Genomic DNA, 288,358 nt, shown 5'->3' on the forward strand with positions numbered 1-288,358 from the left:
CTCCTACCTATAACTTCCAATACCCTATAGCCCAAGTATTATGGAAATCATACTGTTGACAGCAGGACTCATTTTTCATCCCATTCTCATAAATCCTATTATTATTAACTTGGGATGCCAGGTTTTTCCTAAATTATAGCCAATTCTATTCACTAGTGTTTCGTGGTTTATTTCAAATTGATTACAAGACAAATCCAATGATCATTAAACTAGAAGGTAACATAATAAAAATTTCTAAAAGTAGGTTAATTTTATCTGAAGTCTGTATGTGATATTTAAAGATATACTTTTTTCTTTCCCCAAAGACATAGTATCAAATTATTCCTTGTCTAATAAATTATTATGTAAAGCTATTTTTTAAGAACCAAGTAATTTTCATGTCATACTAAAGTGCTTGCTAAAAAAATTAGATAACATTTAGTACTGTTGGAAATGAAGTAATCTCTCAAAACAGAATTAGTATCTTTATACCTGAAATAAGCAAAAGCATAAGTATGACACAGGTGTCTCCTTAGTCCATTCTTTTTGTACAATTTGTGACAAATTTTCAAGGATTATATTTTCTTGAAATGATGAGATAGATGTTGGCCCTATTGCTTGGAACGATGAGGTCATAGGATGTTGTTTGCTGCAAAGCAGGAGTCACAAATAAGATGCAGAAGCATTGAAAGGACGTGGGTGTGAGATCACAGAAGAATTTGGGAGAGGTTTTTCAGTCTTGTTATATACAGACTCTGTCAAGCTCAATTTTTCACCAGCAGAGAATGTTAAATTGCTGATTACCCATGTAGATTTTGGAAGCACCAGGCAGACCCCATTATTCCAGCCCCCCACCCAAAGTCATCCTCATCCATTTGCTGATTTCTGGAATCCCACCAGACATCCTGTGTCAGTCATTAAAACACAGATGCCACTCAGCTCTGGGATTCATAATGGTTTAGGAACTTGGTGTGGTTTTAATCCTAGCTCAGTCACATGCTAGGCTGAAGAGACTCTGGCTGCAGAAGTACACACCACACGCCTGATTATTTCATAAGGTCTCTTTGAAAGAGGAAGATCTTCCCAGCATTCTGCTGCATGGAGAAAGCTCAGACTCTCACAGGCCTCTTTGAGACCAACCCTTTCAGATCACAACTTGGCTGCTCCCAGGAGGGCTGGGACCATCTCAAAGCCCTGGATCATATGTCATTCCTAAACCAGTGTCAGACTTGTCCACTAATTCCACCCCCCTGATGCTTCAGGGCAACTTTATTTCAAAGCACCCTTAGCCAGGGTGCATCTCAACAGGGCTCCCTAACTTTGACTCTTGCAGGCTATAGAGTTTAGGCTATCAGTTCCTTTCACCCCAGGAGACCCTGGTCTCCTTATGCCCATTGTTCCACCTTCTTTCCTGGGGCTTTGCTTTCTAGTTCAGTCTGCTTCCAGTTTTTGAGGAGCAACAACAGACTACATTATCTGGCCAAATGAGAGAACTGTATCAGAAGACAGACTCAGGGAGGGCTGTGTTATGACCTGGTGACAGAGTTTACTAGATAGTAGGGGATATGCTTTCTATTCTCACCACTCTCCTCCCTCTTTGGCAAGGTAGCAGTCAGAGTGGGGCAGATCAGGAGAACGCAGGGCAACAGATGGTGGGTGCAGGAGGAGGGGGTCCTGGGGAATCGTGCCAACCTAGGCGCGGGGCATCTTGCCTAGGAAAAGCAGTGCCTGGCAATGATCTGAGAGCCACATGATGGACTAGAAGAGGAAAGAAACCCAAGGGGTGGTAGGAGGATGCTGGATACGTAGGAGCATGCCTGAGATACTCTAGCTCAAGAAGGGAACCATTTCCTCAGTGAGACTGGGCCAGAGACTACTGCTTAGTTGCAATGATTCATAGTCCTCCATTTAATTTTTTTTTTTTTAAAACAAAAGCTAAGATGATTGGCTCCTAAGACCAGAATATTTTAAAATTTAGAGGAAGAATCACAGACTCCTATAACAGAGCTGGCAGGGACTTTAGAGTTTACCTATTCTCCACTAACTTCCTGTGTTAAACTTTTCTTTATACCATCCCTGGCAGAGGCTCACATGGCCCCTCCTTGGAAGTCACTCCCTCAAACAGCAGTACATTTTGATTGTTAGATCAAATTGTCAGGCTAGTAGGCTCTCTATACGACTCCAAATGCATGGACTCCATGTCCCCACATCACTACTAATCACAGGTCTGCCCTCTAGATTGAAACAGTGTTGCAGTCTAGGAGCAGGCATGGTCTATACCTACAGATTTATCCCCCAAGAAGGGGTGAAAACCAGAAATACTGTGTCATTAGACACAGTGTTTATCTCTTCAGGGATGATTTTCAAGTATTCAATGATTCTGAAGGGAGAGTATGCCAGGGGAAATAATATGTTTTCCGTATGAAACCAGAGTGGAGACAGGGTGTCATATACACAGAAGTACCTATTCATTATTTTATTCAATCAACACATATGAAGCACATACGATGTGCAAGACTCTATGCTCAGAGACAAAGGGGTCCAGCACTCGGGGGCTAGTCTACAAGTTGGAAAAATTTCTAGGGCCCCGGGGCCTCTAAGATACGTCCAAATTGCCTCAAGAGGTAAAAAGAAATCCTTAGTCCTCTTGCAGCATAAGGGCCTTGGAGCACAGATTAACAGGGGTGTGTTCAGAAAGAGCTGGGATTCTCAGGAGTGGACCACTGGGGTGGACCGTGTGCCCTGAATCCACACCTTTAATGTCTCTGTTCATCTGACCACACTTGTGTTTTTTTGGGCAGAACATGGGAAGGATTAATCTAAAGAGAGCAGGCAACTAACATAAAAGAAAATGAAGAATGTCAATTCCCTACTGTTGCCATGTTTCAGGGACCTTTTTTCATGTAAAGCCATGCAACATGGAACAAAAAGCCCTGAATGCAACTGATTTCAAAGAGATGCAGAACTTGCTGTGATTCTCTAACTCAGACAAACACTCGGGAGCCACCAGCTGGCACGCGGCGCAGCCTAGCTTAACAAGAAGCAGAAATCGCTGCGGAGCCGCTAGGGGGGACCTCAGCTCCAGGGAGCGGAGAAAGACGCCCGCACGCTCGAGGAAGCCACAGCGATGTTGCCTCTTGCCTTCATTTTGTCCTTTAAAATTTTTAACCACGGATTTCTGCCTCTTCTCTTGAACATCCAGTAACAGGAGCGCACTCAGTGCTGCGTTTATACATTAGAAACAATCATTGAAAATAAAAGGATATTAAATGAAACGAGCTAATTGAGGCCTCTATGAAGGGAAAGGAAGTTTAGGGTCTCATCTCGATCTGTCCTTTTAATTGTCATAACTTCCCATGAGCACGAAGTAAGAGATAAATGGGGCATAGACTATTCTGCATGTCGTTAGGGGGTGGAGACGCTCAGGCGGGGTGACGGGATGGTGGTGGAGTCAGTCACCGCCCAGCCCTGCCTCCCCGCCCCGCCCAGAAGATGCCTTAAATGCAGCAAACTCCTCAGCCTGGCCAAGGGAATGTTTAGAGCTGAGAGCTGTTTCTATTAGCTGCGTCTCTATCAGTCCAAGAATGAGACCTGCCTCTCCTGTGTGGGACAAGTACTTAGCCGAGGACACCCAATACACAATGGACCCAACTTTCAGAAAATTCAAAATAAATGTGAGATCAGACGGAACCTATAAAACAACAAAATACAGACCTCTAGTCACATTGTAAAAGCGCTAACATTACGAAAGCACTATCACCTTTTAAAAGGATGACCTTGTTGTGGGATTTCATTTGAAAGAAATCTTCTTAGTGCATTTAAAATAGGTGAAATTACAAAAATTTTAAAGCATACCTTTCACATACCTTATGGCATACTGAATTATCCTAGTAACGGGGAAAAAAGCATAATCTTTATAAGAAATCAGTGCCATTACCATTAATTTTTATTCTAAGTTTAGTTTTATGTGCTATGTAATTATCTCATAATGGTGGTATTCAAATTTGAGATGTAAGACAATTTAAATTTAAGGAGGAAAATGCCAATCAGTTGTTTTAAAAAATACGATGGACACGTTAAGGTCAGACTTAAAAGCCATGGGAACAAAATTTCTACTCAAACTGTTTTCTCCTTTGTTCCTAAATATCTAGCACTTCAACCATTTAGCTATTGAAATGCAAAGAGATTTCGATTGTATTGCTGAGGTGGAAATTGCTGAGATCTTTAAAAATATCATTTATGAAGGAAAAAAGAATTTGCATGAACCCTGCACTAATTAAAGCTATGGATATACACTTTTCGGGGAATGTTTGAGCCCCGGGTTAACAATCTCTGCTTTAGATTGGAGGTGACATGGACTCTGAGAAAAGATGAAATATATGGAAGCTGAAGGGCCCATCACCCCCCAAATAGCATCTGTTCCTTGTGCCCCCAGGCAGCCAGAGTGCCAAGCAGAGAATGCCTTTGGCAGAGAATCTGTAGGGTCCAAGCTTTGCACAGGAATGACCTAGAGAAGCGTCTTCACACAGGCTAAGCATCCAGCAGATGGGACTGCTGGTCTATCGTGGGCAGCGAGGGTCAAGTTGAGCAGCTGGGCCCCAAGTCTCCCGCCTCCTCTCCAACCCAAGCAGCTTCATCTGTTTCCATATTGGGCTTCTGAATATGATTGTATCTGAAGGAAAGCTTTTGCTGCTAAAAAATATGGATAAGAGGATTTACAAGTTTTGAAAAGGTTATCTCTGGATGGTTGGTTTTTTTTTTTTTTTTTGGATCATCAGTGGTTATTTTCCTATTTTTGCTTTCTGCATCTTCCAAATTTTCAACAATGAAAAAGTATTACTTGTGTAATTAAAATACACACAAATTTATATTAAAATAAAAGAATAAGCTTTGCCTACTTCTCCAAAAAAAAAAAAAAAAAAGTGCTGAAAACGGGCTTTCCGCCAGGATTGTAGCATTTTGAATGTGAGTTGCAGTTTTCAAACATAAAGCACAGCTGTTTTGTCTCTAACCCTGAAGCTGTGAAAAAGGGGAATGATTTTGAAAGCGGGAACAGGAAAAGACTATTGAGAAAAGTGGCTGCTATTTCTAGGCTGAAGTCTCCCTGGCAACACTGTTCTCAGAAGCTGTGCCTTCCTACGTGGACTTATCGGGATTCATGAGTGATGAATCCAGAGGATTCACAAGACCCTAAGTCAGCAGAGACCAGGAGAGATTTGAGACAAAGCAGAGAGTCACGGCAGGCCAGAGAGATGTGACAGACAGACGGTGTACTGCAGTGGGTGCTGCTTGTGTTTAGTGCAGCCCCATGGTCCACAGAGATCTGCAAGAAGTTGGGAACAGAGAGGTTGCTGAGTTTGCAGCCAGGAAGGTAAGGATGAGGTTCCTGAGATGTGAGAGGGCTGAAGACAACAAGAACTGTGGCTGAATAAAGGGTGTAGCTTCAAGCGACAAAGAGCAGCATGTGAGCTTAGTCAGCAATTGACCAGTACAGGAAAACTGCAGCATGACCAAAAAAAAAAAAAAAAAAAAAAAAGGGTAAGGAATGATTTGGGGGTGAGAAACTCTAAAGCAACCACCATCAAAGAAAAACTAAGCCCAGTGCAATTTTAGAACAAAGTACAAGAGGTAAAAAGAATAACCATAGTTTTCCTGACTAGATCCAGAGATACCCCATTCAGTTGGATACAGCAATTCATGATTGTATGAATGCAATGAAACAGAGATACATTAGAGATTTAAAAAACAAAAATAAGAAACCTGCATCAGAAAAGGTCTAAAAACATACATAATGGAAACTGGACAGAGCCAGTACAGAGAGATCCTGAGTCAGCTTCTCAATCAGAATACATCTAAAGCAATGGTTCTCCAAGTATGGTACCCAGCCCTGCAGCACCAGCAGTACCTGGGAGCTTGTTGCAAATGCAAATTCCCAGACTCCACCTCAGACCTACTGAATCACAGGCTCTAGGAGTGAGGGCCAAGAATCTGTGCCTTAGCAAGCCCACCATGTTTTGACGCACACTAAATTTTGAGAACCATCGATACACAGGCATTGAAATCACCAGGAAAAGCTACCTATCGAACATAGTAAGGCAAAGCAAGGAACGTCAAGAGAGCATGATGCCAAATGTAGCCAATCAGGAACTGAGATTCATCCTTAAGCTGCCCCCCCACCCCCACCCCATGGCCAGAATGCTTATCAATCTCCCCACCCTCGTTCAAGTCACCACTGTCTGCTGCCTGGACTACTATAATAGCACCTGTCCAGATTTGGCCAGGGAAGTCCTGGCTTGAACCTGTGGTCCTGCTGTAATGATAAGAAGTCTCCCTTTCACTCTCAAAATCATCCAGATTTTGAATTATGTGGTTTCCCCCGTAACTGCCTCCTGACCATTTTCCCTGCCTCCACTCTTGCCCAGCTCCAGTAGGTTCTCTTCCCAGAAGCTAAAAAATGTAAATCGTTCCTGTTACTCCTCTTTTACAAAACCCTTCAATGACTTTTCGTTGCTCTGAGATAAAATGCGAACGCCTCCCAGTGGCCCACAGCACCAATCCTGCCATCTTCACCTCATTCCATTTCCCCCGCTTGCTTTCTTTGTTCCAGGTACAGTAGCCTCCCGTCAGTACCTTCACAAGCCAAGTTCATCGGCCCTCAAGGCCTCTGCTGGTCCTTCTTCCTGGATTGCTCTCCATCTCCATCCCTCTGCCAATGTCAGGTACTCTCCTGTTCTTATTTCATAATATCCCAAATGAGTTCTCAAATATTCTTTGAAGGTTTTGTTTTAATGACTATAATTTCCCATAGTATGGATGCAGCATTATTTATTTAACCATTCCCTAAAATTGTTGATTAAGATTGTTCCCTATTTTTTTGTTGTTGTTGTTAGTAAAGCTGTTATATGAATTAGTCACTGTTCTTGGTTACAACCAACTCAAAACTACCTCAGGCAAAAAGGGAAATTTATTGGAATGATACTGGAGTTTCTCCATATATAACATAAGGGTTAAACAGTGAAACTGCAGAAAAGGCAGGATTAGTGGAATAACTGAGACCAAGGACATAATTGTAATCAGGACACCATTGATAGATATAGAATGTACATGTATATGTCCACACAAACATATACATGTACATATATACACACATATGTATATATACATGTATATTAAAACTTCCATTCATCTCTCCTTCCCTCTGTGTGCAGTATTACCCTTTCTCACTAGGAAAGACTCACTCCCCTTGGTGGGTAACACGGCTGCCAGTGCTCTCAAATCATGACTCTCAGCACCAGAGACAGATGTGGATTCATACTCCCAGTTCCAAATTCAAAATTCTCCAAGGAAGGATTCTAATTGGCTCAATTTGGGTCAAGTGCCCTCCCTTGGGCCAATCAGCTATAAGAGCTTTTGTACAAACCCCATAGCTGCCGAGGAGAATGACACCCAGCAAAAGGGGACTATTTTTCTCAGAACAAGGGCAGAAAGATGGTAAGCAAACACAATTATACACATCTACTGTAGATAAGCTATTTGCCTGTAAGGATATGGGGGGTGGAATCTTTTTTAATCACATGATATTTCTAAATTACTTAATGTGGACATAAAAGGAAATGGTTTTTAAAGCCCATAATTTCAATCTCTTAAAAGTCTTTCTTTTTTTATATTTCTTTCAAATATTTTCCCACATGTATAAATGTAACTGAGCAGGACCCCATGGGGCCTTCCCAGGACAGTCAGTCCCATGTCCTCTGCCTGCTTCTTGTTTGTAGAAAAGCTTTAACCTCCTAGGTCTTCCCCAAGTCCCAAAGAGCAAATTTAATCAAAGAAGTGAGAAAATGCCAAAACAAAGGAAAACAGTCAAGCAAGACAAAACAATAATAGTTTAGCCATTAAACAACGTCAAGGACCTTTAGTTCCTCCTCAAGGGCTATAGATGATGTTCTGAACCATACCTTGAGCTGTTTTGCAGATACTGAAACCTCCACCAGGTGGAAGAAGTTAACACAAGCACGTAGACTCCCAGACCAGCTGGAACCAGAAGGTTGATTATGTTGACTCCTGATTACCTCACCTCTAACCAATCAGAAGAATGTCCATGAGCTGATCACGCACCCTGCAACCCTCCCTCTTAACCCTGTCATGAAAAACCTTTCCCTGAAAGCCACTGGGGAGTTCTGGTCTTTTGAGCCTGAGCCGCCCTTACTCTTTGCTTGGCCTTGCAATAAATGCTGTACTTTCCTTCACCACAACCTGGTGTCAGTAGATTGGCTTTACTGTGTGCAGGTGAGCAGACCTAAATTTGGTTCAGTAACATACATAGTTTTATATAATTGCATTCAAATTAAATGTAAAATCATAATTAAGGCTCTGGCCGCTTACAATTTTGTCAAATATTTTTCTCATATTTCTGCATTGTCTTTCCTGTTTTTTCTTATCTCATTATAAAAATAATATTTGCTCACTGTACTACTACTACCATTAATAATAATGGCTAAAACTTGTATGGGACTTCCTGTGTGCCAGACACTGTCCTACAAACATTATATATTTTAATGCATTGAATTTTGGCCCATCTGCCTGAGTCCTGACCTTATGAGGTTGGTGCAGTTATTATCATCATTTCTTTGGAAAAGGAAACTGAGGCACAGAGAGGTTGACATGTGCTAGCAAGTGGCAGAGCCGGGCTTCAATCCCAGGGAGACCAGCTCTAGACCCACAATAGCAACAGTTAGAGGAAGCAGGAAAAACACCACTCGTGATCCTGACTCCGAGGCCACATCTACTTACATTTTGGTGTATCTTCCTCTCATCTTTGTTTTTTAATTTGCATTTTTCTTCTGACACAGTTGAAATTATACCATAAGATGGATGGTAAATATTTGGCAGGTATCACACCATTCCCTACGCTGACCCCCATCCCACCCCAAACAACAACATCCCATGTCCACTTTTGTTCACACCATTCTTTCCCACTGAGCCCAGATGTGGCCTCAAAGTCTATCTGGAAAAAACCCACAAAAACAAAACCAAAAACAGCCACTCACAATCAATTCAAGTTAACACACAGCATAAAACTACATACAATTTCTGTACTATTTATCCTTATGACTCCTACACTTTGCCAGGTTGTTAAAAACCTTTTTAAAACATTAGTTTTAAGGCAGAGTAACTTTTCCATTTCCTAAAGATAATCATTTAAGTTATTTATAATATTTTACTATTATGAATAGTACAGAGCTATTTTTATATAGTAGATAATGCTGTAATAACATAAATTTTATCCTTTTTTTTCCTTAATATAGATTCCAATAGAGAGCATACATGTCAGACCATTTATATCACAACTTCCCCAATATGCAGTTTTTTTGTTTTCACTTATTTCTCAGACAGCTGCATTTGTGGGCGGGGGGTATGCAGGAAGGAGAGCTCTGAACTGATGTAATGGGGAGGGCGGACGCCTCTCCCTTACTCCTGATGTCACAGGTGGAACACTCCTGGCTCCTTTCCCGTCCCTTCACTCACTTCCCCCGGGTGAGTGGAGCAGTGACTTATCTGTCCAGCAAGTTGAGCCTAAAAACCAGTCATGTTTGGGATCGTCTCATCCTTTCTGAGCCAAGCCTGCCTTCAGGAAGCATCTGTTCTGCTCAGCCCCTCCACGCTGGATGTTTACAAGACAGACACCCACGTCGGGAAGACATCTGTGGGTACAGCTATCTAGTCCTAGGGTTCAGTTAGGAAAGCCAGTAGTCCATAGAGATAAGGCACATCCTCCAACATGAACTGTAGCAACCACATAAGGAAATATTTTGGCCCATCTCCCCAAGTTCTGATTATTTCTAAATCAGTGCAGAACTTGGGCAGATAAGATGTGTGCTATTTACCCCAAACCCTCAATAAGCTGGAATAGTTATAGGAATTTTCATGATATTTTCCAAACTCTAACATATTTTAAACTATTTCTGCACTTTTATATAAAGTTGTGCTTTGTATAAGCTTACTCATTTACAACCATTTAGCTTCAAAATGTTGGCAGTTTTGCTACATTTTCATCGGGTATTTTGTTTTACAAGTGAAAATTCTGCGGCCAGCCTGGGTGCTGTTTCTCTGTAGGTAATTCTTCCCCTGCGTAAACATTTTTAAATCATTTTACAAAATCAGTGTTAGTTTTTTAAGAGTTTTTTTTAATGTGGACCAATTTTAAAGTCTTCATTGAGTTTGTTACAATATTGCTTCTGTTTTATGTTTTGGTTTTTTGGCCGCAAGGCATGTGGGATCTTAGCTCCCTGACCAGGGATCGAACCCACACCCCCTGCATTGGAAGGCGAAGTCTTAACCACTGGACCGCCAGGGAAGTTCCACATTGTTCGTTTTTTAAAACATTCAGGTTATGCCTAAAGATGATTCTCTTTTCACTGATTTTGCCTGGAATGTTGTAAACTAGTTCCATGTACATATCATATTTATTTATTTAATTTTTAAGCTTAGGAAATTTATCTTTGATCAAGTTTGTACTCCAATTGTCCTTGTTTTTTAATCTTTGTTTTTGTTTTGTGACCAGAAGCCTCTGTTACTGCAGGAATAGATCTCTACTCCTGTCCTGTCAATCATCTTCTCTCTCATTTTCATCTCTTTGTCCTCCCTGCATTTTCAAGAATCTTCTCAAATTTGTTTTCCATGTCTTTGATTCAATTTTTACTATGTTAACCCTGCTCCATCCTGCTTCTATTTTTGTGCTTGGCACATATGTGAACAGTAAATGTTTCCTGAGTAAATAACGAATGATTACTATGGAATTTTTACTTTTTCTGTTTGTTCTCTTTTCTCCTTTCATGTACTTCTTTTCATTTAGTGCCAGTGTTTTTTCATGTCAGCTACATTCTCTCTCTAGTTTTTTGTTCCCATTTCATAGAGGCATGTCTTTCTGCAGTCTAGGGGCACACCAAATGATTTTCTCCTCGTTCTTATGATAAACCATTTTTCAGAGGTTTGTCCTTTCTCTGAATCTTGAGAATGATGCTTTCTTCCTTTTATCGATACTTGGCAATACTTTTCTCCATGAGCCCCACATGTTACTCTCTCTTCTCATCCTAGAGTGAGGTGAGCTCCATTCAGATCTTGTGTTGGCTAATACATACATAGAATGCATGCTTTCCACCTGACCCCACTCCAAGTGGGTTGGTTTGAGTTACCTTCTCAGATCTGGTGTCCGTGTATGAGTTGATGCACAAAGTTTTCAGCTAGTTCCCAGTTTCTAGCATTCATTTTAGATTTCATCTAATAGGGATATGCTGGAATGAAACAGGCTCTTGCCCTGCCCCATTGCATGACTCTCAGATGCTCTGAACAGATGGAGTTTATAAAGCACGACAGTCCCCATGCGCCGACAATGCTTCCTGACTGCTCCCACCGCAGCACTTTACTTGTGGGAATCAAACCTCCCAGGATGAAATTCGGTCCTCTCTTACTTCCTGCCCAGTTGTTTCCTGAAAGTGTTTTATTCTGCTGAATACAGAAAAAAGAGGTACAGATGGGAAACCAGGACAACACTGGCTGCTTCAAGGGAAAGTGCCAACATAGGAGAGGGAAGACTCCATTTTTTGTCATTTGGTTCAAATCTTCTAATTCTGAATGACAGACAAAAAGGTGGGTCCACCCATGTTTGTTCTGGTTGGGACAGCACGGAATAGATCACCAGTCATTTTTTCCAAATCAGCTTCTTGGGCTTTGTAATTGTTATAAAAATCTTTCAGATTCTGGCCCTGGGTTGACTAGTGGTCAACCAACGTTTGGGGATGGTTTTCAAAGTAGTCTTCTGGAGTCAGAAAGGCTTCCGTCTGCCCCCGGCTTCTCTACTCACCAGCTCTTTGACCTTTGGAAAGATGCTTTGTGTCTCGAAGCCTGCTATCCTCATCTGTAAAATGGGGATGATATAGTATCCACTCTATCAGTATGTTGTCAGAAATAATTGGGTTAAGCATCTGTCATAGAGTAAATGCAGATACTCCTAGCGCTGTTGTTTTTAGTGCTATTTTAAGTTTTCATTTTTATCTGCATAGGTATTAACAAATAATTTTATTTTTATTATGTAATTATTGAGTATTGAATATTGAGTATTCATTTTATAACATTTGGAAAATACTGTCAAGCAAAAAGAAAAAAAAAATTAAATCACCTAGACTCCTACCATCCAGAAGAACCACCTGGACATTTTGCATGTTTTTTCCATTTTCTTACCATTGAGTGTGTGGTTGGGGGAGGTATGGGTGTGTGTGAAGAAAATCAAGCTAATACTATTTTCTAACCTATTCTTTCACTGTTTTCCACCTTCTCCATGTTGCAAACTATTCTCTGACATTACTTCTGATGGCTGCGTAATATGCCATTGTACGGATATGTGAAATTTTATTTTATTTAACCTATCATTGGACATTTAGAATTCTGAAAATTATTTTATTACTATCAACACGGAGATGGACATTCTAATAAATAAACTTTTTCTCTTCATCTATGTTCATTTTCTTAAATAAATTCCTGGAAGCGGAAGTGTTAGGTCAAATGATGTTTCTTACATATTGCCAAATTGCCTGCTACAAAGTTCACAGCATTTGCCAGTTTGTACCACCTTCAATAGCACAAAATGATAACTTTTTAAATGTAATTATTAGTGAGAAGGAACGTTTTAATAAGTTTATTGGTAATTTAAGTTCCTTTTCCTTTTTTCTATGAGTTACCTATTTGTGCTTTTCAAGTTTTTTAATGAAGCATTTTTTTCACTGACTTTTAAGGGAACTCTTTATTTAATAAGCATTTTAATCCTTTATCAGTATTTCTTTCTCTATGAAGAAATATATTTCTTTATTAAATGTTTGGTATAATTCACTGGTGATGTTATATTGACCTGTAGTTTTCTTTGTGGAAATATTTATAATTATGGATTCAATTTCTTCACTAGATATAGATTTTTAGATCTTCTCATTCTTTTTTATCAGTTTTGGTAAATTACGTTTTTCTAGCAATTTGTGCATTTCATCTAAAATTTCAAATTATTTGCCAGAAAAACATTTATAATATCCTTTTTTATCTTTTTAATTTACATGTATTGATGTTCCTTTTTTTTCATTCCTACCGTTAGTAACTTGTGATATCTCTCTTTTTCCCTTGATTGCCAGGAGACTATCCATTTTCTTAGTCTCTTTGCTTTTACATGTGTGTGTTTGTATTGGTAGCATACTGATTTACAAAAATTTTATTCTGTTATGTAAATCTATCTTTCTTTCTCTGTGATTACTCTTCCCTCTCATAATCAGATAAATATTTATATGTATTTTCTTTCAGTTATTTTTAATTTCTTCGGTGGTTGTTATTATGTTAACATTTTAAAATAAAAATAACATATGCACATATTTAAAGAAAATGTACCAAACAGTTCAGAAAGGTGTAATATGAAAAGTTCAGGGGCTTCCCTGGTGGCACAGTGGTTAAGAACCTGCCTGCCAAAGCAGGGGACACAGGTTTGAACCCTGGTCCGGGAAGATCCCACATGCCACGGAGCAACTAAGCCCACATGCTTAGAGCCTGTGCTCCGCAGCAAGAGAAGCCACCGCAATGAGAAACCCTCGCACGGCAACCAAGAGTAGCCCCCGCTCGCTGCAACTAGAGAAAGCCCGCGCGCAACAACGAAGACCCAATGCAGCCAAAAATAAAAATAAATAAAATAAATAAATTTATAAAAAATAAAAAAAGAAAGAAAGAAAAGTTCAGTTCTCTCTCTCTTCACCCCCATTCCCAGTCTCACTTCTCAGAGCTCCTATAATAAGTTCTATGCAAACTTCCAGAATATATTTCTGCATGGGCCAGCATGTGTGTGTATGCACTACATATAATTATTTTAACACATTTTGGAACAGACAGTTCTAAACACTATACATGTATTCCAAACATTCTATACATGTATTCACATGTTGTTATTCACATGTTGTTATTGTAAGACATTTGCTTTCAAGAATAATGATTATGTCCTTCTAAATTTGTGATTTTCGGGCTTCCCTGGTGGTGCAGTGGTTAAGAATCCGCCTGCCAATGCAGGGCACACGGGTTCGATCCCTGGTCCGGGAAGATCCCTCATGCCGTGCAGCAACTAAGCCTGTGCACCACAGCTACTGAGCCTGCACTCTAGAGCCCGCGAGCCACCACTACTAAGCCTGCAAGTCACAACTACTGAAGCCCGCACACCTAGAGCCCGTGCTCAGCAACAAGAGAAGCCACCACAGTGAGAAGCCTGTGCACCGCAGCGAAGAGTAGCCCCCGCTCACTGCAACTAGAAAAAGCCCACGTGCAGCAACGAAGACCCAATGCAGCCAAAAATAAATAAATTAATTAATTTTTAAAAAAAGGTTAATTTGTGATTTTCAAACTTTAACATAGACATTTGCTTTCAAGAATAATGACTATGTCCTTCTAAATCTGTGATTTTCAAACTTTAACGTGTATCAGAATCACCTCCCAAGTTTATTAAAACACAGACTGCTGGTGCTACCCCCAGTTTCTGACTCAGTAAGTTCTGGGGAGGGGCCCAATATTTTGTATTTTAACAAGTTCCTTAGTGTTGCTGATCCTGCTGGTCTGAGACCACTCTTTAAGGACCACTGCTCTCATTGATTATTTCAAAGCCCCAGAGTAAAGCCCTCCATTCAAGCGTATTTAATGAAGAAGAATGGAACCCCATGAATGGGAGCAGTCACTGGTATGGCAGGACCCGCTCAGGAATTCCATCTTCTGGGGCTGCCAGCCAGCCCCTTTTCCACACAGACACCGCTTTCAAAATTGACATCCTGTTGATTAATCGAGTGCTAATACGTTTCCAGAGAGACCTGAATTTAAGCCATTATTGTATGTGACCACATGTGTGTGGCTCACAGGACACGTGGCCCATGTCTAGAGGCCGCCTGTGTGCCAAGTGCAGTCCTCAGCCCTGCACCAGCATCACGCTTATTTGAGACACGGATTCCCGCTCCAGCCCTGAGAATCTGGAGCTCCTGGGATCTGCATTTTTAAAAAGCACCCAAGGCAATTTTTATGCACCCTTGCATTTTCTAACTCTGGTCTGGGGAATGGAGCAGATGTCAAGACCACTAGGGAAAAAGTGGTTAAGGAAGCCTCTGGAAGCCAGGCATGGCACAACAAAAAGGAAAAAAAAACTGAAACAGGAGCGCCTCCCAGTGCCAAATGCCATTTATTAGTCACCTCCTGTGTACCCAGCACTCTTTAACACTTCATCTGCATCTCCTCTTTTTATGCTCGCAATACTACAGTAAGAATGAGGATGCAGAGTTGAAGGAAGAAGGAGGAAGTGGTGGTACTGAGATTTGAACCCAATGCCTGTGTTCTTTTTCTATTCCGTACCATATCCTTCACCATTTCACCTGAGTGAAGCAGGAGGTAGGTGAGGGTGCTTCCACACAGGTAGTGTCCTTCGAGTGGGGAGGTGAGGATAGTGGCAGAATTGTTGGTGCTCCTTACATGGATGTGCCCAGTGATAAAGAGGATGGGAGTGGCTGAGTCATTGGTGAATCTGGGGATACAGAGAGCCAACGTGAATGATAAGAGCTCAAGTAGAGTTTTCAGTCTGAAATGCTCAATTTGGCCATTGGCAATGCCTCATTTCTCAGACAACTATTCAGTCAACCATCCTGTGAGTCACCATCACAAAAAAACGAGTGTGATTATGGAAACCCACCAGGCACCAAGAACAGGAAAGCATTGGGAGTCTGGGAAGGCCCCAAACTAACATTGCCAAGATCTCCTTCCTTCTGATTTTTAAATCCATGTGTGCTTCTTGGAAAATTTAATCCACATGTTTTGGGATCATTTACACTTAACCCATCAAAATGTAGTTTTATTAGAGCCATTTGATGTCTAAGAAGCTTGATGTGCTTTCTCCTTCTTTTTTTTTTTGAATATAAACCTCTAAAAGCATTCTTTCCCACCCCTAGCCCCAACTTCTAAAGCTGGAATTTATATTTTGTCAATAAAAACTAGCCTAGAACCTGAAAACAGGCAACCTCAGGCCTAACCTAGCCTGTGAAAAGTTACAAATATGTTCTCTCATTTCCCAGAAAAGGCCCCTAGCAGCTGTGGGAAGAAAGCCCACCATCCTGCAGATTCAACCTCCTCCACAGACAGCCTTCCGCCTGGCAGGGGAACACAAGATGTATTCCAGACCCTTGCTTTTAATTCAAAGAGAGCTCTGCCCACTTATCTCAGGGTAGCATTCTGGAAGCCCAGTTTAGTGATTCATTCCAGTGAAATCCACAGGACACCAAACCATGGTGAATAGACTCTAAACTGTTTCCATCTCACTCCCATGGAAGTATTTCTCTGAAAAGAGCATCCCAGCCTCTGCCAAGTGCTAATCATCCAGAGCCTCTTCAGGGACACCTGAAAAAGAAACTAGTGAGCATTATACACAGCACAGTTCCAAGTAGGGAAAGAATAATTATGTCCAAATCCATTGTTTGTTATTTATTTCATATGTTCTATTCCCCTTTTGCTTTGCTAGGTTGGTTGCAACTGTGATACAGTTTTTCCAACTTGGGGCTACCATTAAATTACTTACTAGCTTCTAGACTTTGTTTTCTGTAGTCCTTCAAAAGCAAACCCCAATCCAGGGTGAATTGCTCCCTGGCATGAGATTTCTTTTTTACTTTTCTTTTTTTTTTTTTTTTGGCCATGCCGTGCAGCATGAGCAATCTTAGTTCCCCCACCAGGGATCAAACTTGTGCCCCCTGCCGTGGAAGCGTGGTGTCTTATCCACTGGACCACCAGGGAAGTCCCGAGATTTCATTTTAAGTTAAGAGGCATAAACTGATATAAAACAGTATGGTAATTCCTCAAGAAATTAAACAGAATTACCATGTAATCTAGCCATCCTATTTCTGGATATATATCCAAAAAAGTACAGAGTCTTGAAAAGATATTTGTACATCAATGTTTATAGCTGCATTATTCACAGAAGCCAAATGGTGGAAGCAACCCCAAGTATCCACTGACAGATAAATAGATAAACAAAATATGGTATATATACACTTACAGTGGAATGCTACAACACAGATGAACTTGAGGACATCATGCTAAGTGAAATAAACCATCCACAAAAGGGACAATTACTGTCTAATTTCACTTACATGAGGTACCTAGAGTAGATAAATTCATACACACAGAAAGTAGAATGAGGTTGCCAGAGGCTGGAGGCGAAGGCAAATGGGGAGTTATTCTTTAATGGATACAGAGTTTCAGTTTTGCAAGACGAAAAGAGTTCTGGAGATGGATAGTGCTGATGGTTGCACAGTAATGTGAATGAACTTAATGCCACTGAATTATACCCTTTAAAATGGTTAGGATGGTAAGTTTTATGTTATGTCTATTTTACCATGATTAAAAAAAAAGGAATAGGTTGACCCCAAGCATGTGAAGAGTGGTAGACTTGAGGCTATTTTGCAACTCATCAGCATCCACCTTGGGAAGTTTAATCTTGTTTTGTCCTTGACCTTGGAATCATTTTCCATTGGCTAAAAACACTAATGGATTCCATGGTCTTTTATTATCTCTTAATTGCTATTATCACTGCTTCTTAGCTTTAATATTAATGCAGAACTGGTAAGGTCTTATTGAGACACTGACTTTGAGAAGTAATCAGTTGAATAGTTCATTTTTTCTCCCAAAGCCTGAGGGATAATAAAGCCTTCTAGAATAGAGTGACAGGGTGAAGCTAAGTATTCAATTTTATCCCTCAAAACCCAAGAAAAATGGTCCAAAAATAAGTAAAATCAAGTGATAAATATAGGGATACAAACTCATGCTATAATCTTTAAAAGTGGTGACCAGAAAAGATATCCCATGCTCTTAGATTGGAAGAATTAATATTGTTAAGAAGGCAATACTACCCAAAGCAACCTACAGATTTAATGCAATCCCTACCAAATTACCCATGACATTTTTCACAGAACTAGAACAAATAATCCTAAAATTCAGAATTCCGATGTAGTGATTACAGTTTTAGCCATCAGTTAGGGCCATAGGACCATTGAGAATGGAAGGCATGCATAGTGGGGCAACAGAACAGAAGGAGCCCAGGTCTCTGACACTGTGCAGTTCCCAAACTGTCCTGGATTGACAACCTCTACATTTCAACATATATGCAAACCCAACCATCAAGCTGTACACCTTAAACTTATACAGTGATCTATGTCAATTATTTCTCAATAAAACTGGAGAAAAAGGAAGGTAGCCATAGACAATATGTAAAGAAACAAACATGCCTCTATTCCAATAAAATTTTATTTACTTACTACATTATTTATGACTTTATGTATGTATGTATTTACAGGTGGCGGGTGGGCCTGATTTGTTTGGCTTACAAGGTATAGTTTGCCAACCTCTGGTCTAGAAGAACTGAATTCTCTAGACTCTAAATCCTGTCCTCTGTTCTCTGGGCTAAGGTACAAATAAACAAAAAAAAATATATGAACTCTGGAAGTCTCCACACTAATTGGCGTGTGCTAAAAAACGAGGATTCAAAAGGAAGAAATGCACCATCCATGAACCAGAGCCTCCCTGCCCCATCCATCTCCATCTGGATCTACAAATGATAGGGGTGTGGTGTCTTCAGATCACTCTGTTCTGTGACATAGATACCATTAACATAGCACATCCTAACTGTAAATACACATGACCTCTAAGTCAAGTTGAAAAGGGGGTAGCGGGAGGAAGGAAAGATGTTTCTCAGAGACTCTTTTCAAAAGAAGACATTATCACACATTGTCCTGGACAGAATTGTTTTTAAGTCAGTCTTTTGGTTTTACATACTTCAGAAGAAATTTGATGTTCCAATTAATCTTGGTTAGTACATTAATCGACCAATATAAATAAAAGTTAGTAAAGATAATAATATCTAACATTTCATGAGCCTTAAGTTCCAGACAGGCATCCTGATACAACATGTAATATCATACTGAATCTTGACAAAATCTCAGTCTCCCAGAATGTATGGAGCAGCTATTTGAGGACTCTGGAAGGTAAATGGTAGCAGGTGGGTCAATGAGGAAGAAAACCAGATTAAAATGATCACCATACTGGCGATGTTTACCACTTTTTTTCCCTCTCTGATATCCCCAGGGCCTGAACTCAAGGCAGCCTGGAACTCAGAAGTGGACACTGCTGTGAACAGAGTTCCAGGAAAAGACCTCTAGATCTGGCTCCGGAGCAGAAAGGGAACTCCTAAAGCTCAGAGAGGATGCAGAGGTCCCCCTCCCTCTATTTCCCTTCTCTCTGTTTTCCTATGTCTGCAATCCCGAGGCAGCACCGCAGAGGCTGCAATTCGACTGGAGCCAGACTTTGAGAGAAGGGAGCCTTCCTGTCCAGTGGGTGGAGCTGTGATCCCAAGACAGTGGGGCGAACCTGGTTGCCTGTGTTTTTCTCTCTCTCTCCAATCTTCCACCACTTGGCCCTGTGGACAACATAGTGGGGCGACTAAAGCCACAGCATTCTGGCCAGAGGACCAAAGAGGGGAGCCCAGGGAACCAAAAACTACAGGAAAATTGCAGAGAGGAATAAGCTCAGGAAAGTGAACCCATAAAGTTTTTTTGTGAACTACCGGGCTCACCTTCTTGTGCTTACGTGGGTCTGATCCTAATGGGCATACCAAAAGCTTGGAAAACTGAACTAATAGACCACTGCCCAGGTTGCCGACTGACTACTAGGTGGTACACATGCCAGCGAGCGGGCAGGCCTGCCTATAAAGAAATAGCAGGAGGGAGTTTTTCCCATTATGGAACTGTTCTGTATCCTGATTGTGGTGGTAACACAAATCTGTGGCGGTATTAACATTCATAACACTGGACACCAAAAAGAAAGCCGACAACAACAAAAAACGATTTTGCATGATAATTTAAAAAACAGAATCAACAACAACAAAGTAAATCACAGCGAGACAGTGTACCTCTCACATTTCTTAGATGTGTCAGAATTGACTCACGCTAACTTAGGCAGAAAAGGGTTAAATTTGAAGACTATTGATTGGCTCACAGAATTGACAGGCAGGGCAAAGAACAAGGACTGGAAAAGTGATACTATAGAAGTCTCTGGTAGCACCGGGTGTTCAGTTCTGCCACAGACACTCATGTCTACCTGCCCCTTTGGCTGCCATAGAGTTCCCTGTTTACAGGGGGGCAACTGTAAACAGGAGAGGTGGTCAGATGTCAGGTGGCAAAAATAATTAAATAAAATACTATTGTTGGCCCCTCCTGCAGATAACTAGTTGAGCAGAGTTTCTACAACTTCCTTGAGTTCACGCAATTTCACCAGGACTCAAAACTTGTACTGCTAAAAACCACACAACAATGGCTGAGAATCTCTCCAACTGCAGGAGAGCTTTGTGGAAACAATGTTGCCTGTCTAAAAGCAAAGAGGAGAAGTAATTTGAAGCAGAAATTCCAACTTCCTCCTGGTTCTGCAATTCAAGGGAATGCTAACCCAGCTGTTTGTTTTTCTTTTTAACAGTTTGTTTTGTCTTTGAAATATAAACACTGAATTTTTTAGTATGTGCACTGCCTCTGATATATTCCCTAGAGCAGTAGCATTCGAGCTTTTTTGTTCACATACCCATCAGCAAATATTTTTGAGCATTGCCCCTAATAATATATGTAAGTTTATTTATAAGTTATATATACTACAATATTTATATATTGTGTGCATTCTAAATAACATCTTAAAAAACATGAAATAATATTTTAAAATAACATTTATTAAAACAATACAAAATCATTTTGTATTTCATTAAGACATTATTAATGTGAACAATGGTACTGAATATGCTTCGAATATCTGATCCTAAAGTCAGCTTTTATACTTGATTTAATGGAAGCTGTATTTAGAAAAAAATTTACAAAGATACGTAAATCCAAATGAAAGAAGTACGTTATTGGCTATGTTTATTAAACTATGGTTCGTATTATTTAAACTTCATCTACCAGTTTACAAAAGGGTTTTTGGGGGGGAGAGGAGGGAAATCTGGTTAGTAAATTTCCATTTCTGCTGCTGTTGGGCAAACAATTGGAAAATGTTGCATTTTTGTATTTTTAACAAATGACTTCAAGACTCACTGAAAATTTTTTTTTAGCTAGAAAAATTTTAATAGGTTAGAAAACCATAAGAATTCTAGTTTTTAATGGCTGTGCAAATGCGAGATTTTAGAAGTGTTGACCTGATATCATTTGCAACAACAAAATCTTGAGATGATGGAAATGTTTTTCAAACATTCCTTTTCACAATTCTCCATAGCACAAATTTCTTTTGAAAAGTGGTTCTTTGCTTACTGTTAAATATCACCTTTTACCTTGTAGGAATAGATCAAGAATGCTAATTTAAAAAAAAATATGCTAGCAAGCATGCTATCAGTAACGATATGGCATCAGAGAAAACATCAGCAAATTTGGTACACTTCATCTTTCATAAAACAAATCTCATACTTCATATTTCCCTTTCAATGGAATTCTGCTTCCAGTTTTGGTGGACTAGGTTGTTTCAGAACTACTTCCCCATTTATAACAACTAGAAAAATTAAACAAAAAAATTTTTAAATGTGTTTGCTACACTGTTGGTGGGAATGTAAGTTGGTGCAGCCACTATGGAAAACAGTATGGAGGTTCCTCAGAAAACTAAAAATAGAACTACCATATGACCCAGCAATCCCACTCCTGGGCATATATTCAGACAAAACTCTAATCCAAAAAGATAAATGCACCCCCATGTTCATAGCAGCACAATAGCCAAGACATGGAAACAACTTAAATGTCCATTGACAGATGAATGGATAAAGAAGATGTGGTAGATATATACAATGGAATACTACTCAGCCATAAAAAAGTACAAAATAATGCCATTTGCAGCAACATGGATGCAACTAGAGATTATCATACTAAGTGAAGTAAGTCAGAAAGAGAAAGACAGATACCATATGATATCACTTATATGTGGAATCTAAAATATGACACCAATGAACCTATCTACAAAACAGAAACAGACTCATGGACATAGAGAACAGACTTGTGGTTGCCAAGGGGAAAGAGGTTGGTGGAGGGATGGAGTGGGAGGTTGGGGTTAGCAGATGTAAGCTATTAGATATGAAATGGATAAACAACAAGGTCCTACTATATAGCATGGAGAACTATATTCCGTATCCTATGATAAACCATAATGGAAAAGAATATTACAAAAAAGAATGTATTATATATAACTGAATCACTTTGTTGTACAGCAGAAATTAACACAACATTGTAAATCAACTATACTTCAATTAAAAAAAATGTGTTTGAAAGTATTAGAGAGCTACTAAGGTGGTGGGAAATTGTGGACCAAGATCCAAGAGAGAGGTGAGCCCAGAGAGGTAAGCCCAGCATTTAGCGCTGCCTTTCCCCTCTAAGCAATTGCCAGTCTAAAAAATAATGTCTGAAAGCCTAAATAAGCTTTTAACAGATTCACAGGACTAGGGGAACAAAAATCAGAGAAGGAGCCCTGGTAGATAGATAGATAACCAGATACAGAAATATAGATGTAAATGTATATCTCCGTATGCATATAGATACATATATTCCTGAGTCTGTCCACTGAGAAGGTCTGTGAGCAACACCTCAATAATAGTGAAGCACTTACTGCCCAGATCTTGATCTCTAAGTACCATCCTCCACTAATAGGTACTACAGCTTAGTGGAGAAATGGCAGGTTACAGGGAAAGTACAAGATGAGCCTGGAACATCTGTTGTGCCAGAAAGTAAAAAAGTGCTCAAAAATTGATGGGGACATGTCAAAGGCACAGAAGGTAGTGTGAAAGGGCTCACACTGGCCAAATCTGGGACAATAGAGTATAAAAATAAATGATGATAAGGTGTCATAACTCTTTGAAAAATCATGAGTCCACACTTAACATAATGAAATAAATAATAAACAAATGTGGGGAAGAGAAAGCTTCACCTTATGGTGGAATGTCAACAATGTAGAAAGGGATGTTAAAACCAGTGGGGGAAAGTCCAATGACTTTGATGAATGAATTACTAAATGGTAGTATACCACCACCACCACCACCACCAACAACAACAACAGAAGGACAATATTGGGGAAGTCAAACTACTTGAGTTTCTACTGACCAAGAACAGGACAATGGGAACATCAATAAAGATAATGATGTGTAAAGGATTAAAACATGTCAAATATGTTAAATTCAGGAGTTCCTGGATTTAAAAAATACTCAAAAAAATCTCATTGACTGCTTCTGAAGGATTCTAGAAACCACCTCACTATTTTGAAAACTGATAAGTGAAATGAAAGTATCAAGCGTTTATCTTGCCTGTCCTGTATGACCTAGCAACCAAATAGTTGCTGAGAGAACTTCCCTTTTATGGAGAATCTCACTTCATAAATGCAGAAGGAACAAAGGAGTTAGAAAAGCATCATTCTGCAGCCCCTAATGAATTAATGGTACCAGACAGAACACTGTTGGCTGATAATATCACAAAAAGATAGAAAAACAACCACACATATGCATCTCCTAGCAGAAGCATAACCCACCACCCATGAAGTCATCTCACCAAAAACAAACAGCAAAACAAAACCCTGCATCTGACCAAGACTCTTGACTCAATTTCCAATTTACAGAAAATACCAAGAATAATATATACTGGCAGATGTTATATCACAACAGAGAAGTGATCAGTAAAATCCAGACTGTGGAAAACTACTAAACAACCTCATTTCTTCAACAAAAAATTGCAAGGCAGAAAAAAGAAAAGAAATTAAAAGAGATGTAAGAGACATATCAACTAATCACAACATATGGACTTTATTTGGGTCCTGATTCAAACAAGCAAACTTAAAATTATGAGACAAACAAGAAGATATGAACATCAACTTGGATATTTGTTGGTATTAAGGAATTACTATTAACTGTTTTTAACTGTGATAATGGTATTACTTATATTTTTATAGGAGTCCTTATCTTTTAGAGACACATACTGAAATGTTTACAGATGAAATGATACAGATTCAACCCAATCCTTTTAGAATTTTCTTTAGAATACTTGATGTGGGGGAGAAAGTTAAGGTATATATAGGTAAGATTAGCTCTGAGCTGAAAATTGTTGAAGATGGGTATTTTGTATATTGAATGTTTATCTTATTCTTCTTATTCCATCTACTTCGTATAGGTTTGAAATTTTTCATAAGAAAACTTTTTTTTTCAAAATTAGCGTGCTGTCTCAAATACAAGGCCTCCACATATGCTGTTCATGGGGCACCAACCAGGCTAAGAGGACAAATGGGGACAGAAGTCCAGCCCTGGCCTTTCTTGCCAAGCCATTTGCCTTGGAGGGCAGGGGTATCAGCAGGAAGAAGGAACGTGTATTTTTTTAATGTTTCACTTAGAAGCCATTTTGTATTCATAACGAGAAATCATCTTTTTTTTTTTTGGTCGCACTGCACCACATGTGGGATCTTAGTTCCCCAACCAGGGATCTAACAGGCGCCCCCTGAATTGGAAGGGCAAAGTCTTATTAACCACTGGACCACCAGGGAAGTCCCGAGAAATCATCCTTTTAAAAATTTGCATAAAGGCGACTATCAGAGGGCTCTTGTTGGGGGTTGCATTCAAGAGCTAGGATCACTGAGGATAACCTCGAATTTGGAGAACTGCAATGGAGCTATAAGAGCAGCTCAGATACCACCAGCAGAAGCAGGGAAAACCAGATTAGAGAGAACAGCACCAACCCCAGTTTTCCAGGTAGCAGCAGCTGCATCAGGAGGAAAAGGGGACCTAGTTTGCACAAACTCATGGCCACTAGGAGGTGCAGAAGACTCACTGCAGCCTCAGTGACAGGAGGAGATAAAAGGCATTTAGTTCCAGTAAGTGCTTTGGATGAGGCTCAAAGCATCCACCTTGCAATTATCTTCAAGCCTGTGTCCCTAAGGTGGGGGTTAGCCTCAGGAAACACAGGCCTACAGAACACAAGCGCACACACCACCCTGCCCCAAAGCGTTCAGAAACTCTTACAGCCCCAGGATGCTGGCTAATATCCCACCGGTGACTATTCATTGATTCTGGCCAGCTCTGTGAACCTGTATATGCCGAGGTTATTAGGCAACTAAACATGAGGAGTCCCTTTCAAAATGGTGATTGGCTTTGCTTCAGTCACTAGGATTTCCATGGCTAAAAAATGTATTTAAATTGCAGGTGATCAGCTGCTTGGAAGGCAGCCTCATCACGTTGCAGCACACGCAGCGTCCTTCTCGCCGCCCCCGCTTCCACTCAAGCACAGCCCGCGGCCGCCCACGCGTTCCCACGCCGCGCGTGCACGGGGAGGAGAAATGCCGGTTCTCAGACGAGCCGCATGGGGAGCCTGACTCCTGGGTTTCCTCCCTGGTGATTTCCCGACTTGGCTTCTGCAGGAAGCAGAGAGCTGCTTTTCTCCCAGAGGAGGCCAAATGTCATAAGAGAGGAAAAGGCTGCTGGCAACAAAGGGGCCCCCGAATGAGAGAGCAGGGGAAAGGTTGGACCTAAGATCCTGCACAGATCATTTTACCGGAATGGAGAGAGAAAAATGAAGGTTTTTCTAAAGCTGATTCATGGACTCCAGACCCTTCTTGTCCTGATGCCTCTGCATTCCTTCCTGGATTCTGCCCCCCGCCCCCGTATATCCCTTCATTGCTAGTTCTGGAAATCAGTGATAGGTTACATGGTGCTCATCCCATGCTGTCACCTAGCAACGTGATGTTCATAAATAGCCACAATCAGCTCTTCTCCAAAAACGGCTAAAACTTCTTTTAAAGACATCAGGAAAAATGCTTAGCTCTTTCCGAGCTGGTGTGAAATAGTCCCTTGTCTCAGCCCTCCTATTCCCAGTCTTCCTCTTCCCATTCTCAGTTTGACCTCCCAGCATGTTTACTGTTTATACTGTCCTTTTTTTTCAAATGCACATTTCCTTCTACAGGGTCACATAACATCTGTTCATGTAAAAGCCTCCCAGTAGTTCCGTGGACTTTATTCGGCTCAAAAACAACCCCAAAGCCAAAAACATTCCTGCTTAATCCGCATCCCTTGCACTTTAGAATAATTCAAACTAAAAGTCGTAGAATACTAAGGCTGAGAAAGAACTACTTCAGGTAAGTTAAGACCTTGCTAATCAGAAAAAAGTTTTACACTTTTATTTTAAAGTTTAAATATACAAGAACAAAAAGTGTCCCTTTAACTAGGCCAACATCTAGCGAACATTAATTAACTCAAAAATCCAACATACTTATTTCGGTCATCTACTATAGTTCCAATACTGTTCTGGGTGATGACACAGAGATGAATAAGGTTATGTCATTGAAGGGTTCACAAGGTAGTGGGAAATGGTAGGAAATTCTCATTGCAAATGGACTAAACAGCATTCAGGACAAGCCCCAGACTTTGAAGTGTTACCACTACAATTGTAGTTGTTAAAGACGGAGAGTCACAGATGAACAACCTTCATGTAGAAATCATGAGGACCGAGCGAAATGCCAGCGTTTTATGGTAGAATTGAGTCTCAGGGTCGTGGCTGGAGCGAGGGGATGCATGCTGGTACCATGCACTGTACTGTGATGGGAGAACCGTGAAGTTCAGGGGGGAGAGGAGTCTTATTTGGGCTGTGTTAAGTTTGAGACATCTAGTAGGTGTCCATTGCCATCAGTCAGGCAGAAAGCAGACACACACTCAAACTGGAGCACCGAGGAGAGTTGACTAAAGGGACGATTATAAGAGCAGGGGCAAGGAGACCAACAAGTGGTGGGGAAGCTCCCTGGACAAGCCACAGCACAGATAGTGACTGCGACCTGCTCCAGGACTAACAGGACAAGGGGAGGAAGGGCGGGCTTATCAGAAGCCAGAAAAGATAGTGGTAGCTGGTGAGCAGGCAAAGAGGAAGACAAGGCCATGCCTGCCCCACCTCCTCTCCTTCCTATCTATCGCTGATGCCTCCCATCGGGAAAGACAGCTTGGTGATGCTGTGCATAATGGTCAGCCTTGCAGGGCTCAGTACAGATGGGAGGAGAGTGAAGCTGGAAGGGGAAATGGAAAATATCCAGCACCACGTCCAAATGGAGAGGTTAAGGACATTTTTTTTTTTGGTTATGCAAGTCTGGGAGTTAGGGGAGAGGTTGAAATCAGAGATACAAATTTGGGAGCCCTTCCATTAACAGATGGTAATTAGAGCCATGTTTCCGGCTGAGATCACTCAGAGAAGATAAAAGGGCCAAGGTCCAAGCCCAGGGACACAATTTAGTCGCTTAGCAGAGGAGGAGGAGCTAGCAAAGGAGCCTGAAAAGGAGAACCAAGAGTCTACTCCTTTCTGCAAAAACCAGAAAGGAGTATTCCTAGAGCTAAAGGAAAAAAGTTTCAAGAAAGAAGGAAGGGTCGGTCTAGTGTCCTGAATGAAGCTGAGAGGTTGAGAAGGAGTCTCTTTCGTATAGAGATAGAGATACAAGGACAAGAAATACCAAGCACAAATGTAATTGTTCTGTTGAATAAGCAGGACTTTAAAGGTACAGCAAAAACGAACTTTAATCTCTTTCTCACAGTTGCCTTAATAATTCTTTTGAGCGGGCTGATTTTGTTTCACCAACATAGATACAATTTAAGCCAGGCCCATGATTTTTCTGGTCACTCTCAGATTAATGACTTATTCATGGCTTCCTGAATTTTCTTTCTGTTGGTTTTCAGACCTGGAAGGGCCCTTAGAGCTCAGGGACCAATGGGTGGGTGCCCTCTGTCCATGTAAGACCTCCATACACAAGCGTGCAGAACCACTCCTGGGCACCAGGGGACACAGGTGTGTCTTATCTCATCTACAGCACTTCTCATTTCCCCTCCCGGTGTTCACTCTGCACTCGAGTTACCTGCAATGCCAAGTATGAAATGATCTCAGTGCCCCTCTAGGTGGTTATTGTCTACAAGGAAAACAGATCTAATAACTTGGAGTGTTCTGGTCCGGGGGTACTTGGGCCTCAGGGGAGGACCAGGGGAAGAGGGCAATGCTTAATACTATTCATTTATTTCAAGAATATTTATTGAGCTCTCACTTTGCTAGGTGCTAGAAATTCAAATGATGAACAAAAATAAACACAGCTCCCGATCTCATGGGAATTACAGTTTATGATTTATCAAACAATTGCACAAATAAATGTCAAGTGCGTGCAGGAAGCCATGAGAGAGCGTAACCAGTCAGGGAGTCCGGGGAAAGCTTTCCTGAGGAAATGATGCCAGGGCTTCTTGAAAGATGAATAGGAATTCATCAGGGGAGGAGACTTGTGGGAGCTGTCAGGTTTAGGAATGCCTGAGCAAAGGCCTTGTGGCGAGAGGGAGCTTGGACTGAAAGAAAGCCTGAATGTCTAGAGCCCTAGAGGCCAAGGGGGCTGTAGAGTGCACATGGCAGTATTAAGGGGCTGTGCTTTTGTCCTAGGGCCAATGGGGAGCCATGGAAGGGATCTGAGCAGGGGAGGCCCTCCATCTGATTTGAAGAGTAGGGAAGGGACTGAGGGAGATGGGCCAGGGCACAGATGGATATGGGTGGAACAGACTAATGGTGACAAGAGGCAATGGCAGCTTGGACCAAGGAGGTGGTGCTGAGCAGCGGCCCTGGTAGTGGGAATGCAGGAGAGGGTGGGTCCAGAAGAGCGCTGAGTTTCTAGCTTGCAGACTGGTCAGATGGTGATGATGATCACTGATTCATGAAGCAAACAAAGGGCAGAAGACCGTAAACAATGTGAGGATCATTCTGTTCTTTCTACCATCTCTCAATAGAACCTGCTTTCAGCCATTTCTCTCCTTTGTGGACTCTCATTAGTATGAAATAATCACCAATTCTGTTAAGGAGATAGCAAGCTACTGAATGCAGTGTTTCACTCTTCAATATGGGCCGCACTTCTCACAAAATGCATAGACATTTCCAAAGCACATTCACATCCAGCATTTTATTTTATCCTCACCAAAATCTCATCAGTTCCCCTACTCATCCTTATTTAAAGATCGGCGCTTTCACAATCTTGATCCAATTGCGGTGTGTATTTCTGGGCACATCATCAAAAACCTGCAGCTGCTAAATCCATTATGAAATCTTAGAATCTCAGAGGTTTAAGGGAACATTAGCTCTCAGTTACTTCTAAACCACTCGTTTTGCTGAGGCTCAAAGAGCTAGCTAGAGGCAGAGTCAGGGTTATAGTCAAATAAAACAAACACATAACAAGTAATACTCCCAATCACTGATAGTTACATTATTACTTTCTTATAGGGTTTTTATACATGGAAAACTCAAGACTCACCTAAATGTGTCCCCATCACGCTCGCAGGACAACCCAGTTCTGCTGACAAGCAGTCCTCATCAATCAGCGAAGGGTGTCGTGCTCCATACTACGTGCTAGACTTTCTCAACTGCCTTCTCTCAGAAAGCTGCCCCAGCTCTGACAGAGGCCCCCAAAGCGGGAGACGGTGAATCAGAAATGCCTGTTCTAGCAGAGGCCCAGGGTAGTTCTTTGAAGGCGCACTAGGGTATTGTCAGTTGGGTGGTTGCCTGGAACTCACTGGCTGGGGGATTTGAGGACAAGAAGACTGCTAAAGGGAGAGGAGATGATGAGTGGTGTGGTGGTACTCAAATAAACAAACCAGCAAACAAACCAAGCTTCACATATATAAAATCAACCCCCAAACTTTTCTGTGACTCTTTTACCCTTCAAGCTTGCTCTTGATGTTTATTTGAATCTGATTTGTTCTGCAGGAAAATGCTGGAGGCAAGAAATGAGAGGTTTCCAAACAGAGGGTTTGCCCCAAACTTAAATTCAGTCCTTCACCCTCAGGACTGCCTCTGTCTTGGGTCATTCTTCAACAAACGTCCCTTAAGAACTCTCAGTGCTAGGCATTGTGCGAGGGTCTGGGGACTTGATACAAACATGGAAGAGATACTCTCCCTGTGCTTAAGGGGATGGCAGTCTAGCAGGGGACAAAGACTCAGAAATAGATATCACCATACAAAGATAAGTGCTGGAGAAGGTACTAGGAAAGATTGTTGGGGAATGTTGGGGGAACCATCACAAAGGAGATGACGTGAAGTTTTGAGGAGTACATATAATTTGAAAGGCAGCCAAGGGCATTCCAGGAAGAGGAAATAGAGTGTGCAAAGGGCATAGAAACATGGAAGCGCTAGGGAGAAATTGTCAGGTGACAGCAGGAGATAAGGGAACAGAAGCAATCCACTGCAATGTAGTCTATATATGCTCAGGGTCTTGGCACATAGTAGAAGCTCATTTTGCTACAGTCACACTGAGGAACAAGAAACTTCAAATTCTCAGTGGTTTGCAACAATGAAGGTGATTTGTCATTCATGTTACATATCAGCAATGAATCAGCTGGGGTTCAGCAGCTCTGTGGCTCTGAGGTTATACCCCAGGTTGCAGGTGGACCGTGTGCAAACTCCACATCTCCCCATTCTAGGACTCAGGTAGACCAGCAGCCCCTCTAGGAGATGCACTATTCTCATGGCAGAGGGCATATCTCTAAAAGCTTCTGTTTAGAACCCACACTCACATCTCCATTGGCCCAAGCAAGCCAGGTGGCCAAGCCAAACAAAGGAATGGGGAAATATACTCAGCCAATAGGAAGGCAATAACAAGGATGATGATGTAAAATTCTCTTCCAGGGGAGGGAACAGATGATTGGAAATGATACCACAATGATTATATACCACAAAGAAGAGGCTATTGTAGTAACAAAAAGTAATGGCAGTGGTTCAGTTACCTACTGCTGCATAACAAATCATCCCCAAATGTAGTGGTTTAGCCACAACAGTCATTTTAGTATTGCTCATGGTTTCTGTGGGTCTAGAATTCAAGAAGGGCTCAGCTGGACGGTTCTGGTTTAGGAGTTTATAATGCATTTGCAATGGGAGTTTGGGGATGGAGGGATGGCTGGGATGGGAGACTGGATCTGTGCTCTCCCATGGACTCTCCATGTCAGTTGGTTTGTGCATTCTCACAACATGGTGACTCCAGGGCACCCAGACTGCTTATATGATAACTGAAGGCTTCAAAGTTGAGTATTCCAGTCAACAGTGCAAAAGCTGCATCATCTTTTTTGATCTAGCTTGGGGAATCACACCAGAGTAGAGATCAACAAACTTTCTCTATAAAGGCCCAGAGAGTAAATGTTTTAGGCTTTGTGAGCCATACGGTCTCTGCCACAACTACTCATAATCACTCAACTTGGCCATTGTAGCATGAAAGCAGCTACAGTCAATTAAATGAGCATGGCTATGTTCCAAGAACACTTAATTTATGGACAATGAAATCTGAATTTCACATAATTTTCACGTGTTGTGAAATATTATTCTCTTGATTTTTTTTCAACCATTTAAAAATGTAAAGAACACTCTTAGCTTGCAGCCTGTATAAGAACAGGCATCAGGACAGACTTGCACAGGCTATGGTTTACCAACCCCTGCTCTACCAGAGAGATATCCAGTTGGGTATGTCCACTGGCAGTCGGAAACACAAGTTTTATACTCATGAGAAATGTCTGAGCCAGAGTTATAGAGTTGGGTGTCACCTGCACAAGGGTGGCAGCTGAAGCCCCCCCAAACCAATGGGATTTCCCCAGAAATGGGCACTGAGTGGGAAGTCAAGTTATCTCAGGGTGGAATCTTTGGGACTACAGCAATCAAGGGGTGATTTGAGGAGCCAATGAAGAAAAGCCAGAGGAGGACCAGAGCCCAGACCCCATTTCACCTTTTACCTCCACTCTAAATTTCAATCTTCTTGTCCTCACCTCCCTTCCCTTTTCCCAACCCTAATCCCCACCCCCAGGCACTACCTCTCAAAGTTAGAGGTAGAGAACAAGGCATATAACACTTGAAATTGGAGATTTTTTCACCTTCCTTTCTGCCCATTCATTCATGCACAAAACAAAATAACTTTATTTGTGAAATCGTACATCATTTAAATACTAGGTGGCATTACTGCATTTTAAAGATTTTTCTTAAAGAAAGCTGGCATAATAGATTTTTATGAACCATAATAATTTACCAAATAGAGAAACAGACCAACAAATTTAACCATATGGGTTAGTATTTGAAAACATTATTATCTGCATCTTACTGACTGAGGAGGAAAATAAATTTCTCTAAAGGAGGCACTAAATTGAAGCCTTTTGGAAAGAGACTGAAAGTTGCTTAACTACATTTTCTCCACTTCTTTAGTCTTTCAAGAATCTGTTTAGAATTTCTTCAGAGAAGAGACCCTAACCCTGGGTAAATAATTGAAGTAATGAATGTATTTTTTATTCAATGTTGGCGGGCGGGGAATGATAGATCTCTTGGCCCATGAAAGGTCTATGCAGGACGCGCAATAATATTCTATGAGCAAGGTATTAGAAGTGAGTTCAGATAATTTTGTGAATTGAGGCCAGGTTAAAAGTGACAGAAAAGCAGAAGTAGCAGTGTCATGATGCAGCTCAAAAGAAGAAAGGCAAAAGCAGCCCAAGCACATGACAAGCTCTGAGAGGACAGATTTCTAACCGTGGTGAGGTGGGAACGTGTGGGTTGGTGGGGGGACCCTCAGGGACCTTTCTGTGATTCATTCATACAGTTTCCACATAGCCAATCATTCATTTATTTAGCAAATACTGAGCGAATTTCTAAGCAGAGATACAAGTCAAAATGAAGAGTACTCCGTGGGGCTGAAGTATAAACAACATTTAAATAGCATTCAGTCTTTGCCCAGTGGAAATTATACTTTGTTAGTGAAGATTCCACATGTGCTTGAAAGGATGGCTCTGGATTGCAAACATAAAATTTTCTATTGACCCCCCTTCCTTTGAGATTGGTGAAGCTAGAAGCCCAGCCTAAGGAAACTGTAATTTCAAAGCCCTTTGCTTGTGGTGCCGACAGCCAAGGATCAGGAGGTTGGCACCTTTATTTAAGAAAACAACTTAATGAGTGTTTCTGTTTTGCAAATTAGGTCCTGGGGCCCAGTCTGGAGAACTATAGTTTCCAGTCTAATAATGTAAGGCTATCTCCTTGAAGGATAGGGGAAATCTTTGCATAATTCTGTTCTGCTATTTCAGAGGTTACCTTAGAATTTGTAGTATAAATATTTATCAGTCTGTCTTCATGTGATAACATTTCACATACAATCTAAGGACTTTGTAATTCCATTTCTCTCCTCCTAGCTTTTGTGCTATTGTCATACATTTTATTTCTACATCTGTTATATACCACACACTACATTGTTTTTATTATTAGTTACACCGTCAATATTCTTGTAAAAAGAATTAAATATGAGTAAAGCATTTATTTGATCATGTAGTTACTACTTCTGGTGCTCTTCATTCCTTTGTTTATACCCAGATTTCCATCTGGTATCATTTTCATTCTGGCTGAAAGACTTTTTGCATTTATTACAGTGTAGGTCTGCTAGTAATGAATTCTTTCAGCTTTCATATAACTGAACCGTCTTTATTTCAGCTTTGCTTTTGAAATATATTTTTGTTGGATATAGAATGCTGATCTTGTTTATTTGTCCTTTGTTTATTTGATCCAATTTTGCCAAAAGTTTATCGACTTTATTAGCTTTTTCAAAACCAACTTTTGGCTCTATTGATCTTCTATATTGCATGTTTTCTAGTTTATTAAATTCCAACCTTATCTTCTGTAAAAGTTTTAATAAACAGAAACCTCAGTTAAAGAGAGTCAGGAGACCAGAAGGGGGCACTCTCATGTCCTGTGGTGAGAGCAGAGCCCAACAAGAAGAATGAACCCTCCTCTTTCCGGGCAAGGACTCAGCCAATGAAAAGGCATGGACTCTATCTCTCTCAACTTCCTTTTCCTCTCTGTAACATTGTTCTCCTTCCCTTGCCATGCAGGACATGCATGTGGCCAACCATGGTTCCAGACTCTGAATTACAATTCTCGACTGATCCCAAATAAACTCATTTTTGCTGGAGAAATATCTGGCAGTCTATTTATCTCAGGTCAACTCTTCTTCTTTTCTTCCTTTATACTTTCTTCATCTTTATTATACTATTATTTTTCTAACTTTTCATATTGGCTTTTTAGTAGCTCATTAGTTTTAAAACTTTCTTCTTTTCCAATATTAGAATTTAAAGTTATAAATTTCTCTCCAAGTATTGCTTTAGCTGCATCTTTTATGCTTTGATATTTGTTATTTTAATTTTTGTTCTGGTCTAAAGAATCTTAAATTTTTATTTTAAGTAACCACAAGCTATTTAGAAGTGTGATTCTAATGTTCCTTATATATATTTTTTCTAAATATCTTTCTGTTTCCTAACTTCATTGAGATCAGAGATCTGTTTTTGACCAAATTTGTTTTCTGGCCCAATGTATAGTCAATTTTTATAAATTTTCTAAATGTGTTTGAAAACAAAGTATGTTCTGCAATTTGGGGGTACAATATGTATTCATTAGATGAAGCTTATTTATTATGTAATTAATCCTATGAGCCCCATAAAAGGTCAGGGCAAAATAATTTATATACCAATTTTACATCTCTAAACCTGATTGCTCCTCAAAACTATATTCATATATTTAAGTCCCTAGTCAATTTCTCCACTGCAAATAGTCACTGCAAATGTGATACAGCCTCCCTACCCCCACCCCCAAGACTTGCTCCTTTCCCAGGCTTGTCTATATCAACATTTCTCCAGATTTAAGCCCCCAAATTATTCTCTTCTACTGATTCCCTTCTCCCACCCACCCCATTTAATCCATTAGGAAATCCTTTTGATGTCTCCTCCAAAACATATGTAAATTTTGTCCACTTCTTTTCATCCTTGCTACCTCCACCCTGATCCAAACAAGAATAACTAAAGCAGAAACTAACACACCATTGTAAGGCAATTATACTCCAATAAAGATGTTAAAAAAAAAAAAAAAAGAATAACTCACAAAGACTAACAGTCTCCCAGTTGGCCTTCCTCCTTTCTGTTTTGCCTCCCTCCTCCCCAATCAGTTCTCCGTACAGTTCTCAGAGTAATCTTTTAGAATTGTAAATTATAAAATGTCATCCCCCACTTAAAACCCTTCAATTATTTCCTCTCATACTTAAAATAAAAACTCCTTACCTTGGTTTAAAAAGTCTACGTGATCTGGCTTCTGACATTCTCCCCATGCTCACTCTGTTCCTGTTCTGCTCTTCTAGCTCATCCTGTAACCCATAAAGCTTGTTCCCAGCTCAGGGCCTGCATTAGACAGGATGGGGATAGGTTATGCTACTGTAAGACACAATCCCCAAATCACACAAAGTAACCCGAGGGGCTAGGTCATTCTCTAAGACAAATGTTGTCCATGAGAAGACTCAATAATTCAGGCTGCCTCAGTCTTGAGGTTCTACCATCTCAATATGTGGCCTTACCCATGATTGTTATGGTAGAGGAAGAGGGTACTAGAGGGTCTTCTATCAGCCTGGAAATTATTTATATCACTTCGTCTCACAGTCTGTTTTCCAGAACTTGTCCATAAGCCCACCCACCTGCAAGATAGTGGGGAAGTGTGTACTCCTGTGTGCCAAGAAGAAACAAGTCAGATATGAATACCAAAGTCTCTACCACAGGACTGTTCCCTCTTCCTGGGATGCACTTTCCTCTAATTTTCACATGGCTGGCTCCCTATTGACACTTGGATTTCATCTCAAAAACCACTTTCTTAGGCTGTCATTGGCCACCCAGGTATACAACTTTTAACTCTCTGATTTAGTTGTTTATTGAATACACTCTCCCCGACCTAGAATTTAGGCTCCATGAAAGCTGGTAACTTGTCTGTCTTGCTCATCCTGGAATCGCCTTAATAAATATTTGTTGAGTAATTTAATAATTACTCAAAAATATAAATCTGATCATGGTATCCTCCTCCCGTTAATGGATTTTTATAATCATCAGGATAAAGTTTAAATTTTCTGGTAAGACATATGAGTCTTCATAATATAATGTCTGATTAACTTTCATTCATCCCCAGGGACTACCACTGGGGATATGGCAGTAAACTTAGAATCTTCAGCTTCATATCTTGGTGTGACTCTTTCCTGTACTCAGTGTTAGACAAAGTCACATAAACAACCTAAGACAGCTAACAAAGTTCTGCTTCTTCAGATAGATACTCTTTAAAGTTTAGGATTTATTTAGTGAGGATGGGGACAGATTAATGGTCTACTGATACAAACTGTACATAGAAAGTGATTCACTTTGTAATTGCTTTCACTGGCTAAAGTTGAATCAACACTCTAAAATGATTCAGGAAAATGCTTATCACTTAGCTAAATTATGCTTATCATTTAGTTAATGCTAAATTATGTTGCTGAAACAAAATAAAACAAAACAAACAAAAAACCCCAAAGCACCATGGACTTAAAGGTTTATTCCTTACTTGGGTAAAGTCCAGAGAAGTTCAGGTGGCCCTCCTCCATCATGTTACACTAGCTATACATGACTTCCAAGAAACCCTTAGCAGGGCAAGAGACAAAGGAGGCACACTGGTTCTTAATCGCCTTGCCCCAACACTTCACTACCCCTCAAATCATCTGGCTAGAATTAGTCTTATGGCCTCAACCTATCCTCAGGGGAAGCTTGGAGATGCAGAGAAGCACATGGATATTGGATCAGTGGTAACAATCTCTGCTTTAATCAGGTCATCAGTTATTCCTGTGATCCTTTCTATCCACACTAAGAACACAATCAATCCATTCCCAAGTGAGACAACATAAAGTACAATCGTAGTGTTGTATCCAGCTTAATGTCCTGGATCTCCAAATGACCTATGTATTTCTCTTCTTTTGAGACATGTTTCTTCTCCATATATCTAATAGTCAATTGGTCTGCCCCTCTCTCCAACACATCCAATATACAATGCTGAAGCAAGAATGGGCTAATTATAATAAAAACTCTCATTTGAAAAGAGAGAGGAATAGTAGATATAAAGCAATAGATAAATCTATTAATCATTAAAAAAAATAGGCCACATAGCAGCCAGATCATGAAATGTCTCTGTTCAAAACCTTCCAGTGGATTTTTATCACCCTCAGAATAAAATCTGAACTCCTCCCCCTGCCTTACAAGGCCCTGAGATCTGGTGCCTGGTACTCTGTGACTTTCCTCACTCTGCCACCTCTAGTCAAACTAGCCTCCTTGCTGTTCAACAAGCCAAACTCCTTCCTCTTCAGACCCTTTGCATTTGCTCTTCCTTCAACGTGGATAGTTCTTTTCCTACTTAAAATTTACATGGCCTTCCCTTACTACTCGACATGGAATGGCATCTCCCAAACATCCTTTAAAGAGTTGCCATTGCCTGGAGATGTAACATTCAAAAGAGGACGAAATCTGTACCACGATGGCTATTTCTGACATTGCTTTAGGGAAAAATGAGTTGTAGAAAGAAAACCTCTTGACTATGGGCTCACCTGATTATGGAGCTATTAATTTACTTATATTACCAGCAATAAGATTCCAAAGGTTTCCAGTAACAGACTTTTCTTTCGCCCAAACTCTCAGAAAACAACCATCACAAGAAACAATAGACAACAAGCTTATATTACTGAAAAAAAGGGAATGGGTGTAAGGAAAGGGGAATCTAGTTTAAAATTTATCATTTCTCTATGTTTGCACTCGATAGTTCAAGTTGCTCTTAACTCCCTAGTTGGTTCTAGGTGCTGAAGTATTCTTTCAAGTCACCACCATTCGATTCCTCAATCCCACACAAACCACTTCTTTTGTCTAAATCTGGGGATATCTCAACCTGAAGATCTCAATTTATCACCATTTTATTGCAGTCTAGAGTACTTTCACCTTCCAGTCATATTTACCATCTTTTGTTAAAAATAAAGATGTTCAAGTGATTCAGTGCCTAAGCCTCAACATCAGTAGTGTGAGATGACTTCAGGGAAAATGAGAAACCAAGGATAATAACCAGGTTGCTGGCTTAGACTACTGGATGTACAGTGGTATCACCATCTAACAAGGCAGAGAAGAGAAAAAAGGTTTAAGGAATGGGGGAAATAAGTTTTGGGCTTACTGAATTTGAGATGCATGCAAGAGATTCACTGTAGGAAGTTGGATGTATGGGTTTAAAGTACAGGCTGTGTTTCTATACAAGTTAATGACCTTACACTAATATCTTAACCTCTTTGGACCTGTTTCTACATTTGTAAAATAAGTGTGTTATACTGATCTCTAAGGGGCCTTCCAGTCCTAAAATGTCAGTGAACTCAATTTTTTCAGTAATCTTAAATAATTTGGTTTGGATCCCTATTTCTTTCTTAGAACTTTGGGGCTTCATGCTATCTGTATATTTTACTTTGATAATTTAACAAGAACTATTAACTAGCTGGGAGCTTATACATTCATACAACCTTGTTTTCTCTTAAATTTTAAGAGAGAGTGAAACACTGTGGATTCCTCTACTGATGAAAGACACACATTTAAGCTTGCTGGTCATTCTTGGTAAGAACACAAGAATTTAAAAATGAATTATAATACACTATTGAAATTTCTTCTCCATGAATTCTTCCCTTCATAGATTTGGAGAAGTTGGAGACATTATTCCTATAACAGGAGAGAAAAAAATATTGAGAGCACAAAAGGGGTTTATGTTTGACAAGTAATATCCATAAGATCTCCTATATCACATTTTTAAAAGAAAGTATCTTGCAATTTGACAATGCAAAATTAATAAGTAATGGAAATGAAAGCTAAACAGGTCTCAGTTTTATCATCCAGAAAGAATCTTATTTCAGTATTAGAAATTCTGGAATTCTTCCTACTTCTTTCCAAATTGTACACAGACTCTTGGTTATTCTATTATTTCTAAGTTAAAATTAAGTTTGAGGGAAGAGGGGACAGTAAACTCATCATTCTGACACGTGTGTAAGTAGTAGCCCTGATACTAAATGCAACTCTGGTTTAAAGACAGGCTTTGTCTTTAAAGGCTTTGTACTTCACAGAATCATCATATTGTTCAACTTAAACAAAATTTCATTTTAACAGAACAATATGATGATTCTATAAAGTACATCTGGGCTTCCCTGGTGGCGCAGTGGTTGAGAGTCTGCCTGCTAATGCAGGGGACACGGGTTCGAGCCCTGGTCTGGGAAGATCCCACATGCCACGGAGCAGCTGGGCCCGTGAGCCACAATTGCTGAGCCTGCGCGTCTGGAGCCTGTGCCCCGCGACGGGAGGGGCCGCGATAGAGAGAGGCCCGCGCACCGCGATGAAGAGCGGTCCCCGCACCGCGATGAAGAGTGGCCCCCGCTTGCCGCAACTGGAGAAAGCCCTCGCACGAACCGAAGACCCAACACAGCCAAAAATAAATAAATAAATAAATAAATAAGAAAATCCTTAAAAAAAAAAAAAAAAAAAAAAAAAAAAAAATAAAGTACATCTGTGACTCTTACAACGAAACACAAAACTGCACTGTGACTAAAAGTATGGGCTTTGGAGTAAGACAATTTGGTTCAATCCCGGTACTTCCAATGTGATCTTGGGGATACTTTTTAACCTCTTGAAACCTAAACCTCTTCTTTAGTAAAATGAGGATAACACTTACATTATATGGTTATTTGAGGACTATACGTGATCATTTAAAAACATAAAGACTGCTAGACAAAAGAAAACACCATTTCAACTATGATTTTGTTAGACGTTTATTATACATTTTTTTAGCCATTATTTTAAGGATCCCTCTAAAACTGCAAATCTTAAGAGTAGCTGATTTTAAAGTTGACTCCAACTTCCATATTATTAATGCTGATGTTTTTTAAGGACTACTGTGTGCATGACACTATATTGACAGCCAAGCAGAAACCCTAGTTTCAATTTCTCTCGTGTAAAAACTATTCTACTTACTTGTGGGTATTAACTTGATGTGAAGAACATAAAGTAAATTTCTGAAAACCTGTAAATAAACACATAAGACTAACATTTCATAATTCATGGTAAAGGTATAAACAGTTCTTGATTTTTCAAATAAATACAACTGTAATATAAGTAATTCAAAAGTTATTCTGGTGTTGAAATACATTATGATTTTTGCGTACTATCCTAATACTTTTTCATTTAGATTAATTTTGCTTATATTACAAGTTAAGTGCAACTCTGAAACTATGATACAAAAAAAAAAAAAAGAAGAGTAAGAGTAGTGGGTTAAAAATTTCCCACACATCATTTAAGGCCGTTAATCCAGACTTAGTTGTAACATGTTCCCAAACCAAATAATGTATCAGGTAACAAACTATAAAAAAAATCTGGATACAATCAAGGGTGAATAAATATGTCATTAAAATGAACTATACATGACCTTTTGGTTAAAAATACACCTTAAAAAATTATGATCAAAAGCTTCCATTTCTACTACTGCTTTCTCCTTTAGTAATTATTATCTCTTATGCGATAGTTTATCTCTAGAAGAGTAAGAAAAAGTCCTTTTATATTTCATGATAGGTTTAATCAGGTAATTAAAACAAATTCTTATGATATCATCTGATATGTCCAATTACATGGGTATGATGTAACAAAAACAGTTACAAACTTATATATGCGTATTTACATTATATATCCAAAACTATCAAGCTAGTCAACTATATCTAAGGAGATACATTATGACATGAGTTAAACAATTTTTCATTGCTTATTGGAAAGAATGCAGTCAAGCTTTTAATGGAAATAATATACAAGTGAGGCACTTTTGAGGTCAAAAATAGAAAGCAAATGATACTACATACTGGCAATGTTCACAAAAATCTCTATGTGTATCTTTAATACAAAGGCTTTTCAACTAGATTATTCTTGAAAAATTTCAAAACTAGCAACTTATGCAATTTAAGGAGCTTTCAGGAACAATGGCTAACATCAGTGTTTCAAAGCATATCAAAGTTTTATAACCACCTGGCTGCTAGGCAAACAGTACCTTAATAACTTAAAGCCCCCCCCACCTTATTTTTTGGTTTATATAAATTATCTCAGGTTGTGATTTCTTTGTTTTGACTTACTGCAAAACACCTTATGGTGCTATCATTGTGGAGTATAGACCAATTTTTTTTTTTTTTTAGTGTAACAATGATGCAAGTTTCTAGTGCTTCCCCTTATACTTAGAAATGTGATCTTGGAAAGCAAATTAAGAATAAGAATATTTAGTTAAGAATCTATGTTTTCCAGGTAACTAAAGTTTTCAAAGTTTCATGTAGAAAAATGTTACACTTGTTTAATATATCTTTAGGCTGAAATAAAAAACCCAATCTTAAACACATATTCCAAAGTGTATCACAAAACCTAAAGTAAATTTCAACAAAACAAACATCCTTAAGATTCTTTAAATCTGGAGGAAAGTTCGTATTTCCTGTATTTCGGAGACATATAGGTATTAAGAAACATCTCTGTAGTGTTCATTTAAGGGGGGGCTGGGGAGAGAAAAAGAAAAGACAAGACTTACCCAAGATATCAGATGGCACTATACACATGAATTGAAAGTGCATTTGTATTACTTCAAAAGTTCATTTTAGGCACTGCTGAATAACCAATGAAAATAGGTAGTTTTAAGTTTCCCCCTTTAAATTTTAATCCCTGCCCAACATCATCCCAGAGACACACACACTCTCTGAAGTTGTCATGATGAAATACAGTGATGTTTATTTTTTCTAAAAAATTCTCCCTGACTGGTAATGGGAGGAAAAGTAAGAATACCATTTTGGTAATGGCTTTTGCAAGTTGAAAGAATTGGTTCTATAAATGCTTCGGCACATTAAGTTTGATTGCCAGTTCCAAATATTGATAAATATTTTAAAACAGGATATGTAAGAAAAAAGTGCTTAAAATCTTTCAACCAGACACATTAGGGAAAAGATTGGTTTTACAGTTCCTTTGAGATATTTCTTATTCCTGCTTTCTCCATTTGGAGGTGGCCACCACTTAAATAGCCCTTTACTGGTAGTAATGATGAACCCTGTCAGATCCCAATTGCCACCTCACGTATGGTCTATAAATCATCCAGTAGGTGGTGCTGAAGTTACATACCTCATATTTCTTCAGAAATCAAATGATTCCCCTGTCAAGTCAGGAGACAAATCATTTAAGGATTATCAATTCTGAACAAGCCATCAGACGAAAGTCTTTCTTGTCATGCCATCTAGATGATTTCATTTTCAATATTTACTATTACTTAAGCAGTTTTGTTTAGCCATTTGCTTCTACTACCAGATTAAAACCAAAGAGAAAGGTTTTAGAGGACAAGCCAATTGGCAGTGCCAAATCTGTATGCAGAACGAGAAAATGTTCCTGAATATACCTATACACGTTTAAGAATGAGAAATTTAACCTAAGAATTCACATAAGAATTCTAATTTACTCAAGAGAAAATTTCCACATAGGGATTCAGGTAACATTATATTATCAGTTAGTCTTCTAGACTGATTTGGAACCTGGGTGTGTTAAACTATAAAGATCCAAGGTAAAATAAAAACCATTTCATGACCATAGTTTTTAATGAAGAAACTTGTTTAAAACTGTAAAGGAAAAAATGGGGATGGGACGGAAAAATCTTAGCAGCAAAGTGGTTAAACAAATTGAAAATATTAATGCACAAACATTAAAATATTAAAGCATATATGTTGCATATAAAATACAGTACAGGACCAGGAGTTGCACTATACTGATTAGTGCTCAACAGAAGAAATGATTAAATTTGTTCTTCCCAGAAGTATATACACAGTTCATTTCCACAGCATTTTCCTATATAGCCAGCAAGTTATTTTCTTCAGTTGTTCACACCTGATCAAACCTGAATTATAAACTCAGCACTTACAAATATGAAAAGTCATTCACAAGGAAAACCAGTATTTCCATTTTACCAATAAAAAGTAATTTTGAAAGTTAACAGTCTATTCTAGGAAACCAAGTTTAGCTGAAAACTTCAGGGATGAAGATCATCTGGTGTAGCAGCTTCCAAATATATAAACAGTAAAAATAAGACTTAAAACTGCTGCTACGGTGTCATGTTTTGGACTTAGTTCATCCAATTAATTTTTAGTACAAAACTAGAAATAACCTCTTCTTCATAACATCTATAGTTATCAATATATTTTTCTTCTTTTCAATGTGAAATAATACTTTAAGATGATCTATATACACAATGTTGTCAGTTCAAGCTGTCATATAAATATAAATGCTTTCTTAAAAAAAGTATTTTACAGACAGATAGTGTTATATACATTGTTCAGTTTGATCTGGGGCAAAAGAAGAAAGCTAACACAAGCTTAAGTGTGATATGTAAAAAGAATGATTACATAAATGACATTTAAAAACCTGCATAGAAAATGAGCTTCTAACAGTAGTGTGATTTTAATTTTTATCACTTCTGAAACTTCAAGCCATTAAAAAAAGGCACACTTCTCAACTTTTCCCTTTAAGGGAATGTTCTTAAGGAACTCCTTACTTGGTTAGAGTTTTAATGTAACACTTAAAAAAAAAAAAAGACAATTTGACCCCAAAGTACTTCAAACAATTTGCTAGAACATTTATCCAACTACTTTGTAAATAAAACATCCAGTAAGACAATGCTCTGCAAAAGAAATAAATTTATACGTACAAGATATTTCACTCACAATGCTGGATTAAATACTTTCTTGGGATAGTTTAGCACATCCTTTACATAAAATAATTTTCCTTTTGGCCAGTTTAAATAAAATAAAATGCAATTGAGAAAAGTTATCATTGTTATGTGATAATAAGCACTGAGAATTAAGCTAAAAAGTTAGTAACACAGCTGAACATATTCTGGTTTAGCAGAATGATAAGTGGAAATCTCAGGAGGAAACTGTTTTACTTACTCTAACTATCCAGTTACACTTTTCACCTTGTAAAACATTTGTAAATGCAATATAATTTTTTGAAGGAGGAAACTCTGAAAGAAAACAACTTGCTGGTTGAATACCACAAAAAACAAAACAACAACCCAAAACCTTACTTTTTTCTATAATGTTTACTCAGTCTCTTTTCATATAAAAATAAGTGTTATGTTCCCATCATAACATTAGACAATTACATCTGTGCTTTAAAAAAAAGTTGGTCACTCAAGGCTATTAGAATATTTTTTAAGGATTTTAGATTACCAGAATGTACAGATATAACTCAATATAAACTGTAGCCAAAGGGAAATGACAATGAAAATACCAAATCATTCACATGGAACAAAAATGTTATTAACTAGATAAGTAAAATATTCAAAATATAATGGAATGTGACAGTAGATATATGTACATCTACTTCAGAACTAGGAAGGGGAGGAAAAGTTTAATATGTAATAATTCGTACCTTATATTTAGTTAAATATAAACATTTGTTATTTATACATAAAACTGCTTTCAAAAAACAACTAATAAATGATTTAGTTGCACTTGTTTTACTTCTTACAGTTCCCAAGTGTTAACTTTTTTTAGATTGAAATCAACTGTCCCCTAGTGCACTTTAAGTTTATATCTTAATGAATTCAAACCTTTAAAAGTCCCATCACCTAATGCATAAATATATAAAAATGCCAAAAAATTAATCCCTTTTAGTTGGATCATATTTATGCTCACTTTATATAGCCAATAACCAGAAATGGTTTCCTTTTGCAAATATTCTTTAGAACCTGCAACAAAACATGCCATGCACTCCAGGGAAAAAGTTAGGCATGGCTAGCATTTGTGAAATGCCAAGAACTGATGAGTTCTGCTTCCTCCACGTGTGGCCCCAATGATACCAGGCAAGATTTCATAATGCTTGCCAAAAGCTTCCACAAATCCAAGTTAGCTAATTCCTGGACGCAAAGATTTTAAGCTCATTTTGGCACTGGATGCTTTCATCCAGCAGCTTTATGTTTCCCACCACAGCACCCACACGCCTCACCACAACGATGGCACATTCTCAAAGGGACGTAGCAGCACATACATGGTACAATGAAAGACAAAGCTACTAGGGCTAACCATCGTAAGCAGAACTTGTCATCGCTAGTGTCACATGAACAGGGATCAGAAAAATCTCCCTCTGAGTCTGACATACAATGATACAACATGCTCTCTGCACAGAGCATGCAACTAACTTGATATATGCATCTTTTAATAGGGTCTGGAGCATCCTGACATTTCCCCCTGCCATTTTCTTCATGATTAAACCTTTCTTGGCAGTATACGCAGCGAGAACGTTCACCGTCTTCTTTTCTTCGTTTTGACTTCTTAAATTTTAATGAGGAAGGCTGTGTCTTAAATACCACAGAGTCTTTGAGTGAACTTAACTTAGTCTCATCCCCACAAGAGTATAGATAGTCTGATTTTTTACTGTCTGGTTTAGAAAACTGAATACTGGAGTCAGTATCATCTCTCTCCAAGTCACTTTTCCACACGTCAGGATGTCTGTAGTCTGCATAGCGACGTATTAAGATATCGCGAGGGTTTATTCTGACAATCTCATCCTCATCTTGAAAGCTGACATGTCGGATTGATTTCAAAGGGACCTAAAAAGGAAAGAGATGAAAATTGCAATAATGACTGTGAAGGTTAATTTTATGTGCCAACTTGGCTGGGCCACAGTGCCCAGATATTTGGCAAACATTATTTTACATGTTTAAGTGAAGATGTTTCTTGGACGAGATAAACGTTTCAATGGGTAGACCGTAAGTGTAGCAGATTATCCTCCCTGACGTAGGTGGCTTTCATCCAATCAGTTGAAGGCTTTAATAGTACAAAGACTGACCTTGCTGGAGCAAGAAGGAATTCTACCAGCAGTCTGCCTTTGGATACAGACTACAGCTCTTCCCTGGGTCTCAAGCCTGACAGCCTACCCTGCAGATTTTGAATATGTACCTCTACCATCACATGAGCCAATTCCTTAAAATAAATCTCTTTCTCTTTATATATATATCTCTCTTGTTGGTTCTGTTTCTCTGGAGAACCCTGACTCATACAGATTTTAGTACCAAGGTGTAGGATGTTGTGCTAACAAACATCTAAAAATGTGGCAGTGCCTTTGGAACTGGGTAATGGGTAGGGGCTGAAAGAGTTTTGAGGTGCATGTTATAAAAAGGCTAGGTAGCTTTGAAGAGACTTGGTAGAAATAAGAACATTAAAGGTGCTTCTGGTGAGGGCTTGGATGAAAATGAGGAACATACTGTTGACACCAGAGGAAAGTTGATCCTTGTTATAAAGTGGCAAAGAATGCGGGTGAATTGTATTCTAGTCTCTTGTGGAAGGTAGAATTTGTGAGTGATGGACTTGGATATTTAGCAGAAATTTACAAGCAAAGTGCTGAGGGTGGAGCCTAGTTCCTCCTTGCTGCTTATACTACAATATGAAAAGAAAGTGATTAATTGAAATAGTAATTTTTGAAACAAAAATGAACCAGAATTTGAAGAGCAAGAAAATTCTCAGGAAGATGCTATCACTGATGGCCAAGGGGGTGGGGCCACCTCCCTCATGAGCCCAGAGGAATTTTGCCTCAGGATGAATCAAACTTTGAGCTCACTTACACTTGACTTAGATGGTATTTAGATGAGATTTGGGACGTAGAGGTGATGCTAGAATGGGTTAAGTTTTTTGGGGTGTTGTGATGGGGTGAATGTATTTTGCATGTGAGAAGAGGGACCAGAGGGTGGAACGTTATGGGCTGAATTGTGTCCCCCCAAATCCATATGTTGATGCCCCAATCCCCAGTATATCAGAATGTGACTGCATTTGGAAATTAAAAAGGTGATTAAAATATAAGGCCCTTAGGGTAGGCCTTAATCCAATTTGATTGGTATCCTTATAAGAAGAAGAAATTTGGACAGAAAGAGAGAGAGAGAGAGACCAGAGATGTGGGTGCACAGAGGAAAAAAAATACAGCCAGGGGCTTCCCTGGTGGCGCAGTGGTTGAGAGTCTGCCTGCCAATGCAGGGGACACGGGTTTGAGCCCTGGTCTGGGAAGGTCCCACATGCCGCGGAGCAACTGGGCCCGTGAGCCACAACTACTGAGCCTGCGCGTCTGGAGCCTGTGCTCCCCAAGAGAGACCGCGACAGTGAAAGGCCCGCGCACCGCGATGAAGAGTGGTCCCCGCTTGCCGCAACTAGAGAAAGCCCTCGCACAGAAACGAAGACCTAACACAGCCATGAATAAAATAAATAAATAATTAAAAAAAAAATATATATATATATATATATATTCTGAAGACCTTCTCTCTCCCCATATTTGTTACTAAGGACCAATATCCATCTTATAGTTCTTAAAAAAAAAAAAAAAAAAATACAGCCAGAAGGTGACCATTGGCAAGCCAAGGAGAAAGGCCACAGAAGAAACCAAATGCATCAACACCTTGAACTGGGACTTCCAGTTTCCAGAACTGTGAGCAAATACATTTTTGTTGTTCAAGCCACTCTGTCTGTGGTATTTTGTTATGACAGCCCTGGCAAACTAATACAAAGACATACGTGTTCATAGGTGGGCTATACAAGTCTCTGAAAATGACTTAAAACACATCACACTCTCTCATCCTTCTGGGGAGGCTGTTTCCTTGAGGCCAGGGAGAAAAGTAAACCTTTCAGGCATAAATCAAAATGACGCTTCCCTTCATGCATATAAGTGGGCGTCTAGTAGTCACATTTGTACCTTCTAGTGCCGGTCACTGGACACAGTGACTACTCTGTAAGTAAGCACATGGATCCACGCTGGGGCAGACTTCTATTCCCCATATATTTGGAATTGTGGCTAAAAAAAGTCCACGTCTGGACTAAAGGTGGAGTGATGGATGCAGACCATTAAATTACAACATACGATTCCTATTGGTGATAAGTATACTGACAATCCCCCAGACTCAAACCAGAAATTTGGAGGGAATTTAAGTAATGGGGTTTAGAAGTATATATAAACAAATAGAAAATTTATACACTAAAATACAATTCTAGTACAACTCAACTATATGGAGAATTAGAAAGACTGGAAAATTTCACTCACATGTTAATTAGTTACATACCAAATCAGAAGATAAAACTAAGATTACTTACCTTATTTTGGGACTTTAGGCTTCCACATTCCTTGGGTATTTGCCGCTGTACATATTCTATACTTCTGCCCTGAATGTCTAGGCCTGGATGACTGAACATTATCTAAAATACAAACAATTTCTACTTAAGTGACAAAAGAACACATTCCTTACTTTTAATAAAACTATATATAATGTGTATTCCAAAACATCATAATCTATTAGCACTAAGGTTTTTCAAAATGGTTTTAACAAAAAGCATTACTTGAGTCATCCTATTTATTATTTAAACTTAGGTCTTTCCTTATACATTTAAAATTTAATTTAAAAAGTAATACAGACTTCTGGTTTCTGTTCTGGCATATAAGGAGCTTGGAAGCTGCCACTCTGTTGTAACAACAAGTAAAAAAGCTGAACAACAACAAAAAATATCGACAACTCCTCTTAGATCCATGAGAGAGGAGGACACAGGGCAAACCCCACCCCTAAGACTGCAGAGGGAGACAACAAAAAAAAGGGAGTCACTGCTTACCAGAGCAGAGACTCATGAGTGAAAATCACCATGGAAACCGGAACCAGGGTGAAAAAAAAAAAAAAAATCTCAACTGTAATTGACAAATTGCTGGAGGCTCAGGATGGACAACTCAGAGAGTTAAAAAAACTCCTGGTTGGCGGTGGGGACAGTCATTGAGAAGCCCCCAAACTCTTCTGAGTTTACCTCTAGGAGATCAACCAGGTTCCCACAATAAGTATCAGAAATATCCGTACATGCTTCCAGCAGGGGAGTGGAGAAGGAACCATTACGAAATGTGCCAGAACACTCTGTTCTTAACAAGGCCTGTCCTCAGGAAAAACTAGTTAAGGAGGGTCTGACCTACTGTGGTATTATCAGAGTCTATTTGATCTGAAGGAGGGGATATACCCAACACTAGTCAACTCTAACCATCTGACGCACCTAAAGGGAGAGAAAAAACTGATAAATAATTGTGATATTCACAATCCTGAGGGAAAGGCTCAGACTAAAAGACTGAGACCTAATCACAACTGTAGAATACTTCCTCTTCCTATACACTTTACCACTACATCACTAAAGGCTTATTTACAGCAGTTCCTTTTACCCAGCACATCATGTCTAGCAATCAAGAAAGATGATAAAAAACATACCAAAAGACGAAAATACATTTTGAAATGACAGAACAAGCATCAGAACCAGATATGGCAGGGATATTGGACTCAGCAGACTAGGAATTTAAAACAACTATGATTAATATGCTAAGACTCCAATGTTTAAAGTAGATAGCATACAAGAAAAAATGAGCAATGAAAGCAGAGAAATAGAAATCCTAATAAAGAATACCACCCCCCCCCCAAAAAATCTAGAGATCAAAAGTACTAAGAATACCTTTGATGAGCTTAGTAGACTGGACATGGCTGAGGAAAAAAATCTCTGAGCTTGAGGATTAAGCAATAGAAATCTCCAAAATTGAAAAGAAAGATAATAAAGACTGAAAAAAAAAAAGACTATCCAAGAACTGTGGGACAACTACAAAAGGTGTAACATACACAAAACAGAAAGAACAGATGAAGAAAGAGCGAAAGGAACAAAAGAAATATATGAAATAATAATGACTGAGAATTTACCCAAATTAATGTCAGATGTCCAATCACATATCCAAGAAGCTCAGAGAACAGCAAGCAGGAAAATGGAGGGAAGGGAAAAAAAAAAAGCACCTAAGCATATCATTTTCAAACTATAAAAAATCAAAGAAAAAAATCCTGAAAGATGCCAGAGGAAAAAATATTTTACTTATAAAGAGTAATTAACATCTGACTTCTTTGCAGAAATGATGCAAGCAAGAAGAGTGAAGTGAAATAGTTAAAGTGGTAAGAGAAAAAGTCCGCCAACCTAGAATTCTGTACCCTGCAAAATTATCCTTCAGATGTGACGGAGACTGGTGGGAATGTATTGGTGTAACCACTGTGGAAAAGAGTATGGAGGTTTCTCAAAAAACTAAAAATAGAACTACCATATGACCCAGCAATTCCACTTCTGGGTATATATCTGAAAGAAACATGAACACTAATTTGAAAAGATACATGCACCCCAATGTTTATAGCAGCATTATTTACAATTGCCAAGATATGGAAGCAACCTAAGTGTCCATCAACAGATGAATGGATAAGATGTGGTGTGTATAAACACACACACACACGTGCACCCACCCACCCACACACACGATGGAATATTACTCATCCATAAAAAAGAATTAAATTTTGACATTTCCAACAACATAGATGGACTTGGAGGGTATTTCACTAAGTGAAGTAAGTCAGACAGAGAAAGAAGAATACTCTATGATACCACTTGCATGTGAAATCTAAAAAATACAACAAACTATTGAATATAACAAAAAAGAAACATAGACTCTCAGATACAGAGAACAAATTAGTGGTTATCAGTGGGTAGAGGGAAGAGGGGAGGGGCAACATGGGAGTAGGGGATTAAGAGAGAGAAGCTATCATATAAAAGAAAAATTAAATTAAAAAATAAACATTAAAAAAATGTGAAAGAGACATAAAGACTTTCTTAAACAAAAAAAAATGGAGGAAATTTGTTGCTGGTAGACCTGCCTTATAAGAAATGTTAACAGAGGTTCTTTAGAGAGAAGGAAAATAATATAGGCCAGAAACTTGGATCTACATGAGAATGGAAGAGCATTTAAGAAGAAATAAGTGAAAATAAAATAAAACTTATAATTTTCGCATTCTTAACTGAGCTAACAGAAGTTTGTTCAAAAAATAGCAACAGGGCTTCCCTGGTGGCGCAGTGGTTGAGAATCTGCCTGCCAATGCAGGGGACACGGGTTCGAACCCTGGTCTGGGAAGATCCCACATGCCGCAGAGCAACTGGGCCCGTGAGCCACAACTACTGAGCCTGCGTGTCTGGAGCCTGTGCTCCGCAACAAGAGAGGCCGCAATAGTAAGAGGCCCGCGTACCGCAATGAAGAGTGGCCCCCACTCGCCCCAACTAGAGAAAGCCCTCGCACAGAAACGAAGACCCAACACAGCCAAAAATAAATAAATAAATAAATTTATATAAAAAAAAGAAAAGAGTAAATCCCACTTCTACCCACTACTGTAAAAAAAAAAAAAACAAAAAAAGGAACAGTGGGGGACCTCCCCAGCAGTCCAGTGGTTAAGAATCCATGCTTCCACCGCAAGGGGCATGGGTTCAATCCCTGGTCAGGGAACTAAGGTCCTGCATGCCAAGCAGCGTGGCCAAAAACAAAAACAAACAGCAACAATGTATTTGATCATGTATGATTATGCACATATTTACATACATATGCATATATATGTATATAAAATAAGATGACTGACAGCAATGATGCAAAGGGTGGAAGGAGCAATTAGGATTATGGTTATTATAAAGTACTCCCACTCACTGTAAAGTGGTTTAGTGTTGTTAGAGTAAAAGTAAATGGCTGGAGAATAATACACCACGCTAATTCTAACCAAAAGAAATCAGGAGTTCCTATATTAATTTCAGACAGAGCAGACTTCAAAACAAGGAAAGTTATCAGTGATAAAGACGGCATTATATAATGATAAAGGGGTTAATTCCCCAAGAAGACATAACAATCCTCAATGTGTACGTGTTTAGCAACACAGCATCAAATTACATGAGGCAAAAACGGATAGAACCTCAAGGAAACGGATACACCCATTAGCATAGCTGGAGACTTCAACATCCCTCTCTATCAGAAATGAACAGACTGATGTCTTGAGAACCAAAAGTAACTTTACAATCTCTGCATACCTGGAATCCATCCTTCTTGGCTTCTTTTGGCTCACTACTGGATCTTCCAAATGAAGCAGACCCAATTTTCTGTGGGTCTGAAATTTCACCAGGGGTTTGCTTTTACCATGTGTCCTAGGGTTCTGTCTGTTCATTTTTTTGGTTGCTGTTGTTCTTCTTTCTTCCTTTTTTTCTGAGTCATGTGGCTGGGAGGGTCTTGGTACTCCAGCTGGGTGTCAGGACTGAGCCTCCGCGGTGGGAGTACTGAGTCCAGGACACTGGACCACCAGAAACCTCCCGGCCGCACATAATATCAATCAGCGAGAGCTATCTCAGAGATCTTCATCTCAACACTAAGACTCAGCTCCACCCAACGGCCAGCAAGCTCCAGTGCTGGACGCCCCATGCCAAACAACTAGCAAGACAGGAACACAACCCCACCCATAAGCAGAGAGGCTGCCTAAAGTCATATTAAGTTCATGGACATTCCAAAACACACCACCGGCTGCAGCCCTGCCCACCAGAAGGACAAGAAACAGCTCCACCCACCAGAACACAGGCACCAGTCCCCTCCACCAGGAAGCCTACACAAGCCACTGAACCAACCTCATCCACTGGGGGCAGACACCAAAAATAACAGGAAATATGAACCTGCAGCCTGCGAAATGGAGACCCCAAACACAATAAGTTAAACAAAATCAGAAAACAGAGACATATGCAGCAGATGAAGGAGCAAGGTAAAAACCCACCAGACCAAACAAATGAAGAGGAAATAGGCAGTCTACCTGAAAAAGAATTCAGAGTAATGATAGTAAAGATGATCGAAAATCTTGGAAATAGAATAGAGAAAATACAAGAAATGTTTAACGAGGACCTAGAAGAACTAAAAAGCAAACAAAGAATGATGAACAACACAATAAGTAAAATTAAAAATTCTCTAGAAGGAATCAATACCAGAATAACTGAGGCAGAAGAACGGATAAGTGACCTGGAAGATAAAATAGTGGAAATAACTACCGCAGAGCAGAATAAAGAAAAAAGAATGAAAAGAATTGAGGACAGTCTCAGAGACCTCTGGGACAACAGTAAATGAACCAACATTTGATTATACGGGTCTCAGAAGAAGAAGAGAAAAAGAAAGGGTCTGAGAAAATATTTGAAAAGATTATAGTTGAAAACTTCCCCAACATGGGAAAGGAAGTAGTCAATCAAGTACAGGAAGTGCAGAGAGTCCCATACAGGATAAAGCCAAGGAGAAACATGACAAGACACATATTAATCAAACTATCAAAAAATAAATTCAAAGAAAAATATTAAAAGCAGCAAGGGAAAAACAACAAATAACATACAAGGGAAACCCCATAAGATTAACACCTGATCTTTCAGCAGAAACTCTCCAAGCCAGAAGGGAGTGGTAGGACATATTAAAGTGATGAAAGGGAAAAACCTACAACCAAGATTACTCTACCCAGCAAGAATCTCATTCAGATTCGGCAGAGAAATTAAAACCTTTACAGACAAGCAAAAGTTAAGAGAATTCAGCACCACTAAACCAGCTTTACAACAAATGCTAAAGGAATTTCTCTAGGCAGGAAACACAAGAGAAGGAAAAGACCTACAAAAACAAACCCAAAACAATTAAGAAAATGGTAATAGGAACATACATATCGATAATTAACTTCAATGTAAATGGATTAAATGTTCTAACCAAAAGACACAGACTGGCTGAATGGATACAAAAACAAGACCCACATATATGCTGTCTACAAGAGACCCACTTCAGACCTAGGGACACATACAGACTGAAAGTGAGGGGATGGAAAAAGGTATTCCATGCAAATGGAAATCAAAAGAAAGCTGAAGTAGCAATACTCATATCAGACAAAACAGACTTTAAAATAAAGACTACTACAAGAGACAAAGAAGGACACTACATAATGATCAAGGGATCAATCCAAGAAGAAGATATAACAATTGTGAATATTTATGTACCCAACATAGGAGCACCTCAATACGTAAGGCAAAAGCTAACAGCCATAAAAGGGGGAATCAACAGTAACAATAATAGTAGGGGACTTTAACACCCACCCCACTTTCACCAAAGGACAGATCATCCAAAATGAAAATAAAAAAGGAAACACAAGCTTTTAAAGACACATTAGACCAGATAGACTTAATTGATATTTATAGGACATTCCATCCAAAAACAACAGAATACACTTTCTACTTAAGTGCTCATGGAACATTCTCCAGGATAGATCATATCTTGGGTCACAAATCGAGCCTCGGTAAATTTAAGAAAACTGGAATAGTAACAAATATCTTTTCCGACCACAATGCTATGAGATGAGATATCAATTACAGGAAAAAAACTGTAAAAAATATAAACACATGGAGGCTAAACAATATTCTACTAAATAACCAAGAGGTCACTGAAGAAATCAAAGAGGAAATCAAAAAATACCTAGAAACAAATGACAATGAAAACAAGATGGCCCAAAACCTATGGGATGCAGCAAAAGCAGTTCTAAGACAGAAGTTTATAACAATACAATCCTACCTCAAGAAACAATAAAAATCTCAAATAAACAACCTAAACTTACACCTAAAGCAATTAGAGAAAGAAGAACAAAAAATCCCCCAAAGTTAGTGGAAGGAAAGAAATCATAAAGATCAGATCAGAAATAAATGAAAAAGAAATGAAGGAAACAATAGCAAAGATCAGTAAAACTAAAAAAGCTGGTTCTTTGAGAAGATAAACAAAACTGATAAACCATTAGCCAGACTCATCAAGAAAAAAAGGGAGAAAACTCAAATCAATAGAATTAGAAATGCAAAAGGAGAAGTAACAACTGAAACTGCAGAAATACAAAGGATCATGAGAGACTACTACAAGCAACTATATGCCAATAAAATGGACAACCTGGAAGAAATGGACAAATTCTTAGAAAAGCATAACCTTCTGAAATTGAACCAGGAAGAAACAGAAAATATGAAGAGACCAATCACAAGTACTGAAACTGAAACTGTGATTAAGAATCTTCCAACAAACAAAAGCCTAGGACCAGACGGCTTCACAGGTGAATTCTATTAAACATTTAGAGAAGAGCTAACACCCACCCTTTTCACACTCTTCCAAGATATAGCAGAGGGGGGAACACTCCCAAATTCATCCTACAAGGCCACCATCACCCTGATACTAAAACCAGACAAAGATGTCACAAAGAAAGAAAACTACAGACCAGTATCACTGATGAACATAGATGCAAAAATCCTCAACAAAATACTAGCAAACAGAATCCAACAGCATGTTAAAAGGACCATACACCATGATCAAGTGGGGTTTATCACAGGAACGCAAGGATTCTTCAATATACGCAAATCGATCAATGTGATACACCATATTAACAAACTGAAGGATAAAAACCGTATGATCATCTCAGTAGATGCAGAAAAAGCTTTTGACAAAATTCAACACCCATTTATGATAAAAACTCTCCAGAAAGTGGGCATAGAGGGAACCTACCTCAACATAATAAAGGCCATATAGGACAAACCCACAGCCAACATCGTTCTCAATGGTGAAAAACTGAACCCATTTCCTCTAAGATCAGGAACAAGACAAGGTTGCCTACTCTCACCACTATTATTCAACATGGTTTTGGAAGTATTAGCCACAGCAATCAGAGAAGAAAAAGAAATAAAAGGAATCCAAATTGGAAAAGAAGAAGTAAAACTGTCACTGCAGATGACATGATACTATACATAGAGAATCCTAAAGGTGCTACCAGAAAACTACCAGAGATAATCAATGAATTTGGTAAAGTAGCAGGATACAAAATTAATGCACAGAAATCTCTTGCATTCCTATACACTAATGATGAAAAATCTGAAAAAGAAATTAAGGAAACAATCCCATTTACCACTGCAACAAAGAGAGTAAAATACCTAGGAATAAACCTACCTAAGGAGACAAAATACCTGTATGCAGAAAACTGTAAGACACTGATGAAAGAAATTAAAGACGATACAAACAGATGGAGAGATATACCATGTTCTTGGATTGGAAGAATCAACCTTGTGAAAATGACTATACTACTACCCAAAGCAATCTACAGATTCAATGTAATCCCTAGCAAGCTACCAATGGCATTTTTCACAGAACTAGAACAAAAAATTTTACAATATGTATGGAAACACAAAAGACCCCGAATAGTCAAAGCAATCCTGAGAAAGAAAAATGGAGCTGGAGGAATCAGGCTCCCTGACTTCACACTATACTACAAAGGTACAGTAATCAAGACGCTATGGTTGGTACTGGCTCAAAAACAGAAATATAGATCAATGGAACAGGATAGAAAGCGCAGAGAAACCCATGCACACATGGTCACCTTATCTTTGATAAAGGAGGCAAGGATATACAATGGAGAAAAGACAGCCCCTTCAATAAGTGGTGCTGGGAAAACTGGACAGCTACATGTAAAAGAATGAAATTAGAATACTCCCTAACACCATACACAAAAATAAACTCAAAATGGAGTAAAGACCTAAATGTAAGGCTAGACACTATCAAACTCTTAGAGGGAAACATAGGCAGAACACTCTATGACATAAATCACAGCAAGATCCTTTTTGACCCACCTCCTAGAGAAATGGAAATAAAAACAAAAATGATCAAATGGGACCTAATGAAACTTAAAAGCTTCTGCACAGCCAAGGATACCATAAACAAGACAAAAAGACAACCCCCAGAATGGGAGAAAATATTTGCAAACGAAGCAACTGACAAAGGATTAATCTCCAAAATATACAAGCAGCTCAATATCAAAAAAACAAACAACCCAATCCAAAAATGGGCAGAAGACCTAGATAGACATTTCTCCGAAGAAGATATACAGATTGCCAACAAACACATGAAACGATGCTCAACATCACTAATCATTAGAGAAATGCAAATCAAAACCACAATGAGGTATCACCTCACACCGGTGAGAATGGCCATCATCCAAAAATCTCCAAACAATAAATGCTGGAGAGGGTGTGGTGAAATGGGAATCTGCTTGCACTGTTGGTGGGAATGTAAACTGATATAGCCACTATGGAGAACAGTTTGGAGGTTCCTTAAAAAACTAAAAATAGAATTACCATATGACCCAGCAATCCCACTACTGGGCATATACCCTGAGAAAACCATAATTCAAAAAGAGACATGTACCACAATGTTCATTGCAGCACTATTTACAATAGCCAGGAAATGAAAGCAACCTAAGTGTCTGTCGACAGATGAATGGATAAAGAATATGTGGCACATATATATAATGGAGTATTACTTGGCTATAAAAAGAAATGAAATTGAGTTATTTGCAGTGAGGTGGATGGACCTAGAGTCTGTCATACAGAGTGAAGTAATAAATCAGAAAGAGAAAAACAAATACCGTATGCTAACACATATATATGGAACCTAAAAAAGAAAAGTGCTTCTGATGAACCTAGGGGCAGGACAGGAATAAAGACACAGACGTAGAGAATGGACTTGAGGACACGGGGAGTGGGTAGGGTAACCTGGGATGAAGTGAAAGAGTAGCACTGACATATATACACTACCAAATGTAAAATAGAAAGCTAGTGGGAAGCAGCTGCATAGCACAGGGACATCAGCTCAGTGCTCTGTGACCACCTAGAGGTGTGGGATAGGGAGGGTGGGAGGGAGGTGTAAGAGGGAGGGGATATGGGGATATATGTATACATATAACTGATTCATTTTGTTATACAGCAGAAACTAACACAACCTTGTAAAGCAATTATACTCCAATAAAGATGCTAAAAAACAATAAAGAAATGAACAGATTCAGCAGGCAGAGAATCAGTAAGGACACAGGTGAACTAAACAACACCTTCAATCAAGTGGATCTAACTGACATCTGAAGACTACTTCATCCAACAACAAACAGCAGAATACACATTTTCTCAAGCTTACATGGAACCTTAAGCACGACAGACCACATTCTTGAACATAAAACAAACCTTAACAAATTTAAAATAGTAGAAATCATACAATGTCCATTCTCAGACTACAAAGGAATTAACATAGAAGTCAGTAACAGAAGGATATCTGGAAAATCACCAAATAAATGGAGGTTAAACAACACACTTCTAAATAACGCATGGGTCAAAGAAGAAATCTCAAGAGAAATTAAAAATTATTTTGAACTAAATAGAAATGAAAACACAACTTATCAAATGTTGTGGGATACAGCAATAGTAGTGCATAGAGGGAAATTTATAGCATTAAATATATTAGGAAAGAAGATCTAAAATCAATAATATAAGTTTCTACCTTAGAAAACTAGGAAAAGATTCAATCCACAGCAAGGAAAAGAAATAATAAGAATTAGAGTAGAAATCAATGAAACTGAAAGCAGAAAATCAACAGAGAATATTAATTAAACCAAAAGCTGGTTCTTTAAAAAGATCCACAAAACTGATAAGCCTCTAGTCAGGACAACTAAGAGAAAAAAAAAGAGGACACAAATCACTAACTATCAGAAACGAAAGAGGAGGTATCACTACAGATTCCATGAACATTTAAAAGGATAATAAAGGAATGCTATGAACAACTCTACATCCACAAATCTGATAACCTAGATGAAATGGATCTATTCCTTGAAAGGCACAATCTGCCAAAACTGACACAAGAAGAAGAAAACAATCTGAATAGGTCTATATCTATTAAAGAAGTTGAACTGGTAATTAATAACCTTCCAAAATAGAAAGCACACAGATCCAGCTGGGGTTTACTGGTGAATACCACAAAACATTTAAGGAAGAAATTATACCAATTCTCTCCAATCTCTTTCAGAAGATAGAAAACAGAAAATACTTCCTAACTCATTCCAAGAGGTCAGCATTATCTTAATCCTAAAACCAGACAAAAACATTACCAAAAAGGAAAACAAACAAAAATACAGACATCTCAAATAAACACTGATGCAAAAATCCTCAACAAAATATTAGCTCATTGAATCCAACAATGTATAGAAAGAATTATACATCATGACCAAGTGGATTCAACCCCACTATGCAAGGCTGGTTTAACATTAAAAGATCTATTAATGTAACACATCAAATCACATGATCTTATCGATATATTGAGAAAAAGTATTTGACAAAATCCAACACCCATTCATAATAAAAACTCTGTAAATTGGGAACAGTGGAGAACTTCTTCAACTTATAAAGAATATCTACAGAAACCCTGAAACTAATATAATTAATGGTGAGAAACTTTAAGTTTTCCCACTAAGATCAGGTACAAAGAGGCAAGGATGTCCCTTCTCTCACCATTCCTTTTCAACATCATACTGGAATTTGTAGCTAATGCAGTAAGACAAGAAAAAGACATAAACAGTATACAGATTGAGAAGAAAGAAATAAAGCTGTCCATGTTCACAGATGACATGATCATCTATATAGAAAATTTGAAAAAATCAACAAAATAACTTCTGCATCTAATAAATGATTTATAGTAAAGTTGCAGGATACAAGGCTTATATACAAAAGACAATCACTTTTCTATAAACCAACAATGAACAAGGGACTTCCCTGGTGGTCCAGGGGTTAAGACTGTGCTTCCACTGCAGGGGGCAAAGGTTTGATTCCTGGTCAGGGAACTAAGATTCCACATGCTATGCGGTGTGGCAAAAACAAACAAACAAACAAAAAAACCAGAAGTGGAATTTGAAATTAAAAACCATTTACGTTAGCATCCCCCAAAATGAAATACTTAATGCATAAATCTAACAAAATACGTACAAGATCTGTATGAGGAAAACTATCAAACTCTGATGAATGAAATCAAAGAAATAAATATAGATATTCCATGTTTGTAAATTGGAAGATTCAATGCTGTCAACATGTCAGCTTTTCCCCAGCTGGCCTATAGATTCAATGCAATCCCAATTAAAATCCCAGCAAGTTATTTTGTGGATATTAACAAAATGGTTCTAAAGTTTACATAGAGAGGCAAAAGACCCAGAATACCCAACACAATACTGAGGTAGAATAAAAGTTAGAGGACTGACATTACCTGACTTCAAGATCTTTTATAAAGCTACATTAAGAAAGATGGTGTGGTACCAGCAAAAAAAAAAAAATAGGTCAATGGAACAGAATAGATGACTTTGGTTATGGCAGTGGCTTTTAAGATATATCAAAGATTCATGAAAGAAAGCATTGATAAGCTGGGCCTCATTAAAATTAAAAACATCTACTCTGAAAAATAAAATGTCAAGAGAATGAGAAGACAAGTCACAGAGTAAGAGAAAATATTGTAAAAGATACCTGATAAAGGACTGATACCTAAAATGTACAAAAACCTCTTTTTTTCTTTATATGTGTCATATTTTTCATTAATAGGTTTCTTCTTTAGAAAAAAGGTACAAAGAACTATTAAAAAATCAACAATAAGAAAATAAACAACCGGGCTTCCCTGGTGGCGCAGTGGTTGAGAATCTGCCTGCTAATGCAGGGGACACGGGTTCAAGCCCTGGTCTGGGAAGATCCCACATGCCACGGAGCAACTGGGCCCGTGAGCCACAACTACTGAGCCTGCGCGTCTGGAGCCTGTGCCCCGCAACGGGAGGGGCCGCGATAGTGAAAGGCCCGCGCACCGCGATGAAGAGTGGCCCCCGCTTGCCGCAACTAGAGAAAGCCCTCGCGCGAACCGAAGACCCAACACAGCCAAAAATAAATAAATAAATAAATAAATAAAGTAGCTATAAAATGGAACTTCCCCCCCCCCCAAAAAAAAAGAGGACAGGGGAAGGGAAACTAATGTTTAAAAAAAAAAAAAAGAAAAGAAAATAAACAACCTGATTAAAAAATGTGCCAAGGACCTCAACAGACACTTTCCCAAGGAAGATATACAGATGGCAAATCAGCATATTAAAAGATGCTCCACGCCGTAAGTCACCAGGGAAATGCAAGTTAAAAATACGAGATACCACTACACACCCAGTAGCATGGCCAATATCCAGAATGCTGACAACACCAAATGCTGGGGAGGACACGGAGCACCAGGAACCCTCATTCATTACTGATGGGAATGCAAAATGGTACGGCCACTTTGGAAGACAATTTGGCAGTTTCTTATAAAACTAAGCATACTCTTCCCGTATGATCCAGCAATTGTACTCCTTGGTATTTACCCAAGGGATTCAAAAACATGTCCACACAAAAACCTGCACACAAATGTTTACAGCAGCCTTATTCATAATTGCTAAAACTTGGAAGAAACTAAGTTTGTTTATTCAGTAGGCTCAATGGATACACAAACAGTGGTATATCCAGACAATGGAATATTACTCAGTATTTTAAAAAAAACGACATGAAAAAACCTTACGTGCATATTACTAAGTGAAAGGCTACATACTGTATGATTCCAACTATATGACATTCTGGTAAAGGTAAAATTATGGAGACAGTAAAAAGATCAGTGGTTGCCAGGATCTGTGTTTGGGAGAAGGGAGAGGTAAGGAGGGAAGAACAGGCAGAGAACAGAGGATTTTTAGGTCAGTGAAAAATGTCTATATGATACTATAATGATGGATACATATCATTATATATTTGTCCAAATCCACAGAATGCACAACACCAAGAATGAACCCTACTGTAAACTATGAACTTTGGGTGATTATATGATGTATCAATGTAGGGTCACCAATCGTAACAAATGTACCACTCAGGTGGTACTTACCACTTTTTGGCCACATATTTAATCTACACACACATGCAAGGGTGCGTATGTGTTTATACATATAGCTTTACCTAATTCTTTTAATAGCAGCTTAATATTCCATTGAATGGATGACTTAATTTAACTAGTCTGATTTATATATATATATAGGCTTTTCCCCACCTTTTGCTGTTACAAACAATATTGCATAAATTATCCTTATACATATTTATCTTTAATACACATGTCCAAGTATATCTGTATCAGAAATAGCTAAAAGTAAAAATACTGGATTAAAAAGTTTGTATGCTTCAATTCAAAAAGCAATTTAAATGGATATATCCAACTCGAACCACCTACTCATTATTAGTAGTGTCTTAAACAGGAAAGGAAGTTTAATAAAAATAGTTAATGACTGAAGAGGTTATCTCATTCCTGGCCTTGTTTCCTGCAGTTTTGAATTTTACTTTCATTAGCACTTTAATCACATGATAGGAACATAAAGAGAAACAGAAGTATTTCAATTTTAATTATGTTGTAGGACTAAAGGACTGATGCGGATGAAGTAAGATTTCTGGATTACTTTCTTTTTTTTAAGATCTTTATTTTTGGCTGCATTGGGTCTTCATTGCTGCATGCAAGCTTTCTCTAGTTGCAGCGAGCTTGTGCTACTCTTCGTTGTGGTGCACGGGCTTCTCATTGTGGTGGCTTCTCCTATTGTGGAGCACAGGCTCTAGGCGCTCAGGCTTCAGTAGTTGTGGCTCACGGGCTCTAGGGCACAGGCTGGATTACTTTTGCATGATTATAACCTCTCCAATGTTTTATTTTTTTTAAATTTTTATTGGAGTATAGTTGACTTACAATGTGTGTTAGTTTCATATGAACAGCCAAGTGAATCAGTTATACATATACATATATCCACTCTTTTTTTTTTAAATTTATTTTTGACTCATTTTGGGTCTTTGTTGCTGCACGCAGGCTCTCTCTAGTTGCGGCGAGCAGGGGCCACTCTTAGCTGTGGTGTGTGGGCTTCTCATTGCGGTGGCCTCTCTTGTTACGGAGCACGGGCTCTGAGCACACAGGCTTCAGTAGTTGTGGCCTGTGGGCTCAGTAGTTGCGGCTCACAAGCTCAAGAGTGCAGGCTCAGTAGTTGTGGCGCACAGGCTTAGCTGCTCTGAGGCATGTGGGATCTTCCTGGACCAGGGCTCGAACCTGTGTTGCCTGCACTGGCAGGCGGATTCTTAACCACTGCGCCACCAGGGAAGCCCCATATATCCACTCTTTTAAAAGATATATGATATCTTTTCATGAAGAAAATGCAAAGCTTTATTGAGCGCTATAGATGAGCTAAATAGAAGGATATATATTCATCGAAAAGAAGGCTAAAATCTTCCCCAAACTAATATACAGATTCAGTGCAATTCAAATACAGACTGCAAATGGATTTTTCAACAAACTTGATAAGCTAATTCTAATTTTTTTTTTTTTGGCCGCACCCCATGGCATGTGGGATCCTAGTTCCCCAACCAGGGATTGAAGCCACACCCCCTGCATTGGAAGGTGGAGTCTTAACCACTGGATCACTGAGGAAATCCTAAGCTAATTCTAAATTCTGTGGAAGAGTAAACAGCTCCCCCACCCACCAACAAAAAAGAGAAGAAGAAAAAAGTGGTAGATGCACTTGCTCTACAGATCTTAAGACAAGCTATAGAGTTAAAACATTCTATAGTAAAGAAGACAACGTGGCACTGGTGCCAGGACAAACAGACCAACAGATAAGAGAGACCAGAAATAGAAACTTGATATATGACAGATATGGCACTGCCTATCAGTAGGGGGAAGGATCCAATAAGTGGTGCTGTTAACAATCAGTAATCCATATGGAAAAAATAAAAGTGGAACAAAAAACAGTTTGTTTTACGGACAAAACTGCAAAACTTTTAGAATAAAATCAAGAGAAAAATCTTTGAGATAAGGATGGGGAGGAGTTTTTAAAAACACCACCACAAAAAGAATGATAAATTAAACTGTATTAAATTTTGGAACATCTGTTCACCAAAACACCATAAAAAGAGTGAAAAACCACCATAAACCAGGAGATACTGGCCACAAATAAAATTCAAAAAGAAGTGTCACTGAAAATTTTATTACTCAATAACAAGTTATATAAGAGTATATGGTTAAAATTAGTTTGTAACAGAATATTCAGCGTTATTTCTCTAACCTCTCAAATGCTCAAAATATATCTCTTATAGTCACAGAACACATGAATCCTATAGACTAATTTGCCCAAGAGCCTTTTTATAGCACATCAATATCAAAGGCCCATTTCTGTACACCCTCAAGAAACCTGCACAAGAATAGCTGAGGGGCAAGAAAGTTTGTACTAGCAGTATGCCTAATAACAAAAATATGGAAACAACTAAAATATCTACTGGCAGAAGAAAAAGTAGTAGAATTACCAAGAAAAGCATAAGAATGCTAATAAGCAAACACAGTCCAAGGTAAAGGTCACCTCTAGGATGAAGGCAAGGGAACAGGATTGGGGGTGCTCTTTTTTAAAACTTTTTTGGTTTCTCAGGTATTCATTACATGTATTATTTTCTATGTATTAAATACATCATAAACCTTTGATCGTAAGACCATAATACATGTGGTCTTATTCATCTGCAGTGAAATGACCTCCAGGAACTTGAAAGTAAGCGAAATTGAGTAAAAGGACTATAATGGCCTCCAGGCCTATTAGATTTAACTAAAACCTGACTGAGAGCACTAGCAGTTTGAAAGAATGTACCTAATCCATCAAAAGGATTTAAGTAGTCCATGGAAGCATAGAAAATGAGCCAAAGACAAACACTGACAATACCTGTTTAAGCACTGCTAGAGGGAAAAACCTAAACTAGTGTTAGGTTACAATTCTCCATGGGTCTCACTTCTGCAGACCCAGTGTGTAGAGGTATTATCTGCCTTTGCTTCAGACTATCTTTTCAAAGATGTGTGAATAGGGAAACCCTTGAAAGATATAGCATCTCTCCTTTGAAGTTAGGTTTGTTTAGTTAACGAGTATAACAAAGACACTGTGTCCCTCCCTGGCAAAAGTCAGGCAGGATTATCACCCATTATAAAAGACTGGGGTTCCCCAAAACTCAGGGTTCCAATATTGGGATGCAAACCCACTGAGTGTGCAATATTCACCTGAGCAGCTTAGCACCACCCCCATGGGACTTGGGAAGCAAGGGGAACCGACACAAACATGAAGCTCATGCTACTTTATTGTGCTGTGAGTAACAGTCCTTTGTCTCTGACCTAGCAGTCTTATGTCTTCTGGCAGCATTCATATAACTTGCTAGCTAGGGTAAAATCTCACACTCTTCATATTTCTTGACAGCAAGGAAGCAGTCTAGTCCTTTTGGCAAGGCTATTCCTCTGATGTAGGATGCTTCCAAGGTGATGCTGTTAGCATTTATTCATCTATTCTTTCATTCAACAAATATTTACTGGGTGCTTACTCTATCTTAGGAACTTCTAGATTCCTGAACGTATCAGTGAACAAACAAAAAAAGTACAAATAGGAGACAAATTATAATCAGGAAATAAGTGTTATTAAGAAAAATAAAATAGCATAAGGATATAGTGATGGAAGGGTTGGTATTTCATTTAGAGTGCTCAGGGAAGGCTTCACAGAAGAGGTGACCTGAAGTAAGGAGCAAGCTCTGGGAACATCTGGAGGAAGACTGTTCCAGATAAAAGGAAAAGCAGATGCAAAGCCCTTGAGGCATAGATATTCTTAATATATTTAAAACATAGGAGGTCGAGGTATTAAGGAGCTTGTGAGTGAGAAAGAATAGAAAATAAATCTGGAGAAGCCACGAACAAAATCATGCACAGCTCTGTAAAACCTCTGTATGTTGTTCTAAATAGGATGTTAGACTTTTATAAAGTTTTGAACACATTTGATTTGTATCTTTTTAAAGGATCACTTTGGTTACTGTGTGAACAGATTATTGGAGTGGGTGGGAAGGATAAGTGTGGAAGTAGGGAAATTAGAAGACTATAGCAGTAAGAAATGATGACGGTCTGAGAAATATACTTTGAAGGTAGTGCTTACAGGATTGCTGATTGACTGCTGATATCTATCTACAGTATGAGACTGAGAGAGGAATGAGTCAGGATGGCGTCAAGTTTCTGCCCTGAGCAAATGTATAAGTGATATACCATTAACTTATATGGGAAACACTGGCATTAGACTTAATTAGAGTGGAGGAAGGGGGATAATCCTAACTGAAGTTCCAATTTTGGGAGGACCAGAGAGATTGTATGAATACATGTTATTAGCCTGGTACTTGCCCAGGTCATTACGATAAGTCCCCACCAACTTACATAGCCTGAGAATATATGTTTCTTGTGACCTTAAGTAACCTAATTAATCAGATCTATTAGCAGGGAACCTTTCACAATCTGTGTCTAACTTGAATATTTCAAACTATATTTATTTGCTGTGGTATGGCTGTATTGGGACTTGCTGGAAGAAAAATTCCCAGATGATCCAGAAGGTTTTTTATTTTCTCTTTACCCCCTGCCCCCATATTCAAGTTTTTAAGATAAAAATAACAATTAAATTTTAGGTTTAACCAAGAATGTGAGGGCACACACTGCTGAATTGATCAAGTCTGAATTTCATTAACCTTCTACCTCCTTTTTAATAAATCTGTAGTTCTACCTAAACTTCTCTTCAGTCTAGAAAAATGAAGTAATTCCTCTGTCAGTGTAATTCCTGTGTCCTTGATAGTCTCCTTTGGGTCTTTATCAATTATTCTCTCTGTCCCAAATCTTTAACTTCTCACTTTCTTTATCCCTTCAAATTTTAAACATATTTATTTCCTTGGCCCTCCACCTTCTAGCTCCATCTGCTCTCCAAAGGAAGGCCTCTGTAGTCAAACTTTTGAAAGGAGCTCAGGCAAAAAAATAAATAAATAAAGGTTGTTTCTTCTCCTGTCATGAATGCCTCCTAATCCCACTGAAACTATGCTAGGGGTATCAATTACCTTTACAGAGATGAATCCAGGATTCATCCAGGTCCTTTATTGGACCATGTAATTGCAATACATTAATTAACTACTCTGTCACTTACCTTTTTAACTCTCCTTCTCAGGCTTCTGAGACATTATTGCCCTTTCCTAGTTCTCCTATCTGTGTGACTCTTCTTCTTCAACACCCTGTCTTTTAACATTTAGTGATCCTCAGTGTTCCAGCTTTGAATACTATTCTTCTTACAAAGTAATTCAAACTTCTCTCATAGTTTTAATTTCCATCATTAGATAATGACTCCCAACTTTAAGTTCAGTCCATATCTCTCCCTGAGCCTCGGATTTAGAAACAATATTTGAAGAGACAATGGTGGAGAAATTTCTAAATCTGTTCAAAGATATCAGCCAGATTCAAAAAGCTCTATAAACCCAATAAAAAAAACCTAGTACCTAGGCATAGCATAATAAAACAGCAAAAAGCCAAAGACAGACAGTACTTCTTAATAGCAATGATGGAAAAGTGTAGACAATGGTGTGACATCTTTTAAAGTGGTGAAAGAAAATAAATGATAACTTAGAATGTGACAGTCAGCAAAACATCCTTCAACTATGGAGGAAGTAAAAGATGTTTCCAGAAAAACGACAACGAAGATTCACCAACAGCAATAAGCAGCCAATGATCCTACATGGTAGTATGGTAATAAACAAGGGATTAAAGAACAGCCAAAAGCATAAGTAGACGGATAAACTGAAATCAATGCTGACTGTTTAAAATATTATTTTGGGAGGTTATACATACATACACACAGAATGAATTTCATGACAACAACAACACAAACAGTAAATGAAGAAGAGATAAATGGCATTAAGGTATTGCAGGATCCATGCATTTTCCAGAAGTGGTTTAAAAAAAAATCAATTTAGGGTAGATTCTAAGGAGTTAACAATGCGTATTGTGATCTCTAGGATTACAATAAAAGCACTGAACTGTATTATTAATTATCTAATAAAGAAGAAAAATTAAGTAGTTAAATATACCTGAATAAGCCAAGTGGAGGAAATAATGAACAGAGAAAAATGGGGCAAACAGAAAACAAGTAAGATGGTAGATTTATACTATATCAATAATTGCAGTAAAAGTAAGTAGACAAAATACTCTAAAAGACAAAAACACCCTGAGAAAAAAACAAAACCCAACTGCATATGGTTTAAAAGAGACATCTTATATATGACACATAAATGTTGAAAGTACAAGGATGGGAAAACACACACTGTGTAAACGTTAGCCAAAAGAAAACTGATGTAACCATACTAATATCAGACATAGTAGACTTTTAGGCAAAAAGTATTACCAGAGATAAGGAAGGATATTTCATAATGACAAGAGAGTCAATTCAACATAAAGGTATGACAATTATAAAATTACAAGCAATATATAATAGCCTCAAAATATATAAAGTAAATAACTGATGGAATTAAAAGAAGATGATTCTACAATCAAAGTTGGAGATTTTTAAACATACCTTGCTCAGTTACTGACAAGCAGATTTTTTTTAAAGTTAATAAGGATAACAAACCTGACCTAATATATAGAAAGAACACTGCACACAACATCTAAGAATATGAAGTCTTTTCAAGTGCACATGGCACACGGATCTTATGTTGAGTCATTAAACAAGCCTCAACAAATGTTAATGAATGAAATCATTCAGAGTATATTCTTAGAATATCTGCAATAAAAAGAAAAGTAGAAAACCCCAAATGTTTAAAAATCAATCCATTTCTGAATAATAATGAAAATATGGCATATCATCATTTTGCCAATGACTAATGTCAGAAGCAGGGTAGTACACAGCAATTGACTGCACTATTCATTCAACTTCTACTATGTTTGAAATTTTCCATGAAAAAGGAATAAAAACCAAAATCCTGTAAAAAGCCTTTCTAAAAAGAATTAGAAAATCAGCATAGTCCTGTATCTGTTAAAGAAATCGATCTGTAGCTCAAAATCATCTGATAAAGAAAATTCTGGGCTCAGATGGCTTCACCAGGAAATTCTACCAAACATTTAAGAAAAACAACAAATTTTAAACTTTTCCACAAACTGCAAAAAAGAAACACTGCCCAATTTGTTTCATGGAGTTAGCATACCTTGATTACAACACCTGCCTGGGATTTTATGGGAAAAGAAAATTATATGCCAATCTCTTTCATGAACACAGACATAAGAATCCTAGATAAAATATTATTAAACCCAATTTTATGTGTGCATATGTTTATATGTGTATGTATAATGAGTATTATATGGCAACCAAGATGGGTTTATTCCAAGACTGCAAGGTTGCAAACCAATTATTTCAATTTACCAATCAACAAAATCAACAAGGAAAAAAATTAGAATCATCTCAATTACTGCAGAAGAAGCATGTCATAAAAAACTTAGTAATGTGGGAATACTAGATAGATACCTTAATCTGTTAAAAGGAGCTATGAAAACATACAGCAAATATCATAGTTAATGATGAATGCAATGAATATACAAAGCTTTCCCCTGAGATAAGGAACAAAATAAGAAAGTCAATACCCCCTGCACTAGAAAGCCCTAGCCAGTGTGACAAGAAACAGACATTTAAAAAATTTACAGATTTTAAGTACAGAGTTAATAAATTAATTTAACAATGTCTCTGGATATAAGATCAATTTACAAAATATACTTATAATAATCAAATACCTAAATAAACTTACAAAAATTAAATACCTAAGAATAAATCTAACAAAAGATAAATGAATGAATTCACCATTTCATGGATTAGAAGATTCAGTATTGTCAAGATGTTAACTTCCTCCGAATTAATTTATGAATGCAATACAATGTCAATCAAAATTCTAGGAGTTTTGTGGAAATTGATAAGCTGACTCTAAAATTTACATAGGTCAAGAACAACAAGATCTTAAAGGACAAAGCTGGGGGACATAACTCCCAGATCCCAGAAATATTATATAACTACTGTTATTTTAAAAGTGTGGTACCGGTATAAAAATAGACAAATAGGCTAAGGGAACAGAACAGAGAATAGAAATAGATCCACACACATACAGTCACATGACAAAGCTGAAAATGCAATGAACCTGTTTCAGAAAGCATAGATTTTTTACTATATGGTGCTGGATCACTGGCCATCCAGACTTGGGGGTTGTGGTGCAGGGAGGGAACCCTTGACCTCCTTATCTTATACCACTTATAAAAATCAAACATGAAAGAAAAAATAATAAAGCTTCTGAAAGACAACATAAAATATCTTCATGGTTTGGTGAGGATACTCAAAGATTTCTTATACATGACACAAAAAGCACTAACCGCAGAGGGAATGATCACTAAATCACTCTTCTATTAAAATTAGGAACTCTTATTCAGCAAAAGACATTATTAAGAGAGTGAAAAGACAGACCACCAGAGAGAAGATATCTGCAATATACATATCCAACAAAGGACTTATTTCCAAAATAAACAAAAAGAAAATGCCTATAAATCAGTAAGAAAAAGACAACTCAATATTAGATGTGCAAAATACTTGAATAGGTACTTTACAAAACAGAATTTCTAAATGATCAATAAGCATATAAAAAAAGGTGCTCAACAGCAGTAGTAATCAGGAAAGTATAAACTAAAACCACAATAAAATACTACTTTACTTCCACTAAGTGACTAAATTGGAAAAAAAAAGGGGGGAGGGGGGAGGGGGGAGGGGGGGCGCAATACCAAGTATTCAGGAAAATTCCCATGACTAGTGGGAATGTAAACCTGGTACACCACTTTGGATTTTTTTGTTTTTAAGTAAAAGTGACACTCCATGAAAATGCACTGTGTTTAACCTGTGGTTTCTTGTGTCTTCTGGCACATGAATGTGTACCCAGGTTTGTGAAGCAACAAACAAGATTAAGTCCAAGGTGGTTTGCAGGACATAAAACCCCGACAGTCTGGCTCTTGCTCTCTTTGCCTCTCTTTTTCACCCTCCATGTTGTTTTCCCCCTAGATCATGCATACCTCTGCTCATACTGTTCCCTGCTATGGACTAAATGCTTGTGTCACCCCTGTCCCCCCCCAAATTATATGAAACCCAAACCCCCAATGTGATGCTATTTGGAGATGGGGCCTTCAGGAGGTAATTAGGTCATGAAGGGTGTGGTCCTGGTATGATAGGATTAGTGCCCTTTATAAGAGACACCAGAGAGCTTGCTCACTTGGGCGTTCTCTGGCACTGAGACAAAGCAGCTGTCTGTAATCCAAGAAGAGAGCCCTCACTAGGAATCAACCATGCTGGCACCCTAACCTTGGCACTTCCAAGCCTTCAGAACTGTGAGGAAAAAAAACTGTTATTTAATCCACCCAGTTTATGGTATTTTGTTATGGCAGACTATGCTGACTAAAATTCCCTCTGTTTTAAAACATTCATCCCCTTGCTCCTCCTGTGTTTTCCCCCCCAATTTTCATCACCAGCCCCACCCTCTTCAATTAGTTAACAATTTTTCTCATCCTTGAAAAGTTCAGGTGTATCTTAAGAAAAAACACAAACTCTCATCTTCCACAACGACTTCAATACCCCTATCCTGTGCTCCCATATCACCATGAGCACGTATCTATTACGCCATCATAAACTCTTTTAGAACAGAAACTATGGTTTATGTTCCTTTGTATCCCTCTACTGGATAATGAAAATGTAACTAACACCTTTTCCCCTTTATCATCAAAAAATTTAAAGTCAAATTTATGACTCAATTATTACACCTGTATAGGACATTATGACATATATGTATTGTCTCATTCCAGATTTGATTCATTGTAAGTCTTATTCTCCTGGGTTTCTGTTGTTCTTTGACTGGTAAAGGGCAGATGGTCCTAATGTTCTCGTCTAACACATCCGATTTCTATACATATGAATAATATATTGAAAAATATTTATTTTCTCACCTGATTGGCTTGGCTTTGCAGGTAGACTCTTCTGGCATTCAGATCTTCAAAAGGAGAAGGTCTTGAGCTTCTGTAAGGCTCACTGGTTATAACTGTCTCTTGCTGGAAAGGATGATCTTTCACTAGAGAACTGGAAGTATCCTCTTCAGCTGCCTAATGGGAACAATCCCCAACTCATTAGTTACCAGAATGTAAAAAACAACAACAAAATAAGATACCTTCACTCTAACAAGAGTTTAGCAAATCAGTAAGTATTGTACCACCACCATCAGTGTGTATGGCAATTCCCCAAACTCAAATATGCGTTAGGAAGCCATGTCAAAATAAAATAATATGAAAAAAAAAGAATCAACTTTATAAGCAAAATGGACTTTCTTAAAAAAAATAACATAGGACGTATTAGAAGGCTATCCATGCCAAGTGAGAAAGATATCTAATTACAATAAAGCTGTTAATTATAACTAAAAGTGATATATGTACACAGAAAGTGAAGAAATTATGAGGAAGAAAATACAAATCAATAAAATTGTTACTTTGCAAGTTTTTTTTAAAGAACTTTTTTCTTTTTACATAGTACCAAGAATTGTGCTGTGTGATACGAGGGATCGAAGAAGGAAGGCAGTAGTCCACATAATTTTAAAAGTAATTGAATGAGTGAATGAATTAATTAGCCTGAATTTACTGATTATTTAGAAGGATTCAAATCATATACAAGACTCAGTGAAGGAGATATGTTCAATCAATGACAGTCACTAACAAAATGCTTTTGGAATTTCATAAACAATATTTCTGTGAAATAAATGTTGAATAAGTGAAACTTAGCACATTACAAAACAGAAAGTCCTGAAAAGGTTTTGTTTCTTCTTTTTTTTTAAAGAAATGAGATAACTATTTGCTATTATTTTTCCCGTTAGTATATAATTATTTGGGAAGAAAAAGTGACAGCCAACTAAAATGACAGAAATACCTTTACTGGTTCATTCTAAAGTAATTTAGAGTAATCATTATAGGGCTAATAATTTTAAAAGTAGAAACCCTTACAAGCTTTTTTATAAAAATAAAAAACATTAAAATTTGATATTACTTCTAATATTAAGCAATAAAGTTCATAAAAGTTATTAAAATTTGGTATTCCTTCTAATATTAAGCAATAAAGTTCATAAAAGTTATGGCTAAGATATTATAAATTTATAAATGCATGTTCTGGTCCTTGCTGTGAAACAAAGAAGCTTTGTGACATTTAATTTTTCTGGAACTCAGTTTTTTCAATTAAATAATTATAATACCTATACTGTTTTATGACATGGATTGTCATAAGGATTTAGTGAGATGATAATATATGTGAAAATGCTCTGAAAACTAAAAGCTGTTATTTTATCAGGAAGCAATTAAGCTTTAAAAAATGTATCAGAGAGTCTACTGTCACTTAAAACTACATATGTCAAACCCAGTTAATTGCTATTTTTAGCTAATCTCCCTAATAGTTGCATCAATGTGTTATGACAGTTAATGCTAAGTTATTGGAAAGGAGGTGGCTAAACAATGGTATTCAGCAAACATTCTTTCAAAATGCATGATCAAAATTGGGAAGAGTAAAAGGAATTTGGGAAATGTATTTATTTGTTCCAGAGAGTTTTCAAAATAAATGACCCAAGTAATTGTCAAAAATCATAAGCAAACTGAATAGAAGAAAACAACAATAACAACAAAAAGGTTTAGAGAAAGGGCCTAGGTTGGAACCTTGTCTTATCCAACTTGGGTATGAAATTTAAGCAATTAACTTCTCTAAATCACAGCTCCTTTTTATTATAAACTGGGTATAGTATTTGTATTAAAAATCTCAGGGTTAGTTGAGATACTCAAGAGATTAAAAATTATAAACAAGCATAAACTGTATTAGTAGTGATCATAAAGTAATTATGCTTTTAATGGTGACAACTATTTTGATCAGGTTGTCTTTACTGTATTCTAATCTGAGAAGTCATTTAAGAATTGTAAAATATAATAAAGCTTACTTAAAAATCTGTATCTGAACAAATACTAAATGTTTACATGACCCAGTGTTTTACTGTACTGACTTAGGTTAATTCTACTTACATTAAACAGTAATAAATTTCATTTTGATTAAAAATAAACACATTATTTTTTAAAGGGAAATATCAAAAGTATTGTTTCATTATTAAACAAATAAAATGTGTATAGTATTTGGGTAATAAATGATTTAGTTCAACTTAAAAATGCTTACCAAAATACCTGGAATTAACCTATTAATTAGAAATACTGGGACTTCCCTGGTGGCGCAGTGGCTAAGACTCTGTGCTCCCAATGCAGAGGGCCCGGGTTCAATCTAGATCCTATATGCATGCCACAACTAAGAGTTCCCATGCCACAACAAAGGAGCCCATGAGCCGCAACTAAGACCTGGTGCCACCAAATAAATAAATAAACAAATATTTTTTAAAAAAAGAAATATTTCATACTACACAGTGAATTTATAACTATACATCTAAATGTGTCTCAGCTAATAACTAAAACATCTTTCAGGTGTCTGATATGGTAAAAATAAACAAACTTTCACTATTTGAAAATGTAGAGTCTACAATCTACAATAAGGGACATATTATCCATGAATTGTGAGAAACTAACATTTTTAGAGAATCCTAAACAGGAAAAGAGCATTTTCCTACTACCTAACTATGTCTCTTTCAGCAAGTTTAAATTCAGGGGTATATTAAGTTGACAAAGTACTAAAAAAAGTGGTGATAAGGAAAATGGTCATTCTCATTCACTGCTTATTCTATACACAGGAGTAAAATCCGGACCAACCATTTCTGAAAAGCAATTTTAGTAAAATGTATCAAAAGCTTTTAAAACATTCACACATTTTGACCACTTATTCAATCTAGTAAAGAAAAAAATGTACTAAATGGAAAGAGCTTTAGGCACAGAATATTTTTTCTCAGAATTTTTTTAATAGTAAAAATGAAGAAATAACCTTAACGTCCCAAATTAAGGGAATGGTTATGTAAATTATGGTATGCCCACTTAATGGAATGAGTGGTCATTTGAAATTAGGTTTATGAATAATACCTACTTTGTGGAGAATTGTTTAATGTTAAAAAATCAGTATATAAAATTTTATTTATAGTATTATAACCATAAAAAGATGAAAGGTTAAAAGGATATAAAATGAATGTTAATACTATTCCTTGATGGTATGATTATGAATGATTTTCCAATTTTTCTAGAGCTTATTTACTTTTATAAGGGCAATTTCTTTTAAAATCTAGGTATATACTTTCCCCCCTTCTTTTGATATAGAGTCATAATATTTAAAAATACTATACAATTATATTCTATCAAAATAGTCAAGTAATTCAACTGACTAATGAACCAGTCACTTGCTTTTTGGCATAAGTAGATTCCTCCCTCCACCCCCCGCCACTCTGTATCTGAGATAATAAACTGAGACATTGTTCAACCCTTGCCCTAAACCCTTCTGGATTCATGCAGAATATCTCTTTTGGTCAGTAAAATAAAATAATTTTCTAAACAAGCTAATCTCTTCTGAGTGTCTTTCAAATCCATTTTCTCTTCTCCATATCCACTTACCTACTCTCTTAATGCACGCTCTCATTATCTTTTTTGCCTCTCTTATTTTAGTAGGTTTCTAAGCGATCTCTTTGTTTCCAGTCTTGTGAAAGTCTAGGCATGCAAATCTGTTGGTTTTTCTACTCAGAACCCTTCTAAGGTATCCAATAATCAAAGCTCTATTGGGGAACCCTGTACACACTGGAGAATAGAGGGCCGAGAATCATTATTGTCTGAGGAACGCTTTCAAGATACATAATTTACACTATCCATAGAAATGGGCTCTCTCACCCCAGAAGCACTGAGGTACAAGACAAAGTCCAATTTTATTTCACAGGAAAAAGAAATAGACAATAAATACATGAAAAGAAGATGCTGGACTTCAATTAAAGACTTAAAAATGTGATGCCAATTTTTTATACAGACTAGAAAAGATGGAAAATATACATAATAATACTCAATACTGGCAAGGGTATGGAGAAATAGGATATTTTGCACTGTTGGTGGGAGTGCATTTCTTCTTTGAGAAAGTGATCATATATACAGATACATACACCCACAAACAATCATTGTAGCACTCTTTTTAACAAAAAAAGAAAAGGAGAAAATATCCTATGGCTGTATCAGCACAGGACTGGTTAAAAAATTATGGTATACATATATGATAGAATTCTAAAAGCCATTAAAAAGATCTGTATGCAGTACTCACAAGATATTGCTAAATGAAAAAAAGCTAGGGACAGAACTGTCAGTATGACATGATCCTATCTGTCAAATTGATAGGATGGATGAATAGGTATTTTAAAATTTTATCAGTTTAAGTAAGGATATACCCAAACCACTGATATTTCCCTTAGGAAATATTTTATATAAAGGACTATAGACATAATAATATAAAGGTAATAAAGTGAATATGTGTATACTTATCACCCAACTTAAGAAAGAGAAATAACCAAGACAACAAATATAATATTAACAAGACAACAAATAATAGCATCCCCCACCTCCACCACTTGGATAGGTAAATATTATCTTGAAGTAGTTGTTTATTTTACAATTTCTTACTGTTCTTTACAGTTTTACCACATAAGTATTATTCCTAAACAATATTTAGTTCTAGATGCTTCTGAATTTTATTTGACTGATATCATGCTATTTGGGACATTTTGGAACTTGCTTTTTTTGCTCATTATTTTTCATGAAACTTATTCATGTTGACATATGTAGCAATAGCTCACTCATTTTCACTTCTTTGTAGTGATGATAGCTAACACCTATTAAGCATTTTCTATGTAGCAGACACTGTCTCAAGTACTTTACATGGGTTAACTCATTTAATCCTCACAACAACCCTTCGAGCTAGTTAGCATTATTATCTCTATTCCACAGGAAGAAACTAAAGCTCAAAGACATTATGTAACTTGCCTAAGATAAAACACTTAATTTTTTGCTATTTCAAACAAGGGTGCTAAGAACAATCTTCTACAGGCCTCATGATACATATATACAAGAATTTTTCTGGTACATATCCAGGGGTGGAAATGCTAGATTATAAGATACACGTATGCTCTGATTTATAAAATAAAAATTATTTTCCAAGGTGGTTTTAACAATTCACATGTCCACAAGCAGTGTTCTACATTCTCACTAAGACTAGGCATTATCACAACTTTCACTCTTATTTATGGATATGCTATTTAATTTCTATAATAATGGACTAGCCTTACTAAAAATTACATAGTATTTTCTTTTCATGAACAAGAAATTTTGAGAATGAACAAAAGAACTAACAAATGAATGCATAGGTTTGTTACTTTACCATGGCTCCTACTCTACTGTTTCATCATCTCCTTTTGCTTCAGATGTACTGTTTCTCTCCAGTACTGTCTAACATTTCACACTTCTGATTCTTTATACATGTCATTTCCTCTGCCCACAAAGACTATCTTCAATTTTTCCACTAGAAAAACTCCTTTTTAGAGTTTGGGATTAACATATACACACTACTATATATAAAATAGATAATCAACAAGGACCTATATATAGCACAGGGAACTCTACTCAATATTCTGTAATAACCTATATGGGAAAAGAATCTGAAAAAGAATGAATGTATATATATGTATAACTGAATCACTTTGCTGTACACCTGAAACTAACACAACGTAAATCAACCATACTCCAATATAAAATAAAAATTAAAAAAAAAAGAACTCCTTAACATCGGCCATAAACTCCTCAAAAAGTCTGTTAATCCACTCCAAAGTTACTCCCTCCTCTGAACTTCCTCAAAAATACTTATATCTATCACCCCTATATTCTAAGTGTTCTTTTATTTGTATTTCTCCCATGAGCCAGTAATGACAGACTTTCCCTCTTTTATTCCTAGAGCTTAGAACTATACCTGACACATAGTGAGTACGCTATAAATAATCAGTGATATGCAAATAACCACAAGTCAGATCACATTATATTAATATAGACCCTTGGGAGTAAATTTGGCAATAGAAAAAAATGTAGAAAAAGAACTCCTTAAACAACAATGAAAAGTCTTCACCCACAAAAGAAATAATTTTAATAACTGTTAAAAGTTCAAATTACACAAAAAATTCTTCACACCCCACCTGCATGGAATAGCACCTATTATTATTTGACATATATCTTTCTAGACCTCTTAATACATATATATATGTTTATAGTCTGTGTATAATTTGATTCCATTTATATATTTAGGTCTATCCATGTAGTGCTTTCTTTTACCACAAAACATACCATGAACCTCTCCCTGTGTCAATATATAAAGATGTACCCTGTGCTTTAAAATGGTTGCAAAGAAGTTCAATATTTGTATATGTTATATATTCTGTAGGCAAAACTCGAATTAGGGGCATTTAAATAGCTTCGAATTTTTTGGTCATATACATTGCAACACACCTCCTTATAAATACATCTTGGTGCACTGGTAATATTATTTCCTTAGGATTATTTCCCATTAATACTAGAGAGTATAAGCTACCCTCTAGCAAACTTATGTGCCCTTTGAAAACCTCTCAAGAAAGACTATTTCCTCACATCTCTACCCACACTGGGCCTTATTATTTAACTATCTCTGCCAAACTCATATAAGAAAAAAATTTTAATTGTTATTTTATAAAAAAGATTATTTGTACCATTTTCATTATTAAAATTAATAGTAGCCAAAACATTTTTTAAAACTTGGATCAGACTGAGTAAAAAGTATTCTGGCTTAGTCAAACCTGAATGTTTTTTACTGGATTACAACTCTTTAAAGGTAACAATTACTATGGGAAAAGGGGTGTAATCTCAAGTTAGGTGGTGGAAAATGTCAAAAAATCTTCCACAAGAGCAGAAAATCTAATGTATGATACACACAAAGGATGTACATACATTTGCATGAGCTCCAGCTTTTAAAAAGTTGTTTATAGCAGTAATATACATCCACATTCAATGCTTTCAGTACTGTGCTGGCATTGGCTCATCTGTATTACCTAAAAAGTAAACCATGCCAATATTTCACGTACAGTGGAAATCTGTTCCACTCTCAGAGGCTGGTATAATAATTATTCTTCTATGGTTGCTCAGAGATTGTTTAGCTTTTTATTTCTCCAAGACTATTACAGCAATTTTGTGTGTAGAGGCAAAAGGATGCAGTATAAAGTAATAAAATAATTCTAGCTGTAGTTCTCTTTCAGAACATAAGTCTAGATGACAGCTGTAGAGAAAATAAATACAGATTTTGCTTTTCTCCTGCCTTTGTCCCTTCTCTCTATATTAATTCTGAGGCAGAGAAAACAGTATTGTTCTGTAAACTTTTTAAAATGTACGATTCCCAATAAACAATATAGTGTGAAAAAAAGTGATATCACAGTCTATCAGTTGCTCCAAACTTTCATTCTTGTAGTTGTATATCACGAATCACAGGTTTGAACGTGTGACTGGGTCATATTCAACAAGAGAAGTTTTAAATAATTATATTATTAGTTTACTTTAGCATGATGAAAAAATTTTAGATGTTCTTTGATAAAGAAATCTTATATTTTAGCATTGTATATGTTAAAAATACTATCAAAGCTATCCTTTTGGTATTTAAAACTATACAGTCAAATTATGCAAACTTAGAAAGCACAGAAAAGGAAAAAAATTACTAACAATTCTACAAGCCCAACAAAAATCACTATTTACACTTTGATGTAGCACCCAGTAGCAATGCATTTTATATTTGACCACCAACGTCTCCTGTTCTGTTTGCTAGATTTCTTTAGTTACTTTTTATTAGTTTAAGAATAAACTAAACTTTGAATTTTCAATTTTGCATGTCTATGAGCTTTGTCTAAAAATACTAATAGCGTATACAGTATTTTGTTTAGGCAACCTGAACACAGTAATCAATGATGAAATAATATGGAAGGCATGTGAGAAAAGTACCAACATATAATGTCCAGCAAAAACAAAAAAGGAAAACAAGTCCTCCACCTTATTAATCAACAGAAAGTACCCTTTAAATGAAAAGTTAGTTTGGCTTAAATGTGGTATTAGGTTTTCAGGGATTGTTTATTGTCTGTAAATCTGTTTTTTAGTTAATAGGCAGGCAATAGTTGCATAGTTCCTGCTAACTATATAAACCTTTAGACAATCCTTTAATTGGTAAATCTATTTCTAGGATTTTATCCTAAGGTCACATTCAGAAGTACCAACAAAAATTAATGTATAAGACTGTGGAAAATAAAGTAAATGTTCAATGAAAAACATGAATGGTTAAATAAACTGTAGTACAGTTACATAATATAATGGCAAAATTCAAAGACTCTGAAATCAGACTGTGTGTGTTCAAATTTTATGATTTGTACTACTTAAATTCCAACCACCACTATCACTACCATTACCAATACAAACAAAAATCCTATCAAAAACACAATCAAAATGGAGAAGAGACTGATTCTGATGGTACTTTTAAAAAGAAGTATGTATTTGAATATAACATGCAAGAACAAAGGAAAACTTAAGAAGAAGAACCCAAAATCTTAATAACAATTACCACTAGGTAGGGATAAATGATTCCTGATTTCTTCTTTATAATTTTCTAACTATCCAAATATTCTACATGAAGATTAGTTTAAGAGTCAAGGAAAAATTAAATAGTGACAAAATATTGTGCAAAAAGATTATATAGTTTTTTTACTCCCTTATTAGATAATTAAACTCAATCTAAAATATATAAAGGTTACAGGAACTTAACTATAAGGTAGGATGGTGAGAGATCACGGTAATATAAAATCCATTTTGCTAGCTAAATAAAGTTCTATCCATTAACTTAGTTTTCAGATATAGAGCCTTATTAAAATGTTACCACCTCTGAAAATGAGTACGTGAACAATTCATATCCCCTTTGACTAAAGCAAATGACTTTGAACAATAAATGTAAATCACAATCCTTTTTAATCATTTGGCTCAAAAATGACCTTACTTAATTCTAAAAAAGAGTAAGTTAGTCAAGTATTTCTCAGTGGCGAAGAGAAAATATGATACCTTTTCACTTCAGATCAATTAGGTGTCACCTTTCTTCTGCCCCAAAGCATGGAATCTGAGATCTTTTCCTCTTATAATCACAAAACAATCGTGAGGTGAGTTTTATGGGTTTTGTTAGCAATCTAGCCTATCTGAACAATAAGAACTGTTATGACTAACAACTCTGGTTGGAAAAACACTGTAAAAATAAGCTTAATTAAATGTAAGCTAGCATTAAAACAAAACAAAAACACCCACCTAACCGGCTCATTAAAATAGTTAAATAAAGAAACCAAATGAAAAGAACATTCATACCTTACTGCTGCTTGGGTTTTTTTTTTTTTTAAACTCCTTAATTTTGAAGATTTTTCTTCAAAAAACCTTTCCTACCAACTATGTATATGGTCAAAACTGTACTAAACATCAGGGATAAAAGATGAGCAAGATATGATTTTAAATCCAAATAATGATGTTATGAAACCTTTCAAAGACAGGTATGAAATAGAAAGGTAAATACCTTTCTGATGATTTATGATACCGATAAAGATACTGAATTGCTGAAAGCTCAAAGTTGTCTACCAGCAAATAATCAAATGTTCAGCATAGTTACTGGAACAGAACAGGTGCTCAAATATTTACTGAATGAATTAATAAGTACTCAAAATGGAGAGGATTTCCACTCTGATATTTAAAGTCTTAAAGACATTTATGATCTAACTAACAGTCATTACTTCCTTGGGGTTAAAATAATTAGAGAATGGGTTATTCTTTTAAAGCCATTTTAGTTGTCTTTGCAAATAATCACTAATAAAGTAAACCTGACATAACCACTATCATAAACTACAGTCAACTTGCACTCAAAATAATTTCAAAATGTTTATGTATGTCAAGCCCATAGGTGGATTACAAAACAATAATGTACTTTGTTCCTAATAAAGTGGTTAACTGAATTAGAATACTTTAATAACCTCCAATACATTCCAAAATAAGAATGATGTATGTGAAAACTTTAGCATATCATGAAATAAATGGTACTAAAGTAAACTTAAGAGTTTTCTTTGGCAGTTTAATTCTGTAAGTTGATTCTTTTTTTAAAAATTTCACATTTTGCTAGCATCTCAGTATCCCCCAGCCCCTTTTGGTGTAATTAAGGTTAATATATTATACATACATAATTGGGCTCAGAATTTTTTAAACTAATAAGAACTGTGTTTTTTTCTACCTGCACATACTTTTAATTGTAAAAGGGCTATAAAACCAAGATATAATACAATCTTCTATTGAAAAATGGAATTTAACCTAAGCTAGATGTATCATCTAAAAAAAGTTGAGAATGGGAGCAAGATGAAATGAACATGACTATAAATGTTAGCTTTCATTCTACTCATCTTCCTTTTCTGCTTATGTATTGGTTAGCTGTTGGTGCATAACAAATTACCACAAAACTGCAGCTTCTAAGAACATTTACTATCTCATAGTTTCTTTGAGTAAGAAATTTGGGAGCAACTTAGCTGAATGGTGTTCCTTAAGTACAGTTCCTCTCATTGTGAGGACCCATGAACTAAACAGACAAATTATCTGCCCCACACACAACCAAAATACAATGGTAGGACAGGCAAAGGATAACTGTTATAAAACTTCTGGTTCAGAAAAAGAGAAAATGGAGTCACTGATCCAAAGTAATTCTGTAATCAAGGTGGGAACATGTTAGAAGTTCCTTGAATATGGGAATAATTCTCCATAGCTCTTGGCTCTGCCCTTTGAGATTTTGGTTCTATTTCTGAGTTATCTTTCCGTTTTATGAAAGGAAGTCCATGTTTACATGTAAAATGTTTTTCAACCTGCTTCCTGCCAGTAAAATTTTGGGGATCCAAGGGGCCGCTCCTCAGACTGGTAATATTTCTGCCAATTAACTCTTTTGAAAACTTTGTGGGTCTCTTGGGAATCTTACTGGGATTCACTCTGTTAGACAAAAAGCACAGTCACAATTCTGAGACAAACTCTTCTCTACTTTAAATTTCTGCTGAGGACACCCTTAATCTGCTTTAAGCCCTCTTACTTTGATTGAAAGGTTCTCTGAGGCTCACATTACATCTTTCTGAGGTTTTAACAAAGGATTTTATAGTCACACCACTGGCTTCATCTTTAGACAAACCTATTCTGAGAGTGCCCTGGATATGATCTTTGCCTGGAAGCCATTTCCTAATTTAAGCATAGTGTGACATATTGAGAGGATGAGAATTTTCAAAACCAGCAAGTCCTGGTTCTTTTTGTTTGTTTAGGAGCCCTTCCTGAGCCTATTTCTCCCATCCACTGCTTTACCATAACCAGAAGTAGTACATTTTCTACTTCACTTATTACTACAGGTGACAGTGTTGCTAAACTTTCTGCTACTATATAACAGTGATTTCCTTTCTTTCAGTTTCCAATATGGTGCTCTTCATTTTCATTTAAGACCTCATCAGCAGTCTCCTCAAAGGCTTAACTTTAAGCTTCCACTTAACAAGGTGGTTCTGGCTCACAGTCCCTAGGGAAGTTACAGTTAAGACATCAACCATGACTGCAGTCATCTGATGGCTCATTTGGGGGTGAATGACCTGCATCCAAGATGGCTCATTAACATGTTTATTGTCACAAAACTTCAGTTCCTCACCACAAGGACATCTCCATAGAGTTGCTTGAGTGTCCCCATGACATGGCAGTTGGCATCCTCCAGTACAGGGGATCTAAGAGAGCCAGAAAGAAGCTGCAATATCTTTTATGGCCTACCTTTGGAAACCATACTCTTGTCATTTCTACCATATGCTCCTTATTAAGAAACAACCCAGTAAGTATAGCGCCCACTCAAGGGGAGGAGAATAAGATTCCACCAAAAGGAATATAATTTAAGAATCTATTTTAAAAACACCACAGTAAGCAAAAACCAAGAACTAACACTTGATATAAAAATTGCTCTTAGTGAAATTACATTTACATGGAAGCCTATTTTAGAGTCTCTAGTGACAATGCACATTTTCTATTTTATTATGAAAATAAAAACCAAGCAAGTGCTTTAGTATATAATGAAGCTAAAATATAAATAACTCTTTTAGGTGTGTGTGTGTGTACGTGTGGGGGAGAGAGAGAGAGAGAGAGAGAGAGAGAGAGAGAGAGAGAGAGAGAGTGTGTGTGTGTGTGTGTGTATAACCTGTTGGACTGGAGGCAGTGGAGAGAACTTACTATGAAGCAGAGATCCCAAGGAGCTAACAACAGATTAACTACTCTTGTTGCTTTGGTTATACAGTAATTCTCTTTACTAGCCATTGATGGCAATATGCACAAAGTCTTGCAAACAATTAAGTCCTGTAAAAGTTTTTCCTCTATACAGTGCTATATATAGAAATGATGTAAAACCAAAGCAGAATGTTAAAAAACTCTTTTTAAAGTTGAATTTTAACCAAACTTACTCTCTTCACAGGGAGCAATTCAGAAAATGTTTTCCCATTTCCAGCTCCATATTCTCATTGATACCAGAACAGAACTTTAGGAAACACTTAACTATAAAAAGTATACTTATTTTGCATTTTATTACTTATTTCTTATACCTAATTAACTGAAACTCAGTTTTTAAAATAATAATTAACCATCAATAAACAGATTCATATATTAAAACACAAATAAGAACTCTTAAATGTACAATAAGGATAATGGGTTAGGATACATCTATTGAAAACAAATTAGACACAAAAAAGATTAAAAATTGTAAACTTGAAAAAATATTTAAGGTCACAAAATATCATTATGTATTTAAGTGAAAAAAAAAAGCTACAGAATAATGATATCATAATAACACAGGTGTACCCATTTATTTGTCCAGAAAAAAACTCAGAGGCCATATTTAAAAATACGTATGGGACTTCCCTGGTGGTCCAGTGGCTAAGACTCTGTGCTCCCAATGCAGGGGGCCCGGGTTCAATCCCTGTTCGGGGAACTAGATCCCACATGCTACAACTAAGAGTTTACATGCCGCAACTAAAGATCCCATGTGCTGCAACTAAAGATCCTGCATGCAGCAACGAAGATCCTACACGCGGCAACAAAGATCTTGCGTGACGCAGCTAAGACCTGGAGCAGCCAAATAAATAAATAAATATTTTAAAAAGTATGTATGATGGTTATCATGGATGGTAGCATATCTATGTTTTATTTTTTGAACTTCGCTATATTTCTCAAATTTTCAGAAATAAAAGCCATTTTTATTTTCTGATTATAAATGTACATAAAACATTTTGCCATGTCCTTTAGGTGATGACTATTTTTACAATAATATGAATAATTGATTATTAATACAAGGTATACATATAAATTTGGGTTCTTTCACTATTATCCTAAAAGTATTAATACTTTAGGAAATTAAAAGTACTAAAAAGAAAGCCATATATCTCAGAATCCCACAATCCAAAAGTAACAAAATTATTTAACATTTTAGCTGAGTAACAATGGATGACAACACCATATAATTATCTGTTTTTACTACTCAATACACTGCAAGTAAATTAATAATAAAATTTTTAGTGGTCGTATGACAAAGATACCTTAATTCAACCATTTCCATTCCATTTAGATAGCTTATTTTTTATTATCAATATTTCATACACATACACACCCAAAAATCTGTGTACACAAATTTTTTGTGTATCTCTATTTCCTTAAATTGATTCACTGGATCAACAGGTATGAATATTTCTTTTTTTTTTTTTAAAGATTTTTTTTAAAATGTGGACCAATTTTAAAGCCTTTATTGAATTTGTTACAATACTGCTTCTGCTTTATGTTTTGGCTTTTTGGCCACAAGGTATGTGGGATCTTAGCTCCCTGACCAGGGATCGAACCTGAAACACTGGAAGGGGAAGTCTTAACCATTGGACCACCAGGGAAGTCCTGTTTCTATTTTTAAAGCTTTTAAATACATTATTACCAAACTGCTTTCTACAAAGAATCTACCAATTTATATTTTCTCTAGCAGAGCGTCAATCTGTCAGCCTCATGAAAAGACACAGTCTGGGGTAGTATTAATTTTTAAATCTTGATAATTTCATAACTAATAAATGTTAATTTATACTACCTGCTGATTACTAGTGATATAAAACAGAAGGGTATCCATATGCTTATTAATAATTTGAAATTACTTTTCTATGAATTTTTAATACAAGTACCTTGCCTATGCGGTGGGGTATCTGTGATGGTTAATTTTATCTGTCAACTTGGCTAGGCGATGGTGGTTTGGTCAAACACCAGTCTAACTACTGTGAAGGTAATTTTCATATGTGACTAACATCTAAATCAGTAGACTCAGAGTAAAGGAGATTATCCTCCATAAAGTGGGTGGACTCATTCTGGAAAGACTTAAAGAAAAGACTGAGGTCCCCCAAGGAGGAAGGAAGTCTGCCTTGAGATTGCCTTCTGACTCAAGAGCAAAACATCAACTCCTGCCAGAACTTCTGGGATGCCTGCCTACCTGCCTACCCTGTGAATTTCGGACTGGCCAGTTCCCACAGTCACATGAGCCAATTCCTTAAACAAACAAACCGAACAAAACCAAGTCCTCTTTACACATATTAATAAATACATACATATATATGTATATATATATATATATATATATATATATACACATACACACATTCTATTGGTTTTGTTTCCCTGTATTTCCTGACAAATACAGTGTCCAGAAATTTCTTAAGAATTTATATGAATTGTTTATTTATTAAGGCTAGTGATTTCCTCTACATCCTTTATGTCTAGAAATTCCTTTTAATCCAAACTACTTACTTGTAAGTTGTCTTCTGCTCCTTCAGTTTCATTTTTAAATGCTGGGCATCCTAAGAAAACGGGTAAAAGTTAATTAAGCATAGAATTTTTGTTTTAGATTTTAGTATTGCTGACTCATTGATAATATCACTATGATACTGTAGAAGACTAATCAGAGATCATTCTGGACTGCCTGGCAACCAGTCAGATGTTGGTCACTCATACTTGCCCCTCTGTTAGATAAAGAGAGAATAAAGTGATTGCTTTCCTCTTCTACAGGTAAATTTCCAGTTACTTACTTAAAGAGGTGTCTTCTGTGAAAGTACGCTATCTCTGGCAAGCCCTGCCTCTGATTTCTCTGAAATACTGAAACTGCCAGGAAGAGTATATGCACCACACTCTTCTGGTGTTCAGGTGATGCCCACATGATTTATTCAATTTTTCTAAGTACTCTGACCCAGGAAACAGTATTTAGTACCCCCAACTAGGATTTTAGTAGCTTTAGTAAGGAAAAAAAATGAGCCTTAATCCACTGTTGATAGTCAATAGCCAACTGTTGCAATTGACTTTTGTGCACCAATGCCTCTATATAAGTTTTCATGGCGTTCAAGAGTGCCTTTAGTTCCAATAAATTAATAAGGAAGGATTTACCTTAGCAAAGTATTCTGAGTTTATGCTACCCTTGAGACATAGCTAGCATGGAGATGAAGAGAAAGCTGCCCTATGGAAAAGGTGCATAGTTTATTCTTACTGTCATGGGAGGCTAAGTAAGAAAAATTTAATGGGATTGTTGAAAACCTATACAGTGGCTGATAATAATGCTAACCAGTATGTTTTCAAAAATGTTCAAAAACAATGAGACAGGCTGAGTACTGTAGTCTATTCTACCTGGCTAGGTGTTTGTAACTGTCTCCTTATTAATTTTCTTTTAAAAGGTTAAACCCAATCTATCTGATCCTAGTGAAAGAAGTATGTTCCTATGGGGGTATGAATGTGGGCATAAAAGTATTCAAAACTAAATATTCCAGCAACCATGGATAACGATTTTCTTTTGAAAGCACTGGTTCTTCAACACTAACAAAATATCAGAATTAACTGGGAAACTTTAAAAAAATTATAATGATGCCAGAATACAGTCTCAAACCAATAATGTCAGAATCTCTGAGGGGTGAGGCATTGGGCATCATAAATTTTTTTATTTTTAAGTTTCTTGCAGTGGTTTGAGAACCACAACTACTACTGGAGAATCTGAAGATCCATATTCATCTTGCCCCTCCCTAAATTCATGATATATAGTCATTTGACAATTCCTCACCACATTTGAAATGCACAGAACTTAAAAAAAAAAAAAGGAATGCCTCAGCACCACTCCCCAGGCAGTCTGATTCAAGTGGGCTGGAGTGGGGACCAATTATGCTATTTTTCAAAAGGCTCCCAGGTGATTCAAATGTGCAGCGAACAATGAGAACCCTGATATAGGAAGAAGTTATGGGTTCTTGTACTAAAAATGAGTGCTACCATTTCATGGAATTTTTTTCTGAATCAAAAATCAAAGATTGTTTGTTTACCAAATTCTAGTCTTTTAAAGTAGCTAAATACATTATTTAACTTCAGTTTCACACACTTAGCAATACATATTTGTACTAAGCATTTCCATGTTCTTGCCTATGGTTTGTCTCATAATTAGTTTATTTCTTCTGATTTTCCTACTAAAATGCTATCTTCAAAATATATGAGCCACAATGTTGTCAATACATTTTCATTCAGTTATGTTGTATAAGAAGGTTATTTCTACTAATAGAGATAATGTTTCTTCTCAATAAGAAAAACAGATCAAATCTTAGTTATGACTTCTTTGGGGGAAAGAAATGGGTTTTAACGTGATTTCTTTTTGTTTAATTAAGCAGAGGCCAGTCTTACATGTAAATATTCTTCCTCCCTTTAAAACCTGCAAGCTTTAGAGTTAATGATCTTAACAGATTGGTAAGATATACAAAGGGATAGATTGGGTTGAGGTCTCTGCCAATCCTTATTAAGGAAATCAGATAAAGCAGTAAGGAAGGTTTTGCCATAGAATAACTGCAGTTGACATATATTTGATTATTACAAATTTTCTCTTTATAATTACCAAAACAAGGATATGAGTAACATATTCCCGGAGGATTTTCAAAGTTCCACCTGACTGCTGCCCTCTTCTTTGAGCTTTTATTTTAAAACTTTCAAATTATCTGAAGTGTGCTGTTGATGGGCTCTTCAAGATAATACATGTAATTGGTATATACTGTGATGTGACAAACATAAAACAGATTAAGGAGCCCATTATTTTATCTTCACCTACAGTCAGCTTTCAAAGCCTGATCTCATATCACAAAAGCTGACTTGCTTGAAGTCACTTCTATTATATATAACTGATAAACAAATTAAGAAAACGGTCAAAATAACCTACCTTGAGAAATATCCTCTATAGCTCTTCGAATGCCTCTATCAAAAGCCCTAGCATCAGCAGGACTTTGAAAGGTAAGGCCAAATTTCTTGTCATCAATCTTCCAGTGGTGAAATGTTGGAGTGACCTTATTGTAAATGAGGTCTTTTTTAAGCATACATTCCAAAACCACCTGCCAAAAGTTAAATGCCAAAATTACTATACATATATCAAATGCATCTAATGTAGCTCTTAAATACAAAGGTAGGTGAGAAAAGAGCTGTTATATTTTAATAAAAGCACCCTCACCCCATTAATACAGAGGTCTTGCTACTTAATCTACTCACAAAATCACTCAATACAGAAATTAAGATGGGATTAAAGAAGATTCTGGGAAGATGGCAGGAGGCACCATCTTCCCACCATTCTGGGAAGATGGCAGGAGGCAAGAAGCACCAGGAATCTGTCTCCCTACCTAGACAAAACTGACTGGCAGAATCTGTCTGCTGTGACTATGTTAGAACTCTATAGAGTCTGTTGAAAGTTTGTAACTTCCAGGGAAGATATGGACAGTAAATTGCAGCTAATTTTGTCAATTTCAGGTATTAGCACAGTAGCAGCACCTCCTTCATCCCAACTCCCAGCCACAGGGCAGGGAGCTGTGCACATGCAAATTACAGAAGCCATGGTAGGTAAAAAGGACCTTATCCTCCAAGTATCAGGGACTGGTGCTCTCATCGCTAATTGCTGCTTCTGATCACAGAGGTGCAGACAAAGAGGAGGGTAGCCATTTGCCACTGTTGTATTTTCCCTCATTGTTGCAAGTTCCTCTGCATCAGAATGAAGTGACTTCCAAGGTATTTAAAAAGCCAGCTCCCTTTTTTATCTGTCATTTATCACTTTTTCCCATGATGGGAGCCAGACATTGAAGACTAGTAGGACATTCAAAAATAACTACATATACAGGAAGAATTAGAAAGTGACTATGCATATCCAGGGAAAGGCTCAGAAAAGACATGAAAAAACCTTAAATTTACACCTCAGGCTGATCCTTGGCACAGAGACAACCTACAACAATCAAAAAAACGAAAACAAAAACAATAACAAAAATTAGGAAACTCCAGGGAAGGGAATAATATGATTTCCATATTACCATATTCCAAGTTACCATATTATGATTTAAATGTCCAGTGTTCAACAGAAAACTCCCAAAGCATTCAAAGATTCTCCATATCTTATTTAGTTCTTTGAGCATCTTTACAACAGTTTTTTTAATAAGTCTTTGTCTAATGATCTGCCATTGGGTCTTTTTCGGGACATTTTCTGTTGATTTCTTTTTGTTTCTTTCAGTAGGTGATATAGCAAAGTATGACATAAAACAATGCATGAACAAAATGGAAATAACAATAAAGAGATAGAAAATCTAAAAAGAAACTAAAAAATTCTGAAGCTGAAAAGTAAATAACTAAAATGAAAACTTCAACTAGAGGGATTCAAAAGCAGATTTGAGTAGGCACAAAAAATAAACAGTGAACTGGAAGATAGGACAACAGAAATTAGAGTCTGAGGAGCAGAAAGGAAAAAGACTGAAGAAACGCAAACAGAGTCTAAGAGACCTACGGGCAGCATCAAGAGGACCAACCTACACATCGTGGGAACTAGAAGAAGAGCAAGAAAGGGGCAGAGAGAATATGTGAAGAAAGAATGGTTGAAAACTCCCCAAATTTTATGAAAGTCATGAACATAAACATCCAAGAGGCTCAACAAACTTTGAATAAGATGAACTCAACAGGCCACACAGAGACACAGAGATTCTTCAAAGTAGCAAGAGAGAAGTGAATTGTCACATACGAGGAATCCTCAATAAGAACGTCAGCAGATTTCTCTTCAGAAACTTTGGAGGCTAGAAGATAGTGGATGGACATATTCAAAGTGCTGAAAGAAAAACCTGTCAACCAAGAATTCTATATTTGGCAAAAATATCCTTCAAAAGTAATGAAGAAATTAAGCCATTTCCTGATAAACAAAAGCTAAGGGAGTTTGTTTCCACTAGATCTGCCCTGCAAAAAACGCACAAGGGAGACCTACAAGGTGAAATAAAATGACATAAGAAAGTAACTTGAAGCCATATAAAGAAATAAAGGTAAATACAAGGGCAATTATAAAAGCAATATTTTTAGCATTGGTTTGAAACTCCACTTTATGTTTTCTATCAAATTTAAGAGAGACTATTACATTTAAAGAAAACAATGAATTATTAGTGTACAAGCTAAGTATTGCTGTAACTGTGGTGTATAACTCCAAATATTGTTTTCTACAAAATTTGAGAGACTAATACATTTAAAAGAAGTATTAATTTATGTTTCTGGGCAAACAATGTATAAAGATGTAATTTATCAACAAATGAAAGGGATGGGGTCAAAGCTGTAAAGAAACAGTTTTTGTATGTTATTGAAGTTAAGCTAGTTTAAATCCCAATTAGAGTGTTATAACTTTAGGATGTTAAATGCAACCTCCATGGTAACCACAAAGAAAATAGCTATAGAATATAAATAAAAGGAAATGAGAAAGGAATTTAAACATTTTGTTACGATCAACTAAACACAAAAGAAGATAGGAATGCAGGAAATGAGGGAGAAAAGGCTATTAGGGACATACAAAAACAGCAAAATGACAGAAGTCTCTCCTTATCAGCAATTACTTTAAATGTAAATGTATTTAACTGTCCAACCAAATGACAGAGATTGGCAGAACAAATAAAAGCACAACCAAAGACACAAACAGGTTGAAAGTGAAAGGATGGAAAAAGACATTCCATGCAAAGAGCAACCAAAAGGGAGCAGGGGTGGCTATACTAATATCAGACAAAATAGACTTTAAATCAAAAAGAACATTATAATAAAAATATTATATATTAATAAACGGTTCAATAGGGCAAAAAGATACAACAATAAACATTTAGGTACCTAGTAACAGAACATCAAAATATATAAAGCAAAAATTGACACAACTGAAGGGAGAAACACAGTTCTACAGTAATAGTTGGAGACGTCAATACCTCACTCACATAATCAACAGAAGAACCAGACAGAATATAAAGAAATAGAGAATTTAACATAGTAAACCAACTAGACCAAACAGACATATACAAAACACTCTACTCAGCAACAGAACACACATTTTTCTGAAGTGCACATAGGATATTTTTCAGGACAGACCATATGTTAGGCCACAAATTAATCTCAATATAATAAAAAATATGGATATCATACAAAGTATCTTTGGCCACAATAAGATGAAATTAAAAATCAATAACAAAAGGAAAACTGGAAAATTAAAAAAATTTTGGGAATTAACCAACTGATCAAAGAAGAAATCATGAGGGAAATTACAAAATACTTAGAGGGCAAAAACAACACAACATACCAAAACTTATAGCACACAGTGAAAGCAGTACTAAGGGGAAAATGTACAAACACCTGCATTAAAAAAAAAAAGAAAGAAAAATCTTAAATCAACAACATAACTTTACAATTTAAGGAACTAGAAAAGAAGAACAAACTAAACCCAAACCTAGCAGAAGAAAGGAAATAATAAGGATGAGAGCAGAAACAAATTAGAGAACAGAAAAATAATAGAGAAAATCAATGAATCCAAAAGTTGGTTCTTCAAAAAGATTTTAATAAGTCCTTTAGCTAGAAGGACTAAGAAGAAAAAGAGAGAAGACGCAAATTGACACAAATTATAAAAATCAGAAATGAAAGTGGAGACATTACCATCAATTCTACAGAAATAAAAAGCCTTATAAGAGAGTACTATGAACAATTGTACACCAACAAGTCAGATAACCTAGATTTAATGGACAAATTACTAGAAACATAAAACAGACCAAGACTAAATCAGAAATAAATAGAAAATTTGAATAGATATATAGCTAGTAAGTAGATTGGATCAGTAATTAAATGTCTCTCAACAAAGAAAAACCCTAGACCTGATGGCTTCACCGGTGAATTATATCAAACATTTAAAGAACTAATACCAATACTTCAAACTTTCCCAAAAGACTGAAGGAGTAAACACTTCCTAACTCATTCTATGAGGACAGCATTGTGCTGATACCAAAGCCAAAGACATTACAAGAAAACTATGTATCAATATCCTTTATGAATACTGATGCAAAAAATCCTCAACAAATGAATGCAAGGATGGTTAAACATGAAAATTGATCAATGTAATATCCTACTTGAACAGAATAAAGGGGAAAAAAATCCACATGATCATCTCAATTGATGCAGAAAAAGCATTTAACAAAATTCAACATATTTTCATGATAAAAATACCTAACAAACAAGAATTAGAAGGAAACTACCTCAACATATTTGACAAAAGTGCCAAGACCACTCAGTGGAAGAAAGGAAAGTCTTTTCAACAAATGGTACTGGGAAACTGGATGTGTACAGGCAAAAGAATGAAGTTAGACCCTTACCTAACACCACATGCAATAATTAACTCAAAATGTATCAAGGACCCTAAGAAGACCTAAAACGATAAAACTCCTAGAAGAAAACATAGGACAAAAACTTCATGACACTGGACTTGGCAATGTTTTCTTGGATATGACACCAAAGGCACAGGTAACAAAAGAAAAAATAATGGTGCACTACTAATCACTTCTTCCCAACTCCACATGCAGTGACGTTATATTGACTGAAAACAACCATGGTGGAAGTATGTTAAGCTATAAAGCATTTCCTCTCTCCAATCCCCCCGCCCTCCCCCACCAAAAACTGCTGGTTAAATTTTACCAGCCTGTCACTGAATATCTTTGATAGTAAGTCTTGTTATTCTGCAATAAGTAACAAAGAAGGTAACAAAATAATGTCCTGCTTGCTTACAGGCAAAGTGTGTTAGCACTTGGCATTTGACAAAGATTTAACTATCTGTTACAACAACCATTTTGCAAAAATAATAATAAAATTCATAATTAAATTAGGTTTTGGAATTCAAGAAGTTAAAATTGGCATTATGGATTACTGCAACATATTTACTGTATTCATAAACAGTGGGAAAGAGATATGTATTTTAGAAAACTGTTAAATTGCAATTATTAAAAAAGAGAAGGACAGAAAAAAGAGTTTGGTCCTACAGTCATTACATGAAAATGTCACTAAATTAATCTTTAATACATGAAAATATTGCTGAATTAGTTCCTCTCTGAAACTTCCCAAAGTTGTTTTCCAACTATTATCTGTTAGATAAATAAAATTTCAACGTGATCTATACTCATCTATACCACTTATTTTTACAAATGGCCATCTATTTTTTTATAGAGGCTCCCAAAACACATAAAAAAATAAATTTTTAAAATGAGCTTTAAAATACACTGAGGAAATGGTAAGGATAATAAACTAGTTCTTTGACTCATACACGTACCTATAAAAGAATGTGTTCCACCTAGAAGTCATATAAATACTGAGGTTGCACATCATACACATCATGTTGGTACAAAAACAAAATGCCACCTAATTATGAAGTAGATGTCAATTTATGTCATTAACTTTTATCTACAAAGTAATATTAGGAAATAAAATATATCTTACTGTTCATAGTATGTATTTAGCATACCATAAAAATAACTATCATTTAGGAAAAGGCTACTATGGCAGTAGCTATTCTGAATTTAGGAATAGGTAATGAGAAAGAAAAGTGCAGGTAATCTACTGACATAACCACTCACCATCTTTGTAGATAATTTAAAAACTATGCTTCCTAGAACATTCTGCATCACTCAGCATTTACATAATTATCAAAGCCTCCATATCTAAGGCATAACAATTTCTCATCTAAGTCACACAATATATTAAAAAGTTGTTTTGCTTCTGACTTTAAGTAGCATTTAAAAAATAAATGCATTCTCATCACACTAAGGACAATATAAATCACACCTGTATTAAGTAATAGGGATAACAACTGTCCATCTCAAATTTTTAAAAAAGATCAATGAGGTTAAAAAGGTGTTAAAAAAAAAGTAGTTAAAAGAATGTCTTAAAAGGCTTCTACCTACCATGTGATCAATACTAAATCTGCATTCCAGAAAAAACAAAAATAATTTTAAGAGCTAGAAGGATTCTTAAAAGTTAGTGAATTATGCTGCCTCCCACGTCCACTGCCTCTTCTCAACTATATCAGAACAATGTGCTCTGACTTTAGTTCACTGCAGTTTTCACTGTATTTATTCTGTATCTTAAGATCACAGTAATATTAACAGTAATAGGCATACAGGAAGCAGATTCAAAGTTTACTATATTTGTGATTGGAATAACTAGCAAACAAACTGTAGAAAATGGCAATTACATTTTTGCCAAGAGATTACAATCAACCAATCCAGCACTGCCAGGTGAATTATTTATGCTGTTGTAAAAATAAGGTACCCTGATAAATTACTTCTGGCCGATAGGGAGTTATATCTATTAATTACCAATAAAGTAAAGTAACAGGTGTTCTACAGGCCTGAAGAGGTTACATCTCTCCCAGAATACATGACCTGCACTTACTCTTAGAACTTTTTTACAAGAAAAGATCTAGTACAAAATGAAATGAATAATTTTAAGTTCTGTTAAGACTACCCTAAAAGCAACTGCCAGAAGCCATTAAAAGTATAACCGTAAAAATAGTCTGTAAACAGTTGTCAAACTTGAAACACATCTCTAGCTAATTCTAATTATTAGTTGACTATACTTCTTTCCGGGGTTAAGGAGTGATGTGAATTTCATCAGACCTCCATAGTAACCATGAAGGACATGTATAAATTAGAAAAAGATAAATTTGAAAGTAGATTAGTGGCCCTGCCCTTATTTCTACCCTAAAGAAGACAGGTGATATATTAAACTAATAAGCAGAAAAGATATTGAGTGTAAATAACAACTGTAAAGTGAATATTAAGTGTAAGAGTGACTCAACAAGAATAACTACAAAAGAATAAGCTGCCAAAGTAACTTGACATCAATAACCCCTAATGGATCCACTAAGCACGTGGCTAGTTAACGAAGAAGAAATTAAAGAGTCATGTTTTAGAATCAGTACTAGAATATTTTGAACTTTTGGATCATCTACAAGTATACTGGGATTAGAAAAGAATCACTATTTATTATAAACTATAAAAAAGTATAATGGAAAAAAATTTAACTAGAAAAAGCAACAACAAATTCAAAAGCACTTAAATGTTTTTATACTGACCGCCTCTAAAAGAAAAAACTTCAGACTTTTACATACCAATATACCTGACTAGGTTTGAGTAGAATATAGTCACTGCAAACAGACTGACTGGAACCACCTTTAGGAAGGGGACTATACCGAAGGGAGAATATTAAGGGGTATTTGGTAGAACAGCTTTGCATTTTAATATGATAGACTCTAAATAGGTCTAAGTTGTTTAAGACATACAAGTCTTTTCTAGCTAGATAAATACTTTTGGAACCATGAATATTTTAATAAGATCTTGAAGTCTTTTGAGATAGTGGTAACAAAAAGAACGAATATTCTTTGTCTTTCTTCTATAAAGGTTAAATAGATATTATGAAAGAACAAACAAACAGATGCACAGGTGAACTCTGAATTTAAGGAAAGCAAAACTACTATTAGCATAAATATATTAAAATCTGATATAGATGAAGGGAGTCAGGGAAGAGAAGTGGTTTCCTTATAGTACCAAGCTAAGAGTTAAAAGAGAAAGGAAAAGAAGAAAGATGGTTAATGAGAATGGATATTCTTCACATGAGTAAAAAATTTCCAAAATAAAATAATTAAGATATGAATAACAGAAGGAACAAGAACAGTACACATACACTTCCCAAGAAGAAAAATGTTATTAAAGCGTAAGAGGAATTTTGGTATAGAAATTAATTAAGCTTGTGGGTTCTACAGCTTAGAATAGCTGGGTCCCATTCACTCTCCACCACTCATTACCCATCTGACTTGAGAATTAAATAAGGCAATACATACAGAGAACTCAAATAGTGTCTGACAACAGAGTAGATCTTCAATACATACTAGTAGCAATGGTGATTTTGGTCACAAGGTGATGCCACTAGCCCATAATAGTACAGTTGCTATGAAAGCCTGAGAGGTCAGTATTTACTTTTTTGAGTATGGGAGGGGGAGGAGTTTGAATGATAAATAAAGGTACTCAGGACCTCAAAGAGCTTGTGAATAGATTCCGTGAAGTTTAAGTTAATTGATTCTAAAGACGGTGAAAACATAATCTCCAACGCTTTTCCTTCTTCTGAAAGAAATTCTAGGATATATTACAGAGAAAAAAAGTGGGGGAGGGGACACCACAGTCACTAAATAACCAAAACTTCTGAAGATATATTCCAAGTTATTTTGGGAAATATAGAGCAAATTACTGGACTGTTTGCCAGAAGAATTTAAAATAGACCAAGCCAAAAATGGGTATAAGTACATTTCTGTTTCACTAATAACAACTAATAATTTGGGAGAGCAAAGTTAAAAATGTACTTTCAAACTACCATGTAACTTTATTATAGATGCTACCTTACAAGTAGATAATTACATGTTTACAAAAAGTATTATCTAAGATGTAGTAATAGTTGGTAACTAGACAAATTATTTTTGTAACTTTCTGAAATACCTTTGAATCATGGAAAAAGCATTTCATTTTTGAAATAAAATCTCTATATTCAAGTTAAATTATTTGATAACCAAAATCAGTCATTGGTATCTCAAATAGTTGACTTGTATTATGAACTTTAGTTTTCTGGATGACATAAAAACTAGTATCCTTTATAAAGGACACCAGTTCATTCTATGAAATACGAAACTATATTGTTATCAAATAACACATTTTTACTAATTATCTAGTAATAAAAATTTGTGTTCAAAGCTGGATTCTGAGATGAATAAGATTTTAGAAAAAATTTTAAAAGTAACAGAAGGAAGAGTGGTAGTGTTCCTTCTCAAATAATAACAGTTCAGCTACCACAAAAGGAAGGGAGGGAGCCACTATTTTAAAAATATGTCTATGTCATGAAAGAAAGACTGAGGAACTGCTCCAGATTAAAGGAGCATAAGGACACATGACAGCTAAACGCTACATGATCTTGTACTGAGAGAACAAAAATGTTGTAAGAACATTATTAGAACAGTTGGTGAAACTGGAATATGGACTAAAGACTGAAGTACCACATTCATGTTAAATTTCCTAAATAGGATAATTATACTGTGACTACATAATCAAAACTGAAGGCACAGCAAAGATTTAGAAAGTAATAAAGAGTACACTGTGGGACTTTCCTGGTGGTCCAGTGGGTAAGACCCTGTGCTCCCAATGCAGGGGGCCCGGGTTCGATCCCTGGTCGGGGAACTAGATCCCACATGCATGCTGCAACTAAGAGTTCACATTCCGCAACCAAGAAGTCTGCATGCTGCAAGTAAGAGTCCACATGCCACAATGAAGGTCCCGTGTGCCACAACTAAGACCCGGCGCAGACAAAATAAATAAATAATAAAATAAATATTAAAAAACGAAGAATACAATACAATGTAAGGTTTTATGACCTCAAATTTGAAAATCTAAGTGAAATAGCAATTTTCTAGAAAAATTATAACTTACCAAAACTGACTGAAAATATAAAACCATTAGAAACCTGTAACCATTAAAGAAACTGGATCAGTAGAAAATGATAGTGAAAGGCGACAAGATGAGGGAACAGGAGATGAGATACAAAACAGAGGAGGGAACTGTCACAATTAGAATACTGCTCTAACTCCTGGTGGCAAATTCTTAGGCACAGGCAATACGCCCCTGCTTCTTTACTTGGCTCTTTCCCAAGTCCCCACAGGCTGTCAGAACTCTGAATTGCTAGAATAAAACTAAATAAGCTTAAACAATTCTCTTCACCCTCAACTGGGTCTGCATAATTTGGAGAGGGGCCCATACAATTCTGATGGAATCAATCTCAGTGATCTAAGAATTTAACAGCCATGAACCTTTATTAACTGACTTACGCAGCAATATCTATGTAACAAAAAAACCATTTAGAAACACAAGAATATCCAAAAACATAATGATAGTTGTAGGTCTTCAGCCTTTAAATTGAAGCAAACACACACACAAAAAGGATACATAAGATTTGAATAATTTAGTAAATAAGGTTAAACTTTATAAATTCAAACCTTCATGTTACAGTGAATTGAAGTCTTTCAAAAGGTTACGGATGTTGGAACAAGGAAGGGTCTCAAATCAATAATTGAAGTTCCTACCTCAAGAAACTAGAAAAAGGAGAGCAAAATAAACCCAAAGCAAGATGAAGGAAGAAAATATCAAATAATAGTAATCAATAGAAATAGAAATTGAAAATAGATGGGGGGGAAACTCAATGAAACAAAAAGCTGGTCTAAAAAAAAGCAATAAAATTGATAAATCTCTAGTAAGATTGACAAATTAAAAATGAATACACAAATCACCAATTTTAGGAATGAGACGGGATATTGTTAAAGATCCTTGTAGCCTTTAAAACAGTACTTGAGATACTAAAAACAACTTTACACTCAAATTAGACAGCTTAGAAGAAACGGACCAATTCTTTGAAAATCACATTGTAATCAAAACTCAACCAAGATAAAATAGATAAACCTAAATAGTTCTATAACCATTAAAGACGCTGATTTTGTAATTTAAAAGCTCTCAAAAAGAGATCACTTGGGAATTCCCTGGCAGTCCAGCGGTTAAGACTCCACACTTTCACTGCCAAGGGCCGGGGTTTGATCCCTGGTCAGGGAAATAAGACTCCACAAGCTGCAGGGCATGGCCAAAAAAGAAAAAAAAAAAAAAAAGAGAGAGAGAGATCTCTATACTGAGATGGTTTCACTGGAGAATTCTACCAAATATTTTCAGAGGAACTAACATCAATTTTACACAAACTCAGAAAACAGAAGAGGAGGGAATACTACCCAATTCATTTTATGAGGCCACCAATATCTTGAAACCAACACCATACAAAGACAGTACCAAAAAAAGAGAAAACTACAGACCAGTATCTCTCATGAACTTAAACACAAAATTTCTCCAAAAATAGTAGCATATCAAACCCAACAATATACAAAAAGATTACACACCATGACCAACTGGGACTTATTCCAGGAATACAAGGCTGGGTCAACATTAAAAAAAATCAGGGCTTCCCTGGTGGCACAGTGGTTGAGAGTCTGCCTGTCAATGCAGGGGACACGGGTTCAAGCCCTGGTCTGGGAAGATCCCACATGCCGCGGAGCAACTAGGCCCGTGAGCCGCAATTACTGAGCCTGCGCGTCTGGAGCCTGTGCTCTGCAACAAGAGAGCCCGCGATAGTGAGAGGCCCACGCACCGCGATGAAGAGTGGCCCCCGCTTGCCGCAACTAGAGAAAGCCCTCGCACAGAAATGAAGACCCAACACAGCCATAAATAAATAAATAAATAAGTAAATAAAATTAAAAAGAAAAAAAAAACCTTAAAAAAAAATCAATCAGTGTAATCTATGATATCAACAAGCTAAAGATGTGATCATACCAATTGACACAGAAAAAACCTTTGACAAATTCCAACACCTATTCATAATAAAAATTATCAGCAACTCAATAAAAATCATCTATAGGGACTTCCCTGGTGGCACAGTGGTTAAGAATCCACCTGCCAATGCAGGGGACATGGGTTCGATCCCTGGTACGAAAAGATCCCACATGCCGCGAAGCAACTAAGCCCGTGTGCCACGACTACTGAGCCTGCACTCTAGAACCCGCAAGCCACAACTACTGAAGCCCGCGCACCTAGAGCCCATGCTCTGCAATAAGAGAAGCCACCTCAATGAGAAGCCTGCGCACTGCAATGAAGAGTAGCCCCTGCTCGCCGCAACTAGAGAAAGCCTGTGCACAACAACGAAGACCCAAGGCAGCCAAAAAACAAACAAAAAAATCGTCTATAAAAAACTCTATAGCTAACATCATACTCAAGGGTGAAAGACTGAATATGTTTCCGTTAAAATCTGAATGAGGCAAGGATGTCCACTATGACCATTCTTACTCAACACAGAACTTAAAGTTCTAGCCACTGCAATAAGGAAAAAAAAAGAAATAAAAGGTATACAGATTGAAAAGGAAGAAATAAAGCTGTTCATATTTGTAGATGACATGATTGTCTACATTAAAAAATCCCAGGGAATCTACCGCAAAACCTCACAGTTCAGCAAGGTAACAGGATGCAAGATGAACACACGAAAATTAATTGAATTTCTATACACATACAAATGAGCACACACTAACTAAAATTATAAACACAATACTATCTACAATTGCTCCAAGAAAAATTAAACACTTAGGTATACACTTAACAAAACATATCTTTAGGATCTATACATTGAAAATTATAAAATGCTAATGAAAGAATTCAAAGACCTAAACTGGAGACACACCACATTCATGGACTGGAAGATTCAACACAGTAAATATGTCAATTCTCCCCAAATTGACCAACAGGTTTAATACAATTCTTGTCAAAATCCAGTAAAGATTTTTGTAGACATAGACAAGATCATTCTAAAATCTATATGGAAAGGCACAAACCCTAGAATAGCTGAAATAATATTGAAAAAGAAGAATAAAATGGGAGAAATCACTTTACCCACTATTAGGGCTTACAATACAGCTACAGTAAAACAGTATGTGATACCTATGGTGAGATAGACAGAGCAATGGAACAAAATGGAGAACCTACATAAAAATGCTTAACTGATTTTTTAAGAGTACAAAAGTAATTTAATGAAACGACAACTTTTTCAACAAGTGGTTCTGGAAAAAACTGGACATTTGTAGGCAAAAGAACTGAACCTTGACCTAAGTATCACACCTTATATAAAAATTATTTAAAATGGACCACAGACTTAAATATAGAATGTAAAAGTACAAAACTTAAAATAGGATAAATTTTCAGGACGCAGGATTAGGGAAAGCGTTCACGAACTTGACACCTAAAACATGATCCATGAAAGGAAAAACTGATAAACAACTTCATCAAGTTAAAACTCTGCTCTGCAAAATATCCCGTGAAGGTTAAAAAGACAATCTGTAGACTGGGAGAAAATATTTAGAAACCATATATTCTGAAAAGGACTAGTATCTAGAATAAAAAAAAAAAACCTTCAAAACTCAACAGCAAAAAAACTAACAATCTAATGAGAAAACAGGAAAAGGACACAGATATTTCACCAAAGAAGATACAAATAAGCACATAAAAAGATATTCAACTGTAGCCATTAGGGAAATGGAAATTAAAACTACAATGAGCTACCACTACACACCTACCAACACGACTAAAATAAAAGACACTGACTACACAAAATGCAGGCAAGAATGCCTAGAAACTGGATTGCTCATACACTGCTGGTGGAAATTTAACATGGTACAGCCACTCAGTAAGAAAGTCTGGCAGTTTCTTATGAAACTCAGCATAAAACTACCATGCAACCCAGCAACTGTACTCTTGGTCATCTATCCCAGAGAAAAGTCAGCACCCAGATCTAGGACTTCCAAGTCTCCAGAACTGTAAGAAAATAAATTTCTGCTGTTTAAATCAGCCAGTCTGTTGTGTTTTATTATGGCAGCCTGAGCAGACTGATACAAGAAGTCTAAATCATACCATCATAGTGTACACCTTAAACTTAAAAAAAAAGAAGCCTAGTACACAGAAGGGTCTCAGACAGCTGTTGATTAATTAAAAGAATAATATCAATCAACCAATCAACTAAAAGCATGCTACATTCAGATTATAATTTAGTAAGGAAATATTTAGAAAACTATTAAGTAAGGTCAATAATTTGAGATCAAAGATTTTGGGCTTTAGCTATTAGGGAGGCTATTATCCATTATAATAGTTTAATGGCAATGGGAATGTAATGGAAAGGTTGCGAAATATATCACAATCAGGTATAAAAGGGAAAGATGAAGCCAAGATAATCATGATGAACCTGATAGACTAGATCAACCAGTATAAATCAATAACTAAAGAATAAAATGAAGTTAGTTCAAAACAACTGAATAATAAGTATTAAGCTGACATTTTCTAAAAAGAGGAAATAATAGCAACCAGGAAGGTAATATGGGTTACATTCTAAATCTTAATTTTCAGGAAACCGCTCACACACACACAAACACAGGAAACCGCTAACATCCCCCCCACACACACAGAGCTATTTTTTGCTCTAAAAGAAAGAGAATAGAAATGCAGCAGGCAGGTTTTTTCCCCTTCAAGGAATATTAGTAGTATTAAAAAATGAACTATTTTAAAACTGCTGGGAGAAAGTCACAAAATTCATGGTTGTACAGAAAAGTAATTAATAGTATAATTTATTATCTTTTCAATGGATTGACCCTAAAATGAACAGGTTATTCTAAACTAGATGAATGTTATTATTATTAGCATTTCTTTCAATTATAGTCCTTCACAGCAAAACTGGTTTGCCCAAGGTGCTTCCTCTAACTCATTTTTCCTATTTGTCCATCTGTGAGTTACCTGTGACAATAAAAGGGAAATTGTTCCTGCCATTATTATTTCCTCAGGACTAGCAAGCTGTATGTACACATTCTCTATTCCACATACAACTTGTAGTATACTATCTTTATAGTTATTTAGTTAATGTAAAAGAGGGGATAGCATTTCCCTAAGTTCAATGCATGCTTTTAGTGAACCATGAGCAACTCAGTAAGGCCACATCATGGAAGTGTTGTCTTTGGGAAACAGGCAGATAGATTCAAGGAAGTAAGGGTCAGATTATACGAGTTTATTGTGGTGAAATTAAGGAGATGAAATTGTATCTAGGAATTTGGGGGGAACTACTAAAGGAATATGAGACCCAAGCTTTATAAAGTTCAGTATTGTAAGCAATATAAAAGTTAGAGAGAGGTGAAACTGGGCCTTGAAAAAATATTAGAAACCTTATCTGCAATAATACAGACAAGACTGAAGAGGGGTCGAGATGAAAAGGATGAAACAGAATCAAGAATAAATAAGACCTGATTGAATTAAATGGAGGAATCACTAATACCTAGGTTTATGACTATTTTTTCTATCTATCTATCTATCTATCTACGTATTTATTTATGACTGCCATTGGGTCTTCGTTGCTGTGCGCGGGCTTTCTCTAGTTGTGGTGAGCAGGGCTAGTCTTTGTTTCGGTGAGCAGGATTCTCATTGCGGTGGCTTCTCTTGTTGTGGAGCACAGGCTCTAAGTGCGCAAGCTTCAGTAGCTGCGGCACACGGGCTTCAGCAGTTGTGGCTCATGGGCTCCAGAGCGGAAGTTCAGTAGTTGTGGCACATGGGCTTAGTTGCTCCATGGCATGTGGGATCTTCCCAGACCAGGGCTCAAACCCATGTCCGCTGTAGTGGCAGGCAATCGGATTCTTAACCACTGTGTACCACGGAAGCCCTATGACTATTATTGATGCATACTTTGATATCATTCACCAAATCCATGAAAAGCCCAAGATCTTATACAGTGTAGCATAAGAATTTAAGTAAGAATATAGATTTATCCTACTTTAAGAATACTCAAGGGCTTCCCTGGTGGCGCAGTGGTTGAGAATCTGCCTGCCAATGCAGGGGACGCGGGTTCGAGCCCTGGTCTGGGAAGATCCCACATGCCGCGGAGCAACTAAGCCCGTGAGCCACAACTACTGAGCCTGCGCGTCTGGAGCCTGTGCTCCGCAACAAGAGAGGCCGCGATAGTGAAGAGGCCCGCGCACCGCGATGAAGAGTGGCCCCCGCTTGCCGCAACTGGAGAAAGCCCTCGCACAGAAACGAAGACCCAACACAGCCAAAAATAATAAAATATAAATTAATTAATTAATTAAAGAAACGTTTTAAAAAAAAGAATACTCAAGATTTAAAAATCTGAACATATAAACTAAAATATAAGGCCTTGTTCATAATAGAAATCTTTATTCAAATGTTACCTAGATCTTCTCAGTAAGGCCTTCCTTGGTTATTCTATGTAAAACTTTAACTAACCTCCCCACAAAAAATCCCCTACACTCCTTTTCCCCCAGCACTTAATACTGTCTAATATTATGTCTAGCATAATATTCATTTACTTATTTATTTATGGTAGTATTTCTCTGGCCCTCACCACAATGTATGTTCCCTTAGGAACGGGGATTTCTGTCTTTGTTCATTTACATATCCCCAGTGCCTAGAAGAGCAAGTATCTAGCAAACAGTAGATGCTCAATAAATATTTGTTGCATTACAGACTCACCTTTAAATACTGAATTGTCCCTTTTAATAATGTGTATTCAACAAAGTTCCTTTAGTGTAAGATGAGATTAAAACTCAGCAACAGGGGCTTCCCTGGTGGCGAAGCGGTTAAGAATCCGCCTGCCAATGCAGGGGACATGGGTTCAATCCCTGGTCCTGGAAGATCCCACATGCCACGGAGCAACTAAGCCCATGCGCCACAACTACTGAGGCCACATGCCACAACTACTGAAGCCTGTGCTCCTAGAGCCGGTGCTCCGCAGCAAGAGAAGCCACCGCAATGAGAAGCCCGCGCACCACAACAAAGAGTAGCCCCCACTCACCACAACTAGAGAAAGCCCTCGTGCAGCAACGAAGATCCAATGTAGCCAAAAAAAAAAAAAACAACTCAGCAACATATTGTCCACTAAAATATCAATGAAAGAGTGGTTTAAATGACTGACAAGGAAAATTCAGATTGGATTTAAAAAGAAAATAATAAAAGATACTGAAGCCAGAAGGAATCTAGTGAAATGAGAGGCACAGATAATAGAGTAAGCATGAAACTGTAGAGCAAGGGATGGGAAATAAAATAGAAATGACAGGAAATTGTAAAATTCCTCAAATGGAAAAGTTCTGGTAACAACCAGATCCAGGAAAGTAGCCTGCTGAAATGAAGACCAGAAGGTCAGACCATGCAAAGAAAAGTAGCCAAGAATGATGATGAGGCTCAGATGTGGAAAAGTTGGCATTTAGAAGGAATTGCTAAGATCAGTAGATGAAAATAAAAGCTAAAGGATGGTGTTCTGAACGGTACAGAGTATCAGTAAAAAAATGTCTCTATGTGGGTTATATAGTAACATTCTGTGAGGGGAATAAGGAACAACAAAAATGCTGACACTACCTCTACTCCCACTCCCACTTATTTCCCAACTCTGTGATATTATGGTGACTAGGAGAACCGGTATCTTTCAAGAGACAGAGCTGCTGAGTCCTAAGGGGAATGCCAGTTAATAGAATTGCTTTTTTAGTGGAGGAAGAGTACTGTAGAAGGACTGATGTTTCACAATGGAATAATTCACAGAGGCACAGTGGGAAAGGCTAAGCAGAAAATTGTGGTTCTGTACTTTATAAAGTTCAATCCAAGGCAGAAAGATATTTCCCTGGTCTTTTGGGGTTTCCCATGGTGGAAAGGAGGATGAGTTTCATTTTTAATAAAGCTACTGCTATGTTATAATCATTTTATTTTCTTCTTTAAAAATACTCGAATTTTGCTTTAGGCTCTAATAACTGTAAAGAAACTCCATTTTAGAAATGTATCTTTTTAAACAACAGAACTATTATCTCATAGGCATTTTAATTTTTATAAACCAACTTTTATCCACAACCTAATTACTTATTAATCCAAAACAACAATTCCTTAATCTCTTTGGCAACTTCCTAAACTTGGTATCTCCTGCTTTTTCCTTTCTTCGTTTCAATTATTATACTTACTATAAACTTCTAAGTTTATAATGATAGCTATAAGTTTGCTTTGACATTGAACAGTGCCTTCTTCTATTTTCCACAGAACATCTTAAGTACAGAGGTTGTAAGTCTTACTGTATCTTTCTATGTAGCCCACTCGATTTTTGTCATCTCTTAGCACACAATATGCTTTAAAAAGCACAATAACAGGGCTTCCCTGGTGGCGCAGTGGTTGAGAATCTGCCTGCCAATGCAGGGGACACGAGTTCGAGCCCTGGTCTGGGAAGATCCCACATGCCGCGGAGCAACTGGGCCTGTGAGCCACAACTGCTGAGCCTGCGCGTCTGGAGCCTGTGCCCCGCAACGGGAGGGGCCGCGATGGTGAGAGGCCCACGCACCGCGATGAAGAGCGGCCCCCGCTTGCCACAACTAGAGAAAGCCCTCGCACAAAACGACGACCCAACACAGCTAAAATAAATAAAAAATAAAAAAATAATAAATAGAGTAGCTATTAATTAAAAAAAAAAAGCACAATAACATTAATTAGTAAATTTACAGTATTTTATTGTCCTACAATAAAAGCTTAAGAATGGCTAATTTAGATCCCCACAGTTATTAAAAACTTTGTTTAGTAGTAAATATTTTAGCAAAAATTTAATATCATTATTGAAAGTTTATTCAGGTACTTATAAAGACTTTAAAAGTGTATTAGGGCTTCCCTGGTGGCGCAGTGGTTGAGAATCTGCCTGCCAATGCAGAGAACGCGGGTTCGAGCCCTGGTCTGGGAAGATCCCACGTGCCGCGGAGCAGCTCGGCCCGTGAGCCACAATTGCTGAGCCTGCGCGTCTGGAGCCTGTGCGCGGCAACGAGAGGCCGCGATAGTGAGAGGCCCGCGCACCGCGATGAAGAGTGGCCCCCGCTTGCCACAACTGGAGAAAGCCCTCGCACAGAAACAAAGACCCAACACAGCCATACATACATACATACATACATACATACATACATACATACATAAAAAGAATGTAAGCAGACAAGAATATCATTAAAAAAAAAAAAAAGTGTATTATAGGTCAGTATTTTAGATTTTCCTATCACATACAATTCAACTAAAAATGATCAAATAATTTAACATATACATATGGTAAGCTGATAAAATGTTTGCCTATAAAATAGCAATGTCACACCAATAGAGAAGAGCCACTATAGAAAAATGAATGCAAAAGAGAAAGTTTCTATCATGGGGAATCTGAAGCTCTACAGTAAAGATTATCTATACAAATTAACAGTTAAGTTTTAGTTAGCATTTAAAAAAATGTGATCCAAGATAACACTAATTTATATTAAAGAATTAAAGGGAGAAATCAAAGCTACAAAGATTTAGAAGGAAATGGAGGATACAACTCATACATATCAAGAAAAGGGGTGGGCTTCCCTGGTGGCGCAGTGGTTAAGAATCTGCCTGCCAATGCAGGGCACACGGGTTCGAGCCCTGGTCTGGGAAGATCCCACATGCCGCGGAGCAACTAGGCCCGTGAGCCACAGCTAGTGAGCCTGCACGTCTGGAGCATGTGCTCCGCAACAAGAGAGGCCGAGAAAGTGAGAGGCCTGCGCACCGCGATGAAGAGTGGCCTCCCGCTTGCCGCAACTGGAGAAAGCCCTCGTACAGAAACGAAGACCCAACACAGCCAAAAAAAAAAAAAAAAAAGAAAAGGGGTTCTGAGAAGCTATCCTTGTCAAAGACCATTCCATACATCCCTAAGTATCTGGGAGAAAGTACTTTCATTATCTTGGGCTACAACACCAAAGCCTGGTGTTTTTTGAATTTCTCCTGAATTATCAATAAAGTATGAAAGCCAATTACATAAAGCAGTGCTTTCCAACTTATTCCTCAGGCATACTCAGAAAAATAACAATTATCAGGCAACCAGAAAAGAGAAGGGGCCTAGTGGTTAAGAGGCAAAGAGACTTGGAGGCTCCAGCCACTTTTACCTATTCATGGCACACAGCTTGGGAAGCTCTAATTTAGATTAGCAACTTGGGAAATAAACTCTACCTTTGTAAGTATCACAAAAACAAGCAAGTTATAGGTAAGCATCATAGGAAATAATTTCAGGTCACTCTGAATGAATGAATACTGAGCAAATTATACAAAATGCCACCTTCTTGAAAAAATCCTCATCAGCCTGCTCTTGATCTGTGATCCCTTTCTTATCAAAAAAAAAAAAAAAAAAGAGTGAAATATAACCCTCTGGGAAGTGTAATAAGACATTTTTAGTACAAGTACTTGTAAATCTAAGACTGGAAAAATCTACTAAATGCTTCATTCACTCTTCAGAAAAGCCACCTTTCATCTTCACTACTGTTACTAGTATTTTGACTATTATAAGCCCTCTTTAAAATATTATCTAGTATTTCTTTATTAGCTACACAAGTGGCTATAGGTACCTCATTACTAATTATCTATTCTTTCTTAAAGGACACAAGTTTTTTCCTGAGGTATGAGGGGTAGCTATCTTACTTCATTTCTAGAATTCATCCAAGGTAGAGGACTCTTAAGATGTGACCCACAGACAAAATGGGTAGAGAACACAGTTTGTAGCACTATCTTTTACATGATTAACTATTACATAGGAACAATATTAAAATTCAGTTTACTCATCAAGAAGGATATTAAAGAAAACTATCATTAACTTCGTAAACTTATAGATTCAACAGTCACAGTGTACACCTTTTTTATATTACTAGAACCCAGAAAAATGGATTAAAATAAAGCCAATCAATAAAAATATCTATAGAAATGGACATTAATGACCCCAAAATGCGGTGATAATGTAAAAGAATAATACTTCAATTCTGTAATTGCTTCAGAAGTATCTTAGAAGTGTATTATGCAGCAGAAGGGGCCAATTAATCTGCTTATTTCAATGTCACTGTCCCATTTGTCTTGAGACTTCACAAGACTGCTATTTTCAATTTATGGCCACGCATTGCCTCTGCCTTTGATCATACAATTCCCCATGACCTAAAATGCTTTATTATAACTATTCCCTACAAGAATTAAGACAATCCTCCAACCAATTGAAAGTAATGTTTCCTTTATGTCTACACTGAGATATATTTATCATTCCTGTTTCACAAATAACAAGCTTCCTCAAGGAGAAATGGTTAAGTGAAACAACCGTTTTGATTCCTAGGTCAGTGCTTCTATCAAAAGAATCTATTTTCTTGTTAGTCTATTATGATTCTACACCTTAGGATTAAGTTAAGGGCTCTTTTTTATGTCCCACATTAGGAAATAAGTTTGTATTATGTCCAAATCCCAGGCTTACTCTCTCTAAGCTTATGTCAAAGCCACACTCTGAGCAACCACCTAAAACATTAATCTGAGCTTATCTCTGACCAGCCTCACTCCTAGTGATACAGATTTGGTTCCTTATTTAATTTTCCTCAAGTAAACTGTCCATGCTCATCAATATACCCAATAGAGTAGTCCCTTGGTATCCACAGGGGATTGGTTCTAGGACCCGCCCCCCAGCCCCCACTGACACTAAAATCTGCAGATGCTCAAGTCCTTATATAAAATGGCATAGTATGTGCATATAACCCACGCATCCTCCCTCCCATATACTTTAAGTCATCTCTAAATTATTTATAATACCTAATACAAAGTAAATGCTATGTAAATAGTTGGCAGCACAAGGAGAATTCAGGTTTTGCTTTTTGGAACTTTCTGTCATTTCTTTTCCAAATATTTTCCATCTGTGGTTGGTTGAATCCAGAGATGTGAAACCCATGGATACGTAGGGTCGACTGTGTGTTCTGTTTCACTCTGATTTTTTTTTTTTCCTCTTTTTCACATCTAGGTCATCTTTTCCTTGTTCTTATGCTTTTTCTAGCAAGCTTTTTTTCCTCCCTTTCTCCACCTTTGATTTCTTTCTTCTCTTTTTCCATCTTTACTATTAAAAAATGCCTTAGATTGTCAGTATTTTACTCAGTTTCTAAAATCTACAACTTCTTCTCCAACAACACTCCCCAATTATCAACAGCTCAGACAAAAAGCACTACACTCCAGGACAGGTCACCATAGGCTCTCTCTTAGAAGTCTACAAGCCATATTTTAAATAAGCATCAGTATATGCTAGCCACCATGTTATCCAAGGCCAGAACCACATTTAAATATTTAAACTTTTAGAGATGACATGTTAAATTTATCATATATACTTCTGACTTCAAATGGGGTTTCCTAGTCCTAAAACCACATTCTGGTTAATTGAGATACACAGTAGTAAATCCTAAACTCACAAAAAATTAGAGTTAGAAGGCTTTCAAGACGATTTAGGAAAACTCTCCACTTAACTGAGACAGAAACTGGAGCACAGACAAGTTAGGCAACTTTTAAAATTACTGAAATAATTCAATAGTAAATAATATCCAGAAACCAAGAACCAAAATTAAAAGTAGGTTTATTCAAAATGTTCATGTATGAAAGAATTATTCAACACTTAAAACACATTTTCAATAGAAATAATATTATAGATGCTTAATGAGCTCACAAATTAATCCACAGATATATAGTTAAAGGGAATAACAGTTATTTTCAAGAGTCTTGGAAATTTTGGGCACTTTATTCTCTTTTTGCTTCTAAGTTGTATGCTCTCTGCTTAATGCAGGAATGACATTAACATTACTCAGCTTTTTAGATATGATTATTTTTTGGCTCACAAATGAAATAAAAGAGAAAGAGCTTTCTACACTAATTAAGAGAGAGTAGATGTCTAACATTATCAAAGGTTAGATTCAAAATTTTAAATATATGAATGTAAGAAAACACTTGTCTGGATGGAAGATAGTAGAGTTAAAACCTAGGATGGCCACCAGGTAGTCATATGATGAGCCTAGATTGATAGGGGATGAAGAGAAACAATCTGAGAACACAAGAGTCTAGGGTAGGGGCCAGCAAAATGTTTCTGTAAGGGGCCAGATATTTACAGTCTCTGTTGCAACTACTCAACTCTGCCACTGCAGTGTGAAAGCAGCCAGAGACAAAATGTAAACAGATCAGCTTCGCTATGTTCCAATAAAACTTTACTTATGGACATAGAAATTTGAATTTCATATAATTTTCATGTTCATAAAATTATTACTCTTCAATTTTTTCCAGTCATTTAAAAATGTAAAAACCATTCTTAACTCATGGGCTGTACAAAAACACATGACAGGCATGGATGTGGCCTGTGGACTATAGTGCCAACCTCCAGTCTAGGGAACAGTGGGGAGAAGGGGAAGATGGTGCACCTGGGTTAATAACTAGGGGGACTATTCATGAATGTTCTTGCATTAAACCTAACAGAAAAGCAGCTCCCCTCTAACACATGCACATTAACGTCAGTCCCAGCTGCAAAGAAACAGGCATATTTTGCTGTCTTTAACTTTAAAAGAGCTACAGAAACAATCATTGATCCTGGACAAAAATAATTTTCATAAATAACAGTATACTAATCATAATTTTAAGCAGAAAATTCATTCTATAGAATTTTTAAATTATAGCAATAGATGCATTATTCATTACCATTTTGTCCCTGAGTCGCTCTCCACGGATAAAAAAGTCAGCACAGCCATTCTCTTCCTGGTGAGGGACTTTGAAGACAGTGACGCAGCTTAGTCCACTCCCTCCAAGTGGTAACCATCCACCACTTGAGTCATCCCGGGTCATCACCACAGCTCGCACTCGTGCATAACTATTACTAAAATAGATGCAAAGATTAGAAATTAGCTTTTCCATAAACAAAAAACAGCCAAGGTGTCAGTCTTGCTTGAGAAACCAAAGACCACATCAATTAACGTGTAGTAACTAAAGTGTTTACTACTTCCATGACAGTCCACAGACAGTAACCTAATTGAAAAAGGTCAAAAACCACAGAGTAACTGACTTAAAGGTTAACTTATTTTGAAGACCAATCTCACAATAAAAGACTACAGATCTCTTACTTCAATTCATCATTTGAGTAGTTCAAGCACATCTGATTGCCATGGAACATGTAACAAAGGATCCCAGAGACAAACATGGTCAAACTACATAGTCTGCCATCACAGTTATCTAATATATGTCCACCTCCTACAATATAACCAGGACAAATTACTGCTGTATCTTAGCACATTTAATTGTGACATCTTATGTTTCTAACATTTTTGAAATATAAGTAAAATGCTGAATCAAACATGCTTATTATCTCAGACACATTTTTGATTTTTTCTAACACCTGGGAATCTAAATCACAAATATATATAAACATGTTTTATTTTAGTAAGTTATCAAGTATATTTGTCTTTCATTCTCTCTTTTTGGCAGACTATTCTTAAGAAAGACCATATTCTAGTTCCATTTAGAATCATTTCCCAGTATTAGCCACAACTATTTTTTACATAAAATCTAAGTAATGTTTCATATACTAATGTTCTAGATAACTGACATCTCAGCATTTTAGTTGTAAAACTTTTAATATAATAATTATTAATGAAATCCTTTCTAAAAGTGGTATATCTTGCTGACTTCTTAGAAAATTACACTGAATATAACTTAAACATGTCTTGGTTATTACTACTATCGACTGAGGTTCAATGTAACAATTATGTGCTACTTAGTGTCTCTGCATGTTCTAAGTGTTAGGTTGCCAGCTGTCATTTCTGTTGTCAGAGTGCTTGTCTGAGATCTGCCCCTTGCTTTTTTTCTACTTTACTCTACACATAATAAGGCATATTGATATTAAATATAAAATTCAACAAATTCTGACAAATTACACATCTGTACAACCAACATGATAATCAAGATATAGAACTCCAGAAAATTCCCTGAAGCCTCCCTCCCATCAAATAGGTAACCTAGGTAACACTGCTATCCCCAGTTTCTAATATATACATTAGTTTTGCATGTTATGGGCCTTCACATAAATGGAATCAAATAGAATCACGACTTGTACCCTTTTTGTCTCACTTCTTTCACTCATTACGCTGTTGTATTAGTACTTCATTCTTTTTTACCACTAAGTAGAGTCCTCTCACTGAATAAATATAACACAATTCATTTATTCTTTCTTATGTTGATGGGCATTTGAAATGTTCCTAGCTGTTGGCTATTATGAATAAAGCTGTTATAAACATTCTTGTATAAGTCTTTTGTAGACATATGTTTTCATTTCTCTTTAATAATTACGTAGGAATGGAATTGATGAGTCATAGGGTAGTAGGTTTAACTATATAAGAAACTAACGAACTGTTTTCCAAAGTGATTGGACCATTATACATTCCCATCAACAATGTATGATAGTTTCAGTTACTCCTCATCTGTGCCAACACTTGTTGTTTTCAGTTTTCTAAGCTTTACTCATTGTAGTAAGTATATAAGTGGTAACCCATTGTGATTTTTAGACCCAACGCAGCCATAAATAAATTAAAAAAAAAAAAAAAAAAAGCTGCACTGTGTTGCTGGTTGAGTAAGGAGTCTAAAGTCAAACTTTATTAAGTTGTATCCTAGCTCAGCAACTTACCTACATGTCCTTGAGAAAGTTACAATACCTACCTTTAATAAACATAAACAATGCCTGACACATAATAAACACTATATAAGTGTTATTATAAGTTAATTATTACTACAACAAAGAATTTTAAATTGAAGTAGTTGTCATACTGGTAATTCAAAGCCAGGGAGGAGCTGGGAAAAAATAAAATTTACAAGGTCAAACAAAATTCTCTATTACTAGGGTCAAAATAATTCTTTGTATAGAAGTTCTGAAAGTCTTTAGATTTACAGACGACTATTCTAAGCTTTTTATTATTCAGTTGTTTAGAGGCTCTGATTCTTGCCTGGGGCCAATTCTTACCAATCTTCAGTTCAGAGAACTGACCAGAGAAGTTATGGGTGCATAAAAACTGGGCTGACGTAGATATTAAATTAGAATCCTCCTTCCGGGAGGAGCTGGAACAAGTACCTCTACTATAAATAAACATGACATGCATCCCAAGAAGGTGGAGAAGCTTATTACAGTGGAAACCATCTCAGAGGGATAGAAGTAATAGTAAATTAAGGTTATTTGGTTTATTAAGAATTTAAGTCTAAGGATATACCAGAAACATGGCACGTAACTTAGACATATTAGGTTCACATTAAATATGTGTGAATTGAACTCATGCATGTAAAGCTCAGCACATTTGAAGTTCAGTGAAGTTACGAAGTCATAAGGTAGAACTTCGGTCAAAACCAAAATTCAAGTTCCCCATAATTATTTAAGTGTTTATTTTACTCTAGGATCCTGACTCTTCCTTCTCACCTAATTATGTAGTAAACTAGAAAATTTAAGAATTTTATACTAGATTCTACAAGACTGGGGAGACCCAAGGAGTAAAATAACCCCATTTAGAAGCTCAGTGTATATTTTAACTTCAGAGTGCAGCAGCAGTTATCCTCTTCAGAGCATATGGACTCTTATTTTATCATCTTTTTTTTTTTAATTTTTTTATAGCTACTTTATTTATTTATTTATTTATTTTTGGCTGTGTTGGGTCTTCGGTTCGTGCGAGGGCTTTCTCTAGTTGCGGCAAGTGGGGGCCACTCTTCATCGCGGTGTGGGGACCGCTGTTCATCGCGGTGCGTGGGCCTTTCACTATTGCGGCCCCTCCCGTTGCGGGGCACAGGCTCCAGACACGCAGGCTCAGCAGTTGTGGCTCACGGGCCCAGCTGCTCCGTGGCATGTGGGATCTTCCCAGACCAGGGCTCGAACCCGTGTCCCCTGCATTAGCAGGCAGATTCTCAACCACTGCGCCACCAGGGAAGCCCCTATCATCTTTGAATATTACTAATTCTTATTTACAATTTGTATAATGCTTCTTAGGCATATTTTGTATTTTAAAAATATAAAACTGTGCTTAAGCAAGAGTATTAGAAAATACACGAAAACCCTAGTAATTTTAAAAGTTATTGTATGATGGTGCAATTAGAATATTTTCCCTTCATTTTTCAGTTTCTCCAAAAATTATTTTATAATTAATATTTATAAATTAAAAGTAATTTTTAAAAAAAGTAATTTAAATAAATTAAAAACTTACATTTTAACTATATCTTAGCTTTACTCAAAATACTGTAGAAATTTTAGAATGTTACTTTTAACAGTGCAGGAATATGTTTTAAACAAAAGTATCCCTAACGTAATTCTCCTCACCACTCCAATTTCTTTTTTTCTGTTTTATTAAAGTACCACCTAGAAGAGATGTGTTGTCCTTTTAGGAAAATTGAATAAAATAAAGATTTTCTTACTGGAAGAATAAGGTTGCCTGATTCATTGTTCACCTTAATACAACATAACAGGTTATAAAGCTGGCCAATAATTTATATAAACTGTTTTTTGAATCTCGTGTTTTCAACCATACCAAATATATAACTGTTTCCCTTAACTATTCAAGTCGATCCTTTAAACTTTAAGGTATTCTAGAAGCTTATGTAAATAAATTTGTATTCCCTATACCACAGCCTTCATTAGTTTAGAATTTAACAACTCAGCTTTCAACTTTAAGCTCTAAGACTAGAATACTTAACACAAAAATTTTCAAGTTGTTTAATGTGGGGTTTTTTTTTTTTGAAAGACCTTCCTTCTTGCCAAGGTTAAACTTCTCACCTGTGCTTTTAATCTCATAACCTCCTTGCCTTCAAATGTCTTCTTTCCCCAAATAAAAACAGTAACTCTTGTCTAAAAACATGCAACCACTCCCAAAGACATTAGTGGCAGCTCTTATAAACTTTGTTATACTCTGCTTTGTAGCATTATTAAAATCTGTAATTGTAATCCCCTACTTAGATAAAAATGACTTAAGAGCAAGGAACGAAATCATAGTCTCCTACTTAAAATAACAACAAATGTTTTTTCCTGATCATGTGGACAATAGATGCCCATTCTAGTAAATGTGGAAAATAAAGAAAAATAGTATTTGTCATCATGGAATTAAAATTTAAGAATTTGTAGGATTTTTTACTCTCTCTGGGTATCATATTTGCAATCTATTAGTCTCTGAGACAACAGCTATGTATAATGACAATGTACTCTTATTGTCAAAAACTCAGCATTTCATTCTTGATCTTCTTTAAAATAGCTGAAAGGCACTTGTTCCCAGTAATTTATCTAAAAAGTCGAAGAGGATGTGGAGAAAAGGGAAAGAACCCTTGTATACTGTTGGTAGGGATGTAAACTGGTGCAGCCACAATGGAAAACAGTATGGAGGTTCCTCATAAAACTAAACATAGAACTACCATATAATCCAGCAATTCCACTCCTGGGTATATACCTGGAAAAAATGAACACACTTATTCGAAAAGATACATGCAGCCCAATGTTAATAGCAGCACTATTTACAATAGCCAAGACACAGAAGCAACCCAAGTGTGCCTGTCAACATATGACTGGATTAAGAAGATGTAGTATATATACAGTGTGTGCCTGTATATAGAGAGAAAAAAGAAGAACAGAGAGAAAAGGGAAGAAAAACAAAGGAAAGAAAGGTATTTTTTTTTTTTCAAACATCTTTATTGAAGTATAATTGCCTTACAATAGTGTGTTAGCATCTGCTTTATAACAAAGTGAATCTGTTATACATATACAATATGTTCCCATTTCTCTTCCCTCTTGCATCTCCCTCCCTCCCACCCTCCCCATCCCACCCCTCTAGGTGGTCACAAAGCACCGAGCTGATCTCCCTGTGTTATGCGGCTGCTTCCCACTAGCTATCTATTTTACATTTGGTAGTGTATATATGTCCATGACACTCTCTTACCCTGTCACATCTCACCCCACCCCCTCCCCATATCCTCAAGTCCATTCTCTAGTAGGTCTGTGTCTTTATTCCCGTCTTGCCACTAGGTTCTTCATGGCCTTTTTTTTTTTTTCCCTTAGATTCCATATATATGTGTTAGCATACTGTATTTGTTTTTCTCTTTCTGACTTACTTCACTCTGTATGACAGACTCTAACTCCATCCACCTCATTACAAATACCTCCATTTCATTTCTTTTTATGGCTGAGTAATATTCCATTGTATATATGTGCCACATCTTCTTTATCCATTCATCTGTCGATGGACATTTAGGTTGCTTCCATGTCCTGGCTATTGTAAATAGAGCTGCAATGAACATTTTGGTACATGACTCTTTTTGACCTATGGTTTTCTCAGGGTATATGCCCAGTAGTGGGATTGCTGGGTCATATGGTAGTTCTATTTGTAGTTTTTTAAGGAACCTCCATACTGTTCTCCATAGTGGCTGTATCAATTTACATTCCCACCAACAGTGCAAGAGTGTTCCCTTTCCTCCACACCCTCTCCAGCATTTATTGTTTCTAGATTTTTTGATGATGGCCATTCTGACCGGTGTGAGATGATATCTCATTGTAGTTTTGATTTGCATTTCTCTAATGATTAATGATGTTGAGCATTCTTTCATGTGTCTGTAGGCCATCTGTATATCTTCTTTGGAGAAATGTCTATTTAGATCTTCTGCCCATTTTTGGATTGGGTTGTTCGTTTTTTTGTCATTGAGCTGCATGAGCTGCTTGTAAATCTTGGAGATTAATCCTTTGTCAGTTGCTTCATTTGCAAATATTTTCTCCCATTCTGAGGGTTGTCTTTTCGTCTTGTTTATGGTTTCCTTTGCTGTGCAAAAGCTTTTAAGTTTCATTAGGTCCCATTTGTTTATTTGTGTTCTTATTTCCATTTCTCTGGGAGCTGGGTCAAAAAGAATCTTGCTGTGATGTATGTCATAGAGTGTTCTGCCTATGTTTTCCTCTAAGAGTTTGATAGTGTCTGCCCTTACACTTAGGTCTTTAATCCATTTTGAGTTTATTTTTGAGCATGGTGTCAGGGAGTGTTCTAATTTCATACTTTTACATGTTCCTGTCCAATTTTCCCAGCACCACTTATTGAAGAGGCTGTCTTTTCTCCACTGTATATGCTTGCCTCCTTTATCGAAGATAAGTTGACCATATGTGTGTGGGTTTATCTCTGGGCTTTCTATCCTGTTCCATTGATCTATATTTCTGTTTTTGTGCCAGTACCAAACTGTCTTGATTACTGAAGCTTTGTAATATAGTCTGAAGTCAGGGAGCCTGATTCCCCCAGCTCCATTTTTCGTTCTCAAGATGGCTTTGGCTATTCGGGGTCTTTTGTGTTTCCATACAAATTGTGAAATTTTTTGTTCTAGTTCTGTGAAAAATGCCAGTGGTAGTTTGATAGGGATTGCATTGAATCTGTAGATTGCTTTGGGTAGTAGAGTCATTTTCACAATGTTGATTCTTCCAATCCAGGAACATGGTATATCTCTCCATCTATTTGTATCATCTTTAATTTCTTTCATCAGTGTCTTATAATTTTCTGCATACAGGTCTTTTGTCTCCTTAGGTAGGTTTATTCCTAGATATTTTATTCTTTTTGTTGCAATGGTAAATGGGAGTGTTTTCTTAATTTCACTTTCAGATTTTTCGTCATTAGTGTATAGAAATGCAAGAGATTTCTGTGCATTAATTTTGTATCCTGCTACTTTACCAAATTCATTGATTAGCTCTAGGAGTTTTCTGGTAGCATCTTTAGGATTCTCTATGTATAGTATCATGTCATCTGCAAATAGTGACAGCTTTACTTCTTCTTTTCCGATTTGGATTCCTTTTATTTCTTTGTCTTCTCTGATTGCTGTGGCTAGGACTTCCAGAACTATGTTGAATAATAGTGGTGAGAGTGGGCAACCTTGTCTTGTTCCTGATCTTAGTGGAAATGGTTTCAGTTTTTCACCATTGAGGACAATGTTGGCTGTGGGTTTGTCATATATGGCCTTTATTATGTTGAGGAAAGTTCCCTCTATGCCTACTTTCTGCAGGGCTTTTATCATAAATGGGTGTTGAATTTTGTCAAAAGCTTTCTCTGCATCTATTGAGATGATCATATGGTTTTTCTCCTTCAATTTGTTAATATGGTGTATCACATCGATTGATTTGCGTATATTGAAGAATCCTTGCATTCCTGGGATAAACCCCACTTGATCATGGTGTATGATCCTTTTAATGTGCTGTTGGATTCTGTTTGCTAGTATTTTGTTGAGGATTTTTGCATCTATGTTCATCAGTGATATTGGCCTGTAGTTTTCTTTCTTTGTGACATCTTTGTCTGGTTTTGGTATCAGGGTGATGGTGGCCTCGTAGAATGAGTTTGGGAGTGTTCCTCCCTCTGCAATATTTTGGAAGAGTTTGAGAAGGATAGGTGTTAGCTCTTCTCTAAATGTTTGATAGAATTCGCCTGTGAAGCCATCTGGTCCTGGGCTTTTGTTTGTTGGAAGGTTTTTAATCACAGTTTCAATTTCAGTGCTTGTGATTGGTCTGTTCATATTTTCTATTTCTTCCTGGTTCAGTCTCGGCAGTTTGTGCATTTCTAAGAATCTGTCCATTTCTTCCAGGTTGTCCATTTTATTGGCATAGAGTTGCTTGTAGTAATCTCTCATGATCTTTTGTATTTCTGCAGTGTCAGTGGTTACTTCTCCTTTTTCATTTCTAATTCTATTGATCTGAGTCTTCTCCCTTTTTCTCTTGATGAGTCTGGCTAATGGTTTATCAATTTTGTTTATCTTCTCAAAGAACCAGCTTTTAGTTTCATTGATTTTTGCTATTGTTTCCTTCATTTCTTTTTCATTTATTTCTGACCTGATCTTTATAATTTCTTTCCTTCTGCTGGCTTTGGGGTTTTTTTGTTCTTCTTTCTCTAATTGCTTTAGGTGCAAGGTTAGTTTGTTTATTCGAGATGTTTCCTGTTTCTTGAGGTAGGCTTGTATTGCTATAAACTTCCCTCTTAGCACTGCTTTTGCTGTGTCCCATAGGTTTTGGGTCGTCGTGTCTCCATTGTCATTTGTTTCTAGGTATTTTTTGATTTCCCCTTTGATTTCTTCAGTAATCACTTCGTTATTAAGTAATGTATTGTGTAGCCTCCATGTGTTTGTATTTTTTACAGATCTTTTCCTGTAATTGATATCTAGTCTCATAGCGTTGTGGTCGGAAAAGATACTTGATACGATTTCAATTTTCTTAAATTTACCAAGGCTTGATTTGTGACCCAAGATATGATCTATCCTGGAGAATGTTCCATGAGCACTTGAGAAAAATGTGTATTCTGTTGTTTTTGGGTGGAATGTCCTATAAATATCAATTAAGTCCATATTGTTTAATGTATCATTTAAAGCTTGTGTTTCCTTATTTATTTTCATTTTGGATGATCTGTCCATTGGTGAAAGTGGGGTGTTAAAGTCCCCTACTATGATTGTGTTGCTGTCAATTTCCCCTTTCATGGCTGTTAGTATTTGCCTTATGTATTGAGGTGCTCCTATGTTGGGTGCATAAATATTTACAATTGTTATACCTTCCTCTTGGATCGATCCCTTGATCATTATATAGTGTCCTTCTTTGTCTCTTGTAATAGTCTTTATTTTAAAGTCTATTTTGTCTGATATGAGAATTGCTACTCCAGCTTTCTTTTGATTTCCATTTGCATGGAATATCTTTTTCCATCCCCTCACTTTCAGTCTGTATGTGTCCCTAGGTCTGAAGTGGGTCTCTTGTAGACAGCATATGTATGGGTCTTGTTTTTGTATCCATTCAGCCAGCCTGTGTCTTTTGGTGGGAGCATTTAATCCATTTACATTCAAGGTAATTATCGATATGTATGTTCCTATTCCCATTTTCTTAAATGTATTGGGTTTGTTATTGTAGGTGTTTTCCTTCTCTTGTGTTTCTTGCCTAGAGAATTTCCTTTAGCATTTGTTGTAAAGCTGGTTTGGTGGTGCTGAACTCTCTCAGCTTTTGCTTGTCTGTAAAGGTTTTAATTTCTCCATCGAATCTGAATGAGATCCTTGCTGGGTAGAGTAATCTTGGTTGTAGGTTTTTCTCCTTCATGACTTTAAGTATATCCTGCCACTCCCTTCTGGCTTGCAGAGTTTCTGCTGAGAAATCAGATGTTAACCTTATGGGGATTCCCTTGTGTGTTATTTGTTTTTTTTCCCTTGCTGCCTTTAATATGTTTTCCTTATATTTAATTTTTGACAGTTTGATTAATATGTGTCTTGGCGTGTTCCTCCTTGGGTTTATCCTGTATGGGACTCTCTGTGCTTCCAGGACTTGATTAACTATTTCCTTTCCCATATTAGGGAAGTTTTCAACTATAATCTCTTCAAAAATTTTCTCAGTCCCTTTCTTTTTCTCTTCTTCTTCTGGTACCCCTATAATTCGAATGTTGGAGCGTTTAATGTTGTCCCAGAGGTCCCTGAGACTGTCCTCAGTTCTTTTCATTCTTTTTTCTTTATCCTGCTCTGTAGTAGTTATTTCCACCATTTTATCTTCCAGGTCACTTATCCTTTCTTCTGCCTCAGTTATTCTACTATTGATCCCATCTAGAGTATTTTTAATTTCATTTATTGTGTTCTTCATCATTGCTTGGTTCCTCTTTAGTTCTTCTACATCCTTGTTAAATGTTTCTTGCATCTTGTCTATTCTATTTCCAAGATTTTGGATCATCCTTACTATCATTATTCTGAATTCTTTTTCAGGTAGACTACCTATTTCCTCTTCATTTGTTAAGTCCAGTGTGTTTTGAGCCTGCTCCTTCATCTGCTGTGTGTTTTTCTGTCGTCTCATTTTGCCTATCTTACTGTGTTTGGGGTCTCCTTTTCACAGGCTGCAGGTTCGTAGTTCCCGTTGTTTTTGGTATCTGTCCCCAGTGGCTAAGGTTGGTTCAGTGGGTTGTGTAGGCTTCCTGGTGGAGGGAATTAGTGCCTGAGTTCTGGTGGATGAGGCTAGATCTTGTCTTTCTGGTGGGCACGTCCACGTCTGGTGGTGTATTTTGGTGTGTCTGTGGCCTTATTATGATTTTAGGCAGCCTCTCTGCTAATGGATGGGGTTGTGTTCCTATCTAGCTAGTTGTTTGGCATAGGGTGTCCAGCACTGTAGCTTGCTGGTCGTTGGGTGAAGCTGGGTCTTGATGTTGAGATGGAGATCTCTGGGAGATTTTTGCCGTTTGGTATTACGTGGAGCTGGGAGGTCTCTTGTGGACCAGTGTTCTGAAGTTGGCTCTCCCACCTCAGAGGCACGGCCCTGATGCCTGGCTGGAGCACCAAGAGCCTTTCGTCCACACAGCTCAGAGTAAAAGGGAGAAAAAATAGAAAGAAAGAAAGAAAGAGGCTATAATATAGTGAAGTAAAATAAAGCTATTGTAAAGCAAAGCTATACAGACAAAATCTCACCCAGAAGCATATACATACACACTCACAAAAAAAAGGAAAAGGGGAAAAATTAATATCTCCTGCTCCCAGAGTCCCCCTCCTGAACTTGGGATGATTCGTTGTCTACTCAGGTATTCAGCAGATGCAGGCACGTCAAGTTGTTTGTGGAGCTTTAATCCGCTGCTTCTGAGGCTGCTGGGAGAGATTTCCCCTTCTCTTCCCTGTTCGCACAGCTTCTGGGGTTCGGCTTTGGATTTGGACCCGCCTCTGCGTGTAGGTCGCCTGCGGGCGTCTGTTCCCCGCCCAGACAGGACGGGGTTAAAGGAGCAGCTGCTTCGGGGGCTCTGGCTCACCCAGGCCGCGGGGAGGGAGCGGTACGGAGGAGGCGGGGCGAGCCTGAAGAAAGGTATTTTAGATGCTACTGAAACTGTGATTAAAGCACAGACTACCTCCTATGAAGAAAATGCATATATGGCTAAAAACTTACATTTGAACACAATTCTGGGGATTCACACTCCCTTCCAAGAGGTTCACAAACCTGAGATTAAGAACACTTAATCCCTAGGGCAAAATTGCTCTGCAATAGGTTTTTAGGTCCTATAATTTACAGATTTATCAAGATGATAATTCGTTACAAATGTGTTATCTGAATGCTGGTTAAGAAGAGTTACATCACATTCTCTTAAGTAGACCACAAAATTATACTTCCAAGTGAATGAAATATGTTAAGTAATATTCAGAAAATGAAAATGAAACCAAAATAAGAGCAATTAAAGTAGAAAAGAGAAGCAGAAGAGGAGGTCAGAATCAGAGAGTTGAAAATGCTACACTACTTGGCTTTGAAGATGGAAGAAGGGGTCGTGAGACAAGAATACGGGCTTCTAGAAGCCAGAAAAGGCAGGGAAATGAATTCTTCCCTAGATTTTCCAGAAAGAATACAGCTCTACGAATAACTTGATTTTAGCCCATTGAGATCCATTTGGACTTCTGACCTTCAGACTACAATATAATAAATTTGTATTATTTTAAGCCACTAAGTTTGTAGTGATTTGTTACAGTAGCAACAGGAAACAATACAAAAGATAAGGGAAAAACTTTCTTGAGGATATGAAAGCAATCCATATACAGGAGGCAAAGATAACTACTTTCCATTTCTAACTACAACTGCACCAAAACAAAATAGCCCAAAATACCCTCAAAGAACAACAACAAAAAAGAGAAGATACTTAGAATTCCTTAAGATTTGTTCAGTACAATGAGAATTTATGATATTTTCCCATAGAGGGATATTTACAGTGACAAAACATCCTATGTTCTCTGCAGTATATTTTAAGTAAACATTACCATCCAAAATATTAAACATTATTACAGAGACGGGGTATAAAAAAAGGAAGCATTTAATAGAAGTAATTTATGATATAGCACTTCACAGTGTAAGTACTTACTTGCTTTCTAAGCTATAAAGAAGCAGATGATATTTAGAAGATAACCACATTAGGACTATTCACTTATCCAGTAAGCATTTATTTATATGCTTCACACATAAAAAAAATTTAAAAGTTATGGTTCTTTCCTATAGAAGCTCATAAGTTAGTGGGCAAAGATATATTAACACAAATTGGGAATACAGGAGAGGAAATGACTAATATTCATATTTGATGTGGATTTTGAATAGCAGTATATCAGGTAGAAAAAGGCAAAGGACATTCCATGCAGGGAGCATGACACAAGTATGTCATGTTTAAGGACGAATATTAAGTTCAAAAGAGGATGGCAGGCATAAGCAGAAGAAGGGTAAGAAATGAAATAATACTTAACTTACTGGACTTTACTGTATCAAGCCTTGCACACCATAAACAAAGTTAGTACTCTAATTTATCACAATAAAGAGACCACAGGGTGACAAAAGCAAAGGAGTAGAGTAATCTGATTTGTGTTTTAACAGAACTTTACTGCATCAACCCCAATGAGATGGGTTATTTCTTCATTTTACAGATATGGAAATTAAGGAATTAGTTTAATTAGAAAGATAAAGGTCTTGAAATACTGCTTCTGTATTGACAACTTTTTTTTTGGCTGAGTTGGGTCTTCATCGCTGTGCGTGGGCTTTCTCTAGTTGTGGCAAGTGGGGGCTACTCTGTTGCGGTGCGTGGGCTTCTCATTGCTGTGGCTTCTCTTGTTGCGGAGCACAGGCTCTAGGTACGCAGGCTTCAGTAGTTGCAGCACGCGGGCTCAGTAGTTGCAGCACACAGGCTTCAGTAGTTGTGTCACGTGGGCTCAGTAGTTGTGGCTCGCCGGCTCTAGAGTGCAGGTTCAGTAGTTGTGGCACACGGGCTTAGTTGCTCCGCGGCATGTGGGATCTTCCCAGACCAGGGCTCGAACCCGTGTTCCCTGCATTGGCAGGCAGATTCTTAACCACTGTGCCACCAGGGAAGTCCTTGTACTGGCAACTTTTAAAACTATAACACTTATTATTTTCCATGTAGTAATCATCAATCTAAAGTACCACATGGCAGTTAATAACATTGTGTTTAATAGCAAGTCAGATTTCCTAGATTCCAAAGGCAGTTGAATCATTTAGAAGTTACAATCTTGAGCAAATTAAACTCTCTGTACCCTCATTTTTCTGATTTGTAAAATGGGGATAATAACTGCATCTACTGCAGGGTTTGAGAACTAAATGAGGAAATTATGCAAAGTGCTTAGCAGTGTACCTGGCTCACAGTTAGGTACTCAATAAATGTTACCACTATATTGACTTGATATAATAAACTAACTCTATGATGTTACAATATCTGCATTCTGAAACGGCCTAAATTCGCCTCATTCTGTATTTATGATAGTTTTATATAACAAACTGAGGAGACAGCCCCCCATCAGAACTTTTTACTTTTAGCAGAAATTTTTAACCACAGCTAAGTATCAGCATCAGTTATCTAAATATTCCACATACTGCTTACATGATGGAAACATTTACATCTAACCAAGTCATAGGCATCTGGGAAGTCTCCCACAAGAATGAAAACATAAAACTAAAATCTGAAGAATAAAGAGGTATTCACAAAATATTCCTTTAAAATCAACCATTCTAGGTTCTGCTAAACAGTATCATCAACCTGCCAAAGTAGTTTAAAATTCTAACACTTAGTATGTCCCTGCCTTCTGGCATGACTACTGTCCATGTCTTAGTATGTCCCCCAACTCCTTGACTACCAGCACCAATCTTATGAAGTTTTCTAGGTCTATGTCAGAAGAGCTGATATAAATAAAAGTATTCACTGTCAGTAAGAGATCAGAATGTAGAAGACAGGGAACCAACATTAATACTAGAGTTCATAATGAGATAAAAACATTAGAATAAAATTATGGTAAGTTTTAGAATAATCTTGTAGTAGAAAAGGCTTAAGATCCAGAGGCCATTAAAAAATAAAAAGATAAATTCAACTATACAAAACACATTCCTGCATAGTAAAAAAACACCATAAAGTTAAAAAAAATAAGGTAACAAATTGAGAAAAAATGTACAGCAATATGTATTAGCCTTCTATTGCTGCTATAACAAATTACTGAAAACTTAGTGGCATAAAACAACACAAATTTACACGGTTCTATGAGTTGGAAGTCCAAAGGGCTTCACAAGGCTAAAATCAAGGTGCTGGCACTGTTGCATTCCTTTTAGGAGGCCATAGAAGAGAAAGAGTTTCCGTCTTTTCCAAATCCTACAAGTCATCCACATTCCCTGGTTTGTGGCCTTCTTCCATCTTCAAAGCCAGGAATATTTTTTTCTCTCTGACCCTTCTGCTATAGTCACATCTCTCTCTGACTGCAGTCCCACAGTCAGGAAAGGTTCTCCAGTTTTAAGGATTTGTGTGATTCAATTGGGCCCATCCAGATAATCCAGGATAATCACCCCATATCACAGCTCACAACCTTAATCACCTCTGCAAAGTCCTAACACGTTCACAGGTCTGAGGATGAGGGCAAGGACATCTTTGAGGTATGGGGGGGGGGGGGTTTGGGGGAGGAGGATCAACAACTGTTCTGTTTTAACAGAAAACAAGCACAGTATTTCCTTAAAAATAACTTCAAAAACAATAAGAAAAAAAATCAACAACCCAGAATAAAATAGGCAAAGTTCACGAACAAAATTCACAGAAGAAAAATACAGGTGCCATGAAATACTTAAATCAAAAACCCCTAACTTTATTCAAAACAAGAGGACTGCAAATTAAAGACCATTATTCATTTATCAGATTGGCAAATACCAAGAAATTAGTTAACACAGAAGTTGGTGAGGAGTACGGAAGTATGACATGTTTGGAAGGTTATTTGGAAATATCTATCAAAACTTAAGATGTACATATTTTGTGACTCAGCAAATGCTACTTCTACCCATTTTCTTCTACATGTATAAAATTATACCTTTATAAGCAAAGTTTAAAGAAAAATGTTGTTTTTAACAGAAAAAAAGGATGAAAGCAACCTAAAGAAGACTCAATAGGAAACTAGTAAAATTATGGAACACCTATTCAATGCAATATTATGTAGCCGTGACAAAAATAAGGAAGCTCTTTACATTGTCAAAGTAAGCTGATCTCTAAGTTCTATTAAGTTTTTTTTTATAGGTACGTATGTATGTTCAGTATGCAACCATTTGCAGCAAAAAACACATTCACACATATGCTTGTATATGAATAGAATCTTTACATAATAAAACTGGTAACTGTTTCTCTAGCAAGGGGAAATGAGACAGAGGTACAAGGGTAATTTTCCTTTCATTAAATAACCTTTTATATTTTTTGAATTTTGTACCATGTGTATGTATTACCCATTCAAAAATACATTTACCGAACTCTTACACATACACACACACTCCCTGAAGGGCTATGATCTCAAAACAGTATTTGTCTAACAGGAGCTAGCACTTGCCATTAACGGTACAATGATGACTATTTTGCAGAATGCAGATTGATTTGAACAGCCTTGTTCCCCTCCCTGATGTCAAAACCTGCTGAACCCTGCCCTCCCACCAACCTGAGAGAAGCAATACCTCTGCTCTGTTCCCACCTGTTTACAATTTATAGTTCTCTCCAGTCATACACACACACTTGTTCAAACATAAGGACTGGCATCCCAGCTCTCTCCACATACTTCTAAGAACATCCCACAAATCATATCATATGCATGTATTCCTTTGAAAGATGTTGGGCTCATTTTACTACACTTAAAGTAGTTGCTCTGTATAAGGTCACATAGCAAATAAGGTCTTACCTGAAGAAAGCTGGATATTCTCATATTGGATATACAAAAAAGTAGGCATGTCCTAAGAGAGGAGATAAAACTCAGAAGGTGGACAGTCAGGAGAAAGGATTCCAGAGTCCTCTCACACCTTAGAACAAGGTTTCAAGAAGGAAAGGTATGCTTGAGGGGTTCCTGGGTGGAAGGAGTAAAATGATTTCTACCCTTTGAAAGCAGACATGTTTAGCAGAGAGGTATTCCTACAGATGCCATGGACAATCTCTAAATTATAACAATTATCTAGTTTTATTTATTACTCTCCAGAAAGTCTTTCCTGATGCCTATCATTGGGCTAGATATCTTTTGTAAATGCTTCCATCATGTAAAGTGTGAGCAGGAGACTCAAATAATTGATATTTGATGGTTAGCTGTGGTTGATAATTTTTATTTAAAGCAAAAAGGAAACAGTGCTCTCTTTTTCTGATTTAGGTTAGGTACATTATATCCTCATGAGTATTGCTATGTAGTTATATGAGAAGTTCCTTTTTACCAAGTAGGAAGAAGGCACAATAGTTTATTACTCTAGTTTCTCAGGGTCTTTAGTAAATTTATACTGCCTGATTTTATCTGTGCCACCAGAGATATTAATGAAAAAATTGTAGGTTTATGCCTGAGATGAAGTAATAATCTTCTGACTGTATCAGGGCAATGGCAAGAACATTCAGTGAGAGATCACTGCTCTCTCTGGTCAGGGAACAGACTCAGGGAAATTCAATTGACAGTACTGACGTGGGAATTCTTTCACTGTCAATATAAGATGGCTTTCGCTAATGAAGCCAAAAGAATCCCTTACATTTAATATCCACAACTTCTGAATATGTTGCCAACTCCTTCTATATGGTTCTGTACATGTTACCTTATTTTTAGTAGAGGTGAAGGGCGCTCACTTTTTCAAATGTACCTGCATGCAAGTATTTAGAGTGCAGCTTTGCCCATGCTAAGAATGCATATAACATCTTGGCATTTAATGGCAAGGAACAGAGGAATAACAAGGGTAAGCTGCCAACCCTGCAAATCTAGCATGCCAATTCTTCAGGGGTCAGGCCACAAGCCGAGGATGCTAAAGATATGCAATCAGTAGCAGGGACCCAAATTAATCAGCAAAATAATCTCCTGAGAAAAAGAAAGTATCTCCACATTCAATATTAAAAATCACCAACATCTGAGAGTACGGGTTATGGCTAACACTTGAAGATAAGTCCTATGAGTACCTCCATAAAATAGGCATTTAATAACTATGTGTACAACTGAATCCAGAAATAAAAAATAAAATCCAATGAAGCAGCATGAAGACTTCTCAGCTCTTCTTATAAATACCTACCAAGAGTGTTCAGTGGTTCTTACAATACCTATCAAGAGAGAAGTAGACAGCACGAGGTGGCTTGAACACTTAATCAAATGATAAGAGAGTCAAAATTTAGGAGTCTTCAGTGATGGAGGTACATAAATACATAATGTTAATAACACTATCCTATAGCAGGAAGTTTATAGAGTTCCTCTGAAAATGCCACATTAGTCTGGGAATAGAAAGTACAATGGTAAATAGCTAATCCTAACTGTGCAATTGTGGGACCTTTGAACATTTTTTTCCTTCCAAATTCAACATAAATGGATTCAATTTTCACTGAAAATTTAATACCCTACAGCAGTGCTGTCCAATCGAAATACAACGCAAGCCAAATACATAATCTTCAACTTTCCAGTAGTTAGAGTAAAAAAGTAAAGAGGAGGATGGCCGTGAAAATGGTAGAAAAAGGAGCTCTAAGAGCCTATCCCACAACACAAATACTAAAAAAAGAAAAGAACAAAAATTGCCAGGCAACTTTGTCAGAACTCTAGAAAACAGTCAAAGGTTTACAGTGATGAAGCAAATGCTAAATCAAAAGGCAACTTTAAAATGGTAGGAAAGCTTTGTGGCACTTTTACTTGCCAGTGGTCTAACCTCACTTCCCAGCCCTGCCTCAGCAGTGGTCTTTTTTTTAAAAATAAATAAATTTATTTATTCATTTATTTTTGGCTGTGTTGGGTCTTCATCGCTGCACGTGGGCTTTCTCTAGTTGCGGCGAGCAGGGGCTACTCTTCGTTGCAGTGTGTGGGCTTCTCACTGCGGTGGCTTCTCTTGTTGTGGAGCATGGGGTCTAGGAGCACAGGCTTCAGTAGTTGTGGCACGTGGGCTCAGTAGTTGTGGCACACGGGCTTAGCTGCTCTGCAGCATGTGGGATCTTCCCAGACCAGGGCTCAAACCCGTGTCCCCTGCATTGGCAGGCAGATTCTTAACCACTGCACCACCAGGGAAGTTCCATCAGCAATGGTCTTAAAGATGACAGTCTGCATTCTCAGTATGGGATCCTGGTCCCTGATTCCAGAGAGAGCACAGCAGACCTTAGTCTCAAAGAATCCTGTCTGGAGCTATGTGAAGGACTGACACAAGGCGTTTGCATTCCTCAAACACATCGTAAGACAAATGAACGACCAGCTGCTGCCGGGGGCAAAATATCACAATGAGGCCAACAATAGATGTACCAAAAGCTTGGGAGGTAAAGCTGCGGAGACAGTTTTTCTAGGGAATTAAGAATCCATATGCATACCCAGGGCAGAACACATGTTCAGAAAAGATCTGGGAAGACCCAAAGTCTTCATCTAGGCTCAGCACAAGCAGGAAGTAATGGGTAAGGCAGAGTTGTAAACGGCTTGGCTAAGCATTAAAGGAGTGCCATGATACAGAAATAATCTGCAAAGAATGGGAGAGTTTTCCTTCCTTCCTCCCTCCCTCTCTCTTTTTTTAAACTCCTGGTGTTTAAGAAAATCTTTGTCAAAACACAAAAGGATCACAGGCAACAGGAACAGAGACTTCAGAGACCACACATGGCAAAGAATAAAGACTTTACAAAAATAGTTTAGAAAAACAACCAAACAACCACAGCCCAAAGCCAGCCACAAAACAAACCCTGAAGAATGGGAAGAATACAAGTTCCAGAGTTATCACATTAAAATATTCAAACTGCTCAATTTTCAACAAAAATTTATGAAATATGAAAAGAAACATGAAAGTATAGCCCATTCACAGATGAAGTTAATGGAAGCTGTCCCTGATGAAGCAGAGATACTGGACTTACTACACAAACACTTTAAGTCAACTGTCTTAAATATACTCAAAGAGGTAAAGGAAACGAGGAAAACAATGTATGAGCAAATAGAAAATATTAATAAAGAAACAGAAATTACAAAAAGGAGCCAATATTACTCAGCCATAAAAAGGAACGAAATTGGGTCATTTGTAGAGATGTGGATGGACCTAGAGACTGTCATACAGAGTGAAGTAAGTCAGAAAGAGAAAAACAAATATTGTATATTAACGCATATATGTGGAATCTAGAAAAATGGTACAGATGAACCGGTTTGCAAGGCAGAAATAGACACAGATGTAGAGAACAAACATATGGACACCAAGGGGGGAAAGTGGAGGGTGGTGGGGGTGGGGGTAGTGTGATGAATTGGGAGATCGGGATTGACATGTATACACTGATGTGTATAAAATGGATAACTAATAAGAACCTGCTATATAAAAAATAAAATAAAATAAAATTCAAAAACAAAATCGTAGCCAAATAGAAATTTGGGAGCTGATAAGTACAGTACCTGAAATGAAAACTTCATTAAAAGGTTTCAACAGCAGATTTGAGCAAGCAGAAGAATCAGTGAGCTTAAAGATATGTCAACTGAAATGACCCAATCTGAGGTGCAGATAGAAAAATGAATGAGAAAAAATAAGCAGAGCCTAAGAAATCTGTGGGATGCTATCAAATGTACCAATGTATGTGTAATGGGGAGGCTCAGGAGAGAAGAGAAAGGGGCAGAAAGAATATCTGAAGTGCCAGAAAACTTTCCAAATTTGATAAAGATATAATAAATCTACACATCGAAGAAGTCAAACTCCAAAATGGATAAACAAAGAGATAGAAACTGGAGTTGTTGAAAGACAAAGAATCTTGAAAGCAGTGAAAGAAAAGCTACTCGTCATATACAAGGGAATCTCAATAAGATTAACAGCCGACTTATAGCAAACAATGGAGGCCAGAGGCAGTGGGATGACATATTTAAGGTGCTGAAAGAAAAAAAATGTCAACCAATCTATACATAGCAGAAGTACCCTTCAAAAATGAAAGAGAAATTAAGACATTCTCAGATAACTAAAGGGCTGAGGGAGTTTGCCTCTATCCTTGGGGATGAAATGAAAGGACACTAGATAGTAACTCAAAGCCATATGAAGAAATAAAGAACTCTGGTAAGGGTTATTACATAGGTAAATATAAAGCTATTATTACTGTATTTTTGGTTTTTAACTTCTCTTTTTGTCTACAGTAATTATAAATCTATATTAATGGGCCCATTAAAGTATAAAGATGTAAACTGTGACAATAACAACATAAAAGGGAGTGGAGATGAACAGAAGCAGAGCTTTTATAGGCTATTAAAGCTAAGCTAGTATCAATTTAAACTATATCAACTTATATACTGTCTATAAGACACTGACTTTACATCCAAAACTACAAACAGGTTGAAAATGAAAAGATGAGAACAGTATTCCATAAAACAAGAGAGCTGGGGTGAATATATTAATATTATTATAAGAAACAGAGGTCATTATATACTGATAAAAGGGTCAATTCATGAAGAAGATGTAACACTTATAAACATATATGCACCAAACAGCAGAGTCCCAAACTGTATGAAGTAAACACTGACAAAATTGAAGGGAGAAATAGACCTACAGTAATAGTTGGAGACTTTAATACCTACCATACTTTTAATAATGAATACAACATCATCTAATAAAAAAAGAATAAAGTACTGATATGCTGCAACATGGTACCTCACAAATATGCTAAATGAAAAAAAGAAAAGCCATACACAAAAGGTCACATACTGCATGATTTCATTTATATGAAATACTAAAATAGGCAAATCTATAGACAGAAAATAGATTGGTGGTTGCCAGGGGATTAGGGGTATGGTAAAGGAGAAAAACTGCTTAATGGATATGGGTTTGGTTGGTTTTTTTTTTTTTTTGGGCTACACAGCTTTCAGGATCTTAATTCCCTGACCAGGGATTGAACCAGGGCTCTCAGCAGTGAAAGCACAGAGTCCTAACCACTGGACAGCCAGGGAATTCACATGGGTTTGTGTTTTTTCTTAGGGTGATGAAAAGGTTTGGAACTACACAGAGATGGGGTTGCACAGCAATATGAATGTACTAAATGCCACTAAATTGTACACTTTAAATGGTTAAATTTATGTTATATGTGAATTTCATCTCAATTTTTAAAAAGTGAACGCAGGTAGAATTAATGTTAATAGTACACTTTAATCCATTATATCCAATATATTTAAATAGATAATACAAAATAATCAATGAGGTATTTTATATTTTTTTCATACTAAGTCTTTGAAATTTGGTGCACATTTTACAAATATAGCATATGTCAATTCTGATTAGTGCTCAATAGTCGTATGTAGCTAACAGCTACCATACTGGCCAGGGAATCTTATTAAGAGATTACAAAAATAAGTTGTCAGGTGAGCATATATTGAAAGAAGACATTCTTAAAATCTGGAATACTTACTTTCTATCTTACAACACTTGTAGGTAATCTCCAGTACTTTCTCTTTTTTATAAATTGAAGTAGCCACCGAAGAAATAAATATATGCATAATCCTACCTTCGACCATATTTTCTCCCCTGGAATGGTCTTTACAGCTAGGTAAAAGACCATCACTTAACTCTCATCTTGTCCTTTAGAGACTATAAAGGCTTCTCCTTCTGGTGAATTCAATGTATTCATCACATATCTTTCAGGCAGTTATTACCCTTATGATTCCTCTAAAATTATCTTCTATTATTTAACTTCCAATTCTCCAATTTATCACATCTTAAACTTCCCTGCCCACCTGTATGTAGTGCCTCGTATACAGCAAGAACTTAACATTCAACATTTTCCTGTTCCATCATAACTCTCTCCCTACTACAACTAATAAACAATATTTCATATGCAGGTAATGATGATACCAAAACGACACCTGCAACATCCTCGTAGCAATTCAGGGGCTATTCTTTAGCTCCTTAATTGATAGTTCAGTTAGGAGGGAATGAAACGCCATGCGTATGAAATCATGAACGCATGGAAACACTCCTGGCTTAAAAGCCCCACATTCCATATAAGAGTCAAAATATCTCGTAACACACAGTCCATGGACATAGCTCCTTGAAGTCCTGGCAAGGGATATACCCAGGTAAACAAACACACCACGTTCAGGGCAGAGCAAAGCTCTGGCTTTCCACCAGGTATATATATTTAGTTCATTCACAATCCTCCCCATGCAGATGCCGTTTACCAATCAGCAATGTTGCCTACTAACACAACTGACATTCTATCTTCATCAGGATTCCAGACGACCAGAGCTTAACCCAAAGTCATTTTCCATAAAGGAGAATAGATTTGGTTAGGTCTTTATTATGTAAAACAGAGTAACTGCTAAGTAGATGGGGACACATTTACATACATACATAAGGAGGTGCTCACTCAATGTAATTCAGTTTATTAATATCAACAATCAGACTATGGATATTACCTAATTATATGTAACTTATTCATTGTAATAATATTCAGTTTAAGACTAAAGTTTCTTATGTATGTATTTCTAATAATGAGTTGTAAAGATGAAAACATTGCTTTCAACAAGTAAAATATCCTCCAACAACATCTCAACTAAAATGTCACTGACAGAGGCAGAAAAATATTCTAGTCACACCTTATTTAAAAAGTGGACTGTGACAGAACATTTAGAAATAGCATCAGATGTGTATCCGGAGTTGTGGGGACAGAGAGCAGGTGAGGAAGTTTATAAGAACCGCCAGCCAATCTGCGCTGGCAGAGTAGATTTTAAAAGTGGGAAGACAGGACATATGCTCCTCCGAATCAAGCCTTCTGAGAAGAAAGTCTGGCGGCTGCCAATTAACCAAAGGCAAAGGGATCCCTTTGGGGATCAAAACAAAGACATTCTCTTGATAACATTTCTCCAGTTAGACTAAAATAACTAAGAGTCAATTTCAGAACTAGTTTTTTTTTCCTTACAGTGAGATTTCTTTAACTCCTCAATTTTTCCACACCCAATTACATAGATGGTAAGTGATAGAGCAAAAATTCAAACAAAGGTCTGAATAGAAAGCCTATGCTTTTTATCACTGTTACAACCAAGCAAATGCATGGTTGATATAACTCACTGATATTCTGGTATTCACATTTATATGTATTCATTTACTTAAAAATAAAATCTTTTAATCTTTTTCCACAGTTCCAAGAAGCTGTTGGATTCTTGTAGAGTAAGTTAAAAAGTAATCTCTCTTGCACGTGCACATGCACACGCGCGCGCACACACACGCGTGCGCGCGCACACACACACACACACACCCCTGCCCGCATGTGGACATGACATACAAATGTCAATGTGGTAAATTTAGCAGGATCCCTGCTATTGAGTTGTTCGAAGTGTACTGACAAGGCTTCAAACCGAAAGGGTTTTAATTTTAAACAAAACTGACTTCATTTTAAAGTTGACTCTGGTTAAGGTTCCTTATTTATCTCCCCCAACCCAATTAGCTCTAGGTATGCAAAATCCTTATAGTTGAAGCAGAGAATGCCTCTTCTCATAGTTCAAAAGTCGTGGAATTGAGTCTCATGTCTCTGATTTGTCTGCCCTGAACTAATCACACCCATGGAGGGTCAACCCACTCAAACCAAAAGGCCTAAAAGTGAAGGAATGACTTCCGCCAAGAAAAGTACCTTTCCTTGGTACTTTTTACTTGGACCTTTTAATAGAAGAATAATCAAGGTATACTTGGCATACTAAAACAATAGATGACCATTACAATATCGAAGAAGGTAACATGGGCTTGAATTCAAGATAAGGTAAAAAATTAATCAAAATGGGCTACACATCATGAAAGAGGACATACAAGTATGCAATGAAAGTTATTCTTGCTTGAGTTGGAATATTACTGAAGACAACAAAAATGAATTATACTAAATAGGAATCCTACTGGTGAAGGATATTCAAAAGGGAACTATTCTAAGCTTCTATGTAGGGAGGATGTAATTAAATTGATATCTAAGAGTAATTATATTGAAAAATAGGATCAGGAAACCTCAGAATATTCAGGAAGCAGAGCGAGAAAGGCAGCTAGGAAGATGTTATTTGAATCCAAATGCTATTTCAATAATGAAACCTGGGAAAGCAGCAGTATCTTTACAGAATGAAGTTCAAGGTAGAATCCTCAATCTATTCTTTTAAACAAAACTCACAAACAGAACAAATATTATGAAAATAAGGAGAGGATACAAAAAATACAGTAGTCAAAGATAACCTCCAATACTGTAAGCTTGTAAAGATTCAGTCCAGTGGTAGTACACAGAGTGTAAATGATGCAGAATAGAATCTGTCGTTATCTAGAATAAGAGTTGTCATCGATTGTGGTAAGAACACTCAAAGGAATTAACTAAAAAGCCATGGGGAGCATAAGTAATTCAACAGTCCCTAGCACATAATAGATATTTGATAAAAAATCAGATATATGGATGAATGGATTGGATGTCTTTTACAAGCCAAATATCATATTAAACAGAACGTATCCAAAGATGAATAAGACACAGTCCCTGTTCTCAAAGAAATCACAGTACAACTAACTTGAATAAGTAATAAGGGCAATAATTTTTTAAAATTACCATTAATTCTGGTAATGGAAGCTTCAAAAATGAAACAGAAGCCTGTAAAAAAAAGAAAAGTAGAATATACTGAGACTGAGCTTTGGGAGAAATACTCTTTCTTTTAAGGAGGAAGAGAGGAGTCAGTGATAGGGGTCAGAGTACTTAAGATCAGTGGGAAAATCTGAGGAATACAGTGTAATGAAAACCAAGACAATGGTTTGTCTTAAAATGCAAAAGAGAAGCCTAGTTTATTGGAAACATGATTTGAAAGCAAAAGTACTAATGGATCGATACAATAAATGTAGAACACTCATTTCTCCAGCAATAGAGAATAAAGTAATAATTCAGATTCTGTTAGTATCTTTTTGTTAAACAAATCATTTTAAGTAAGACTGTCTGTTAGAAAGGAATTAATAGCTATAAATCAAAGTTTGAATTTTCTATCTCTTCTCATTTCACAGAAGACTCAGATTCAGCCTATAAAGATACCTCTAATAGTATCTTAGGTCTTAACGCAAAGGCCAAAAACAAACATAAATGAACAAAAATAGTAAAGTGCTTATAATACTTGTAGTGGTGGGGACTGTGGCCATCTAAAGGGAATATGTAATACTCCATTCTAGCAGCTGCCTTGCAGGAATGCAAGCTCAGTATTACGAGAATGTTTTGATCTTTTTAGAGAACCTGGAAATCCTGCCTATATGAAGTCCCCTGACTTCTTAAATACTGGCTCATTTATATGTGGACTGGTTTCACCTGCAGTTTTCATCTTCTGTTTTAAATAAATAATGAATCTTTAGTTCAACCGAAATAAAAATTGTTTTTATCCACTTTAACCACTGCATTCATCTCTCTTTTTAACTAAAACACTATGCAATAAACATAGGATTTGGCATCTCCTACACAATGCGAGAAATACGAAACAGCAATTAACCAATTAGTACTTTATCCTTAATTCCCTAAACTAAATGTCACTTTAATACATTTTTTCATTTCAAAGTGCTGAATACACTTTGCTCTTAAACACGAAACACAAAACATGTAAAATCCCAACAAATTTATTTAATAATGACCACATGAGTGACCAGGAATCATGGCCAAACTTGCTCCAGATAAAAATTCCACTGGTTCAGAGGTTCCTAAACTCATGTCCAAGGGTTGGCTCATTCTGTGAGTATTATCTGGAGAACTTTAAAAAAAACACAGGCTGCCAAGGTCTACTGGTCTACTCCCTTGATTCCTAAAGGATGAGGCTTAGGAAAGCTGTATTTTAAATTTCTTAAAGAGTCCTGATGTGTAGCTGTATTTAGGAATAACTACTTATTCAGAATATTAATAAACTGTAAAACTAATCTTAATTTTGAATACATTAGAACTGAAAATCTGTCGCTATCAATTCTACTTAGAATAATTTATTTCCGATCACTTCAGGCAATATAGTCAGACAGGTTACTCTAGTATTAGGCCTTAGATAATCTTAAAAATTAAAGTTCCAAAGGAAAGCACTAATTCAAGAATTCAACAGTCAGAACTAAAATACTGATTTAAAATAGCTTGGCAATCTAAAGTCCTTTAATAGCTCCTTAGCATGACTTACAAAACAACACCTCTCTGACTACCCCTCTCCAACCATAACAGCATTCTTTCCACGCTTTAAACAGTCTCCCTCTACCCCAGGTCCTCTGCAGTTACTTGGAGACTCCCCTGAGATATGCTATTGGCTTCCTCCTTAAGCATTAGATAACATGAATCCTCCTCAAATTAGATTCACCCAATCTAAACTAGCCCCAACATCCAGCTTTCCTCCACCCTTATCTATTACACTCTATTTCTTTTCCTGGTTTTCTTTTCCTCATAATGCTTATGACTATCTGAAATTATCTTATTTACTTCTTTCTTTCTTTTTTTTAAAGATTTTTTTTTCACGTGGACCATTTTTAAAGTCTTTATTGAATTTGCTACATATTGCTTCTGTTTTATGTTTTGGTTTTTGGGCCCCGAGGGATGTGGAATCTTAGCTCCCCGACCAGGGATCGAACCTGAACCCCTTGCATTGGAAGGCAAAGTCTTAACCACTGGACTGCCAGGGAAGTCCCTTATTTACTTATTCCTTTAGGTATTTATTTTCTGTCTCCTATTAATAGGACTTATGTTCCATGTGAGCAGGGACACTGTTTTCCTTGTTCACTAGAATGTTATCTGAGATATAGTAAGTGCTCAATATGTATGTAATTGTTGAATAAATGAACAGAAAAACATACAAAACACCCCAATTTTACCTCTAACTTAAATGTGCACATTGATAAACCTCTATGACGACAATAAAATGTTTTACACAATTTTTAGTACTAAGCAAGATTAAAATAGGAAATTTCCCCTAGCTTCCTCTACCTTCCTCCTCTGAGCTCCCTTCCTCCAGAAACAGTCATTCCCCTGTGCCTTTGTGGTCAAGTAATTTTGACTTGGGGCAGGTAAGCCTAAGAGCCTCCAAAACCAACTCTAATGACACTGAGAGTTGCAAGCAAGTACATTCTTACAATCCTAGCAAAACCCAGAAGATATAAAATTTGTCTCAACTATGTGTCATTCAGGGAAGACTACCTCAGATCTCAGAGTGATTTGTCTACCCAGGAAATAAGTGCACTCTGGATCCGATGAAAGGGGAAGGATGAACATAGGCAAATTAGAAAGAAGCGGAACAGTGAAGGAAGGAATAGAGTGGTTTTCCTGATAGAAGACTACTTTATGCAAAGGGTACTTTTTTCTTCAAGGAGTTCACCATCTAAATTGCATTATTAAATAGCATGATAGACAATACAAATAGCAACATAATAATGTGCACTATAAATAAAAATACACAGAAACAGAGCAGGAGCAGAGTTTTAAATATAAATTTGATAAATTTAATAAAGTAGGATGATACTATTTTTACATAGTTTGCAGCCCAAGATTCAAATGCTGAAAAGGGAACTAATCTGGGAATTAAGAAACACTGTTTCAGAAAAACTTTACTTCCTTGAACGATGCTTTAAAAAAATTTTTTTTTAATTCAACATTAGTTCTTGAAAATATTCTTGGTAAAGAAATATTAGAAAAATACTTCCCTAACATGGTAAAAGCTATTAAAAACTCAGTGATTATTACATACCTCTAAGTGAAACACCTGAGATGCTTCTATTATAGCCAGTTATAGGACATTACTGAGGAAGTTAAAAAAATTAATATTGCAGTTATATGATTAAAGAGGAGTGAGGAAGGAAAAGAGAAATGAAATACAAATATTGATTTAAAAATTATCCTTACTTGTAGATTATATGATTGCTTATCTAAAAAAACACAAGCAGGGACTTCCCTGGTGGTCCAGTGGTAAAGAATCCACCTTCCAATGCAGGGGACGTGGGTTCCATCCCTGGTTGGGGAACTAAGATCCCACATGCTGCGGGCCAACTAAGCCCACGCACCACAACTAGAGAGCCCGCGTGCCGCAAACTACAGAGCCCACATGCCACAACTAGAGAGAAGCCTGAGCGCCACAACTACAGAGAAGCCAGCACACCACAACGAAGAGCTCGCATGCCACAATGAAAGATCCCACGTGTCTCAAATAAGACCCGACACAGCCCACCCCCCCCAAAAAAAACAAGCAAATTTATTAGAAAAATAAGGAAGACTTTCTGTTTCCAGACCAGCCCATAAGAAGCTCGGAAGCCACCAATCTATGCTAACAACAAGTAAAAAGCTGAACAAAGTTAAAAATCAACAACAGTTCTTAGATCCATAAGAGAAGTGAGGTCACAGGGCAAACCACTGCCCCCAAACTTGGAGAGCCAGGCAGATGAATACAGAGAATGACAATTTATTGTAACAGAAACGCAAGAGCAGAGAGCTCTTTGGGAAACAGTGCTGGGGGAGGGGAACCTGAGGTATAATTGATGAATTGCTGGAGGCTCAGTGTGGAAAATTCTGAGATTAAAAACTCCAAGGGGGACCCAGTCATCGAAATGCTCCCCACTTTTGTGAGTTTTACCTCTTGGCACTCTACCAAGTCCTCACAGTGAATATCAGAGAAAAATCCCCTCATATTTCCAGAAGGGGGAAAGGAAGCATTTTGAAATACATGGAGCACACTGTTCTTAACAAAGTTTGCCCTCGGGAGAAATTATTTAACCAGAGTCTAACCTCCTAAAGTTGTATCAGAACCTAACTGACCTAAGGGAAGGTAAATAAATACCCAGCTACAGCCCACTCCAGCCGTCTTGTCCTACCTAAGAAGGGTGAGGGAGAAACAAAGAAGCATTTGAGAAGTTCACAGTCCAGAGACATAGGATCACAAAAGACTAAGTTCTGGAGACCAAATGTTCAGCAATGTTATTGTAATTAACAATACTGTATTATATACTTGAAGTTTGCTAACAGGGTACATCTTAATTGTTTTTACCACCAAAAAGAAAAAAGAAAGAAAAATAAAAAAGATAACTATACGCTGTGATAAATATGTTAATTACACTGACTTGGTGATTATTTCATAATATATATGAATATCAAAACACCAAACTGTACATCTTAAGTATAACCAATTTTTATTTGTCAATTATAACTCATTAAAGCTGGAGGAAAAGAAGACCTAATAATAGAACTATAAAACACTTCCCTACCCCCCTCACATTTTACCACGGCATTATTGAAGGCCTATTTACAGCAGTTCCTTTCAGCCAATACATCATGTCTGGCTATCAAGAAAAAATTACAAGGCATACTAAAAGGTAACAAACACAATTTAAAGAGACAGAGCATCAGAACCAGACTCAGATATGACAGAGATGTTGGCATTATCAAACCAAGAATTTAAAACAACTGTGATTAATACGCTACACCATCAAGAGTAATCCCTAATGTAAACTATGGACTCTGAGTAATAATGATGTATCAACACAGATTCATCAATTGTAACAAATGTACCATTCTAGTGGGGGATGTTGACAATGGTAGCAGATAGGCATGTGTTTGCATAGGCAGTATGTGGGAAATCTGTACCTTCCACTCAATTTTGCTGTGAACCTAAAACTTCTCTACAAAAATAAAGTCTGTTTAGGGCTTCCCTGGTGGCGCAGTGGTTGAGAATCTGCCTGCTAATGCAGGGGACACGGGTTCGAGCCCTGGTCTGGGAAGATCCCACATGCCGCGGAGCAGCTGGGCCCGTGAGCCACAATTGCTGAGCCTGCGCGTCTGGAGCCTGTGCCCCGCGACGGGAGGGGCCGCGATAGAGAGAGGCCCGCGCACCGCGATGAAGAGCGGTCCCCGCACCGCGATGAAGAGTGGCCCCCGCTTGCCGCAACTGGAGAAAGCCCTCGCACGAACCGAAGACCCAACACAGCCCAAAAAAATAAATAAATAAATAAAGTCTGTTTAAAAAAAAAAGTGCAGTGTAGCAGTTGGATATAAGAAATAATTAAAAAATTAACTGGCTTTCTTATTTACCAGTGAATTAAGAAATTATAATACAAAAAGAGCCAATCTACAATAAAAAATATATAAAATTACTAAACTAAAATGTGTAGGATCAATATAAAGAAATCTGTAAAACTTTAATGAAGAGTATAAAGGACCTGAATGAATGAAAGGACATTTTATTGTATGTTTTCTAAAGATAATAATTCTATCTAAATTCTGTTTATTTGTTGGAAATTCAGTTTAAAATATCAGTGGACTTTTTCAGGGAAAAAGAAGGTAACAACAACAAAAAAAGTGTCTAAGTATATTTAGAAGCCAAGAACATTTGAGTGATCTTTTAAAAACATAAGTCAGGTCACATGACTCTTGCTCAAAACCCTGCAAGAGCTATATATTTCATTCACGGCAAGAGGCTAAGCCCTAAGACTCAGTTTTAGAGAAATAAAAAGATAAAATGTGAATAATACACCTTAAAACTTCACAACATGATGTCATCATGGCTATCCTTTAGTAGCAGAGTTAGAGGTAACCTTTATTCTCTTCTTTTATAATCACAAAAACAATAAAAGTACCAAAATGAAACAAAGCAATCCAAGGTCTAATAACAAACATTTAATAGCAAACATTTACGTAGCTCTTACCATATGCCTAATCTATTTGGGACTTATCTTTAATTCTGATGATAACCCTGCAAAATGGTGTTATTCTATATTACAGATAAGGAAACTAAAGTTTCAAGAGGTTAAGTAACTTACGTCACTTGCAAGTGACTGAGCAAGGATTTAAAACCCATGCTGTTCTAGTTCTGCTCCACAACTTATAGCTGTGACTAGAAAGTAAAAAAAAAAGTCACTCTTTACTCCCAGCTTCATTTATGTAAAAGTAAGAATAGTATTTGGAATAAATATTCTTTATCAATTATATTTTCCATTTTTCTACAATTTTATAAGTCTAAATATAAGGTCAGAGCATCTACTTAAAAAAATGATTCCACAATCATGACTCCCCCTTCTGCAGAGAAACAAGTCTCAAATCTGTAATCCTAATTTCACAAAGTAAACATGTCCACCCTGACAACATACCCTTTATATAAAGCCCAATACCACTCCATCCCCTGACCCCAAAAATGTTCAGCAACCTAGTATACCTCATGGAAATCCACTAAAACTCAGGAGAAGCTTTTCAATTATGAGCAACATTGGATTTAAATCAGCATCGTGGTCCTCATACACAGTAGTTTAAAAAACAAAACAAAAACAGCATGCCAGTAAGGCTCCTACTAACCTACAAGCCACGGTCCTCATGTGAAATTAAAAACAGGGAATGGTGAAATAAAACAACCATCGCCAAACTTTAATCATCAAGTTAAACAACCATCACCAAATTTTAATCATCAAATTATAATCTATAAACTTTCATTTTAAAATCTGTAATAAGTAAAAGATTATAGTTAAGATATAGAGAATATATTTCCCATTAGTATTAGGAAATAGGCATAGTAAGAATTTTCAAGTGTTTCTAATATCCAAAAACTCAAACCAGTCTAATACCACTTATCTATCTAGGTCAGCAGCTTTTATATCAGACACAGCTGGAATGAATCAAACATACCATCCATGGTTTCTTGAGCAGAATAAGGAATGCTTAATGAACATATAGTAAAATCACACCTATTTCCAAAAAGATGTATACATGGGAACATATATGATCTCAGTAATGCTGGCGAAAGCATCAAGGAGTGAAAGCTTTTTCATTCCACAGATAAAATTCATATAGATATTTCACAGATAAATTTAAAACAGCCACAAAAACATACTTTCTTTGCCCTATAAGAGCTCATAGCATCTACTAAAGAGGAAGGTATGTTGAAATGGGTAGGAACTTTACATTTAAAATTTTCAGGAACTTCCTATAAGTGAACATGAATTGAATATGTGTGATGTGTGCTTTCCTTTAAACCAGAAGATTAACAGATGATTTTTTCTTCATCCATACATCTCAAACTGTGAGGCAATTCTCCAAAGGTATGCATTTTATTTTTATACAGAAAAATGTGCATTTTTCAGAAGGTGGAAACTTCAGAGTGGTGTACTAAGTGTATAAAAATTAAAAAGCATAGAACTTAAGCAGTTATAAGGAACCTGAAAGACATAGACTAATACAACACACAACACAGGTTAAAGAAAAGATCCATTTTGAAAAGATCTACATTGATGATCATAATTCTTTTTAACTCAGTTTGAAAATAACAGGTTGTGAAACTCCCAACTTCAGGAGACAGTCCATTCCATTATTAGCCAACTCACATCATTAGGAAGTTGTCTTCTTCATAAAACAAAAATTTACATCCCCACCCTTTAACCTCCATCTGGTTTTTTTCTCAGGAATAAGAGAATCTAAGTTTACTCCAAATATTTTATGAGGTCTTTAATTATCTGGAGATAGCTAACATTTTTTGCTGATCAACTCTTCCCAAGCTCAACATGACAAGTTCCTATGACTCTTCCTCATCTAACCTAGTTTCGAAATATCTCATCATACTGGTAGATTATGAATTTGTCACAATGGCTATGTGTGTGGGGGAAAAGAATAAATAACAACTTTTTAGATATGGATGTTAGGTGATGGGCTAAGCTCACTCACTAGGCAAAGCAATTCACTGCTTTCTCCTTTAATGTGCCATCCACTTTACAGCCACATTCCTGAATGATGGTCAAGAGTTCACATTCTAAGTAGTCCTTTTAGTTATAAGAGATGCTAAATAATTTGCACTTACTCGTTCTCGTTTGGTTTTGCAGTTGGTTTTGCTTACAAAAGAAAATGTAGTTTGCTGGTCCACATACACACTCATTAACTTCCTGAATACAGTGCTCAACCAAATGTCCTAAATAACTGAGGCTGAAATATCACATTTTTCATCTCATCTATTTTTAGGTAAAATAGATTTAGTAGCCTAACTCAATTATAATTACCATCACAAAAACAATAATGGATTTTTTTAAAAACCTGGGACTAAGACAGTTGATTAACAGTGATTAACTTCGGATGATAAGAATCTACATGACCTTTACCTTCTTTGCATCTTTTACTTTTCTAAAAATTAAATAAACAACTCACCCACAAGCTAAATAAACTATTTCTTGCCAAGATCCTGCTGACTAGCATGAGGATCTGAACTGTGCTTTCAGAGATGCTTTTTCATTTACCTGTTGTTCCTATTAATGAAGGGATTCTGATTAAAATCCCTTTAAAATCCCTTTAAAAAGGCAAATCAGATATTTCTCTTCCAACTTACATTAGCTATATTTTAGGCATTATTGTTGATTACTGGTATCAATGATTCCTAAAAGTAAAGAAGAGGATGACATCCCTAAATAAATTATTTCCCTTAACAGATATTGGGAAAAAAATCTACAGTGGAAAAAACATAGAATTAACAGTCAAAAATCAAAGTTTCCACTGAGACTGATACAATGCAACTGTAACATTTTGGGCAAATTATTTTATCATTCCAGGCCTTAATACCCTCATCCAAAAAACTTAAAGAGACAAGATGCTATTTAATCGAAATCCTTTCTCATTCTAAATTTCTTTGATTCCATGAACTATCCAAGACTTGTAAAACTATCCCAGGTAGTCCATCATAAATATTTGTCAATTAATACTTAGTATTTATTCTACAGTATGAACTTTTAAAATTTCTTTGCAACGAATTAGTTACTTCTACTACTACTACTATTAATAGCAGCTAACACTTCAGTACTTGCTATTTACACAGTTCAATGTTTTACATGGATTACATTTAATCCTCACAATAATCTTCCAAAACATATAATTATTATCCTCATTTTACAGACATGATTTACAAGTGTCCAAGATCACAAAACTGGTAAGTGACAGAACTGGGCTTCCAACCTTGGCAGAATGAACTCAAAATCCCCCATGGAGGTATACAGAATAAACTCGTTCATCAAACCCTCAACATGACAACTAACAGACACTCTGAAACTGTGAATACATATATAACAGAAACAGTACTTCACACAGTAGGCAGTATAAAACTTGGATTTAAAACCACTTTATGATATTTATTAAACTTTATGATCTTAGGCAAATCACTTAAGTCTCTTTGCTCACATGGAATATGGGAAAAATAGTATCGACTCAAGAAGATACTGTAAGAATTAAAAGCAACAACATAAAGTGCTTACGTAAGTGTGCTTAGCAAACAGATATCATATATGGTTGCATAATATTACTAAATTAAGTGGCAATGTATTAAAAGGAGGCACATATTATATATTAATCTAAATACTATATATTCATTTAGCATAATTTATATATAATATATAAATCTCTAAGCCATTTGGATTCATGGATAATGAATCAACTTATTTTATTTTTCTTCAGCTAAGACAGCAAAAGAGATGATTTATTGTACACATGTTACATTCTCAGCCACAACTGAGAACAGAACTAGTCCAGAATATCACAGGTCCATGGCAAAGGACCAAAGGGGACCGTTTTGATACGAGCAAGGTGGGTCTCTCCAAGGTGGTTGAGGCGATCGTAATGGTCATGAATGTTCCAGATTCGTTGAGACAACTTCTAGACAGGAGGCAGGCAGTCTGACAATTTGCACCAGCTTGCCTGGCCTCTGGCTGCCCTTTGTTTCTGCTCCCGTGGCCTCCACGGGTACGAGTATACTTGGACCTCTGCCTCACCTTTCTTCTTTTGCGCTTCAGCCTGCACATGCGCTGCTTCCTCCACTTCGCTCTCATGGGGCGGACGTTTCTCAGAAGATGGCGCTAAGGCCGAGAGCCATGGATAATGAATCAATTTACAATAGCGATACCACCTACCTCAACCCCTTAACTACTGAGGGGGAAAAAAAAATGCCACATAGTAAACAAACAAAAAAACATTCTCAGCACAATGTCCTCCCAAAACATATACTCAAATACTACCAATGTCTAGCATACTGCCTTAACCATAGCAAGAATATATTTTTGGGACTGCAATGACTATTTTCTGTTTTGAAACAGCTATACCTATTATAATGTTTAATAATTTTCTTGAATATTACGAACTAAAGTGTGCCCTGTCCGTGCCAGGAAAGACAAATAACAGAATTAACGGAAAAGACAAGTGCAAGGAAGGAATTACAGTGATATAGGAGAGAAAGTAGAAAGAACCCGGACTTTGGACAGAGAAGGCCTGAGTTTATGTCCCAACTGTATCACTTTTACCTGGCTGTTATGAACAAGACTTCTAACTTTCAGCTTAGTTTTCTTCATCTGTAAAATGGGGTACCACCAGCATCACCCTAATGCCAATAAGCACACCTACCACTCAGATAATAGTTTCTAAATATAATTCTCCAATAAAAGAAACCAGAGTTCCTTGGATAAATAGGATGACTCTACAGCTGTGGCAGGGAAAATACGAAATGAGCCTAGAACATCTTGTGAAGCCAAAAAGGAAGTGCTCATCTGCGGTCAATTAAGCCGACCGCGCCCTTTTCCCCATGGGGGCCCCGTGTGCAATGGCTGCAAACAGCAGCCTCCTCGGTAGTGTATGCAGCCTGTTGCCTCTATGGGTTGCCCTAAGGGACCTTGGAGACAGCCCTTTCTAGTGGCCATTCATGACTGGCATGCTGTCCGAATCTAGGCTCCAGATAGGTGTTCATGGTGCCTTTGGAAAGCCCCAGGGCACAGTGGCCAGGGTCCACACTGGCCAAGTCATAGTGTCCATCCGCACCAAGCTGCAGAGCAAGGAGCATGTGATTGAGGCCTTCTGCAGGGCCAAGTTTAAGTTCCCTGGCTGCCAGAAGATCCATATCTCCAAGAAGCAGGGATTTACTAAGTTGAATGCAGATGAATTTGAAAACAGGGTAGCAAAAAAGTGGCTCATCCCGGATGGGTGTGGGGTCAAATACATGCCTAATTGTGGCCCCTGGACAAATGGTGGGCCCTGCATTCATGACAGCCTTAACAGTGTCCCCTCCTTGCTCATGCCCACCAATAAATCCTACTTCCCTGTCAAAAAACAAAAAAAAATTTTTAAACAAACAAACAAAAGAAAACAAAAAGGAAGTGCTCAAAAAATGAAGGAACATGTCAAAAGGCACAGAAACCAACTTGATGGGGCTCCCAATGGCCAAATCTAGGACAACAGAGTATCAAAATAATGACAGCAATGGATTATTGTCCATACTAATAGAAATAAATAATAAATAAATAAATGGTGGGGAGAAGAGAAAGCTGTCTATAGAATTCCAATTAATAAAGGTGAAAGGAATAATGGAAACAAAATCACCAATTTGGCAAACATCACAATATATGTTACAGACAAGACTCATAAACAGACATTAAAAATAGTGAGCAAGTGTATAATAGGAAACAGGATATTTACATAATCTCAAAGTATCACCCCCTAGAAGATGCTTATTACACAAAGGATCTACCATTTGAGAAACTGGCAGGCATCATCTTAACCAAATGATCAAAGTTCATATCATCAGCATGGGATATATCACCATCACAGACCTCCTAAAGCATGAAGACACCTTCACTCTATAGTATTGTTGCCCAAAATGTTTAACTTCAATTTAATCAAACTGAAGAACATTCCACAAAATACCTGGCCAGTACTCTTCAAAAAAGTTTCAAAATTATGAAAGAAACACCGAAGAGCTATTCCAGATTAAAGGAGGCTAAGGAGACATGAATACTTAATACAATATGCAATGTTGGATTGTATCCTGAACTAGAAAAAAGGACATTATGGAACTGATGAAACTTGAAATAAGGTCAGTAGATAATATTACATCGATGTTAATTTCCTGATTGGGCTATGTAAGATACTAAAATTTTGGGAAGACAGGTGAAGAATATATGGATATTCTTTGTATATTTTTTCCTACTTTTTTGTAGGAAAAAATTATTTTGTAGGTCTAAAATTATTTCAAAGTGAGATTATATAAACACACATGAATTTCTGAAGAAACACAGCAATATGAGGAAGACTAGCTTATACTTGTTTTACCAATAACTGCCACATATCTTTGAGCAGCTCTTTAGTATATAACAGTGAAAAAATTCTCAAGATTATGTAGGCTGGTAAGAGGCAATGTTCATGTAATCCCTTCAGTGCTTCTACCTTGACATCTCTGCCCATAAAATCTCCAATTTTTAATACAAATAATTAAGAGGAAACAGAGAAAAATTACGGTAGGTTCAGTAGGTTCATGACAAGTTATGTGAAGAGTTTGGAACCACAACTGTGTACTTCACCTAAAATGCCCCTTAGTCTTCCTATCAGAAATTTAGGCTGTCTGAACCATTTATCTGTCTTTGAACGACATATCTCATGCTCTTACACTAAAGCCTGACCCAACTGGGCTAAACAATTACAAATTACTCATTTCAAAGCTCTTGCTAGTCAGACATGATTTTTTAAAAAGGAAAGACTAAAGTCATTCACATCCTATAAATAAACATTAATATATAGAACTTTATAATACATAATGTGTGAAGTTATAAAAAGACTAAGTTCACAGTAATCATCTACCCTTAGCTCTAAGTTGTTAAGACACTAAATCTTTTGCCTTTCTTACACAATCTATCCTACTTCAAAGTGAACTGAAAGACAAGACTATAGCTACTTTGTCAGATCACAAGACTACTGAACTATACACAAAGTTACACATAACATGTAAACATGTCTCTTCAAAATGAAGTAATTTTTACTTTCAATGTTTTTCCTCACTCTTCTGGGACAACTGTATTTTCCCCTAGCAGAGAATCAAGTCCTTCATTACCAAAGAACCAATCATGTATTTCTAAGAGCAGACTGAGAACTCTGTGAAGGCAAAGACCCAGATTTTACTCATCTACATCCCCAAAGCCTATAGGCTTAACACCTGGAATCTCAAAAATGTTAGTTTCCAATCCTTTCTCTGGCATATAAGAAAGGCTCAATAAACGTTTATTGTAGCTGTTTCATTCAGCATCAGCACTAATGACTGTGCCAAACCTAAGAGCAATGTAAAATCCAGAAGAAGGACTAAATTTGACTAATAAGAAATGCTGCAACATCCTGATCTCCATCTGTTTGGCTGCTTCTATCAGCCTACCACTCCAACACACGTGTGATTGATCCTTTAGGGCCCACTGCACCGAAAACATTTAACTACCACTAAATGTGCAGCACACACATAACGGATTTGAATTAACAGACTTTTCTTTACTGAAACAGTTCTAAATACTATTTTTACAGAACCTAAACACTTTAACATCTGAGGTTTAGATAATACCCTACTTTGGCAAGATATATGGATAATTAGGTGTATATTATTGGGTCTAGAATTTTGTCATTCAACGTTAAGCAAATAAATTCTCATCTATCACTACAATTAGAATTTTAAAATAACACTTCATCTTAACTCAGTACCTAAAAGGTAAAACAAAAAACAAAACATCTACCAAGCATCTAGCAGATTACAAAGATGATTGGCTTAATAAATAAACTACCTCAAGAACAATACCTACAAATGTTAAAGGAAAAAAATTCATTCAGTTCAAGAGATGTACATACAAAAGCCTATGTGGAGATGAGTATACATTCATGTCCATGCCAGAATTTTTTTTAACTACTTAATAGATTAAAAAGATTCTATTAAAAAATACAGAATTAACTTTAAATAAAATTATACAATGAAATAAAGTACACTAAACTGTTTCACATTTTAATATTTAAAAAGAGAAAATGTGAATAAGATTACCCTGAAATTATGAAATATATAGGAGATTATGTCAAATTACAAAATACTAGAGCCAAAAATGCTAGATATCATCTGAGCCATCTTACTTGTTCTAGAAAACTCAGGTTTTCTAAGAAATTGCTTTTTAAAGGAAGACTATACAATGGACAATGCTAACACACAATAATATAAGGACAAAATAACCAACACTCACTATCAAAAGTACATAAAGGCCAAGAAATTGATGGGGATAGGGGAAAAAGGAAGGAGAAGGTGAATGCACAGATATGCATTTGGAGAGGTAAAATATCACAACAGTTCAGAGGCTGGACTCTGCAGCCCGACCTAACCAAGTTTGAATCCTAACAGTCATTTACTAACTAACCTCATCATGCCTCAATTTCCTCATCTATAAAATGGATGTAACAGTACCCAATAGAGTGGTTGTGGGATTTTAAGAATTTATTAATTCATATAAGCAATGAGAACAGTGTCTGGCACATAGTAAGCAATCAAAAAATTTTAGCAAATATCATTATCTGCTATAAAAATGCAGTTTTTATACCCATTCTCTTACACTGCCAGTAGGAGTACAAATTGGAACTATGTGGGGACACAGTTTGGCATTACCTTATAAACTTGAAAATTTACAACATAACTTAAACCCAACTATTTTACTCCTAAATACATATTAAAGAGAACCTTTAGCATATATGCATCAGAAGCATATTACAAAAATGTTCACAGTGGTAATGTTCATGATAGGAAATAACTGAAAATAACTCAAATATCCTTAGACAACAGATTGTCTATATTGTGGTAATGTCACACAATGGAATATTACACGTCAGGGCAAATGAACAAAAAACTATAGCAAAAAGAATGGTCACATCTTACTATTACTGAGTGTAAAAAAAAAAAATCAAGTTCAGGAGTTGATATTTACATATGTATATTCCTTTTATAGAGTTCAAATATATATGATAAAGTTTTTTTTAATAGGAAATAAATGGTAAATACACAACTCAGGACAGAGTAAGCTCTAAGAAGAGATAAAAGGAATATAACAGAAGCACATTAGGTAGATTTTAATAATCATCACTGTCCTGATTCTTGGATTGTACTGTGAGTGGGTATTTGTCAATTAAAAAGTAAAAACAGTAGACTACAGAGGTCCATATATAGACCAATGATGACAGTATGAACCAAGATAATGATTAGTCTAATTCTGTGCACCAAAGGTTTTTTAAAAAAGAATTGAGAGTTAATTGTAACCTGCTTTGGAATGAAGGGTCAAATGACATAATTCATGTTTGACACGCAGCAAAATGCTTAACACACATTAGCTACTACCTAAAATGGTATGATTTATTACAGAATAAAACACATTTTAAGATTTAAAATCTCTTCTCACTCTAAACCAACCTCTTTCCCACCTCCTAAAGCAGAAACCATCCCTAAAAAAGACAGAGACCTGCTCAGCAAACTAGTGGCACAGCAGGGCTCCTGATTCCCTACCAATCCAATTCTTCCACTAGATCAGTATGTCACAAACTCAATTTTGTTTTGATAGTCATGACCTTCATTACTTTTTTGCTTTATATGTGTATCATATATATTATCCAAAAACTGTTATTCCTAAAAGGAAAGGTTTTAATCACAACAGCCAAGTAAAAAAAAAAAAAAAAAAAAAAACTATCACAAGCCATAAATAGATGGTAACCATAAAATTTAATATAGTAAAAGCCAAACAGTATTGGCTTATCTACCAGAGACTGAGGTTGACATCACTCCTTCCTTATTAAAAAACAACAAACATATAAAAAATAAATTTTAATTGAGATGCAAAAAGTATTGAGAAAGGAGTAACTTGTCAATTTAATGCCCCATCTGTGAAACAACTGAAATTACCTTACATACCAGGGGCAAGTTCCATACTTTGGAAAATGCTGCACTTCCTCTAGCTATCCCCCTATTTAAAAGATTAGAATTTTCTTCAACAAACTGGCTAAGATTGAATAGAGACCATGTCATTGGTTTCAAAAATTTGCTGGGACTGAAGGGTTAGAAACACTCAGGATCTGCACTATCTGATAAAGGAATCATTAGCATGTGGCAATTTAAATTAAAATTTTAGTTCCTCAGTCCTTCAAGCCACATTTCAAGTACTCATAAGCCAAACAGCCACACAGGAGCATCATACTGGATAGCACAAACAGAACATTTCCTTCACCACAGAAACTTCTATCGGAAACACTGCTTTAGATTCTCAAAGAACTCCGATAAGGCCCAAATGGTAGCAAATGGAAATAAGGAAAATTTCAGCAGAGAAAAAAAAAGTATTTCAATAAAGTAATAGAAACATTTGGAAAGAAATGAGAGACAGTGAATTAAAACCTAGTGGTAAAAATGTATTTTCTACAATTGCTTTATAATGATTTCAAAGGCTGGAGATGTACAAAAGCTGGCAGGAATCCCTCCCCAACTAAGATGGTAAGGTTATTACTGCAACTGAGGAAAAGACTTAAATATTTAGAAAGAAAATAAGGTAAGAGACTGCAGTCATATCTGAAGGCATACTGGCAAACAGTGCTTATTGTGTACCAAACACTGCTTTAATATATGAGCTTATGAAAACTCTTATAATTACCTTACCTTCATTAATAAAGAAATAAGGAAAGCATGCTCAAATAATGGACAGAATATCAACAGTAACTATCTTTCAAAAATAGTGGGTCTTGTATAACGAATTCTCATTTACCATCCCCTGATCACTTTAAAGCGTTTAGGATCTCCCCCATCCCACTTCAGGTTCTCAACATTCTTGTGAACTTGTTTTACTGAAAACAATATTTTAAAAGGGCATTTTCCAGTGCATTTAATACACAGTTTGATTTTAACTATGTAGATATTTCGCAAAGCTTATGTAACCTATGTAGATATTTTGCATTACTTCTCAATATGGAGGTTATATAATCTTTAACTTAGCTATATTCCTTATGTGTACAATCCCCTTTAGTTCCCCAAACAGGCCCAGACATTTCAATTCTAAGGCTTAGGTTCATTTTCCTCAGCTTTCCTCCTCTCCCTAAGGTTTTGCTAGAACCTTTTCTTTTTCTGTCTTCTGCCTTACCTCTCTTTTTCCCCCCCGAATCCTCTAGAAAACACTACCTTTCCTTGTGAGTAAATCAAAACTCATACATACATAAATCCATTTTTATACAATTTTCAGGCAAAAAGTAATTTATGGATGAGAAAAGATTACTGTCTTCATTAGCACAGATGCTCAGACACTAAAAGATTTGCTCTAAGTCACATAAGTAAATGGCAAAACTGAGGCTAGAACCTGAGTTTTTCTTTCTTTTCTACACAGCTTTGCAGATTTCTTAGTGTGCCAATTAGCATAATTCTATTCTTTCTGACCCAGGTAATTCACTATCTATATAAATCATATGATCTACGTGAAGTTTTCAGAGAAACAACAAATTTTAAATTTCAAATCCTTCCTATATATTTCTTGCCTTTACAAAACTTTTAATAAGAGTGCAAAAAAGAAAATTTCTTCTATGGGTAATTTCCAGTTGTCTTCCAAGTTTCCTACAATGTGATTATATTGTTTTTGTACTTCAAAAAGTTTCTATTAATGTTTGCTGGATTCATACATTCCTACTTTTTGTTTGAAAATGGCAGCTGCTATAATTACAGTGCACAATCATGACTTACCCTTGAGCAACACCCTAATGTACCCCAAATGCTGCCTCTCACCAGAGTACACATTCTCCCAGGAATGTGTCATACAAGTTAGAGACATATAATGCCATAGGATATAAATACGTAAAGACTGCGTGGTTAAGAGTTCTTCTTTTTTTTCCTAATATAAATGACTAAAAACATTTCATACTGAAAATACAACTCTATTATTGATTAAAATGCAATATTCACATGATATCTTTGTGATAGTTTACTAGATTTCAAAATAATTATACAATTTTACAGGCTGCTTTGGGATACACTCCCTTAACATTCGGGGCACTTCAGTGAAAGAAATCTGAGAAGCAATGACATAAGGCTTATTATCTATAATCTAGTTACAGCAATTCAAATCTGAATTCCCCTACAATGCCTCACAACTCAACCTTGAAATGCACTCCCCTGAGAATCCTATACCTTTTCATATTATCTCTTTCTTTCATGAAATAATAAGCTGAACATAAATGTAAATCTTTAGTACCAATAAGGAGATACATCCTTAGAGGACAATATCCCATATAATGCACTGTAGTTCAGAACTGGGTACTTTTAACTACAAGGGTCTTTACCAGCATTAACTTTACACAGAATAGATAAAATATTCTGTAATATATAATTCTAGTCTATAGAATACAGAAGTCAGCCTGTGTCATCACCGTAAGTCTAAGTTGTTTTACAAAAGGTTTTGTGTGTGTGTGTATGAATGCATGTATGTATGTATGTACACTGTGTCAAACAGTATAAAGTATTTGTTACTATTACAGTCGAGAGTTTAAAAGCTACTGTTTTAGGGTACAGGCTTTGGAGTCTTCACCAGCTATGTAATCTTTGCCAAGCTATTCAACTTCCCTAAGCCCCAGCTTCCTCATCTTTGTAAATGGTGGTAATAATAGTAATAACATTTAAAATAGTTGTTATGAAGACTAAATCTATCAAATGATTTTAAGACAATGCTGGTAATAACTCAAATATTAGCTATCATTTAATTACATACTGGGAGCTATGTAAAAAAACCCACAAGGTACTAAAGAACAAAAATGGAATCTAAGAAATATGAGAATGTCATTTATAAATAATCCACAACAGAAAAAATACAAATTTTTGGAAGCAGCATTTCATAACCAGAATTTTTAAAAAGCCACTTATATTCTTTGACATAATTATTTCACTCCTGTAAATTTATCCTAAGAAATTAATTGAACAGAAAAAAAACAATTATATGCAGAAAAGATGCCCATTACAATGTTACTTATAAGAGTGGGACACCTGAAGTGTTCACTAAGAAGAAAACAGCTATGTAAACTTATGGTACAACTTGATGAACTATTATAGGCATTAAAATAATGATTACTAAAAAAACTATGTATAAGCATAGAAATTCTTTAAGTATATCCAGTGAAAATAAATAATAAATATTCATATGTACACTATTAAAACAAGTAAAATATATTTGTATGGAACCAGAAGCAACTGAAAACTATGTTGGGTTTTTAATTGATTTTGTTCTTTCTTTGATGTAATTATTGCTCCTTGTCCTCCCCAAAACAAAGAAAAGTCAGCATCTTAGTTCATTCAGGTTGCAATAACAAAATATGACAGACTGGGTAGCGAATAAACAACAGAAATTTATTTTTAACAGTTCTGGAGGCTGACAAGTTCAAGATCGAGATGCCAGCATGGCTGGGTACGGGCCTTCTTCCTGGTTCACAGCTAGGGACTTTTCACATGGTGCAAGGGGCTAGGGATCTCTGTGGAACCTCCATCCTCATGATTTAAGCACCTCCTAGAGGCCCCACCTCATTATACCACTGTCTTTGGAGGTTAGGATTTCAACATATGAGTTTGGTGGGGAAACAAACATTCAGACAATAGGAGTCAGTTAAAAGGATTCAGCTCAGTTTTCCTCCTCCTAAGTACCTAGGCTAAATCTGTCTGAAAAGGCGTAAATGCAAAAATGGGAAGACTAGAAGTTAGCCATAATCAAACGACTTATTTGATGTATGCTGGGGCCTAGTACACATTACACAGTTGCAGACTCAACAATAATAGGGTCTATATAACATCAGATACATTCTTTTTCTTTTGGCTTGCTTAGAAGCTAAGTCTGGCTCTCTCCAGAAGTATCAAGATGAAAAACTGCTAAGGAAAACTAAGATGATTAGAGAGGCCACCTTGTCTTATTCATTCATCTCCTGTCTCTCCCCTTCCTTTTTGAAAAAATCATAATGCAGAGTTGAAGAATATCTTAATTTGATATGCTACTTATTAAAGTTATTTGCTATATTTTCTTAACCTTTACTAAGTTAATTAAGTTTGGTTTTTTAGATCAAATAATTCTCAAGAGAAAAAGCATATACGTTTTTCATCATCGTATTTTTTTTTTCATCATCGTATTTTTAAGTTCCTGATTTACATTCATTCAAAATCTTGATTTGTAGATAACTTAAAATTCATTCGTAAACCAAGTTTCAGTAATTGTGTATCTAAGGCTGTTATTTTTGAATTAATGATACAGTTTCAGAATAATAATGCTAAACATCAGGCTAAATCAAAATATAAACAAATTTTTCCTTTAGCTGTTGATGACTATAAAATGAACTAAACATAAGCTTACAGACCTTTAGCTGTCCAAATTAAAGTCGGCACTAAACCACAAGCAATGAACTTCTAGCTAGCAGATCTAGCCTATCTCACCTATTAACAGGGATCCTAGTTGATTACAGTTGCGAAAAATTAAATGTCTAAATCTTTAATAACCTGAAAAAAAAATTCCTCTCCCCTTCTCCCATGAAAGTAGATTTTTTTCCCTCCATATAATTTGAAAACTCCTTCATTTGACTCTGAGAAAGATAGCTTTTCCCTGAAATTGATGGAGAGACATCAAATCTACTCATATGTACTTCCAAAATGTGCTCAGGTATTAAAATTGCTTTAAAAATGTTCACAATATAGATTTAAATTATTTTTTTGCTTGTTGGAATGTTTAAATTTTAAGTTTTTCTGAAAAGCAGCTTTTTAACATTTAAAGTGAAATACAATTTTTCCAGCAGATCAATAATCCTTTTTAAAAAGTAACCTTACCTTCAGACTAAATGAAAATGAGCACTGATTATTTCATGAACATAGTACCTTTCTTCTCAAGAACTAAAAGTTCTTTTTAATATTCTCTTATCTCTAATCAAAAAATGTTATTGGGAGGGGAAGGGAGGTTACGTGTTATCTTAACATGGCTCTGAAGTAGGGCCATGTTATCCTGGTTTTACAGATGGAGAATCAAGCACAAAGACAGGTTACATGATTTGCCAAAGTCTTAATGGGACAGTCAGTAGTAACCACAGGATCATGTTAATTATGAACACCATGTTAATTGTAGAAATTTAATTAGTGAATTTTGTTTTGAAAAGGGCTTTCTAACCACACTAGGAATGGAGTACACAAAAAATACAAAACATTCTGTCAAAGACAATATAATTTATTTGGATAAAGCCCTACAAAATCAGTCAACATCTTGATCAGCCTCTCAGAAAACAAAGTTCTTAATAAAATCCAAATCTGGATAATTTATTCATATTTCTGTCTTCCTCTCTATTTCCTAATTCCCAACACCCCTCATTCTTGGTAGGACCATTATTACATGAGATCCTATTCATTTCCAATACTCTCAACTCCTCCCGGCTAAGCCCTTCCCTTTTCTTATCCTCCTCCCCTTGGCATACTCCTTTTCAATTTCCAATCCCAAAACGCTTACTCCTGTCTCTTTAAATTGCAGTGGCAGATGTCAATATTCATACTCCCACTCTAAGCAGCTCATCCTACACACTTATAAGATACACTGGTGCTGGCTCAGGATTCCTCTCCGCCTCAACTTCCGATACCAACCCAGCAACTTGAACAGCCACAGTGGTGACCTTTTTAAATATCCTAACAGATGCTGGTTCCTCTACTTCTAACAACCTGTTTCTACTTTAATCTTCCCTCATATGTTATCACTCTGGAGTCTGTGTTCTTTGATCAAAATCTATCTTTCGATTTTCCCCACTTCCACTCTACATGCTCTTTAACTTTACCAAAACTTGTAGTCCCTCAAAACAGCTGTCACTTCTACTTGTCTACCTATCACTTCACACTTATTTTCTTCAAAATCTAGTCTGGCCATTAAATATATGAGATATAGTGTAGTATAAATACAGTGCAATTTGAATCTCAGTTCTCACACTCCCTTGCGTGGCTGTGGGCAAGTTACTAAACCTCTCTTAAGTCTCAGTTATCTCATCTGTAAACTATGGATAACGCTTAGCTCACATGGTCATTAGAAGGATTAAATCTAGGACAGTATCTGACACAAGCAGTAAAACAGTTTGCAAGACTCCTCTTTCCTGGGCCTTGCTCTCCCAATTACCCACCTTTCCTTAAATCTTTTTTCTCTTCCTCTCCATTACTGACACCATCTCATCCAACAAATAATCTCAACTATTAACACTTCCCCCTAAATTTATGTAATCTTACTTTTTGCTGCCTCCACTTCATCACTTCCCATTTTGTCTTCAATACTTTCTCTCCTACCTCTCAAGACTTTTCTTTTGTTGTCTCTTCTCACTCTCCCTTAAAAACACTCCTGATTCTCCCTATTCATTTTTCTATTACTATTTAATATTCTCCTTGGTCAATTTTCCACTTCAACTACAGGCATACTTGGGAGATACTGCAGGTTTGGTTTAGACCACTGAAATAACTTTTATGCTTGTTTGGGGTTTTTTTTCCATCTTCTTGGAATGCCCTTCCTCTTTCCATTGCCCTCTTCTCTGGCTGACTCCTAAATGCCATCTCTTTCCTGAAGGCTTCCTTCACCCAACTCCCACTCTGCCATCCACCAAAGGTAGAATTACTTTCTTCTTAAGCCTTGAAGAACTTCATACGCAGAGCACTCACCACATTTCAGAGGGATCTAGTTCCCTTGCTGGATAGTGAAAGCAGTTATCAGGTTTTACTTACCTTTGTATCTCCGGGGCTAAATAAAAGTCAAGTGCCCAGTAGGCACTCAAATGTCACTGAACTGAAATTCTTGAAGAAAATCCAGAAAAACTAAGAAATCCATATATATAATTCAGCAACTAAAATTCTGAAATGTTTTTACATATTACTAAGGGGGCAAACCCAGAATTGATCCCTAATCCCAATCTCAGAATATCAATGTAATTCACAACAGAACAGTAAAAAATGTTTGGTGATTTTATGCCAAAGTTAATCATTAACATTCTGATGTGGTAAAAGTTACAATAACTTTGAAAAAGTGGCATCAAAGTCACATTTCACTAAATTCCATCTAAATTTCGGTAATGCAACTACTGGATACCAACACATTAACAAATACGGTGTATTTGTGAAAGTAATCTCTAACCAAGGGAACAGACAAACAAAATGTGTCTAATCATAAGAAACAGTACCATTATATACTACCAGGAGAACAATTACATTCTGCATTCCAAGTCATAATGGCCTTTATCTAAACTATACTCCCTGTTTTACAGATAACATTTAGAAATAAAATAATAAAACTGATATTAGATTAAAATTTAATTTCCAATTACTCTTAAATTTACCAAAGCTTATTCTTTATACTCTAAATATAGAAAGAAAATGCCTTCCAAGGTAATTTTAAAATTTCAGATACAAAGTAATTTATGTAGTCAATCCTGTATTTATGAGCTACATGAATGATTAAATGTGGATTTCAGAAGTACAAAGAAAATCACTTAGGATTCTTGAACTAAAAGCAACACTAAAAGTTGATCAAATCCAACACTCTCATTTTAAATCAGAAAAATTAAAAGTCTAAATCTTCTAGGAAGCAGAAAAATAATATAAATCCATATTTATGAACAATTATAAATCTATAAATTATGGACATTCACTTCCATATTATAAGCAGAGACTGAATGACAATCTGGCATTTAAGATTTTATCATTTCTCTTCCTTAATCTTCAAATGTGATAAACTACATTGATTTTCTCATGTTGACATTCTTGCAATCTCACGATAAACTCGGTTTTACTGTGAGGCTTTGTTGTTTTTAGTTCACTGAATTGGGTTTAATTTGCTACTTTTTGAAAATTCTCAGCCAGTATCTCTCAATATTTCCTCTCTCCCATTACCTCTTCTTTTGCAACCGCTAGCTGTAACTTGGACTTGTTCATCTTATCGTTCATGTTTCTTAATCTTCCTATTTTATAATCTCTATCTTTGGGTTCAGTCTTTAGGGCCTCAGTCATAGCAGAAGACTTTAGCTTTTTGTGCCATGGACCTCTTCGGCAGTCTGGTGAAGCCAATGGCCCCCTTTCTCAGAATATTAAAGGCTTAAAACAAAATACATAAAATTACAAAAGAAATCAATTATATTGAAATAATTATCAAAATATTTTTAATTTTGGTGCTTGCTTTGGCAGCACATATACTAAAATATTAATTTTGATATAGTAATGTTTTTGTACTAACATATTAAAATACAAGCTCTAGCAACGGCTTAATAACTATAATAATTTCAAACTAGTGATGACCGTAAGTGCTATTTCAAGATATCTGTAACAACTGAACAGCAATTGTACTGTAAGAAAAAAAAAAAATCTGATTTCTATTGGTATTACGGGTTGAATTGAATCTCTCCAAAAAGGATGTTGGGTCCTAACCCCCAGTACCACAGAATGTGACCTTATTTGGAAAGAGGGTCACTGCAGATGTAATTAGTTAAGAGAAGGTCATACTGGAGTTGAGTGTGCTCCTAATCCAGTAGTGTCCTTATGAGAAGATGGGCATGACACACATGTGGTACTTTGTTACGGCAGCCCTAGGAAACTAATACAGTTGCTGTCACAAGTACCTCTGATGCTGCTATGCTTTGCTGGCATTTTCTTCAATTATGAAAGTAAACAAGTTTCAGTTAGAGATTAGTAAAAACACTCTGAATTCTAAGACTCTATGTCTAAATCAATTTAACACCTCAGTCTGAGATCCATTACTAATGAATTATGTTTTAGCAAAAATAATGAACTATGTTTGAACAAAAATACACCAATAGGTTTGTTTGTTTGTTTTCCATTTCAAACCATTCTGAGTGCCACAAAAACAACATCTTGGGGATTTGTAATAACTTTAGTACTGGACTCTAAAATGAGATGCAGCTGTGACATACAATTTGAGATAAACAGCGAATTAAACTTAAATGTTAAAGAATGAAAAAATTCATTGTCTGAGTTAATTTGTTACACTGAATAAATGTGAAATTATCCTTTAGTATTAGATTAACATGATTTGTATGAATAACCAAATGAGAAGCTTTACTTTTGACACTTCTAGGCCAGTAAGTAAAGCACGAGGGCTGGTATCTTAATATATTCTTCTTAGAACTACTCAAGTTGATGTTTAAGCCCAATAGCCTTTTGTTCACTTATTTATCCAGAGACCATATTTATTTAAAAGAAAAAAAAAAAGAGCACTACAAAGTTCTCCATCTGTGATGTATATATATTATCAAAGACACATGGCTATTAAATTAAGCTCAAAATGAGAAAGTCTTAAAAGATTATGAATGCACCGTTTCCAAATTTATCTTGTTTCTTCAAAATTCATGCTTCTACTTCATAATACTACAAGATCTCTACTGGAAGTCTTTCATTTGCTTAAATATGTCAAAATCAACAATCTAATAAAATTGACCAATTAACAAATACGTATGTTACAAGTCTAGTGACTTGCAATGTGTCTATCGCTGTATTACTTTAGGGTAATTTAGCACAAGGGCCCATAATGATGCTTAGTTCATATTCCTTGATTTACAAGTGAGCAAACTAAGGGCCACAAAGGCTGTCACTTGCCCAGAATCATAGAATAAATTAGTGACACTGAGGACAGAAATGCATCTCCCAATTCCAAGTCCAATGTTCTTTATATTATACCATACTGCATAAAAGTTGGTAAGAGTTAAATAAGTTATCTGCAGATGCCTTTTGTATGATCATTTTAATTCTGCTTATATTTAAAAACAGTCCAACTGCCCCAAAACAACCTAACAAGTTTTTTGAAAAATCAATTTTATTATCCATCACATTTTAAAAGTAGGAACATGATCTCACTTCCACCTTCAAAATTGGCAAAATTTTTTTCAAAGAGAACTGGACAGACATTTCAAGGCATAAGCACTCTCAGACACTGTTTCTTTTCTAGAGGGCAACTTAGCAGAAAAAATAAAACAACTTAAAATTTGCATCTTTTACTCCACTCCTAGATTATTTCAAGGAAAAAGTAATAAATTTAGATGAAGACAGAACTCAGGATCAAATGCAGCATTGTTCAGAAATAAGAGATAGACTGATTAAAACTAATATATGTTATACAGTGAATATAATGTAGGTGTTAAAAATTATGTTTTAGGAAATATTTAATGACACAGGAAAATGTTCACAATATATTAAGGTATGATAGTACCTACTATGCAATTCTACTCTGTTGAAGCTACATGTATATACATAAATTACATAATACATGTGTAAAGCATTTCTCACATATTTTTATTCTTGGCACATAGTAAAAATCCAATAAATGAATATGATTCATCATCAACATCACAGAAAAGGTAAAGTTTGATTATATATCAAATGTTAAGACTTATTAAATAAATAAATATTTGTTTAATAAATAAATTATTACTTACTCACTTTAAAGACCATTTTGTACATTATTTGAAATGAACTACTACTCTTGCATGGAGGGGTTTTTTTTTTTTTAAATGGCACTTTTAATGCAGTTCCAGTTCCTACTGCAGGTTAGAGAAGAAAAGCAGACTTTCACCAACCCTTCCCCAAGTTTGGCACTGCTAAGACAAAGTGTTATAGACTTATAATATGATCCTTCAGTAATTCTTGATTAATTATATACCCACAGTCAACCTCTGAGAACTATTTCTCTCTCTACACAGAACTCTAATTTCAAATAAGCATGTACTAGAGGATTTCAAAATGAGGCCTCTAAAGGCCTTACTAGATTTTACCACAATGGCTATCTAGAAAAGGTTAACAGTTTGCCTAGATATTGGTGATTTTCACTCTTTTTAAAGGTCGAAATCAGGTGGAAAAACATTCGAGTGTTAAGAACAGTCTCTACTTTAAGTAAATACCTATTGATTGTGGATTTAAAAAAAGAGAGTAAAGCAAAAGGAAAAAATAAACATAAGGCCCAAATAAAATCCATATTACAGGGCAGTTTTAAACTATGCTAAGGCTTTAAGGGCATCTACAATAATATATCTCTTGTTTCTTCATAATATGTATGATTGTATATAATAAATTGCCATTTCAAAACATTACTATATATATGAAAGATGAAATATGTAAGTTATCGGAATAAAGTCTACATTCCGAAGAAGTTCACTCTTTGTGGTTTAGCTATTACACAAACAATGCGGGCTATAATAAAACTGATTATCGGATGAACACATCACTTTCTAAAATAAAAAAAAATTTAAAGTAACACCTCCAAGAGTTTGTCCCCATGAAGAGTTAACATCTCATGGCAAAAAATTATACGCTAAAACATTATTCTTGTCCTACCAAAATTAACATAACAAAGCCCCTAGTAGGGAAAAATTTACGAATAAACCAGGATAAATTTGTGAAAACAGAATTCTAAAAGTCTGGGTGAGTGAGATAATTTCCAAATTGTCCCATACTAAATACATTTAAAAAAATTTTTTTTTTAAAAAGGCAATCCTACCAGTAAATACTGCCCTTAGGTGTTTCAAATATCAAAATCTTTGCAATTAAACCACCGGGAATATTTATTCATTTTTAGTGTAAAAGTGGTATCATCCACTGATAATCACTACACCAAAAAACCAGTACTCTCAATTTGTCCATGACAAGTATTTGAAAAAGAGCTCACTTAAAAACTGTATTTCACAGGTGTGTCAATTCACATTCCCATATTAGCGTTTCTAATTAGCTGCACCCAAAAAGGAGGTATTCAATATTTTACTTTAAATATAGTAATTAGTCTTCTCCCATCTCCAAAATAGAACTTGACATTTTAATCCAGGCTACTTTCTTAAAAGAAGACAGCAGCAAAAATTATCGTCATTCTGTTCGGATTTTTAGCAGTTTTTCTCCTAACTAAGCGCTGAGATACTTCTTGATCTCACTCAAAGTAGGTCTAATCTGCGGAAGGCAGTGAGACAGTGTACTGCACTGTGAATGGACAGCCAGGTATTTTATGAATGGAGGCGATCACGTGATCCCAGCACCTCCCCGAACTGATATTTCCCACATAACTGTGTCAACATTCTGAGAACAGGGGTAGTTGTTTGTGTGGGCGTCTGTTTTTGAATTTAACCTATAACTTCGAATTCTCCTTACTTTCTGAACTCAAAAATCTACATGAAGACAGACAATTGAGCTTCGAATTTTCTTCTTGGGAAATCCTTTCAAGATGTCCAAGGTGATGGATGTTTAATTATTTTTTTATGAATGAAGAGTGTGCTATGCAAATGAGGGCGATTCACAAAAAGAGAGAGAACATGGCGGCCACTTCTGCTTCTAGACCGCACTGACACTGCAGCAATCCACCTTCTCCCACCCCCGCTCATCAGAAGAGTGTGTTGAGGGGTGGGGGGATGCTGCTTGGCATTTCTCAAGCTATTTTATGTTAAACAAGCCTAGGCCTTGGACTTTAAAGTTTTCTCAGAAAGGTCTGATTCGAGGAATGCACTTTACTTAAAGGAATGCGTCCTAGGACTAGTCCTAACTCACTTAACTATTTCCAACCCTCCGAAGATAAAACTTGAATTTAATTACAAGAAAACGGACACAAATATTCGCAGGGAATTAAACCCCGTCTCAATAGGAAACTGTTGCCGCATCATTATTCCTCCAGTCAGCTGTTATGTTAAAGCAAAATATTTAAAAGCCAAAGTATTTCGTTTGGAAAACATAAGGACAGCCCAAATAAACAAAAACTTAAGCCGGGACGCTCTACAAGTTAATGAATGAAGTCATCAACATGTTCAGCAATGTAAACAGTGTTAAATCAACGTAAACGGTGTGTTTCAATATAGCTGAAAGATAAAAATTAGCCTACAAAATTCTTTTATGCTCCTGATAAAGACAAATCCAGTATTCGCAAAGGCAAAATAGAATAGTTCAACATCTCCCACACTCCAGGTGTCCTTAATGCTATTAAATTATAAAAATGTTTCCCTCGCCCCATTTTTTACAAGAATCTTACAGGTCATAAGTTTAAAAAGGGCGGGGGGGGGAGGGGGGAGGCTTAATCGGTATTTAAGAGTCACTGACTCATCGAATTAAGATTCAAGAGCAGTTTGCTGCAGGAGGTGCTCCCACACATTAGTTTCCAAGTGAAATAGCTATAAAGGAGTCTGGACGGATATTCAAGGTATGTTGACTGGTGTGCTAAAGTGAAAAAGGACAGGTCAGAGGTCTTCCAGGCACTGGGGTAATTTCTACCCCGTCTCCATCCATCTACATTATTCCATCTCATGGACATACAATTGCCATTCCAGCCCAACTCCAGCCCAACATTCAATACGTTCTCCCAGAAGCAAGCAAATAAATACTGGGGGTGGGGGTGGGGGTCGGGGGTTGCTGCCATTAAATAAAATGGCTAAGGAAATCAAATGTTTTCTCCAGAACAGAATGCACTCAACTCTCCAGGATTGCAAGCACCCAAGTCTCCGAGGGGGTCTGGGGAGGTGCCGAGGAAGAATGGGGGGTGGGGGGGAAGTAATGTAGATCTGTGAGGTGCTTACTCGTTGTCAGAAGTCGCCGTCTCCTCGCTCATCTTTCCCTCACCGTGATCCGATCTGGAGATGGAGGAGCAACAGCAGGCGGAGGAGCAGCAGCGGCACCGAGGGGCAGGAGGCAGCGGCGGCCGGGGGGGCGCGGGGGCAGCGGCTCAGGGGCCTCACCATGGTGGATGCCTCACCCGGAACGGTGCCCCCCCAGCCGGGAACCCCGGCCACCCCCGCAGGGGGGTGGCGGCGACAACCTCCGCCGTGGCGACCCCAGCCTCTTCCCCCGCCTCAGCGCCCAACCAAGAGATCCGATGAGGCCGGGGAGGATTGGGAGCAAAGGAAAAAAGGAAGGGGGCTGTGAAGGCAGACTGGAGAGCGGCTCCTCCGGCCACTGGGGTGGAGCGCGGCGGGGTCCGGCCAGGAAGGAGCGAGCGGGCGGGCGGGCGGAGAACCCGGGAGCAGAGGCGGCGCTTCCCTCAGGGATGCGGCGAGGAGGAAGCAGGGCTCCGCTCGGTGGGGGCCGGCGGGGGGGTGCCGAGCCCAGGCTCCGGGCGGCGGCGGCGCGGTCCTGCCGGAGCCCACCCCACCATCTCCCGCCTCGCCGCCGGCTGCCCGCTCAGCCCCCGGCGGCGACCGGGCCGGTCCTTCGGGACTAGCAGAAGCGGGCGAGGGGCCTCACGGCGGCGGATTCCTCCAGACACGCTCCGGCCCGAACGACTCCAGAGGGGGGAGGAGGGGGCGGCGGGGCGCGTGTGAGGCAGGGGCGAGCGAACCAATCGTCCGCACCCGGGCCGGAGAAGAGCGGCGCGCCCGACCGGCAGGGTCCCGAGAAGAGGCGGGAGAGCGAGGAGAGCGGCCGCGAGCCCCCCACCAGCCAGTGCCCACCAGCAGCTCGGCGGGCCAGCTCCTCACGCTCGCCAGAGGGGAGCCGCTAGGGGGGCGGCGGAAGCGCTCACGCCGCCCGCTCCTTCCGCCGCCGCCGCTGCCCGAACCGGGGGGCGCCCGCGGGAGAAGGAGGCGAAGTAGTCCCTGGTGATTTCTCCGGGACGCCGGCTTCCCGGAGGGCCGGAGCGGGTACGGGCTGGGCTTGCCGAGCGGGGTGCCCGGACTGAGAGGGCGTGTGGGTAGGAGGACTAAAAGCTTCGGCCTCCGGGCGAATCACTGCAACTCGAAGTCGTGTGCAGCATAGCAAGTTTCAGGAAAGTAGTTCCCTCCTCCCTTCATTTCCCAAATCGTTGTCGAGCCTCCGAGCGGGGAGAGGAGGAGGGAGGCGGAGGGATACGCAGGCACCGCGCTCATGTGCGTGCGCGCGCTCCAAACTCTTGGCACGCCGCGAAAGGGGGCGGGGGTGGGAGCTGCACGGGGAGCAGCTCGGAAGGTTGCATTGTTGCGGCGCGATGCTCCCCGTTACTCGCTTTGGAATATCCGGGTTGTTTGAACGGAGAGGCTAGAATGACAGTGTGCTCCAGGAGGAAACTGGAGGCTAGCTCTGTTCTGGGTGTGTGTGTGTGTGTGTGTGTGTGTGTGTTTTCCTTGCAAAGAATGGAACTGGCATGAGTTCATCTTTAGTTGGTGGGGGTTGGAGAGAGGGACTGTACAAAGAGAGCTCCGCCTGCTGTCCCTCTGGTTGCACTGCTGCAGTCTCCTAGCTGCGTGCACACAGAGGGAGAGAGAGTGCGTGTGTGTGTGTGTGTGTGTGTGTGTGTGTGTGTGTTGGAGAGCGAGAAAGAGTTTTAATACCTTGGATTCTTACCGCGCAAGGGGTATGCTGTGCGGGGCATTCATCTCTGAAAGCTAGACTGGTTGTTAATGGAGAACGACTTCCATTGAGCCCTGGGTAGGCGTGTTAACATGAATCTGGCGCAGCCAGAAGCACAGGAAATAACTCCCGCTGCGAGTGAGGTTGCATAACTATAGCGCAGAAGATGCCTCTGTGGCACGCACGAACTGCTCTAAACGGAGGCGGGACGATTATTCAATAGGCAGCTGCTGCGTTTGCATTGTTAGAGGACAATGTATGCATTCAGTTCAAAAGGTTTTTGTACAGAAACCTGCTGGGGTTGCGGGCCGGAGTCTAGGGTCTGCGGGACCAGAAGACTCAGAGCTCCTGTCTCTGCAAATTCTATTATCTCTTCTCTACCTAGAAAGCCAGCCTATACATCATCAGGCCTGGCGGACTGAGTCCCAGGTTTCTGACGCATCTCCCGAGATACCAGTCTAGCTCTGTGTGCAGTGCTTTCTCTTCATTCTCAGGTTTGTGAGACCTGAGAATGAAGGTTCCTGCTCCTGCCACCTTGAGGGGTAGAACAATTCCTGAGGAAGAAGAAAGTGGGAGAACTCCCGAACGAGCCAGCACTCCTCTTTTGCCATCTCCAGAAAGTTTAAGGATTGCTGTTCTCGGGAGCCCTACACTAGCTTGTTAACAGTGTTTTGGACATAATAGGTGTTTAATAAGTGTTTGAGGAATAAATGAAGGAGTTTAGTCAGTCTGCCCAAAAAACTGTCCCATTGATTTACGAGGTTTCTTTATGTAACTCTTGCTTCCTGCCTCGCAGCAGAATTATCCTTTTTGAGAGCAAGGAAGGGGCAGTGTTGGTGAAAGGAAGAGGTAAGGAGATCCTCCATAGTCAGAGGTTACCTCTGTTACCACTGAACCTGCATTTTTGGCCTTGTTCCTCCAAAGAACTTGTAACTGGGAGTGTTGGTACTACCCTGCTCTCCTTCCAGTACTCAGCACTTTGCCTGCTCAGATTTGAATCAAGTTCCATCAGTTGTAATTTGTGTTCTAGACAATTTGTGTTCCAGGCAAGTTACTTAAACTCTGTGCCTGTGTAAATGGGGATAATAGTACCTAACTCCTAGAACTGCTGTACTGATTAATGAGGTGATAATATACTGAAAGCACTGAGAACAGACTAGGAGCTCAGTGTCTCGCCCTTACCATGATTTGGTAAAACGGAGATAATAGTAAACTCCATGACAAGGTGGTGGCAGTTGCTCTGAAGTTTCAATGTAAAGCATTCAGTAGCCTTGTTCGTCCATTCAACAAATAACCATCAGTTTTCTTCCATGTACCACTTTTGCTACACACATGGCCTGGTCCCTAGTAAGCCATCAATAAATCATAGCTCTCAGAGTTATTATGGGTAAGTAAGTACAAGGAAAGTTGGGTCACTTGCAAAGGCCTCCTTTTCTTTTGAAGAAAATTCATATCTGTTTGAGGTTCAAGTGCATCAGGAAAAGTATCAATTACAAACTTTGAGAGAAGATATGAAAACCATCTTGGCTGTCGTGTGCAAGGCACTGTGCTGGCTACTTGTACACACATTGCTTACCTAAAGGGACAAGGTATGATCAACAGCTCGAACTGATGCTTTCCAAATTGCTCCCAGTCCCATGACCAAGACACAGTCACCATCCATTCACTGCCTTTGGTGTTCCCCAGGCCATTCTCAGGACAATTTTGTACCCTTCTTTAAAGGGTGAATTTGTAGCTCTCTCCTCTCACACAGTTGTTGAAGATCTTACCAACTTTAAAAGAAAAATTGTCTTTGAATGGCCAGAGCTCTTAGTCTTCTACCCTGAAACCATCAGAAATGGTCCTACAATGAAGCTCAGAGCCCAGGGGTCTTCTAGTCTGACTTTCTATCAGCAGCTGCCCTGATCTGTCCCAGTGTCTGGACCTTAAGAGGTACAAGAGACATAACAACAATGCAATGTTTGTTATGTCTTATTTGGATCCTGATTTAAACGAGTATTTTAAAATTTGAGGAGGAATCAGACTCCCTGACTTCAGACTATACTACAAAGCTATAGTAATCAAGACAATACGGTACTGGCACAAAAACAGAAATATAGATCAATGGAACAGGATAGAAAGCCCAGAGATAAACCGACGCACCTATGGTCAACTAATCTATGACAAAGGAGGCAAGGATATACAATGGAGAAAAGACACTCTCTTCAATAAGTGGCGCTGGGAAAACTGGACAGCTACATGTAAAAGAATGATATTAGAATACTCCCTAACACCATACACAAAAATAAACTCAAAATGTATTAAAGACCTAAACGTAAGACCGGACACTATAAAACTCTTAGAGGAAAACATAGGAAGAACACCCTTTGACATAAATCACCACAAGATCTTTTTTGACCCACCTCCTAGGGTAATGGAAATAAAAACAAAAATAAGTAAATGGGACCTAATGAAACTTAAAAGCTTTTGCACAGCAAATGAAACTATAAACAAGAAGAAAAGGCAACCCTCAGAATGGGAGAAAATATTTGCACACAAATCAATGGACAAAGGATTAATCTCCAAAATATGTAAACAGTTCATGCAGCTCAATATCAAAAAAAGAAACAACCCCATCAAAAAATGGGCAGAAGACCTAAATAGACATTTCTCCAAAGAAGACATACATATGGCCAATAGGCACATGAAAAGGTGCTCAACATCACTACTTATTAGAGAAATGCAAAGCAAAACTACAATGAGGTATCACGTCACACCGGTTAGAATGGGCATCATCGGAAAATCTACAAATAAATGCTGGAGAGGGTGTGGAGAAAAGGGAACCCCCTTGCATTGTTGGTGGGAATGTAAATTGGTACAGCCACTATGAAGAACAGTATGGTGGTTCCTTAAAAAACTAAAAATAGAATTACCATATGACCCAGCAATCCCACTACTGGGCATATACCCAGAAAAAACCATAATTCAAAAAGACACATGCACCCCAATGTTCACTGCAGCACTATTTACAATAGCCAGGTCATGGAAGCAACCTAAATGCCCATTGACAGACGAATGGATAAAGAAGATGTACATATATACAATGGAATACTTCTCAGCCATAAAAAGGAACAAAATTGGGTCATTTGTAGAGAAATGGATGGACCTAGAGACTGTTATATAGAGTGAAGTAAAAAGAAAAGAGAAAAATAAGTAAAAAGAAAGAGAAAAACAAATATCATATATTAACACATATATGTGGAATTTAGAAAATTGGTACAGATGAATTGGTTTGCAAGGCAGAAACAGAGACACAGATGTAGAGAAAAAACATATGGACACCATGGGGGGTAAACGGGGTGGGAGGAGGTGGGATGAATTGGGAGATTGGGATCGACATATTTACACTAATATGTATAAAATAGATAACTAATAAGAACCTGCTGTATAGCACAGAAAACTCTACTTCACTTTGCTGTACAGTAGAAACTAACACAACATTGTAAAACAACTATACCCCAATTAAAAAAAAAAGAAAAAAAGGAAAAAAAAATCTATCTCACTCCTTAAAAAAATAATAAAATTTGAGATAATTGGAGAAACAAACACTAAATGGAAATTGATGATTATAAAGAATTGGTGTTGTGGTGTTGTGAAAGTCCTTATCTTTCAGAAATACATACTGAAATATTTACAAATGAATGACATAATATCTAAGATTTGCTTCAAAATAATCCAGTGGGGTCAGGAGTGGAGAGAAGTAGGTAGGAATTTAGATGAAACAAGATTGGTTATTCTGTACTATTTTATATATTTAAAAGTTTCAATAATAAAAAGGTTTTTTAAGTACACTGCAAGTACTGCTTTAATGTAGATTCCTAGGCGCCCCACCAGAGATTGTGATCAGCAGATCAGCAATGGGACCAAGAAATCTGCCTTTCCAGAAGCATGCTAGGTACTAGATCCTTCTTAGCCCTTCACAGGCTTCTCCCTCTTTCCTTGCAACTATTTGTGTCATCCCATCTCTGAACACATCCCTGAGAGCTCATTCCAGCAGAACACAAAAAAGTGCGGTCCAACGTATATCACAGACTAAGGTAGGTACTGGTCAAGGCCAAAGGGCTGGTTTAGCTAGGGAAGGTAGATACAATAAGACTTGATAAGCCACGTGAGAAGATATAGATCACAATTTCACCCAAGTTCCAACTTCATTCAGCTGGTATAGCTACCAGTGAGCACTAGTCAAGAAGGATTCTATGGCGATGTCAGGGGTCAGCAGGGCAGGGGACACTTGTATTTGCTCAGTTGTGTTTTCTCAGGTGGGTCTTGGGAAAGAGGCTGGTCACAATTGCTGGTGCTCACAGGTGGCTCTCAGTACTATTGTCCTCAGCTTTAGGAATTAGCCACAGCCACTTAACCTGTTATAGATGATTAATTATCAAAAGCATGCATGAACCAACAGCACAATTGCCAACTAGTTGCCAGTATAGGATGCCATGAAAATTAAGGTACAACTGTGTTCTGGGTTCCATGTGTGTGTCAGACCAGGGTTCATAAGCATAGCAAAGGTAGCCTGTTTTCATGGAGGCACTGACAGACAGCATGTAGCTCTCCAAGGCTTTCTCCCTCTTTCCAGACCACTTGTCCATACTGATTATCTTTCTTATGTACTCAGAATTTGTCTTCACAAATTCTTTTTTTGTTTTGCCTTCACTGTTTTATACTTTCATTGACAATCCTCTCTCTCTCTCTCTCTCTCTTCCTAGTCAACTTTTTTGAGTTCATGTTTCTTTTAAGTGGCTTGAAGGCAGAGGCTGTATTTCACATTTTTTGCTATTCTCTTTAGCAGTGGTTTCAAGTAATGGAGGCTTTTCAAATATTATGCAAAGGCCTTATGTATGTATGAAAATGATGCTGTGTTGACTGACACTGTGATGGAAATCAGGAGTCCCTCTGGCTTCCTATTGTGACTTCAACACTGCTGCAGTTCAGCATTTCACACACTCTGTCCCTTGCACTAATAAGCTCTCAGCAGATATCTGTATTCTTGGAAAGCAAAAAGGAGACAGCCATGCCAACATTTGAGGTTCTAACAGTACATAAAATATATGTACACATTTCCATTTCTGAACTTACTCTTAACATTACCCCTTAGCAGATGTTATTAAAATTTTGTATTTTGTATTTTAAAACTGTAGTTAATGTGTACCTAGATCAAAGGGGACTCTTTTTTCATGCTGTACTTTGTTTAATGAATGTTTTGGGGTTCTTTTGTTTTTTGTTTTTTGTGTGTGTTTTTTTTTTTAGTGTAACCAGCCTCTTGGCTAATGAGCTCTGCCTCTCCGTGGAATTACTAAATGGTAACCATGTTTCTAAATAGTTTCCTTGCCTCTGGCATGAGTCTGTTTCTCCATCACTAGGGTTTCTATGTTCTTCCAAACTAATACAAAGTATAAAGGATAAGTATGCTATTTTATTTTTCTCCCAAAGGACCGCAATTGTTGCCCTGGTAGTATCCGGCGAGTGTGAAATCAGTTTACGTTTAATGCTATAACTGCCTTTTACAGGAAGTTTCCACAAGATTACAACCAGTACAAGGGAAATGAGCCGTCTGCGATTTCCTTTCTTTTCGGTATAATCTTAGCAGGGAGGATGCTTACCAGGCCCCACACTACTAAATAAAGCACGCCTCCCTTACCATCATTCTCCCAAATGGCTTTGGAATGCTCGTTCCTTGAAGGTTATATCCCGTTACAACAAAAATGAAGGATTGAATATGCGTTACATAACATTTCCAAGGTCATGTGGCATGCAACACAAGTTCAGTACAACAAAAGAGTCTGAGCAGTTCCTTGGATTCTGTTTTAAATATGGCATTTCACTTCCCTTTTAGTGAGTAATAAATAATTAGCCATTGCATAGGACTTTAAAACTTACAGTGTCCTTCAGGAACTTACCTTCCTAACACCCTTGCCCACTAGGTATTATCAACTCCAATTTACAGAGAGAATTAGAACTGAAGATCAGAGAGGTTAGGTGGCTTGCCAGAGGTCACACATTAGTGAGGATGTAGCTAGAGGTGAAACTCAAATTTTCCCCTTCATGGGACTTCTCTGGATGTTCAGTGGTTAAGACTCTGCGCTTCCAATGCAGGGGATGCAGGTTCCATCCATGGTCGGGGAACTGAGATCCCACATGCCATCTGGCATGGCCAAAAACTTAAATAAAAAAAAAAATTTCTCCTTCAAAAGCCCGCATATGTGTGTGTTTGTGTGTATTATATGGAACTTTTCAAAGGCAGAATCCTTCGTGGGATATTCTTTCTATTTCAAGTCAGTATTACTGTAGATGATGACTTGGCAGGAGAACTCTTCTTTAGATAAAGGGAGTATTGAATTCCCTGGCTGTTTTATCAACTGCCTTCTGTGGGCGTCAGGTAGTAAATTCTCTTATACTATCAGTTCTCAGAATGTGATCTGAACACTTCTGGGGTCTCCTTTGCAGATTGGTAGCTAATTCTAGAGCCTTGATAGGAAGACTACTTCCATCAGAAGGCAAAAACATCTGATTGTCTTTTGGTGATCCCAGCAGCTTTGATGATCATGGAAGCTACTAGCCATACGTGGCTGTTTCAATTTAAATTAATTAAATTCAATAAGATTAAAAATTTACTCCTCAGTTATACTAGCTACATTTCAAGTACTCAATAGCCACAGATGGTTAGTGGCTACTATATTGGACAGTTCAGATAGAGAACATTTCTGTCATCACAGAAAGTTCTTTGGGGCACTTTAACATGCAGATGTACTAGCTGTAACCAACACAGGTAGTTATCTTGTTATTAATACAGACACCTAGCAATAATTATGTTATCAAATATGTTATTATTGGTTTGAACTGAGGCACTGTATTCCCTCTTTTCTTCTTAATATGTCTTCATTTACAGCAGAAACTAACACATTGTAAAGCAATTATACTCCAATAAAAAAAAAACTGTCTTCATTGCCCTCAACTAAAGGTAAAAGGGAGGATAATTTCATAATTAAAGTCTTTGATAAACCCACAGAAGATCTCTGTATTGGGATCTCTCTATATTGGGAAGATCTCTATACTGATTCATTGATCTATTTCTTTTCTAAAAATGCTTTAAATGCTCATGTTTAATACCATAAATCCTTGCTACTCAAAGCAGCATAGCTCCACCTGGGAACTTGTTAGAAATGCAGACTCTTGGTCTCCACCCCAGCCCTACTGAATTCTAATTTGCATTTTAACAAGATCCCCAGGTAATTCATCTGCACACTAAAGCTTAAGAAGTCCTGCTGAAGATTTCTTTCTAATTATGGGACTTCCCTAACCTTGACTAGGTCTGTTGTTCTTCAGGATTTTGTATAAAAGTAAAATATTCCTTTTATAAAAGTAAAATATTCCCCCCATTATTTCCAGCCCTTTTACCTGGCCCCCCAAGAGGATTTTTGTTCCTGTTTTCTTTTAGCCTCTTCTTTCTGGTAGGATTTAGACCGCCCAGCACCTTATCTCCGCTTCTATCTGGATTAAGCCTACTATGCACTCTGAGCTCCTTGCAGTCCGGGGACTCTGCCAGAGGACTGACTGTGCCCTTGAGGTCTGCCCCTTTCCTCCCCCCTCCCTGTTTCCCTCTTTTCTCTCAAATCTTCCTACTTTCCTAAAAACATTCTTTTTTTAGGCAAGTTGGGGTACTCTCTGTTTCTAAGCTGAAGGTTCCCTCCTTTCCCCACTCTGCAACATCACACTTTAATTGGAATTTATTACACTTTATTAGGCATGTGTGAACCCTGCTGGTTCTACACAACCCACTCAGGGAGTCTTAAAACTTTGCATGTCCTAACTTCTATTTGCTCTACTATAATCTAAAAACAAACTTAAGACCCTGTGTTTACATATAACATTGGCGCTTCCAGCCCTCCATCTATGTTGGCAATGTGTGTGTGTGTGTGTGTGTGTGTGTGTGTGTGTGTGTACACACATATATAATATATAGTTTAATAGTTATAATTCAAAGAATATAGAAGTTTAGGCGATAGTGATAGAAGGAAGGAGAGCTATAGAGGAAATGTCAGTCTTAGAGGGAAAAGATAGCAGTTATTTTTGTTATCTGCTTTGTATAACATCTTGTGTTATCTAAGTGTTTCCTTTTGGTTTTCCATGCCTTCCTAGATATATTGTGAGATTTTGGAGAGCAGTAAAAAGGCTGTTGCAATGGTCTACATAAGAAAAAAATTAGGGCACTGGTCAGGGGCTAGAGAGAAGAGAATGGATACAAATAGCAATACATGTTGGTTACAGAATATTCAGGACTACTTGAGGTTCTGGGAGCGAACTTGCTTTTCAGAAACTTACAGTCTAGCTAGGAAGACATGGAAAACCAAAAGGAAGCATTTAGAAAATACAAGATGTTATATGAACAAATGTCGTGGCAAGTAGTAAAAATAACTGCTGTTGTTTCCCTCTAATGACAATAATCTTATTAGCATCCCCAAATATATCCCTTTTGGAATCCTATGATAATATCTTTAGTATCTTTGTATGATAAAATCTAAAGTATACACCATGTGCTGTGTTTAAAAATGATTAGATACTGAAAACTTCAGTTCCAGTGACATCTGTCCAGTCCTTACATCACCTGAAAGAGATGCTTTCATTCTCCATAAGATTTAAAATCCTAAGAAGACACAGACTTTCCTTCATACTAGAGAATGCCACCCTCAGCTCTAAAGCTCTTTATCAGGAAGCCCTAAAACACTTCACACCCTTATTATCTTCTGGGTCTTAGCCAATCTTTGTTTATTTCAAGTTGGCTTCCTTGGTTGGATCATCCCAGTCTTCCTTCTGGGTCCCCTGCCAAGCTGTGCCAAGTACTTTGAACAGTTTCTCTTTACTAACTTATTGCCCTGGCTTATTTGAAGTACATCCCCTGCTAGTTTCCATAGAGCTTTTAGAATTGATTTGGTAAAATGAAATTGTTTTCTACAGTCCTACACTATTTGGTCTAGTCTACATCTTAGAAATGAGTTACTCTTGACAGTCCCATGACATTATTGTTAACTACGTATTTGTTTAATGTCTATATTTAGTTATGCATCGTTTCCAAGTTTTTATAAAACCTCAGTATTCATGTGTATCAAATTGCTTTTGTATAATAACTTATAAAATGAGCTCTGTGACAGGTCAGACAGCTGTCTCTGGAGCTCCTATCCATTCAGATGTATAAATGATATTAGAGATTATGCCAAGCTTTCACTCAAATTCATAAATTCTATTTATGTATGATTCCAGTTTATTTTATACTTTTCATATATCTACAATGTCAAATTTCCTTGGAAATCACTTGAAATGCAACTCATTTAATTCTAACAATAATTATTTCTTGGTTTTTTATTCTTTTTCATCACCTTCACTTCTGATATTGATCTTCTTTTATAAAACCAAAAGTACTCAGTAAAGGATAGAGAGAAGCTTCAGAAAAACTATCATCAGAATTCATTGGAGAGTGGTGTTACGTCCACCTCTCAAAAGATCCATCTTTAATAAATACACAAAAGCTATCTATACCAGAAGTATTAATTAATTGATTGATTATTTTATATGCCAGGCAAAGTACTAGAGATGAAATTAAAGCAGTACTTGATTTCAAAGAACTCATGTCTGGTGAAGATGTAAGTTGGTAAATCACCATGGTAAGTGCTATAAGAGTTACAAATAAAGTGCTACAGGAACAACTGGTTTTGCTTCACTTAAAATAGAGGATTGACAGTAGGTGAGTACTCAGGGGGGGAAAAAGTCAGTTTTCTTCCTTTCGTGTAGGGAAAAATCAGTTCTTCCCTACTATGTTTCTCTCCTGTGTGTCTCTGTTACTTTTACACAGAACACTTCACTTTTGATTACCAAACATGTAGAGGTTTTTCCCCCACACCAAACGACGCCAGGTGCATGTCCTACAATTTAACTCAATTCTGCCACCATCTACCTGGAGGTAGCATCAAATTTCATAGGTTAAGGCCTCAGTCCCACAAGACTGCCCCCCAACTTCATACGCCAGTTACAAGCCCAGGTTATCACCTAGGCTTCTGACCAATAGGCTATAGATGGGAGATTCCAAAGGCCCCTCCTCAGGTTTAATTTGCTAGAGCAGCTCACCAAATTAGGGAAGTATTTACTGATGTTTACCAGTTTATTATAAAAGGATATGATAAAGGATAAAGATGAACCTCTAGATAGAAGCAATGTGTAGGGCAAGGTATGGGGAAAGGGGTAGAGATTCCATGTGTTCACCAACCCAGAAGCTCTCTGAACCCCCTACGACTGGCATTTTATGGAGGCTTCCTCACATAGGCATGATCAATTATTAACTCAGTTTCTACTTCCCTCTCCCCTCTCTGAAAGATAAGGGATGGGGCCGAAAATTCCAAGCTTCTGATCATGGCTTGTCCCCCATCCAGAAGCCCACCCAGAGTCACCGTATTAGAACAAAAGATGCTCCCAGCTCTCTTATCACTTAGGAATTTACAAGAGTTTTAGGAGCTCTGTGTCAGGGATTGGGGTCAAAGACAAATACTAGAACAAGAGATGGTCCTAGTGTTCTTTCTTTCTTTCTTTCTTTCTTTCTTTCTTTCTTTCTTTCTTTTTTTTAAAGATCTTTATTGGAGTAATATTGCTTTACAATGTTGTGTTAGTTTCTGCTATATAACAAAGTGAATCGGCTATATGTATATGTATATCCCCATATCCTTTCCCTCTTGTGTCTCCCTCCCACCCACCTTTTTAATTTTTTTTTTGGGGGGGCTGTGTTGGGTCTTCATTGCTGCACACGGGCTTTCTCTAGTTGCGGCGAGCAGGGGCTACTCTTCGTTGCGGTGCACGGGCTTCTCACTGCAGTGGCTTCTCTTGTTGCAGAGCATGGGCTCCAGGCGCGTGGACTTCTGTAGTTGTGCCTCGTGGGCTCTAGAGCTCAGGAGAAGTAGTTGTGGCGCGTGGGCTTAGTTGCTCTGTGGCATGTGGGATCTTCCCGGACCAGGGATTGAAACCATGTCCCCTGCATTGGCAGGCAGATTCTTATCCACTGTGCCACCAGGGAAGCCCCCTCCCACCCTCCTTATACCACCCCTCTAGATGGTTGCAAAGCACCCAGCTGATCTCCCTGGGCCATGCAGCTGCTTCCCACTAGCTATATTACATTTGGTAGTGTATATATGTTAATGTTACTCTCTCACTTTGTCCCAGCTTACCCTTCCCCCTCCCCACGTCCTCAAGTCCATTCTCTATATCTGCGTCTTTATTCCTATCCTGCCCCTAGGTTCTTCAGAACCATTTTTTTTAGATTCCATATATATTTGTTAGCATACGGTATTTGTTTTTCTCTTTCTAACTTAACTACGCTCTGTATGACAGACTCTAGGTCCATCCACCTCACTACAAATAGCTCAATTTTGTTTCTTTTTATGGCTGAGTAATATTCCATTGTATATATGTGCCACATCTTCTTTATCCATTCGTCTGTCCATGGACATTTAGGTTGCTTCCATGTCCTGGCTATTGTAAATAGTGCTACAATGAACATTGTGGTACATGACTCTTTGAATTATGGTTTTCTCAGGGTATATGCCCAGTAGTGGGATTGCTGGGTCATATGGTAGTTCTATTTTTAGTTTTTTAAGGAACCTCCATACTGTTCTCCATAGTGTCTCTATCAATTTACATTCCCCCCAACAATGCAAGAGGGTTCCCTTTTCTCCACACCCTCTCCAGCATTTATTGTTTGTAGACCTTTTGATGACGGCCATTCTGACCCGTGTGAGGTGATACCTCATTGTAGTTTTGATTTGCATTTCTCTAATGATTAGTGATGTTGAGCAACTTTTCATGTGTTTGTTGGCAATCTGTATATCTTCTGTGGAGAAATGTCTATTTAGGTCTTCTGCCCATTTTTGGATTGGGTTGTTTGTTTTTTAATACTGAGCTGCGGGCTTCCCTGGTGGCGCAGTGGTTGAGAATCTGCCTGCCAATGCAGGGGACGTGGGTTCGAGCCCTGGTCTGGGAAGATCCCACATGCCACGGAGCAACTTGGCCCATGAGCCACAGTTACTGAGCCTGCACGTCTGGAGCCTGTGCTCGGCAACGAGAGGCCACGATAGTGAGAGGCCCGCGCACCGCGATGAAGAGTGGCCCCCGCTTGCCACAACTAGAGAAAGCCCTCGCACAGAAACGAAGACCCTACAAAGCCATACATACATACATAAAAAGAATGTAAGCAGACAAGAATAGCATTAAAAAAATAAAAAATTTAAAAAAAATTAAAAAAAAAATTGAGCTGCATGAGCTGCTTGTATATATTGAAGATTAATCCTTTGTCAGTTGCTTTGTTGGCAAATATTTTCTCCCATTCTGAGGGTTGTCTTTTCATCTTGTTTATGGTTTCCTTTGCTGCCCCAAAGCTTTTAAGTTTCATTAGGTCCCATTTGTTTATTTTTGTTTTTATTTCCATTTCTCTAGGAGGTGGGTCAAAAAGGATCTTGCTGTGATTTGTGTCATAGAGTGTTTTGCCTATGTTTTCCTCTAAGAGTTTTATAGTGTCTGGCCTTAGATTTAAGTCTTTACTCCATTTTGAGTTTATTTTTGTGTATGGTGTTAGGAAGTGTTCTAATTTCATTATTTTACATGTAGCTGTCCAGTTTTCCCAGCACCACTTATTGAAGAGGCTGTCTTTTCTCCACAGTGTACTCTTGCCTCCTTTATCAAAGATAAGGTGGCCATATGTGCATGGGTTTATCTCTGGGCTTTCTATCTTGTTCCATTGATCTATATTTCTGTTTTTGTGCCAGTACCATATTGTCTTGATTACTGTAGTTTTGTAGTATAGTCTGAAGTCAGGGAGTCTGATTCCTCCAGCTCTGCTTTTTTTCCCTCAAGACTGCTTTGGCTATTCGGGGTCTTTTGTGTCTCCATACAAATTTTAAGATTTTTTTGTTCTAGTTCTGTAAAAAATGCCATTGGTAATTTGATAGGGATTGCATTGAATCTGTAGATTGCTTTGGGTAGTATAGGCATTTTCACAATATTGATTCTTCCAATCGAAGAACATGGTATATCTCTCCATCTGTTTGTATCATCTTTAATTTCTTTCATCAGTGTCTTATAGTTTTCTGCATATAGGTCTTTTGTCTCCATAGGCAGGTTTATTCCTAGGTATTTTATTCTTTTTGTTGCAATGGTAAATGGGAGTGTGTCCTTAATTTCTCTTTCAGATTTTTCATCATTAGTGTATAGGAATGCAAGAAATTTCTGTGCATTAATTTTGTATCCTGCTACTCTACCAAATTCATTGATTAGCTCTAGTAGCTTTCTGGTAGCATCTTTAGGATTCTCTATGTATAGTATCATGTCATCTGCAAACAGTGACAATTTTACTTCTTCTTTTCCAATTTTGATTCCTTTTATTTCTTTTTCTTCTCTGATTGCTATGGCTAAAACTTCCAAAACTGTATTGAATAATACTGGTGAGAGTGGGCAACCTTGTCTTGTTCCTGATCTTAGAGGAAATGCTTTCAGTTTTTCACCATTGAGAATGATGTTTGCTGTGGGTTTGTCATATATGGCCTTTATTATGTTGAGGTAGTTTCCCTCTATGCCCACTTTCTGGAGAGTTTTTATCATAATTGGGTGTTGAATTTTGTTGAAAGCTTTATTTTCATCTATTGAGATGATCATATGGTTTTTATCCTTCAATTTGTTAATATGGTGTATCACATTGATTGATCTGCATGTATTGAAGAATCCTTGCATTCCTGGGATAAACCCCACTTGATCATGGTGTATGATCCTTTTAATGTGCTGTTGGATTCTGTTTGCTAGTATTTTGTTGAGGATTTTTGCATCTATGTTCTTCAGAGATATTGGCCTGTAGTTTTCTTTTTTTTGACATCTTTGTCTGGTTTTGGTATCAGGGTGATGGTGGCCTCGTAGGATGCATTTGGGAATGTTCCTCCCTCTGCTATATCTTGGAAGAGTTTGAGAAGGACAGGTGTTAGGTCTTCTCTAAATGTTTGATAGAATTCACCTGTGAAGCCATCTGGTCCTGGGCTTTTGTTTGTTGGGAGATTCTTAATCACAGTTTCAATTTCAATACTTGAGATTGGTCTCTTCATATTTTCTATTTCTTCCTGGTTCAGTCTCAGAAGGTTGTGCTTTTCTAAGAATTTATCCATTTCTTCCAGGTTGTCCATTTTATTGGCATATAGTTGCTTGTAGTAATCTCTCATGATCCTTTGTATTTCTGCAGTGTCAGTTGTTACTTCTTTTTCATTTCTAATTCTGTTGATTCGAGTATTCTCCCTTTTTTTCTTGATGGGTCTGGCTAATGGTTTATCAATTTTGTTTATCTTCTCAAAGAACCAGCTTTTAATTTTATTGATCTTTGCTATTGTTTCCTTCATTTCTTTTTCATTTATTTCTGATCTGATCTTTATGATTTTTTTCCTTCTGCTAACTTTGGGGTTTTTTTGTTCTTCTTTCTCTAATTGCTTTAGGTGTAACGTTAGGTTGTTTATTTGGGATTTTTCTTGTTTCTTGAGGTAGGATTTTATTGCTATAAACTTCCCTCTTAGAACTGCTTTTGCTGCATCCCATAGGTTTTGGGTCATCGTGTTTTCATTGTCATTTGTTTCTAGGTATTTTTTGATTTCCTCTTTGATTTCTTCAGTGGTCTCTTAGTTGTTTAGTAGCATATTGTTTAGCCTCCATGTGTTTGTATTTTTACAGTTTTTTTCCTGTAATTGATATCTAGTCTCATAGCATTGTGGTCGGAAAAGATACTTTATATAATTTCAGTTTCTTAAATTCATCAAAGCTTGATTTGTGACTCAAGATATGATTTATCCTGGAGAATGTTCCATAAGCACTTAAGAAGAAAGTGTATTCTGTTGTTTTTGGATGGAATGTCCTATAAATATCAATTAAGTACATCTTGTTCAATGTGTCATTTAAAACTTATGTTTCCTTATTTATTTTCATTTTGTATGATCTGTCCATTGGTGAAAGTGGGGTGTTAAAGTCCCCTACTATGATTGTGTTACTGTCAATTTCCCCTTTTATGGCTGTTAGCATTTGCCTTATGTATTGAGGTGCTCCTATGTTGGGTGCATAAATATTTACAATTGTTATATCTTCTTCTTGGATTGATCCTTTGATCATTATGTAGTGTGCTTCTTTCTCTCTTGTAATAGTCTTTATTTTAAAGTCTATTTTGTCTGATATGAGTATTGCTACTCCAGCTTTCTTTTGATTTCCATTTTCATGGAGTATCTTTTTCCATCCCCTCACTTTCAGTCTGCATGTGTCCCTAGGTCTGAAGTGGGTCTCTTGTAGACAGCATATATACAGGTCTTGTTTTTGTATCCATTCAGCCAGTCTATGTCTTTTGGTTGGAGCATTTAATACATTTACATTTAAGGTAATTATCAATATGTATGTTCCTATTACCATTTTCTTAATTGTTTTGGGTTTGTTTTTGTAGGTCTTTTCCTTCTCTTGTGTTTCCTGCCTAGAGAAGTTCCTTTAGCATTTGTTGTAAAGCTGGTTTGGTGGTGCTGAATTCTCTTAGCTTTTGCTTGTCTGTAAAGGTTTTAATTTCTCCATCGAGTCTGAATGAGATCCTTGCTGGGTAGAGTAATCTGGGTTGTAGTTTTTTCCCTTTCATCACTTTAAATATGTCCTGCCACTCCCTTTGGGCTTGGAGAGTTTCTGCTGAAAGATCAGGTGTTAACCTTATGGGGATTCCCTTGTATGTTATTTGTTGCTTTTCCCTTGCTGCTTTTAATATTTTTTCTTTGTATTTAATTTTTGATAGTTTGATTAATATGTGTCTTGGCATGTTTCTCTTTGGGTTTATCCTGTATAGTACTCTCTGTGCTTCCTGGACTTGATTGAGTATTTCCTTTCCCATGTTAGGGAAGCTTTTGACTATAGTCTCTTCAAATATTTTCTCAGACCCTTTCTTTTTCTCTTTTTCTTCTGGGACCCCTATAATTCGAATGCTTGTGCATTTAATGTTGTCCCAGAGGTCTCTGAGACTGTCCTCAATTCTTTTCATTCTTTTTTCTTTATTCTGCTCTGCAGTAATTTCCACCATTTTATCTTCCAGGTCACTTATCCGTTCTTCTGCCTCAGTTATTCTGCTATTGATTCCTTTGAGAGTATCTTTAGTTTCAGTAACTGTGTTGTTCATCACTGTTTTCTCTTTAGTTCTTCTAGATCCTTGTTAAATGTTTCTTGTATTTTCTCCATTCTGTTTACGAGATTTTGGATCATCTTTACTATCATTACTCTGAATTCTTTTTCAGGCAGGTTGCCTATTTCGCCTTCAATTTTTGTCGTTTCTTTTTTTTTTTTTTTTGGATGGGTGGTGCTGTATTCCTGTCTTACTGGTTGTTTGACCTGAGACGTCCAGCACTTGATTTTGAAGGCAGTTGGATAGAGCCGGGTCTTGGTGCAGAGATGAGAACCTCTGCGTGGCCTCACTCTGATTAATATTCCCTGGGGTCTGAGATTCTCTTTTAGTCCAGTAGTTTGGACTTGGAGCTTCCACCACAGGAGCTTGGGCCTGACCTCTGGCCTGGGAACCAAGATCCCGCAAGCTTCGTGGTGCAGAAAAAAAGAAAAGAAAAGAAAAGAAAAGAAAAGAAAAGAAAAGAAAAGAAAGAAAGAAAGAAAGAAAGCAGTACAATGTCAAAGAATAAAGTGAAAATAAAATTAGAAAGATAAAAAATATATTAGGAAAAATAAAACTATAATTGAAACAACTGCAAAAGGTAAAATAAAACCACAACAGGAAAAAAAAAAAGAGAAAAAAAAAGGGAGGGAACAAGCCAAAAGAAGAGAACAATAATAAAGTATACAGAATAAAATAGAATTAGAAAAATAAAAGATTTATTAGGAAAAATAAAGATATAAAAGAATCAACAACAATGAATCAACAAGGTAAAACAGGATCCCAATTTAAAAGAGGAAAAAAGAAGAAAAAAAAAAAAAGCCTTGGCTATGGGCAGGGGTGGAACTTAGGCAGCGGCAGGGTTTAGGGTGGGGTGAGACCTAGGCAGGTGGTGGGGGTGAAGTTTGAGCGTGGGGCAGGGCGTAGGCTCAGGACCCATGTAGCCACAAAAGGCCCTGGGGGCGTGGCCTAGGCTGGGTGACATTCAAGCATGGGGCGGGGCCTCTGCTTAGGACCTGCACTTAAGGGGAGAGGCAGCATGTGGAAAGGAGGGCCTCTGGAGTGTGGAGTTCCAGAGTTTGGAGGTAGGGCCCTGAGTGAGGGTGTGTGTGGGTGGGGTTTAGGCCCAGCGCCATTGGAGGGGGTCTCCGAGTGTAGAGGTAGGGCCCTGGGTGGGGGTGTAGGCGTGGGGCTTGGGTTCTGTGCAGCAGGAAGGAGGCTCTGAGGCCAGAGGAAGCCCAACAGGCTTCCCGGTGCCTAAGTGGACAGGGAAGGCACTGGCCGTGTTCCCTTCTGTTCCTTTGCGCCCCTCCCCCACCATCTCCCCCAGGGTCTCCCCCATCGCCACTGGACCCCTAAATGTGCGTGGGTCCCACTGGGTTTGGGAACTCCTCCCCTCCCCCAGCCACCCCTCAGGGGTGCTTGTCCTGGAGGTCCAGCCTTTAGTTTTGCTCCCCCTTCCCTCCCTCCCACTCCCTCAGGACTGCGCAGCTGGAGGGGGCCTCAGTGGGCAGAGGATCAGGCCCAGGATCTCAGCAGGCTCCCAGGGGCCCAAGTGGGCAGGAGAAGCCTGGCCACGCTCCCTTTTGACCCTCTGCCCTCCCAGTGGTTCCCCAATTTCCCCCTTAGGGTATGGGATCCCTTCCCCTCCCCCAGCCGCCCCTCAGGGGCGCCAGTCCCGTCCCTCCTCCACTTCTCCTCCCCCTTCACTCCCCCCATGCCCCACGTCCTACCCGGTCACTGGGGGTTCCTCCCCTCCCCTTAGGTGTCCATGGTCCCCCACCAGTGCCTGGTAGGTGCCCTAGTTGTGAGGAGACGTGAATTCTGCGTCCTCCTGGTACGCCATCTTGACTCCGCCCTGGTCCTAGTGTTCTTGTCATTTAGGAAATTACAAGAGTTTTAGGAGCTCTATGTCAGGGATGGGGGTCAAAGGCAAATACTAGAACAAGAGGTGGTCTTAGTGTTCTTATCATTTAGGAAATTACAAGAGTTTCAGGAGCTCTGTGTCAGGGATGGGGGTCAAAGACAAATACTAGAACAAGAGATGGTCCTAGTGTTCTTATCATTTAGGAAATTACAAGGGTTTTATGCACTCTGGGCCAGGAACCAGGGGCAGAGACCAATATATATCTAATATATATAGATCTATCTATCTATCTATCTATCTCTCTATCTCTCTATCATCTTTTTTTCCCTATTATTTCACATTGAGTTACTGTAAAACATTATTGTGAAGAAACATAGGCAAGAACAATGAAATGGAACACCATCCTTGAAAATGTCGTTACCCATGTGTTCAAGGAGAGTGTGAAAAGAAAAAAAAAAAAATGCTGATGGTTTATATTTGTATAATTTCTACCTCCAAAGGGACAATTGGAGCTAAGAGAGATTTGATAAATTGTTCTTTTTTTGTACATTTTTATATAACAATAAGGTCAGAATGCTGAAGATGAAGCCCCATGAGGATAAAGCTCTTACAGCCACTCCCCAAACTTCAGCCTATTTAAATATTTCACCCCTTTCACTAATACCTACCTTCACTTTCCCTGGGAGAATGTCTGTTTGATACCACCCAGTGACCTAATAGATGTCTATGTAGGTGGCTTGCTTGTTTTCAATTATGTTTTCTGGCAGTTATTTATTATATAGGCAATTTTGGTTTATTTCAGCAGTCTACTAATTAGTACCTAAATACTCTGAGAAAATAATCTTTTACATAATGCACTTTGTTTTGATTTCCAACTCAAGAACTGTCTGTGGCTGCTTTTTGTGTACTAAATGCCCAAGGCTGCTTCTCATGTCATCCACCCCAAGGTAGTTTTCACTGAGCCTTCCATTTCTCTCATCTCTTCTGAATGCATGCAAAAATTCTATACTGACATAATTTTTGTTGTATTTATTTTATTCCAAAAAATGTTCTTAGATTCCTACTGTATATCACATTAAGGGAATGGGGGCTTTACTTTCTAAGATTTCTTTTATCTTCTCAAAATGTCTAGTATTGTACCCTCAACAGTGTTGACAGAAGTTACCTGTTGCCTCTCCAAAATTTGAAGGAAGCTCATGTGAAGCTGGGTCATCACGCACCTTGTGCAATTCAGAACTATAAATTTAAAAGGCACAAAATGATATCAAGATGAAGAAATCCCAAGACTTAATCAGCTACCTCAAATCAGATATATCAGAGTTGAACATTTACATGGCTTTTTCCATATATCACCACAGTAATCCTCAAGTGCTACTAAACTGCCTTTTTTGATTCAGTTTTAAATTAATTAAAACAAGTGCTCCTGTAAAAACTTAGAACTCTGTAGAAAAATAGTACAGAGTAAAAGTGAGGACTCCAATCTCGCTTGCCTAAAGGTGACCACTATTAACAGTTTAGAATATATAATTTCAGATCCTTTTCTATGTATTTATAGACATACACATATAATGAACACAAGTTTTACATATTATTCTACTTCCTTTTTAACATGCCAAGTACATTTTCGACAGTAGAGTTCATTCTTGTAAATGATTATATGGTATTTTATAATGTGAGTATACTATAATTTATCTGTTTCTCTCTATAAATGGATATCAGTCATTGTTTGCAGATTTTGATTCTTCTGCTAGAAACAATGCTTTAATGAACATCTTTGTACACTTCTCTTTGCGCTTAAAAGCGAAGAGTTCTCTTGGAAAGATTTATATTAATGAAATTACAAGGTCAAAGAGAACGAATATTTTAAATAATGAAAGATAACAGCAAATTGTCTTCCAAAAATGCTCTTCCATTTTTTTAATCAATTATTTTCTCACCAATAGTGTATGAGAGTACCCTTTTCTCTATACCCTCACTCAAAGTGGATATTAACAATCTCTTTTAGATTAGCTCAGTGCTTTGTGACCACCTAGAGGGGTGGGATAAGGAGGGTGGGAGGGAAGTGCAAGAGGGAGTGGATATGGTGATATATGTATACATATAGCTGATTCACTTTGTTATACAGCAGAAACTGACACAACATTGCAAAGCAGTTATACTCCAATAAAGATGTTTAAAAAAAAAAAAATTTCTTTTAATTTTTGCCAGTCTAGTACCACCCAACATGGTATCTTATTGCTGTTTTATTTTGCCTTTCTCTAATTATTAGGTTTAATTTTATTCAAGTTTCTTCAGTGAATTTCCTAATCCAACTGTTTCTCATTAATTTCTATATGCCTCAATTTCCTTAGCTGTTCCCCTTAGCTGAATATTGTTGTGAAGTAACTGTTATGAAAATACTCATTTATTAAACATTCTTCTGCATGGGTCGCTATCTTTTCTAAGAAAAATAATAGATAAAAAAATAAAAATACAGCTGACTCTTGAAAAACGCTGGGGTTAGGGACACCAACCCACTCAGTAGAAAACCTGTGTATAACTTCACAGTTGGACCTCCATATTGAAAGTTCTGCATCCACAGATTCAATCAACCTGATTGTGTAGTACTGTAGTATTTATTATTTTAAAAAATCCACTTATAAGTGGACTGACACAGTTCAAACCTGTGTTGTTCAAGGATCAACGAGGGCTTTTCAAAATTTTCATTCCTGTATTTGATATTCTATTTTTGTTTATGTACTTTTAAAATTTGCTTTTTCTCCAGTCACATGGCAATACTGTATACATTGTATTTCAACTAGCAATAACAATACATATACTTCAGGGAGAAATTCAGTGGAACTACATATGTTCTATTACTATAAAATGTACCTTTGTCCATAGTGTTCCCCTAGCACAGTTTCCCCAGCACAAAGGTATTAAATAAAACCAGCATTATTTCAAAAGGTGTTATGAGACAGAAACATAACTTTATCCTCTATATTAGACCAGTAATATAGCATAACCCTCTCAATAAATACATATGGGCAGATGTTCCTGGAATCTTACATAAAAGTGTGGTACTATTTATATGGCCCAGAATTGCCAAAGCAATCCTGAGGAAAAAGAACAAAGCTGGGGCATAACCCTTCCAGACTTCAGACTATATTACAAAGCTACAGTAATCAAAACACTGTGGTATTGGCACAAAAACAGAGATCAATGGAACAGAATAGAGAGCACAGAAATAAACCCATGCACCTACGGTCAATTAATCTATAACAAAGGAAGCAATAATATAAAATGGAGAAAGCAAATGGTGTTGGGAAAGCTGGACAGCCTCATGTAATTCAATGAAATTAGAACAATCTCTCACACCATATACAAAAATAAACTCAAAATGGTTTAAAGACCTAAATATAAGACATGACACTATAAAACTCCTAGAAGAGAACATAGGCAAAACATTTTTGGACATAAATAGTAGTAATATTTTTTTGATCAGTCTCCCAAGGCAAAAGAAATAAAAGCAAAAATAAACAAATGGAACCCAATCAAACTTAAAAGCTTGTTCACAGCAAAGGAAATCAACAACAAAACAAAAAGACAACCTACAGAATGAGAAAAAATATTTGCAAATGATGCAACCAACAAGGGCTTAATTTCCAAAATATACAAACAGCTCATACAACTCAATATAAAAACAAACAAACAGGGGTTTCCCTGGTGGCGCAGTGGTTGAGAGTCTGCCTGCCAATGCAGGGGACACAGGTTCGAGCCCTGCTCTGGGAAGATCCCACATGCCGCGGAGCAACTGGGCCCGTGAGCCATAATTACTGAGACTGCGCGTCTGGAGCCTGTGCTCCGCAACAAGAGAGGCCGCAATAGTGAGAGGCCCGCGCACCATGATGAAGAGTGGCCCCCGCTTGCCACAACTAGAGAAAGCCCTCGCACAGAAACAAAGACCCAACACAGCCATAAATAAATAAATTTTTTAAAAAATGCAAACCTTTAAAACAAACAAACAAACAACCTAATCAAAAAATTGGCAGAAGACCTAAATAGACGTTTCTCCAAAGAGGACATACACATGGCCAATGGGCATATGAACAGATGCTCAATTACATCACTAATTATTAGAGAAATGCAAATCAAAACCACAGTGAAATATCACCTCACATCGGTCAGAATGGCCATCATCAAAAAGTCTACAAATAATAAATGCTAGAGAGGGTGTGGAGAAAAGGGAACCCTCCTATACTGTTAATGGGAATGTAAATTGATGCAACTCCTATGGAAAACAGTATGGAGGTTCCTTAAAAAACTAAAAATAGAGCTACCATGTGATCCAGTAATCCCCCTCCAAGGCATATATCCAGAAAAGATGAAAATTCTAATTCAAAAAGATACATGCACCCCATTGTTCATAGCAGCATTATTTATAATAGCCAGGACATGGAAACAATCCAAGTGCCCATCAACAGGTGATTGGGGGCTTCACTGGTGGTGCAGTGGTTAAGAATCCATCTGCCAATGCAGGGGACATGGGTTCGGGCCCTAGTCCAGGAAGATTCCACATGCCGCGGAGCAACTGAATCCATGCACCACAACTACTGAGCCTGTGCTCTAGAGTCCATGAGCCACAACTACTGAGCCCTTGCACCACAGCTACTGAAGCCCGCGCACCTAGAGCCCGTGCTCCGCAACAAGAGAAGCCACCACAATGAGAAGCCCACGCACCGCAACGAAGACCCAATGCAGCCAAAAATAAATAAATTTAAAAAAAAGTTATCCAAAAGATAAACTTAAAAAAACAAAAACAAAAACAAAAACCCCAGGTGATTGGCATAAGAAGATGTGATGTATATATATACACAATGGAATATTACTCAGCCATAAAAAAGAATGAAATATTGCCATTTGCAGCAACATGAATGAACCTAGAGCTTATTATACTGTATGGTATCACTTATACATGGAATCTAAAAATAATACAAATGACTCTATATACAAAACAGAAACAGACTCACAGACACAGAAAACAAACTTACGGTTACTAAAGGGGAGAGGGAGGGAGGGAGGGACAAATAGGAGTATGGGATTAACAGATAAAAACTACTATACATAAAATAGATAAGCAACAAGGATTTACTGTATAGCACAGGAAATTATATACAATATTTTGTAATAACCTATTCTGGAATATAATCTGAAAAAAAAACCCAACTGAATCACTTTGCTGTTCACCTGAAATTAACACAATATTGCTAGTCAACTATACTTCAATTTAAAAAAAAAGTGTGATACATTCTTCCTTGGTAGAGGACATGAAGATAATCGTAATAGCTAATATATATTGGGTGCTTATTGCATGCCAGGCTCTGTTCCATGTGCTTCACATGTGTTAATACAAATTTCATCATGAAATAGGTAGTTATCATCTCCATTTTAGTGACGAGGAAATGAAACCACATAAGTTAAATAACTTGCTTGAGTAGGTCTTACAGCAAGAAAGTGGCAGAGCCTTGATTCAAACTCAGGCTAACTGGTTCAAGAGCCCTACTCACAGCCACACTGCTGGGCTTACATGAACAGTGTTTGGTTAAAATAGTAACATGGGAAAGGAACTATAAGAAGAAGGACATGGACAAGGAGAGAAAAGAAGGAAGTGAGGGGTAAGAGGACAAGAAAGAAAAAAATAATAAAGCTGAAGGACAAAAAGAAGAAGGAGATAGGAAAGAAAGAAACGGGGAAAATTGCCCTCTGACCCTCTCATGCCATCAACCCAGTGGCCAGCTAAACAGGGCTCACATCAGCACCAATGAAATGCACTGCATTGTGGGCTTGGTGTTCCTCACGCTCTCTAGCCTTTGGCTCAGCCACTCTTTCCACCCACATCCAGACATACTTCTTCCGTCTTGGGAACACTGTCCTGGCATCTCCCTTGCTGTGCTTCAAAGATTCACAAAAACTGTAGAGATGTGGATTCTTATAAAGAAAGATGGGATTGACTGTAGCCCATCATATGATTTGTGTTTTTAGGTGTAACACAAGCTGGTGGCCAAATATTTACAAAGTGTGCCCTTAAAAAATTCTAGAAAAAACATTGTGAAATTTGGATTTTGATTTCACGTTCTCCCTAATTCATTAGACTCAATCTTGAGCACAGTAGAAAAGATAATGGGGATTATTCTCTGACAGTGGTTCTCATCTAGGGGTGGTTTTCCCCCCGCCCAGAGAACATTTGGTGATGTCCAGACACATTTTTGGTTATCACAACTGGGATGGGGGTGGGGGAAGGGATTATACCACTGACATCTACTGGGAAGAGGCCAGGGATGCTACTAAGAACAGCCCCTTGCATTGAAGAACTATCCAGCTCAAAATGTCAACAGTACCAATGTTGAGAGCCCCTGGTAGGTAAGGCAACACTACCCAGGTCAGGTTAAAATTCCTCTCTGGCGGCATGGGAATTTGTCCCCTAAGGAAAATACAGAGGTAATTGGAACTTTTCTTTCCAGCCAAACTCTATCTTTTCCTTCCAACTCCTTCCTGTCTGGCCTAAGGCCAGGCCATTCATGAAAGAAAAAAAAAAAAATTGGTGCAAAACAGAAATAGTATAAAGGTCCAAGCCAAAATATTTGGGTGCAATTTCTTGCCAGAGTTTTCTACCTCAGGTCATGAAATATTTTGCAGAAGGATTTTGTGAATGATGTTATTTGGGTGTTTCTTTATAAAGCCATGGATTTAAATGAAACTGAGCAGGTATTGTTGGGATAATCATAGAAGAAAAGAAAGGAAAACCTTTATTCTACTGAATCTATCTAAGGAATAATTATTACTCAGTAATTAGTATTACCCAAATACTAGGATATTTGGATGGATATTCCTTATCTTAAGATAACATACTTTATAGGTTTGAATAGTCCCTTTCTATGTGTTGATTAATGATAATGTGATATATTTAGAGAGTCTAAGAAAATGAGTATTTAATAATATATTTGAGATTTATATGCTATTTAAAATTTTATGTACCAGATACTCTGCTTAAACCTATGTACATTGTCTCATGTAAACCTCATATACCCATTTAGCAGATGTAGAAACTGAAGTCTCAAAAAGGTGAACTTATCTGCCCAAACTTACAGCTAGTAAGAAGTATATCAGAATTTGAATTCATGTTCTCTGACTCCGACCAAATCTAGCATTATTTTACAACATGATTCTCCTTATCTCATTATCCCGGCTCCCAAGATCATTCAAAGAATGAACTATAGCCCTATTGGTAATGTTTAAATACAGCATCAAATAAATCAATGTAAAAATTATATATATGTGTGTGTGTGTGTATATATATATATGTGTGTGTGTGTCTGTGTGTGTGTGTGTGTGTGTGTGTATATATATATATATATATATATGTTATGTTCATTATAAAACACTCCAAAATAAAATTTTAAAAATAAATGAGATAAAAAACAAGTGAAGGGCTTCCCTGGTGGCGCAGTGGTTGAGAATCTGCCTGCCAATGCAGGGGACACGGGTTCGAGCCCTGGTCTAGGAAGATCCCACATGCTGCGGAGCAACTAGGCCCGTGAGCCACAATTACTGAGCCTGCGCGTCTGGAGCCTGTGCTCCGCAACAAGAGAGGCCACGATAGTGAGAGGCCCACACACCGCAATGAAGAGTGGCCCCCACTTGCCACAACTAGAGAAAGCCCTCGCACAGAAACGAAGACCCACCCAACACAGCCATAAATAAATAAATAAATACTTAAAAAAAAAAAAAACAAGTGAAAGTAACAGTTATAAAATTGTATTCCTGTACCCCAATTGATCATCATTGGATACTTCCTGGGGTTTTCCCACCACTTTGGAGACCACTAGAGCAATGGGGTCAGTTCTTCTTTGCTATATGTGTTAACTAAGAGACCTGGTCTATTAGGGCGTCTTCAGAGACTCCATTTAGAAATGACTTTTTGTCAGATCAATATTAGATACCAAACCCAGTTCAGATCTACATTTAAAACCAAGTGACACAACTTGAAAATAACAGGAAAATAGTACGTTCATTCATGAGAAAAGAACATGAAGAGTATGGCGGGAAGGGGACTTCTGCCCCATTATCATCACCAAGATAAAAGTACAGTGTGAACTGTTGGTGGAAATGTAAATTGGTGCAGCCGCTGTGGAAAACGGTCTGGAGGTTTCTCAAAAAACTAAAAATAGAGCTACATGCACCCCAGTGTTCATAGCAGCTTATTTACAATAGCCAAGACATGGAAGTAACCTAAGTGTCTATCAACAGATAAATGGATAAAGAAAATGTCATATTTATATATACACACACACACACACACACACATATAGACAATGGAATATTACTTAGCCATAAAAAAAGGAATGAAATTTTGCCATTTGTGGCAACACGGATGGACTTGGAGGGCATTTTGCTCAGTGAAATAAGTCAGACAGAGAAAGACAAATACTGAATGTTAGCACTTATAGGTGGAATCTAAAAAATACAACAAGCTAGTGAATACAACAAAAAAGAAGCAGGCTCACAGATACAGAGAGCAAACTCGTGGATACCAGTGGGGAGAGGGAAGGAGGGAGAGGCAATACAGGAGCAGGGGACTAAGAGGTACAAACTATTCGGCATAAAATAAGCTACAAGGATATTTTGAACAATACGGGGAATATAGCCCATATTTTATGATAACTATAAATGGAGTATAATCTTTAAAAATTGTGAATCACTATATTGTACACCTGTAAATTATATAATATTGTACATCAACTGTACTTCAATTAAAAAAAATATATATATATATATATGGAGAGAGAGAGAGAGAGTATGGCAAAGCAGATCCACAGCACACAGGATCAAAAGCTTCCCAACACTTCATAACGAAGACCTTTATCTCAGAGTTCCAAGGAAATATGCTTATAGTTCTTCTCTAGTGCTTCTTCCATAGTAATCACTCAATAAAGTACATACTAGGGTCACTCAGTGAAAATGTAAAACTATTCTACTACAGAGGAAGGAAATCTTGGGGACCTGAATTATATGCAAGAAGGCAAATTCTAAACATACCATTTAGTTACTTTATTTAATTTGACTTAAGATGTCACTAAAGTGTCTATAATTTTCTCCACTTTCACTTCTTAACAATACCCGTGCTTCTACACTTTGTGCACACAGAACTCTGTATTAGGCCTGGGATTAAGGTCAGGTGAACAAAACATCAAAATTTTAAATTATCACAGAGAAGTTTGTTTTATAGCTTTCTTGGGATTGTGGAAATAACATCCATTCTGTCTTGTTTCTCCATGACTTACCTTCACATTTAGGCAAGACAAGACTTCATTTAATTCCCTGATGTCTGAGTGAAAATATTCCTTTGATCCCCACTCTAGGAAATCTCCCATCAGCAGAACATCTTCTTGTTTTCATGCCTGCTCTGGTTAAATTGCTTCCTGTCAAAGTATAATGTTCCTATCTGGCTATGCTGCAGGCGTCATAGTCCTTAGAATCTTCAACTTTTAGAAATGAAAGAGATATTTGAATATATTGGATATAATTTTTCATCTCAATTAATAGATGATTTAATGGCTACGTGTCCTATTTAATTTTTAAAAATGGGGAATTTAATGTGAGAATTCTCAGGCATCTAATTACATAAAGGACAAGAATGCATTGGGCCTCAGGGTCATGGATTTAAAAGTTGTTTCTGTCATTCTGCTCTACTTCTGTGTCTGCTCCTTTTTTCTATCTATTGGCCATTTCTACCACTCATATCAAATTGAGGAAGGTGGCCACAAACCAGAGGTAGGTTTGTATACTCTCAATTGCATCAGTTTCGGCCACCAAAAGGAGGCTGATATTAATTTTTTGGTTCCAGTTCTGAAATTCCTTGTGAAAAAAACTAATATGGGCCCCACTGGATCAATCAACATTATCCATGGGCAGGGTTGGGGTTTATGAATTTGGTGATTAGTAGTGTGGTGCCACTGTAACCATATAGATGATGGAGTTGAAGAGGGTGTGTGGCAGAATAAAGTGTCTGTATCTACCGTGAAATACTTTAATCCAAGCCTTACATGATGAAAATGTGAGAGGATGAAAATGAGGCTCAGAAAAGTAGGTGGACCAAGGCTAGTAAGAGAGCTAGAAGTGGATTCCAGGTTTCCTGAGTGCCAGGCTTGTGTTCTCTTATTCAACAGACGTTTACCGAGCACTCACTACGTGCCAGAACTGCTGCTTTCAGGTGATCAGGGTGGTTACAACAGTGAACAGCCATGGAAGTTCTTGTCCTCACTCTTTAGATCAAACAGATTGTCTTCTGATCACCCTTCTTCTAAAGAGCCTAGTTTTTTGTTTTTGCTTTTTTAAATCACTGCCCCTAATCTTCCTGATCGAAAACTCAAGAAAATATCCCATTCTCTCTGCCTCGTCATTGCTTTCCTACATGCCAATTGATTCTGATATCAGCTTTTCTAAAATCCACACAAAGAGTGATTGCTCTGAGACACACCCAGACTTAAGATACATATTTAACATACACAAGGCTTTCAAAGGGGTAGATGTTTTCATCATAAAGCAGGGACAGTGTACGTAGAGAGAAAAAAAATAAACACCTTTAGCTAGTAGTTACAATGCCCCATTTACTACTTTTCCTCAAGGGAGGAACATTTATATGTACAATTGCAAATTCTTTGGGAATGCCAAGAGGGAAAGAATATACAGGAATAGACAGTACGTCGAGTCTTGGTTTGTAGTCAGACATCACACTTTCCATTTGCCAGCTCTGTGACCTTCAGAAGTTCACTTAACTTCTCTGTGCCTTAGTTTTCTGATTTATAAAATAAGAACGGGGACTAGATAATCTCTATTGAAATTATTTATAATTTCTATTCTTACTATGTTCTGAAAAAGACTGGAGAAGACAATGAAAAATAAAATCCATTCCAGTTTCAAAATTCCACACTTTCACGATAGCAAGTGGTTTCCCTCTGCTTTGAAAAGGTGAAATAGTGCTTGCATTTTACCGTTTCTACACAGATCCTAAATGATCTAATTTATGTTAATTAAATCAGCCAGATTTATTTGAAAACAAGATGACTTTGTTTCCCAGTGCTAGCATTATAATGGATTGCTGCTGTGATTTTAAAAATATCTATTTAGGTAGCCAAAAACATCTCACACTGGTGTTACATGGAAAAATACCATCCCTCCAAATGATTTCTTTTGCCCCTTCCCATGTTAGAAGGCTAGGATGTGGTATGAATAATTAATTCATACCACAGAGTTCTCCACACATTTCATTCCATGGAAATCTAAGAAAAGAGCAATGGAGAGAAAAGGCATTTCATTTTTGTTCACTGGATGTCTCCAGTATGCCTACCTGATGAGTTTTTTTAGGCCTGCTTTAATTTCTTTATTACCTGGACACATAGGTCAGTACATATTTTTTGGTCTGATATCAGAACATTTTCTTATTAAATGCTATTTTAAAAAAATGAATCCAGCATTTCCACACTGCCTTGCATTCCCTTGACTACCAGAGATGGCTGTGCCTTGATGGGCCCCGGAAGGGACAGCATGTGAAATGTGCCAGTTCCCAGAAACAGCGTACAGTCTCTGTGGCCGGATTCTGGATAGGCATTCCTGGAAGCAACCACTCAGGAGTGCTACTTTTAGCAACAATAGCAGCTAAGATATGATGAACGAGTCAGAACATTGTGCTGTATCTTTTCTAAGTCTCTTGAATGAGCCACTGTTTGTCGGTGCTTACTGAGCTGATAGCTGAATACTAGTCTTCATGGAACATCACCGTCAGTGTTTTCCCACTCAAAAGTGACCACAGAGCAAACCTTCTGGAGTGTCACCGTGGCAATGGGCATCAAAAACCTTAAAAATACACAAAACTTATCTGAGTAACTCTACCTCTTAAGAATTTGTCCTAAGGAAATAAGTGTGTAGTGCAGTGGCTGATACATAGGAAACAGGCAATAAATGTTAACTGTTCTTATAAAGAAAGTTATCACAGCATGATTTATAATGGTGGAAACTTAGATTAAACCTAAATGCACCAGACAAGGAGATTGATGAAATAAATGGTATCATGTCTATATAATATACTACTTGGCAGCCTTTAAAAAGTATGTCAGCGGGGGGCTTCCCTGGTGGCGCAGTGGTTGGGAGTCTGCCTGCCGGTGCAGGGGACGCGGGTTCGAGCCCTGGTCTGGGAGGATCCCGCATGCCGCGGAGCGGCTGGGCCCGTGAGCCACGACTGCTGAGCCTGCGCGTCTGGAGCCTGTGCTCCGCAACAAGAGAGGCCGCGACAGTGAGAGGCCCGCGCACCGTGATGAGGAGTGGCCCCCACTTGCCGCAACTAGAGAAAGCCCTCACACAGAGACGAAGACCCAACACAGCCAAAAAAAAAAAAAAAAAGTATGTCAGCGGGTTCCAAATTTTGGTGTGCATCAGAATTGCCCAAGGAACCTGTTAAAAATAAAGTTTCCCAGGTCCCATCTAAACTATTCTAAGAATAACTGGAAACTTCAATAGGTAAGACAGAAGTTAGGCTTCAATAGGTAAGACAGAAGTTAGTTTTATAGCAGGAATATTAATTTTGCTTAAAGCATTATTATTTATGTCAAAGACTTGGAGAATTTTCTTAACCAGTCTATTGCACAAATAATACATCTGTTTTTAAAGGACCCATTTAAATCCTTCAGGTCATTGAAAACGGGCCTGACTTGAAGCTATATCTCATTCAATGAAGTTTTCTTTAAATGGGCATCACTATAAAATGTCTTTTCTCCAGTCCTCCAAATTATGTAATCCTCTTTCTAGATAGATAGATAGATAGATAGACAGATATCTCTTTAATAAATGAATAACATTTTCCTTCAAGAGGAACAGTCCATTTGGGAAAGAATTTCATATCTGGGGCTGTCTTTGAATATGCCTTCTCTGTGTGTGTTTTCATAACATCTGTATTGGAATGAAAGGTAGTTGGAAGGCTGTGGTTGAATATGAAAGCATTTAAATATCACCTCTGAAGGTTGCTCCAGCCCCAAGATAAACAACTGTTTATCTATAGTTCCTTTTTTGCTCAAAGAAATACACACAGTAAGAAAATGGCCAACAGTGTTAAACTAATTAAACAAGGCCATTAGACTGAGGTGTCTTTCTTTTTTCTTTTTTGGTCTCACTGTGCATGTAGCACCTTAGTTCCCCAACCAGGGATCGAACCCATGCCCCCTGCAGTGGAAGCGTGGAGTCTTAACCACTGGACCACCAGGGAAGTCCCTAAGGTGGCTTTAATGCCTTAGTAGCTCCTGTAAGCAAACCAAAACTTAAGCTGAAATGCCTCAAGGTTAAGAAAAGGAAACCTAAGGACGACCAACCACAAACAGCCAACTTGGCTTTCCCAAATAAGGCAAACACTTAAGTTACAGCCAATCAAATACTTTCTTTACTTTGCTTCTGCCTTTTCTCTAGAAAAGTCTTTCCACTAGCTCTTTTGGTGAAGCACTCCTAACCACTTCCGGTTTGTCTCTGCCTGATTTGAATCAGTTTTTGCTCAAACTCTTAAAAATGTGATATGCCTCTGTTTATCTTTCAACAGCAGGATGTGTTTTTTTCCTTGTGAACGATTACTTCAAAGATCAATATAATAGATTGTTTAACACTGGCAATTCCAAGGTATTCCTATTTTCGGAGATACTCCTTACTGTTTATCATAATTGTTCCAAGCCATGGAGCTGACCCATCATCACTCAGTGAGTGCTGATAGTTTTAGGAAGAGTGTTAAAGTCCTAATTTCTTATTCCTTCCCGCACAACAACTTCCCTAATAGCAGCATTTTACAATTATGTAATGCTTATCTGTGCTAGGCACTGCTCTAATCACTTCACTGAGGTATTTACATATTTAGTTCTCACCCGTAAGGTGGTAGCACCATGATTCAATCCCGTTTTACAGATGAAGACATCTCACCCCAGGAAGGTTGAGGCACTTGCCCAAGGTCACACAGTCACACACACATAATCCACAAGGATTTGAACCCAAGCATTCTGAGAGTCTTTGCATGCAACCTCTAAGCCCCAGTCTTAGGTGTACTACCTATGGCTGACTTTTGCTTCCACTACTGGAGAACCTATGGGTGGAGGAGAGAATGCAAAGTGGTAGGAGCAAGTGCCTCAGGGCCAAAAAAAGGGAGAGTTCTGAAGGCTGTAAAGTGGAACTGTGAGAGGAGAAGGGTCAGAAATTCTGCTCCCTTGGAAAAGGTATTTCATTTTTCTGAACCTCAGTTTCCTATTCTGTCAAAAGCTGATGATAATACCACATTCATTGGGTCCCTCTAGTGAAATAAGATAATGGACGCACTTTATTCACAGAGAAACCTTAGCTGCCACCTACCCCCACCCCCAGTGAAAGGCAAACAAAGAAACTTGAGATCTTTGAATTAACTAAATTGAAAAGACAGAGCTCTGAGTAGACTTTCCTTAGGAATGGAAAACAAAACAAAGCAACAAAACAAAAACTTAAAAATATCTGGTATTTGTAAACATTAATTTCTGTAATTTCAAATGTTCTTACTTCTCTCTTCATTTTTTTTTTTAAACTTTCTCTCCTCCCCTTCTTTCTCCTCCCTGTTCATTTTTACCTTTGTTTCTTAGTAGAATACTTTTTGGAAACTTCCAGCTTTGATTCAGCTAAAAGGAAAGAAGAATAAGTTTCTACTGTGGCCAGAAATCTATGGAAAGCTGAGTACCCTGAGGGACACCCCAGCTGCAAAACAAAAGCACAAAAAAAGCTGGCTGAGCTGGGAGGTGAATGTTCTAGAGGGAGGAAGAATGGGGATGACTAAAAATTGCAGATTCTTTCCAGTCTGGGATTGACTTTCCCAAGTTCTATTTTGCTTGTGTAGTTGGTTTATTTTACTAGAAAGTGGTCCTTTGCATAGACCATCTTATATTACCTTTTGTATTCCTGTAGAATCATTTAAGTTGTTTCAGGCACATGTGTCTCATTTGCCATCCAAATTGCTGGTTGGAATAGCAAAATGCATCTTTTCCTTTGGTTCTAACTCTGTATGTAAACAGGAAAGAACTGTGCTTTGGGGTCAATGAGCCCTGGGTTGAACTTCAGCTCCCTACTTATTAGATCACCTTGGGCAAATTATTTAACTTCTCTGACTTTCTTCATTTGGAAACTGGGCATAAGAATAGTAACAGCCATGTAGGTTTGTTTGAGATAATACATGTAAAGCACTAGCACAGGAGTGGAGCCCAAGAACTATTCATTATATGGTAGCTCCAATGATTATTTTTCAGTCTATTTTTCTTTCTCCCACAAATGCCTAAGTACTCAGTTTAGAAAGGTTTTGTCAGGTGAACTATATGAATGAAAAAAAAGATATACCATTAGTCAGGGCAAAAGATATATAATAAAAGGCTTACTTCTTTCCAGGGGTTTGAAGAGTTTTCATGTTCTAGAAAACCAGAAGGGACTTCCCCGGTGGCACAGTGGTTAAGAATCCACCTGCCAATGCAGGGCACACGGGTTCAATCACTGGCCCGGGAAGATCCCACATGCTGCAGAGCAACTAAGCCCGTGAGCCACAACTACTGAGTCTGTGCTATAGAGCCCGTGAGCCACAACTACTGAGACTGCATGCCACAACTACTGAAGCCCGCACACCTAGAGCCTGTGCTCCGCAACAAGAGAAGCCACTGCAATGAGAAACCTGCGCACCGCAACGAAGAGTAGCCCCCGCTCGCCACAACTAGAGAAAGCCCCCATGCAGCAACAAAGACCCAACGCAGCCAAAAATAAATAAATAAAATAGAAAACCAGAAAAAGAAACATAGAGACATGAAAATAAATACAAAATGATATCCTTCATAGTTGTCATCATGGTTAAGATATCTTATTTACATAAATAATTTTTCTTTTGGCCTCACCACGCAGCTTGTGGGATCTTAGTTCTCCAACCAGGGATGGAACCCGGGCCCCTAGCAGTGGAGGTGCAGAGTCCTAACCACTGGACCGGGAATTCCCTAAATAAATAATTTTTGATTGTATTAACTATACCAGTAGAATGCCATATTATTTGATAAGTAAAAAAACCAAAAACAAAACAGGGCTTGGTTTCCATGAAACTAAAAAAACTAATTTAAAACAGAACAATTCAGTTCAGTCTTAAAGATTAAAAGAATACTTAGATTCCTCCCCCTGAATTAGCAGGTTTTGGGGTGGATGAGGCTACCTAGCAGGTACCTTTCTGCCTCTAAGTGACTTGTTAATATTTTAAATATTATGAAATAACAAGTCACTTAGAATGAAAATAACTATTTTTATGCATATGCCATGTATGAGGCACCTGGGATTAAAACATGAGCAAGCCACACCTGTAACCTTGGAAAATAAAAATGATTGCAAACGTATTAAGTATACATGGAAATTGTGCTTTTGAGGAATGTGGTTGTGCTTTTTTGTGCTTATTACAAGGCTAGAGTGGGATCAATCTGATCATCCCTACCGTATCCTGGTTGTAGAACTCTGTGTCCATATGTATTTTCCAGGTTGCTGGTTTACTAGGTTAGGCGGATCTTTATTTTCCATCTTGTGAATGACAGTCAAAATTTATGCCCCAGAGTCAGAAGCTTGGGTGAGCCATTTGCTAGGGCCCTGAAAACCACCTTTCTCTGTCACACAAGCAGTTGTTGTAATCAAATTGGCTCCATGCCTAGAGCAGGCTGTGTGACTCAGTGACAGTTGCAATCAGAGCATGGCGTTGGAGACAAAGAAGTCACAGATCAGGAAATCACAGTGACGATGGCCAATTGGGATTGGATGGTTTTATATGAGTGGAGATTTTTTTGTTAAAGAATTTTTTTCTTTAAATATCATTCATCAAAGACACATTTAATCCTGTTACTTTTGCATGAGATTTAAAAAAATTTTTATCCTAGTAATACTCTGTTCAACACTGCAAGTGATTCTATACTAAGGGAGAGCTTCAAATATTGTAACAACCATTCAGCATTTCCCGTGATTTTAGATCCATGCTTGGTAAGGGTATATATGCCTACTCTCACTTGAATTAGATCCCCCTTTTTAAAAAATTATTTATTTATTTATTTGGCTGTGCCGGGTCTTAGTTGTGGCACTTGGGATCTAGTTCCCTGACCAGGGATTGAACCCGGGCCCCCTGCATTGGGAGTGTGGAGTCTTAACCACTGGACCACCAGGGAAGTCCCTAGATCCACTTTTTTTTTTTTTTTAAATAAATTTATTTATTTATTTATTTTTGGCTGTGTTGGGTCTCCGTTTCTGTGCGAGGGCTTTCTCTAGTTGGGGCAAGCGGGGGCCACTCTTCATCGCGGTGCACGGGTCTTTCACTGTCGTGGCCTCTCTTGTTGCGGGGCACAGGCTCCAGACGCGCAGGCTCAGTAGTTGTGGCTCACGGGCCTAGTTGCTCCGCGGCATGTGGGATCCTCCCAGACCAGGGCTCGAACCCGTGTCCCCTGCATCGGCAGGCAGATTCTCAACCACTGCGCCACCAGGGAAGCCGCCTAGATCCACTTTTTGAAGACACTTTGATTTTAACATCCACCCCAGGCTAGATCCAATTCAATCTAGGGAAGAGAGAATTAATTTCCAAGCGAATTCTTAAATCAGAAGTTCTCAAATGCTTTGAAATTCACAACATGTATACTTTGTTGAAAAATGATCAAGCATTTAACTTTTATATCTCTCAATCTAATAATTAATTATTATAAATGTACATGACAAATGATAATAAAGATATAAATTTGTAACTATTGGTCACTTTAAGGGGAAGGTGTAAAAAAATTGAGGAAGGACAAATAAGGGTGGGAAGTTGTGGTGGTTACAATTATTTATTATTTTTTTCTCTTTTTATAGTATCAGTTATATAGGTGGAGATACAAGGTGGAGATACTCTGGTGTCACCAGAGGCATCATTCTTAATTTTGGTTGGGTAGAACTGCTGTCCTACAGGGTAAGGATGAGTATAACTTGGAAACAATAACAGAGAAAGGTGCTGGATTCTGAAATTATACCTTCACATAAACTTCAAATATTGGAGGTAGGGGAGCAACTCTTTCACATTGTACTTGATATGCTCTTGCTGTGAAATGCTTTTACAGCACCTCAACATGGAATACTAGGATTCTGTATGAGGCAGATTGCAAAAGCCACTGAAAAAAGGCCTGGGGAATTGTGATACAATTTCAGATAGATGTAATTGTATGAAGATTAGCCCGCATCACCCCAAAATGAATAGATACTACTTGGGGAAAGAATTGGACAGACCACTGTGTGTGATTTAGTTGACCAGATTCCTGAAATGAACAGACTTGTATGTTTGGATCACAATGTATGTGTGAGTAGATCTATGTATATAGATCCACTATGTGTGATTGGATCACTGTGTCAGGATCTCCCACCTCAAGAAATGTATACAATAATAAAACCATAATTCAAAAAGATACATGCATCCTTATGTTCATAGCAGCACTATTCACAATAGCCAAGACATGGAAACAACCTAAATGTCCATCAACAGATGAATGGATAAAGAAGATGTGGTACATATATGCAATGGAATACTACTCAGCCAAAAAAAAGAATGAAATAATGCCATTTGCAGCAACATGGATGCAACTAGAGATTACCATACTAAGTGAAGTAAGTCAGAAAGAGAAAGACAAATACCATATGATATCACATATATGTGGAATCTAAAATATGACACAAATGAACCTATCTACAAAACAGAAACAGACTCACAGACATAGAGAACAGACTTGTGGTTACCAAGGGGGAGAGGCTGGGGGAGGAAAGGATTGGGAGTTTGGGATTAGCAGATGCAAACTAGTATATATAAGATGGATAAACAACAAGGTCCTACTGTATAGCACAGGGAACTATATTCACTATCCTGTGATAAACCATAATGGAAAAGAATATAAAAAGGAATGTGTATATATATATAAGTATGACTGAATCACTTCGCTATACAGCAGAAGTTAACACAACATTGTAAATCAACTATACTTCAGTTAAAAGAAAGAAAGAAATGTATACAATAATAGATTTTATTTTTTATTCTTTTTCTTTCCCCAAAGAATTTTGTTTTTGTAATGGGTCATTGTTTGAATATGGAAATTTTGTATTTTTTAGGAAAATACCTGTCTGCATGGAGCAATGTCTGTCTGTGGAAATAAATGTCATCAATATCATCTGCAGAACGGTCATTCAACAAATATTTGTTGAGGACCTATTATGTTCTAGGTGCTTCTCTTGGGTCTTGGGATACAATGATGAACAAAATAGAGATGCCTGACCTCATGGAATTTACATTTTAGTGTGAGATGACTGACAATAAGTACCAAACTTGATAAAGAAGTATATAGTACGGAAAAATAAAGCAATACAGCAGGGTAAAGGGAACCAGGAGTGCTGGGGGGAGAGTGTTGCAATCTTAAACAGAGTGATTAGGCTAGGCCTCATTGAGAAGGTAACATGTGAGCAAAGACTCAAAGGAAGTGAGAGCCAGACATGCAGCTTCTATAGGAAAAGCATTTCTAGGAAGAGGGAACAGTCAGTGCAAAGGTCCTAAGGTCAGTATTTTCACAAGGTTCACTGTCTTCTTTATCCAAGGAGAATGGCATTCTACTCATGGAGAGGATATTGTATTCCACTTTTTGGGACTGGGAGAGAGAGACACCTTTTCTCAGCTTTCTATTCAAGGTTCATAACCCCTAATGCTTCAAACATCTGTGATTTTTGGCTCAGAAGGTGACTATGACCAGTCTTGGCCATATTTTATGGCTCTCGCCTGCCTCCTTGAACATGTATAGCATAGGGAACCAACTCAATTACGGGTATTAATTTTTTTTCTGTTAAACAGCTTGGGAGGGAACAATTGTTGCTAACCATCTGTATTTATCAACTATAAGATGAATGTACGGTAAGGATAATTGTTGTCTCCCCAGAAATTGAACTGATGAATTTGACAGCATCATAACTACATAGTAAACGAATGGTATGTGACACACAGACACACAGGCGTGCACATACACACACACATTTTCACTATGTGACATTTTGCTCCAAAACCTATTCTTTGAAGATATAAGTGGCTTCCAGGTAAAATTTGAGAGATATAAATAAACATTTCTTTTTTTTTTGAATTTTTGAATTTTATTATATTTTTTTATACAGCAGGTTCTTATTAGTTATCCATTTTATACATATTAGTGTATACATGTCAATCCCAATCTCCCAATTCATCACCCCCCCAACCCCCCACCCCGCCGCTTTCCCCCCCTTGGTGTCCATACATTTGTTCTCTACATCTGTGTCTCAATTTCTGCCCTGCAAACTGGTTCATCTGTACCATTTTTCTAGGTTCCACATATATGCGTTAATATACGATATTTGTTTTTCTCTTTCTGGCTTACTTCACTCTGTATGACAGTCTCTAGATTCATCCATGTCTCTACAAATGACCCAATTTCATTCCTTTTTATGGCTGAGTAATATCCCATTGTATATATGTACCACATCTTTATCCATTCATTTGTCGATGGGCATTTAGGTTGCTTCATGACCTGGCTATTGTAAATAGTGCTGCAATGAACATTGGGGTGCATGTGTCTTTTTGAATTATAAATAAACATTTCATAACATCTTTAAAAAATAGAAAATGAAGAAAAATAAACCCTGTTCTTTGGTATTCTTCAAAGTACATGTGTTGTATTGATACCAAATAGTCAATAAGGAATTTCAGATGCAGATATGCTCTTTCATACCATATGATAAACTCTAAAATAAACCATTTCTGTGGCATTGTGACAAACTGGGACCCTGCATATATAGCATGTACACACATATATATGTGTATGCACGTGTGCACATACACGTATAAGGTAAAAAAAAAAAGAAAAAGATATTCATTCCAGTGTAGGAAATGTAAATAAAAGTGAAATAAATGCACACGTACCCCCTTACCCAGACAAAAATACATTATTAAGCCCACCACAGAGATCATTAACAAACGTTTATTAGGGACTTACTGTTGGTGGATACCGTGGCAAGGGCCTTGTTCCATTGCAGAACTTGTTCCAAGCAGAATCAATTCTGTGTCTGGTGGAGCCCAATATAACAAAAGCAGCTGTAACCACCATCATGTGCTGAGTGCTTATTACTTCCAAGCAATGTGCCAAGTGCATGTACTTGCATTATTGTATTACTGCAATATTGCATCATTCAACCCTACTCAGTACTATTACTATCAACAGATGAGAAAAGAAGGGCTCAAAGAAGCTAAGAAACTTGTGCAAGACCTCAGAGCTAGTAAATTCTAGATCCAGGATTCGAAACCAGGTATTGTTTCTAAGGCCAATAGGCTTCACCCCTGAGGTATGTTGCTTGAAAAGGGTCTAAGAAATAGTGTGAGAATACTGGAGTCAGAGGACACCCAGGCTTAAATCTTATTTCTGTCTCTTATGTGGCCACAGACAAGGTATTTAACCTTTGAGACTCAAAGGTTAGTAGTATAGACACTAATATCTATACTATAGTATCTATAGTACTATAGTATCTATAAGTATATATAGTTACTGATATCTATAGTACTAGTATCTAATGGTATAGATAATATTATCTTCTTTCCCAAATTGTCATAAGATTAGAGACAATGTGTGCCTGCCACATGGTCACTATTCAATAAATGACAGTTTGATTTAACTGTTATCTCTGAGTTTAAACAGAGTCATCAAGGAAGAATGCTGAATGCTATGTCTAACTCAGAGAGCACCTGACTTTTCCTTTTCTCATTAACCAGGGCTTCCGGTTGGCTACTTGATAACTTGTCCCTAGAATGAAGTGTAACCATTTCTAAAGGAAAGAAGACCAGGGAGGACCTGCTCCTTTTGCACAACTTGGAAAAGGAAGCCCATTTATTTAATTTACACCAGAGCTTTTGGTATAAAGTCTTCCTCTGGAGGAAACAGCCAACAAGCTAATATCCCAAAGAGAAAGAAACAATTTAGCCAATTCATGAACTAAGGTTGTAGTTACAGTATACACTTTTAGCCAAAGAGAGTTATTTGTTAGCTTAATTTAGCACCAAGATTACCAAGGTTGCTAGAGAAAGTGCTGTTTAAGGATAAGTCAAACCATAAATTATAAAATGGAAATTGAGAGATGATTGGGATGCTCAGAGATGTTAGGATTTACACAGGGGATTTTGCAATAAAGACAGAAAATCAAGCCTGAAACAAGTTATTATCCTGAACTATAGAAGTATAAACAGGATCCTAATTAATGAGTATTATAGTAATTTTTTAAGGAAATAATATGGTAACAGAGCTGGAAGGGATTTTAGAGCTCATTTATTCACACTCCTCTTTTTTTTGTTTTTTTAGGTGGAAACTGAAAACTGAAAAAAGAAAGGAAACGCTATGGTCAGTTCCATACACTACAGTAAAATATTTCTCATCTTGATTTTCTCCTGGATGAGGTGATGGGGCTTAGTGAAAAGCATAGTTTATAAGGGTTCTTAAAGCCAGGGGCCTTGCTAAATTTAGATTTCGTTCTTGCTTATGTAATTTTCCTTGTGTTTTCAATTATTTATACAAATATATTATTTATATATGTCTGGAACTTGTGCTTTTAGCACTCAATAAGCAGGAATAATTTATAGGACTACGGAGTGCTTCCTGTCCTTACCTTTCAGAGCCTGTTCTTTTGCATTGTTAATTAATTGTTATATTTCAGCCTTGGGCAACTTCCTTTCCCAGCAGTCTTGTCGTAATACATAACTAGCCAGAGAGAGCTGTGTTAGGATCTACCTTTATCTTCATACTCAGATTCTGAAATCCAGGTTAATGATCCTGTTAGCTATTTCCCTAGTACAGCCAACTACTGGGGAGGCGGGGGGCGGGGAGCGGTCATAGCATGACCCAGCAGATCACGTGTCTTCAGCAGAGGAGAACATACTGAAAGAGAAAACGGGCTGCCAGCCCTAAACCGAATTTGCCTCTGCTTCAACTTTCTTCTTTACCTCTGCTTTTTTGTTGCTGTTGTTTTTTTAAAAATCAAGTTCTTGACATACTCTTTCCTCTACCCTCCCTCATCCCCTTTTTTCCTTCTGCTGCTTTGCATTGACCTCAGGTACCTACATCAGCCTGGCTCATGGCCACAGGTCTGGACTCTACCATCAGAAATGATTCCTGATTTTTGCCTGTTTCCCTGCACTGCTCACTTCCCAGTGTCTGACCCTCCTCATCCATGGTTCTCACCTGGCCTTGGATTTATGAGGTTCTTGCTCTGTAACCCACAGGAATGAGTGACAATTGCTGAGAAGAGCCAATATGCAGGTACCCCAGATTGGCTCGGATGTCAAGAGGACTCGGCAGGTCTGGGGCTGGGCAAGGTGGCGGCACAGCCCCTGCTGTGCCCCTTTCCTTCACTGCCTCCTCAGCATTTTCCAGAGCAAATGGAAAGAAGTCCTTGGTTGTTTCTCCCTGAGCCTGAAGGATTAGCTCTCTAATCAGTTTTTAGAAGAGTAAATACAGTGAGATACACAAACTTTCCCTCCATGGAAAGGCAAGACAAAGGTGAGAGAGGCTGTCTTTTTTTGCTACTGTCACTCAAAGGCATGAGGCCCTCGCTCAGGCCTTAGAGCAAGGTCTTTCCCAGATTCCTTCTATCTCTTTGATGGAGTCACGAGGTGAGCAGCCCACTCACAGGCCATTTAATCTGAAGGCAAGAAACTACCTTACCATACTCTTGGGTATTTGTGAGGTTGTAGACCAAATACACCATTGAATTGACATGAGAGGATTACTGTGATATAAACAAAATAATTCTTAGGAAAAAGGGCCATTGAGTAAAATTTCTCTTTCCTTTTCTCAGCATTGTCAGCAATTTGTTTTCTACTTCACAGTATGGTACATTGTGGTCAATCATAATATTAGGTGTCAGAATACATTGAATGAAGGCTTGATGGGTGGATGAATGAGCATCTCAGTGAAAGATGTGAAACTCTCGAGACCTGAGATTGTTCATGCTGGGAACTCCTTTTGGTACCTTATATACGTATCGGGAGCCCTGACAGCATCTTTAAAGGCTTAAGGAATTCACCTGGGGATGCACCTAGTTCCATGAGACTGACTGGCGGCAGCATCGGCTGTCTGGAGCCTCCTTTTGGGGGCTGTTTGTTCTCTAGCACACTTCTGTGGATAGACGCCAGAAGGTTCTGGTGCACTATGGGGCCAAGTAGGTGGCCAGGGAACTCCACCCAATCCTAGCTGATTAGGCCAAGTAGGCAGTAGGTAACTGTGTTAAAGGTGAAGGAGAGGATTCTGAGAAAGATACTATAAATGCCCCGGGGCAGAGAGTTGTCATAAATTCATCTGGCTTCAAAGTGTGTGTTAGCTCCATATTTAAAACATCTTAAATTTTCAGAGTGACTTGTCTTTATTGTAAACAATGCAAAAAGTACAGATGAATGACAGTACAGCCCCCACCTGTGTGACACCCTATTCCCACACCTTGAGTAAGCACAGCTAGGAGTTTCTTGTTTCTCTTTTCAGGAGTGTTTAATGCATGGATAACTGGTGTATCGAATGGGCTAGACTAAATGGGGTGAAATCAAAAAAAGTAGCTTTCTTCTTCCCCTAAGCCAAGCCCTTCAAACTCACTCTACAGATCTTTCTGCACAGCCCTTGGACAATACATCAGGCAGATCCTGTAGCTTTTCCAAATACGTCTAGATGTTAAAAACAGTCTGTTATTTTTTAAATGTATTTAAAAGGGCAATCTGATCAAAATCAAAAGTTCCTTCTTACATCTAGTTTAAAATCTCTCGCCCTTCCTGGGGCTTAGGCCTGAGCCTGGTTCAGAAACCTGCAGGGAGAAAGAGGAGTGTGCAATGTGGCTTTTCACCCTCCTGCCCTGTGCTTTTCCACTCCTCTGGATCCGGCACTGAACCCTGCTGCCCTGGCCCCTCTAGCACCGGACTGACCGCAGAGGTGGATCAGAGGTAAAGGACAGGCCTTGCTCAACGCGTGCTTTGTAATCAGAAATCTAAGCCCTCCGGGCGGTGGATACCTAGTGCTGGCTTTTTTTACATGGGGTGGTTCTGTGAGTTTTTCAGAGACTCCCTCTGCCCAATCAGGGACTCTGCTCTCTGCTCTCTGAACTGTTCCTGTTGTGGGAGATGCTCTCTCTCAGCCTCGCTTCTCACAACTCTCCTTCAAGAGCAGTCTTAGGATTCCTCTCCTTTCTCGGAAGGTTTCTGCTGGGGTTATCTTGCCCCAGCCGGCAGAGCTCCGGGGCAAGATCTTTCCAAGATGGCACTAGCCTGGCTAACTTCCAGATGGCTTAGCCCATGGGAAAATTTGGCATTGTTGCCCCACCAAACCCTGGAAAAATGGCCACTCCCACTGCAGCCCGCTGTCATTGCTCTGCTATTACAGGTCATTCCAGGCAACCTCCGGCTTTTAGCCTTCTCAAGGCAGGAGGCAGGCACCCCATTCTGTGCCCCTGAGTTCCAGGGAACACAGATTAAGTTCACCCAAGAGCTCTCTCACCGCATTCTGTTGCAAGAACAGCATGGAGGGATCCCTCTGAATTTTTGCAGATTGGCAAGCAATAAGGTGGGGGAGATGCTTTTTCTCACTCTGGTGAGCCTCCCGTTCTTCCTTAGGTTTTCTCTTTCTTTCTCTCTTCTTGGCACTCCATTCAGGAGGGAACCCCACGGAACTGTAATGGTATCAGGCCAATGGTACACCCTTTCTTCCTCACTCTGATCATCCTCTAACATCCTTTCCGAGACTGAAGGTGGGTGATGAGCTAAGAGTTGAAGTATAAGGTTTTGTTTACCTTTTAGCAAGTTCTGAATGAGTAATAATATATCTCTATTTAAAATATGGGGGAACATGTTGCTTACTATTATTAATGTTGAAACCTCAGCCCAGATTCTGATACAACAGGAAGTACATTTAAGCAACACACACACATATACACACACACACATTTCTAAATACTAGAGATCCTTTCTTTTCTTTCTTTTTTTTTTTTTTAATTGATTATTTATTTATTTATGTATTTTTGGCTGTGTTGGGTGGGTCTTGGTTTCTGTGCGAGGGCTTTCTCTAGTTGCGGCGAGCGGGGGCCACTCTTCATCACGGTGCGCGGGCCTCTCACGATCGCGGCCTCTCTTGTTGCGGAGCACAGGCTCCAGATGCGCAGGCTCAGTAGTTGTGGCTCACGGGCCCAGTTGCTCCGCGGCATGTGGGATCTTCCCAGACCAGGGCTCGAACCCGTGTCCCCTGCATTGGCAGGCAGACCCTCAACCACTGTGCCACCAGGGAAGCCCTATAGATCCTTTCTTAACCTCAAATGGACGTATACTATGTTTATTGTTCTAGAGCTTGTTTTCTTAAGAATAAATCTTCGACGACTTGTATTGTCAGTACAATTCACTAGAGTATTGCATCACATGACTATTTCCAGATTTCTGTTATGACAAACAATACTAAAGCAGAGTCTTTGTATACTTTTGGGAGCATATCTGCAGAATAAATTCCTAGAAGAAGAATCACTTTGAATTCAAAAGTAAAATTTGAATATAGGGCTTCCCTGGTGGCGCAGTGGTTAAGAATCCGCCTGCCAATGCAGGGGACACAGGTTCAAGCCCTGGTCCGGGAAGGTCCCACATGCCGTGGAGCAACTAAGCCCGTGAGCCACAACCACTGAGCCTGTGCTCTGCAACAAGAGAAGCCACTGCAATGAGAAGCTTGCGCACCGCAATAAAGAGTAGCCCCTGCTTGCCACAACTACAGAAAAGCCAGCGCACAGCATCAAAGGCCCAGTGCAGCCAAAAATAAATAAATAAATTTATTAAAAAATTCTTTTGAATATATGTTGCCAATTTGCCAACTTTTTATCAGTTTTCACTCTATTAGAATGTGGAATGCCAAATGTATGTATTATATTTATATATATATATATACATATATATACATACATATATGTATGATTTTGGTTTATATTTCTTTAGTTATGAGCATGGTGGAACATCTTTCTGTACATTTATTGGTCTTTTGAATCTTTTTTCTGAGTTGCCTGTTCATTTCCTTTGCACATTTTTGTATTCATAATTTTCATACTGTTTTTTTTTAAAGAGGACCTGGTATGTTGAGGACATTTGCCTTGTTCTGACATGTGAAATGAAACATTGCCTCCTGTTCTTCTTTGCACATTGACCCTGTGTGTATCTTTAATTTTTTCCTGTAAAGAAGTTTTCCAATTTTATGTAGTAATTCCATCAGTTTTTTCCTTTGTGGCATCTGGATTTCATGACATCCTTAGAAAGGCTCCAAAGTTATAAAAATATTCACCCATTTTGTGATCGCTTTGGCAGCACATATACTAAAAATATTCACCCATTTTCTTCTAGTGTTTTCATAGCATCATTTTTTTACATTTAAATTATTGATCCTTGTGGAATATAGTTTGGTGTAAAATGTGAGCATTTTTACATCTAACAAAGCAAACTTTTTACTTCCTAGACTTTTCTAACTTCTCTTTCTCTTGTTCACATCACTGAATGAAAACCTAAGTTATACTCAGAGTCCTCTTTTAAACACAGAGCTTCTCACATAGTTAAACACAAAGGCAAATTTAAAAAGCAAAAACAGGACTTCCCTGGTGGTGCAGTGGTTAAGAATCTGACTGCACACGGGTTCGAGTCCTGGTCCGGGAAGATCCCACATGCCACAGAGCAGCTAAGCCCGTGAGCCACAACTACTGAGCCCACGTGCCACAACTACTGAAGCCCACGTGCCTAGAGCCTGTGCTCTGCAACAAGAGAAGCCCGCGCACCACAATGAAGAGTAGCCCCTGCTCCCCACAACTAGAGAAAGCCCGTGCACAGCACCAAAGACCCAACGCAGGTGAAAAAAAAAAAAGGCAAAAACATTTTTGTTTTAAATTCTGCCTACTGCCTACTTTCTAGGATTCTTAGCCTGACTTCTTTGGGCATTGGTCTCTTGGACTAGTGATTATTTTCATGGCAGTTACAATGTATTTTCAAATCCAGTGGTAAGAGAGGTAAGAATATTTGCTCCTCCCCATTTTTACAGTGGATGCCAGGAGAGGGGAGGTAACAGGCCCAAGGTCACAGAGCAATTCAGGGTGTTGAAATCCAAGGTTCCGAGCCATCTAGCCTGTTGTAGTAATCAACAGACCTCATGTACAAAGCACAGGTAGAAAGCATTCTTCTGATTGCATCATTCACTAAATTATATAATCCACAACAAAAGCAGCCAGAGGGCAGTGGACAGGGTAAAGCTTAGCTCATTGAAATGTGCAGATGTTTCAGTGAATTGGGAAAATGGCCTGCTCATAGAGATCATATATAATATTTGACAATGGGAGTCAGCCTTGGGCATTATTCAAGGTTAATCTTATCCCCTTAATGAAATAGCTGATTGTTTTGACTTGTTCTCCTCTGCCTGTTCCAAGTTGCCTGACAGAGTGTTACAGAGACAGTCTTGCTGGTCTGAAGCTCTATGCTCAAATGCTGAATTATAGAGTCCATTAAGAAATTCAGAAGATCTGTTTGGAGAGGCAGGAATCCAGTAAAGCTTCTAATTTTTCCATGATGACTGATGGATTTAGAGCACTCTTAGGGGGTGGCTGTATAATGCTAAGTGTTTAGTGTGTGCCAGTTTTGTCACCTTGCATGAACTCTGTAACTACCTTTTATTCCAGCCTCATCTTCTCAGGCTGCCTCTGAGGGAAGGAGAATTTCTGACTTTGGAAGTTGGAAGAGACTAGAGAGAAGGTGGGCAGAAGAGGGGGGAGGCACCAAAGAAAACCTGCCTGTGTCTTAAGTATCTGGCAGATTCCCTGCTTTAGTTTCATAGGTCATTGGATTTCTTCCAGAAATGTTGTTTTGCAAAGGGTGTGTGGAGTAGTTTAGGCCCTCTGGTGAATAGGATACTCCTTTCCAGCAACAGGATATGGGAGAGTTCAGCCCCAGGAAGATCACTGTGTCCAAAATGGTGGGGAGAAGTCGGAAATGGTCTCTGTCTGACCAGCTGCTATTTTCTCTAAATTCAAGTGGCTCTGGGGATTGGCCCCAGCACCTCATAATACTGGGAGACTGTGTTTAATCCCAGGTGCCTGAAGTTCTTCAGTTAGTCTGTGGTTTGTGTGGTCAGTGCTGACAGCACCAGCTCAGTTGGAGTTACAGGCAGCGATTGTGCTTGTCACAGAAATGGTTCATTCCTTGATGTGCTTTCAAGTGCTGTGTCCTATGAATCCTGTTGGCAAGAAAACCATCCTCCACCCTAGCACTTAGGTAATAAATATGGCTTGAAAAGCAGCCAAAAATGCATATGTTTTCTGTGCTGTTAGATTCCTTCTTGAAAGGGAAAAGCTCTTCTGAATGTGATGCACAAAAGATTCTATTAATTAGGAGAACTTGTAATGTTTCCCTATAGAATAAAGAAAAAAGAATAGCCTGTGTTGCTACTCCACTGGTTCCTTGGTTGGACAAAGTTTATTGCTCTTGCTTCTAGGAAAGAAACTGCCACTCTGACCCCTTGGTTGTCTCTCTTATCCTCGCACTGTGCACACACAACTATTCATTAATGTCAACAAGACTTATGAGTGCATATCCAGTGGGGTGGAGGCAAGGGGACTAGATCCCAAAGTCAACATCTTTGCACTACAGTCCAAGATGAAAATGATCGAAGTCCCATTAGTCTTCAATGACTAACAGAAAACAAAGAGCATTCAGGACACAAGTTAAAGAAGAAGCAAAAGATTAAAAATTTTTTCCCCCTGAATTGTGTTCAGATATGCACCAGATTCTAAAACATTTGAAGTCAAACTTATCCCCAGGTATAGTAGGATAGGGTCATCAGAGCTCACTTGGAAACAGAATTTCTAGAAAGAATTTTAAGCTTCCAGGAAGCTGAAGGAGAGAAGAGGAGCCACCCAGGCAGAAACCAGGTGTTGAAGATTCTGAAACACACATGAGGGAATATAGTCAGAGGAGGAGATGTGTGTTGGATGATGGAGCTAGGGAGGTGCCTTCGTGTCCCTGAGGAGACAGAGGGATTTCTTAGCTCCTTTCTGCCTTGATGAGTCTGTGGTTACACTGAGGAGGTTTCCTAAGAGGACTTAGTCTCAATTCTAAGAACAATGTCTTCAGACCCTCTTCTTATTTAGAGGAAAGTTGCACTCCTTTTATCCCTGTTTCATTGCACTGTATAGTCTGTGTGCCCCTTCACATTCACACCCCACTCTTCTCCACGCTGAGCCCTGTGAGTCTGATGTCTATGGACTAAACCACCTGGGCTCCCTTGCCTCTGGCTTCCTTCTGGGTTTGGCTGATGGGAGGCACTGGCAAAGGAGGAAGAGGGCAGCAGGAAAGAGAGGTGGACCTACCTATTCCCCATCATCCTTCCTGCCAGGCCTCTGGTTATCATTGGCCGTGTTCTTCTAGAAAAGGCCACCACTCCTGTTGGGACCCTTTCCTACAATACACATCTCACTGGGATCCTGCAACCACTCCCTGCCCTGGCCTAGGGTTGCTGGTGGTGTCCTTCTCTTGCTGGCCCAGAGATGCTTCACCGTCCTTTGTTGATTTTCCTTGACTACAATTACTCTGTCTTTTACAGTCTTTGTTTTCTTCTAAAATGATGACGTTACCTCTGTCCATAACAGCAAGTCTGCTTAGAACAGATAGCAAGCAGCCAGCCCCTGATCTGGGTCCAGTTATATCTTAGAATGCTGTGGGTTCCTGGTAGTCGTCTTCCCTTTGGAGATGTGCTTCCCAGGCCCCCATGTTGAACTGTCACTCTGAGCTGTGCTTTGCCTCCATCCTCTGGCCATGCTAGCTGTTAAGTGGCAACCTTGGCCTATCTGCTCTGACTCTTTCTTGCTTTGGATAATTTAAGTAAGTGCTTCCTGTGAGGCAGGTCCTGTACCAAGCTCTTTACCTATATACTTTATTTAATCTTCATAATGAATAGTTACCATCTTTATCCTCATTTCACAAACGAGAAGACTGAAACTCAGAAAAAGTCGCTAAAGATCACACAGCTGGGAAGAGCCGGGATTCAAATCCTGTTCTGCTCTAAACCAATAAGCTCTGCACTCACTGATCCTCTGGTTCTCAGAGCTCACTATAAATGCAGGCCACATTTCTATGTACACTGGTGCTTCCCTTGTGTTTTCTCAACCGTGGGGCATTCTAGTTATTCAGATTGCTCACTAGGTTTCGAGTCCTGGCCCATCTCCTGGTCCTCCCAATTAGGAATGTGATCTCTGTCTGCCTCTGCTAGGGCTGCCATAACAAAATTCAACAGAGTGGGCGGCTTCAACAACAGATATTTGTATCTCACAGTTCTGGAGGCTGGGAAGTCCAACATCAAGGTGCTGGCTTGATAGGTTTCATTCTGAGGCCTCTTCTCTTGGTTTATAGGTGGTCACCATCCCTGTGTGCTCACGTGGCCTCTTTTTATGTGCATACACAGAGAGAGATTTCTGTTGTCTGTTCTTCTTATAAGGGCACCAATTCCAGAGGATTAGGGCATCATACCTAGGACCTCACTTAACCTTTATTACCTCCCTAGAGGCTATATCTACAGATACAGGGCTTCAACATATGAGTCTGGGGGAGATACAATTCAGATCATAATAGCCTCTCCCCCTTGGAACCTGGACTTAGCATTGATTCTTGATCCATCATGTCAAAAAACAAAAGTCGGACCCTCTGTGGTAGGAAAAAAGTCCTTTTCTCTCATAATGCAAGGTAATAAAATTTTCTCAATTCTTACAAACAAGTGTAAACTTGTTAAAACAAATATGCCAGGATTCAGAAATATCTTTTAAATCGAACTCAGTTTAAACTATACACATTCGAGGACCTTGACAGATTATTTACAATTAGAGCATCCTATCTGAACTTCAGGTAGAGCAACATCACATCATCCTAGTAAGACGTGGTCTGTATTATATATAATCATTCTATGTTGAATTTACACATTTCTGAAGTGGCCGGGGTTTACTTCTACAACGTGAGGAGGGTGTGGAAATAAGAGCTGACAGTCATGGATAAAAACTGATTGGAGGTGTTTCATTAAGGGAAGGAAAAAAAGGAAAGCTGTGATGGGGGAGGGATGGGGGTGAATGAAATGTTTGTCCTTTGACAAGTATTTACTGTGATAAATCACGGGATTGAAAAAAAGTGGTCCCATAAGCAGTTCACCTCCCTTTTCTCTTCCTCTGCCTTTCTACTCCCTTAAGTCTGATTGGTTTCTTTGCTTCTGCTCAGTTCTACTTCTAAAGAAGAACAGAGATTTGCTGTCTACAGTGGTCTAAGTTGGCGTTAGCTAGTTCCTAAAGTAAAGATGGTACTTGGTGATGAAGACTCTGCAAATTTCAGGTTGTCTCAACTTCTAAATAACCGGCTAATCTGGTGGAAATACTGTAGCTCTCTAAAAGAGTAATTTATCACTTTTTTTGGTAAAAGAAAATCAGTATATTTTTACACACAGAGAAAAAAGTTATAGAACATTATTTAGAACAATTTGCCATTTATATATATCTTTAAGTTGGTGTGTGGTGTTATATGGTATGTGTCAACATAGATGAGTCTTTGTGTTTTGTTATCATGTATGTTATAGAAAGGAAATCTAAGTGACACTAGTGGTGCTGGCTGTTGGGGTGAGGACACACCTCAGAGCAGGCCGTCCAAACCATTTTTGCTTCTTCAAAGTTCTGGCTGTGTTTTGAACTGAGAGGGTAATAGAAAGAAGGAAAGAGTTTGGGGGTTCTGAACAGTAACAGATCTGGGCCACTGGCTCCTGGGGTATGCAAGGCAAAAATCCTTCCTGAGACACACTGATAAGATGTTTAACACACCGGTGTGTCCTCATATTACTGGTGTGGAAAATCCGGGTCTATCATCACTCTGATCTTTTCAGGAAGCAGAGTCCCCAATCTGTCTCAGACACCCCTTTTCGTTTGCATTTCTCTCAATATCATACAGATCCCCATAACTCCAATCACTTAGGCTACGTCTAAGCCTATTGTCTTTTGTTCTATCTAGAGTGAAACTAAAAATCAGCCGGTCTGCAGAATGATTCTTAACACTGAAAACTTTCTCTTCCCTTTATTAAATATGCTGCCCCTCTTTGAATTATAAAAAGACAAAGAAAGAAAAAAAGAAAACAAAAAATGGGTGTGGCATTAGATGGAATGTCTTCAGAGAGTCCCTAATACCCTCTGAATTCTCTGACTTTTACCTCTTGTTTACCTTCTTGAATAAGGGGATATATGAACAAAAAAACAGAGCCTGCCATTTTTTTCCTCATGAGCAGAAGGGAGGGGTTTTGTGAATTAAAAAGTCAAATGCTAATGCCATGGGGAAATTAGGACTTGATATCACAAACACAGTCAGTGTGGTTAAACTATAATGCATAACTCCAATTTCTTCACACAAGCACGAAAGTATCACAGGGAAGCTACTTATGAGAAGTCTTTTTTTTTTCCTTCCTTTTCTTTTTTAATGAGAATGTGGGGGAAGAGTTTCAGCTCTTAGATGTTGGTCTTTATAACTTCCTTGTCGAAACTGTGAAGTTTTAAAGTTAATATTTCCTTAGGGAATTTCCTTGACAAACTAAACAGTTCTTGCCTTAATCTTCCAAGGTGGGAAACTCTTAAGAGGGGAGGTCCCTCAGCTATACCTCTTCCTGGAACATCTCACCACCCCACTCTGGAACGTGGGACATTTGGGGCCTGTGGTAGGTGGGAATCCTGGGGAACACAAAGCCCATTGTGTCTCTTCTAAAACTTTGCTTTGTCTGTTCAGAAACTGTCTCGATTGAGCTGGCACCCTAGCACAGAGATGCCATGAGAATCTACGGAAATAAATACACTTGGGAGTAGACCCCCAAGGATACTAGGATTAAGCATTTTACTCTTCAAAAACCAGAAGGGTCAAAACCTCACTCATTCACCTGTACCAGTAGGCACTTTTGATGGTTAATTTTATGTGTCAACTTGACTAGGCCATGGTTCCCAGATATTTGCTCAAAAATTATTTCAGATGTTTCTGTAAAGATGCTTTTTAAATGAGATCAACATTTAAGTCTGTAGATGCTGAATAAAGCAGATCACCCTCCATAATGTGGGTGGGCCTCATCCAATCAGTTGAAGGCCTTAATAGAAAAAAACACTAACCTCCCCAAAGAAGAGGGAATTCTGTCAACAGGTGGCCTTTGGACTCAAACAGCAACTCTACTCTGGACCTTCCCTACAGATTTTGGATTTGCCAAGCTTCCACAATTGTATGAACCAATTATTTAAAATCTCTTTCACTCTGTCTCTCTCTTTCTCTCTCTCTCTCGTTGCAAGGCCTTTGCACATGTTGATCTCTCTGCCTGGAACACAACTCCCCCCAAGTACCCCCAGCTCTGCTTAACTAATGCTTCCTCATCCTTCAGACTTCACTCAACATCACTCACTTAAGGAAGCCTCCCTGGTTCCCTGGATGAGGTTGATATGCTCTCAAAGCAGCATGTACCTTTCCTTTCTAGCACTTATCATTTGGTAACTCTACCTTTTACTTTTATTTAGGTCATTATCAGATTAAAGTTTGTCTACCTGACTGTAGACTTCACCAGGGTGGGGACTGTATCTGCAGTTCCAATGCTTATGTGCTTGGCACATAGAAAACACCCCGCACCCCCAGTATTATTGAATATATGAGTGAATCCTAACCACTTGAACCCCTTATAAATGAAGTGTTATTTTCACAGATTAGTAGTTGAGGGGACTAAGGCCCATTAATATGCCCTTGGTCACACAGTGGTAAAACTGATATTCCACCCTAGGTCTGTTGACTCAGAGCCCATGCACTTTCCACCACACCAATCTGCCTTTCTCAGCAGCCTGCAGAAACCAAGGGCAAAATGATTTAAAGGAAACACTCTGATCTGTGAACTTCCCTTATTGCTTCATCTCTAAAAACACACCCCAATTCTTGACACCACTAAGAGAAATGAGAAATCTGTGTGTTTTAGATTGGAAACAAACAGAGTAATTGTCTGGAAATCGGGGTACCTATTGCCTCTCAATAATCAGGCATCAGAGTGAAGCATATCACTTGAAGGTGAGAGTAAGCATGTGAAGAATTTCTTTAGTTCCAGATTTTAGAGGGTGAAAAAAAATCGCATGAAGGAGAGAATCAGACAAAATGTATAATATCTTCATGTTTCATAAAAATGGAGATTAAAATCACATATCTCAAATTTTTACGCAACTCAAAAGTGTTTTAGATATAATTCTAAAGGATCAAAGCCATTGATTTTAATTGGTTCCTGAATAGCAATACTAAACTCAGTCCTGGTTGTCAGGTAGATAATCCCATTTCACTTTAGAAACAACAGCTTAAGAATTGTGCAACCTTCCTTGGTTATCATGTAATAAGCAGACAGCTCAGACAGGGAGACTTGCAAAAATCTAATCAAAACGGCCTTACAATACTGTCTCCTGAATTTCAGACCCACAGGGCAGTTTCACAGCCAAGTCTGAAAGACTTGAAAAAACAGGGTTCGATGGGAAGTGCTGACACAAGCCCGGCAGAGAGAATGGCCTCACTATATTGCTGCAACAATCTGAGGGGGGAAAAAAAGAATATTTTTTTGGTGTGCATTAATCTTTTTTTTTTTTTAACATCTTTATTGGAGTATAATTGCTTTATAATGTTGTGTTAATTTCTGCTGTATAACAAAGTGAATCAGTTATATGTATACATATATCCCCATATCCCCTCCCTCTTGCACCTCCCTCCCACCCTCCCTAGGTGTGCATTAATCTTCAAGCTGCTTCTACGTGACTTGAGAACATGTCCCCGAAACCGACATAATTTGGGCATGTAAATTGTGTGTACATTCCTAGTGAATAGGGCCCTTGATCACATTCCTACCAATTATGCTGCTCTCAAAAAGATCAGAACTAAGTCCTAACATGTTAAGAATGCTCAGGGGAAAAAAACCAACAACAGCGGAGAATTTTGCTTCTCTATTATAAAAATAGAAGGAGGGACTTATGGCAACAGCAAGTTAAGACTTTTTCAGGCAACTTCTACTGAGGCAAAGTAAACTGACAGACACATTATTAGGTGAGTTTAGGGTTAACTCGATGGCAAAGAACTTCAGGTACTCTAAGAAAAATCATTTTGGTAATACCTGTGCTTCCACAGGACTTGGTTTTTCTCTCTTGGCATTTATCTTACTGTGGGCTGAATAACAGACATTTGCGTTTTTGCTTTATTCTCCATATCTGCACTCCCACCCCCAGTCCCCAGTTGAGTTGCTAGAGGACCAGAAAGATGTTTCATTCCTCTTTTAATTCCACATAGTACTCAGTAAACTGCAGTGAACATAGCAAACGCAAAATACACATTAACTGATTTCAATACTGTTTAGGAACTGGCGACCTGTACAATATGAGATGTGGGCAGAGATGAATCCTGGCAGATAAAATAATGACAACATTTGAAATTGACAGAGCCACCTGAGCCTGAGATTCTTTGTGTGTTTTATTATTAGCCTCTTGAACACTAGTGCTCTTACCCTGGACCAGGTCACCTGTCAAACCAAATTGGCAGCATTGTTTTTCCTTTAAAGGACCACTTAGAGCCGCGGGTAGCAGTGGTCACCATCTCTACAGTTCGGTAAACTTAATTTGAATCCCAGTTTTGCCTGTTCCTGGTTGTGTGACCTTGGGGAAATTTCTTCATCTCTTTAAGGGAAATGGTCTAGACAAATTCCAAATTCCTGTGGCTGGCAGGTGTTCCATGTGATTGTAGCATGTATTTGTGTGGGCGAGCTGGGTTCATTGAAAGGCACCAGGACAAGACTATTTGGAAGCCATAATCCATCTCTTGGGCACAGCAGGGGGTATTGAGAAGAGTGAAGCTTGGAGTTTGGTCTACAACTTTGGCATTATTTGTTATCCTAATTTTATCTGGGAAAGTACAATAGAGACTAGCAATCCAGACTGCTATGTCTGGATCTGGATACCCTTCTTATACCTCGAAGGTTTATGGCAATTCTGCACATGCACCGTCTATAATCCTGAAACTCGACTACTGAGGCTGCTGCTGGGAATTCCAGTGTTATCTCTACGCCCTTGAACTGTAAAAGAGCTGTGGAAACCCCCAGATGTTGCTTCCTCCATGTTGACCCATGATAGGAAATTACCATGCTATATACCCTTCTAGGCTTTTTAGGATTGGGGAAAAGGGAATTAACTGACATTTCTGAGAAGTCCATGTGAAGCATTGTAAAAGTCTGAGGTTTCGTATTAGTTCCTGGCATCTCGCATCCTAAGTTGTACCCTATGCAGTTTAGCATTCTGTATGTATTGACGGAGTTGATAAAGTGTCACCAGTGGCACTTTAGATGTGGTGGCTGCTCCTGGGAAGATATTATCCTCATTTTATAGACTTAAAAAGGAGACTTTCGGGGCTTCCCTGGTGGCGCAGTGGTTGGGAATCTGCCTGCCAATGCAGGGAACACGGGTTCGAGCCCTGGTCTGGGAAGATCCCACGTGCCGCGGAGCAACTGGGCCCGTGAGCCACAACTACTGAGCCTGCGCGTCTGGAGCCTGTGCTCCGCAACAAGAGAGGCCGCGATAGTGAGAGGCCCGCGCACCGCGATGAAGAGTGGCCCCCGCTCGCCGCGGCTGGAGGGGGCCCTCGCACAGAGGCGGGGACCCAACACAGCCATAAGTAAATAAAAATTTTTTTAAAAAAAAGGAGACTTTGGAGTGAACCTTCTTGCCCAAGGCCATGTAAAGTGTGTATAGCCGAGGCAGGAGTCTCAGGATTTTAAGTCTAATTGGTTTGATGTTTCTGAAAAGTCTTTTGGGGATTGGAAAGTGAGGAAACTGCAACATGGCAGAGCCTTCCCATTTTTTACTCTTTCTGAAATGGGTGGCATCATCTGACTCTCTTAAAGTTAAGTGTACTTTGAAAAAAAAATTAATGGGAATTGTTATTACAAAGGATGCAGCATTTTAACAACACTGCATGATTTAGTGAATCATTTCAGAGATTACTTACATAACAGGGATTTCCCTCCAGCCATACCAGTCATGGGATAGAGCTGGGATGTCCTACTGCAGCAAATTGATTTTCTGTTCCCCTTGCCCGTGCCCTGTGGGAACTACCAACTCGGTCCGATCCTCTGCTCAGACAGTGGAGGGGAATCCCTGGGGAATGAGTGCCTTAGGACCTGCAGGCTCTCCTACCATTTCATCTCTGTGTCTCCCAACGCCAGTGTCTCCTGACCCAGCCACTGGCCGCAGACTGTATGCCAGTCTTGTCTGCCCCGTCTCGCATGCCTAAACATTCCATGTGCTAACACAGAACGCTTTTCTCTTTTTTATTTCCAGCAGATGTGGCCATTTTCTCTGCTACAGAAGGCGCGGAGGATGACTGACCCTCCGGGCAAGGCCCTCTCTTAGGGATTCTTCTCTTCTTGCCTCCCACGTCAGCTACTCCCACCCAGCTCTCCTCCTGAGGAGTGAGGTCCCTAAGAACCACGCAGGTCTGCCGTCCTTTCTTCCCTTTGGGGAAGGGAGATGGAGGCAGGTGGCTTTTGTTACATTTGCTTGAAAGGGGAGGAATCCACAATATCAGTACACAACATAAGGAAATTATTCAGATATATTTTTAACCTTAACTCTGGTTCCTTATGAGGTTTTTGTTCTGTTTTTAATTAACATTTTATTTTTCAGAAAAGTTTTAAGTTTACAGAAAATTGAGTAGCTAGTACAGAGAGTTGCCATATACCACCTCCCCCTACTCTGTGAGGTTGGAAGTGCTCAATTTTGTAATTCATGATTTGCTGAAAGAATAAATGCAATCTTGCAAGTAAGTACAACATTTCTAACCTGCTGAGGCTTTGAAAGACATGCAGGGAAGTGAATAAAATCAGCATTTATCATCTTGGCCCACAGGTTATTTACAAAGGCAAATTACTAAATGTCCTAATTGCAGAGCATTTTCAGTTATTCAAATACAAAGCACAAGTAGTGAAGAATGTTTATTTTATAGCTTAACATACTTTTTTTTTCATTTAAAGAGGTCTAATATAATTGAGTAGTATTCTAACAATAACTACAATTTTCTAATTGCTTATCTCCTTTTTCAGTTGCTTCTTTTCGGGGTTCCCATTCTAGTGCAGCCAGTTTATCCAGAACCACAAATTGATTCTTAAAAGCTACCTGCGGTTGAAGTATGGAGTGGGGGCTCCATTAACCGTGTATGGTTTCATCTTTCTGCAGCTAAATCCCTAAAGCCTTTAAAGGGCCAGGGAGTTTGAAGTCTTCTCTAATGATCTAGTAATGGTTGAAAAAGCTTGTTGAAAAGGTTGTAAATAAATATTTGTTGATTGATGGTCAACAGGAAAAAAAAGGCTTTTACTCCTCCATAGTGGCTGAGAGGAGGGTGAGGGAGGAAGCTTTTATATACCGATCTGAGTTTGGCTTTTTAATTTCTCATGCTTTGAGGTCCTAGACATACATTTCAAGAATAGACCTCTTCTTTCACCTTCAAAAAGGGAAGAAGTGAGAATAAAACAGTGTTCTTAAGTTTTGCCCTATAACCCAGAGAAATGTACATAGATAGTTACCTAGTTGAACAAGGCTAAGCACAGCTCCTCATGAATAAGAACGAACTTTCAGTTTCAATCCACTGAAGGGAGATGGAGTAGGTGGAGTAGGCAGCTACCGATGTCGTGAGATGTGAACATTACCGAAAGACTTGCCTGCATAAAAATATCTTTCCCCTGGGTCTATCCTAGATACTTAAAGGCAGCCAGCTATTGGAACTGCTTTTCTGGATAGAGGCATTGCCTCCATTAGATGCCATTAAAATACATATCTATTCCTTGGGAAAGGTAAATGTTAACACATTAGGAAAGATTAGAGTGTGTGTATGTGAACTTTTAATTCTGAGATAATTGCAGTTTTGCATGCAGTTGGAAGAAATAATACAGAGAGATCCTGTATACCCTTCACCCATAACCTGCACAATAGCACAACCAGGAAATGGACATTGATACAATCTGCAGACCTTATTCAGATTTCTCCAGTTTCACATATACTTATTTGTGTATGTGTGTCTAGCTCTGTACAATTTTATCACATGTATGGATTCGTGTAGCCATCACCATAGTCAAGATACAGAAGATACAAGAGGACACACCGGTCAGAATGGCCATCATTAAAAAATCTACAGATAACAAATGCTGGAGAGGGTGTGGAGATAAGGGAACCTTCCTATGTTGTTGGTGGGAATGTAAATTGGTGCAGCCACTATGGAAAACAGTCTGGAGATTCCTCAAAAAACTAAAAATAGAGTTGCCATATGATCCAGCAATCCCACTCCTGGGTGTATATCTGGACAAAACTATAATTTGAAAAGATACATGGACCCCAATGTTCACAGCAGCACTATTCACAATAGCCAAGACATGGAAACAACCTAAATGTCCATCAACAGATGAATGGATAAAGAAGATGTGGTAATATATACAATGGAATACTAAGCCATAAAAAAGAATGAAATAATGGATGGACCTACAGATTATCATACTAAGTGAAGTAAGTCAGACAGAGAAAGATAAATACCACATGATAACACTTGTATATGGAATCTATTATAAAATATGACACGAACTTATCTATGAAACAGAAACAGACTTACAGACATAGAGAATGGACTGGTGGTTGCCAAGGGGGAGGGCAGTGGGGGAGGGATAGATTGGGAGTTTGGGATTTGCAGATACAAACTATTATATATAGGATGGATAAACGACAAGGTCCTACTGTGTAGCACAGGGAACTATATTCAATATCCTGTGATAAACCATAATGGAAAAGAATATGAAAAAGAATGTATATATATGTGTAACTGAATCATTTTGCTGTACAGCAGAAATTAACACAACATTGTAAATCAACTATACTTCAATAAAATAAATTTTAAAAAAACTAAAAAAAAAAAAAAGAAGATACAAGATAAAAGATCTGTCACAAGGTCCATTGGCAGCTCCAGAGCAAAGGTTTCCCATTAGAGGAGTCTTACACTGGGCACAACTGGCCCAGCTGTAGTTCTCCTTCCTTGCTCAGTCATTATTGGGAACAGCCTATAGGGAATGTGGTCTCAGCATAAACATTAGGGCTGATTCAGAGCTGTGGCCGCTGGAGGCTGGAAGCCAACTCCATTCCTTGCAGAAGGTTCTTTCTTGACAGGAGATCTGATGGGCACATTGCTCTGACTGCCACGACCGCCTTTTTTGTCTTTTACGGCATTGACATTTTTGACCAGTGGTCTTCCCTCTCCTTTATTTTTAATAGTACATTCTTCATTTGGGGTTGGTCTGATGCTTAACCCAGTGTTTTTTAAACGTTTTTTCACAGACCCTTTTGTTGATGATTACCTATTAGCATCCCTTTGAACTGCTACTCTATAGAACAAACTTTGGGAAACTGCTCAAGTAGATGTTGCTGTGGGACATGATCTTTCCCCTTCTTTTGTCTAGTGGTCACCTCTTCTTTTAATGTGCACGCTCTCCGGTGTTTCAGGTGCTCTCTTCCCACGACACGCCATGTGCCATGTATCTTTCTGCCACTATACCTACCAGACAGGCTGTCATCAACTGACTTGTCTATAACTCCTTTGAACTCATGTAGAATACGTTCAACCAATGAATGTACAGAGTACTGCACCATTTCCAAAGGGGAATATTTCTAGTAATTCTAATAATATTACCTAAATTTTATTTATATAGAACCTAAATATTAAGGGCAAATAATTTGGACAATTCAAAGAAACAAGAGGGGAGAATATAATACAAGATGAGAGAATATAGCATATCCTCTTACACTCTGGTATCAAAAGTCTTATTAATGAGAATTCTTTAAAAGTTTTGTTGTTGTTATTTATTTTTTATTGAAGTATAGTTGATTTACAGTGTTTCAGATGTAAAGTGATTCAGTTACATATATATATATGTATTATTTTTCAGATTCTTTTCCATTATAGGTTATTATAAGATACTGAACATAGTTCCCTGTGCTATACAGTAGGTCCTTGTTGTTTATCTTTAAGGCGTTTTTATAGCACATCTCTTAACGGCTATAAATTTAATCCTATGAAGATGCCATTTGGAGGCAGAAGCTCCAGTACCGTTGGTGAGATTTGAGTCCTGAGAATTTATATGCTGGATTCAGAATTGGAATGAAGCATATGAATGTCCCGGGCAGACTAAAACTTTGGCACCCCTACAAATCAACTTTCTTTAAATACTTAAATATTTATGTGTAGGAGAGTCTGAGCACTACAGGGGGAAAGCGTAGAAGAAAGACCACTAGAAGCAGAGCTCGGCCTATTCTTTTAAGGTCCAAGCACTTTAGTGCTGTCCCTGAATTCACATACACCATTCAGCAATCAGACACCCTGAAGTTAACTTGACCCACCTCCTTAGGAAATGGGCCTTAAACATTCCCCTTGGGAGGCCTCACACCACATCCTAGTGCTTGCCTTATCCAAGTATTTCTTTAAGCCACATATTTCACTCTTCCTGAGAAAATTTCTGTAAGTACAATGTTCTCACACTCATTACTTAGCAGCAAAGGTTGATTGCTCCCTAGTGTGTTGACTCCCTGGCTGGCAGTCCCTTCATGTGACTTTGATTGAACTTGGGGAATGGAGAGACATCACCTTGACACCTGAATTTCTACTTCTTATTTATCCTTTGTTATAGGTACAGATATTGATCTCCATTTTCATTTTAAGATAATTACCTACTGTCATACATGTATTGAGCTGTAAGATTTGTGTCCTTGATAGACTTTGATAAAATAATTACCTACTGCCCCTTAAAACTTAGACTACCCATGGACAGAATGGATGGCTGATTATGGGATAAAATTTTAAAAAAATTTTAATTTTATATGGGAGTATAGTTGATTAGCAATATTGTGTTAGTTTCAGGTGCACAGCAAAGTGATTCAGTTACAGATACATGTACATGTATCTATTCTTTTTCAAATTCTTTTCCCATTTAGGCTATTACAGAATATTGAGCAGAGTTCCCTGTGCTACACAGTAGGTCCTTGTTGGTTATCAATTTTAAATACAGCAATGTGTACATGCTATATTTGATGGAAAATGGAAAACTCTATTTGGTTAAAATACATTTTCTACTGACTTACCTCTAATTTTTAACTTATTTAACTGTAAAAGAAATATAAGTATTACTCATCATTGGGTAAAAGTAGAAAATTCAAATAAGCAAAAATGATAAAAATGAAAATAATCCCAAAACATCTGCCAGAGGCTTTATAACACATTTTGGTGTATATCCTTCCAGGGTTTTCCTGGAAGAATATGCATATGAAAAATTTTATACATATGAAAAATATATTTACAAAGACCAGATGGCTCTCTATATTATGCTATATACCCTACTTTTTATATTTCATAATATATTATCAAAGAATTTCCACACCAATAAATATATATTTAATTTATTATTTTAAAGATTTGTATATTATCCCATTATGTGAATTCCTTGCCATTATTTCACTAATTGGATATACTCTACTGTATTTAACCATTCCCCTAATTTTGGATATTCAGATTATTTCTAAATTTTCATTATGATAAGTAACATGGTGGTAAACATCTACATTACACACATCTTTGAGTTCAATTATTTACCTGGCATATATTCCCAGAAGTCTAATTGGCGGGTCAAAAGATTTTCACTCTTTTAAGGCTTTTGCTAAGCAGTGCTGATTCTTGTTACTGTTTTTTGCAGTCCAAGGATCTATGTCCCCAGAAGATCTTAATAACAAATAGTTTAACTGGAAGGAATAACTAATTAACCAATTAATCATAACCAGTAGAACAAATTGGCTTCAGGACTCTGAGAAGGGGGGTGAACAACCTAGAAGATCATGTAGTTTTTTATATGGAGAATATTAAAGAAACCTTCTTAGCTGACCAGAAGAACAGGGTGAGTAGCTATCATGGTAGTCTGTGCTGTTAAGTGTGGACAGAGCAGGAATGAGCACTAACAGGAGGGGTGTGTGTGTGTGTGTGTGTGTGTGTGTGTGTGCATATGTAAATGCATGGGGAGGAAGGGCAAAATACAAACTTTACTGTCTCATAGTTTTGCCTGCTGCATGTCTTGGAAGAGAACAAGTCTGTACTAAACTGATCATGGAGAACTTCTATTGTGCACCTTTCTTAGAGAAGCCTGCTTCACTGTTATGATAATAGATGTCTGCAGGTTAGTTTTTCATACTCTGTGGACTGTAATGCCTTTATTTGCCACATTATCCATGTTTGTTTGTTTTTCTTTGTTTTTTGGTGGTTAGGGGTGGATAAGTGTTGATAATAGGGAGCCCTGAACCTCTTATAGAAAAGTAAAGAACATAGAAACTTGAAAAACAGTCTTCTACTCTCCCTTAGCCATGCAATCACAGGTAAGCTATTGAGTATGACAGCATCAGAAATAGATTGTTATTTCAGCCAAGGAAGGAGTCAGCTCTCAGGGCAGGGGAATCAATCAGGGAGCCAACTTTGTGGTATCAACAAGGATAAGGCATCTTTTGGGGGAGGAAAAGAAGCTCAAACCCAATGCCAAATATGGGACTACTTACGTATTACCTAAATAGTAACTAATGATTCTGTTGCCCTGAATATCCAGTTGATCAGCAATGGAGAGGGCTGTTTGGACCCATGCTCACTATGCTCACGTCTTTTCCATGCCTTGCTTTCTCAATTTGTAAAACAAATGACCTCTAGATTTCCGGTCATCTATTTAGAGACTTAAGTAAGACAGCCCCTTAAATTTAAAACACAGAAGAACTTGGTGTTAGTTCATTAGAAAAATAAAGGTTTGTGTCAGATTACATTTCCCCCAAAAATGGGTACAGTGGCATTTCTACTCTTTCATGTTCCTTTAGAACCAGACTAGAGGTGAACCTTCCCCTCCTCTTGAACCTAGGTGCACTGGTGACTTCTCTGACCAGTAGAATATGACAGAAGTGATGCTGTGTGACTTCTGAAGCTGGCTGGTATGAAAGACACAGCTTCTGCCTGACTCTTTTTTGCAGGCACAATATTGTGAAGAAGCCCAGGCCATGTGAAGAGACCATGTATATGTGTTCCAGTCAATAGCTCCTATTAAGTTCCCAGGGACAGCTACCATTAATTGTGAGCAAATAATCTTCAGATGATTATAGCCTCCAGCCTTTAAGCCTTTTAGCGTCAGCCACCTAGGAACAGAGACGAACCATTCCGTCTGTGCCCTCTCCAAATTCCTGACCTACAGAATCCACAAGCATAATAAATGTTTGTTTTACTCCACTAAGTTTTCTGTTTTTTTTTTTAACTATTTTTATTTTTATTTTTGTCCGTACCGTGTAGCTAGCGTGATCTTAGTTCCCCCACCAGGGATCAAACCTGGGCCCCAGCAGCGAGAGTGCAGAGTTCGAACCACTGGACCACCAGGGAATTTCCTCTGGTAATTTTTAATATAAGTAGAGTAACTAAAACAAAGTTATTGACCAAATTCAATACGGTAATCTGTTGATCACTCAACAGATAGGTATTGTGAAACCTTCTCAGATCAAAGTACTCTGCTAGACTTGTGAGTCTGCAAAAAAAAAAAACCAAACAAAAACAAAAAAACGTATTATTTTTCCTTGAAGAGCACAGAAATCTAGTAGAGGAATCCAAATACATAAGTGCAAAAAATGGCTAACAATGTGTGGTAAGTGCCAAATGAGATAATACACATACACTGAAAAGGAGTTGGGTAGAGTAGAGAGTCTGGGCTTTGTTATGCATCCCAGCATACAGCAAAGACTGAGCAACTGTTCATTTGACCAGAGAAGAAGGCAAGTTAGGAATTGAAGGAAGAGTGTCAGGTACTTGGAGGGGAGAGATGAAGGTGTTTGAAGCAGATTGGAAAACATAGCGTTGAGTCTGGAGTACTGGGGTGTGGATCATAACAATTACAGCCTCAATCCCCTATGTGTATAATAGTGTATACTTTACAAAGCACATTCATAGACACTATCATGTTCTATCTTCACAAGGACCCCATGAAGTAGGCTATCTTATCTCTATTTTATGGATAAGGAAATTTAAGCCCAGGGATCTAAAAACCACTTTGATTTTATTAGACCTTTCTGGCAGGGGTAACAGTGAATGAAAAGAAAAATAAAGAGAACTAATGTTTAATGAGCACCTACTAAATGCCAGGCATTTTCCTTGGTATTTTCATAATTAACAACCTGAAATCTAATTTTATACCAACCTTGGAAGTAATTGTTATTATCCTGGTTAAATGAGAAAATTGAGGTATAGGGACATCAAGTAACTTTCTTAAGGTCATACAAGTAGTAAGTTAGGACCTAGGGATAGACATTTTAAAATGTGATGGCAAGTTCAGCAAACCTCCTACATTCCTGTGGGATAGAGTCTCTCTGCTCCCCTCCACATAGTTGCAAACAAACCTCCCTTTCACACTTTCACGGAAACATCTAGATGTTGCCTGTCTAAAGCACTCAAGGCATTAATATGGGAATGACCAATGGGTTTAGTGCCTTCCAAAAAAAAAAAAAAATAGAACTAGTTGTTAACCTCAAAGAATTTCTAGTTGGTAGAATGTGAGAGGGAAATCTGTCTCTTTCTCTCTAATAAGCTGGGGCACTGATGATATACCTAGTGGTTCAGCAGTGAACTAGGAATATGGCCTTGAACTAGCCACTTAAGCCCTCTGGTTCTGAGTTTCCTCACTTGTAAAATGAACGGGTTGCTGGATGATCTTCAAGGTTCTTTCCAGATGGAATGTTTTATGATTCTATAAATCTAGAACTAAGATGTAAAATGGGGAATTCACTTTGAAAAATGTTATGTCACTTGGCCTTTTACCTTTCTTCACCTTTGCAAAGTGAGTCTGTTCTACTTACTGAGAGCAAAGAATCACTGCTGAGAAGAGTGGGTCTTGGTGTAATGATGTTTGAAGCAGCGGATCCTCTAATCCAGCGGTGGTGCTTTCAGAATTGCCACCAGTATTTGGTAGATAACTGTAAACCCATGATTTCAAAGGTATTTATGTAAAACTGTTCTACATACCTTGCTATTCTAGGTTTTTCTCTGCTAAGTACATGTCTATTTTTCAGTTGATGCTTTGGAGATGTTTCTGCTAGGTGAGACTGCTCTAAGAATAAGTTCCAACAATGTGTTCTCATCAAACGGCAGAGGGTTCTAATTGTATAAAACTAGCCACTAAAAAAAATCTGTTGCAATTCGGATTTGATAAAGCAAGAGAAATTATGATGTTAATTGCTCTCTTCCACTTTCTCTCTCTGTTAATTTCCACTGATAATTGCCACTTCCTAGGGAATCACAGAATGTGGGGATGTTAGGTAGTTTGTCCTCCCTGTTTATATTAAACCATTTGTAACAACAAATGAATATGCAGGAGCTGGTAGGCAAATACATTTATGGCCTTAATTTTATTGCTTGGCGTGAGTTTATGCATTCCAAAACTGCTCTTTAATTGCTATGTCCTTGTCTATTTTTGAAAGCCTAGGCAGTTATAAGTTGTTACATAAGATCTAATGATAGGTAAACCTCCTACCTCCAGAAGTTGACTTATCACTTATATTCTCTTGCATTTAGACCTAGGGAATGTCAAACAACTCAACACAAAAACATTTCTTGGTAGTTTTCAATTGCTTATGAAACAACGTATTAGTACAGAGCTTCAAATATGCCACAATCAAGCAAATGATTGATAGATGCTTTATAAATCTTATGAAGCTTAGTTTCATTTTTGCCTTCTTCTTTGTGCCTCAGTTCTTAAGGATGATGAAAGAATGCTGAGTTTCCTTTACTGGTCTCATTTCACATAGACAGCACTTGAGTGATGGTCTTTTGCCCCCAAAGAAAGAAAATTTAGTTTTAAGTATAATTATTTCAGAATGGTTCTCTGAATAACATGCATATTAATTGTTGCTCCCTGAAAGGATGAAGGATTGACCCAAACTTATGTATCCCACTTTATTTCCAAATACTCTCCACTTTGGTTCTTGTAGCCTGCTGTGGTTATCCCAAACCCCTTTGCCTAAAGTAACCACATGCTGGTTGTAAAAACATCTAAAGCCATTGAGATCACGATGAACAAGACTGCCATTATTTGATGATGCTCAAATCTGACCTTTCTTAGTACTTAAATAAAATAATTTCTAAGGATGCCAAAAATATATGCTGAAATGACCAAAGCCAGCAACTGGATTCATCTTAAACAGCCTTCAGCTCCAGAAGCACATCTGCAAACCATAAACAACAGTGCTAGTATAGTATGTTTTAATATATTTTTTGGAAGAATGCAACAATCCCATTGCTGAATAGAAATAGTGACATTTCATAATTTCCCTGAATTTGCGATTGGTTGAGCTCCTCCAAGGTACAGTGTCTTCTCAAACTTGCTTCTATTAATTATCATCATCACTGTTTTCCTTATTATGGCTGTTTCTAGTGGTTTGAATAGAAAGATGCTACACTTATTTCTAGGTGAGGAGCCTTATGCAGACCTACATATAAGCAAAGGAAGTAGCATCTAGGCCACACACGTTTCCCAGCTCTTGCCACTAAATAGGATCATTGTTCTCCATCCAGGCTGCACATCATAAACACCTGTGGGGCTTAGAGACTATTACAGATTTCCAGGCTCTGCCCTGGATATTCTCATTCAGTAGTTCCAAGGTGGGATCCAAGCTCTACAGTTTAAAAATGTATCACAGGTGGTTCTGCTGCACAGTAATCATGAGGTCTTAAGTGTAGTAAAGTAATATCAAGAATCTTAATTTCTTGTCTGTTATAAACTTTGTAAAAGGCAGTACCTACAAGTTAAACTTTAGAATAAGGTAGACATGGCACAAGTCTAGACTCTACCACTTACTGTGTGAACTTGGGCAAATTACTTACCTTCTCTGAACTTTATGATTTTCATCTGAAAAAAGGGGGATAATAGTTTCCTAATGAAATGTTGTGAAAATTAAATAAAATACTGTATGTGCAGTGCTTCTCACCATGCCTGGCACTTAGTAAAGACATAATATGATATAGCTGTGATTTGATTTCTCTTTAGATACACTTGTACCTGAGTGATAAAAATATACCATTAAAATATGAAACGCTATTTTATCTACCTATGACAGGAGGACTGAAGGACCTGGGAGGAACTAAAATTTGTGAAATCTGTCAGTTCACATCAAAGCATTCAGAAATCAAAGATTAGTCCCTTTTCTGATGGAGGAAAATGGAAAAAACAGAATCAGTCCTCTTCACTATGAGGAGAGATGCCCAAGAATAATTGTTCTCTGAAAAACAAGATGTAATAATGGCTACTGGTTACTGGCCAACTTCAACTAGAGAGAGAGCTGATTTCTTCCTACTCCCGACACCCACCCTGGGGGCAACAAGGCAGGTCTCTTCCCTATTCTCTTTCTTCTATGATTGTTATTCCTTCTTCCTTGCCTGGGTTTACTCCTTTTCCTGCTCCCAAGATCACTTAAGACCCACATCCTCTTGTCTCTTTCGATCTGCCCAGCCTCAGTGTAGCTTGTTTCCACCTCTTGAACTTCCGTTGTCTCAGTTAATTCCTACACTCTATTTTATTATTTTGTGGATGTTAGTTATATATTACCAGTGGACTTCAAATTTTCTGAGGGACAAGATATTCTTAGCCTGCACTTACATCTTTTTCCTCAGCCCAGCACACTAAGCCCTAGGCGTAAAGGATTGCATCATACAAACAAATCGAGTGCCAAAGAGGGTCATCTATATGTGAAGTAGAGAGCCAGTGAGGCTATCGTTAACCTTAGTCACCTATGGTTCGATTTTACCAGCTGTTCTTTGTTTTCCAACAGAGAGATGCATAACACACAGATTATTTTTAACTATTTCATTGACTTTCCTCATAGATCAATTCAGCTTTTTTTCTTCTTGAAATAATGATTCTCAAAATTGTTTACATGTTAGAATCATCTGGGGAGCTTTAGAAAATCCTCATGTTCAGACTATACTCCAGACCAATTAAATCAGAATTTCTAGGAGTGAGGCCAAGCCATTGGTTTTTTGTTTGTTTGTTTTTTAAGCTCCCCAGGAGGATCCAATGTACCGCCAAGATTGAGAACCACTGTTTTAGGTCAAACTATGTAAAAGCTGATTACTAGAACCCCAGATTGAAAACAGGTAATAAACAAACAAGCAGGAATAGGATTTCCTAATGGACCCCCACCAGTCATGGGGACTCCCTCCTGATTTTGACTGTTATTTTCCTAAGCTGCTTTAAGGCACACTGCTCAGTGGACCTGAAACTACAGTTTGAGAACAATCATGTCCAAGAAGTGAAACTCCTTGCTCCTGTAGGTTTCGTGTTAATAGCTCTTGGATTGCCCAAACCACTGATTGGTACCCATTATTTAAATCTCAAATTGAATGTCATTTCTCAACAGAGGGCTTCTCTGGCCGCTCCCATACTCATCAGTATTGAAGCACTAGTTATACTGTCTCAAACATCCTGTTTTCCTTTATAACACCCATGATATATAGAGATCTGACTGATTATTTGCTTCATATACTGCCTCCCCTCCTCCTACCACAGGATTTTAAGCTTAGTGATGGCAGAGGTCGTATCTGCTTTATTCTGCTGCAAAGCTGGCACCACCACATTGCGTGTGGTAGGAGCTTGGTATATACTTGCTGAAGGGATGAAAATCAGAGCACTAGTTCTTTTTTTTTTTTAAACATCTTTATTGGAGTATAATTGCTTTACAATGGTGTGTTAATTTCTGCTTTATAACAAAGTGAATCAGCTATCCATATACATATATCCTCATATCCCCTCCCTCTTGCGTCTCCCTCTCACCCTCCCTATCCCACCCCTCTAGGTTGGGGTGGGAGAATGGCAGAATCCTGGGCCTCTCTGTGGAACATTCTATCAACAGTGAGATTATGCAGAGTGGTGGGCACCCTCAGGCATCCAATTTTGACCAGTGATTCTCAAAAATGACCTGCTCAGGAAAACCACTTGGATGTTTTGTTCAAAGTACAAATACCTACGCTGCATCTTCAATTGTATGAGGTCAGAACGAGCAATAAGTTTTCCAGCTGATTCTGATGCCCTGGGCCACAGTTCACTGTTTAGAAACTACTACCTTAAGTGTTGCCCTGAAATGACTTTCAAAATCTCTGTCAGACTCTACAAAATATTTGACCAGTACTCAGCAAACTGTCAAGGTCATCAAATATAAGGAACGTCTGACAAACTGCCACAGCCACGAGAGGCCAAAGAGGCATGACCCCAAAATGTAGTGTGGAGAGCTGGATGGGATCCTGGAACAGGAAAAGGACAGTGGGTAAAAACTGAAAAGATGGGAATCAGGTATGAACTTACAATAATATATCCATATTGATTCACTAATTGTAATAAACATACCATAGTAATGTAAAGTGTCTGTAACGGGAGACTGGGTGTGGGTATATGAGAACTCTCTGTACCATCGTCACATTTTTTCTGTAAATCTAAAGTTTTTAAAAAATAAATTTTATTAAAAAAAAAATCTCTGTCAAATTTGAGGCCTGTAGCCTCCATAGCTCGGTTGTTCTTTTTGTTCTGTGATGGAATTGGGAAGGTGAGGTTGAAAGTTTTCTCTGGAGGAGAGACACACTGCTTTACACAACAGCTCTGGAGAGAGAATGCCCCCAGTACTATCCACCCTGTTTAGTAATGTGGCTGGTTGAACTATGTTTTCTTAGAAATCGGTGTAGTAAAGCCTGATGATAATATTAGAAATGTATTGATGTAGTACTTTTCCCAAATACTTGGGAAACTTAACGATGATGGCTATGATCAGTGCCCATGCTGACCACTCTGTGTCGCTCAGTATTGGCCATATTTTTACAGCTATTGATATTTTCAGAGACAATCAACATGGGAATATTGCATTAAGTAAAGCATTCATGACATTTGCTTTCGTGCTAAGAAAAGATATACAGAATATAAAACTTCAGTTATTCAGAGTTCCCTCATTTAGCAAACTCAACTAACCAGAGAGATAGAGCAAAGAAGGAAAAAATAAGCAAAAAGAGAACCCATATACTAAATATGGGTATTATAAAAACCATTGATCAAAAGTAAATATTTTTTTCCATAGGAGAGTCCATTTACTCAGAATCTATTTACTGTAACTTTAAACATAATCTGTTTTGGGGAATCATGATTTATATACAATAAACACAAAAACATCAAAATCAGAGTTGCATAATACTTCTTGGTCTAAAAAGTCCTTTATTTTAGTATCTATATTCTTCTATTCAATAGTTGATTGATAACATTTACATATGTTATATAATTTAACATTTATCATAAACATTGAGAAATCCAGGGAAGATATTGTTCCCATTTTACAGATGAGGAATGTGTGTCAGAGAGGTTGAAGAACTTGATGAAGTCACTGTGATTCTTAATCTAATAATCTTTCTGTTGCACTAGGTTGCCTTGTAAAAATATAGAACAATCCTTAATCATAATCTGGAATCATCAAGCAAATGTTAAAGTTTAGCATACTTTGTTTAAAAATATAGAAAAATCTATAGTATTTTACTAAATTTATTTTACTAAAGAGACTATAGGATTTTACTATAGTCTGTTAATGGTGATTACATTAAAATAACAATGTTGAGTACCTGAAGGAGTTTTTGTTATATGAAAAAGTCACTTATGTGAAATCTTCATTTAGTAGGAAGTCAGATGAAAAAGGAATATACACAGAGAGGGCTTCCCTAGTGGCGAACTGGTTAAGAATCCGCCTGCCAGTGCAGGGGACACGGGTTCGAGCCCTGGTCTGGGAAGATCCCACATGCCATGGAGCAACTAAGCCCGTGCGCCACAACTACTGAGCCTGCACTCTAGAGCCTGCGAGCCACAACTACTGAGCCTATGTGCCACAACTACTGAAGCCCGCGCACCTAGAGCCCGTGCTCCACAACAAGAGAAGCCACTGCAATGAGAAGCCCGCACACCGCAAGGAACAGTAGCCCCCGCTCGCCGCAACTAGAGAAAGCCCGTGTGCAGCAACGAAGACCCAACACAGCCAAAAATAAATAAATAAATAAATGTACTAAAAAACAAAAACAAAAAACAGATGTGCAACAGTTAAAAAAAAAAAAAAGGAATATACACAGAGAGATGCACATACACACACATGTATTTTCTTAAACTGGACTTTTCATCCCCTAGGAATTACCACCATTTCTTATATTCACATATTTCTTACGTGGTGTGGGCTATTTATTATTAAGTAATTTACAAGCCATTCTTCCATGCTCAAAATGGCCCAGGAAAGGAAGGAAAAGAGATGGCAGCGGTCGATTAAAACTAGAGAAGGATTTTTATCAGACAGATAGTATACACCCAAACTGGAGACCTAAGACACTGAGGCTAACTTCTCCTCCACGAAAAGTGGGTTACGGATCTTGGCTTGTGCTAAAGTTCTGCTTGGCAATATATATGGTGGTACTATTACAATAGATTATATAATTTATGCCTTTTCAAATTCTAACTTTGTACTTTATCTGCTTAATTCTCTAATCCTAGGATCGGATATTTGGCTGATAGGAATCAGTAGAAAAAGTAATTCTAGATGTGGCACATATATACAATGGAATATTACTCAGCCATAAAAAGGAACAAAATTGAGTTATTTGTAATGAGGTGGATGGACCTAGAGTCTGTCATACAGAGTGAAGTAAGTCAGAAAGAGAAAAACAAATACTGTATGCTAACGCATATATATGAATCTATAAAAACGGTACTGGGACTTCCCAGGGGGCGCAGTGGTTAAGAATCTGTCTGCCAATGCAGGGGACACAGGCTTGATCCCTGGTCTGGAAAGATCCCACAGGCTGCGGAGCAACTAAGCCCGTGCGCCACAATTACTGAGCCTGCACTCTAGAGCCCGTGAGCCACAACTACTGAGCCCACGTGCCACAACTACTGAAGCCTGCGCACCTAGAGCCTGTGCTCCGCAACAAGAGAAGCCATCACAATGAGAAGCCCGTGCACCGCAACAAAGAGTAGCTCCCACTCGCTGCAACTAGAGAAAGCCCAACACAGCCAAAAATAAATAAATAAATAAATTCATTAAAAAAAATGGTACTGATGAACCTAGTGGCAGGGCAGGAATAAAGACACAGACATAGAGAATGGACTTGAGGACACAGGGAGGAGGAAGGGTAAGCTGGGACGAAGTGAGAGAGTAACATTGACATATATACACTACCAAATGTAAAATAGATAGCTAGTAGGAAGCAGCTGCATAGCACAGGGAGATCAGCTCAGTGCTTTACGACCACCTAGAGGGGTGGGATAAGGAGGGTGGGAGGGAGACGCAAGAGGGAGGGGATATGGGGATATGTGTATGCATATAGCTGATTCACTTTGTTGTACAGCAGAAACTAACACAACATTGCAAAGCAATTATACTCCAATAAAGATGAAAAAAAAGAAAAAGTAATTCTATGTACTCCTTGTCCTCCACCCACAATCCCAAAAATGTGTGGAGAGACTGAAGAAGATTTTCTTTTTCAGATATTTATAGGGGTATTATAACCCCTGCAAGGATGGAAAGAGCAATTATTTTGCAACTACCATTCATTACCTTATACACTGATGATATATATATATATATATATATATATATATATATATATATATATATTTTTTTTTTTTTTTACATAGCTGTGTTGGCTGTTGGTCTTTGACCTTCTAGCATTTATTTCTTTCCCTTAAGATATTCTAATGTAGAAAAGCATTTATGAACATTATACCTCTGTAACCATGTTGATATTAAAAAAGTAATCTCTCCAGATATTAATCTACTGTTTGATTCTTTATTTTGTTGCTCTTAAACGACTGCAGAGTTATTTTTCCTTCTCTCTTCCAAAATTAGGAAAACTGATTTTGAGTCACTATATTCTTTTATCCATTAATTTGTTAATTTATGTCCACAAAGTCTTTGACACAATTTCTTGCAAATGTGGGGAGTCTAAACTCTCCCTTTAAATGGGGCCAGATGTAGGAACTTCCTTTTCACAAACAGAATGTGACAGAAGTCATGACTTGTGACTTCTGAGGCTATATCATAAAACAATTTTTACATTTCCATTGGATCTCTCTTAGATTGCCCACTCTGGGGGAGGCTAATTGACATATTGTAAGAGTATCCACATAGCCTTGAAAGAGGCTGCCATGAGAAGGAACAGAGACCTCCTGCCAATGGCCACTGCAAACTTGCCAGCCACATGAAAGATCCACCATGGAAGTCCGTCCTTCAGCCCCAGACAAGACTTCACATAGTCGCAGCTCTGGCTGATGTCTTGACAGTAACCTCATGAGAGACCTCCAGCCAGACCACTCAGCTAAGCCACTCTCAAACTCCTGACCCATAGAAGGTCTACGAAGATGTGAGATATAATACATGATTATTGTTATTTTTAAGGCACAAGTTTTGGGGCAATTTGTTAAGTAGCAATAATACCTTTATCTTACCAAAACAAGATAACTGTTGTCTTTATTCATATGACAAATATTTACTGAGCATCTAATATGTGTCAAGCAGTCTGTTAGGTGCCAGGGATACTAAAGTGAATTGAAGAGACATAATTCCTCCCTTTAAAGAATGTATAAACTTGTGATACATATAAATATCAAATAAATGATTATATAATTATTTAACTACAATAAGTGTGAGAGGAAATAGGACGGTTATGAGGGCTTATGATCCTCAACCTGAAGGTGAGGAAAGTTTTCCCTGAGGAACTGACATTTAAGCTCAGTGAATACTTAGGAGTTAGGAGTTAACCAGGTAAAGAGTAAAGTGGAGGATGAAAAAGAGCTTTCCAGGCAGAGGGACAGTATAGGTGAAGGCCCTTGTGCAGTGGTCCACTAAGAAGTTTCTGTGCTAGAAACTACCGGGATACGTTTTTTCATTTATTCAATTCCTTCAAGGAAATATCCAAGTGCCTACTGTGCATCAGGCACTGTTGTAAGCACTGAGGATATTGTGGTGAACATATCAGACAGACATCCCTGCACTTACAGAGCTTGCATTCTAGTGGGTGAGAAAGACAACAGACAAAAATAAATGAATAAAATATGTAACATGGACTTCCAGTTTCTGGTCCAGCAAGTAAAGAGCTTGGACGTTGTCTCCCTCCTCCACACAAAAGCAACAACAAAAAGCTAAACAAACTGAAAACCAACAACTCTTCTTAGATCCGTCAGAGAACTGAGGTCATAGGGCAAACCACTGCTGTGAAAATTGGAGTAACAAACAGGTAGATACAGAGACTCAGAAGCCCAGGAGCAGAAAACTCCTTGGGAACCAGTGTCAGAGTTGGAAAACCTAGTTGACAAATTGCTGGAGGTTCGGTGTGGACAAGTGTGAGAGATAACAACTCCAGAGGGGCTCAGTCTTAGGGAAGCACCCCACACTTTTGTGAGTTTCACCTCCAGGAGCCCTATCAGGTTCTCACAGTAAAGATCAGAGAAAAATCCCCTTGTGTTTCTGGCAGGGGAAGGGAAAGCAGCCATTGTGAAATATGCCCAGGGCATTCTGTTCTTTTTAACAAGGCCTGCCCTTAAGAGAAACTATTTTACCAGAGCCTGACCTGCCAGGTTTTACTAACTGACCTAAGGGAAGGGAAATACCCAGCTCCAGCATCCTTTAGCCTTCCTGTCTGTCCTAAGGGGCGAAAAAAATCAGAAGCACCTGTGAAGGTCACAGCCCAGGGACACAAGCTCACTGAAAGACTGAGACCTAATCACAGGATTATAGAACACTTCCTCTCCCCCCACACCTGACCACCACATCCACAGGGCTCCTTTATAATAACAACTGAAAGAACTGTGCATCTCAGATGACAGTTAAGACACTTCTAGGGGAACCTAAAGACAAGGGAGACAAAAATAAGAACACCAGAGGAATATTTAATCTCTGACACCCATAGCTACAGCAAACAATAAACACAGCCTAACCCCTAGCCAGATAAACAAAACAGATAACATGGCAGATGGTGATAAGTGCTGAGAAGAAAAATAAAGCAGGTAAAAGGGATAGGGTGTGTTGGTGGAGAGGGCGGGTTGTAGTTTTAAATAGGACGGTCAGGAAATGCCTCACTGAACAGGTGACATCTGTGCAAAGATCTGAAGGAGGCAAGGGAGTGAGTCATGGAGATAGCTGGGGAAGAGCAGAGGGAATTATAGTGAAAGGTCTTTAGGAGGGAGTGTGCCTGCTATGTTGGACAAACCACAGGAAAACCAGTGTGACTGGAGGGAAATCATAGGAAATGATGTCAGAGAGGGAAGGTTTGGGGTGAAGTAGATTGTGCAAGACCTTGTAGGCCATTGTAAAGACTTGGGTCTCTCTGGCTCCTAAGAGAATAGACCACAGGGGAGCAAGCGTTTTTGAAATAATTCAGGAGAGAGATAATGATGCCTTGGGTCAGGGAGGAAGTGGTAGAAAAGGTGAGAAGTCATTAGGTTCTGGATACATTTTGAAGACCGAGATGACAGATGTTGCTGATGGATCAAGGTGTAAGACAAAAGAGAGTCAAGGTTGACTCCTTGGTCTAAACAAAAAGAGGAAGACTGAAATGAGGAGCAAGTCTTCTATGGGGGAGATCAAGCGTTAAGTTAGAGATGCCTAGTAGACATCCAAGTGGAGATGTTGAGTAGGCAGTTGGGCGTCCAGGTCTGGAGGCAAGGGAGAGGTCTGGACTAGAGATATAAATTTAGGAGTAGTCAGTATATAGGTAGAATTTTAAGCCATGATGACAAACACAATCACTAAGGAGTGAATGCACATGAAAGAGAGAAGAGGGCCAAGGGCTGAATCCTGGGGTACCCCATGTTAAGAGGTTGATAAAATAAGGAGAAATGAGCAAGGATCAGGAAGTAGGAGGAAAACCGAGAGAGTAATGTCCTGGAAGACAAGTTAATAAAGTATTTCCAGAAGGAGGGAGCGAACAATGGTGTTAAACATTACTGAGGAGTCAAATAAAGGAATTGCCTGTTGGATTAACAATGTGGGCACCAGTGGTGGAGAGCAGTTTGGGTGCTCAGAAGAGGTAAAAGCTTGATTAAAGGGGGTTCTAGAGAGAATGGTAGAATAGGGTTTAGAGATAGGAGTATAGATAAATCTTCAGAGGAACTGCTGTAAAGAAGAATGGAAATATGAGCTTCTAGCTGGAAGGCAACATAGATGAGAGAAATAACATCATGTTTGTATGCTGATGGAATGATCCAGTCAAGAGGGGAAAAAAGATAATGCAGGAGAAGGAAAGAGGAGGGACTTCTGGAGCAATGTTCTTGGATATTTAAAAGGCTTGGGATCTAGTGAACAAGCGGAGAGTTCAGCCTTAGATAGGAACGTGGAGAGTTCATCCCTGGTAACAGGAGAGAAGGCAGCGTTTAGGGTCCAGATGCTGGTGGGTGGGTGGAGGTGTGGGTGGGAACTTGTGGAAGTTCTCTTCTGATTGTTTCTATTTTCTCAGTGAAATAGCAATCAAGGTCAAGGGCTGAGAAAGAAGATGGCAGAGGAGGTGCTGGAAGTTTGAGAAGAAAATACAGCATCATCTTCCTAGGATTAGGACTAGGGAAATGCACTATGATTGCTGGGCAGCATGAAGGGCACGCCTGAAATTAATAGTTGTGGATGTCATGAAATTAAAGGGAGACTGGTCAGCGTGGATGGATGTTTCTTCTACCTCCATTCAGTTACTCTGATCAAGAGTAACATTTCTGCAAATGGTTTTGGGATAATAATAAGTGTCTAAACAGGGAGATTAGCTCGGTGTTTTGTGACCACCTAGAGGGGTGGGATAGGGAGGGTGGGAGGGAGGGAGATGCAAGAGGGAGGAGATATGGGGATATATGTATATGTATAACTGATTCACTTTGTTATAAAGCAGAAACTAAGACACCATTGTAAAGCATTTATACTCCAATAAAGATGTTAAAATAAATAAATAAATAAATAAATAAATAAATAAATAAAAAGTGGCCAAAAAAAAGATAATAATAATGTGTCTAAATATCTCACAGGGGTTTAGTGTCATCGTTATGAAAAGTAATGACTACTGTATATTCTAGGGAAAAATCTGGTTATTTGAATTTTCTGGCAGTTTGGAATCTGAATACATTATATCAAGAATTTTTAAAAAGATATGAAAATGAAAAGCGATGTCGCTAAATAAGAATATCCTCATAGAAATCTCTGTCTTGATTGTACCTGTGATAGCATTGCAGAATTTTTTTTTTTCACTCCTCTCAATTGCCTTTTTCTTGGATAGTGAAGTGACAAAGATAACCTAATTAGATTCAGAATCTTTGGCAATGGCAATAGCAATGCCAATGTCAGTGAGCGTGTGATAATCCAGACTCACTCCATCTTTGATTGCTGCAAGACAGACTTATTTCTCTCTTGGTTACTTGTGTTTTCTAGTAGCTCAAACTTTTTTTTTTTTTAACACAATGACGTTTTTTATTTTATTTATTTATTTATTTATTCATTTTGGCTGCATTGGGTCCTTGTTGCTGCACGCGGGCTTTTTCTCCAGTTGCGGCGAGCAGGGGCTACTCTTCATTGCGGCGCGTGGGCTTCTCATTGCAGTGGCTCCTCTTGTTGCGGAGCACGGGCTCTAGGCCCGCAGGCTTCAGTAGTTGGGGCACGTGGGCTCGGTAGTTGTGGCTCGCAGGCTCTAGAGCGCAGGCTCAGTAGTTGTGGCGCATGGGCTCAGTTGCTCTGTGGCATGTGGGATCTTCCTGGAGCAGGGATCGAACCTGTGTCCCCTGAATTGGCAGATGGATTCTTAACCACTGCGCCACCAGGGAAGTCCTAGCTCAAACTTCTTATACTTGTGAATTTGCTTTACATTATTTGCTTATTTTTTAAAATAACTGGTTATATAATCGATGTATGTTCACTGAATATAATTTGGAAAATATGGAAAGGTAGAAAGAAGAAAATAAAAATTATCTACTGTCTTACCACTGTGAGGTGAGGTGAGTTTTAATCTAATATTCAAATTCATACAAGTTTATTTAGAAAATTGGTTTCAAACTGTATATTATTTTATACTTAATATAAAAGTTAATATTTTAACTTAGTTTATCGTGAGCGTCTCCCATTCTATCACATAGTCTTTAAAAACAAAATTTTTAATGATTAAATAGTAGTGTATTGCGTAAATGTGCTATAAATTTTTTAAACAGTTCCTCCATTACTGCACATTTAATATGTTTATGAATTTTAGAAAACACTGTAGTGAGCATCCTTGAACACAAATCTTTTTTGTAGTCCTGATTATTTTCCTAAGGTAGATCCCTAGAAAAGGAATTATGGGATCAAAAGGTACAAACATTTCTAAAGTTATATGTACATATTGCAGCTGCCCTCCTGGAAGATCATGCTTATTTGCAGTCCCCCTGGAAGTGAGCAATGTGGTCGATTTTGCTTCATCCTTGAGAATTCTGTCTTCATAGCACCTATCCACATACTTTGCCTGTGAGTGCTTCACTCCAGTTTGGTCTTAAATGAGCGATTCTGTTAAGCTCCTAAGCAGTATCCCTGACTCTTTCCCACCACTGAGCTATTCTCCATAGTGCTGCCAGACATAACTTTCCACACCACTGACCTTGTCACTTCCCTAATAAAAATCTCTGATCTTCCTCAGTCCCATGGGTTCCATGGCGGCACCCAAGGCCCCTCCCAGTCTGCCCCAGCTTCATTGAGCACCCACTTCTAAGTACTCTGACAAAGCCACATAGAATGTCTTTTTACTTACAAAACATACAGTGCTCATTCGTGCCTCCAAGACTTGACACATTTTCACTCTGCATGTTTCCTCCCTGAAACTCCAATTCTTCTTTCAAGACACCGGGCAAAAGTCCCCTTTGGTGATGCTGACTTCCCAGGGTGAGCTGTGCATGGCGCCCACATGGGCTGTCGTCCTGCAGCACCGCCCATATCTCACTACAGCCCTCATCACTGTGCCTGGCTTCCCTTGCTTTGCTTAACTTGACTTCCCCATTGAGTACCTCAAGGGGCTTGTCTTATTTATTTTTAATCCTGTTCTTAGCCTATTAAATAGTTGATGATCAATAAATATCTATTGACTCAACGGCTAAAAGCACAGGATTGGCTTGAGTATTCTGTCATTATCTAGCTGGGAAGGGTCGGATTTCAGGGTAGAGTATGCCATCACTAACTAGTCCACGGTGGTCTCCGAAGTAGACTCTGATTGGCTAGCATCTAAGCATATGGTCTGTACCACGCAGTCTTTGATCACAAGCTTCTGTTTCTTCTTCCATCTCTTCCTATTATTGTCTTAATTGTATTCTGTAGTCTACTCCCCCCAGTTCTTTCAGTCTATCCATCCTGTTTTGATTTCACGCTTCTGACAAAGCTCAGAGCCATAAGCAGCTAATGGCTTCACTTCCCTGCTTTCTTCTTTGTTCCTGCACTGTTCCCACGGAACAGCCCAGCTATTAACATTCCCTGATCCTTTGTACAGGTGGCTGAGTGTTGGCTGGAGAAACACACAGAACTGTGTGGCCTAGAGCATCCTCCTTGTCAATTCTAGCCTATATTTATGTATTTTCTCTGCTTCTGATTTATTTTTTACTTTACTGTTCTCATGTATGCCCTGAAAGCAACTTTTATGCTTTGTTGAACAAGGCAGAATATAAATACACAACGCAGATCAGTGCATAAATGCATACACACATATTGCAGACTGCACGCTCTCCAAAGGTCACTGTGCTTCTTGCTGCTCACCTACATACATATTGGTTTATCTTTTCATACAGCTCCTCAGGATTGCTGTTCTAAACCTTTCCCGTTCTTTCTTTTAGTGAATTGGTTCCAACATCTACTTAAAAAATAGATACCATCTAAGGAGTTTTTCCTTAACTTCTATCTCTCCCATCCCAGCCTCTCTTTCAGGGCAGCCCAGCTGGACATGTGCGGGGTTCTGCCCCTATCATGGTGTATGTGGGCTGCCTCCAACTGTACTTTGCAGTCTCGAGGCCCCTGCTGTTCTGCTTACAGACCTGCTGCAGTGGAGCTCAGCCCACAAACTCAGCTAACTACCTACCTCTCTGTCCTTATAATGCAACTTAATTTCTGACTGTAAGCCCCATTCTGCCGATGAGGTTAAAAATATATTAACTTCTTTCCTTCTTAGGGCTTATGCTTTCTCCTCAGTGGAGCTTCTGCAGTAGGAAGGCTTGAGAATGGGGGGAGAATGAAGAGGGCAGCCATTGTTCACTTGGTCACTGCTCTGCCAGGTCACCGTTGAGAAGTGTGTTTCCACTCTCCCTGGCACGTGGGCATCACCCCTGAGCTTGCCTGGGATCCCGTATTTCTAGACAGATCACACAGCCCTCTGTCTCACAGGTTTTACCTCCTTCTGAGGGGCTGCAGGGCCCCATATCTCTGCTCTGGGAATCCACAGCCGGCTTTCTCTCTATTTACTCCTCCTGCCCTGACTGTGGAAAACTCCAGTCTAGGGGAAATATGTCTCCCTTCATTTTCCTTCAAGAAACTTGTTCTTTAACCACAAATTCCCTAATTTCTCCTAAGAGCTTAAGAGTTTGGGAGAACAACAACAAAAAAGCCAGGACTACAAGATGAAAAGACAACCCTCAGAAAACATAGGCAGAACACTCTATGACATAAATCACAGCAAGATCTTTTTTGACCCACCCCCTAGAGAAATGGAAATAAAAACAAAAATAAACAAATGGGACCTAATGAAACTTAAAAGCTTTTGCACAGCAAAGGAAACCATAAACAAGACAAAAAGACAACCCTCAGAATGAGAGAAAATATTTGCAAACGAAGCAACTGACAAAGGATTAATCTTCAATATATACAAGCAGCTCATGCAGCTCAATATCAAAAAGCAAACAACCCAATCCAAAAATGGGCAGAAGACCTAAATAGACATTTCTTCACAGAAGATATAGAGATTGCCAACAAACACATGAAAAGATGCTCAACATCACTAATCATTAGAGAAATGCAAATCAAAACTACAATGAGGGGCTTCCCTGGTGGCGCAGTGGTTGAGAATCTGCCTGCTAATGCAGGGGACACGGGTTCGAGCCCTGGTCTGGGAAGATCCCACATGCCACGGAGCAGCTGGGCCCGTGAGCCACAATTGCTGAGCCTGCGCGTCTGGAGCCTGTGCCCCGCGACGGGAGGGGCCGCGATAGAGAAAGGCCCGCGCACCGCGATGAGGAGCGGTCCCCGCACCGCGATGAAGAGTGGCCCCCGCTTGCCGCAACTGGAGAAAGCCCTCGCACGAACCGAAGACCCAACACAGCCAAAAATAAATAAATAAATAAATAAATAAATAAAAAAATCAAGTAAAAAAAAAAAAAAAAAAACTACAATGAGGTATCACCTCACACGGGTCAGAATGGCCATTATCAAAAAATCTACAAACAACAAATGCTGGAGAGGGTGTGGAGAAAAGGGAACTCTCTTGCATTGTTGGTGGGAATGTAAATTGATACAGCCACTAAGGAGAACAGTATGGAGTTCCTTAAAACACTAAAAATAGAATTACCATATGACCCAGCAATCCCACTACTGGGCATATACCCAGAGAAAACCATAATTCAAAAAGACACGTGCACCCCAACGTTCATTGCAGCACTATTTACAATAGCCAGGTCATGGAAGCAACCTAAATGCCCATCGACAGATGAATGGATAAAGAAGATGTGGTACATATACACAATGGAATATTACTCAGCCATAAAAAGGAATGAAATTGGGTCATTTGTAGAGACATGGATGGATCTAGAGATTGTCATACAGAGTGAAGTAAGTCAGAAAGAGAAAAACAAATATCATATATTAACACATATATGTGGAACCTAGAAAAATGGTACACATGAACTGGTTTGCAGGGCAGAAGTAGAGACATAGATGCAGAGAACAAACGTATGGACACCAAGGGGGGAAAGTGGCGGGGGGTGGTGGTGTGATGAATTGGGAGATCAGGATTGACATATATACACTAATATGTATAAAATGGATAACTAATAAGAACCTGCTGTATAAAAAAATAAAATAAAATTCAAAAAAATAAAAAGCCAGGACTTTTGAGCAAGGAGAGAGCTGACTGAATGCTTTAAATATCAGAAGGAAAAACTCGTAGAATAATATCTCAAATGGGATTCCCATCACAGTAAACAAAACAAAAGCAAACAAACAAAAACCAGTCTTGGATTTTCCCAAACTCACCCCCCCGTTCTCTTCACCACCATCAACCTTTCTGTATTCATTGCCTTCATTCTGTGTTAGTCACACCTTTAACTACTTGCTCTCTGGCTTCTGTTGCTACCATTCTACTGAAAATGCCCTCCTAATCACTAATCCGACTTTTTAAAGTATCTTCCTCCTTTCCTCCTAACTCCTTATTTTTTCTTCCAATCTCCCTCTCTCCCTCTGCATTACTTGACTATTCAGTGGCAGGCACTCTGCTATGCAGTGGAAACACAAGAATGAGTTAGACCCTTCTTATTTTTAAGGAATTTAGGATCAGGGGAGGCACATAGGTAATAAGCAAGTACTTCACAAAAATCTGTTGCTTCTGTTTTTGATGCCAGGAAGGCCCTGGACCCTTCCTGCTGATGTTCAGGGTTCTAACTCCTCCTTACATCTCCTCTCTCTCTTTTTCACTGGCTCCTATTAAATTTTCCACTTACCAAACTCCTTCCAAGAGTTTGCCCTGGGTTCTCTCTCCCTAGGCATGTTCCTTCAGAGAAATTCTTCCTGTCCATGTGGATGAATCCTTAAGCTGCATCTTTGGGTTGGCTGAACCAGTTCACTTAGATGTCCTGCCCTTCTCCTGTTAATGATGTCACTACTGTCTTTCAGAGTCTAAGACTGTAACCACCTTGTCTCTATTCTCAGTGTCCAGCCAATTGCCACATCCAAATGGCTCTTCCTCTTCAGGGTCTCTCTCATTCAGCCTCTCCTTTCCTTGCTCACCCTATCACTTAACTGAAACCACTATAGCACTAAGAATTTTCTGCTTTGTTCTTCTTCATGCCTAGAATGTGGGCCTCTCCCCTAAATAATCACAGTATCCTGGAAATTTGTCTCCCTGTCCCAAATATTTTACATACTGGAATAAACTTTCGATCGTACCACATCTATAATCATTTCGCAATATATACACAGAGTTGTTTTGAGTTGCATGGGTCTAATTATACGCGGATTTTTTTTCAGTAGTAAATACTACAGTACTACATAGTTCCTGGTTGATTAGACCCACAGATGCGCACCCTCGAATGTGGAGGAAACAAACTGCTTATGCAAAGGGCCAACTATAAGTTATGCAAAGGGCCAACTATAAGTTATACAAAGATTTTTGACCATGCAGGTGTTAGTGCCCCTAACTCCTGCATTTTTCAAGGATCAACTGTATATCAAATCATTATGTTGTACACCTTAAACTAATATAATGTTACCTGAAAATGTAAGGCTCTTAGTACCAATTCCAACCTGGGGTGGGGAGAGGTGATTCCCCACACCATCAAGCAATTCTCTGATGCCAGCTGGGTGTCCTACCATTCAATTCAATTCTGACATTATCTACCTGGAGATAGCGTCAGGTCACACAGGTTATGGGCTCAGTTTTACAAGACTGTCCTTCCCCACATGTCAGACTCCAGTTGAAAGTCCAAGTTGTCACCTGGGCCTCTGATTTACTTGCCTATAGATTGGAGGTTCCAATGATCTTCTCAGATTTGAATAATTTGCTAGAGCCACCCGCAGAACTCAGAGCAATAGTCTACTCAATAGATTACAGGTTTATTATATTGATAAAAGAACATATCTCAGGGACAGCCAGGTAAAAGAAATGCATAGGGCAAGGTATGGGGAAAGGGCCTGGAGCTTCCATGGTGCACAGCTGCCATGCCCTCTCCAGGCTCTCTACTCTCCCCAAATCCCCACCTGTTCCCCAACCTGGGAAGCTCTATGAACCCCATCCTTTGGGTTTTTATGGAGGCCTTATTACATAGGCATGGTTGATTAAGTCATTAGCCATTGGTGACTGATTCAACCTCCAGCCCCTCTCTCCTCCCCAGAGGTCGGGGGTGGAACTGAAAGTTTCAACCCTCTAATCACAGGGTTGGTTCCCTTGGCAACCAGCCACCGGTTCTTCCTTCCCTGCGGTCCAAAAGTCACCTCAGAAACATCACAAAAGACACCTTTGTTACTGTCACCACTTAGGAAATTCCAAGGGTTTTAGGATCTCTGTGCCAGAAATGGGGATGAAGAAAGACTAAATATATGTTTCTTACTATAAATCATAGTATCATAGAGTCTTATCTCAATAAACCTGGAGGGAAAAAGTACCACATCTATCTTGTCATTGACTTGCCCCAAGTCTTTCACTGTCTCTTCTTTGTCGAAGGATTAAGTTTTAATTCTTCACCCAGCATTCAGTGTTCCTATGATATAGTCCAAATATATGTTTCTAGCTTAATCTCAAGTACACCCTTGTGAATATCTGATACTGCAGCATATATTTATTGTCCCTCAGATACCAGATATATTGCCTAATTGCTTTCCCTGGTTCTTTTACAGCTAAAATATACCACTGCTCATTGTTACATGTGAAAATCTTCACCATCTTTAAAAGTTCTCAAAAGTTTTATTCTATGAAGCTGTTCAGTTGTCCCTAATAGATGTCATCTTTTCTGCCTTAGATTTCCCAGAATACTTTGTTTGAACCTCTTGCAGGGTTGTTATCTTACCGTTCCCTGTATTATGGCTATTTTCAACTTCTCTTATCTCCTTGCTAAACTTCAATCTCCTTAGAGATGAAGACTTTTCTTACTCATACTGTGGATTTAACAGTGCTTTGTTTTGAGTAACACAACTCCTGTTTTTTCAGGGTGATAATGTGCCCAGCTAAAAATACTTACTCTCCAAATTCCCTTGCCAAATGGGTCAATTCTGTACAAGGAGTTAAAAGCTGAGGCTTTCTGGCTTTCTGGATATAGGCACCACAGTCCTTTCAGCTTTGTTCTTCTTGGCACCTGGAACATGGACCTGAAGGCCATTATTAGGCTAGTCTTACAGTCACTAGATAATAAGCTTCAGGGTGAAGAATAAATTGATTCTGTCATTCAGCAAATATTTACTGAACACCTACTATAGTGCCAGGCACTATTATAGATGCTTCAAAAAGCGGCAGAGCAGAGGGATAAAAAGAGTCTAGATCCCAGATGGCATCATTAAACATTGAAACAGCTTTAACTGCTTACCTCCAAACTTCATGAACACCCTTTTCTTTAAGCTACCTTTACTAAGTTTGTTTGTTTTTTAAATATATTTATTTATTTATTTTTGGCTGCCTTGGGTCTTTGTTGCTGTGCGTGGGCTTTCTCTAGTTGCAGCGAGCGGTGGCTTCTCTTGTTGCGGAGCACGGGCTCTAGGCGCACGGGCCTCAGTAGTTGTGGCACACGAGCTCAGTAGTTGTGGTTCGTGGGCTGTAGAGTGCAGGCTCAGTAGTTGTGGTGCATGGGCTTAGTTGCTCCGCGGCATGTGGGATCTTCCTGGACCAGGGCTCGAACCCCGGTTTGGAAGAATTTACCGATGAAGCATCTGGGCCAGGAGTTTTTATTGTTTTAATTATGGATTCAGTTTCTTTAAAAGATACAGGACTATTGAGATTTTCTGGGGTTTTTTAGTCATTTTTTGTAAATTGTGTTTTTCAAGGAATATGTCCATTTCATTTAAGCTCAAATTTATTTATTATCTGTTTATTTATTATCTTTTTAATGTCTGTGACTTCGTAGTGAAGTTGCCATTTTTATAGTTGGTATTAGCAAGTTGTATTTTCTTTCTTTTTTTCCCTTGATTAATCTTTCTTGGGGTTTATCAATTTTTAAATCTGTTTTCAAAGAATCATCTTTTTTTACCTATATTAATTTTCTCTAGTGTATATTTGCTTTCTATCGTATTGATTTCTGCTCTTATTTCCTTTGGGTTTAATTTGATGTATTTTTTTCAGCCTAGTTTCTTGAGAAGGAAGCTTAAAGTTTTGATATTTAACCTTTCTTTCTTTTTAACATATGCATTTAAAGTTATATATTTCTTTCTCAGCACAGCTTTAGCTGCAGACCACAAGTATTGATATTTCAAGTGTTCATTATCATTTAGTTAAAAATACGTTCAAATTTCCATTGTAATTTACTCTTTGATGCATGGGTTATTTAGAAGTATATTGCTTAATTTAAAATATTTTGGGATATTTTAGTTACTTTTCTGTTATTTATTTATTTATTTATTTATTTTTAAAATTTTATTTATTTATTTATTTATGGCTGTGTTGGGTCTTCGTTTCTGTGCGAGGGCTTTCTCTAGTTGTGGCAAGTGGGGGCCACTCTTCATCGCAGTGCGTGGGCCTCTCACTCTCGCGGCCACTCTTGTTGTGGAGCACAGGCTCCAGACGTGCAGGCTCAGCAATTGTGGCTCATGGGCCTAGTCGCTCCGCGGCATGTGGGATCTTCCCAGACCAGGGCTCGAACCCGTGTCCGCTGCATTGGCAGGCAGATTCTCAACCACTGCGCCACCAGGGAAGCCCTCTGTTATTTATTTTTAGGTTAATTCTACTATGGTCCAAGAATTTACTCTGTGTGATTGTATCCTTTGAAATTTGTTGATACTTTCCTTATGATCTATGTTAGCAAGTGTTCCATGTACATTTATAAAAAACGTTGTTGAGTATAGTGTTATATATGTATAAATTATATCACTTTTAATCATATTGTTAAAATGTCATACATCCTACTAATCTTTTTATCTGCCTATTTTATCAGTTACTGAAAGAGATATATTAAACTATTGAATTATCATTATAAATTTGACCATTTTGTTTTATATATACACATATACACACATACATTGAAGCTATGTTATTAAAAGCATAGAAATTCATGACTTCTGTGGAATTGACACTTGTATCAATATAAAATATCCCTCTTTATTTCTAGCCATACTTCTTGCCTTAGAGTCTTCTTAATCAGATATTATTATAGTTATATCAATTCTCTTTTGTGTAAAGTTGACATGGTATATCTTTTCTAACTTTTTACTTTAACCTTTCTGAGTCTTCACATTTAAGGTGTGTCTCTCATCAAAGTCAGATTTGACTCTCAATTCTTCTGCCCTTTATTAGTTAAAGCTCAATTTCCTGACCATAAAATGGATATATATGTAATAGTTACTACTACAGTTTGTCCTCTGTATCCACAGCTGTGGAACTGTGGATATGGAGGGCTGACTATACTATACTATACTATTTTATATAAGAAACTTGAGCATCTGTGGATTTTGGTATCCATGAGGGTCTTAGTACCAAACCCCTGCAGATACCAAGGGACAACTGTACCATTAACTATTGTATTTAATAGATACACAATTGCACAATCTATCTTCTTATAGTTTTTTCTCATTTTTATTCCAAATAAATGTTATTCCAGTGTCGTCCTTATTATATGATAATGTCATTTATATTAAGATAGGAAGAAAACATTTCTCTACTTCTGTTTGAGTTTCTGGTCCCTCATTATGAAACTAAATCTGGGGAAAATATTCATGTAATTGTACACTTCCTTCTTTGTAACACTGCTTCAGAAAGAAACATTAAGAAAGCCCCACTGGGATTTCCCTGGTGGTCCAGTGGTTAAGAATCCCTCTGCAATGCAGGGGACGCTGGTTTGATCCCTGGTCAGGGAACTAAGATCCCACATGCCGTGGGGCAACTAAGCCCACGCGCCACAACAGCTGAGCCCACGTGCCACAACTACAGAGCCCATGTGCTCTGGAGCCCACGTGCCACAACTAGAGAGAAGCCTGTGCACCACAATAAAGAGCCCGCGAGCCACAACTAAGACGCAATGCAGCCAAAAATAAACAAATAAATAATTTTTAAAAAGAGTGAAAAAAAAAAAAGAAAGTCCCACTATTTGAAGGAATTCCCTGGTGGTCCAGTGGTTAGGACTCTGTGTTTCCACTGCTGGGGAGCCCGGGTTCGATCCCTGGTTGGGGAACTAAAATCCTGTAAGCTGTGGGGTGCAGCTGAAGGAAAACAAAAGTCTCACTATTTGACTTCCATGAGTTAATAGGAGATATTCTAAAAATTTTCTATTTATGAAGACAAAAAAATTATAAGCTATGTGTAAACAGAAAAGAAGTGATTCATTCAAGATTATCATTTACTTCAGTTTGAGTGTCTATTTACACTCCATTCATCCACCCATTCATTCAGTCATTAATTCATTTAACATATATTGAAGTTTCATCAAGTACTAGGGACTGTGCTAGGAGGTTGGGGTACAAAAATGATTATGATAAAGTTTCTCCTTCTAAAAGAGAAGTAGGGAAGTCTAGCAAGGAAGAAAGATAAATATTAGGAAAATCTTATAGTACGTGATATATACAGTGATAGCAGTATGCACAGGGTACTGTGAAAGTCTGTAGGAGAAAATGTAAACTTCCATCTGGAATACCCTCCTGCTTGTTTTTGTCTGTTTTGTGATGACTCAGATTTCCTAGCTGAAGGGACATTTGAATTGGGGCCTATGGAATGACTTGACATTAGAGGGTGAACCAAACAAGCTTTTACATATAAAAAAAGAAAGCACCATAAGTATTTTAAGCAGAAAGGGATTAAACATAGGGATTTATGTTCTTGTGAAATTACTGGAAGAGCTAGAAGAATGAGCTCTAGCCTGAGCCTCCAGTAAGGCCTCACAAAATACCACCTATTATGGGAGCTACTATCTTGCCACATTCAGGAGGTGGGAATTAAGAGATCTGCTGGACCTATTGATTTCAAAAACATAATACTGTGATTGAGACCCAGGCATCAGGAAGCTGGAATCAGGAAGCCATTGCTGCCAACAATATCTGTGAAGCTGGAAACTGTACTGGAATGCAGAAATAGCCATAGCTGCACAACTTTCCTTGCCCATAGAAAACAAACACTGCTGGAATATGGCTTCTCATTCATTTCCACCTTCTGATCTTTGAGTTATTGCATCTGATTGATGTAAACTAATTCACCCACCCCCACCCCCGCCAAACTCTTGCTGTAGGGGAGGCTGGGAAATGTGATTTTTAGCTTTCTAGGCTTTGCTAAACAAAGGAAGGTACACTAGGAAGAGGTGGGAATAAATGCAGAATGCAGATCAATCATCAAACATACCTGGGGAGGGCAATGGCTAAGATGGAGAAGTAGGAAGATCCTGAGCTCATCTCCTCCCACAGGCACACCAAAATTACAACTATTTACAGAGGACTAGCAATGAGAACAACCTGAAGACTAGCAGAAAAGATCTTCTACAACTAAAGATTTAAAGAAGGATCCACAACGGAACTTCCCTAGCTGCGCAGTGGTTAAGAATCCTGCCAATGCAGGGGACAAGGGTTCGAGCCCTAGTCCAGGAAGATCCCACATGCCACGGAGCAACTAAGCCCGTGCGCCACAACTACTGAGCCTGCACTCTAGAGCCTGCGAGCCACAACTACTGAGGCTGCGTGCCACAACTACTCAAGCCTGCATGCCTAGAGCCTGTGCTCTGCAACGAGAAGCCACTGCAATGAGAAGACTGCACACCGCAATGAAGAGTAGCCCCCGCTTGCTGTAACCAGAGAAAGCCCGTGTGCAGCAACGATGACCCAATGCAGCCATAAATAAATAAATAAATAAATGTTTATAAAAAAATAAAATAAAAAAAAGAAGGACCCACAATGAGATGGGTAGGAGGGGCAGAGATATGGTACAGTTAAGACCCACTTTCCTGGGTGGGTAACCCACAAATGGGAGGATTATCACAACTGCAGAGGTTTTTCCCAAGGAGGAAAGAGTCTGAGCCCCATATGGAGCTCCCCAGCCTGCAGTGGAAAGCTGAGCCCCCAGAATGTTTGGTTTTGAATAACATATTTGAAGACATAATAGCTGAAAACTTCCTTAACCTGGGAAAGAAAACAGACATCAAGGTCCAGGAAGTACAGAGAGTTCCGAACAAGATCAACCCAAAGAGGAACACACCAACACACTGTAATTAAAATGGCAAAAATTAAAGATAAAGAGAGAATATTAAAAACAGCAAGGGAAAAGCAACAAGTTACATACAAGGAACTCCCATAAGGTTATCAACTGACTTTTCAGCAGAAACTCTGCAGGCCAGAAGGGAGTGGCAATATATATTTAAAGTGATGAAAGAGAAAAACCTACAACCAAGGATACTCTACCTGGCAAGGCTATCATTCAGATTTTAAGGAGAGATCAAGGGTTTTACAGACAAGCAAAAGCTAAAAGATTTCAGCCCCATGAAACCAGCATTACAAGAAATGTTAAAGGGACTTCTTTAAGATGAAAAGAGGACTTCCCTGGTGGTGCAGTGGTTAAGAATCAGCCTGCCAGTGCAGGGGACATGAGTTTGAGCCCTGGTCTGGGAAGATCCCACATGCCATGGAGCAAGTAAGCCCATGCGCCACAACTACTGAGCCCGCGTGCCGCAACTACTGAAGCCCATGCAACTAGAGCCCGTGCTCTGCAACAAGAGAAGCCACTGTGAGGAGAAGCCCGCGCACCACAACAAAGAGTAGCCCCTGCTCGCCACAACTAAAGAAAGCCTGCATGCAGCAACGAAAACCCAATGCAGCCAAAAAATAAATAAATAAATAAATTTATTTTAAAAAAAAAAGATGAAAAGAAAAGGCCACAACTAGAAATATGAAAATTACAAAAGGAAAAATCTCATTGGTAGAAGCAAATATACAGTAAAGGTAATAGATCAACCATGTATAAAGCTAGTAGGAAGGTCTAAAGACAAAAATAGTAAAATCATCTATATCCACATGAGTAGTTAACGGACAAAACAAAAAACAAAGAGATGTAAAATACGGTATCAAAAACAGTAAATGTGCGGGGGAAGTAAAACTGCAGGATTCTTAAATAAAATGCATTTGAACTTAAGAGATCAGCAACTTAAAACAATCATAATCATAAACCTCAAGGTAACCACAAACCAACATCTATAATAGAAACACACACAAAAAAAGAGAAAGGAATCCAAACACAACACTAAAGACAGTCATCAAATCACAAGGGAAGAGAACAAATGTAGAAGGAACAAAAAGAACTACAAAAACAACCCCAAAACAATGAACAAAATGGCAATAAGTAATATCTATCAATAAATGTAAATGGACTAAATGTTGCAATCCAAAGACATAGAGTGGCTGAATGGATATAAAAACAAAACCCATATATATGCTGCCTACAAGAGAGTTACTTCAGATCTAAAGACACATATTGACTAAAAGTGAGGGGATGGAAAGTTATTTCATGCAAATGGAAACAAAAAGAAAGCTGGGGTAGCAATACTTACATCAGACAAAACCGACTTTAGGGCTTCCCTGGTGGTGCAGTGGTTGAGAATCCGCCTGCCAATGCAGGGGACACGGGTTCAAGCCCTGGTCTGGGAAGATCCCACATGCCGCGGAGCAACTGGGCCTGTGAGCCACAACTACTGAGCCTGCGCGTCTGGAGCCTGTGCTCCGCAACAGGAGAGGCCGTGATGGTGAGAGGCCCGCACACCGCGATGAAGAGTGGCCCCCGCTCGCCGCAACTAGAGAAAGCCCTCGCACAGAAACGAAGACCCAACACAACCAAAAATAAATAAATAAATAAATAAATTTATTTTAAAAAAAAACAACAGACTTTAAACAAAGACAAAGAAGACAAGAGACAAGGAAGGACATTATACAATGATAAAAAAATCAAGCCAAGAAGAAGGTATAACAATTGTAAATATATAGGCACCCAACATAGGAGCACCTAAATACATAAAGCAAATGTAACAGTCTTAAAGGGAGAAATTGACAGTAACACAGTAATAATAGGGGACTTTAACACCCCACTTACAACAATGGACAGATCATCCAGACAGAAAATCGATAAGGAAACACTGGCCCTAAACAGCATGTTGGACCACATGGACATATAATATGTATGTATGTATGCATGTATCTACATAACATTCCATTCAAAAGCAGCAGAGTACACATTCTTTCAAAGTGCACATGAAACATTCTCCAGGATAGATAACATGCTAGGCCACAAAACAAGTCTCAGTAAATTTAAGAAGACTGAAATCATATCAAGCATTTTTGCAACCACAGTGCGATGAGACTAGAAATCAACTACAAGGAAAAACCTGCAAAACCCACAAACATGTGGAGGCTAAACAATATGCTACTAAAGAACCAATGGATCACTGAAGAAATGAGAGGAAATCAAAAAGTACCTGGAGACAAATGAAAATGAAAACACAACAAGCCAAAATCTATGGGATGCAGCAAAAGCAGCTCTAAGAGGAAAGTTTTTAGTGATACAAGTATACTTCAGGAAGCAAGAAAAATCTCAAATAGACAACCTAACCTTACACCTAAAGGAACTAGATAAAGAAAAACAAACCCCAAAATTATCAGTAGAAAAGAAATTATAAAAATCAGAGCATAAATAAATGAAATAGAGGCAAAAAAAATTAGAAAAGATCAATTTAGCTAAGATCTGGTTCTTTGAAAGGATAAGCAAAATTTGTAAACCTTTAGCCAGACTCATCAAAAAAAAAGAGAGAGGGCCCAAATCAATAAAATCAGAAATGAAAAGGAGAAGTTACAACCGACACCAAAGAAATACAACGGATCATAAGAGATTACTATGGTTATATGCCAATAAAATGCACAAACTAGAAGAAATGGACAAATCCTAGAAAAGTACAATCTCCAAGACTGAATCAGGAAGAAATAGAAAATATGAACAGACCAATTACCAGTAATAAAATTGAACCAGTAATCAAAAAACTCTCAGCAAACAAAAGTTCAGGACCAGAGAGCATCACAAGTGAATTCTACCAAACATTTAAAGAAGAGTTAACACCTATTCTTCTCAAACTATTGCAAAAAATTGCAGAGGAAGGAACACCTCTGAACTCATTCTACAAGGCCAGCATCACCCTGAAACCAAACTCAGACAAAGATACCACAAAAAGAAAATCACAGGCCAATATCACTGATGAACATAGAGGCAAAAATCCTCAACAAAATATTAGCAAACTGAATCCAACAATACATTAAAAGGATCATACACCATGACCAAGTAGGACTTATCCCAGGGATGCAAAGATTTTTCAGAATCTGCAAATCAATCAATGTTATACAACACATTAACAAATCGAAGAAGAAAAATCAGCTGAATAGATGCAGAAAAAGCTTTTGACAAAATTAAATATTGATTTATGATAAAAAACTCTCCATGAAGTGGGTATAGAGGGAATATTCCTCAACAGGTATGCCATATATGGCAAACCCACAGCTAACATCATACTAAGTGGTAAAGAGATTAAAGCATTTCCTCTAAGATCAGGAACAAGACAAGGATGCCTGCTCTCACCAGTTTTATTCAACATAGTATTGGAAGTCCGGTCACAGCAATCAGACAATAAAAAGAAACAAAAGAAATTCAAATTGGAAAGGAAGAAGTAAAACTGTCATTGTTTGAAGATGACATGATATTATATATGGAAAAGTCTAAAGATGCCACCCAAAACTACTCATCAATGAATTTGGTAAAATTGCAGGATAGAAAATTAATATACAGAAATCTGCATCATTCCTGTACACTAACAACAAATCATCAGAAAGAGAATTTAAGAAAACAACCCTATTTACAACTGCATCAAAAAGAATAAAATACCTAGGAATAAATCTAAGTAAGGAGGTAAAAGACCTGTACTCAGAAAACTGTAAGACGCTGATGAAGGAAACTGAAGATGACACAAACAGATGGAAAGATATACTGTGTTCATGGATTGGAAAAACTAATATTGTTAAAATGACCATGCCACCCAAGGCAATCTACAGATTCAGTGCAATCCTTATCAGAATACCAATGGCATTTTCCACAAAACTAGAATATATAATTGTAAAATTTGTATGGAACCACAAAAGACCCAAAATAGCCAAGACCATTTTGAGAAAGAACAGAGCTGGAGGAATCACACTCCCTGACCTCACACTCTCCTAGAAAGCTACAGTAATCAAAACAGTATGGCACTAGCACAAAAACACACACATAGATCAATGAAACAGAATTGAGTCCAGAAATGAACCCATACTTATATGGTGAATTAATCTACAACAAAGGAAGAAGAATATACAATGGGGAAAAGATAGCCTCTTCAATAAATGGTCTTGAGAAAACTGGACAGCCACATGCAAAAGAATCAAACTGGACAACTTTCTCACACCATATACAAAAATAAACTTAAAATAGATTAAAGACTTAAATGTAAGACCTGAAACTGTAAAACTTCTAGAAGAAAACATAGGCAGTATACTCTTTGACATTGGTTCTAACAGTATTTTTTTTGGATATGCTTCTTTAGGCAAGGGACACAAAAGAAAAAACAAATGGGACTACATCAAACTAAAAAGTTTCTGCACAGTGAATGAAACTATCAACAAAATGAAAAACCTGCCTACTGAATGGGAGAAGATATTTGCAGTCAATATATCTGATAAGGGGGGACTTCCCTGGTGGCGCAGTGGTTAAGAATCCACCTGCCAATGCAGGGTACATGGGTTCGATCACTGGTCTGGGAAGACCCCACAGGCCGTGGAGCAACTAAGTCCGTGTGCCACAACTACTGAACCTGTACTCTAGAGCCTGTGAGCCACAACTACTGAGCCCATGCGCCCTAGAGCCTGTGCACTGCAACTACTGAGCCCACGTGTTGCAACTACTGAAGCCCGTGTGCCTAGAGCCCGTGCTCCACAACAAGAGAAGCCACCACAATGAGAAGACCGTGCACCACAACAAAGAGTAGCCCCCGCTTGCCACAACTAGAGAAAGCCCATGCGCAGCAACAAAGACCCAATGCAGCCAAAAAATATACATATTTATGTATATAAATATATTTATATATATATTTATATACAATGGAATACCATGCAGCCATAAAAAAGAATGAACTCTTGCCATTTGCAGCAACATGGATGGACCTGGAGGGTATTATGCTAAATGAAATAAGTCAGAGAAAGACATATACTGTACAATATCATGTGGAATCTAAAAAATAAAACAAATGGACAAACATAATAAAACAGAAACACAGTCATAGATACAGAGAACAAACAGGTGGTTGCCAGAGGGGAGGAGCCTGGTTGGGGTGGGTGATAAGAGAAATAACTAAGGGAGATTAAAAGGTACAAACTTCTAGTTACAAAATAAATGAGTCATGGGTGTGAAATGTACAGTGTGGAGAATATAGTCAATAATTACATAGTAACTTTTTATGGTGACAGATGGTAACTAGACATATTGTGATGATAATTTTGAAATGTATAGAAGTATCAAATCACTATGTTGTGCACCAGGAACTAACAGCGTGTTGTAGGTCAACCATACTTCAAAAACAAAAAAACTCTTAGACAAAGAGATCAGTATCGTGGCCAGAGGTGGCAGGGGGGTGGGTAGGAGGAGGGGGAATTGGATGAAGGTAGTCAAAGGTACAAACCTCTAGTTATAAGATAAATAAGTACTAGGGATGTAATACCAGGTGATACATATAATTAACTTTGCCATATGTTATATATGAAATTTGTTAAGAGAGTAAATCCTGAGTTCTCATCACAAGGAAAAATTTTTTTCTATTTATTTTATTTTGTATCTATATGAGATAATGGATAGTCACTAAACTTATTGTGGTAATCATTTCATGATCTATTGTCAAGTCATGTCAAATATGTCAATATATAAGTCAAGTCATATCAAATCATTGTGCTGTACACCTTAAACTTATACAGTGTTGTATGACCATTATATCTCAATAAAACTGGAAGGAAAACATATACGAGGGGAAGATGAGGTGGGAGTAGGAGGGTCAGATGGAGAGATTAGTACATCAAAGGGAGGCAAAATAACACAGAGATTTGGGGAATTTCTGGGATGGCTGGAAAGGAAAAACAACAAAAGATGTTTCTGGAAGGAAGTATCACCCAGATGATGAGAATGGACTTGGAGAAGGTGGCAGGGAAGAGGAATATTAAACTTAGGCAGACCAACCAAGAGGCTATTGCATTAATCAAGGTGAGTGATGATGGTGGCCTGAACTAAGACTATAGTGATAGAAATGGAGAGAAGAGACAATTTGGGGAGTTAGTTAAAATATCATGATCATTTGTATCATATACTCTTCTTTTTTTAATGGTGATTTTTCCCTCTGGAATGCCTGCTTTGTTCTAGATTTTTGCTTGTTTTTTTTTTTTTTTTTTAAGGATTTTCTTTTTAATTAATTAATTTATTTATTTTTGTCTGTATTGGGTCTTCGGTTCGTGCGAGGGCTTTCTCCAGTTGCGGCAAGCGGGGGCCACTCTTCATCGCGGTGCGGGGACCGCTCTTCATCGCGGTGCGCGGGCCTTTCTCCATCGCGGCCCCTCCCGTTGCGGGGCACAGGCTCCAGACGCGCAGGCTCAGCAATTGTGGCTCACGGGCCCAGCTGCTCCGTGGCATGTGGGATCTTCCCAGACCAGGGCTCGAACCCGTGTCCCCTGCATCAGCAGGCAGATTCTCAACCACTGCGCCACCAGGGAAGCCCTAGATTTTTGCTTGTTTTAATATAAGACTTATAGAATATATTGTTCTAGCCCATGGTAATTCTCAGTTTTACTGAATATCTGCAGCAGTTGTGGTTAATAATGCTGTTTCTACCCTCATGTAGTTTCATATATTGGTTGTCTTCCCAATTAGAAGGGAAACTCCTAAAGAGCATAGGTCACATTTTATACTCACTTAATATATTAGGATGTAACATTTGAAAATTTTGACTAAGGTACATAGAGTCAATAGATACATTTCCTGGAGAGGTTCCAGATAAAGAGGTAAAGTTTCAAAGGATATGTCTCAAAACAGATCACATGACTTACAACACTTACCTACATTGAGGATCAAAAGAATAAGCCTGAAGAAGAATTTTAAAGAAAATTTCTCTGGAGAGATCTGGGCTGGGATTCTAGCTTTCCCCAAGGGGGCAGGATGAGGTACCTTCACCTCATCTTAAGCTCAGTGCAAAGGTCTTATTAGCAATCCTTACTGAACTTGATAGGAAATTAGGATAGAGAGAAGACCAGAGTTTTCCTCCTGTTTGAGAAATCTAAAAGGCATCAGACAGCCTGGTTTGCTTTAGATGGATGAATTGGAGGAGTGTGCATGACTCATATCAAGGGAATCTCAGATGAGAAATCCTCAGTGATAGGGCTCTTTCTAAGAATCTGCTAAATAGCTCGTAAGAGTCAGTGTTATTCACCAGAGTGCAAAACCATTTTATGATAGTACTAATTAGGTGAGAGTTTTCCTACTCTTCCCAGTCTCTCCTCTCTCTTCTCATACCCTTTGGCCTTGGAAGAAGGGATCACAACTAGGTTAGCAAAATGGAGAAGGGGAGGTACAAGGAAGGACTCCCCCTCCTCTACCCAACCACTTTCCTGACCTCCTACCCATCAAAAGCCTTACAGGAGGAGGGAGGGACGAGTTTTAATTCTATATCCAGTTTGAAGTTTTGATTATTACATGTAATTAGATACTCAATTATGAATTTGAAACTGTATTTGCAACTTGAAAGGACAGTTGGATTTTTTTTATTACGTGAGTGATAAGAAGAATAATAGGACTTTTCAGTTTTCATCCCACTCAGAAGAAGAATGTAGAATGTTCCTGATTGATTAACCTTTAAAGGGAAAGTGTGAGACAATATAAAGTTGCTTGGTGATTATACCCCATGAATCCTGTTCGGTAAACTAGTGGTTAAACTTTGTCATTCCCAGAGGAACTGCTGGTGCAACCCTGGTCAGTAAGTGGAAAAGGCAACATGGTTTGGTATAAAGAGACTTCTGCTACATTTTAGCTATGTGGTGTTGTGAAACACACCTAATTTCTACAAATCATTGTTTCCTAATCTGTAAAATAAAGTGAATACATACTATCTGCCTTTTTGACTTCACAGTATGGTTAGGAAGATCAAATAAGATCGCACACTTGAAAATGTTCCTAAATTCCAGTACATATTCAAAATCAATTAAGTACTTGATGATTAATGTACCTTGACTAGATGGTACTTTGAAAGCTCATTAAACCTTTCCCTTTTGCCCATGGACTGAGCCATCCTAAACCCATAGCCAAATAAGAACAATTGAAGAAGAAGAAAACTCCAGAGAAGGCTATTCCACCGAATCCCCAGTGGCCCCTTCCTTTTTCTAACACTGCTGGGATAATCTGTTCTGCCTGAGTATTCTTAATGTTTATCACCACTTAGAAAAGCCTTTGACAACTTAGCAGCAATGAAATTTTTCTTCCCTCATCAGTTCTTCAGCACCTTCTCCAACATGAGTGTTGAATTGCTGGCCAATTACTTGGAAACTGAAGTGAGCCCAAGAGAGTAAGTGAATTACTAAGAAAATCATTTACATAGGGAGGGAATGTCGATGGAGAAGGTTGATTGAAAAAATATCTTCATTTTTCTCATAGAAGGGCTGGGAAAGCAGAACAGAGTGTGAGGAAGAGACCGAGGAATGACTTTTCTTGTCAAAAACAAGGAAAACAGTATGAGCATCTCACAGACAATACAATATCTGTTTGTAGTTATGGCGTGGGATCTCCCTGACAAAACTGGTGGAAAACTGGCTGCTGCTAGTTGAAAAGTATTCTAGCAGTGCTTGAATGTGGCATTGCTCTGTGGTACTGTATAGAATAAAAAAAAAAAAATACAGGTATTTGTGTAAGAAAATGGACCATGAAATCTAAGGGATGCTTGAGTTTCTGTAGGAAACCATTCCTCTTCTCCCTCTCCCCAGAGTGTTTCAAATTTAGATTTTAAGCTTCTTGAAACCAGTGATGATGAATTCCACCACCTCCACCATCACACCACATCTGTCTGCTTTTTGTCCTGTGAGTGGTACCATTTAAAAGAATATAAACCAGCTCTTCCATTACTTCCTAGGAGCTTATGCTCTAAAATGAACTTTGTATTCACAGATCGGTGAGAGAATAAGTACACTATGCAACAGAGGGGCTCAAGGAATAGAAATGATGGTTAGAAAGCCTATTAATTATTCTGCATTCAGATGTTAAAAGTGATATATATATGGATATGTGTGTATACACATATATGTGTGTGTGTGTGTGTGTATTGGAATGGGTGAGGACTGGAGGGCAGTGTAAGGGTGCTATTTTAGTTGGTGGAGAGATGAGATATTATCTAAAGTCAAAAGAAAAAAATAATACTCCTTAAGTATAATATTTGAAGTTCTAACAGTAATGAAGAAAAGGACTACAAATAAGTTAACTCTACAAACTAGGAAAGGAGGGGGAGGAAGTAGAATTGAGTTAAAGTGCTTTATCTTTTATGGTAGACAGCCAAAAATACTGTCTAAAGTCGACAAGTCAAGACACAGAAGTATAACATTTTTTGTGGTGATGGAAGTGACTATCTTTGGTTATAAACACAAGAGCAGTGGCTTCCCTAGGGGTTGAAGCAGGGCTTCAGGGGGCAAAATGTACAGAGGAGGTGGCCTCTTCTCCCCACCCTCTTCCATTCAACTGGAACAACTCTGCTTTTTATCTGTTTTACATCTTGGGTTACAGTGAAATATTTTACTGAAAAAAAATGGTCCCTTGTTTTTAAAATGTTTGGAAAACATCATCTGGGATAAGATGCAGCCATTAAAAAGATTTGGATTAAAAACCTAAATTTCAGTAGGGCCAAAGAAATTACGGAGAAATGTAAGGGATAATACTTAAGCATAATACGTATCCATATGATCTCTCCTTTGAAAACGATCCGCTTCCATAGACGTGCTGCCCCAGAAACCATGATTCCCCACCTGATCACGCCATCACTTATTGAACCAAGAGTGAAGAGCTCATGGAAGTTTGGCTGTTTTAAATGTGGGTTCTTAGGTTCTAGACTCTGGGATTTGAACTGAGTTGATGTATACTTGGGAGCTGTGGTATGGCTGTCATGGTCATTTTCCAGGAAGACAATAAAGAAGTAGAAGAAAGCAAAGGGGGGTGGGGGGAAGAGGTATTAAAGAGTGTCAGAGACGAAAATTTCCCCTTCTTTGCATTTCGCAGTTCCCCATCCCTGAGGAAACTACTGGATTTCATTATCTGAGATCTTTCCATAAAACCTCCATTATGTTTGTCAAGTGTTCATGGGACTTTTTTCCTTGGAACCAACAATAAAGGAAGAGAAGAGAAGGGAAGAAAGGCTTGACTAAGATATAAAAGGGAACTCATAGAACCTTGGGGAGAGAGCTTAGAATGATTTGAAGGTGATAGGGGCAGTTAATAAAACTAGTACAACAGAAAATCGTTAGAATTCAGAGAGGCTCAGATGACTGACATTGAAAGGGCACAGCCCATGAACATCTGCAAGGTGACTTAGTTGCTGGAGCTCAGAGAACCTATGCGATGAAGATCTGGTGACCGGGAAGACCTAAAACCAAAAAGTCTATCAAGGGCATGGACAGAAAAAGACTTTGCTTTCCTAGGGACAGAGAGAACCAAGGGAAGTACTTTACCATTGGATTGGGGTTAGAAGTAGAAAGAATAAATAAAGGATAGTTACAGCTACAGATAGAGCCAGCTGTTTAGAAATGATGATAGGAAGCCAGGGGTAACTAGCATGGACTGAGTAGTGCCTGAATCTATCAAATTAATTGCATTGAGAAATCTGTTTGTATGTAACTTACCTAATTTGTACATGGCTTTTATCATGACATTCCTATAAAGCATAGTGATAAAATAGTTCAGTAAGCCAGATGCTGGGTCCACCTGGTTCCATGAATTAGACTCAATTCAACCATCCATAGCTTCCCAAGTTTCATTCCGAAACCCACCGCAGTTCTTGGCAGAAGAAGGGTCTGTTGGTTAATAGGCTCTACACAGGAGGTGCTGCATGAACAGGCAGCAAACTTTTGCTCTCTTCAGAAATGCTGCAGCCTAGTGAATTATCGGGGGTGGGGGGTTGCATTGTAAAAGGGAATACTGAAGGTATAAAAGACTCACCTCAGTATTTTGGTGTATAGGAAAAGTTGCTGCAATACAACACTATGCACCTCTGGGAAATCTTTTTGCCTTCCTGGACTCTCATTTCTCTAGTGATGGGGAAGACACCAGAAGAGCTGGCATGCCATTTCTTTCTTCCCTTTCTTTCTCTTTCTTTCTCTTCCTTTTTCTTTCTTTCTTTCTTCCTTCCTTCCTTCCTTCCTTCCTTCCTTTCTTTCTTCTCTCTTTCTCTCTCTCTCTCCCTCCCTCCCTCCCTCCCTTCCTCTCTCTCTCTCTCTCTCCCTTCCTTCTGGCTGCTCTGAGTCTTAGTTGCAGCACATGGGATACTAGTTGCAGCATGTGGGCGTCTTAGTTGTGGCATGCAGACTCTTTAGTTGCGGCATGTGAACCCTTTGCTGTGGCATGCATGTGGGATCTAGTTCTCCGACCAGGGATCAAACCCGGGCCCCCTGCATTGAGAGCACGGAGTCTTACCCACTGGACCACCAGGGAAGTCCCATGCCATTTCTAAAAGGATCTGGCCCCTGACCCCAATACTTGAGATAATTACCTACAATGTAGCTTTGTTGATCAAGTATCAAATACTTACCAGTTCATGAACATATTCAGGAAGACCACTGCCTTTCAAGAGGTAGATAGATAGTAAAAGAACATCTTTACTACTTTTAGAAAATCACAAACATAACACACCTTCCTTTAAATGTGTTAAAACCTAATGCTGCTTTCCTAATCTATAGATTTATAGAATTCTGTAAATGTCCTACACTAATATCAATTGCATAAGCATTATTAAAGAAACATTTGACTCAACCTTGGGAAAAGGTTTCCTTCTTCTGAGTAGGAGAAAAGAAACTGCTTGTATTTCTTATTTGGCTGTCACAAGCATATGTGCACACACATATTTATTTAAAAGTATTTGCCTTTGCCCTAAAGGTGCATTTTCTTTTGAAATCAGTAAGGTTCCCTCCACAGTCTTATTATTTTGACCAATACGTGCTGTTGTTCAGCAAAACATTCAGGAGAAATCATACGATTAAATGGACAAGCAGTCTGTGAAATTGCAATTGTGTGCTATATCACATCTCGTACTCCATGTTCTGACATAGTGCCCTGGCTCTTCTAGAAGGATATCTGCATTATTGTCCTTGGGAATAAGAATAGATTAGAGTTTGCTGTTATGTAACAATGATCCATTACTACACAGTGGCTTTCACACATGGTTACCAAGCTCCAAATGGACTTTAGCTCTGTGGTCCTCACTATAGAGCTAACAGAGGCCAATTTGCTCTACCAGGGTTTTCCCTAGTATGATCCACAGTCCACCTGACTTGAGAATTCTGTAAATATCCTACACTAATGTCAATTGTTTAAGCACTACTAAAGAAATATTAAATTCAACCTTGGAAAAAGGTTTCCCTCATCCCAGATCTACTACATCACAACCTCACCATCCCAGCTACCCACCACCAATGTGTCTACTCTTTGAAGCAGCAGTTCTCAAACTTAGCTGCATATTGGAATCACTCAAGGAGCTTTAAAGCATAATGATGCCTAGCTCCATCTATGGAGATTCTGAAACAATTGGTCAGTGGTGTGGCCTGAGCATCAGGGTGTTTGGAAGCTCCCTAAGTGATCCTAGTAGGTAGGCAAGGTTTGGAGCCACTGTACTAGGGCTCCTTAGACTGTGGGAAGGGAGCCTGATGATTTCAATGTCACTTCCCTTCATTGCCCTTGGCCATGGGGCTCCCTGAAAGAACTAGTTCAAGGATATGTTGATGTGCAAATACTATGGGAAGCACTTCATTTCTCACTCTTAGGAGGAAGAGATTGTCTCTATCTTCCAAGAAGGTTTCCTCAGTATTGATGACCTTTGCCCTTATAGGTCACTCAACCTCACTTCCCCCTGAAGTCCTACAAGTGATATTTGGAGTAAGCAGTCTAAGAAGATGGCCTATGTATACGCATGCTCCAGGCTTCATAGCCTCTGAACTACAGCCATACCTTCCATCATATACTAAGCACAAAATGTAAGGAAATAAGTAGGTACCCTTTATATTGCTGACAGAATTCTTAACTCTTTTGACTCTTGTTACTTTTCCTCTGCCTCCCTCAAAAGTTCAAGAAAACAAATCCATGAATGCTTCTTCCAGCTACTTGCCATATTTCCTGCCATCTTGCCTTTGCTTATGCTTTCTATCTTTGCAATGCCTTTCTTCTTATTCCTTCTCCACCTGGTGAACTCATTACATTGTGCAATTGTCCCAAACAATCCTTCCTCTAAACAGAATTGATTGTTTTTACATGCTTACACCTCATCTTGAACCTATTTTAATGGCAGTTCTTATCAAATTGCATTATAACCAGTTGTGTTCACAAACATCGTCTCTGCCAGATCAATCCAACAAACATTTAATGAGTGGCCACGAGTGCAACACAAAAGTGAATCATTCTCTCTACCTCCTCTGTCATTTAGGAGCTCATACTGCAATGGGGAAGATACATAAATCATTATAATATACCTGGATAGAGGCTATAAAACATAGATATATAATGTTAAGGAAAACTCTAAGTGCTTAGGGCTATTGTTTAAGATGGGAATACTTAATTTCTGGATGTCAGAATCATCCTCAATTGTAATGGGAAGCTGGATTATTTGGATAAATAACTAACTTTTGTCAAAATGGTCTTTCAGAAAAGTCTTATCAGTACAGCAAGAGACAATGTTCTGGCTATGATCAACTATTGGTCACCTACAGAATGGTTATTGTTATGATGTTATGAGCTGTGTAGAACCTTTTAAAATTTTGTGCTACCTCCAAAGGGCTGGACAAATTTCTATGATTTCAAGTTACAAATCCCCAGATGCAGGAGGAAAAAATACAGGGCTTCGAATTTATTAGATTTGGATCTGAATCTAGGCTCTATTGTTTATTAATTAAGTGGCCAAGGTACTTGTTTTCTCTGAACATCAATTTCTTTCCACAATGAGGATAAAAATAGATACCTCACTTGACTGTATGGATGAGTAAATAAGACAATGCACGTAGAGCACTTAGCACAGTGCCTGGCACATAAAAAGAACTCAGTAAATGTTGGTTTCCCTCTATGTACTTCTAAAAAGTTAAAAAAAACAGGTTGGTCCAGAGCCAGAGGGAAAATGCTAGAAGGACTTTTGGAGCAGATATCAGTTGCTTGCTCCTCCTTTGACCTGGTAAGTAGTATTATTCCACAACTTGCTGAGCTTGTCCAGCATCTGAAGAGTTAATTTTCAACCCCAATTCCCTCTCCAAGTTTAGACTCAGGCCACTTGGGTTCAGAGTTTCCTGTGTCCAGGGTGAGCAGAATTCATGGGCTTCCTCCTGTGCTAAGCTCCCGAGTCTGGCAGCTGGAGAAGAACTCACGATTTCTTTCCCTCTTCAACACCACACAAGGCTGCCAGGAGAGGAGAAAGAAGGTTGTTTCATCTGCAGTTCAGTAAATATTTCAGGGCTGGGCAGAGAGCAAGGACTTGTAAAATGAAAGAGGAAGGGCTTTCTGATTCGTGTCTGGCTCTCCCAAACCCTGAGCAATCTGTTCCTGTTTAAAACAAAAAGCAAAACATGTTTCCTCAAACTGGTTTAAGAGAATAGTGATGACTAAGACAGTATATTTATTTCCGCTGTCATAGGAGTCATGGATTCTTGGATTAAAAAAAAAAAAGTATCCTGTATTTTAAAAAATACTGTGGTTCCCTTTCTAGGGACTCTTGAAAAGAAATTCTTTTTGGACATTAAGATGTCAGGGGAGCAAGTTCTCAATTCTGAAACGTTTCCTTGGTCAAAAAGATTAGAAAAGTTTGTTGAAAAGAACACAGATCTAAAGGTGGTTAGCAAGGTTAAAAAATTAAAAAGAGGACAAATGGAAATTACATTCATTCATTCAATAAATAATCATTACACACCTATTGTGTTCCAGGGATTGTAGATACAATTCTGAGCTAACAAAGCTGAACAAGATGTACCTGACTCCTCTTGTTCCTTAACAGCCTAGGGGGCTGCAGACAAGTAAATGCATCATTACAATACAGTGTGATAAAGGCCCTGATAGTAGAAGTTTGAGGCTGCATAGGAGGGGACTCAGAGATCCAAAGGATGAGCAGAATTCAGTCAGATGAAGAGAGTTGTGGGTGCAAAGAGTGTTCTAGGCAGAGGGAATAGCATATTTTAAGGCTTAGACATAAGAGAGAGTGGAATGGGTTTGAGGAATTAAACTCATTTTAATGTATCTGAATGTAGCAGGAGGAGTAGCTGGAGATGAAGTTGGCAGGATACCTATTGTCTTCCTTTCAGCAGCTTCATGCTGGTAAGGCGTGGATTTAGGATCGAGAGGAAGGTATAACTCCCTGCAGATTTTGGGCCCAAGTCATCTGCTTTAACAGAAACTTGCCAAGAGAGGTGTGTAACGTGGTTCCTTGTCTCCCATTCTGCTATTGTTTCAAGTGTGAATAGTTTCCAAAGGAAACTCGAGGGATGCTTGATGGGGCAAGATTCAGGTATTCCTCGGCCCACTTGCTAAATATCAGAACCTCAACTCAGGTCTCAACTCCTGGGATGTTGGCATCCTTGGCAGATGGAATCCACTGTTTAATGTATCAACTAATAAGTGGAAGATGAGGGGGACCGTGATGGGAACAGCTCCTAGATACAAGGGCTTCCTGAGCACTTAGCTGGTAACTGATAATTATCTATTATCTTTGACTTGTCTGTATGAGTTGAGGGATGAGGAGGCAAAAAAATACCAGAAGAATAAATCTTTGAATGATGAAGAACTTAAATAATGATTAGAACCACTGGACATGTGGCCATTTTAACCCTTGCTACCTTAAAAACATAGCCATGGGTTTGTTTCCATTAAAAATACAATTCTCTATCCTTCCTGGGACACTCATGAATAGTCATCTTAAAAATAGCCAGGAAATCAGAGCATTAGAAAGAGTTCAGGGGTCTTTTGGTCCGACAGCTTTATTTAAGTGATGAGGAATCTCTGTTCCAGACAAGTGAAGTGGTGCATCTTCTGGTTCCTGCCTCAGGGCTTTTACACTTGCTGTTCCCTCTGTCTCCCTACCTCTGCTTTGCTTGTCACCTCATTATTCAGGATTCTGCTCAGGATTTATTGAATTCCCTAATTAAAATAGCTTCTGACCAATTTTTCTAAATATCTTTACCTGCTTTATTGCACATACATTTTCTGAAATATTGTTTCCTTGTTTATTGACTGTCTCTTTTACTAGAATTTAACTAAAAATTTATCTTCATCGTTGCTATGTCCCCAGCATTTAAAATAGTGCCAGGAAAATAATAGGACTTAATAAATGTATTTTTAAAATTTATGAATGAATGAAAAGTAGAACTTGGGTCTGCTAGATTATTGACCTTTCTATTACTCCAGCACTTCTCAAATTTTAATGTGCGTATGAATCACCTGGAGATCTGGTTAGAATCCAAATTTGATTGAGAATGTCTTGAATTCTGAGATTGCACATTTCTGGGAAGATCTCAGATGATGCCAGTGACTCAGGTCCATGGCCCACATTCCAAGTACTCTACCGCAGCTGTGCTTCTGAAGCAAAAGTTAACTCAGCTTTGCCAGAACCTTTTTGATAGTCTATTTAAGTACATATGATTTAACCTTACATATTTTTTTCAAGGAGAAAGGAGTAGCTTGCACTTTTTTCAAAATTTTATTATAAAAATTTTCAAACATAAAGAAAAGTTGAAAGATTTTTATACTGAACCCACCACCTAGACTACACCATTAACATGGTACAACTCTTGCTTTTCACATTCCAATCCAACTATCACCTTTCTTTTTTAAAAATAATTAATTAATTAATTAATTAATTATGTTTTTGGCTGCGTTGGGTGTGCCAACGCAATGAGAAGCCTGCACGTAGGCTTTCTCTAGTTGCGGCGGGCAGGGGTTACTCTTCGTTGCGGTGTGCGGGCTTCTCATTGTGGTGGCTTCCCCTGTTGCAGAGCACAGGCTCTAGGCGCTCGGGCTTCAGTAGTTGTGGCTCGGGTGCTCTAGAGCACAGGCTCAGTAGTTGTGGCGCACGGACTTAGTTGCTCCGCGGCATGTGGGATCTTCCCAGACCAGGGCTCGAACCCGGGTCCCCTGCATTGGCAGGAGGATTCTTAACCACTGTGCCACCAGGGAAGTCCCCAACTATCATCTTTCTATCCAACCTCAATCTATATTATATTTTGATGCATTTCAACCTGAGTTGCAAACAGCAGTGCACGTCTTCCAAAATATTTCTAAGCTGCATTTTAAAAAGTGACTCTCTTCCTGGTTGGTGATCAAACTGTGGAGGCTATTCAGGAGTCTTCTTGATGGAGGTGGCCCCATCTATCACTTTTCTTAGCCGCATTCTTATTCTTGGCCTTTTCCTTCATGAGGACACTGAAATTCATGCTTTGGAAATGTTAGACATATTCCATATCTTTTGAAGGCATCCCACTATGATTTTAAGCCCAAACCCAGTTGGCCTATTTAATAGGAATAATTTCTACTGGAAATTTAAATAATTGGAATAATTTAAATTATTCTGCAAAGGACAGACTAGAAGGAAACAATAATTTATTATTGGCTCCTTGGCATTTTGATAAAACTGAATGAAGGCTGCAAAGTTGAGATCTTCCTTTTAGACTAACAACTTCTTGAGGGCAGGGACCATTTCTTAATCATCAATATATCTCCAGTGCCCAGTACTGTCTTTAGCACATAATAAATGCTAAATATTTGCTGAAAGGTTGATTGAATGAATGAATGAACACTTACAATGTAATAGCAGTTTTCCCACCTGATCTTTAATTGTTGGTGCCAATCCCTGCCAGACCCATACCTATCCAGAGCAGAGTTTCTCAAACTCCATGCCATTGATATTTTGGGCCAGATCTTTCTTTGCTGTGGTAGCTGTCTTGTGCAGTGTAAGAGGTTTAGCAGCAACCCAGGCCTCTATTAACAAGAGGCCAGTAGCAGTCCTCCCAGTCATAACAATCAAAAATGCTTCCATACATTATTGAATGTTACCTGGGATACAAAATTGCCCCTGTTTGAGAACCACTGAGCTATAGAAATTGAAATCTCACAAGCTGAGGCTAGCTCTGCTCAACATCTGAGCTGATAAGGACCAAGCCTGAATATATATATTTAGAGTCAGAAAAATATTTTTATTCCCTAGGATTCATGTTAGAATTGAGAAATGGTCTATGGCCTATGTGTTTAAAATGCCTTGGATGAACCCTGAGTGCCCTTCCTAGTTCAGCATCTTCTCCCAGGTCCCACTGCACAGACCTAGGCTCTATGACTGGCTTCTGCCCTGACTTCTGATCTGTAATCTAGTCTATGCTGGATTTCAAACATAATCCTAATGCCTGATCCCTTGATCAAGGAGCTGATTCCTTGTCATCTTCTTCCCCTGGGGATCGGACCCTGCTCAGTGCATATAACATTGTTGCCTGAGTTGCTACTTAAATTGGAGGTTCTCACCTCCTTGGGCCTCTAATTGCTTTGACTATGTGTTACTGCCTGATGACGCCTACTGGGGTTCCCTATGCTCACACAGGCCGATGGATATTGGTACTACCTCAGATCTGACTTGTGTTTCCTAGATCCCTTGGGATAACATAATTGGCACTACTGGCCAGCTTCCTTTGGAGCTAGCCATACATTTTGGGACCATCCATTCTGGCCTCTTACCCCTTCCTCGCCAATTCACTGAAAGTTTTGTCAGTCTTGATAGTTTATTTCCCCTGTCCGCGTTAGACTCTCTCCTCACCAAGGACTAAAATTTCAACAACTTCAGGGTGATCTTTTCAGCCTGTTTGACTTTTCTGTCATGTTAATCAGATTCTCCTGCCTTCAGAGGCACCTCTTTTGTCTACTGCTCCTAACCACAAAAGCTGCTAAAGAAAGACTCATAATTAAACCCAAATGGCCCACAAAATCTTATATTTCCTCCTTGGCCATTGTACATAACTCTGTTGTTTGTTCTTCCTCTATTACCTGCCTAACTCCATCCCCTGATGGTTGTTTCAAATACACTTCTTTCTCTGTAAACCTCCAAGCTTGCTTTCTTTACCACTGCAGACAATGGTAGAGAAATACTGACAATCTCGCATTTCTTCAGCAAGATTAGGCTATTTTTATCTTCATCTTAACATATTCACGTTTCTTTATCTTCACTTGATTCTTCCTTCCAGGCTCAGCTAAGAAATACCCTTTCTCTTCTCTTGCTTATGAATGGTTCTTTCTGAACTCCTTAACCAGATTGAGGATCTGTATTTGACTTAGAATTGTTTCTTTATATACTTGTGGGCAAAGTCCAATTACATCCTGCTTTGCCTCACCCAGAATTGACAAAATGGGATGTCTTCCCTTCTGCAAGCTCTCCTTTTCACTTTGCTGTGAAGAGGGAGAGAAAACACAATGTAGGGTATTTATTAACTGAGCTGCTAATAATTTTTGACCTTTTCCCCATGGTACCTGTAGTAGCATGCTGGACATATAACACAAACTGAAATACTGAAATTATTCATCAATTGATAAATTAAAGGAGTACATGACTCTTGTTCAGCTCCACTTTTCAAGTAACCATCATGTTCCTGGCATAGATCATCTTGCCTGCCTAATTACCTCCATGCCTGATTTACCTTTCTTTCTTTTATTCATGTATGTATGTATGTATGTATGTCCGCATTGGGTCTTCGTTGCTGCACATGGGCCCTCTCCAGCTGCGGCGAGCGGGGGCCTCTCTCTGCCGCAGTGCGTGATCCTCTCATTGCAGTGGCCTCTCCCGTTGTGGAGCACAGGCTCCAGGCATGCGGGCCCCAGCAGCCGTGGCACGCGCACCGGCCCAGTCGCTCTGCGGCATGTGGGATCCCCCGGGACCAGGGCTAGAACCCGTGTCCCCTTCATTGGCAGGCGGGTTCCCAACAACTGCACCACCAGGGAAGCCCTACCTTTGTTTTTTTCTTTAATCAATCATTAGTTTTCTCTGGTACTTATGATTAGAAACTCTTTAGCCCATGAAAGGGCTCTTCTAGTTAAATCAGTTCCCACCAATTAGCTCTTATAATACAGTTCTTAAGAAATTGGTAGAAACTTTATTTTTGCAGCCACCCACAGAAAAATCAGTATGGGTTTGCTTATACAGTGAGCAAATACTCAGTTCCTCAACAAAACAGGCCTTTTAATTCACAATATTTCCAGTAGTTTTTCTTTGAGTGAATCACTCTGGTTTGGCTGCTTGGGCAGGGCTCAGTGTTGGAGGGCTAATTTATTCATGTTGCTGGGTGACTGGGGTAACCCCTTGTTATTCCATTGGTGCTCCATGGATCCCTGATATTCATGATCCTCCACTGTTGGATTAGAAAATGAGCTGAGCAGGAATTGATGTGATAGCTAAGATATTTCTAATACTTTGGCAAGGGAATGTGGAATGACATTAAGAATACTGAAATTCTGCAGATTTGGGGTTTAGTAGTGAATCTGACAATAGCTTGAAATGAAAATGAAATCATCCTTAATCTTTCTATGTCTCAAGTTTATCTTTTGAAAAATGAAGTTTCCTTTAGAGTAAACATTTTATGGTTCCTATGTTTCCAGTACTATTGTGAAGGAAATATTTTAGAGACTTTTCTTTATCTCCATTTTTCCATAATTTCACTATGATAGACTTTGCTATAGAACTTTGTAAAGTCATTTTCCAGGCAATCTATAGGCCCTATCCATTTGAAGACACATGTTTTAGAATTTTTCCCATATTATCTGAGCCTGAGAATTTTATAGGAGTTTACCCAAAGTCGTATACCCTGAAAGTATATGGAGGTTAGATTTAGAGAATCTAGTTTGTATAAAAGATGAGACAGAAGGCAGTCTTGGAGAGGCAATATTTGAAGGGAAACTGGCTGAGAATTTTCCTGCGTTAAAGAGAAACATGAATCCTTAGATGGAAAGTGCATTTCAGGTTTCGAGTAACTTAAATAAAATAAATCCACCTCAGAGTGAACTATAGAATATCAAGGATAAAGAGAAAATCTCACAGACTATCTAATCCCAAAGAAAGATTGCCTATCAAGAAAACTAGATTTCCAGTAGATTTCTCATCTGTAAGTATAGATTTTAGAGGACAATGAAGTGAACATCTTCAAAAGTCCTGAGAAAAAGTAACGGACAACCTACAATCCTATTCCCAGCTAAATTGTTATTCAAGGGTAAGGATAAACTAAAGATATTTTCAGGCATACATCCACCCACACATCCTTCCTAAAACAGCAACTATACCACACAGGTGAGAATATTCAGAGGGGATAGGAGGAATGTAACAAACAACAGTGAGCACAGAAGTTAAAGATATTGCTAAATTTAAAAAGAACAATTGCACTGTTAAAAATAATGTCATCTTGTGTGAAAAAGTAAGAAACCAAAGCTAGATAGTAATAACTTTATGGGGGTGGGAAGTGTTCACATGTTCTAGGGTCATTGTCTTGTTTGTTTGGAAGAGAGACACTGAATAATTTAGACTTTGTTAGAAAAACATATAGTTAAGTACATATGTTCAGGGAAACCACTAGAACCACTAGAAGAATAGAAATATAACCTATAACTTCCACACCAACAGAGAAAAACTTTACATTCTAACTGAAAACAGGAAAGGGGGTGCGGGGAAGGCCACTAAACAAAAAAACAGAAAAAGATGAATGAAATAAGAGTAAATAAAAGTATAAAGAATAATGATTGCTGAACATAAATTATTTTAATCATGGGTCCTATTTTATAGAGTTTTGGATTACTCTAGATTTCTTGTGGGAGTCGGGGATTGTTTACAACATAATCTCAGACAGATTTCCAGATTTTCTGTATATAAGCTAGAAAATAGCTTATATGAAAACCATTTTCATTTAATACTGAAAAGAGGGAAATGCCTTTGTACTGCCTCTCAAACAACTGGAATCTGGTGTTTGATTCCACTTCCCAGATGGCCTCTTTTAATCCAGCTCTTTATAGACAGCCCATAGGTTAGGAACACCAAATAGTATGCTGTAATTTTAGAGATTGTTGTCTATGTTTACCATAATTATAGAGGTATTTAAAACTTTTGCATTTTGCCATTGGGAGAGAAAAATAGAAGGATTTGGGGTAATCAGTTGTTGTGGACACATCTTGAAGTTAAATCAAAGCTATGTTTTGTTTGCCCATGGCTGTCTGACTTCAAAAAGAGCCAGGGTTTTTGAAAGTTGGATATTTGCAAATATTCTAAATTCATTTGCTTAAGTTTCTCAACCAGCCACTGACCTTCAAAAACCAGAAGATCAATAGATTATGCTATGCATTTATGATGAGGTTTAAATTCTCAATTTAATCACCTATTTAATCACTTAATTAGGAACTGTTCTCTTCTTCAGGAATTATTAGTAATCAAAAAGGTTTTTTTTTTTTTTTTCTTTTTCTCTTGGGCTTGAATGCTTGAAGTTAAATTTACTTTTTTGTTCTCAAGTCAAATTGTAGGTCGCTGAGTTATGAGTATTAGTATTCCTAGGAATCCCCTAGTCCAAACTTCCATTACATAGAAGATGACACTGAGGGTCAAAGAGGAAATATAACTTTTCCAAATCCTCAGGACTCATTAGCAACAAAGAGATTTGGCCTGAAACCTAGATAATTTGCGGGTTGTCATTTTAGAGCTCTTCATAATGTGTCCAAAGGAGGGTGATCATTTTACTATTTAGGCAAAAAAGTTGTTTTATTGTTTCAACATTTAACAAATACTATTTTAATTGGGGATACATCCTAATGTTGAACAACAACAAAATATCAGTAAAAATTCAGTGAAGTAATTTACTGATCAGTTTGTTATGAAATGTTGTCCACACTGGCTAATTTACAAGAGGAAAATCATTTGGGAAATTCCTGGGTTTAGTCGATTCTGCTTAATATTGTGTAAAACAGTAATTTGTATTACTTTAAATTATAAAATATTTCATGCATACAAAAAGGTTAGATAAAAATCTAATAGATACTCATATTTCTACCACCAGATTTAATAAATGTTTCAAATTATGGCTTTTAGTTTTATCTATGTTAATATCATGTTAATATACATGTAAGTATAATGTAAAAAAATTATAATGTAGTATTCAATTGTATTATTTATTTTTCTATTCTCCAAAGATAATATGTAGGGTTTTTTTCCAATTTATTTCTGCTTTCACAAGCAGTTCTGCAATTAACATTCTTATATACTGTTCTTAGTACACATGGAGTACTAGGATATATAACTAGAAGTAGAAGGCTGGCTCAAAATTCCTTCTTCAGTTTTATCAGATATTGCTCAGTTGTACTAATTTTCCCTCCCACCAGCACATATGAGAGCTCCTGTTTCCCCCATCCTCATATATCCTTGGAATTAAACTTCAAAATGTTTATCAGTCTTAATGAGAGTGAAGTGGTATCTCACAGTTTTAACTTGCATTTCTTTTGTTACCGATGTAATAGATGATATTTTTATATGCTTTATTGCATTTGGCTTTCTTCCTATGTATTTGACTTGCCTGGTCATAGCTTTCCTCAATTTTCTACTGAGTTGTTGTTTTTAAACTGACTTGTCAATGTTGTTTATATATTCTGGGTACCTATTCTTTATCTGTTATATATGTTGCAAGTACATTTTCCCAGTGCATGGTATATCTTTTTTTGTTTGTTTGTGATACCTTCTGAAATACAAAAATTTTAAATGTTAATGAAGTCAAATGTATCGATCTTTTAAAAAGCCTTATCCTTTATTTGCCTTATTTGCAAAAAACTTTATTATGTTTGCCAATATTTTCTTCTAAAGGAGTTAAAACTTTGCTTTTCTTAAGTCTTTAATCCATCTGCAACATATTTTGAGCATAGTATAAAGATAATTCGAATTTTACATTTTTCCGTGTGGATAAGTCATTGTTCTTGTACTGTTTATTTAATGGTCTATCATTTTTACCTTCTGTCAAATACCACGTTTTCCTATATATGTGGATATTTTCCTGGGCTCTTTATTCTGTTCCAGTAGTCTGTTTATCCTTGCAAATACCACATGGCTTTTAAACTAAAGATTTATAGTAAGTCTTGACAGTTGGTGGGACATTATCATTCCTCCTTCTCTTCTCCTTTTATACAAAATTATCTTAGTTGTCTTAGCCTTTTATCTTTCCACATGAAACTCAGAATCAGCTTTATAATAATGCTGTTGGGATTTTGATTGCATTGAAGTTATAGGTTAACTTGAGAAGAATCACCACTTTTGTGATATTAAATTTTCTCCACAAAATATCATATATTTTTCATTTGTTTAGGGCTTCTCTTATGCCCTTTAAGATATTATTAAAATCTTCCATATAAATATCCTAAGCATATTTGGTTAGATGTACACTTAGGATTTTTATTCCTATAGTGAATGAGATTTTTAAAAAACTGATCTTATATTTTCTAATTGATTACTGCTAGCACATGGAACCATTGCTAATTTTTTGTATAGTGTATTGCCTATCCAGAAACATACTTTTATTAATTCCAGTAATTTTGTTTCTCCTTTTCCTATCCTTACATTTTACTTTATTTTCTTGTTTTGTTGTACTGTATAGATAGTCCAATAAAATGCTGAATAAAGCCAGGAAAACAGGCATCCGTATCTTGTTTCTGACTAAACTTGGGATGCTTCTATTGTTTTGCCATTAAGTATTTTTGAGGTCTTTTTGATAGATGTGCTTTATCAGTTTAAGGAAATTTTCTTCTACTCCCAGTTTAAGGTTTTTTTTTTTTTTTTTTTTTTTTTTTTTTTATAGCTACTTTATTTATTTATTTATTTATTTTTGGCTGTGTTGGGTCTTCGGTTCGTGCGAGGGCTTTCTCCAGTTGCGGCAAGTGGGGGCCACTCTTCATCGTGGTGCGGGGACCACTCTTCATCGCGGTGTGCGGGCCTCTCACCATCGCAGCCCCTCCCGCTGCGGGGCACAGGCTCCAGACGCGCAGGCTCAGCAGCCGTGGCCCACGGGCCCAGCCGCTCCGCGGCATGTGGGATCTTCCCAGACCAGGGCTCGAACCCGTGTCCCCTGCATTAGCAGGCAGATTCTCAACCACTGCGCCACCAGGGAAGCCCCCAGTTTAAGTTTTTAAACTATTTTTTCATGCAGTGGACTTATTGGAGGCCTCATAAATTGTGTCAGCTGTAGGTTTAGGTTTTTTTTTTTTTAACTTAATTGGTATGTAGAGAATATATTGTAGGCTGAAAATATGATAGCTGCTGACTTAGACCTTAGAATCAGGAGGAAAAAAAGTGTCACATGAGAATGTGTGACTAAATGCCAAGAAGTTCTATTTAATAAATGCTGAGACTATGTTGAATCCGTGCATGCAGGCCTTCCTTGGGTACAGGAGTTTTGAAGAAATAAGTATAGGAGTCTAGTGAAGCCAAAAAGCCTGGTGCAACGTATAGACTATGGGCTTATAACAAGTAATCAACACTATTCACAATATGTGTGGGAAGGCACACCTACTTAACACAACAGAATTACAAAAGTCTTCAAAGTTCTTATGCAAATGGCTTGGGTTAGCTAGCTTGTTTGAATCCAAGACCTGTACAGTCATTATTACTTTTAAACAGAGGCTATGCTACAGTTAGTTTTGGTAACCTCTCTGTGTGCACATGTGCTCCTGTTCCAGCCTGCTAGAGAAAATCATCAGCCTTTCCCACAGCTGCTCTCTTGTATTACAGAGTGAAAACAAAGATTAAAGAGTCTTGGTAAGTCACTATCCGGGGCTTGTTCTCCACTTCAAAAATACCTGATAAAGAAGGTCCTCAAACATGGAAGCAACCTAAATGTCCATCAACAGAGGAATGGATAAAGAAGATGTGGTACATATATATAATGGAATATTAGCCATAAGAAAGAATGAAATAATGCCATTTGTAGCAACATGGAGGGACCTAGAGATTCTTATACTGAGTGAAGTAAGTCAGACAAGAAAGACAAATATCATATGATAACACTTATATGTGGAATCTAAAAAAAGAGTACAAATGAACTTATTTACAAAAGAGAAATAGAGTTACAGACTTAGAAAACAAACTTACGGTTACCAGGGTGTAAGGAAGGGAGGGATAAATTGGGAGATTAGGATTGACATATACACACTACTATATATAAAATAGTTAATTAATAAAAACCTACTGTATAGCACGGGGACCTCTACTCAATACTCTGTAATGACCTATATGGAGAAAGAATCTAAAAAAAGAGTTGATATATGTATATGTATAACTGATTGACTTTGCTGTACAGCAGAAACTAACACTGTAAATCAACTATATTCCAATAAAAATTAAAAAAAAAAGTTCTCAACATCAAATCAGTTCAATTCCACAAATGTTTATTGACAGCCTGGTTTGTCAAGTGTATTGTGTGAGTCATCATGTGACATATGAAGATGAAGAATTCCCAAAGACTTTACAATTTAATTGTAACAGGGAGCCAGTGGACACTGAATTTGAAAATGGAGTACTGCTATTTTGAAGTTGAATTCAGTTTTGGCTTATAAAGTGAGAGGTAGGAATTAGTCTCTAGGGAAAACTTTTTCCTCATCTTGGAAGGGATTGTTTTGCTTTTAGTCATGTAGATTTAAATCATGGGCCTCCCCACCTACTGTTTGGGGAGCTCTGAATGAAATGAAGTAATGTAAATGTACTTGCTTCAGACTGCATTGTAAAATAATTTGTTAAGTAAATCGAGTGTACTAGCACAACTGTACTCCAGCAGAATTGGATAATTTTTCCCTTGAAATCTGAATGGAGGTTGCCTAATGGACAGAAGTTGATTTTTCATTGATTATTTGTGTGTGAGTGTGTTTGCAAACAACTCTGCTGTTTATAAACTGTTTCCTCTTTTTTTTTTTGCCTGGGCACAGAGCTAGAGTATTATTTCTTACCCTTCCTTCCAATTAGTTGTGACCTTGTGATTGGTTCATTGTCAAAAATATGTAAGTGGACGTGATGTGTGTTGCTTCCAGACCAAGGCTGTTAAGACGTGTATAGGACTTCTCTGTGCTCTCTTTCTCCTTTCCCTTGATGGATTCAGTTGACAAAGCATCTAGAGAGTGGCAGGGCCCCAAGATGAAAGAAGCCTGGGTCCCTGAATTGAGAGGAACCTTACCTGCAGATCTGGAATGCTATAATTGATCATTAAATGAATGGAAAATAAAGTATATTTGTTGAAATTTTTTATCTTATTTGTTACAGCAGCTCATCTGACCCTAATTCATACAGTGTTCTTGTCTAAGCACTTCTTCATAGCACACTGGGGAACTGGACTTCTACCACATACACGTATAGGCTCATCTCTTCACTTAATATGTGAGGAGAGACTGTGAAAAGGAACTGACATCGATCTGGTGCAGCAGAACATGGGTTGAACCACTGATAGCTCATACATGGCATTTTTGATACAGAATAATTCAGATATTAGGAAATAAGTTTTCAGAATATTATCATTGATTCACTTCTCTGTTCTCTGAGGGTGAACCATACTTCGTGGCTATGGAGTAGAATCTTTTTCAAGGGAATCTATGGTTTGACTATTGATCACCCAGGCGTGGGAAAGAGAGTAAATCTTAGGTTAGGAGAGCTGGGGTTTAGTTAGGCTTGGGTTTGTAGGGTGGAAAGGCCTGAAGATTTTTGTTAGTGGCTGTTGAGTCTGACAAAACCATAGGGAGGCCTGAGTTTTTAGACTGAGTTTAGCCTTTTGGGGTTCCATGACTACATATATGCATTTTAATTTTTTTTTTTTTTTGTGGTAAGAACACTGAACATGAGATCTACTCTCTCAACAGAATTTTAAGTACACAATCTAGCATTGTTATCTACAGGCACAATGTTATACAGCGGATCTCTAGAACTTATACAGCTTACATACCTGAAATTTTATACCCATTGTCAACTTTCCCCTTCTCCCTCTGCCCAGCCCCTTGTAACCATCACTTTATTCTTTGCTTCTATGAGTTTGACTATTTTAGATACCTCATGGAAGTGGAATCATGTAGTATCTGTCCTCCTGTGATTAGCTTATTTCACTTAGCATAATGTTGTCAAGTTTTATCCATATTGTCACATATTTCAGGATTTCCTTTTTTTTGTTGTTGTTGGGGTTTTTTTGTTTTTAAATTTTATTTATTTATTTATTTATTTATTTATTTATTTATTTATTTATGGCTGTGTTGGGTCTTCGTTTCTGTGCAAGGGCTTTCTCCAATTGCGGCAAGCGGGGGCCACTCTTCATCACAGTGCACGGGCCTCTCACTATCACGGCCTCTCTTGTTGCGGAGCACAGGCTCCAGACGCGCAGGCTCAGTAATTGTGGCTCACGGGCCTAGTTGCTCCGCGGCATGTGGGATCTTCCCAGACCAGGGCTCGAACCCGTGTCCCCTGCATTGGCAGGCAGACTCTCAGCCACTGCGCCACCAGGGAAGCCCAGGATTTCCTTTTTTAAGGCTGATTCCATTGCATGTTTATATCACATTTTTTAAATCCATTCATCCGTCATGGACATTTAGGTTGTTTCTACATCTTGGCTATTGTGAACAGTGCCACAATAAACATGGGAATGCTAGTATCTTTTCAAGATCTTGATTTTGGTTCTTTTAGATAAATACCCAGAAGTTGGATTGCTGGATCATATGGTAGTTCTATTTTTAATTTTTTGAGGAACCTCTATACTGTTTTCAAGAGTGGGTTGCAACATTTTGCATTCCTACCAATAGTATACTAGGGTTCTAATTTCTCCACAACCTCACCAATGCTTGCTGTCCCTTGTTTTTTGATAATAGCCATCCTAACAGGTATGAGGCAGTATCTCATTGTGGCTTTGATTGGCATTTCCCTGATGATTAATGATATTGAGCATCTTTTCATGTGCCCACTGGTCATTTGTTGGCCATGTATCTGTTGGTTATATCTTCTTTGGATATGATCAGATGTTCTGATAGCCACTTTGTATTATAGTTACATTGTTAAGCCTTCAGTGAAATATTGCTGAAAGTCACAGACTGGTCTCAGCTATAATGTGGGGAATCAGGGAGAAGAATGCTTACTTCCTGAGGTCAGAGTAGGGGGAACTCATTGGTAGTTCACCAGCAGCAGATAGACATGTTTACTGAAGTGGTGAGCACATAAGTTCATCCACAGCAGAAATGAAGTGTAATG

The 288,358-nt window shown here is 38.0% G+C and overlaps 1 protein-coding gene, 1 long non-coding RNA gene and 1 other non-coding gene across 3 annotated transcripts; 2 read left to right on the plus strand and 1 right to left on the minus strand.

Moving 5' to 3' along the window:
* Window positions 1-44,261: 44,261 nt before the first annotated feature.
* On the minus strand, window positions 44,262-166,928 carry SPRED1 (sprouty related EVH1 domain containing 1). The gene is made up of 7 exons (XM_007180427.2): window positions 166,797-166,928; window positions 112,246-112,420; window positions 88,956-89,124; window positions 86,531-86,580; window positions 71,603-71,755; window positions 48,097-48,198; window positions 44,262-45,575 (listed from the first exon to the last, which is right to left on the minus strand). The coding sequence occupies exons 1-7, from the start codon at window positions 166,826-166,828 to the stop codon at window positions 44,925-44,927; spliced, it is 1,332 nt and encodes a 443-aa protein (XP_007180489.1). The 5' UTR covers window positions 166,829-166,928; the 3' UTR covers window positions 44,262-44,924.
* Window positions 147,965-148,099, plus strand: LOC114237771 (small nucleolar RNA SNORA70). Its single transcript, XR_003623282.1, has one exon. It is a non-coding gene; the product is annotated as a small nucleolar RNA SNORA70 (small nucleolar RNA).
* A 63,779-nt stretch (window positions 166,929-230,707) lies between the features above and the next one.
* Window positions 230,708-232,086, plus strand: LOC102997318 (uncharacterized). The gene is made up of 3 exons (XR_450847.2): window positions 230,708-230,785; window positions 230,942-231,061; window positions 231,782-232,086. It is a non-coding gene; the product is annotated as an uncharacterized LOC102997318 (long non-coding RNA).
* The last annotated feature ends 56,272 nt before the right edge of the window (window positions 232,087-288,358 follow it).

Source organism: Balaenoptera acutorostrata, chromosome 3, assembly GCF_949987535.1.
Source record: "Balaenoptera acutorostrata chromosome 3, mBalAcu1.1, whole genome shotgun sequence".
In the NCBI taxonomy this organism is placed as follows: Eukaryota; Metazoa; Chordata; class Mammalia; order Artiodactyla; family Balaenopteridae; genus Balaenoptera; species Balaenoptera acutorostrata.

Bases quoted from the DNA above. Each gene is read 5' to 3' on its own strand.
- SPRED1 (XM_007180427.2), bottom strand. From the start codon at position 166,828: ATGAGCGAGGAGACGGCGACTTCTGACAACGA. The intron at 89,125-112,245 runs GTAATGAATAAT...AACTTTTGGCAG, and splicing joins AGCGACTCAGGGACAAAATG to GTGGTTTTGGAATGTATGCT. The intron at 45,576-48,096 runs GTAAGTAATCTT...TTTCCTTTTTAG, and splicing joins GCCTAAAGTCCCAAAATAAG to GTCCCTTTGAAATCAATCCG.